This window comes from Cricetulus griseus, chromosome 4 (assembly GCF_003668045.3).
Source record: "Cricetulus griseus strain 17A/GY chromosome 4, alternate assembly CriGri-PICRH-1.0, whole genome shotgun sequence".
Taxonomy (NCBI): Eukaryota; Metazoa; Chordata; class Mammalia; order Rodentia; family Cricetidae; genus Cricetulus; species Cricetulus griseus.
In genome coordinates this window covers 93,897,278-94,181,855 of record NC_048597.1, presented here as the reverse complement: position 1 = coordinate 94,181,855, position 284,578 = coordinate 93,897,278, and the positions used below count along the sequence as shown (strand labels likewise).

General features: G+C 49.9%; 6 protein-coding genes across 15 annotated transcripts; 3 read left to right on the top strand and 3 right to left on the bottom strand.

Annotated features, from left to right (window-relative positions):
* Positions 1-89,975: 89,975 nt before the first annotated feature.
* Positions 89,976-112,241, bottom strand: Mvk (mevalonate kinase). Of its 6 annotated transcripts, none has more exons than XM_035443239.1 (12): positions 112,120-112,241; positions 110,913-111,004; positions 109,631-109,778; positions 105,823-105,967; positions 103,574-103,729; positions 103,313-103,416; positions 102,757-102,802; positions 101,008-101,098; positions 100,598-100,714; positions 97,665-97,818; positions 91,048-91,156; positions 89,976-90,731 (listed from the first exon to the last, which is right to left on the bottom strand). In XM_035443239.1, exons 2-12 carry the CDS (start codon positions 110,988-110,990, stop codon positions 90,584-90,586), a joined length of 1,296 nt encoding a protein of 431 aa, XP_035299130.1. In that variant the 5' UTR covers positions 110,991-111,004; positions 112,120-112,241; the 3' UTR covers positions 89,976-90,583. The 6 variants fall into 6 exon arrangements, with proteins under 6 accessions (XP_035299130.1, XP_035299131.1, XP_035299132.1 ...); XM_027416004.2 differs by having other exon boundaries at positions 90,620-90,924; XM_035443240.1 differs by lacking the exon at positions 103,574-103,729.
* Positions 112,242-112,439: 198 nt separating this feature from the next.
* Mmab (metabolism of cobalamin associated B) lies at positions 112,440-123,902 on the top strand. Of its 2 annotated transcripts, XM_027415998.2 has the most exons (10): positions 112,440-112,608; positions 114,003-114,064; positions 114,665-114,758; positions 116,784-116,841; positions 117,777-117,849; positions 118,084-118,181; positions 118,392-118,456; positions 119,584-119,711; positions 119,862-119,921; positions 121,542-123,902. In XM_027415998.2, the coding sequence occupies exons 1-9, from the start codon at positions 112,493-112,495 to the stop codon at positions 119,915-119,917; spliced, it is 750 nt and encodes a 249-aa protein (XP_027271799.1). In that variant the 5' UTR covers positions 112,440-112,492; the 3' UTR covers positions 119,918-119,921; positions 121,542-123,902. The 2 variants fall into 2 exon arrangements, with proteins under 2 accessions (XP_027271799.1, XP_027271800.1); XM_027415999.2 differs by lacking the exon at positions 119,584-119,711 and having other exon boundaries at positions 112,443-112,608.
* Positions 123,903-132,216: 8,314 nt separating this feature from the next.
* On the bottom strand, positions 132,217-171,522 carry Ube3b (ubiquitin protein ligase E3B). 3 transcript variants are annotated; one of them, XM_027415993.2, is made up of 28 exons: positions 171,366-171,522; positions 168,485-168,565; positions 165,799-166,014; positions 165,520-165,640; positions 163,670-163,729; positions 163,250-163,354; positions 162,692-162,788; positions 160,856-160,941; positions 159,784-159,866; positions 158,408-158,513; positions 158,016-158,136; positions 157,386-157,563; positions 155,726-155,889; positions 154,553-154,720; positions 152,115-152,286; positions 150,495-150,613; positions 149,848-149,962; positions 149,104-149,203; positions 147,955-148,074; positions 143,050-143,226; positions 142,834-142,944; positions 141,790-141,927; positions 141,517-141,582; positions 140,498-140,556; positions 138,001-138,183; positions 137,603-137,714; positions 135,053-135,145; positions 132,217-133,951 (listed from the first exon to the last, which is right to left on the bottom strand). In XM_027415993.2, the coding sequence occupies exons 3-28, from the start codon at positions 165,957-165,959 to the stop codon at positions 133,760-133,762; spliced, it is 3,207 nt and encodes a 1,068-aa protein (XP_027271794.1). In that variant the 5' UTR covers positions 165,960-166,014; positions 168,485-168,565; positions 171,366-171,522; the 3' UTR covers positions 132,217-133,759. The 3 variants fall into 3 exon arrangements, with proteins under 3 accessions (XP_027271794.1, XP_027271793.1, XP_027271795.1); XM_027415992.2 differs by having other exon boundaries at positions 165,799-165,980; XM_027415994.2 differs by lacking the exon at positions 168,485-168,565 and having other exon boundaries at positions 165,799-165,980; positions 171,366-171,518.
* A 277-nt stretch (positions 171,523-171,799) lies between these two features.
* On the top strand, positions 171,800-194,365 carry Kctd10 (potassium channel tetramerization domain containing 10). Of its 2 annotated transcripts, none has more exons than XM_027415997.2 (7): positions 171,800-171,897; positions 176,863-177,076; positions 185,029-185,198; positions 187,252-187,338; positions 187,607-187,659; positions 188,847-189,042; positions 191,970-194,365. In XM_027415997.2, the coding sequence occupies exons 1-7, from the start codon at positions 171,895-171,897 to the stop codon at positions 192,192-192,194; spliced, it is 948 nt and encodes a 315-aa protein (XP_027271798.1). In that variant the 5' UTR covers positions 171,800-171,894; the 3' UTR covers positions 192,195-194,365. The 2 variants fall into 2 exon arrangements, with proteins under 2 accessions (XP_027271798.1, XP_027271797.1); XM_027415996.2 differs by having other exon boundaries at positions 187,249-187,338.
* Positions 194,366-194,815: 450 nt separating this feature from the next.
* Positions 194,816-232,932, bottom strand: Myo1h (myosin IH). The gene is made up of 31 exons (XM_035444171.1): positions 232,801-232,932; positions 230,525-230,640; positions 228,676-228,874; positions 227,820-227,900; positions 225,788-225,967; positions 223,674-223,772; positions 222,354-222,467; positions 221,953-222,024; positions 221,029-221,148; positions 219,675-219,742; positions 219,233-219,338; positions 218,362-218,442; positions 217,137-217,228; positions 213,840-213,934; positions 210,485-210,531; positions 209,268-209,348; positions 208,126-208,231; positions 206,714-206,831; positions 204,566-204,679; positions 203,979-204,055; positions 202,665-202,733; positions 201,068-201,152; positions 200,082-200,241; positions 199,177-199,260; positions 198,179-198,272; positions 197,971-198,026; positions 197,070-197,205; positions 196,757-196,827; positions 196,527-196,624; positions 195,519-195,618; positions 194,816-194,839 (listed from the first exon to the last, which is right to left on the bottom strand). Exons 1-31 carry the CDS (start codon positions 232,924-232,926, stop codon positions 194,816-194,818), a joined length of 3,069 nt encoding a protein of 1,022 aa, XP_035300062.1. The 5' UTR covers positions 232,927-232,932.
* Positions 232,933-267,381: 34,449 nt separating this feature from the next.
* On the top strand, positions 267,382-283,079 carry Foxn4 (forkhead box N4). The gene is made up of 9 exons (XM_027416087.2): positions 267,382-267,467; positions 276,028-276,173; positions 277,783-277,895; positions 277,972-278,097; positions 278,305-278,432; positions 278,936-279,032; positions 279,886-280,093; positions 281,530-281,922; positions 282,823-283,079. The coding sequence occupies exons 1-9, from the start codon at positions 267,382-267,384 to the stop codon at positions 283,077-283,079; spliced, it is 1,554 nt and encodes a 517-aa protein (XP_027271888.1).
* The last annotated feature ends 1,499 nt before the right edge of the window (positions 283,080-284,578 follow it).

Sequence of the window (284,578 nt, the reverse complement as noted above, 5' to 3'; positions counted from 1 at the left end):
TTCCTCTCTGGCATCTGCCGAAGCCCAGCAGATTACCCACCAGGGGTCCCCACCCTTCACTCCAGCCAGTCCAAACAAGTTATGTGGACAGAACAGGGGCGGACAAGAAGCACCGTTGCCTCTGGGCGCTCAACAACCTAGGGCCCCTTGGGGGCCAGTACAGATTGCCCGGTTGCCAGAGGCTATCCCCAGCACAAATCCAAAATCCCATGCCCCGCAACTCACTGTGTCAGCCAGGCAGGAGAAGGGCACCAAGTCTCAGAGGCCACGACGCTCCAATCTGCGGGTCGAGGCCATGCAGGGGTGATAAAAGGCCCCCCTCGGCGGCCGATGCTTTTCTTTGGGTGGGAAGGGGAGCTGTCGGTGATGGCTATCCCTACGCCCGAAAGCGCTGTCCGAAGTCGGGGAAGGGGGCTACTCTGCTCAGCACCGGTCGCGTCCTCGCCGGAGACTGTCCTCCATGCATCCGGCGGGAGGCGCTGCGCCTCCCTTCGGGGCCCGGCTCACCGCGGCAGCTCTGCCCGAGCCTCTCCCAGGGCGCCCTCTCCGTCCGCGCTGGAAGGCCGGCGGCCGCAGCCCCTCTCGCCAGCCCCAGCTGCAGCCTGTCTTTGTTGCTTCCTTTCGCTTGCCCGCCCACCCTCTGCTTGCAGCTCCCGGGTTTGCCCGGGGGTGAAGAGTCCGTCTCCTTAGAGGATTGCACGCACCTGCAGCGGCCCCGGTTCCTCGCCCGGCGTGCACGGGCCCCCGCAGGTTGCAGAGAGCAGCGCCGAGAACGCACCGGCCCCTCCTCCTCCTGCTCCGAGCCCCGGGTGTGGGGGGAGGGGAGCCGGCGAGCAGCGGCAGTGGCAGCCGCAGCGAGCGGCAGAGGCTGGGATGCAGGCAGCCTCGCGGGCCTTGGCGCTAAGGACCAGCGAATCCGGTTGGCACAGGGCAGACTCGAGGATGGAGAGCCGTACACCCAGCGTGGAGATCGAGCGCTGCAGCAGAGGCGGTGCGCCGGTCTCTCCCGCACCCGTGGCTCCGGACAGCTCGCGGGGCTCCCGGGGCCGTAGCCTCGCACCTCCCGGCACCCTCGCCTACCCTCGGGCCCGGTTCTCGGCCTGGCCTGGCCGGGGCGCGCAGCCTTTTCGCTAAGCTGCTGGCCCGGCAGTGCCGCTCGCTGCTCCGCTCCGGCGCGACTGACAGGCGCGAGCGCCCGCTGCGGCCGAGGCGTCTTGCCCCCGGCCCGCCCCCCGCGTCACTGCCCAATCAGCAGCAGCCGAGAGGCGGTTACCACGGTGACGCGGAGCCGCGTCCTCCACGAGGCGGGGCCGGGGGCCGCCACGCGCGCTTTTCGCGGCAAAATTCAAAGGCCGGCAGGGCGGCTCTCCAACCTCTTTCCCCCAAGCTGGGATGAGGCGGGGCCTGCTCCTGGAGGACTTCAACTCCCGGCATGCTGCGCGCCTAAACCCGGCGAAAGGGTCCCGGCTGGGAGCGCAGGGCATACTGGTAGTTGTAGTCCCTTTGTTGAAAAATCTAGGATTGAAAAAAGTGTTATTTATTGAGTCTCTATTTGAGGGTAGGCACTATGCTAAGTGCACCATCTGCATTATTTTGTTTACTCTTGGAACCGGCGTTATGAGGAGTGTGCTAAAGATAATAAGGTTGGAGTGCAGCTAAATGGTAAAGGTACAAGTGTACAGGGCCCTCTCTCTCTCTCTCTCTCTCTCTCTCTCTCTCTCTCTCTCTCTCTCTCTCTCACACACACACACACACACAGAGAGAGAGAGAGAGAGAGAGAGCACACTAACACACATGACAAAGTGCATGCTATACCTAGTCTTCAAAACTGTGAGATCAGTATTATGACCTACATTTTACAGTTTGGCACTTGTTTTCAGTGTACTGCTGAGCATTTGGGGATGGTGGTGGAGTTTTGGCATCAACGCTGAGATCTGTGAAGCACAAACTACATGCTGAGTTCTTTGTTAGTTACAACCCGCAGGTGTATGCCTTGACCTCGGGAGGCAGGCAGCAATGTTCTCTCAAGTATGTCGCTCACTATGTCTCAAATTCCTAACTTTAAGTAATCCTCCTGCCTCAGTCTCCAGAGTGCTGGAACTATAGGCACAAGCCACCATGCCTGGCGAGGCAGCAATTCTTCTTCCACTTAACAGATAGGGAAACTGAGGCATGATATCACCTGTTTCCATTCTTATTTGCCTGATAGCCCACAGGTAGCATTCTTCTTTACAGACTGAATCCTGAGAGAGAGACAGTCACCTCCATTGTGAGGTGTCTGTCACAAAACAAGGTGGACATCCAACTTGCCAGTTGGCGAGAGAAACAAAGAATTGGAGATAGCCCATCCAGTCTCCCCCTTAGGCTTTATCTCAGCAATGTCTGCGGTCCCCCCAGAACCTTGCTTACCGTTGACCTTGGCCATTTATCTTCAGGGCTTAGTGTCTGTTCCCTGTCTGTAAAATGAGAAGACAGAGCATTTTAATCCCCTCTGGATCGGGCTGGCATGAGGGCACAATGAATTACTGCCAGGAGAGAAGAACTTGGGCGCTTGATAAGTGTTAGCTGTGGTCCTCCACTCTGGAGGGCTAGGGAGTGTGTCCAGGGCTTTGTGTGGATTATAATCAGGCCTTAGCCTACTTTCCAGAGCCAACCAACCCCTTCCCAGAACCTGGGAGAGGCACTGGCAAGGAACCTCCAGGGCAGGCCCAAGTAGGCCACCCATTCCTTATCTAGGACAGAAGCTGGCCCTATTGTGGGTCTCAGGACAGCACTGTGAATGAGGTTCTCAGCAGCTCCAGGCCTCTCTACTCGTTCTAGTTCTTAGTGGCTGCTTGTCCTTCCTACTCTCCCTCTCCCTGCTCCCTGAGTGCTGGTGGGGGGTAGAGGTTTACCTGGAAACTCGATCAGCTGCCAGCTGCTTCCCCTCTGGGCCAGCTGCCAGAACAGCCCTGACGTCAGGGTGAGTTGCCCAGGCGACTCAATGACTGAACCCACGGCAAGGACAGGTGGGAAGACCAGATTCAAGCCAGGACAGGGTAGGAGACAATGACAGCCAAAGTCTAGGAGCAGAGAACTGGAGGGGTGAAGGTGAACAGTGTGCCAAGCTATGGCACTGTTCAAAGCCTTCGATTCTGTGTGTGCAGGTCCCCATGATGGCCCCTTCTGACCTAGCCTGTGCTGTTCATGTTACATAGCCCTTTAGCCTTCCCAGCAAACATGTATGGTGTGTATAGAATTACTACCCACATCTTGTATGGGAAGAGAGCCATGGGACTTGCCCAAGGTCACCCGATGACAGAACTGGAACTCAAACACCAGAGTCCTCTGGCTTGGTTTATCGAGCCCCTCACCAGCCACTGACTGACAATGTTTGACCTTGACAGCATGTTTCTCTCTCTTCTGGGCCCATTTCCTGTCAACCTCTCCCGGATGTGGGTCAGTAGTTTCCAAAGGATCTGGCATGACTCCAAAACAGTGCAGTGGAGCAGCTAGGGGCAAGATCTGAAGGGGCCGCCTACCTCTAAAGGTCAGGGAGTTTGTGAGGCTCTAACGGTGGGCTTTTAGGGGGCAGTGGGTCCAGAGGCAGTAGTGTTAGTAAAGAGGTATCTTCCATGCAGCTGAAGGCCCAGCAAGCTCTCAGCCTGAAGCAGGACAGTGGATCTCTGTGAGTTCAAGGCCCACCTGGTCTACAGAGTGAGTTCCAGGAAAGGCATCAAAGGTACACAGAGAAACCCTGTCTTGAAAAACAAAACAAAACAAAACAAAAATATCTCAGGCTGGGCCTCTATGGTGTCTGCAAACAGGCATTCATAGACCCACCTTGGTGAGGTCATAGTTCTGGCCTTTGTTCTACGTGGTATCCAATAATAACATGATGTGATTGGAAACACTGATAAAATTCCTTTGCTACAGTCCCCAGGACCCCCAGGCAGGCCAGCCCTTGAACACTGACTACAGGGAAGTCTGGTGTTAACTCACTCCTCAGCCTTCCTCTAAGGCCTTCCACACCAATCTTATTGAAATACGTGTATATCCTTCCCGGTGTGTGCCTCTTTCACCCAGCGCCTTTGCATACACCGTCCCTCTACCTAGAGGGTCCTCTCTATGGTAGCCAACTCTTGCTCTTCCTTCAGATTTCAGGTAATGGGCTTCCGACTCGGGGAAGCCTTCCTGCCTTCCACCTATCATGGAAGCAAGGTCTTTGGACTTCATGATACATCTAGTCTGCTATTTGTCTGTTTCCCTAAGCTTGAGGCTCCCCAGGACTCCCTAGCACAGGTTTTCAAACAGTTGGTGCTCAAGAAGGTGTGCTGGATTCATCTTCCAATTAATGAATGGAACGAATGGCCCAGATTGTTTTCTTTCAAATAGAGTTTTGCTATCTAGCCCAGCCCAGCCTTAGGGCCGGCCTTCTGCCTCAGGCCTCCTGAGTGCTGGGACTGTACATGTGAGTCCCCCCTCCCCCTGCCCTCTGAGAAAGTCTCACTAGGTAGTCCTGCAGGCCTGGAACTCCTTATGTAGACCAAGTTGTCCTCAAACTCACAAAGATCTGCTTGTCTCTACCTCTCCACTCTCCTCAATGGCCGGGACTAAAGGGGGCTCTGTTTTCTTATCTTGTAGAGGACAAACATGAAGGGGGCTTGGACACAGACTAGGGGGTGTGGAAACAACTGGTGGGGGTGTACCTCCATGTGATTCAGTTCCTCTGTGCCTCCGTTTCCTCCCTCTGAGGGAGATTCATGGCCCCACATGGGAGGTTAGTCCTGCTCTCACTACAGAAGCCTGGTTGTCCCGTTTCCATCACTAGTTCCCCATGTATTCAGCATGCTCTACCAGCTGTCTTGTGCTGGACCCTAGGTTCTGCAGTGACAGATGGAGACAGGGGCTCTGTAGAATGAAGGCTTGCTGTGGTCCTTGAGAAGGCAGCTAAGAAGATTGGTGCAGAGTGCTGGGGAAGGAGTGCCCGGAGCAGGTGCTGCCCCAGCCCTGGGCAGGTGGTACAGGACACACACTGATAGCCCACTCTGAGCAGTGGGCAGGTGCAAGAAAATAGCCAGAAAGGTGGCCAATGCAGAGCCGGGGTCTGCCTGCTTGCTTGCTTTCCAGCTGGGGAGCTAAGTGAGTGAGTGAGTGAGTCCCAGTAGGTCACAGTCTGAGCCCAGACTGAGGTGGCCTGGATTCTGGCAGGGGAGCAGGAGGCCTCAACCTCCCCCCTGCCACCCCCCCCCCCGTTGCCTCACCTGCCCCGGTTGCTCTAATCTAGGCCACAGCCAGGAGGGAGCCGAGCCCCCATTGGTGCACACCATGTAGGTTTTCCAGAGATAATTTAATCAGAGCTATTAATAAGCAGAGAAGAAAGAGCTCTTTATGCTTCTCGGGGAGAAAGGGGGAGGGAGGAAGCCCTGGTAACCTTGCCATTCACCTGCCCCGCCTCCCAGTACCTGGAGCCCCTCATGGGGGAGGGGCGGGCAAAGGATATGGGATAGCAAGACCAGGGCATCCACAAGTCACAGGGGTGTAATGTAAGAGGCCCAGGCCTCCTGGCTCCACAGCTTCTGTGGAGCTCCCCACTCACAGCCCATCTTTGCCCCTCTGACCCCTTCCTGACTGTCACACCCTTGTTCCCCACCCCCACCCCCACCCCCAGCTAAGCAGAGGCTGCCTCCCCTCCCCACCCACCCAGTCCACCCAGAAACCCTGCAGGGTTTTCCTTTTGCTCTTTGCATCTCTGGCTTAGTGCCGTTCAGGTCCTAGCTCAAACATACCTCCTCTTCTGAGAACCCCTCCCCTACTCCTGTGATGGCTAGATTTAGATGTCACCTTGACAGGATCTAGATAATCAATTACTAGGGCGAGGGGTTTCAGTGTGGCATGATCAGGTTGGCCTGTGGACTCTGGGGTGGGGGGCGATGATGAAGACTGTCTGGAATATATTAAGATAGGAAGAGATGCCCACCATGGGTGACACCATCCCCTTGGCAGGCCATCCAGGATCGTATTAAGACTGGAGAAAGCAAGCCGAACACTAGCAAGGACATCTTTCTCTTCTTTCTGGCCCATGTCGTATAACCAGGTTACTTTTGTCAGGGTTTTTTAAGTCACAATGGCTGAAAAGAAACCAAGATTCTCCCTCATCAGAAGCCACCTTTCCCTACCCAGCATTCATCATGGCTGGCATCTGTCCAAGCCCCTAAAGGTGTCCTTGTTCATTGTTGTCTCAAGCAGTTACCCTGTGTTGGTTCTAGGTCAGTGTTTGCTGATGGAGCTGGAAAAGGTTCAGGGGCTCTGAGAAGAGGGCAGAGTTGGAACAGGAAGTCAGGTGTCATGGGGGTTTCTTCTAGGTATGAGGACTCTCTGAGAATCCCAGAGCCATTAATGTTCCCATATTATATTACTGTGGATCAGGAGGTCCAGAGAGGGAAAGGCACTTGCCCAGGGTCACACAGAAAATTTGAGACAGAGTAGAACTTGAACACAGAGCCCTTTGGGAACATAAAGTTCCATATAAGTTCCACCTGGAACACAGGTCTATCTTGAAGAGGATTCTGAGGCAAGCTCAGGAAGGAGAGTGCTGTGTTATCATTTATCTGCTAGTGATATCTGCTGAGACTGGGAACCAGAGACTTGGAGGGTTAATCCTTTGTTTACATTTCTGAGATTGGAAGCACATAGGGTTGTGGGCACCACCCTCTTATAGATTCCTGAATGAGATAACCAGCTCCCTGGGCCTCAGTTTGCACATTTGAAAACTGGGGGTATTGGTCTCAACCTTGGCTACCTCAAGACAATAATGAGAAAATGGGTTTATGTCTTATTGTGAAATCCATGTGACAATGGCAGTCACAGCTCTTTGCAGGGGGTCACTGTGAGGAGCCATGTCTCTCGGTATTTCTGATTTTTGAATCGTAAACCTGGCACAAGCCATGGAAAAGACTCACTGAATGGGTTAGTTACAGATGTGGGCTTTGGTGACCTTGGCTCTTGCTCAAAGGTCACAGAAGGGTGAAACTGGGATTTGAACCTTCCTGGGTCTTTTCCAGTCAGTGTTTCCACCTTTGCTGGAGGCTTTCAGTAACCAGATACAGAGACTGGAAGCAAGGATGGTCCCTGCCCCAACCCCCCAGGCAGGCGCTGGCCTCTGTAGGCCAGGCCTGGTTCTCTGTGGCCCTGAGTGGCAGAGAGATTTCCAGGGGATTAAAGCCAGCTGCTGTGCCTCCCCTCTGACTGGGAGGCCAGTGGGTCCTAAGCCCTCCTGGCAGATTTCCTTTTGTATAAAAAGTTATTGACTTATCAAGGCTAAAATACATTCTGCACAGGCCAATAAAACAGGGACACAGCCGCATCCCGGCTGTCAGTGCAGCCCGGTTTTCATGGCAACAGGCCCTCTCTGCACATTAAATGTTCAGTTGTGCAAAGTTCAGGCGTTACATAAACAGGGACTTAACAGCAGCACTAGAAATCAATGTCTGGTCAGGCATGGCCTGGGGAGATAGCATTGATTGGACCCTTTGTTGTCCCCGATAGGCTGGTCCCTTCCTGCCCAGTCCCCACCAACCCTGGGCTCTGACCCAGAGCACTCCAGGAGATGGCCCCTCCCTGCCCTTTCTGGCTGGGATCCAGCTGTGAGGGGCTCTGTTAAGCTGCCTTCAAAATGTGCTGTGCCCAGTCAATGGAGAAGGCATTTTGTCACCCTTCAAACATTTCTAGTACATTGGTGCCAGGCCACAAACAGCAGACAGCAACATGTGCTCTACTGGGGTCCAACAGACCAGATAGGAACCCAAACTAGCTGTTTGACCTTGGGTTAGTCACTTTACTTTTCTCACACAAGAACATGCTGTTAGTCCAGTGGGAACGGCCTCTGGTTTTGGTCCTCAGCACTGAAAGAAAAAAAAAATGTGGAGAGAGGAACATAAAATGATCAGATTAGCTGCATCAGGGTCCGGAGGGATGGCTCAGTGGTTATGAGCACTGGCTGCTCCTCCAGGGGGTCTAAATTCAATTCCCAGCACTGTGTGGCTGTCTGTAACTCCGCTTCCAGGGGATCTGACGCCCTCTTCTGGCCTCTGTAGGCATCAGGCACATGCATGCTGCACAGACACATGTAGACAAAATACACACATAAAAACAAAAACCCAGGGTCAGCCTCAGGGGCAAAAAGAGGGCAGGAAAGCTGAGAGGAGACATTAGGACTCGAATCCCAGCTGTTGGTTGTGTGGTCTTAGGGAAGCTCTCCATCACTCTGGGCCTCAGCATCTTCACTCCTCTGGAAGCCTCGTGCAAGAGCCTTGGGGTTGGGCTAGACCCACAGAATGTGGCAATACAAAACTATCAAAGCTAGACGTAGACACACATGTGTAATCCCAGCACCCAGGGGACCGAGGCAGGAGGACCATGCCTTCCAGGCCAGCATGGTCTACACTATGTGACCCCATCTCTGACAAAGAAAGAAAAACAGGGATGAAGAGATGGCTCAGTGGTTAGGAACACATACTGCTCTCGTAGGGACCTGAGTTCACTTCCCAGCACCTACATCAGGCAGCTCACAACTGCCTATAACTCCAGCTCCAACTGATCCAACACATGCACACATCCCGACACAGATATATGCACACATACTGAAAGATAAGTCTCATAAAGCAAAACAAAACAAATTAAGAAGACATGCATACTGACCCTGGTTCTTTTTCCAGCCCACTTTCATGGGCTAGGAAATCTCATGGCTCTCTGTTGAGAAAGGTGAAGCTAAGAACAAAGAATCGCCAGGGCAGACCCCAGGTAGACAGTAAGAACTCAGTACATGTTTGTAGAGCGGTGCTAACTAAGCTCTTCAGGACAGCTGATCAGTTCCCCATAGATGGGGGTAGTGGTGGTTGAAATGACTCGGTATGTTGGGGGTTACCCAAACACAATGGATGTGTGCCAAGACAGCAGACTAGTTGCCGAAAACCAAGCCCCTTCTGGGTGGAATGAACACTGCAAGCAGGTGCCCAGTGGGCTATTTCTTTTCTGGAATAGCTCTTGCCAGTGACGTTGAGTAAGTGTGGCCTGCGGAGTGACTGGCTTCTTCCCAGTCAATCTCTCTGTCTACTGCAAAGCAGAGGGCAAGGCAGGGACAAAAGATGGATGGTGCCTGCATCCTTGAATGGCCGTGGAAGACAGCTGCCCTCGTGCCTATCAGCGACCCCGAGTGCCACCCATCGAGGTAACTAGTACCATCTGTACCTATTCCTCTGACACCCCAGCACACCCCTTTCCAAGCGAGCTGCCAGGGTGCCCTCATTTGATAAGGCCAGTACAGTAAAATATTAATGACAGATGCTAGGTGGGTACTTGAGGTTTGTCCTAAATGTCTTTCAATTTTCCCATGTGTTTGAACATTTTCTTGGCAAAACACTTGAAAGGAATGAACAATTCTTGTACTTCCAAATTCTTTCTAGGAATGTTAGGATTTTAGGGAGACACGAGAACCAGAAGTTGGTGACAGGGCTCGGTAGAGGGTGATGAAAAAGATGATGTTGGAAGCACCCACCACAGTACTCTATCCCCACCTACTTCCTCAAGAGCAGGTTCAAGTTCATCACGGGACTTAGCGTTTGATTTCTTTCTTTTTCTTTTTGTTTTTTGTTTGTTTGTTTGATTTCCAGACCAGGTTTCTCATATAGCCCTGGCTGTCCTGGAACTCACAGGGATCCACCTGTCTCTGCCTCCCAAGTGCTGGGATTAAAGGCGTGTGAACAAGCTGTTTGATTTCTTTTTAAATTTTATTTCTATTTTATGTACATTAGTGTTTGCACCACATGGGTGCAGTGCCTGTGATGGCCAGAAGAGGGTGTCTGGTCTCTGGGAACTGGTGTTAGAGAGGTTGCTGTCCTCACATGGGTGCTGGTAACTAAACCAGGGTCCTCTGCAAGAGCAGCCTGTACTCTTACCCACCGAGCCATCTCTCTAGACTTGGCTTGTGATTTGTTTGTTTGATTGTTTTGAGACAGGATTTCTCTGTAGCCTTGGAGCCTGTGCTGGAACTCACTCTATAGACCATGCTGGCCTCGAACTCGTATTCTCCTGCCTCTCCCTCTCAGAGTGCTGGGACTAAAGGCATGTGCCACCACCACCTGTCTCAATTTTTTCTTTTTTCTCCATTGGTAGAAAGCTTATGCAACACACATGAAGCCCTGGGTTCAAGGCCCCTGAGCATATATGATGGCATATACCTAGCATACCTGGTAGGTAGCATGTGCCTGTCATCTCAGCACAGGGAAGCAGGAGGATCACAAATTCAAGGTCAGCTTTGGCTGTATAGTGAGCTTGAGGCCAGACTGTGTTACCTGAGACCCTGTCTCCAAAAATTAAAAAAACAAAACCAAAAACTCATCAACCCAGCTATTTCACTAATAAGGTAACTGAGGCCCAGACTGAGGAAGAACGTTGCTGCAGGTAGATACTCAGGAATTCAACCCTCTGTGGCTTCTGTGGGTTCTCTGAGAGACACCACCCTGGGCACTGCTGGGGACCACCAGATGGAACTCCTCCAAACCCCACGCACAACTGCCCAGAACCCTCCACCAGCTGCTGTGTATATTAACTTATGTGATATTTGTTCAAGCACCCTGGAGGTAGAGAGTGGCAGTTGGGAGGTGATGGAAGGACATAGGAGATGACTCAGTGAGCTGGGTCTACGGGAGGGAACTGTCACCCTGGCACGTGCTTTTTCTGTAGCTGCAGAGGAAGATGGACAGTGAGGCAGGGTTGGGGAATTCTTCCCCTCCTCTGATGGATTGGACTCAAAACAGAAGCCTCCAGGGTTATCTAGGGCTGAGAGAGAGGAGGGAAGAGGCCACAGTCCCAGGGCAGGTGTGTCAGTAAAGGACAGAGTAGCAGTGAGCCGGGGGTGTAAGGACAGGTGTCAGAAGGCCGATGTGTTCTGTGAACCAGGCTCCGAGTTGCTAGCTCATCCCTCATTTCATTTGTTGCTCGGCTGTGCCAGGTCCTGGGTGCCTCTCTGGAGCTGCCAAGATAGACAGTCACTATTCCTGCCCATGGGGACCACAATACATACTGGAAGGTACCACTTCATCCCAAGCAAACAGTCAGCCACGTGACCCTGAACAGGCCCATCACCTCTCAGAGCCTCAGTTAAAACGAGGCCAATCACAGTTCCAACTGACGATGTGTGTTAAGTTAGGCACAGAGCTTAGCATGGAGAGAGGGCGACCCTTTCCTAGACTTCCAATGACAAGAGAAGGGTGCAGGTAAGACACAGGCATGAGTTCGAATCCTGGCCTCATCACTTATTAGCTGTGTGACCTTTGGCCTTTCCCTCTCTGGGCCTTGGCTTCCTCTTGTCTAAAATAAGATAGTTGTGATGATAACTGCCTGGCCTGATGGTTGTGATGCGTTGATTTTATGCATTAAGACATTAAGAACAGTGGTTGGCCCACAGCTAACACTGAGTGTTAAGGACTGTTATTAATGCCATGATGGACAGATCTAACCCTGTTGGTGAGTGTTAGCCTCATTACAGAGGGAAACTTGGAGGCCATCTAAACCCAGCCTGATGCCTGTGTGCTAACTGGACCCATTGGAAGGCAAAGCTAGAGGACTGACTTGGATTGGGCCGAGTGAGAATGACACTACACCCCACTAATGATGCCTGTCATGGTAAAGGAAGGGAGAAGAGATAGGTGTGCTATCCAGAAGCCAGGCCCCATGCTGGCTCAAGCCCATTCCCTGGAAACCAAGGCTTAGAATGGGACTAAGACTTGTCCAGGGCCACATGGGCCACCAAGCCTGTTTCTCTGCATCCTTGCCTGGCTCTGGTCTTTGTCATTTGATCCTGTGGAGAAAAGTCATTATTTTCCCATTATGTCTCCCAGCCTGCTTTCTGGAAGAGAGTTAATTGATTTAAACTTTTCCAGAATGATTGCCCCTCCTCCTCACTGCTATTATGATGGTGCCACGGAAATGGCTAGATGGCATCCGTGATGGCAAACACAGAGCTCTCTGGAGAGCCACAGGGCAGGGCTGGAGAGTGTGGCCTTCCCTGGGGCCACCTTGGGAACCTCTACTGTGAATACAGCTCATGTGGGTAGCGTCAGCTCCATCCATTGAAGCCACCTCCTGCTGAATGACACACTACAAGTTATGCAGGGATCTCCACAAACACAGTTTTCTAATGGGGAAACTGAGTCAAAGGTTCCCAGCACTGCCAGGCCCTGAATTTCTTGATTATTACCACACACAGTCACAGACCAGAGAGTGTGGCTGAGGCTCTGCTTGACACGTGAGGACACCGAGGACCGAGGGCAGAACGGTCACCCTCCCATCCCACACTCAGCTGGGCCACAGCCAGGTCCTTTCGCCCTACCAGGGCAAAGTAGAGGAGGGGGGTTCAGAGCCCCGCCGGCCTAGGCAGCCTTGCCAGTCGATTCATCTTCCTGCTGCAATATTTATTTACGCACCCCATTTAATCAGGATATGCCATAATTAGCGGTGGATTTGTGCCTCCTGCCCGCGGTGTTATTTATGCCGGGTTCCAAGCAGCCACTTTCCCATGTGGAGTGTTTGCTGGGCCTGGGTTTCAATCAGATGGGGCCACGGTGGAGCTGTCCCCAGGGACCTCACAGCGGCACTGCCCCCCTCAGAGTGATAAATGAGGTTTGTGCGGAGTGAAGCTGTTGTGCTTCTGGGGGGCTGCTGGCTAGGAGTGGGAAGGGGCGGTTTGTGCTGATCCCAGGATCTTGTCACTGTGGCACTGCCCCTCCCCCAGTACCAGACAATAGCCTGGCACCCCAGCCCAAGTAGACATGTGTGAGATGACACCATGAGGTTGCCATAGTTTGACCGGCCCAACATAGGTGCCATTGGTGTATAACTGAGGATTCCTGGTCTTGGGGACCCCAGGCCTTGAACTTGGGGAGCCATCTGGTGCTCACAATCTCTGAGTCTGAGAGGTACCTTTGGGGATCAACTTTATTTCAATTATTTACTTACTCTGCTTTGCTTTTGGAGGTTTTGTTTGTTTGTCTTATTGAGATGAGGTCTTGCTATGTAGCCCAGGTTGGCCCCGAGCTTTTGCTCACCTGTCTCTGCCTCCTGAGTGCTAAGATGATGGGCACTGGCTACCACACCTGGCTTAGGTCTAATTTAGTTAGTGTCAGAATATCTGTAACTCCAGAGGTCCCATGAAGGACACCCCCAGTCATCAATGGAGGCAGTGTGGGCAGCTTGGACCCTTGGCCTGGAAGGGAATAAAGGAGAGGTGAAAATGACCTCACTGGCCTCCTTTGGGCTCAGCGCGCCCGTGCACACTGATACCTAACACACTTGGTGTCTCTGTCTGCTCAGGTGTCAAATGGGGAGGAAAGCAAAAAACACCTCCAAGGTCTCACAAAGTCAACAGCACGCATACAGTAAATGCTCAATAGTTTGCAAGATTGTTATAATCTGACAGGTGTTTTTTGTTGTTGTTTTTTGGGGGGGAGTTATTTTTGGTTTTTTGAGACAGGGTTTCTTTGTGTAGCTTTGTAGATCAGGCTGGCCTCGAACTCACAGAGATCTAACTGCCTCTGCCTCCCCAGTGCTGGAATTAAACATGTGCGTTGCTACCACCACCTGGCTATAATCTGACAGTTCTTAAAAATTATTTTTGTGCCAGGTGTGGTGGTATATGCCTTTAATCCCAGTGCTCAGGAGGCAGAGGCAGGTGGATCTTTGTGAGTTCAAGGCCAGCCTGGTCTACAGAGTTCCAGGATAGCCAGGGCTACCCAGAGAAACTCTGTCTTGAAAAAACATTTTTAAACTTTTTTATTTTTATGTGTATGTTTGCCACATGTGTACTGGTGTCTGCTGAGGCCAGAAGAGGGTGTCACATTCCCTAGAGCGGGGATTACAGGTGGCTGTGACCCATCTGATGTGGGTGCTGAGAACTGAAACTGAACTTGGCGGGACCAAGTGCTCTCAGAGCTGAAATGTCTCTCCAGTTTCTCAGGTGCAGGCAATTAACTCTTGACCTAACCCAACAAGTCAGATACACAGCATCCCACAGCTGAAGAAACAGCTCACAGGGTGGCCTTACCACCTTCACTGCTTTTCAGATGAGGGACATCAGGGTGCCCTCAGGAACGGCCTCTCCTTTGGCCAGTGGGCACGTGATACTGAGCTCTCAAGGGGTCTCAGCTACCGAGGCCAGTCCCCTATGTGGGGACCTGAGCCTGGGCCTGGTGAGCAGAGGGTCCCATTAGGTATCACAGAGAGGTCAGGGCCAGGAGCCAGCTCAGATCTTTCACCCTGCATCTAAGCCCCAAAGCACTGGAGACAGCTGACAGAGGTCTTTGGGTTGGTCAGCCATTCCCAGGGGTACTACCATTGTCCCTTCCCCAGCTGGGAAAGGGTTTTTGTCACTGCTCCTCCTCTGGGAACCACTCTGTGCCCTCCCCATAAGGATGGCAGGGGGAGCTGACTTTATTAGATATGGGAGATTATCCTTCCCATTCGAGCTACAGTTTGCAGATATGAGGACCAATGGGGAGGTAACTTGCCAAGGGTGCAAAGTCTAAACCCCTGGAGGCTCAGTGAGGGCCCCAAAACACAGGTCTTGGATACTGGCATCCATTAGACCTGTCTGGATCCAAGATGACTTTGCTGTGTGGCTTCCACCTCTAAGCCTCCTTCGCCTGAGAGGCCACAGTGGGTATAATAATATCTACCTGGGGAAGGCAGGGTGGGGGACACCAGCTATAAGGGGTCATAGGAAACTCTGGAAATTCTCGGAACGGGACAAAGCTTGTGCTCTGCAGGGTCTTCTCATCTTCGTTAGTCTGTTCCCTCTACCTCAGTTGCTTTTCAGGTCTCCTTGGCCTGGTTGACTTCTCATTGTCTATCCCAGCTCAGCTATCACCTCTGTCATCAAGTGTCCCTGCTGAGGTCACTTTGGATGGATCTCCTGCCTCCCCAGGGCCGATATTAGCTGGGGTCAGGACTGCAGACGGGCTGTCCCAGCCCCTGTCTCTGCCAAAAGCCAGGATGCTGGTAGCTTATGCTCGATTCTCAGCTCTGGTAACTAATACCCTCCCTTGGGATGGCTTGGGCAGGAAGCCTGGGAGTGGGGGTGGGGGTGGATGGTTGGCAGGGTGCTGGCCTGCTGTTTTGGTTGTAACAATAGAGGCTGATGCGGGACCAGCCCTACCTGGTGGTGACCCAGCCCAATGTCCCCACCTTCTTGTACCACAATGGTCGTCATCTTTAAATTGTTTTGGTGACATCCCGAAGCCACTTTCCACAACTGAGGACAGTGACCTCCAGAAGTCCCCCAGCCAGGAAGTCACAGTGTTCAGATTCTAATGTCAGTGACTCCAAAATTCACATTCTTCCAGTCAGGTCAGGGGCCTGGAATAGCACTGGGGAGTGTCTGTTGATGGACTAAAAGAATGAAGAACTGAAGGAATGATTTAATGGACCAGCCAATTCATATAGGACATCTAATAGAGGCAGGAAGGGATTTCTGAGTCACCTGTCCCCCTCGGCCTCCCACAGCGCCTCCCTTCCTGGGGCTCAGCCAGGAGGAGGAGCAGAGCAAGACTAAGGGCTGACTTCCTGTCTTCTCTCAGCTCACACTTGGTGACTTATTGTTTAACTTTATAAGCCCCTCTGCTTTTATGAGGTTATTTACAAAGCCCGGGGCTTCGATGTGCAGCATAAAAAAGCAAACTCCTGTGTCAGAAAATGTCACAGGGATTAGAGAAGCCTTTGAAGTCCCTTCCTGGCTGGCAGTGGCTGCCCAGCCACTCCTACAAAAGGCCTCTGAATCTCTAAGGCTGAGCCAGCGTCTGGGCCTCCTGTGGGATGGAAGTGGCCCATGACCAGGCGGGTGACACTTCTCCCAGGCCCCCTGCACACACTGGGCCATCTTGGCCTCCAGATGTGGGTAATATCTGTCTCTCATGGTATGGACAGGCTAAGCCACACACTCATGCCCCTCCCTGAACCTTAGTGCAGGGACTGTAGGGCTCTGAAGGGGACATTCACTACTCACTGGTGGGGAGGGGACAGGGCAGGCAGCAAGAAAGAGAGTGCACCTTCTAGCACCTTCCTCCCAGCTCTCAGAGCTAGCTATCCATCCTGTACCCTTCCTCCTAAGAAGTCAGCTGGGTCCCAGCTGGGAGACTTAGGCTAGTGCACAGACATGCATGGTGAGGGAACCAAGTAAACCCTTAGAGGCATGGCAGTGGCTCCCATGTTTCTGTGGTATAAGGGTGAATGTGTGTGTGTGTGTGTGTGTGTGTGTGTGTGTGTGTGTGTGTGAGAGAGAGAGAGAGAGAGAGAGAGAGAGAGAGAGAGAGAGAGAGTGCATGCATGCACATATGTACATGATCCAGGCTCAGATTTATTTAGCCACTCCCACAACCCAAATATCTCTAGGACACTTTCTCTCCTGCTCTCTCTCAATCCCAGGATCCCCAGAGCTGAGTATAGGGCAGAGGCAGGCCCCGGCTCACCCTTCCAGGTTATGGGACCTTCTAGAAGCCTTTGATCTCTCAGGAAAACCCTTGACTGATTTTCTAAATGGGAGCCCACACTAAATGGGAGCACCTGCCTTCAAAGCCTCCTCCCGCCTCACCCCTTCTCCTTATGTAGTGCACCTCCTCCAGGGAGTCCCTCCTGATTGCTCTTACTAAGCATGTCTGCAGCTTTCTGGGCCCTGTTTTGTCATTTCCCTGAAGAGTACTGGTTTCCATTAATGTTAGAAATTTTTGAAAGAGGGGGAGGCTGTCTTATGACCTTCCCTGTAACTAGACTGAGCTCCATGGGGTAGTGCTGGGGCTTAGGCTGCCCCAGAGACTGAGGTTGGCATGCCAATGATTATTTAAGCTAGAGAGAAGAGGGAGGGAGTCTGAGGTGCTGGGGGTGATGGGAAGAGGGCAAACTCAGGCCCCATGGAGGGCTGAGGCAGCTTGTGCCCACCCAACCCAGGACCTCCAGAGGAGTGGAAAACAGCTGTCCTGCTTCAGGAGAGGCTATTAAGTTCTGCCATTGGCTAGGAGCAGTCCAGCATGCCAGCCAAGGGGAGGCCCTGCTGTGCAGTTACCAGGACAGCCCTGGAATCCAGAAGAGGCCATGGAAGCCTCTTTCCAAGCATAAGCAGGAGCTCATCATTTGGGGCTGGGACACCTGGAGGGATTCAAGGATCCTGGGGCCGTGGCCAGGGCTTCAGGGTTCCCACTATAGACCTCATCTTTGTTTCCCTTTCCCAAGTACCCAATATGGTCCTTGACCCAGAAGATATCCTGGCGTGTGAGTGACAGGCTGAGACTGTGAGTGCAGGTGACAGAGGGCACAGGGCTGCAGGAAGGGCACATGCCAAGGCACAGCCATGGAGTCTGGAGCAGAGGCCACAGTTACACTCACTGCTCAGCTGTTAGCTGGTGTGCTACAGGTCCACCTCACACCTGATCGCCAGCTCTGATAGCTGCCCTCAGCTCTGACACCAACTGCAAGCTCAGGGCTCACCGGGGTTAGGGTTAGGGTTAGGGTTAGGGTTATGTAGGTAAGATCCACTGACTCCACCCAAAGCTCCCAGGATTCCCCTCCTGTTTGACACGTGGCTGAATGGCTCACAGAACTGAGGGAAGTGCTTGCCATTGGGACCACTGCACACAGGATTAAATCAGTCCCCACCCTGAAGCATCTCCACCCTCCAGAACATCAGCTCCCATCCTGAAACATCCCCATCCTCTTGCTCATCAGCCCCCATTCCGAAACATCTCAGCTCTCAGAAAAACTTCAGGTGTAAATTTGAGTTTGGTGGTCCATGGCCGTGGTATCAGCACTTGGGAGGTGGAGACAGAAGGTTGAGGAATTTGAGGCCAGCCAGGGGAAAATGGAACCCTGTCTTAAAAAGACAAAGCAAAACAAAACCTAAAACAAATAAGCAACCCCTCCCCCTGTGGGTGTGATGCTGCAGGTGCTTGGCTGTACTGTAGATATAGTGATGGGTGGGTGAGTGGGAGGGTGGATGGATGGATGGATGGATGGATGGGTGGATGGGTAGATGGACAGATGGACAGATATACAAATATGTGGGTGGATGGATGGAGGGATGAATAGATGGACAAACAGATGAATAGAATTTTTAAAGATTTATTTATTTATTATATAGTATTCTGTCTGCATGTATGCCTCCAGGCCAGAAAGAGGGCACCAGATCTCATTATAGATGGTTGGGAGCCACCATGTGGGTGCTGGGAATTGAACTCAGGACCTCTGGAAGAGCAGTCAGTGCTCTTAACCTCTGAACCATCTCTCCAGTCCGGAATGGCTGATTTTTACAGAAACATGCTGGGCAGGTGTTTCTACCACAGAGTTATACTTGGCCCCTTCTTTCTTTTTTTAGACAGGGTCTCCTCACATAGTTCAGATTGCATTTCCCACACTTTGGGACCACAGGTGTGTGCCACTGTGGTCAAAGCTGATACCATAACCACTCACAGTGAAATATGTCATAACTGTTAGTAATCACTCGTAACACATCCTTGGTCAGATTTCAGTCATGTTGCTGTTCAAACACTCCTGTCAAGAATTCTCTGTCAAGAATCCCAGGATGACTCCAAACCCAGGATGTTGCTGAGGAAGATTTAGAACTTTGGATCCTCCTGCCTCAATCTTTGGAATTCTGTGATTACAGATCATCACCACATCCTGATTATCTTTTTTGAGACAGAGTCTCATGTAGCCCAGGCTGACCTCAAACTTGTTATGTAGCTAAGGCTAGCCTTGAACTGGTGGTCTTCTTGCCTCTGCCTGCTGAGTGCTGGGATCCCAGGTGTGCATCATTGCAGTATCCTCTCTCTCTCTCTCTCTCTCTCTCTCTCTCTCTCTCTCTCTCTCTCTCTTTCTCTCTCTTTCCCTCCCTCTCCCTCTCTCCCTCACATAGTACCAGAGGTTGAAGCCAAGGCTTTTGTCAGCTAATCAAGCAGTCTGCCCTGAGCTATGTGGCCCGAAACCAGGCATCTTTGGGAACTGATCCATGGTAAGCTATGGGGTAGAGACTGTTCAGTGACACCTCCACTCCTGCTCAGCTCCTCCATCACTAAACAGTTTAAAAACAGAGTATTTATACCATAGGAATTGGTAAGCGTAGTGAACCTGGGCCAAGTTTACCTTTTGTTGATGTCCTAAATTTAGCAAGCCATGGAGAGAACATTAATGTGTGTCATGTTTACATGTGATGGTATTTAAAATATTTTTTCCAGGAAACATTTTTCCAGTGTTTAGAGTCTATGCCACAGAAGAGAAGCCTCTCTCACCCCAGGAGTGAGGGACACCCTGCTCATACTTTCTCATGGTTTCCCTTTTGATTTAGGTTAACTCTCAAATGAAAATACCAAAGAAGGGCCTGCAAGATGACTCAGTGGATAAAGATGCTTGCTGCCAAGCCTGATGACCTGAGTTCAGTCCCTGGATTCCTCATGGTAGAAGTTGAAAACCAATTACTACAAGTTGTCCCCTAACCTACACACACACACACACACACACACACACACACACACACACACACACACACTTAATACAAGTCTTCTCTCTCTCTCTCTCTCTCTCTCTCTCTCTCTCTCTCTCTCTCTCTCCCCCTTCGTTCCTTCATTCCTTCCTTTCTTCCTTCCTTCCTTCCTTCCTTCCTTCCTTCCTTCCTTCCTTCCTTCCTTCCTTCCTTCCTTCCTTCAGTTTTGTTTTGTTTGACACAGGGTTTCTCTGTGTAGCCATAGCTGTCCTGGAACTTATTCTGTAGACCAGGCTGACCTAGAACTCACAAAGATCTGCCTGCCTCTGTTTTAAAATCAGGTGCTAAATCTGAGCATAATGGCCCACCTTTAATATCAGCAGAGGCAGGAGAATCTCTGAGTTCAAGGTCAGGCTGGTCTACAGACTGAGATCCAAGACAGCCAGGGGTACACAGAGAAACCTTATTTTGAAAAGCAAAATGAATGAATGAATAAATAAACAGGGTGCTAGACACTCTTGATTGCAATGAACTTTCTAACAAACATACTCATAGAATATGAGCACCTTCCCCCAGTTCCCAGGAAGTAGGAATGAGCCAGTGTGACTGTCAATAGTTGGAGGGCAGGGGCAGGGCACTTGAGAGGCTGGAGATACAGGATTCTGCACACCAGGCTCAGAGAGGCAGAGTGTTTGCTTGAAGTTAAACAGCATAGGAACAGCAAAGTTGAGTTCTTCAGAGGGTGTAAAAGGGCCTTCCTTCTGCTTCCTTGTCCCTAGGCTTCCTCCACCTCCTTGTCTCAGGGGCACCCTGGGTGGTTTGGGGGTATAGACGAGCCCCGTGTCTAGCCTGAACTCCCACAAGCAGAGTCATTTGTCAGGTCTCTGAGCGCCAGCCAGTGGGCCAGGACCCTGATTAGTCATTGTGGCAGGGCAGACTAGGGAAATCTATCAGATTGGAGGCTGTGGGGGAGGGGAGATTGGGCACCAAGGGGTCATGGGGTAGTCTAAGGGGCTACGGGGTGCCAATGCTAGGGAGAAGAGTCTGGGGACCCCGTGGCTTACCCACCTTTCCCTAAAAAGATAGTTCCTGTGTGTAGCTCACCAGCCTCAGGAGATGGCCAGAGGCCTGAGGTCTCTGTGAGTGGCACCCTGCCTCCTATACCCACATACCAGGGGCTAGAGGGGTGAGAGACCAGATGGAGCTGGGTGAGTGCAGCGAGCAGTGATCCACCCTCTCCTGGCTCTCAGCTGTGTGTGAAGCCAGCCCTGCCAGGCAGGTGGATCCTGCTTCCAAAGCGGCAGTGTAGAAGCTGGACAGCCTTAGCATGGTGCCAACATGCTTGTCCTTAGTGGCTCAGTGGTTAACAGTACTGGCTGCTCTTCCAGAGGTACTGAGTTCAATTCCCAGCAACCACATGATGGTTCATAATAAGACCTGGTGCCCTTTTCTGGCCTGCAGGCATACACTATATACATAATAAATCTTTTAAAAAAGTGCAGGATCATTCTAGGCTACACAGTGAGGTTAGCCTGAGCTACTTGAGAGCCTATTAATTTTTTTTTTTTTCTGAAAGGCCACAGAGCAGTGGCCCAGGCTGGTGAAGCCTATGCAAACCTCAGCTTGGTGCCTTAGGCAGAATTTCACCTTCATTTCACGCACAGCCCCAAGCACTTCCTAGGGTTCCAAGATCAGCTGGCACTGGGTTGACCTCCCAGCTCTGCCTGGAGCTCCCTGGGCTGGACTGCGAGGCTGCGGATGGGCATCAGTGGATAGGATTCTCCCATCTGTCAGCTGGGCTTCTGGAGTCAGGGAACCTCCTTGGCCGTCTGATAGGCCATGGGTACCTATGAGTCTAGAGAGTGGATCCACTTGTTCAATTTTCCATTGTATTTCAGGAGTTCACAGACATAGCAAAATCTGTCAGGGGATTCCAAAGAGCTTCTGTTTTCAAAGCATTAGGTGCGGGGAGCTAACACCAGGACACAGGGTCCTTCTATAGGGCTCTGGGGTAGACATGAGTGGTGGGGAGCCATTGTCCCAAGGAAGCTGAAGCTCCTAGAAGTTCAAGGTCCTTGTCCAATTCACAAATCTCCATGGACAGAACCAGGATGTGTGTGTGTGTGTGTGTGTGTGTGTGTGTATGTATGTGTGTGTGACGTGCACTACATCCCAGCTCAGGGGTTTGAGCCTTGATTTGTCTGATCTCCAGGTTTGCTGTAGATTTGGCCGTGGCTCTTCCCTGATGGATGGAGGTCCTGGTTATGTCTTTCTGTAAACAAGAGTCCAAAGATTAGCCAAGCTGGTCCCATTTGTGTACCAGAGAACAGGCCCTGTGTCCAGCTCTGCCTGGCCTGCCTAGACCCACAAAGCTCTGGACGGGCCTCATTCAATGCACCTGACAGCAACTATCACCATCTGAGTGTCAATTTTCCCGGGTCCTCAGATTAAGTCAGGTCAAATTCCAGATCTGCCACCAGCCCCACACACCAGGCAGCCCTCCGCACTCACTGTGGTTTGAAGACAGAATCCTGTGTAGAGTGTAGTGTGTGTGTGTGCCTCTGGTATGCAGGATGTCAGAGACATCCGTAACCATGACCGGGTGTGGTGGTTCATATCTGTGATCTCAGCACTCCGGAGGCTGAGGCAGGATATTCTACATTACACAGTGAGACTCGTCTCAAGAAATCATGATGTTTCCCGGGCGCATTCTGTGTCATTTAGTGTTCAGAGTGGTCCAGGGAGCACACAGGCTTTAGTGCCTGAGAAAACTTCTTAAAATTTTGTCATTTTATTCTTTGAATGTTGCTTTTAGTAAACCACGACTAGGAAAACTAATCTGTGTTTTTCGTTTTGTTTGTTTTTGCCATGGCTACTAGGAAGCTTAGGATCGGTTTAGACTTAATTGCTGTTGACTTTAACCTACATTTTCTGGCGTAATAATCCTCCCCATAGGCAACAGGGGCTCTCAAACTCTTCTTTAAAATGCCTTTTAAATTATTTATAAGGGAATGCTGACCTTGCAAGAGTTAGAGAATGGAGCCTTTTTTGGGTACAGATTCTCCCCTCCATCCAGCAGCACAGGCCTCCCCCCACTCGCTCTCGCTGAGGGTGAGGCACTTCTCTGCTCCCAACAGCATTTATTCTTAGACCTTGTATTGTATTTCTAATTTTAATGGTATAATTTTAACTAGGCAGAGATTTTTTTCTTTAATGTCAACTACTTCAAATCATCTTTTTGGAGGCAATCCAGGCAGCTACATAAAACACCCCCCCCCCCAATCTTTAGATGTACACATACCCTTTCAAACGAATGTGCACACACTTACGCTGGCACATCTGGTCTGAAGACTTGGTGCTTCTGGGATCCTGGTGTGTTCATTTCCTGCCCCCTCCTAGTGCTGTTGTGATGGGGCCTTACTCCAACCCCAGCTCCTAAGAACTCAGCCAGTTTCCGTCTGAGCTGCCAGAGGGGAAGAGAGAGTCGAAAGAGGCTGTAGGCAGGGACCCCGGCCACTGAGTGAAACCCTGGAAGGCAAAAGACTTTCATCTCAGCTTCCAGTTCAGCTCCAGCTCTCTCTCTTGCTAGGGAATTTGGCATCTCTGGTTCTCACTTGCTTTCTTTGAATGATGGGGTGAAATATCAATACCTACCTTCTAGATCATTGCAAGACTGCAGAGCATGCCAAGTGGCTAGCCTGCAGGCAGGGCAGTGTCTGCTGTCCCTGTTTTCAATACCATTTGCAAACATGACTCAGGCCCTGGTTCTAGGACTTGTGGGCAACCAAGAGGTGAGATAGTTTTAGCACAGAGGAAGGGGAAGATCAAAGCCAAGAGCCAAGGTCTACCAATGTGTCTATCCGCCAACCTGCACAACTGACCATTCTATCCTAGTTTGCTTTTTATTGCTCTGATAAACACTACGACCCAAGGCAACTCAGGCAAGAAAGGTTTTATTTGCCTCACAGTTCCACATCACAGTACATCACAGAGAGAAGTCAGGGTAAGGACCCAGAGGCAGCAACTAAAGTAGAGGCCATGGAGGCGTGCTGATCACTGGCTTGCTGTCCATGCCTTCCTCAGCTCTTTCACTACCCAGGACCACCTGTCCAGGGGTAGCACCCCCCACAGTGGGCCGGACCCTCCCAAGTCAATCATCAATCAAGGAAAGGTTCCACAGACATGCCACAGGCCAGTTTCCTCAGTGAAGGTTCTCTTCTCCCAGGTGACTCTAGTTTGTGTCAATGTGACAAACAATTAATCAACACACCCTCATTATCAATCCACCCACCTATCAAATCACCCATTCACATCCATCCACATCCATTAATCACAAACCTTCTGTTTATCTATGTATCCATCTCTCTATATAATGCCCACGTCCCCATCTCCACGCACCTGTCCACCCACGAATCTTCTCTCTCCTCTGCTTGCTTTTCCTTACTTCACACCTTCGTAAGCCACTGCAGGCCTTCTCCACACCCCCGCCCCCACTGCGGAAACACCCCACAGTCCCAGGCATACAGAGAATGAAAATGGTGGACAGACCACTTATTCCCAGCAAAACATGAGAAAATTGATTCTCACAACTGGAGATATGGCTCACGGGTTAAGAGTACTGGCTGCTCTTCCAGAGGACCAGGTTCAAGTCCCAGCACCCACACGGCAGCTCACAACCTCCTGTAACTTCAGTTCCAGGGAGGCCGATGCCCTCCTCTGGCTTCTGTGGGCATCAGGTACACACGGTACACAGACATGTATGTAGGCAAAACACCCACACACATAAAATAATTAAAAATTAAAAAAATTTTAGACATTCTAACACAATACAATCTAAGAATATTAATTTGACACATGCTGCGTATGATGGCAGAAAAATATTAAAAATATTAAAAATCTTTGTCTTCCATAATTAAGCCATGAGTTTTTACAAGAGCAGACAACTCTTCAGTAGAAGCAACTGTAGGTGATCTCATACGGTCTCGAAGCTGAGCCACAGGGCATCGGGCCACGTTGGTTGGCATTGTGTGGGGCGTGTACACACTCAGCACTAAGCGTGCACGCAGTTCTAACCAAGGCTGCAGTGGCACCCTGAGATGCAATACCGTCAGGCACAGCAGGAAACCCCTGGGCTCTGTTATATGCTTGATTTGGAGTTAACTTTTTGGCTCCTGCACTCAGATACTTTTTACTGGTGTCAAATTTTTTACACCCGTACCTCCATGCACTGAATGATTTCCTAGTGGCTGCCATCCTCCCTTCGGGACCAGGGTTGTAGGAACAGCACCGTGGGGAGGGCTGTCTCCCAGGTCCTCCCCTGAGTGGCTCACTCCTCATGCTATCAGCACATAAAAGACTTGACATGTCCTGCAGCTGAAATCTCTGTTCTTGTGCTGCGACCTCGGATGACTTTGCTTCCAGAAACTATTTTAAGAGGATTGCCTGTTAAAACCCCGTTGGAATGAGATTGCCTCAGAACAGATTGGGGGGGTGTGGGGGGAGATGCTGATCATCTGAGGGGGAAAAGCAGCAAGTGTCATTCAAAAGGCATAGAGAGAATAGAGCGATGCTGGACTCGGGCGGGCGGTCTGAAACATTAGCCGTGAGAACACACTGGTGTGAAGATAGCATGAAGACAACGGTCTCCTTGGCAGAGCCACTCTCTGGACCTTCTTCCCTGAGGAGGAGGTGCCGAGTAGTCCTACCTGTCAGTCTGTACAGGTGGCTTGCTATTGAAGGCACAGAATAAGAAGGACAGAGAGACTTCACACAGAGAAGCCTAAGAAACATTCCCTGGACTTCATGGTGAAGGCTGTGATCGAGGTGGGAGATGGGGGTCTGTGGTGGTTTGAATGGCATTGGCCCCCAAAATCTCACAGGGCGAGGCAGTATTAGGAAGTGTGGTCTTGTTGGAGGAAGTGTGTCACTGTGGGGGCGGGCTTTGAGGTGTCCTATGCTCAGGATGCCACTTAGTGTCCCAGTCCATTTCCTGTTGTCTGCAAGATGTAGGACTCTCACGTACTACTCCAGCATCACATCTGCCTGCATGCCGCCATGCTCCCCGTCATGATGATAATGGACTGAACCTCTGAAACTGTAAGGGAGCCACCCCTGTTAAATGCTTTCTTTATAAGAGCTGCCTTGGTCATGGTGTCTCTTCACAGAAATAAAAATCCCAACTAAGACAGAGTCCCTGGGTCCTTTGTGGACAGCATGTTGCCTCTGTGGTCTTCCTCCCCAACGTACCTGGAGGAGGCCATCTCACCACGCCCTCCTGGGTGTTACCCTCGCTGGTCGGAGCCCCACAAGACCCATGTGGCCGCCAAAAATGAGGAAACTTTGGCCGGGGAGGTGGTTCAGTGAAAGTATGTACAAGCATGAGGACCTGAGTTTGGATCTCCAGCACCCACAGAAAAAGCCAGGCATGTCAGCCCTCACCTGAAATCCTAGAACAGGGGAGGACACAGGAAGAGCCTTAGGGGTCTCTTCTAGTTAGCCTAGTCAATTGCTGAGCCGTGGGTTCAGTGAGAGACCTTGCTTTAAAAACCAAGGTGGAAAGTGGTAGGGGAACCTGATGTGGACCTCTGGCCTCTACAGGAACATGCATGTACACACACAACACACACACACACAACACACACACACACACACACACACACACACACACACACACACACACACACACACAAAACCAAGGAAATTTCCAGAAACTGTCCCAATTAACTAAGGAAAAGCTACTGCTAATGGGATATAGGAAAGAAAAGGGTCTATGGGTCAAAACTAAGGATTTTGTTGTAGTTAGTAGAGCTCTGGTGACATTGGCTCATCCATGTTGTGGCAAGGATGTGATATGTTGTACATAAGAGGCTAAGATGAGGGGAAGTGGTATAGGGGTATAAAGGACCTGTCTGTTCTGGCTACATGATGTTTCTGTAAAGCTAAAGTATTTTTTTTTCCAGTAAATAGGACCCTGACCATTACTTTGGAGCTAGGCACAGGAACAATGACTCCACAGCCCCAGCACCTAGGAGGCTAAGGCTCAAGTTCAAGCCAGCTCAGGCTATACAGTGACAGCCTGATTCAATGAAAGTTAAGTATAGTCAAAAGAGCTTGGAAAACACAAAAGGCAGGGTTTAGAGGGAACTGAGCTAGGTGGGTGTCCTGGGATATCTAGAAGGAAGAGGGTTCAGGTCCCACCTGCACTCACTGTGTGACTGTGGCTCCAGGTTGGTGAGGGCCACGCTCCTCATGTAAAAAGATAGGGATGTAAAAACCCTTGCTTTAGCCAGGTGGTGGTGGCACATCCCTTTAACTCCGGCATATGGGAGGCAAAGGCAGGAGGATCTCTATGAATTCGAGGCTAGCCTGGTCTACAGAGTGAGTTCCAGGACAGCCAGGGCTACACAGTGGAACCTTGTGCTGGGAGGGGTCTTGATAAAATGAGGCTGTGTATAGGTATATACATAGCACCAGACACGATGGTCTCTGGGATGGCTCCTGTCCCTGAATTATTTTAGCAGAAGAAGGGGAGATCTTGGAAGGCCTCAGAAAGTAGAGACCCAGGTACCAAGCCGCCAAGAATGGAGGGATTTGGACTAGGCTAGGAGTCAGGGCCAGCTTCCCCCAAAGCAGGGAGGCGACTCACCTCTCCTGTGCTCTCAACTCCTTCAAGGGTTGTAGGGCTAAGTGAGGGTCGGGAGGAGGCAGAGGATGGGGATCTCAAGATCAGGCCCCTGGCTTCCCATCTAGCCTTGGCCTTGGCTGTCTCTCTGTCTTCCGGGGTCTCTAAGCTATATTGAAGATAATTCCCTCCCCATGAGCACCTGTAAGCAAATGAGCTGACAGGTGGTGGCCTGGATAAAATATGACCTGCTCAGTGGGACATTTGCTTACCAATCAAAGGCAGGCAGTCCATCCTCCCACTGTCACAGGCCTCCCAGAAGCCTGCCCCATCAGTGGCAATGACTGTGCCCACAGGGCAGGTGAGAGGATGGCAAAGCCAGAAGTGGGAACGCCCCCTCTGGGCCTCTAGGTCTCTAGCACAGGTGGGAGGACACCCCAGCCCCTGCCTGGATGGCTGTCGGGAATTGAAATACAGGGCATGTCTTCTGGCTCTAACACAGACAGCTGTGCAACCTGAGGCCGGTGCCTTTCCCCCTCTGGGCCTTGGTTCCCAACCCTCTCATAATTGACTAGTTGCAAGCTGGGCAGTGGTGGCACATACCTTTAATTCCAGCACTCAGAAGGCAGAGGCAGGTGATCTCTGTGAGTTAGAGGTCAGCCTGGTTTACAGAGTGAGTTCCAGGACCAAAAAAAGGAAAAGGAAAAGAAAAAAAAGAAACTAGACTAATTGTTCTTTTTTCCTTTGTTGCCAAGAATCATGAGAAAAATTAGGGAGAAACATACAGTTATTACAACAGCAGTAGACCAGGAGGTAACTTTTTGGTGGGTCGGTAGCTGTGGGAAATTACCTTCACGGCTACAGTATCTATTGTAACTGATGAATGAAGTTCCCACACAGGTAACTGTGTAACTGGAAAAGTACCAGCTGGGGAGGTATCAGAACTTGGTTTGGATCCCTCCTTCAATAGCCCAAAGAAACTGGGCCCATCAGCTTCCGCCTCTGAGCCACAGTATGGTACAGAGAAGAGGGCTGTCTCTGTCACAGTCACAAGGCTTAACAAGATGACATTGGCGTGTCTTCATAGAAACTAGGCTTGAACCAGGCTGGCATTTCAGGTTTCCTAACTTTGGGATCAGCTCTCTGCAGGAACTTCAGAAAGCTCCAGGGTTGGGATGAGTGCGGCTGTGGGGGCAGGGGAGGGGGGCTCTGTGAGTGGCATCATGGACCCCCACCCCCCACAAGGAGATCCCCTAACCTGGACTTGGAAGAAGACCCCTTGGGAAGTGCTCCAGCCAGGGCTGTGGGGACTGCGTGATGAAGACAGAGCCATTTGCTAATACCATGTGGCTGCTGTGACAGTCTGTTAATGCCATTTACAACGTGCTGTAATTATGTCTCACACATGCTGGCGGGCTCAGCCAGCAGGAACATTCTCCAGGAGGGGCTGAGGAGAGATTCCTTCAGCAGAAAAGGGGGCTGGGTTTCCCCAGGAGGCTGGGGACCAGAGTGGGCTAGAAGCTGTTGTGTAGGAGAACAAAATCTCTTTTATCTAACTCCAAGAGAGGGTAGTATGCATGCCGGTGCCCTCATGGACAGTGCCCTGGAGTTGTATACGGCACAGCCTGCTCTACTCTACCTGGCGACCCTGGCATCCAAAAAAGACCTCATCCCCTGCTTGTACCTGTGTTTCCCACTCTGAATTGTTCTAGCTCCTCTCTAGGCCTTAATTTCCCCTTTAGTAAAATAAGGTTGGGGTAGGGTGGTGGGAGACAGGTTAAGCAGGAATTCCCACCCCATCCAAATGTACTTTGAACTATTTATTGGAATAAATAGCTGCTGGAGCCCATGGTGAGGTTCATAGTCTAAACTGGGTACAGTGGCTCATGCCTCGAGTTCCAGCAGGTGGTGGCTGAGGCAGGAAGATGGAAAGTTTGGGTCCAGCCTGGGCTACTCTGACCCTGGTCTCCTTAGTTCAGATGATTTGGTGATTTTGGTGCTGATGTGTTTCAGCTGGTTTCTGCCCCAGGCCCTAAGGTATGCCACAGGCTGTGGCTTGTTGCTCGTGGCCTTAGTACTCCTAACAGTCCTCTAAGCTGCTCCCTGTTGTCTCTTGATGCCTTTCATCCTGGCTAAAGGAGCCCAGCGTTGGATCTAGATAGACAGAGGATGTCTCAATCCTTGCTCACTGGTGAACAACTTGGCTCCTGGAGCCTCAGTTTCCCCTTCCAGAAAATGGATCGTCATCAGAGTTAAACAATCCTGTTCCTCAGGTGTCTAACACACAGCTCAATTTGTCCCCATTTTCCTGCCTTCTCCCCCCACCCCACCCCAGTGTACTTTTTCCTTTCCTGGAGGAGCCGAAAGCATCTGTGGGAAGCCCTCAGGAGCAGAGAAGCTGATTTCCAAGTCATTAGTCCCCCAGTGTTGGGCTGCAGGATGGATTTTGATCAAGAGCAGGGTGACATTTGGCAAAAGTTGCTGATGAGGGATTGAATGATTAATCGTCATGACAACCGCGCTGGAGTAATGACAGGGATGCGATGGTGCCCCGAGTTAAACACAAAGCGGCCCGTGAGCCGGGGCGGTAAATTACTAGGCATGTCACCGCTGTGCTTTTGGAGAAAGCGGCCGTGCGTTCCTAATGAGAGGTTAACTGTGTCCCCAAAGTAATTACCGCCGATTGAAGAGGTGGCTGGTAATTAGAGGATTAGCCGTGATGAGCCTCACCTGCGTGGTTGCCTTGACAACAGAGGATGGGTGGGGTGGGAAGGCAAGAAGGGTCTGGACCCTTTCCCCAAAGCAGGTGCCAGAAGACCCTCTGATTCCATTTGCCTTGGTGCCGTCCACCAATGGCCAGGCTGGACAAGCTCTGTGGTGTGGCCTCAGTCTTCCCATCTGTAAACTGAGGGCTTGGGCCCATTCAAGAAAAATGCAGCATAGAAGATATGGTCCTGGACTCTGCTAGGAGCATCCGAACAGTCCTCGTGTCTGGCAGGGCTAGGACCCAGGAAGTTGTGTGAGTCTCCTTGTTGGCTGTGTGACACAGGGCAGAGCACTGGCCTCAATTCCTTCTCCTATAAAAGAGAGCTGGGGAGATGCTCAGTGGGTATCTTTGCTGAGTTCATATCCCCAGAACTCACAGTAAACCAGGTCAGTAGCTTGTCTCCATCATCCTAGCACTCTAAGGAGAGATGGAATGGAATGCTGAGACGGGAAATCTCTAAAAGCTCAGGCAAGTAGGAATCAGAGGTTCAGAGAGGAAATGGGACTTGGCCAAGGACACAGCATGTGAGCAAGACATTACTTCCCTCCCTGTCATCTGTCATTCATGGGAGGGCTCGGCCTATTCATCCACAGAGGCAGACCCCTCCCCTACCTCTCCAGGTCATGGGGGAAGGAGAGAGAGAGACAGAGACTCTGCGAAGGTGAGTCTGAACTCAGAGATTCACCTGCTTCTGCCTCTGAGTGCTGGGATTAAAGGTGTGCACCACACTGCCTGGCTGGCTCCCCTGGTTAGTTTTTGTTTGTTGTATTGTTTCTGGTTTTATATTTTTTATTTTTATTTTTTTGAGACAAGCTTCATGTAGCCCTGGCTAGCCTCTAATTCTCCATGTAGCCAAGGATGACCTCGAACTCCTGCCTGGAACTCTGGAATTCCTGAACTCTGGAATTACAGGCACACAGCACCAGACCTGTTGTGATCAAATCCAAGGCTCCATGCATGCTAGGCAAGCACTCTACAACGGTCCTGTGTCTTTATTTGCCCATTGTTTCGAGGCTCAGGGAGGAGAGGCAACCAGTCTGGAAAAACAGCTGGAACGTGGCAGAGTCAAAATTCAAGGATAGGTCCCACCAAGATCCTCCAACTATCACATCTAGGGATGGCTTTTTGCCTGAGAAGCTAGGGCTACCACTTCCATGCAAGGTGGTGGGTGTGGCCCCACATAGGCTGCACTTCTGAAAGGAGTGTCCCTGGATTGCCTTTGGCCAATTTCTATGACATCAGGGAGTGGGGCTTGGGTAGAATCTCCACCCACAGCATGGGGTGAGATGTCTGGGCTGGGAATGATGATGAAGGCCTCAGATTGGTTCCCAGTTCAGCTGCTGGCAGCGCCTGGCAACCGGTGCAGGCCTCCGTGAACCTGTGGAGAGCATGGCTTAATTATTCCATCCATAAATGATAAGCCTGCTCATTTCCAGGCCTTCATGATAAATTCATGGCCTTATTTAATGTGTTCGCTGCCAACCTTCCCCGCACCGCAGGGAGACGGCACATCCTAGAGGGTGAAGTGGGGGATCCTTATGGGCACCTGGGGCCATATGCCACTTCCCCTGTCTCCAGGAGGCTGTGGAGGCCTCTGTGCTGGGCACCTGGCAGGTACAGTTTGCAAGCCTGTTTCCCTCTGCTTTACCTCACAGGGCAAGCCCCAAAGATGCATGTTTGAGTCCTGCCTGCTGTTATTGCACTGAGTGACCTTGAACTTGGGTTTATTTGCTTCATGCTTAGGACCATGAAATGGGATGAGAATGACATTGTGTCTGCTCGGGGCATGCCCACACCTGTTACCATGTTTACACATGACTTGATTTTATTTGGGGACACTGCTTGGATCCTGGCCACCCTGGGGGAGTCACCCCTCCATTAGAGGTGACTCCCCCAGCAGAGGCCCCCAGGCCCTGCTTCTGCACAGAGTAGCCGAAGCTGAAGAACACATGGTGGGCAGGAGTCCCGCCTGGAAGGACCACCCCTCTGCAGCACCACCCTACCGCCAGCTCTTGGATGGTCTTGGTGACTCTGGATGACTCTGGCCTTATGTGTCACTGTAGTTGGACCAGAGGTTGGCACAGGTGAAGAACTGCAGTATCGACATTCGGGGTGTGTGTGGCAATTCTAGAAACTTCACAAAGCCCACTCCAAATCTAGGTGACTGATAGATTCTGAGGAAAACCACAGAGCCACAGGACCTTGAAGGCACCAGGAACCTTGGAGTGCTTCTTCCATCCTTGAATTTCACCAGTGAAAAAGCTCTAGTGTAGCTGCCATGTATTGGCACCTACTGCATGCCACATGACACCATCATGTCTCACCATTGGTTTTAGCTACTTTTCTTTCTGTGAAAAATACTTAATAACAGCAATTTGAGAGCACAGCCCTTTTTGGTGAGGGAGTCATGATATGATGGCAGAAGCCAAAGGCAGCTGGTCACATTGCACCACAGTCAGGAACCAGAGAGAGGTGAACGTTGGTACGAGGCTCTCTCCTGTGATTTGGCTGTACGGATGGATCTATGCATGGAATATCTACATGTCTGGTGCCCTCAAAGGTTAGAGAAGTCCTGTCCACAGGGTGGGTTTTGCAACCATCACATCATCCACTGTCTCGGTCAGTTCCACCACACCCAGATATGGGCCAGCAGTGGCTCATTGCATTCTACCAAGGATAAGAGCAGATGTGATGAGGTACTGAGTCCTGCCTTGACCCAGCTTCTCCCATGCAGCTGGACCACACGTGTCTGACTGTTCACATGTGTATATGAAGGTGCTTCTTTTAAGAATGGGATATCTGCATGTGTGTGTGCATACGTGCATGTGTACATGTGTGTATGTGTGCATGTGACCTGGCTGTGTCACATCTCCTGACTCCAGTCAGTGTCCCTCCACCTTTATGTCTTGGAGCAAACATCTGGTTGCTGAAGAGAACTTTTTGGCTTCCACATTTAAAGAATTAACATAATTTTCATTCACATTTGCATGGGGCTGAAGTCTCTTCCTCCTCGACAATCCTGTTAGCAAGTAAGTAGTGAGGACACAGTCTGTCACTACCAGTCACCACCAGTGGGGTGGTTCTGTTGGGTGACCCATCTGTTGCCAGGCCTGGCTCCTCTATCAGCAGGTGGCTGAGCTGAGCTCTGGTGAGTTCTTGTCCCCAGTCTAGGGATCTGGTCACAGTGCTCATCATCTGCAGTCTGCAATGATTGCCCTTGATGCTCCAGGAGGGGAAAGGGCAGGCAGAGATAGCAGAGGAAGGGGCAAGAGGAGTGTGTGTGTGTGTGTATGTGTGCATGTGTAAGTGTGTGTATACACACATAAGTGTGTACACGTGCATTGTGAGTGTGTGTGTACAATGCATGTGTGAGTGTGTGTATACACACGTCTGTACAGTGCATTGTGAATATGTGTGTGCAATGCATGTGTGTACATGGGGTATTGTGTGAGTGCTCATATATATGCACAAGTGAGTGTGTGTGAGTGTGTGTACATGTGCAAGTGTGTGCAGGCTTTTGGGTGGGTCCTGAGTCCATGGGTGTGGGAGAATATGTTTAGTTTTCCCTTCAATGAAACAGCTCACTGCCTGCATTCCAAACATGCGAATATTATGTTCTGGCCATTCATTTAATCCTCACAACAACCCTATGAGATGCTCCGAGTGGTGAGGTGACCCGTTCCAAGGTCTCACAGCCAGTAAGAGTGGCAGTGCTGGGAGATGTCATCTGGGCAAGTGGTACATATTCTCAACAGTCACCAATCTGGGGTCAGGAGGCCCAGGCATCCACTGTGTTGCCCACAGCACAGTAGGCATCCGTGGGGGAGTATGCATACCGTGCACCTGTCTACATGCTATGCACTTAGATGTGCACACACATGGGTATTTCTGCTCACTCAAGTGTATCCCCTGTGTGTGCATGCTGGCATGTAAGTCTATGGAGCATATGTGGGTAAGTGTGCGTCTGGATGCAATGGCCATGTGCGCACACTTATATGTGTACAGGTCTCAAAGAGATTGGGAAATCTCAGATCAACTCAGCTTTGCTGTCTCTTGGTCTGAGAGAACTCTGAGAAAGCCTGGGTCAGATATGAAATGATGGGGACTCAGATCCCTGAGATCTGGAGAAAGGGGGCTCTCCGGTTGCCCTTTGCCCAGGCCTCCAAGACACATTAATAATAGTTCAGCAAATCTCAAACGTAAATAGGGCAATCAGGCCTGAAAATGCAAACATTCATCACCCAGATACAAATTACACTGCAGCAGGTGTAATTACAGAAGCTCGGCTCAGTGCATCGAGCCGCCTCGCCCTGCACCCCTGTGTATGCTTTGTGCTTATGCCTCTCTTTCCTGAGGACCCCACCACCACCCAAACCTTCAGGGTCTCATGCATAGCCAAGGGTCCCAGCTGCCTTCCATATCTTTATTATGCTTTGATAGCAGAGCTTCAGTGTCAGTAGCAGCCAGGCCGAGGGTTCCTGCTTTTCGCTCCAGCTTTGAAATGGTCCCTGCTAGGGACCCTGGGAGACTCAGGATTTCAATTTCCTCTTCCATTCAAAGGAGATAATGATGCAGTATGGTCTTGCAATCATTGGGTTTTACAGTTAGGAGGGTCTGGGCTCAAATCCCAACTTAACCATCCCTGAGCTGGGTGATGTTGGGTAAGTTTCTTCCCTACTCTAAGCCTTGGCTTCTTCACCTGTGAAGGGGATATGATAGTGTCTATGTTATGCAATTTCTGTGATGCAGGAAATAATATTTGCCATTTTAGTTGTGAATTTAACTCGTTCACACTTATTATGATGATGGTATCAGCATTGCACATCAGATGTCAGTATCTAGGCTGGAGAGATGAGGAACCAGCAGTTAGGAGCACTTGGTGCAGTCATTAGGACAGAGTTTAGATCCCAGCACCTATGTAACAAGCTGGTTGTCTTGCACATGCCTGTGACCAACCCCATCTGCGAGTGAGGCAGAGATGGGAGCATTGGTGGAGTTCACTGGTTTCCAGCCAAGCTCAGAAACCACAAGCCTAGGGTTCAGAGAGAGACCCAGCTCCAAAAGCAGCAGGTGGAGCGTGATGGAGGAACATTCTTGACGCCCTCTTCTGGCCTCTGAGTGCACATAGACACAGACAGACACAGAGACACGTAGATACACATTGACACACACACACACACACACACACACACACACACACACACACACTCACAGACAGAAACACAGACAGACACAGACATACATTCATACATAGACACACATACAGACACACACTCAAACACATACACAGACACACACAGACAGACACATGCACAGACACACACTCAGAAAGACACACACACACACACACACAGACACACTTAGACAGACACTCACCCAGACACAGATTCAGGCATATACAGATTTATACACTCAGACAGACACACACACAGACATAGACAGACACACCCACAGACACACACAGACAGATACTCACACAGACACACATTCAGACAGAGACACATACACACGTACTAAATCAATATTTTAAAAGACAAATCTCCACTAATCTGTCATTTGCATCTTATCCAGCTGTTTAGTTACTGGACATTCCTTGTCACATGTGCCATTTTTGTATCTGTCAGGCTTCCCATGCTCCCTTCTTAACCAGGTAGCTTTAAAATAATGGTCACAACATAAGCATTTGGGCCCTTGGTTTGTGGACAGGAGCCTGGGACTGGCTTCCCTGGTGGCTTGGCTGAGTGTCTCGTGAGGACACAGCCATGCTGTTCTTCCTCACCGAGACTCAGACATCTGCAAGCCCAACTGGGGCTGCAGCATGCAGTCTTCACAGGGACCTGCAGTCTTCTTGGGGACCTGAAGTCTTCAGTCTTCATGGGGACCTGCAGTCTTCACAGGGACCTGCAGTCTTCACAGGGACCTGAAGTCTTCACGGGGACCTAAAGTCTTCACGGGGACCTGCAGTCTTTATGGGGACCTGCAGTCTTCACAGGGACCTGCATTCTTCACAGGGACATGCAGTCTTCACAGGGACCTGCAGTCTTCACAGGGACATGCAGTCTTCACAGGGACATGCAGTCTTCCCTGTCTGAACCTTCCTTGGTGCTGCCTGAGTCACCTCATAATTCATGCCTTGCCAGCTTCCTCAGAGCATGTGGCCCAGGAAAGCAGCAGAGGCTGAGGTAGTTCTGATGATACAGCCTTAGAAGTCACAAAGTGTTGCTTTTGCAGCCGGCATCCAGCTATTACAGATCTCCTGTATTGGTCATGTATGTAAGTCACCTCTCCCAGGCCCTGAGCAACATTCACCATGGTGACCCAGAGCCTGGCACAGAGTAGGCATCAACAGAACGGTGGTACGACGAGGAACAACTCGAGGTGAGGCCACTCTGCCCATCTTGCCCCTGCTCAGGCCTTGCTTGTCATGGGCTGAGCCTGGAGTGACAGGAACCCCTGCCGTCTCTGAGACAGAGAAGAGAACCCAGACCAAAGGCATCTCCAGGCCTGCCTCATCCTAACTTTACATTGATCAGTAATTAAACACAGCCTCCAATTACTATAATGTTTGGCGAGACACCAAGCACATGTAAAATCCCGCAGTAAACATCTGCTTCATAAATTGCCTCTGGGTGCAGTGCACCGGCGGCGGGAGCGGGGGAGACAAAATGGAGGGCTGGGAAAGGGTCAGAACAGGTTAAGAGGGATAGAAAGGGCTGTGGCACCATTAAAGGGCCCAACTGTTCCCCGTTAGTCCCTTAAAACTCTCTAAGGCAGAGGCCCAGGACTGAACCGAGGGCTGGGGAGTCCGTCTCTCAGGACTTTGTCGGGAGCTACATATGTAGTTAATATAAGTGACTTTTCTCTTGCTTTTAATTTTCTTTTCAGAACCCAAATCATCTACTCATTGTCCACTTAAAATTAAAGAGAGACACATGGGTTGAGGGTGTGGTCCAGTGGCAGAGTATCTTCTAGCTGCCTGAAAAGAAGGAAGAAGAGGAAGCAGGAGGTGGGGGAGGAGGGAGAGGAGGAGGGAGAGGAGAGAGGAAGGAGGAGGGAGGAGGGAGAGGAGGGAGAGGGGAGGAAGGAGAGGATAGGGGAGGAGTGGTAAGGGAAGAAGGTGGAGAAAAAGGAGGAGGAAGAGGGCTTAAAGACTCACCACACTGGAGCTCCTGTGGGGGTGAGCTAGTCCCTAGGGGTGTGCCATACAGACAAAGAACATGCACAAAGGTCCGGAGGCAAGAAGTGTGGACCAAGTCCTGGGGTGCTAGGGGTTGGCTCTAACTGAAGCTGTCAGAGAAGCAATAGGAGGGAAAGGCAGGTGGTGTCAGTCCTGCAAGGCCTTGCAGATTCTGCTGAGGATGGGGACGGAGTGGGGACATTGCATGGTGGCATTTGGGAATAAGTTTTATTTCCTTCTTTGAAATGACCTATAATCTCTTAATTTTTACATAATAAAAATGTGTTACCTCTGCAATGAGAATTTAGAAGTAGCAATGACGATTACTACAGAGGGGCCAGGGTGAGGGTTCAGTGGGCAAAGCACTTGCTGTGTATAAGGACCTGATTTCAAATCCCCAGAACTCATGTTAAGCTGGGAGCAGCAGAGGGCATTTGTGGTCTCAGCATTCCTACGAGGAATTGAGAGGCCAGGACAGGAGACTGCAGAAGCTTGCAGTAAAAAAAACAGAGACCTTACCCCAAAACAAGGTCAAAGGTGGGGGACAACATCCAAGGTTGTCCGCTGACCTTGACTTTCATACGAATCCCATGGTGCTATCATGGCCATGCTCAGTCATACAGATGCGCATGCGTGCACACGCGCATACACTAAAACAATTACCATAGAAAAAGGAGAAAGGGAAATCAGTAGCACAGTCAAGTGGTAACAACATGCAGCATTGGCAGGAGTGGTAACAGACTAACAGTACTAGTGGCAATGGTAGTAACATTGTGCAGTGGTGGCAGCAATAGGGGTGACAAACATTGTGGCAATAGTTATAATGATGTCATTATTAGTTATAACAATAGTAGCAGTAACTGTCATTATGGGTGTAACAGTGTTGATGGTAACTGTGGTAGTAAGAGCAGTAATGCTTACAGGCAACAGTGGTGGAGGGCCCACTGAGAGGTGCCTGTCCTGTGTTTGAGTGTGTGGAATCTACCTCCAGATTACCTCCTCTTCAGGAATTCACCTGCAGGAAGAGACCTATTTCCAGAACGTCTGGCATCCAATCAGGAGCTGGACTCTGGCTAGATGGCTTCGGTCATGGTTGCTGAGCAGATTTCTCCATGTTGGGATTCTGCGTGATCTCTGGGTTTGCTGAAATCTTTGTACTTTCTGGGCTACTTGAAATATAAGACCACACAGCCACCATTTTTGCTGGCGTAAAACATTGCACCCATGAACAACAAACATAGACACCAAAGGAGAAAACACATCCAAGATTTTAGAATGTCAACTCTTATGGAAGGCAACCACCATGTAAGATGTAGGATGCCATTGAAACTGCCATGTTGTGGGGAAGCCCAAACTGGTTAATCGAGGAGTCTGGGAGGAGGACAGCCGAAACCACCCTAGCCATGGCATCTGGGCACTAGATCTGTCACCCTGGGCATTTCAGCCTGGGTACATGCAACTTGGATAGACCCAAGGAACCCACTGGACAGGCAGACAGGGACCTCAGGTGTCTTTCAAGTCATTTAGGCCCCCAAATTAGGATGCAGACTGCCATGTCCTTGCACTTAGACCTGACTGGGACAGTGAGGAAATGCAGAAAGGACAAACATATAGAGACATACAGACACACAGAAGGATCTGGGATCCGGTGGGTAGTTGGACTCTGATGGCGAAGCCACAGCACCCCAGCAGCTCAGCGTGTTTATTCCATGGAGTTGAACAGAGGGGCAGGATGTGTGGTGGTGTATGGCTGGGTGTGGGACCCTGGATATGGCCATGTCCATGTCAACAGCAGACATTCACTCAGGTCTGTGTTCACACAGGGCTTCCTTGGCTCCCTATGGAGGACAACTCTACCCACTATGCCTGTCTTCATTCCTGCCCCATAGAATGCTGAGGGCAATAAAAGCCTTTGATAGGGGCTGGAGAGATGGTCCAGTGGTTAAGAGCATTGACCATTCTCCTTCAGTGGACCGGGGTTCAATTCCCAGCATCCATATGGCAGCTCCCAACTATCTGTAACTCCAGTTCCAGGGGACTCAACACCACTGGCAAAACACCAACATACATAAAATAAAAAGTAAGTAAATTATAAAAAGGAGCCTTTACTTAAACACCACATGCATGGTTAATACCTGGATGTGAGCTCTAGTTCTCTACATGAATGTGGGACAGTCCCTCCCTTTGACACCCCCGCCCCCAGTTTCTCTAACAGTAGATTAGGAGCTGAAGAATGTAGAATGAGAGCTTCTCCCAGGTTTCTTTCCTGCCACATTAGGAAAGTGGCATGGCGAGGGGGTACTGGCTTTCAGAGTCTGAGTTGCAGGTTCGAGTCTCAGCTCTGGCATGTGTAAACACTTGACTTGATTTTCGTTGGTTCTCCCTCCTCCCTCCTTTTTAAGCTCTGCTTCCCCATCTCACTGAAAATGTGTGATGGTAGATGTCACCACAGACAGAACTGTGGTGAACGCTGCAATTTACATTGCTGTCTTCAAGTACGTTTGATGGTTCAGACATATTTTGGCAACACTGGGCGGGTGTGTGGGGGTGCTGTTATGGGCCAGTGAGATGGCTCAGTGGGTAAAGGCACTTCTGTCATGCTTAGCAATCTGAATCCATCCCCGGAGGGCACATGGTTGCACAATTCTGATGACCTGAGTTTGATACCCAGAGCCCACATGTCCCCCAGCCTCCACACACACCCATGTATCAGTGTCTCAACATATATATCCCGTGCAGGGAAAAACCAACCCTGGCCTCTGTATCATCCTCCCCACAAATATATATATGTATATATATATTATATATATATATATATATATATATATATATATAGAGAGAGAGAGAGAGAGAGAGAGAGAGAGAGAGAAAGATACACATATATATGTACATCACACACATACATATTTACACACGAATATTTACATATGTAAGAAAAAACTTAACTAAAAACAGTGTTGTACATGACGACATATGTGTACAGTTCTAGCACTTGGGATGTGGAGGCAGGAGGATCAGAAGTTCAAGGCCAGCCTTGGATACACAGCAATTTTGAGGTCAGCCTAGACTACACGTGATCCTGGTGGGTTTTTCTGTTTGTTTGTTTTTGATTGTTTTTTGTTGTTGTTTGTTTTTTAAGGAAAGAGAAGTAAGGAAGGAGAGAGGGAATAAAAAGAAAATAAAAAGACAAACTTTGTCTCTGCTAAGTAACCCTCTTAGGTAGTCTATGCTCGGGTGACAAGCCTTCTCAGAGCAGGATAAGGACTGTGCCCCCCACAACCTGCACAGGCACAGCATTGTAAGACCCTGCCTGATGAGAGTCAAAGGGTGACTAAGATTAAATATGTGTTGATTATGCCAGCTTCTGCTCTTGTTTATTCTCATAAATAAGACATGAGCCCTGGCTCCACACTCCCACCCTGGTGCACGAGCTCATCCTTTCTGGGGGTGATATTTATTATATGCAAATCCGAAGTAATCACTTGTTTATCAGATGGTGTGTGGATCGGGTAGAAAATAATAACCCAGGGTGATGGTGCCATGTCTGTCTGGATGCCACAGGCTTGGATCTGCATCCACAGGGATCTGGACCAGTCATAGGCTGGGGTCCAGTAGTCTGGGGCAGCGTGGAACTGGAGCTTACTGCTTCCTGCCAGACAGCTCAGGGCATGTGCTTTCCAGTGACCTTTGTTGTGTGCCTGGGGGATGAGGATACAGGCCATAGGAAGATGGCCGGAAAAGGCCCCTGGGAGCTGCTGCAGGTTAGCCTGCTCAAAGGTTTACAAGAAAGATTGCAGCTGGCCTGGTTTGGAAGCTCCATCTGCTGCTTCTTGCTGTGTGACCCTGATCTTGCTCTACCAGGTCTCCATTTCCTTATCAGTCAAATGAAAACCACAGTTCTGTCCTGAGTGTGTCTAGAGTAAGGAACTGCAAGTCCAGGTGGTCCTTCCCCTCTCCCCGATTCCCATCTGGGAGGAGGAGCTCACTAAACCTGCTCACCACCTCCTAAGTAGTTTTTTTTTTCCTCCATTTTTTATTTAAATTAGAAACAACATTGTTTTACATGTCAATCCCAGTTCTATCTCCCTCCCTTCCTCCCTTACCCCCTACTAACACCCTACCTATCTCATTCCCATTTCTGCTCCCCAGGGAGAGTGAGGCCTTCCATGGGGGGGGGTCTTTGGAGTCTGTCACATCCTTTGGGATAGGGCCTAGACCCTCCCCCATGTGTCTAGGCTGAGGGAGTATCCCCCTAGTGAAATGGGCTCCAAAAGTCCATTCCTATGCTAGGAATAAGTACTGATCTACTACAAGGGGCCCCATAGATTTCTGAGGCCTCCTCACTGATACCCACATTCATGGGGTCTGGATCAGTTCCACGCTGGTTTCCCAGTGATCAGTCTGGGAGACAAAAGTGCCCCCTTGTTCAGGTCAGCTGTTTCTGTGGGTTTCACTAGCCTGGTCTTGACCCTTTTGCTCATCACTCCTCCTCCTCTGCAACTGGATTCCAGTTCAGTTCAGTGATTAGCTGTGGGTATCTGCTTCTACTTCCACCAGCTGCTAGAAGAAGGCTCTCCTATGCAGTTCTTGACTGTGGAATGCTGTGTCTGGCACCCTGTGAGCACCCTGTAAGTGCTATATCCCTGTCAAGCCTTTGTCAAGCTACATGACACACTGGGTATTTTGAAACCAGCTTACCCCTTATGCCAAGGACATCCTTTCTCTGCCCAGAAGCCTGCTGTGGCTCTGTGGTGACCTCCAGATGAGAAACCCATGTCTTTCCTGTGTCCCCTGAGGGTACATGCCTGGATTCTGTAGCTCCATCAGCTTCTGTCTCTCACACACTCTCAGGTCCTCTAAGTATGCCCAGCTCACTCCTGTCCCAGGTGTTTTGCCTTTGCCCGGAGCTTCTGCCTTTGGTTCTTCTTGTGATTCTGTACTTACTTGTCATCTCCCCAGAGGAAAAAATGCTCCATCTAAATTAGGTTCTCTGCCAGCCATTTGCCCTCCCCAGGAACCTTGTCAGTCTCCTTGGTGACATAGACCCCAGTTTGTCACAGGGCGGTTTATTTGGGTTAACTGGCTTGTAGGTCTCTCTCTTCAGCAGACAGAAATAGGGCGGGAAACAGGTTCTGTTCAGCAAGGTGGCTGCAGAAAACAGCATCTCCATGGACCAAAAGCTGCTGTACCTCCAGGGTAGCTCAGAACACAGGCAGGGTAGTGGGGCTCGGGGTGGGAGTCTGTGTGCCCTGAGGAGGAGAAAGCCATGTCACCAACTTCGGTGTCCTCCAGGCACGCTTTTCTGCCTGTCCCTAATGACTTGACATACAAGGTCCTGGTGACAAAGCTCCCTCTGATAAAAGATGCAAAGCTAACATCTGGCGGTTAATTAATAAAGAGCCACGGTGCCTGGCGGGCACGGTGTGCTGACTCGGACAGTTTCTCCACCCACCCCAAGAGATGCTGACATGCGCTACAAAAATGGGGGAGAAAAGATCGATTTGGAGCAGGCCCTGCTGACGAGGCTCCCAAGGGGCTAGAGACCCTGTTGCTTCCACTTAGGGGTTAATGTTCTTTCTCCTGCTGTAGGGCTGGGGTTCTGGAAGGGGACCTTTATGGGGTATATATTATGAACCGAGTTCTGTATTTCCTCACTTCTCCCAGGACCCCCAAAAAGGGAATCTGCCTGTGGACATATGAAGAAAATGAGGCTCTGGTACCCACTCCAAAGCCTAGGCTCTACCTCTCTGTTCAGGAAGCAAGGTCACCCAGCAAGTGTCAGCTGAGGAGTCAGCAGGCCCCTATGTCATGCTACTCCAGGCTGCCTGCTATACAGCTCTGCTGAGCCAGGTGGGACCCAGAGAAGTGTTATTGAAACAAACACACCAGGCATGCCTCTGTGGCAGAAGTGCTAATCCCAAAGATGGGAGGAGAAAGACCACCCACCCAAATTATCATGGCCAAATTAATTAAGCAAGCTTTTTTATTCATGTACACGGGCTGCCTCTGCCTAAGACACTGTTAGAGAGGTCAGCACTGGATGTGAGGAAGGCAAGGAGTTCTGAAAACCTCCACCTGCTCGTACCTGAGGGATACCTGGCCATCTACTGGGAAGGGGTGACCAACCTGTCCTGTGACACTTTGGTTGCAGGTGTGAGAATACCAATGCCTGCTGGCCCAGATGAAGACACCAGGCACCAGATGTCAGGAGGCTGGGAGTTCTAACCCTGTAAAGTGATATGGGGAGGCTGTGTATCTGGGATCCCTGGCTCTGTCCCCATCTTGCCTCATTAAGTCTCTCACTTTGGACCTTGGTCTCTACCTCTTAGTTTATCTCCTGTGACTGGGGGAGGGAAAGCAAGGAGGGAGGAAGGAGTTCAATAGGACTCCCTGAGGCTTCTCTCCTACCTCCTCTAGTCCCAGCTGCTGCATCCTGCAGGCCTGTGTCACGTGTGTGTGTGTGTGTGTGTGTGTGTGTGTGTGTGTGTGTGTGCACGCATGTCTCAGCCCCCAACTCTGATGGTGCCACTTAGGAAGCTGGAACTCTTGACTTTATGATGGTAGAGTTGCTGCCTTTAGGGCTGTATTTGATAAACAGAAGGATATACTCAACTGCCCTTCATTTCTTCATTCCTTCATTCCATCCTTCCTTCTCAGGCTCTGCTTTTATTTCTTTCCTTGCGGCTGTGACAAAATACTCTGACAAAAGCAACTGTGGCAGTTTAAATGAAATGCCCCACCCCATAGTCTTGAGCATTTGAATACTTGGTCCCAGTTGCGGGGGAGCTGTTTGGGGAGGACTAGGAGGTATGGCCTTGTTGGAGGAAGTACTGGAGGTGGGCTTTGAGAGTTTAAAGACTTGGGCCATTTCTAGTTCAGTCTTTGCTTCATGCTTTTAGATTCAAGACAGGGCCCCTCAGCTTCCTTCTCCTGCTGCCACGCCTTGGCTCCACCAGCATGGACTCTAACCCTCTGGAACTGTAAGCCCAAATAAACTTTTTCTTCTGTAAGTTGCCTTGGTCGTAGGGTTTTATCAAAGCAATAGAAAAGTAACTAATAAAGCAATTTAAGAGAGAAAGGATATTTTTATTTTTCTGGCTCACAGTTCAGAGCACGATCCATCAGGGCAGGGAAATCAGAGAATCAGGAACTTGAAGCAAGTGGTTATAATCTATTTTCAGAAAGCAGAGAGCAATGAACACACACCACTGCTCATCTCTTCATTCACACCACCCCATCACAGCCCTAGATCATAGCCAGGGAAGGGTGACACCTACACACAGTCAAGAGGTCCTTGTCCCAAGTGAGTCCAGATTCTGACCACTAACCACCATAGGGTCTCCCACTAACCACCACAGGGTCTCCAATCTAACTACCACAGGGTCTCCCACTAACCACCACAGGGTCTCCCACTAACCACCACAGGGTCTCCATCCTAACCATCACAGGGTCTCACTATGTATCCAAGGATGGCTTTGAACCTTACCTCCCGCTTCTTCATCCTCCCAAGTGCTAAGATTCCAAACTTGTACCACCACGGCTGGCTTCATGCTTTGTCATAAAAACAGTTGCTGTATTAGATGATGTCACCTTCTGTAGGCTAATGTGAATGTGCTGAGCACATTTAAGGTCAGCCAGGCTACGCTACGATGTCCGTGTTGGTGGGAGTTAAATGTGTTACTTACTGATTTATGATGTTTCATCTTATGATTGATTTACTGAGACGGTGGCTCCATTGCTAAGTCAAGGAGCTGTGAATATATCCTGCCTACAAAAAAAGAAATCTCTGTATTAACTCCACTGCTCAGCTGGGTAAACTGAGGCTCAAAGATGGAAGGGAAGAAGTATGTCCACAGGAAAGAAGAATCAGAACCAAGACTTGAGCCCAGTGAGGAGTCACCGTCAAGTGTCTTCCTCAGTTGTTCTCCAGCTTATATTTTGAAGCAGGGTCTCTTGCTGAATCTGACATCCATTTATCCAGCTAGACTGTCTGGTCAGAAAGCCCCAGGGATCCTTCTGTGTCCATCTCCCTAGCCCTGGGATGACCTCTGTGGAGTGCCACCACACCTGATCTTTTACCCTGTACAAGCCCTTTACTGGCTGAACCATCTCCCCAGCCCCTCTTCACTTGTTGTTTGAGACAGGGTCTCACTAGGTGGCCTGCAGCTTGAGATCTCCATTTTTGACCCATTGAGTACTGAGAGGACAGCACCCCCCCCAAAAAAAACCCAACCAATCAAACAAGCCCAAACCAACCAAACAAATCTACTCTTCAGTTGGTTTCACAAAGTACAGGCACAGGGCTAAGTCCTTGTCCTAAGCCCGATCATCTTGTGTTTCCAGGAAGAGCAGCACCTCACAGGACAGACTACCCTCCAGATGAAGTCAGTTATCTACTAGATGATACCCCCAGACAGAAGTAATCGATACTGATACCCTTAAATAAGTCATCATCTTCAGAGAACCACTTTGCCCCCTCATGGATCAGGACTTCTTTAGACCTTGCTGGACCAGAGCTGAGACAATGATCAGGGAGGCCACACCTAGATCTGGGCTGCTTAATTATTAAGGGGATGCTTGTTCCCTGCACTCCAATTCTTCCATTTAAACCTAAGGCTTGCACTTAAAGATAGAAGTGGGGGTCACTGACTCCTTTGCCATCCCTTTTCCCACAGTGGCCACACTGAATGAATCCTCTTCACCATTGCTTGTTTGAGGGATTGGCTTGCTGAGGTAGGTGGCTGAACCTAGCTTGGTGGAGCTGCTGGGACCGATACTTTTACCCTAAGCCTCCCCTCATCCTCCTGCCTCATCTCCTACTTGGCCTAGAGAAAGCTTGGGGGACCCTCCCCTGCTCCCAGAAATACCCAGTTCTTCTCCTCCTCCCCACCCTTCCTCCATCCTGCCCAGAGCAATCAATTTCTTCAGATATAATTTGGGATTCTAATGAACAGAGTGATTTGGCATTTAAATAATTATCCACTCTCTAACTGTTAGCGCTGCTGAGTCGGGAGAAATTTCCGCATCTTATTTATGAATATGGTTTTTCCCCCTCATGGGGTGGAGGTTTCCCAGCCCGCCCCTTGCTGGGCGCCTCCTCTTTTAAATGCCTTTTCAGCTCCTGCTTCCAGCAGAGCCCCCCACACCAGCCCCTAAGAGCCTATTAACAACTTTTCCCTTCCGCTCTCAGCCCCTGTTCACGCCCCTTTTTATCCTTACATTTCAATATCATTACAAATCCTAGTGTTATTCAAATTGCATCAATTATTCAATTTCTCCTCCCAAGTGCAGGCAGTGGCTTCCCAGTGGCTGAACAGGAAAAGCAAAGGCTTCAAGGGAGGGGTAGGAAGTCACTGGGGAATCGTCTCTGTTCCATTAACCTGGGCTTTTGGCTTCCACAAACCATGGAATTGATTAAAACACACATGGTTTCCATTTGGGCGCTGTAGCAGGGCTGCCGCTGAGAAGCACGAAGGGAATGGCTAAGAGATAAAATGCTCTGGCTGTTCCCACACACTCGTCCACAGGATGTTTAGCAAGCTGTAAGACCAGCAGCCATTTATTGAGCACTTACTGTATGCCAGGCACTTCCACAAGCACTTTACAGAAGTTGCCTCCTGGAAGGCCAATATGAGCTGGTGATTCTTGTTTCTATTTTAATTCCTTCTTCTTGTTTTACAGAGGGAAACTGAGGCTGAGTGAAGTAGGTTGCTAGAGCCTGGGCTCTTGGTCATGGTGCCATCAGGGTTTGGGTTCATTTGTTTGAGGCTCACACGAGAAACCGCTTACACTTCATTCCTGGGAAACTGTCCATTTTCCTCAAGGTCATGATGGTCTCTCGGCTGATAGACTCTAGAAGGAGTATGGATAATGGTCATATTTCCTCTACTTTGGCTGCCAGGGAACTCTCAGCCCATGTGCAGCCACCATCTTCTCATTCCGTACTCTCTTCCAAGTGTCTCCTGCTTTGTGTAGGCTCAGGTTGTCCTGGAACTCTCTTTGTAGAACAGACTGGCCTTGAACTCACAGAGATCCACCTGCCTCTGCCTCCTGAGTGCTGGGATTAAAGGCGTGTGCTACCACCACACCTGGCTGGACCATTTCTGAAATGAGTTCAGTTATAAATGCCTTTAAAAAAAAAATCATGGGCCAGTGACAGGTAGGTAAGCCTGATGACCTGAGTTTGATCCCCGGAACCCATATTGTGGAAGTGGTCTGACTGACTCTCTCAAGTTGCCCTCTGATCACCACACACAAGTATGTGTCCTTGTGTGCTTATACACACACTCTACACTAATATATGCATCTTAGGGTTTCTGATGCTGTGAAGAGACACCATAACCATGACAACTCTTATAAAGGAAAGCATATACTTGGGGTGGCTTATAGTTCAGAGGTTCAGTTCATCAGCATCATGGTGGGACATGGTGGCATGCAGGCAGACGTGGTGCTGCAGAGGTAGCCAAGAGTTCTATATCTTGCCCAGGTAATAGGAAGTGAACTGAGACACAGGGTATGGCTTGACCATATGTGAGACCTCAAAGCCCACCCCCCACAGTGACACACTTCCAATAAGGCCACACCTACTCCTACAAAGCCACACATTCTAATAGTGCCATTCCCTTTGGGTGCCATTTTTCTTTCAGACCACCATAATGTGTAAAAACATTTTTTAGAGAGTTGTTATTAGCCAGGCATGACATCACATTTTATAATGCTAAGACCGAGCCCCAAAAATGCTGAGAGACTTGACCAATGTAAGTCAAGACAGTAAGAGGTGAGGCCAAGGTGTGAACATGGTCCACAGGCCTGCAGAGCCCTCTTCCCTATCATAGGGGGTGACCTCTTCCCCAACAACTGTCATGCACGGCACCCATGAGAAGCTAGCACACTGGATCTCACACTACCTGATGGGGTGCCTTCTCTCCTGGCTTTGGTTTCCCCCACTGAAACAGGCTGGGCTGGCCTTGGATCACCTATTTTTCACTTGTTTGAGAAGTCTATCTGCTGTCATACGATCCTGGTCCCACCTCTGAGTCACAGCTGCCATCCCCAGGGCAGGTGCAGACCCCAGGGAATTGTGTCACTGGGTTCCCAGGGTTTCCTGATGCCAAGCAGAGAGAGAGAGAGAGAGCAGAAGGCTGCAGCAATAACGAGGCTATGACACATGCCTCCCACGCCAACCACCCGTGCTTCTGATCCTGGTTTCGGTGAGGGCTCACCCCTCCCTCAACCAGAGGTTTCTGTACCTCAGTGGTCCCAGTCTATCTAGGAAGGTGTGACACCTAGTTAGTAGGTGGAGGGTGTAGGCAGAGAAGGGGTCCCCAAGGAAAAAGGACCTCATTTTTGTATGCCTCTTACTTCCCCAGAGGTTGTACACTCTACCTTCACGAATGTGTTTTACTGAAGAAAATTCATGATTTATTTTGTGTCTCAGAATTGACAATTTATGGTGATGCTATTCCATGTGTATGCCTGAGATCTGGACACCTGACTCTCACTTTTAGGTGACCTCTATGATCCTATTAGGGAAGCTGAGGCAGAAAGATGGGGAGTTCCAGCCTGAGTTACAGAAGACCCCGTTCTCCAGTCTTTCATGGTTTCTCACAGCTCTTCCACTCAGCAGGGATGCTATCATCTGGCCATGTCATGAAGTTCTGTGCAAGGTGCATGGCTGGCTGTACCTCTATCACTTTATGTTTTTTTTTTAAAGCTGTAAAGTTTCTGGGTGGTGGTGTCACACACCTTTAACCCCAGCACTCAGAGGCAGAGGTATGCGAATCTCTGAGTTGGAGGCCAGCCTGGTCTACAGAGTGAGTTCCAGGCCAGCCAGGGCCACACAGAGAAACCCTGAAAAGTCTTTCTAACAGGGAGATGTGGCATACAGCCATCGCTTGAGAAATCAGTCTGCCCATTCTGCAAAGGCCTTTATGGGGTCCCCCTTCAGGTGGGGTTCTAGACAGTTCCTACTCTTAGTACCTTATGTGGTCTCTGTGGGCCCCTCATAAGTACCATGCCTTCTGGGCGTCATGATACCATGGAGTACAAGTGGAGTCAGAGAGAGGCTAATAACCAGTAATTTATTAGGGGAAAATACTCACACAAGGGAACCAGTGACCAGGTAGGCACCCTGAGCAGGATGGACCCAGAAATGCTTCCCAGTGTCGGCTCAGCCTAGTGAGAAGGCCCTCATGCTGGCCTCCCTGGCTCTTACACGCCCTGTTACGTACCTGTGACCATGCCCAAATGGGCATGGTCAGTGGTACTTGTAATCAGGGTCTCTCCCTACATCACGATCCTGTTCACACGTGGGAAGACAGAGATGGAAGTTACCTCTGTCACAACATCTCTCCCAGCAGGTAAATTTTACCTTCAGACTCTGGATTTAACCCCCTTTGGGGTCCCCTTGGCTTCTGCCTTTTCTGCATACATACCTCCAAAAGCCACCTGACTTCTCAGTGAGTCTTTAAAAATCCTCACCACCCTGTCTGTGAAATGAGCTTTTCTGGCTTCAAGGTGGAAACGCTGCAAACTGAATCAGGCTTCCCTGGGGCCGGAACTGGGAATTCGACCAACCAACCATCTTACATTCTGGTGCGATTGAGTCTCTGAGCTAGGAACTCTAAATATAATCTTATCCAATCCTCATACACTCAAGAAAGGGAGATTCTACTCAGACGACCCTTGAACAGATTAAGAAACAGAGCCTGGGCACTTGCCCAAAGGGTGTGTGCTTATAGCCGGGCCTCACCCCTCTGGCTTCCTTTTAGCTCTTGGATGGTGTCCTCTTGTGCTTTCCTGCCCTGAGACCTTGGCTAGAAAACTTAACACCCTCCTCTGAGACAGCCTTAACCACCCTCCAGATCATGCTTTCCGGTCCCTGTCTCTGTCCCTGTCCCCCCGCCCCACCCCGCCATGCCAGGTGAAGCATCTGCAATGGCATTGGTACTCTGCAGAGACTCAGAGAGAACTGTCCTGAGCCAACCCAACTCATTCACTTCTTCCCCTCCCACAGCTTTGTGGGGTGATGCCTACCCTCACTTTACAGACCAGACTGAGGCACAGAGACATCGCATCACTTGCCCAACAACACACAGCTAATGGTGAAATGTTTGCCATGAGTCCTGTGAGAATGTGACCCACACCTGCAGGCACGATGTCTTGAGTGGGAAGTGAGTTCCTTGTGTCAGTGGTTCCCAACCTTCCTGAGGCTGTGGCCCTTCAACACAGTTCCTCATGTTGTGGTGGTCCCCCCAACCATAAAATTATTTTCATTGCTACACTATAACTGTAATTTTTCTACTGTTATGAATCATAATGTAAATATTTGTGTTTTCCTATGGCATTAGGCGACCTCTGTGAAAGGACCAGTTGACCCCTTAAAGGGGTCATGACCCACAGCTTTTTTTTTTTTTTTTCCCCGAGACAGGGTTTCTTTGTGTAGCTTTGGAGCCTATCCTGGTACTCACTCTGGAGACCAGGGGCTGGCCTTGAACTAACCAAGAACCGCTTGCCTCTGCCTCCCGAGTGCTGGGATTAAAGGTGTGCTCCACCAACGCCCGGGGAGAACAACAGCTTTAAACGAAGGAAAACAGCAGGATTTGGCTCCCAAGTTCAGATCCATCCTATAACCTTGAGAGATTGTACCCTCTGGCACCTGTCCCCATGGCACAGCACCTCCTGTTTGCTAACTCCCAGGTTAGCTCTGAGTTCTCTGGCCTCCTTTACCTCCATTCTGTGTTCCCAAGGACAGGAAGGCAACATGGCCACCTTTACACCCCTACCTCACCACCACTTTGCAACTTGCGCCAAGACTGAGGCCTGTGGGAAACTCCCCAAGGAGCCCCCACACCCACCCCTTGCTCATGCCTCCCCCCCCTCCAGTTTACTGCCAATGACATTCAGATAAATAGCTTCTGTCAGCGGCAGCCCCACAGAAAGGCATGCCGAGTGATGTATGGTGCCGGTGCTGAGCTCCAAGGGGTGCTTCCACCCCGGCATAGCCCGTGACCCTGCTCCACAGCTGGGCAATGGGCTCTCCTTCTGCCCGGCCCTGGGGACGAGTCGCTGTCAGATGCCATTATGGGAGTCTTTAATTACAGGATTTGGGACTTCTTTCATATCCCCCAAACCCTAGACAGCCCCTTCCTCCGCTCTAGTGTTGTCCTCTTGCATCTTCTGGGGCTCAGGCCCCCAAAACGGTTGTCTCAGAGGAAGAAGACCAAGAATAGCCCAGCAGGGAACACAACAGGGGATCCAGCGAGGCCCAGGGGCACTGAGGCCAGCAGCCACCCAGAAGGGCCAATCAATCAGAAGGGTGCTGTGATCACATCTCAGGGCCACCAAAATACCCTGTCCTGATTCAGGGTTTCTACCAGCTGCCGCCTCTGTCACCAAAGCAAGAGACACCTGCCACTATAGCATGTCAAGGGTTTTATGGGGTACAAGCCCTTACTTGGTTATTAAACACAAGCCCCACATTTTCAACCACATGATACAAAGTCACATACAGTGTCAAGGGAATGCAGGGGTTTCTAGGGACCTCCGTACGTACATCACGTTAAAACTCACAGCATCAGGTGTGACACTCAGCCCTTGAGACAAACACCCCAGAACTCCAATATTACCCTCACAAGCTGGGGTACAGAGCCTCTCATTTGCCCAAAGACACACACAGCCAGTGAGTTTCAAGACTGGGACAGAGGGCACCAAAGTCCCCACATTAGCTGCCACCTAGGCAGCGCCAGCGCAGCAGAGCTTCAGTGAAGATTGAGCGAGTTGGGGAACTAGTTCAGTGTGTTAGTTCAGTCCTCCGTGCCATCGTGAGGACCGAAGTTGGGGTTCCCCAGTGCCCATATACAATCCAGTCAGGCATGGAGGCAGTCAAGGCTTGCATGTAAGCCCAGTGCTCAAAGACAGAAATGGGCTTCTCAGAGCAAGCTGGCTGCCAGAAGAGCTGAACTGTCAAGAGAGACCCTGCCTCCGTAAATAAAGCAGAGATCAATCAAGGAAGACACCCAAGGTCAACCTCCGGCTTCTGCACATACACGTGCAAACGTACAAACATGGACACACACATACATAAACACATGCAAAAATGATTGAGTGCTTACTGAGGGCCTGGACACAGACACCCAGACCCCACAGCCTGGTCCACGGGGGACAGTCTTGCTAACCCTATACTTAATCGTGTGCCCCTTCCTAGCAGAGGCAGACATGGGCAAACATACAAGCTGAAGACCTATGCATAGCTTTAAACTTGCTGGTGAGGACACACACGCCCCCAGGTGTGCCAACACTGTTTCCCCAGAGCTTCTCCATCCTTGTGGTTTAGTGAGCACCTACTAGGCACCCATGCTGTGTCGATAGGAAGGAGGGAAATTCGAGTCACTCTGGGACATTCCCAAGGGCTTATGGTGAACCTGGAAAACCCAACTGCACTGCAGGAAATCCAGTGATCAGACTCCTGGGTTTCTGCCCCACTATCCTAAAACCTGCTGTGACCTAGGGGGAGACATCGTCTGGGCTCTGAGGCTACATTAGCCAGCAAGGTCGTCACACCTGCACTCATGGAAGATTTTGCCCAAAAGTCCCCTTGAGGATGATCCAAATTGGTGCATCTGTCAACACTCCAGCCCCTTGAAGTGTGGGTTACACAAACACTATCTTGAGTCACTGGTGGGTCTACATCCCGTCCCCCACTGTGACACTCCAGATTTCTTAGAACTCCTTTATGGGTAGCTTGCTAACTTTATCTTTTTCTCCAAGGCATATGAGTTTCATTCCAAAATAAGCATAGCACAGAGCTTCCTCCCAGGGTCTGCTTTTGGGGAGCCAGCCATTTGGAGAGGGAGGGGTTGTCCCTCCTCAGCCTTCCCAGGGAAGTCTGGAGGAAACAGGACACCACAGAGCACTACCTCTACAGAAGGCAAGAAGGTGACAACTTGGTCCAAGACTTCAGCCATCACTGCTGTGTGTTGACACTGTCTTTTGGTCCATGCCTCTTTTCTTTTCTTTTCTTTTTTTTTTTTTTTTTTTTTTGGTTTTCGAGACAGGTTTTCCTTGTGGCTTTGGAGGCTGTCCTGGAACTAGCTCTTGTAGACCAGGCTAGTCTCGAACTCACAGTGATCCACCTGCCTCTGTCTCCGGAGTGCTGGGATTAAAGGCCTGTGCCACCACCACCCAGCTCCATGCCTCTTTTCAACACCCTTTTATTCTTAGGGCCCCCACAATCCCCCTAGGAAGCAAGGACCATCCCCAACCTCCTTTAATGAATGGGGATAACATGGCTCAGAGGGGTTGAGCCATTCCTCCTGAAGATACAGAGCTAGGTGTCCATAAGCATCTATCATACTGCCGTGGGATATCAGAACCTCAGGAGTCTCGTGTCCCAACTAACTGCCCAGGTGGCAACCACGCAGGGTTCCTTCACTGCTCTTAGAGGCCTGTGACAATCCCCCACCCCATGTGCTCCTGCCTAGCCAGGACCTGTTATCTGTTTTGCACACGGCTTGCACCCGTCAGGGTAATGGACTGTGCTTGTCCTAGCAGAGGTGGCCTCTGGCAGGAATGATGTATGAGGCGCTATTGTTTGATATGAATGCATTAGGCGACATTCCTGATAAAGACTTTACCAGCAGAACTGTGCGTGCTGGCAGCATTCCCCATGGAGCAGGGCGGGGGGCAGAGGTAGGACCACTTTGGGAAGCAGACACACTGGATTGGATGGGCTTCCACAACTTCTGGGTCCTGAGCCCAACTCTCACTCATTCCTAACAGGCAGTGGGGCGGTGGGGTGAGGGGAGCCCCACAGGTCTCACTAACAGAGGGTCAGAAGCAGAAGGCCAGAGTCCTGGGCCCCAACCCGAATCCTCAGAAACAGTGTTTCCTGGGGGAGGCGATGCCGACTGGGCTCCCCCAGAGAACCTGACATAGATGGTTAGCACCCAAGGAGGTCAGACCCTCCCCGAGTGTGATCCTGGGACACTGTTGCTAAAATTCCTCCCTGGGAGGATATCTAAACAATGTCTATCCCTCCCCCCAAGGTCCCAACAACAACCTGAGGCACAATTCAGACTAAATTCCCTCTGGGGAACCAATGAGTTTATTGAGTTTCCCTACAGAGCATAAGTGAGGGGTACCTATGGGGGTGTGAGTGCCCTCTCAAAAGGCTGAAAAAAAAAATCTGGAAAGCCTTTGCCCAGTAGGGATGGAGGCTTCTCCTGCATATGCACTGATGATGGAGGCCCCTGCTGTAACCGTCCCCAGTCTTCATACACTCAAGTCCTTCCCAAGGCCACGTGTAATTAAGGCAGAGCTGCATACAACACAGTGGCTGGACACTCAGATTAAGTTCTCATGACCCTCCCTTCCGCTCCATGGGGACATGTAACTAGTCAAAAAGTCCAGCTTTTACAGGGGAGCAAAGTTGATCTCCCCAAAATGGTGGTTGCTTCACTTAAATGACAGTGACTCACAACAGGCCCTCTAAGCCATATCAGGTACTCTTTGACAAATCACTTGTGTTGGACTTTTGCCAAAAAAGACCTCAGTTTCCCAATCAGTATCATGGGAACTGCAGCAATGCCTGCCTGGGCCTGAGGCTCACCCAGGGCTCTGCCTACCACTCTCCATGTTTTCCATGGGGCTTTCCGGGGGGGAAGGGGAGCCTTGTTAGGTACCTGCAAGTCCCCTCCACCAGTCCTTTGTGTGTAGGAGAGGGAACCTTGTCATGTTCAAACTCACCCTTTGCAGCCTGCACCCTCAGGGAAAGAGTGGACAGAAGTCAGACATGGCCCTGTGGAGGCCAGGAAGGGCCTCCAGGATGGGTAGCTTAGGGCAAGCACCATGGAGGGTCTCAACAGAGATCAAGTAACCCAGAGTCCTGGGTTGGGCCTTCTGAGAAGCAATATATATGAAAGACACCCCATGAATGGAGGCCAGTTTGTGCAGGTTTGCAGCAGGGTGGCTTCAGGCATACAGTGAGTTCTGGATATGGGGGAGTCCCATGAGAAATTCAAGCTTCCTTCACCCATCACCCTGCTCACGGAATCCCAGCTGTGTGTGGTGCTGCCTTGAGCTGGAGCTCAATGGTTCTCCAAGTTGAAGGCATGCCATAGGGGAGACACATACAAGGCAAATAAAGGCAGAAATGGCATGTGTTGGTGTGAACTGAGCTTGAAAATAGTGAAAGAACACAGAGGCAAAGGGCCACATATTGCTATCCCATTCTTGTTCTGTCAGGGATGACAGAGCAGCCTCAGCTGCATACCTCAGCAGCCACAGCTACCTACAATGCCTGCTTACAATGCCACCGGATACGCACTGCCACCAGGGACAAGCCGTGTGTTCTCTAGCCCATCTGCCATGGGGGTAGGGCATCCCCATACTCACATGACAGAACCTATTCTTTAGGGAGCTATGCCATCCCACATCCCATAGAGGAAGACAGCCACCCTGGGATTCCCCCCAAAGGGGCCCCCAATCTTCCTCATATGCTGTTACATGTCTTATCACCCATAGCAGGGGGTAACTGGAAGACACGCCATCCTGTACCACATAGGCACACCAGAATTGTTCCGGGAGACACTCCACATCACAAGGACTGTTCTTATCTATGTGTCTGTCACCATTGCAGGGCCCTGCCACCACTCCCCGACACTTACCTTTGGTTCTTTAGGTCTAGTTTGGGTGCCAATTGTTTGCCCCCTCCCCCCACAGTACCAGCAATTGAACCCAGGCACTCACTCATGCTAGACAAGTGCTCTACCACCGACCTACACCCCCAGTCCTTAGATGCCAGTCAACTGTGTTATTTGATTTTTTTTTTTTGGTGGAGAGAGCAATATGAACAAATGTCTATTTACCCTACATAGGAAACCAACAATAGAGCAAAAAAAAAAAAATTGGTTCTAAGTCTGGCTTGGTGTATCAATGAGTTTATTGAAGTTACACAAAGCTAACTGGAGCCCCTGCCCAGCTTGTAGGCAGCTCCTCCCAAGAGGCTCCTCTCCCCTCAGCAATTGTTTGCTGCCTTTATAACGTAGGAAAAGGGCTTTCTGGGTCTTTTAACTTTCTTGTAACTTTTTATAACTTTCTGGGAGTTATGTGAGTCTCCCCCATTCCCCACAGAAGAGAGTATTTCAGAGAAAATTACTATACAGAGAAGGGTTTGAGCAGTGGGGACATGCTACCCCTTCTCTAAAAACCTTCCCACTGGCATGTGTGTTGATATTAGATTACTGTACTCAGGAGGGCAGTGAGGCCAGGCTGGAAGGAGGCGGGCATGATGAAGGTGGATGACCTTGATGGTGGTGGTGGGAGGTGGCTGGATTTTGGATGTTGGAAGGAGGTGGCACTGACAAACTGCTGACAGAGTTTCTTTCCAGCCTGGTCCCATAGCCATTTAGTCCCAAATAAACACACATGCCGCTTATGTTTCTCATAAACTGGCCGATGGCTCGGGCTTCTTATTGACTAGCTCTCTCTTGATTATTAACTCATTTCTATTAATCTATGTATCTCTACACTGTCTTGGCTTACCGGGGAATATCCAGGCATCCAACCTTCCCAGTGACTACGTGGCATCTCCCTCTGGTGACTATTTCCCTCCTTTTTTTCCTTCCAGCATTCTCCTGGCTACCGGCCATTCAGCATTTCTTTATCAACCAGGAAGAGAAACATATATTCACAGCATACAGGACATCCCCCATCAACAAACCACTGATGGAGTGACCCTGTGGTGGAAGAACATGAGAGGAGCTGAGGACAAGGATGATGGAGCCACTGGTGACCAAGAGGTCACCTATTGGTGACCAAGAGCCACTGGGAGGGAGCAAGGTAGGGCTGTGGTCAGTTGGGGTCAGGGCAAACTGGCAATACCTGTGCTGGGAAACACTGGGTAACCATCGAGACACAATCCTGGAATAAGACTGCGATGGGAATGGAAATGGGAGCATGTAGGAAGCACGTGACCACAGAGAGAATAACTGAAAACACAGAAGCCTTTGGATGCTTGGTCCCCAGCTGAGATGCTGTTTGGGGAGCCCTAGTAGGTGTGGCCTTGTTAGAGGAAGTATGCCACTGCTGCAGGCCATTTCTACTGGTCTCTGTCCCTCTGATTTGTGCTTGTTTCTTTGATGTGAGCTGTCAGCTTCTGCTCCAGCTGCCATGCCTGGCCCTGCTGCCTCAGTTTCAACCAGCATGGGCTCTAACCCTCCGGAACCTTAGGCCCAAATAAACTCTTTTATAAGTCATGGTGTTTTATCATGACAACAAAAAGGTAGCTACCACCACTGGGGATGAAACCCAGGGCTTCACGTGTTCTAGGCATGCATCCCACCACTTCCCCAGTGCACAGCATCTTTTGGTAGGCTCCAGGCAAGACACAATGAAGACAACTGAAAGCCTGGGTCCTGGCTGCCAGGCCTCAGTTTTCTTATCTATAAATTGGGGTTGTTATAAAGCACCCTCAGAAGGGTATGATCTAGAGGGCAAGGTGATGTCTTGGCATGGCCACAGTGACCCTCCCTTCCTTGAACATCTTGGCTATCTTGTAGACTCCAAACACATAGGAAATGTATAAGGCTATATTTGGCTCTGTCTGTGCCCCCCACTCCCACTCTGTACCCTCTGAGCAGCCACCAAGTCCCTGGTCCTGTCCTCACTCCCCTCTCCGGCCTTCCTGCCTCTCTCTAAAGCTTCCCCCTTCCTGACTCTGGTCATAGCATTCCACATCCACTGTCCAGGACATCCCCTGTCCTCAGTGAGCTGCACGCTAGGAGCTCAGCCACATTTTTAGGCAGAAACTTCTAGAGACAAAGCCATAGGAGCAGTGGGGATTTCAGGACTATAGATGTCCACCCTCCCCACCCCAAGCTCACCCCAGGGCTCAGCAGAAGTAGGTGACACAGAGCATGGCTATAGATGTGATTGCTAAAGATAATTTATACTCCATTTACATGGGCTACAGATGCCAGGGATCCTGGGCGCATTTATCTGAATGCCAAGGGAGAGAGGGGGAGGGCTAACTGAGACTGAGCCCCTCCCTCCCTCCAGCTTCGCCCCCTCTCTAGTCAGCCCAGCTCTGAGGACAGCAGTCCACAGTATCCCCACCACCTGCACTCACTGCTCTTTCCCTGAGCCCCAAACTCCACACTTGAGTCACAGCCTGGGGACAGAAGTCCCCCACCCAGGTAGGGGACAGACAGGGCAATTAGTGACATCACTCAGTGCTTCTAGAAGAGTGTGATAGCCAACCCTTCACTGGCTTCAGTGGGCAGAACTGAGCCTCCAGAAGCAAATGATAAAGCCCACAGCCCAGGGAATGGAGACTTATCTGGAGCTACAGCTACCCACGGATTCAGTGATGGGGAGGCCTTGGGGAGTGAAGACCCCGACTCATGAACAGGAATAGCACCCCTTTGAAAGACCTCAGGGTCCAAGCTAAGGCTTGTCTGTCCTCCTGTCCTGCCACGTGCAGACACAGAGCTGTCCTCCTCCAGAGGACACACCAGGTCTCTATCCTGCGCATAGAGAACGGCTGTCACCAGATCTCCACAGATCTCCTTGATCTTGGATTGTACCTTGACTCCGGTTGCCCAGCTTTGGAACTGTAGGACTCTCCTTTCTGTCCCTGCCCTGTCAACCCCCTGGTCTGAATTGCTTTGTCGTAATGACGTGTGTGTGTAGAACAAAGCTGATAAGGCCCAGGAATAAGCATCCTAAAAGGAGGGAAGCCAGGCATGACACTCATACCAGGAAACCCAGCACCCAGGAGGCAGAGGCAGGTAGATCTTTGTGAGTTGAGGGCCAGCCTGGTCTACAGAGGGAGGTCCTTGCTAGCCAGAGGTACACTGTAAGACCCTGTCTCAAAAAAAAAAAAAAAAAGAAAGAAAGAAAGAAAGAAAGAAAGAAAGAAAGAAAGAAAATAGGGATTTAGACATAGAGGACTGCTCCCTGTGGTGACAGACATGGATTTTGGGGGGAGGGGACAGCTGACACCAAAGAACTTCAAGGATTAACAGGACCATCAGAAACCAGGAGCGATGCCTGGAGGCTGGGGACTGGCACAGCATTGCACGCCTCTGATGCCAGCCCTTGAGAGGCAGAGGCAGGATTATGAGTTCAAAGCTAGTCTGGGCCACATAAGGAGACCCTGTCCCATACCCCAAAAAGAGGTGTGGGGAGTCCTGTTGAGGTATTTTACAGACTTCTATACCTTAAACTCCTCCCATTCATGACCCCTATCTGTTCATGAATTCTCTACGGGGCCCAGGGTATACAGGTACATACAATAGGAATACAAGGCAAGCATTCACTGATGATATGGCAAAAAGAAATTTACAGGTGTGGTAGAACAGGCCTCTGATTAATCCCAGCACTTGAGAGGCAGACACAGGTAGATCTGTTAATTTCGGGGCAGGGGCAGCTTAGTTTATAGAGTAGGACCTGTCCCTGTACAAACAATTCTTTGGCATGTATAGATATGCATATATATGTATGTTGCTATATATAATTTCCTACTTATTAATGATGAAAGTGGGCTTGCATTCTCATGAGATGGATGTACTGATTTTTATATAAAGAATTATTGGTTGAATATTTGATACTGCAAGATCTTCAACATTTTTCAGTGTTAATCAATATTTTTTAATTAAAAAATGGGGGGTGAGCTGGATACTTTTATGTCAACTTGACACATAGAGGGAAGGGAGCCTCATGAGAAAATGCCTCCGTAAGAACAAGCTGCAGGTGAGACTGTAGGGCATTTTCTTAGTGATTGATGGGGGAGTCTAATTGTGGGTTGTGCATGCCTGGGCTGCTGGCCCTGGGTTCTATAAGAAAGTAGGCTAAGCCATGAGGAGCAAGCAGCACCCCTCCATGGCCTCTGCATCAGACCCAACCTTCAAGTTCCTACCCTGACTTCCTTCAGTGATGAGCAGCAATGTGGAAGTTTAAGCCAAATAAACCCTTATCTCCCCACTTTGCCTTTGGTCTTAGGGTTTCTATGGTTGTGAAGAGACACCATGACCACAGCAACTCTTACAAAGGAAAACATTTAATTGGGGTGGCTTACAGTTTCAGAGGTTTAGTCCATTATCAACATGGCAGCACATGGCGGCATACAGGCAGACATGGTGCTGGAGAAGGAGCTAAGAGTTCCACAGGCAACAGGAAATGAACTGTGTCACTGGGTGTAGCTTGAGCACAGGAGACATCAAAGCCTGCCCCATAATGACACACTTCCTCCAACAAAGCCACATCTCCTAATAGTGCCACTCCCTATGGGGGCCACTCACTTTCTTTCAAACCACCACAGTTGTGGTATCTCACCACAACAATAGAAACCCTAAGACAGGGCTGCTGTATATGTATGTGTGTGGGTATGTGTGTGCCACAGTGTATATGTGGTGATCCATGGACAACTGTTTCTTTCCTTTTATCATGTGGAACCCAGGGATCAAACTCAAGGCATCAGGCTTACTGGCATTCACCTTTATCCACTGAGCCATCTCACTGGCCCAGCATTTTGGTTTTATAATCATCAGCGCTGAGAACCTCGCTTCACATAAATATGCAGTGCAAAATGGCATCAGTATGTTCAGTACCATTTCAGAAATCGTTGGAAAGTCTGTCCTCATCCCAAGCCAAAACTCAGTTAATGTGTTTATTTTAAATGAGACTCAAGTCAGCAACTCAAATAGTAGTTTGAAAAAAAGAAAAATCACAAGCTAATCCAAAAGCAGACTAATTTGATACTCGCACACTGAGGAACGCCGGTAGGAAAACACGAAGTCTCTGTTTTCTGTAATTAAACCACAGTGTCTGTTCTCATATGAATAAGAGCCTTTGTATGTACAGTGAGTACACTGTAATTCACAACGTGCAGTCCTCTCCAGTCTGAGCTGCGGTATCTGGGGCCATGCTTCTGGTGTGTGGCGTGATCGACATCCACGGAGTGAAGCACTAGTGGTGTATGTTCACAACGGAGGCTGCGGTGCAGCTGTGTGATTCAGCGTGGGTGGGTGCTGCCAGAGGCATCTCAGAGCCGTTACACACCAGAACTTGAAGTTATGCTTTCAGAAACTTTTAACTGTTGACAATTTTTATGAAACACCCACATTTAGTTATGTGACCACACCTGGGATCAGGACCACGGTGTAAGGAGCTGGGTTTTAAACCATCTTACCTGCACTCCTCACAGAGCCCTAGCACACACTAACACAGTGGCCATGGGTCATGGGAGTGGCAATGGTAACGGTGATGATGGTGGTGGTGATGATGTTGGGGGTAGGGGTGGTTTTGCTTTCTGTGTAAAGAGATACTAAAGCCTCAGATATGAGACACTGTACCTTCTTTTCCTCTTCCTCCTTTCCCTCCCTCCATCTCTTTCTTCCTCCACCCCTCCTTCCCTTCCACCTTGTTCCCTTTCAGATCCTGCCAAGCCTCACTGTTCATCAGACTCTAAGCTGGAGTCCTGAGACCCAGAGTGGAGGTAGCCACATTCCTACCTGTGTGAGTGTGTGTGCATGAGTGAGTGTGTGTGTGCTTTTGTCTGTACACCACATGCATGCAGTGCCCTGGAGGCCAAAAGAGGGTGTTGGATTTCCTGGAACTAGAGCTATGGATTGTTATGAGCCTCAGTGTGGGCACTGGGAATTGAACCCTACTCCTCTTGCAAGAGCAACAAGCGCTCTAATCGCTGAACTGTCGCTCCAGCCCCTACATCCCTGTTGTTAAGGAGCTTGCTGCCTAGGAGGGATTGAGACCTGATCATAGCATGGCAGAACACAGCCTCACTATGGTTTTGATGGCGTCCTGGCTGTTACTGCTGAGGCCACCTGTGCTTAGGCCTCTCTGTCCCTCTACACCTCTGCACTAGTTTGCTTTCTGTTGCTGTGTAAAAACTCACACCGAAAACAAAGTGAAGAGGAACTCATCTATTTCATCTTACAGGTTTCAGTGCTTTAGGAACTCAAGGCAGGAACCTGGAGGCAGGAACTAAGGCAGAGACCATACAGGAGGGTTGCTTACCAGCTTGCTCCCTGTGGCACACTCAGCCTGCTTTCTTGTATAGTCTATTTCCACCCGCTCAGGGGTCACACTGTCCACAGTGGGGTTCACCCTACTACATCAACCATTAATCAAAAAATGTCCCCACAGACATGCCCAAGAGCCAATCTGATGGAGACAATTCCTCCACTGAGGTTTCCTCTTCCCAGGTATCACAGTTTGCTTTCTGTTGCCAGGATATAACACTGAGAAAAGGCAAGTTGGTGGAGAAATGGATCTATTTGGCTTACAGATTACAGTCCATTGAAGGAAGCCAAGGCATGAACTCAAGACAGGAACCTGGAGGCAGGAATTGAACCCAAAGACAGGAACCTGGAGGCAGGAACTGAAGAAACTGAAGTCTATGGAGAAATATCACTTACTGACTTGTTTTCATGGCTTTCTCAGGTTTTTTTTATGCAGCCCAGAACCACTCGATGGGACGGGCTCTCCTGTACCAATTGACAACCAAGAAAATTCTCCACAGACATGCCAATGGCATGGACAAGTTTCTGTCAAGTTGACAAAAACTAAACTGTACTTAACAATCTACAATCATCTGTCCTTATACCCACAGGTAAGTGTAGTCCTCACCCCTTATCCAGGAAACTTCTCTTTGCAACAGACAAGACACCACTACAGAAAACCACAGCCAATCAGAATGCAGAGTTGTGGAGCCCAGTCCGGAGGGTGCATCTACAAAATGCTCCCACACCTAAGGTGCAGGGAACATTACAGAAGAGGAGCAGAAAGACTGTAAGAGCCAGAGAATCAAGGAGTTTGCTGTGAGATCATGTCTCTTAGTAACACAGAAGCTACACCCATAAAGTCTTGCCAGGATGACTGCCAAATGTGAGATGGACACGGAGGACAGCAACAAATGGGCCACCCAAAGAAGGCTGGGAAATGGGAGAGCGCACCAGTTGGCTGTCCAGGGCCAAACAATCAGCCTGAAAATGCACACACAAGTAACTTTATACAGACTTATCAGGTTATATTTAGTAAGATATGAATTTATAAATATGCATTTATAAAAGCAATAACAATTTTTAAAAAAAGAGGCCATAGCAAGGTGGTGGTGGCACACGCCTTTAATCCCAGCACTGGGGAGGCAGAGGGAGGCAGATCTCTGTGAGTTCAAGGCCAGCCTGGTCTCCAGAAGCGAGTGCCAGGATAGGCTCCAAAGCCACACAGAGAAACCCTGTCTTGAAAAACCAAAAAAAGTAAACAAATAAAAAAGAGGCCATGAATTTGAAGGAGAGTGGGGTTCACAGTTATTACATAGTATAACTATATTTTGTAATTAAATTATAATTTCAAAAGGGGAAAAAAAAACAACAACAACCCCAGCCAGCACAACTCCAATGTCTCTTCTGCTACCCCCACAACCATGGCATTCAGGCCTCAGACACTCATCTGCCCTCTAGATGAGTCTGTCCCCTTGGGTCAAAGGCTGCTGAGAGAATCAGCGGTCTGGATCCTGGAGGGGCTTGTGCCCGTCTGTTTTCTACTCTCCTCTCTTTCCAGATCACAGAAGGGCTGAAGACCTAGGCCTGTCCTGGGCTTTTCAATGAACAGGGAAATGACATGCTGACACCTTAATTATGGCCATTGTCAAGAGTCACATTGACATTGTCTGATATCCCTGATTCCCTGTGGCAGATTGGAGAGTGACACAAATGGGGACCCACTCCAGCTGAATCCCTGGTGACCACTCTCCTCACATTGCTACCTAAGAGACTGCCATGGAAAAGGAGCCCATTAGGAGAGGAGCACCACACAGCCTCATCTTGAGGGCCTGGGCTCTGCCTTGGCCAAGTTCCTGGCCAATCTGGAGAACACATGAGAGGATGGTCTGCCTGTCTGTCTGCCTGTCTGTCTGCCTGTCTTCTTCTGAACTCTCACCTGCACAACAGTTGCCTGACATCCCCACCTGCCATTGCAAGGTGTCCTGCCACAGCTCTGGGAATCCCATCTGCAGATGCTGTGTCAAGGACACAGCTGTGACCCCAGAACTGCCCTCTATCTCACCATCGGGAGTGTGCTCCGTTACCCTCCCACTTCACAGATGATACCAGAATGTTCCAGACACTGGCCCAGCGCACCCGCTACAGAGGGCAGAGCAGGGAGCCTGTCTCAGCAGCAGCATAGTCCGCTCACAAAGTGGGAGGATTTGTTAAGGTCACTTGGATCTCTTGCAGCAGAGAGCAGACAAGGGCAGCAGGGCCCCTGTGTAAACAGAAGTTTCACCCAGTGAGGGAGATGAAAAAGATTTGAATTCCTCTGTATTAAAGTTTTACAAGGTGAGGGAGATCTGTGGAACTTTGGTTCTTGACAGGCTAGCCACTTTTGACAGACAAAAGAAAAACCACATTTCTCACACAGGGACTCATATCCACAGATAGGCCTGGCTGCCACGAGGAGGCAGGGCCAGCCGGGCTTGAGCAAACCAAGGAAGGGACTTGATCCTACAGACTGGGCACCTGGTTTGTGACATTGTTAACAGACTTCATATCACTAAGCCTCAGATTTCTCAGCAGTAGATGAGATGTCACAGTGACAGCTCCCTTCTAGGGCCACCAGAGAGAGCCCAGGGAGCCTGGCTCTCCTCAACCCATCCCTGACTAATCCAGCATTCTCAGGGGTCTTTGTACTCATGGTGGAGACCAAGTGGTTTCTGGAGAGCCTTCTTCCTCCAACCTTGCTTGTCATTTCGAGTGTCCTCCAGCAGCTCTGGGATGGAACCTTGACTGTCTGTCTTTTTAGCAGGCAAGGAAGTCAAAGCTCAGAGATGAATAGACTTGCTAAGGCACCATGACAAGTGTGACATTTTGGATGAAAATGACTTCCATAGGCCCATAGGAGTGGCACTATTAGGAAGTGTGGTCTTGTTGAAACAGGTGTGGCCTTGTTGGAAGAAGTGTGTCACTGAGGGTAGACTTAGAGGTTTCAAATACTCAAGCCAGGCCTAGCACCTATCTGTCTCTCTGTCTCTGTCTCTTCCTGGGCTAGATCCCCACTCAGAGTCTTTGCTCTTCCTGCTGTCTGCCAATCTGGATGTGGAACTCTCAGCTCCTTCTCCAGCACCATGTCTGCCTGAGTGCCACCATGTTTGCTACCATGACAATAATGGACTAAACTCTGAATCTGTAAGCCAGCCCCAATTAAATGTTTCCCTTTATAAAAGTTGCTGTGGCCATGGTGTTTCCCCACAGCTACAGAAACCCTAACTCACACAATAAGTGACCCCATACTTCCTCTGATCATCAGATCTCCCAGCCAGGGTACACCCCTCACCACCTAAGAAACCCAGAGCCGGAAAGATAACGTCACAGAGACCAAGTCCCAAGCCTAGCAGTTCTACCCTTCGGTAACTACCTGGGCGAAACCGAGGCTTCTTCACACCCAGACTGGCATAGGATGCTCTCAGCAGCATCACTCATGAGAGCAGAAACACAGCCAGAACCCAAATGTTGACCTGTGGAGGAACAGGCAAGCAAAATATGGCACAGCTACACCATATGGACACGATCTAGCCACGGACATGAGTACTGAAGCAAATGGAGACACGGTGATCCTTTAAATGTCTTGATCTGGAAGATACTAGTCACACATGGTCACATGCATTGTGTCCTTATCAGATGTTAAGGACAGGCAAATCCACGGAGAGAAAGGCCAGTGGGAGCCAAGGGCTCTGTGTATACACACATGTGTGAATGGATTCCTTGTGTGTGGGGGGGGGCATTATAAAAAATGCTCTAAAATTAGCATGGTTCTAGTTTGCAAAACTAAATATGCTAGCTGGGCATGGAGGAGTGTACTTTCTATAGTAGAGTTTACATAGATGACACAGGAGAATTGCCATGGGTTCCAGGCTAAGCCTGAGCTACATAATGAATTCAAGGAAGCCTGTCTCAAAAGAAATAGCTGGGTATGGTGGCACATGCCATCTATTTATTTATTTACTTATTTTTGTGGGGGGGGTCTTTGTTTTTTGTTTTTGAGACAGGGCCTCTCATTGTAGCCCTGGCTGGTCCAGAGCTCCCTATGTAGACCAGGTTGGCCTCAAACTCAGAGAGATCTGCCTGCCTCTGCCTCCAGATTATACCTTTAATCAAGTACCCAGGAGGCTAAAGCCAGGGAATCTCTGTGAGTTCAAGGTCAGCTTAGTCTACATAGCAAGTACCAGGCCAGCCAAGGATACACAAAACCAAACCAAACAGACACACAGACAAAGAATATAAACCCTCACAAAACACCTGATTTTTATAAAGACTAGTGATATAGTTTACCAGTGTGCACTCTATGGTGTGTGAATATCTTATTAAAGCCATGACAAAACAAACCACCGGGGAAGGTGGTGGGACAACTTCTGGATGGCTCAGTAAGAAACGGTGCCTGTCAAAAGAGCCAGGTGGCCCGAGATTCATCCCTAGAATCCACATAAAGTCAGAAAGAGAAAACTGATTCCACAAAAAGTAAATCCCATGTCTTAGGGTTACTACTGCTGTAATGAAACACAGAGGCCTAAGCAACTTGGGAGGAAAGAGTTACTTTAGCTTATACTGCCATACACCATTCATCATCAAAGAGAAGTCAGGGCAGGAACTCAAGCAGGGCAGAATCCCCTGGTGGCAGGAGCTGAAGCAGAGGCCATGGAGGTTGCTGCTTACTGGCTTGTTCCTCATGGTTTGCTCAGTCTGCTTTCTTATAGCACCCAGGGCCACCAGACCAGGGATGGCCCCACCTACAGTAGACTGGGTCCTTCCCCATTGATCACCCTCGCTGGCCATGGAACCACTTGCAGTGTCAGAGAGATCAAAGTCAAGACGGTAAATATTAATGGTTATATTATTCCAAGGAGCTCAGAGTGTTTTCAGTCAGAGCAAAGACTCTGAGTGGGGATCTAGCCCGGGAAGAGGGACTCAGACCTAAGAGGTGTCCATTGCATCTTAAAGGATTTCAGCAAAGCCTTTGTCTGCCCACCTCACATTACCTCACCCTGGGAGACTTCCCTGACCTCCACTATCTGATTCTCATTCCTTCTTCCATTGGCTACCCATACCTTAGGCACCACCCATCCATCCATTCCATTGGCTACCCAGGCCTTAGCTGCCACCATCCATCCATTTACCTATCTACCTCCCCACCACCCTCCCACCTGCCACGCATCCATTCACTGCCTCACCATCCATTCCTTCATCCACCCATCCATCTATCCATCACCCACCAATTTATTCACCTATGCAGCCGCCTGGAAGGGAGCCAATAAGCCCTCAGCCATTACTGTAAGCAACTCTATGCACCTCCCCCATCATAGAACACCTGTCAGGTAAGATCTATTATGCCCATTTTACAGATTAAAAAAAAAAAAACCTAGGCTCTAAGATATTTAGATTGCTTGCCCCAAAGGCCAGACAATGGACAATTAGTTGCTTGCTTAATTTAGACACATCCACAGGCCACTGACTGTGAGGGGTTTGGATCAGGAAAGAAAGACGTTCTAAATGGTGAACTGTCTATATTCCACCCCAGTTCTGCTCCCCAGATCCCACTCCCTGGCTCCTAGACCAGGCATCAGCTGCTAGGCCATCTCTTCCCCAGAGTGAGGCAGGAAATGGACAGCACCCAGTACAGGGGCCCATTGTGCCCCCTGGGTAGTACAGGCATCCTATTGTGTGGAAGCAGCAGCAGGTGGACTCCAAGTTTCTCCTGAGGCTCAGTGTCTGTCATCCAACTTTGATTATCACCATTGTGTGGCTACAGGGGCCCTTTGTCCCCAGAGGGCTCTGTCTCTGCCTGCCTAGACCGCCCATAACCCCAGTCATAGCAGTTTATATTCAAGATAGAGGGAGATTCAGGATTCAGTGGACAATCACACTAGCTTGGGAGTCCCCCATCCACCTCTTGGAGCCTCAGTTTCCCCATCATTGACAGGGGTGATTTCCTGCCATGCCTCATCCTTACTGATCGTAAGGGCGGGGCACTTGAAGGTCACTCTGAGTGCGGGATTGGGCCAAGCTCTGTCCCTGTCTGCTGAGTGTACCCCACTCCCTGCCCTGAAGCTGTTTCCTCATCTGCAATGGAGAAATAATAAAACAGGGCCTGTCCATAGGAACAACATCACACAGATCTGTGCCTAGAGATGGCATCTACCATTGCATCACAGTCATGGAGGTGCTGCAGCCACCATGCATCAAAGAGCTTGGTGCCACAGAAAATGGCACAGCAAAATGAACTGTTCCAGGGGGCCAGGCAGTGGTGACACACACCTCTGATCCCAGCACTCGGGAGGCAGAGGCAGGCAGATCTCTGTGAGTTTGAGGCCAGCCTGGTCTACAGAGCTACATAAAGACACCCTGTCTGGGGCGGGGGGGGGGGGACCTCTCCCGGGTGCAGCGGTAAGATGTCAAGAGCCCATTTTTTGGTTGTGTCTTGCCTCTACTCAGAGAAGACAAGTACTATTTCTGAGGCCACGTGGCCAGGGAGTCCTTAGCCAGGCTCCCAGAGCCGTTCCTGGACTGTCAGTCCTTTAGAATGGGGCTTCTTAACCTTTTGGGGCTTGAGATCCATTTTTGCCTAAGAAACTTTCATGCAAACCCGGTATATAGGTCACAAATCAAACATTTGCTAATGAGAAACCATGAAATTTATTCTTAAAAATTTTCAGGATACTAGTACATTTTATCACTTTATTAAAGATTAAAGCAAACTTGCTTATTAGTAAGATGGATGTGTGTCCTTTGTGTTCTCACTCTCTAAAAACAAAACAAACCAAACCAAACATCAAGCCAGGTGCTGGTAGCCCACAACTTTGATCCCAGAACTTGGGAGGCAGAGACAAGTGGATATCTGAGTTTGAAGCCAGCCCGGTCTACAGAGTGAGTTCCAGGGCAGCCAGGGCTATTCAGAGAAACCCTGTCTCAGATAAAACAAAACCAAAAACCCATTGAGTCCAGATATATTAACCAACTACTCTTGGGCATGGGGCCTGCCCTGGAGTGTGGTGGAATGTCAGTTTTCACATCATTAGAAATCCTTCTCCCTGAAGCAACCAAATGCTAATAGCTCCTCAACTAGGGGTGGGACCTCACACCCACCTGCCCTCTTCCATACCGGGATTTTGAGTGACCTGAGCTTGCACAGGTCCTGTGCATGTTGTCTTGGTCTCTTCGAGTTCATACATGCCCGTGGCCTGTTGTGTCTGGAACACTGTTTCCTGAGAGTCGTCCACCACATCTGACTTCTAATATTTCTATCTTTTCATTCCCATAGATATCTGAGCTTTGGGGGAGATACGTGACATGGATGTCCCCCTTAGGGCTGAGTATACCACAGTCTCTAGTTTTCCATACATTGACCAGTTATGGGCTTCTGCTAATTGCTACAAGAAGCTTTAGTTAGAGTCACAACTTGACATTTTTCACAGTTTGCTGTTATTTCAGAAATTGTCAGAAGTTCTGTCTTAATCCCAAGCCAAAATTTATTTTTTTATGATTTTAAGCCAAGTAGTAAATGGTTTAAATAGCAATTTTCTTTTAAAAATATTTTTTTAAGACAGGGTCTCACTCTGTTGTCTTCAGGCTGGTTGGTTTAGAACTTACGACATAGCCCAGCTTGACCTGGAACTTAACTGTGTAGTTCAGACTGATCTCAAACTTGCGATGATCCTCCTGTCTCATCTGCCCAAATTCGGGGATGATGGATGTGTATCACACTACACCTGAAGCTTTGTTTTATCGACCCAAAATCCCCAACCTTTAACTACCTATGTAACTGAGGAGTAATCTTGAACTCCTGATCCTCCCATCTCCCCCTCCCGAGTGCTGGGACTGCAGGGCCAGACCACCGCATTTGGCTACAAATAGAAATTTTAAAAATAAAAAACATTTACTGGGATTGTCATGTAAAACAATCTTGTTTCTAATTCAAATAAAAAGTCTGAAAGAAAAAATAAAGAAAAAAAAAAACATTTAAACACAATTCAGTCTAAAGATACTCTGACAGTTATAATGCTGAGGAATGGCAGTGGGAAAATGTTAAATGTTTGCTTTCTGCAATTAAACCATCATGTATCTATAAGGGCAGAAAATTAAAAATCTAATTCATAATATACAATGATATGAAATCTGAGGTAAGATGGGTTTGTTCAATTGTTCCAAATGAGTGCTCACAAGTATGGTGTGTGGAGGATGGAGGCGTGTGTGTGTGCGTGCGTGTGTGTAGGCTGATGTCTGTGTGTGGAGGATGGGGAGTGCTGTGTGTATAAGATGGAGGGTGATGTGTGTGTGGAGAGTGGAGGGTGATGTGGGTGTGTGGTTCTCATGCTTGCACGGTGAGCTCTCTGCTTACTGAGCCATCTCCTACCCTGAGGTGTTTTAGGCAACATTCCTTGGGTTGGGTGGTGTAAGGGCATGCTCAGTGCTGAGGGTACAAGTCCAGGGCTCAGAACCAAGACTGCATGACATCATACACTGGCAAGGGCTGCCAGGAGCACCTAGGATTCATTATGCATTTGACTCTGAACTAGATTTTTGGTATCATGTGTTCAGCCCCTTTACTGTTACTAAATGTCTGGCATCTTCCCCTGCCACATCCAGCCCACAGTTTATGACACTGGACTCCTTTTATGGACACCATGGGAATGGGGTCCTGATTGGAGGGTAGCTTGCTTGGGGTATGAGCTTAGGTTTAAGAGTGACAGAAAAGGAGTCCAGGCCTGGATAGAGGACCCTGATGCTGCCCTGCAGGGATAGAGTAGGAAAAAGATGGCAGGGTCTCCTGCCTAGAGTGCCCATCCCTACTATGTGGTCACTAGGCATGCTGTTTCTGACGGCTTCCTCTCTTCAGGGTTATCTTGGAACCTGGATAGAGATTCAAGGGATTGGGCAGTGGTCACTAGCCTCTGAGGACTCAGGGTCTAGCCTGGGGTCCACAGTTAGAGTCCACAAAGGAAGAGCTCCACTTAGGCACATAAGGTCACAGGATGGTGTCATGGGTACATAGCAACAATGTCACAAAGCCATTGCCATCCAGACAGGGTCACAGAGACAGAGAAGCATATGGGTCACGAGATGTCACAGAGACTGATAAATATTCTCTCTCTCTCTCTCTCTCTCTCTCTCTCTCTCTCTCTCTCTCTCTCTCTCTCTCTCTCTCTCTCTCTCACACACACACACACACACACACACACACACACACACACACACGGAGGGGGGGGAGGGGGACAGAAGTTACAACAATGGTGTCATGGAAACAAATTGTGTTATATACAGGGATCATTCTGATGCTGTCTGCAAGGCTATCAAATGGCATCCCTTACAGTAACAGGTACAGCGATACACACACACACACACACACACACACACACACACACACACACACACACACACACACAGAGTCATTCATCTGCAGACCCTGATGAACAGTGTGACACTGACTATATGAGTTCAGAGGTATATGTCACACATTCTGACATACAGTGTCCTACCAGTGTTCCTGTTCATAGACTTGGATAGTCCCTTGTAGATGACACAGAGTCCTGTACCAGGAGAAATAAATGTATCTGAAGGACCATGGTTGTTTAAGTGGCCCACACATGGCCAAACTGTTCTGCTTTCTGTGGTCAAGTGGCAGTGCCACACTGGCCCAGATAAACTGTGTGACACAGTCAACAGGGTCATCTGCCAGTGTCCTCTGGATGTAGATGCCATGTGACTAGTAGACACTGTCCTGTAGCATCCATGGACATGCTATCTCAGAGTCCCCATCCCCACATAGTGTAAAATACCACCACACATACACATCCACGCCCAAGGTCATACAAATGTCCTCTCAGTCCAAGGGGTGCATTGAGGACTGAGACCTTCCATGGGGCTCAGATGTGGGCTGGATCCCGGTGTGTCCTCTGCTGGGTGTGTCTTCTCATGCCTCTTCTCTGCTGGGCCTTTGTGTTTTCCCAAGAGAGGGAGCAGGAGTGACTGCCACTCAGGCTTCCTCTGGGTGACATGCGTGCAGAGCCTAGCCTAGGTGGGCACAGTGTGGGTGCTTAGTGGGTACTGGAAGTCCCTCTCTCATCCTGTGACTGTGAAAGTCTTCTGGGTTTCTACAGTAGGCTCTCAATATAGAGACTGGCAAGGTCTTCAGTAGTAGGTAGGAGAATGGCATGAAAGGGGAGTCCTCTGAGGGAGGTGGCTCAAGGCAGCCCACCTTGTACCTGGGTTATATTTCTCTTGGAGGCCCTGTGAGCCCCTTCCTATAGGTGGAGGCTCAGAGGGGTCCAGAAGCCTGTGCAATACTGACCACACTCAGGAGGGGGCTTTAGAAACCTGTCCTCTGGCCCTCCAACCCCATTTCCAAAGTCTGGCTTGCCCTTCTTGAAGCCCACCCAAGGCACCTCCTCCTGGGAACAGATCTACTATGGATGTAGCAAGTGGGGCCAAGTGCTCTGAGGGATGAATGTGGACCCTAGTAGTCTGTTGTCCCTGTGAGGAGGCTTTAGGCCCTTCCAGTCCCAGACACTGCCAGCAGTGGGAGGAGAAGCAGGGGTCAGGAGGTGGCCATCTGAGCATACCCTGGTCCTTAGCCTTGAGTATCAAGAGTAGGCTGGAGAAGAAAGACTGGGACATTGCCACTCCTCCTCACTGGTCAGGGACAAGAGAAAGTCCAAGCCTGAGGCTCCAGCAACCTGTCCCTGCTGTGGGACCCATGCTGTGAGCTGGTGACTCACTGGACATGAAAGCCTGGGGTGTGGGTTTAGAGATTGTCTAAGAACCCAGCAGCCATGGCTGAACTGAACTGTTGACCCAGATCAGCCCAGGGCACAAGGCTGCAGAATCAAAGCTGCCAGGAACCACTCAAGACTCTGCAACCTTGTCAGCCCTAGCTTCAAATCTTGGCTCCATCTGGGACCAGATGTGTTACCTTGGGAAAGTTCCCCAATCTCTCTGAGCCTTCAGTCCCTTTCTTCTGAAGGCTGGAAACACAAAATCTGTCTCCTGGGAGTCTCAGATCAAACACAACCACAGAGGCAGGTGTGATGCCCCTCACCCATAAATTCTGTACTCAGAAGGTGAAGGAGGAGATTCTGAGATCAAGGCTAGCCTGAGCCACACAGCAAGACCTTGGCTCAAGAAAGAAAAGCAGCTGGGCAGTGGTGGCACACCCAGCCTTTAATCCAAGCACTCAGGAGGCAGAGGCAGGCGGATCTCTGTGAGGCCAGCCTGGTCTACAGAGCAAGTTCTAGGACAGTCAGGGCTACACAGAGAAACCCTGTCTCAAGACTCTGCTCCCCTTAAAAAAGATAGAAAACAATGAAAAAGAAACAATAGGACTAGAGAGATGGCTGAGTGGTTAGGAGCACAAACTGTTCTTGCAGGGACCTGAGTTCAGTTCCCAGCACCCATGTCAGGCAGCTCACAACCACCCGTAACTCCATCTCTAGGGGCTCCTACAACTCTGGTCTCTGAAGGCACCTGTAGGAGCACATATGACACACACACACACACACACACACACACACACACACACACCAAGGGAGATTAAAAATAAATCTTGAAAACAAAACAATCTTAGCTTTTTAAACTCTCTCTGCATCCAGAGTAGACACAGATACCCAGGGCCAGTCTTGGGGAAATGTCTGTTGAGTGATTTTTAAAACACATCTAAACGGCAGAGGAAGCCACAGCTCCCTGCACGACTTCCAGGTCCCAAGTCCCTCCCCTCCACACTGCCTGTGTCTCTACTGGGAACAGCTGCAACCTCTTCCTGGGGAGGGGGCTCCCCTACCCGCTCTGCCAGCCCCACCCCGAGCTGCGGGAGGCTGGACACATGTTCAGAGGGGGCATTATCTGTGCTCGGCTGAGTGTAAACGTTTAAGCGGAATTGACTGTGTACTGAGCCACTTTCAAACACAACTAATCTCCATCGGGGCGACGGGAAGTGAAATATGTTATTGTCGGTGGCAGTAAATTACCCGTGCCAGACCTGGTGCGGGAGGCATTATGGGGCTGGGGCCGGCGAACTCTATCACCCAGCCGCCACCCGCTTGCCCTGAAATCCATTACTGCCAACCACCCTGGTCATCTCCCGCCAGGCCCAGGGACTGCCCCTTGTCCGGATCTGGCCCCCATCTACCCAGGGCCAAAGAGGTCAGGTGATGGCTTTGTGCTTGCCAAACAACCTGCCTCCAGATGTCTGGGTAGGAGACACAATCACCCGTCTGATTCTAGAAGAGTCTGATCGGAGGCCCAGCCCTGTTTCTGACCCTGCAAGCTGGGGTCGTTCACCAGTTTACACTTTGCCTCTCTCTTTAGTGACTGGTTTGAAGGAGCGCAGCTGGACCCTTGGATCCACTGTTCGTTGAGCTGAGAGATGTACTGATTTAACTGGAATATGTGACAAGACCAGGCCACAGCCAGGTACCTAGCCTGAAGAGAGTATCAGGTTCTATGACGCTAAACCCAAAGGCCACAAATTGATGCTTCTTAATGACAGGTGATATCTGCAGCCACGTCCCTCACCTCTACCACTTGCTCAATTCAAACCCTTGAATCTGTTTTGCAGATAGAACGGTCATTGGGAAAACAGTGTTTACTGAAGCCTATGGTTCTCCCATATGTCGCTATACCTCACAATGTAATATCTTTTCATTTTAAATTACATTTCATTTATTGAGGGGGCATGTGGTGATCAGCGGACAACTTGTGGGAGTCACTTCTCTCTTTCTATCATGTGGGTCCTGGGAATCAAACTCAGAACACCCAGCTTGGTGACAAGCCTTTTTCCCACTGAGCTGTCTTCCTAGACAACAATACAATAGTTTTAAGAAGCCACATTCACTAATATCTCTCCTATATCTTTAGGAAAATAAGTAGGAATGCTAAACCCACCATGGCAGATACGTTCTTTGAGATTCTGAGTTGGCATGAAAATCCAATGGCATTACTGGAAACTTTGGGGGGAAAATAACTGCCCAAAATTCAGTTGTAAAAGGCTAGGCTGTTTGCTGTTCTGAGTAGCAATAGTGTCTCAAGCAAAAAGGAACTGTGGCTGGGGTGTCTCCACAGCTCATCCCTTTCTCCAGCAGAGTGGAACTTCTGTTCCCCCACAAGGAATTATTTGAAAGCTGTTCACTGAGAAGTTTCAATTTTTAAAATGAGTAACTGGTCACTTCTCTCCAAGTGCCTCTTTAAGCAACTAGTGTCTTAGCTGGGTTTCTATTGCTGCGATGAAATACATGATCAAAAAGCAAGTTGGGGAGGAAAGGGTTTATTCACTTCCACTTCCACATGGAAATCCATCATTAAGGAACACAGAAGAGGAACTCAAGCAGGGCAGGGACCTGGAGGCAGGAGCTGATGCAGAGGCCATGGAAGGATGCTACTTAATGGCTTGTTCCTCGTGGCTTGCTCAGCCTGCTTTCTTATAGAACCCAGGACCACCAGTCTAGGGGTGGCACCACCCACAATGGGCTGGGCCCTCCCCCATCAATCACTAATTTAGAAAATGCCCTACAGTTTGATCTTATGGAAGCATTATCTCAATGGAGATTCCCTCCTCTCAGATGACTCTAGCTTGTGTCAAGCTGACATAAAACCAGCCAGGACAATCAGGGTGAAAGATGCAGTTCCTGTAACTTCTCCTTTACTCAGCTCATGCTATCAGGTCAGCAGGATTTCTCACCGAGACAGGTTTTTGCTATATAGGCCAGGCTGGCTCCAAACTCTCAACTCTTATTTATGTCTCTCAACCTCCAAGTGCTTCATGGTCCACTATCCCTGACTTTCTGAGGCTGGCTGCATTGCCTGTCAATCACTTTTCCATCACCAGTTCAAACATCAAACACAATGGGAAGGACACAAATAAGGTCTTTGCAATATTATAAAAGCAGCTTTAACCTCACAGACACACAGAAGGGACTGAGACCCTAGAGGTGTGTGGATCCACTTTGAAAGCCACCCCTCCAGCCTGATCCTTCCAGGCAGTTGGGGTGTGAGGAGAGGTAAATGAATTTGAATGGATGAAGGGACCTTCATAAACTGCCCCTACCTCATCAGAAGCCACATCACGTCTGACACTACCTGGGCTTCCTCCCCACTTCAGGACAAATGTCTCCAAGCCCAGACCCAGAACTAACTGAGGCTGCTAATAAGAATACTTGCATTTCTTTGAGACACTGGTCCAGAGCCAACTTCTTGCCGAAGCCGTCCATCAGTGAGAGCATCGTTTCCCTGATAGGAACCGCCGGTAAGTTCACTCTTGCAGCCTGATCCCCTTGCCAGTACCCTGTTGTGGGGGTATACTAAGCCCTCAACAGCACCCTGTTGATGGAAAGGAATGAAGACTCCACTCATGGCAGGCCTCTTTCATGACACTGACAGTCCCTTGGTGAGCAGGCCAGAAACTCAGCGGAGTCTCTGCTCTGAGCCACACACCCCAGACCAACCCGTTAAGCTGACCAGGGTAACCAAAGTGCTGCTGGGTAGGACCGTTTGTAGGGATAGTGTACACAGATGTTATGGAATTCATGGATGACACCAGCCCAGCCATCATCCACAATGTGAAAGGCCCCACGCGAGAGGGTGATGTGCTTGCCATATTAGTGTCAGAAAGAGAGGCTCAGAGGCCGCACTGAACTTCCTGCTCGGCCCTGGAGAGTTACCACTTGGCCCATTGGCCTGCAACTAGTTAATAAAGCATTTGTATTGTATGTTTAAAAGGAGGAGGAGGGGAAGATGAAGAGGAAAAGAAAGAGAAAGAGGGAGAAGAGGAGAAAGAGGAGGAGGAGGAGGAAGTTCCTTTTAACCCTGAATTCTGCTCTAGCAGCCTGCGATGTTGACTTTCTTGCTTCCTGTTTGGGTATATGCAAGCTTTCTGGGCCACAGCCTGATGCCGACTTTCAGATGTCCCCTGACATCATCCAATGCTACTGACATCATATCTGCACTTCAGCTAACCCGTGAAAGGCTCTCACTCTGACATTCAAATGTCTGCTGACGTCGAACACTCCAGGACGCATGCGCTACAGAACACAGCCAGATGCTTCCATCATGCCCACAGCCTGGGCAATGTATGGTCCCTACACGCTCTCCAGGGCAAGACTTGGGGAGACATAAGTCACTAACCCTCCCCACATACAGTCCCCTCTATCATATGGAGAAGTGATGTCTCAATAACAAGCTAATGTCACTCCCACACAAGCTCCACAGTCCCCACATTCAGAGTCTGTCTTGTCAAAACACAGAGCTCTCAAAGCTGCAGCTCTGACCCCAAGACTTCTCTGCTCCCCATTTTCTACACAAGGTCACCGCTGGTGGGGGTAGGCGTGGAATCCTAGGGGAAATCAAGACTTAGGGAGGGGTGGAGCCCTGGGTAGGCTCTCTGAGTACTTCACCAGGCCTCCTCCTTCCTCTGGGTACCTCCAGCTCAGGCTGGGTGGCGCAATGGTTAGCAGCCAGACATTCATCTCACCCCCAGGCAGTTGTCCAGGCAATGGCTCCCTCAGCCCCTGCATGGGCCTCGCCTCTTTGGCTTTTCTTTTATTCTTTTAAAACAGAAATCCCTGCAAGTGGAACAATCATTGTGTTGGATTTGGGAGATGTTATTCCTCGTGACAGACAAGGGCAATTACCTGCGATCCGCCAGCAGTTTTAGCCTAATTTCATTACTGCTGTGCGAGTTTCCCCGAGCAGCGAGTCTATCAATGTCTTGCAGAACGGATTAGCGGGCACTTTCTTCATCTTCAAATGAATTTTAGCTGTCATGCCCTTGATGAATAGAGCAGGGACAGGCAGCTGACCTGAGCCTAGTAGTGGCCAAGGGGTGGCCAGCAGGCACCCTTTGGCTCCGGTGGGAGTGTGAGGATGGATGGAGTGGTACTGGGAGAAGAGATGAGGGGCAGGGACTCAGGAAATCCACCTTCCTTCTAGACCCCTCTGTGATCCTCCTCATGACCTGGGCTGGTACTCTGTGGTCTTTCTCAGAGGGGTCTATACCCCAACACCCCATCCTGAGGGCAGCTCCCTGGGTCCCAGGCTATGAATATAGGCGAGTTTTCTGCTGGGAGCAGCTGAAAGGCACCAGAAACACCATCCCATGAATACCACATAGCTAAAGCTTCAAGATACTGGAGACCTCATAGGCCCAGGGTCCAGCTTTGTCTTGCAGCTCCTGCATCCTTCCAGCCCAAAGATACTCAGACTGTTTTCACAGTTGGACAAATGACCCCCAATTTCCCTGCAGTATAGTCCTTGAATATGGCAAGGGTCTGGCTGTCAGATGAATGGGCAATGTGACAGAGGGTAAGAAAGAAGATAAGCAGGATAGAGCTTAAGATTTCACTGGGGTAGCCTGGTTTAATCTTAGAGCCAGGGCTACTCCGCCTGGGACGGGAGCAAGCGAGGTGGGAGTTGGTCCTGGAGAGCCTGTTTGGATAGACCCAAGTATCAGCAATATGCAGTGAGGCCTGGACCTGTTTAGGACAGCAGCACCCACTCCTACTCAGAAACCTCACCCACAAAATGCCTCAATCCTTGCCAACAGAGGCTGTGGGGGGTTGTTTGCTTACTTTAGGTTTTGAGACAGGGTCTTACATGTAACCCAGGCTAGATTCAAACTCATGATTCTCCTGTCTGCCTCAGAGTACTGGAATTACGTTCCTGTGCCACTGTAACCCCAGCCTGTGATAGGTTTCTTCTTACCACCCCACCTGCCCATTCTCTCTGTACCCCAGGAAGTTGACCTTCACGGTGGCTCCAGTGCACTCCCTGACCCATCATCCAGGCAGGTTACCTGATGGAGGCTGGGATAGAAGGAAGGAGTTTGGGTGTCTCTACCCCACATTGCCACATTCAGGGTCTCAGTGTCATATTCCTGGCAGGAGATGTGTCCTTCGTGATCTCTGCTCTGTGGCACCGCCACCCTGGTGGCTCCAGATCCTCCTGGATTGGCAGCTCCATTCTGTCCCATCAGACCTGGCTTCAGCTTCTTCCATAATAGTGATACCCCAGTACCTTACATGCACAAGGAGCTTGCGCTCCTGTCAGAACACTGGGAAATGGAAGGACAATGAATTTTATCATTTAAAGCCAGCCTGTGCTGTAGTCAGATCCTGTCTTACAACCAAAACCAGCCAATCAAATCAACCATTCACAGAGTCCCTCCTGTGACTCTGGTGAGGCCTGTGAATAATATGTGAAGGGCCCTAAGATGCTTAGAGCTGCCTGCCCATTTTACTTAGGGGAAACTAAGGGAAGAGGTGTGCTCAGTGCTGCCCAGCAGTTAGTCTGGAGTGGAGCCGCCTCCCCCGTTTTCCAATTCTGCTTCTTTCTTCTGACCCCCTGGAGACTCTCCTAAGTTATTGATCGCTGAGGCAACCTTGAGTCAATATGGTGCACTTTGCTAATTAATCTCTTCCAGATAATTGCAGGGAATTATTGGTTGGTGTGAACAGAGGGAAGAGAGGTAGCTGTGTCTAGCAACCTGCCCAGGGCAGCTTCCAGAGACAGACTCTACCCTTTGCTCCACCTTCCCACCCGTCTGTCACTTGCCTCTGCCTCACCCAGATGAGCCTGTCTGGAACCCTTAACCCAGAACCCCTGCCAACTTAGCTCCTGGGGTAACCCTCTGAATGTGGTGGGTAGCACTGGGGCAAATTGTATGGGACTCAAATCCCAATTTTGACAACGTCTAGCTGTGTATCTGTAGGTGTAAGCTTCTCTAGGCCTTGGATGAAAGACAATACAGAATTTGCAATCCCTGTGTCATGGGCTATCCCACAAAGAAAGAGAGCAGGTATTTTTCCAGCAATGTTTCACTAGTGTTCTGCCCAACAAAAACAGCCCCAAGAGCAGGTGACACCAAACAAGCTTTGCTAATCACTGGGTACATTTGGAGTGTCCAGCAGATGCTTTGATGATCCCATTTTATGGAAAGGGAAATTGAGGTCCTGGCTCACAATCAGTGAGAGGCAGTGCCTGGATCCTCAGTCAGAGACACAGACACTGATCCTGCTCCAACTTGTCACCAAGCTCCATGTAGTGTCATCTGGAAAAGGGAGAGTGGGTACCGGGGTGCTTCCTCTCACCCCTAAACTCTGACTCACCAGGATATGAACTGAAGGTCCCACACTCACTCATTACAACTGGGTGTGTCCAGATGAAGTTTCCTGTCCCAGGGTTGGGGGTGTCTCAGATATCAGTTACTCCATAAGCAGGCCGGGCCCTATCTACCTGCTCTAATAAACCTTGAAGACGTTAATGAACTAAATAGCAAATTACTTTTTTATTCAAGAATGAAATTTCATCATATTCATAATTCATATTTTATTTCAGACATCTGCTGCTGATTACATTACATTTAACTAAAATTAGATGACGCTCAGAATGCAATTAAGGCTCTGCCAAATTCTTCGGCCCACCAATGCCGGCAGAGCACAGCGGGGGCCGCCAGGAACCTAATATGTAATTAGGAGCTATTTTCTAGCTGTTTTTAAAGTCTGAAAATTAGCTGCCTTTATTAATCACACAGACAAATATAAAGTGGAACCGACGCTCGCTGAAATTTCTAAAAGGGATTTTTTGTTTAATTATACACCGCGGAGCGCCGGGACTCGCTTCGCATGTTGATTTGTTGTGCGTTGACATTTTGACAACTCGTTCTCAATTTGTCTGTCGTAGTTAGGCAACAACAAAGCCGACGGTAACACTTTAACTTTCAAAACCTTCAGTGTGCCAGGGAGAGGGAGAATGGCACTCCTCACTGCAGGCCTGGGGCTCAGGCTCTCGAAGCCACAGGGGTCAGAGATTTGGGGAATAGGGTGGCAGAGGATGATGCTGGGCCAGGAGTCCGGAAGTCAGAGCAGGAGTTTCCTTCCTTCTCATCCTAGGGCCTCGGTTTCCTCATCTGCACCACAGAGGGGTTCAGAGTCTGAGCTCTGTACGGAACTTTCTAGATGCCAAAGTACCGCCTGGTTTTCTCCCATGCAGGGTAGCCTCCTGACCCCATGATAGGAATTTCTGGTTTCCCCACTGTACAGATCATGAAACCAAGATGTGTAAGTAGCCACTGTAGGATTCAAGCACACAACACCCACTCCTGCCTGGGTAGCCCTGAACCAGCCACAGCTCTGGGTCTTTGTTTTTTGATTGCACAGCCAGGCATCTTCAAGCGGCCCAGTTCTTCAGGGGCCAGGGTAAAGGACACAGCTAGGGTGCCACTGTGGAGAGGGACTCAACCCCTAAGGGGGCTTCTCGGCCCTGGAGCTCACCTCATGCCTGAGGAGGCCCCTATGCCATCCTGTAACACTACCCAGTGGTTTCCAGCACAGAGTGGCTGCCAAGGAGCCTGGCTCCATCCTGGTCACACAGCAGATGGCTTTTCTTCATGTGCCTGGTGTGTGTTGACATTTCATTACCTTCACTCTTCCCATGGACCCTCCAGGACAGGCTTACGACCACCCAAGAATGTCACTGCCCAAGTTCAAATCCAGTTATCGCCTCTTCTTTGGTCACCTGACCAGTAAGCTGGAATTTTCTGAGCTTCAGTTTTCCCACCACTAAATACTGACCGTGATGGTGCCAGCCTTCCCAGGTTTGGGGTGGCCTGAACAGGATGACAGTCCTTGGCCTAGATTTGGCCTCAGCCAATGGAAGTACTGGTTGTCCCACTTGGCAGATGGGTATGTTGAGACACCACAGGGGAGAGATCTGCCCTGAAGTGCTCAGTACCTAGCTGAGAAATACCCCTGGGTGGGTCTGATGTCACGGCCCATGTTCTTACCCCATCCCCTTGCCTCCTACATATCAACTGGGAGGGCTGAAGGACTTGAAAGTCTGTGGGGTCTGGGCCTCCCCAGGGCACGCCCCACCCCCTGCCTTGTGTTCTCCTTTGCTCCTGGGGAAGCAGACATCATGTGGGATGTCATACCCCAGACCAGGGGCATAGGCACCGCCGGTTTCCAAGAGCCAGCTCTGCCTCTTCTCACCACAGCCTCGCCTGATGAAAATGTCAACTGAGAGAAGAAGATTTTTTTTTGGGGGGGGGGTGTGACAATGAAACTGCCAATAAGATCTGGGATAAGAGCTAAGAGTGACAGTCTCACTGACAGCCGAGACCCGCTGGGAAGAGAGGTGGCAGGCACGCTGATATCAGCACACTTCTTCCTGAGTGCAGCCCCAGGGAGAAGTGTGCCCAGGAGACCTGCCTGGCCCCAGTGCCACAGGGGACTCTGGCTATGCTCTGGGTAAAGCAGTCTGAGGTCATGAGGAGAGGTACCTGAACTTGGGGTCTCTCCAGCAGTGGTTGTTCCCTGACATGCTGGGGACGGAAGGCACAAACAACCCGTAACCCATAAACTTCCCTGCCAGGAGGGTGAGAAAGAACTGTGTCTCTCCTAAAGGACCAGATGGGTCTGGTCTCTGGAGGCCCTATGGTGTGGCTTTATTGGGGAAACTCAAGTCTTTGCAGATGTATCCAGGTTAGATGAGGTTTGGGGTGTGCTCTAACTTAGGGACTGGTGTCCTGAGAAAAGACTCCAAAATGGGTGGCATTCTGCTGCACAGGGAAGACCTAGGGGCCATAGCTACTGCTAGAAGCCAACAGCAAGAAGGGAGCCACTGGCCAGGCATTGGTGGTGCACACCTTTAATCCCAGCACTCGGGAGGCAGAGGCAGGTGGATTTCTGTGAGTTCGAAGCCAGCCTGGTCTACAGAGCGAGTGCCAGGATAGGCTCCAAAGCTACACAGAGAAACCCTGTCTCAGGAAAACAAAACAAAATGATGATGATGATGATGATAATGGAGTCACTGGCACTAGGAGGGAGGACTATGAGAAGTTCTGCCAGGTGGGCCCTCTTCTATAACACACAGAAGGTTTGTTTGCCAAACAGGCCCTGGCAGGAGAAGTGCTAAAGCCAATGCACCCCTTGTCTGGACAGGGCAGACAATCGGGACCCAAAGGTGAGAGGTCCTTTAGCAGCTATGACACCCCTCCCCCATGTATTCCACCCTGTTTTCCCTCCAGTGATTATGTCTTCAACACCTATTGCCCTGGAGAGCCACCTCACCTCTTCCCATCCCTCTCTACACTTTCTGAGGCCAACCGTGACCTACTCTCCTACTCCATCACCCACACAGGCTCTCTAGGGTCCAGACCCTCCTGCACACACTCCCTGCAAGCTCCATGTGAATACAGGACTGCTGTGTGTTGGACTGCCAGCAACGGCTGAGGCTCTGCTGCCCAGCATGCCCTCCTTCACCCAGGGGCTGCTAGCTTAGTTGGGAGAGTATCCACCTGGCATGCATGAAGCTGAGAGTTCGATCCCCAGCAGCACATAAACCAGGCGTGCTGGTGAATGGCTGTCATTCAAGCATTTGGCAAGTAGAGTCAAGAGGGTCAGGAGTTCAAGGTCATCATTAGCTATATACTGAGCTTGAAGCTGGCCTGGACTACTGAGGCCCCATCTAACAACAAGAAGAAAGCATCCAGATGCCACATTCTTCAAGATGCCCTCTCCCTGCTCCCTCCACGTCCCTGTTGCCATGGTAGGCTGAGAAAAGCCCCCCTCTCTCCTCTCTGGGGCTCTCCTCTGGAAATCAGAGCCCACAGCTGTCACACTATTTGCTCTCCCAGCTCTGTGAGTCTGTGGGGTGTGACCCTGTCTCACTCACCCCTGAGCTCAGTCCATTCGGTTCTGAGAGGCTGAGGCCAGCCAGGGCTGAGGGTTAGCCATCCATCTCTCCCGGATCCCAGAGCCTGCCCAGTAGCTTTGTCCCCTTGAGCCTTGTCATTTCTTGTCATTCCCTTCTGCTAAATTCCAACAATATGGCTTTTGGTACCGGGCTGAACTGCAGTGGTCATGAATAGGTACCGTCTATCATCATAACTATAGTGATTACTATACATCTCTTCCTAAGGTCCACATGTCTTGTCCTCCTCCTCAGATTTGTAAGTTATGCACATACCCTGTGACATGCATGTACCTGATGCTATCATTGGATTCCTGTTACACTTTACATAAACATTGTCCGTCCAATTGGATGATATCTCCCTTCCCAGCAGGGTTTCTATTGCTGTGATGAAACACCATGACTAAAAAACAACCTGGGGAGGAAAGGGTTTATTTGATTTACACTTCCATATCACTGTTCACTATCGAAGGAAGTCAGGGCAGGGAACCTGGAGGCAGGAGCTGAAGCAGAGGTCACGGAGGGGTGCTGCTTACTGGCTTGTTCCTCATGGCTTGTTCAGCCTCCTTTCTTATAGAACCCAGGACCCAAGGATGGCCCCACCCTCAATGGGCTGCCCCCCCCATCAATCACTGATTAAGAAAATGCCCTACAGGCTTGCCCACTGCCTGGTCTTATGGAGCATTCTCAATTGAGGTTCCCTCTTCTCATATAACTCTAGCTTGTGTCAACATGAAACTATCCTGCACAATTGACTCCTTGTCAACTTGACACACAAACATCACTATTAATCCATGGCCTTTCCTTTCTTGTTCTTCCCCAAGATCACACATTAATATCAATTTTAAAAGTCCAAAAGCCTTTAAAAATTCAAACACTGAACAATTCAGACTCTTTAAAATAGCCAGTCTCTTAAAATCCAAAGTCTTTTTTTTTTTAAAGTCTCCCAACTGTGGGCTCCTTTAACATCAAAAACAAATTAAATATTTTCTCACTTTAAGAAAGAAGAACCAGTCACAACTTGAACAAAGCAAAAACAAACTCCAACTGTGTAAATAACTCAATGTTCAGTAGTATCTGGGATTCACTCACCATCTTCTGGGCTCCTCCAAGAGGATTGGGGGCACTTATCTGGCTCTGCCCTCTGCGGCACACACAACTTGTTTTCTAGGCTCTGGCTGGCTCCACTCCACCTCAGCTGCTGCTATTCTTGGTGATCATCCCATGGAACTGGGATCTCCTAAGTGCTGGGGCCTCTGCTACACCTGGGACTGCACTTTCACCAACAGCCTCTCTTGGACTCTCTTCAAGGACTCCAGCCCCACCACACAGTGCCAAGCCTCAACTGCTTTCCTTTGAAACAAGCACCACCTGGCTGACCTTACACTATCAACTTCAGCTCCTGGTACAAGGTGCAACAACCTTGGCGGCTTCTGGAACCCAGCTTCTGTGTGCTGACCCTGAGGACACACTTCCCAGAAGACTTCACCTCAGTGATGGTAGTTTCTTCTTGATCACTGCTAATTATCTCCGGCTGACCAGCATCCATTGTCCCAATAAAGCAAAAGTTTTATTTTAGTGGTTCTGGTCTCTTGTTAATCACAGCTTAAATTTTTCAGTCCCAGAATCTCAACTCAAAATCACAAACAGCCCTCATAGAGTCTTTAAGCTTCTCTCTGAAACTTCATAAGGCAGGCTGTCTCAGGGTTTCCACTGTTGTGAAGAGACACCATAACTACTGCAAACTCTTACAAAGGAAAACATTTCATTGTGGTGGCTCACAGTTTCAGAGGTTCAGTCCATTAACAACATGGTGGGCATTGAGGCATGCAGGCAGACATGGTGCTGGAGAAGGAACTGAGAGTCCTACATCTTACAGATAACAGAAAGGGATCTGTGCCACACTGAGGGAGGCTTGAGCAAAAGAGACTTTAAAGGGCTGCTCCCACAGTGACACATTTCCTCCAATAAGGCTACACCTACTTCAACAAAGCCACACCTCCTAATAGTGCCACTCCCTAGGAGCCATTTTCTCTCAAACCACCACACAGGTTCCCATCTGCACGACTCTCAACATTCTTATCTTCCAAGCTCCCACAGAACATTCACTGAGCTCTCAACACTTAATGGTCCTTCTATCCCAACGTTCTTCCACAATCCTCCCCAAAACATGATCAGGTCTGTCACAGCTATACCAAACTATGCTGGTCCCAATCTGTCTTAGTCAGGGTTACTACTGCTATGATGAAACATCATGACCAAAGCAACTTGGGGAGGAAAGGATTTATTTGACTTACACTTCCACATCACTGTTCATCATTGGAGGAAATCAGGGCAGAAACCTGGAGGCAGGAGCTGATGCAAAGGCCACGGAGGGTACTGTTTTCTGGCTTGTTCCTCATGGTTTGCCCAGCCTGCTTTCTTATGGAACCCAGGACCACCAGCCTAGGGATGGCCCCACCCACCATGGGCTGGCCCCTCCCCCATCAATCACTAATTTAAAATTGCCCTACAGCTGGATCTTATGGGGGCATTTTCTCAGTCAGGGTTCTGTCCTATCAGATAATCTAGCTTGTGTCAAGTTGGCATAAAATTAGCAAACACAGTGCCACTCTCACAGTCTTAAGAGGCTCAATACCTTCAGACTGGCTGCTTTGAAGCCTTGATTGTGTGCCCAGGGTCTAATCCAGTGGTTCCTAACCTTCCTGGTGCTGTGACCCTTTAATTTAGTTCCTCATGTTGTGGTGATTCCCCAACCATAAAGTTATTTTCATTACTACTTTATAATTGTGATTTTGCTACTGCTATGAATCATAATATAAATATCTGTTTCTGATGGTCTAAGGTGACCCCTGTGAAAGGCTCATTTGACCCCCAAGGACTCATAGGTTGAGAACCGCTGGTCTAACCCAAATCTGAAACAATTCAGGGGCTGGAGCTGAGGTAGAAACCACAGGTGGATGCTGCTCCACCCAGCTGTGTCTACCAGGCGGGGGGGCCACCTTCCCCCCTCTGAGACTCAGCTGTCCCTCTACAGCATGAGGACAGCTCCTACTTCTCCAAGTCAGGAGACAGCTACATTGTCTCTAATATCTGATACACATCAGAGGGTCCACCGGGCATCTGACTTCAGAGAGCTGGGCCTGATCCCAACTCTACCGGTGCCTGGCTGGATGACTCTGTCATGCCCCAGCACCACTAGGAACCTGTGTGACAGGCTCACCACTGAGAGCCACTGTAGATGGGAAGAGGTCATCAGTCCCCAGCTCGGGAGTGGCAAATTCAGGTGGCAGGTGAAGGCTGTGTTGTGTTGTTTTGTTTTAGGGAGAGTTTCCAACTTAGGATGGCCTAGCACTTTTGATCCCCCTGCCTCAGCCTCCTCAGTGCTAGGGTTGTGTGTGCCACCAAACCCAACGCATAGCTGGCTTTTATTTATTATTCATTGTATATGTATATACATGTGTATGAATGATAAAGGTGTATGTGTATGACATGTGTAGTTCTGTGCCTTCCACCGAGCATGTGTGGAGGTCAGAGGACAATATTCAGGAGTTGGTTCTCTCCATCATGCGGGTTCTGGAACCAAACTCAGGCTGCCAGCCTTCACGCGAACTCCTTTCCCCACTGCATCGTCCTGCTAACCCAACACTGGGTTTTTGTAACTGTCCAAGCTTGCACTTTCCCAGGGCAAAGCCCTCTGCTGAGCTCTGGCCAATTCAGTGAAGACAGGGGTGCAGGGAATAGCCCAGCATTACGCTACCCTGTGAGGGCCTTCCTTGGCCTGGAGCCCATCCAGCTCTTTCAGTCACAGGGCCACCAGCCATGGATGCTGGGAAAGAGAAAGCCACAAAGACCCGTCCTTCTCTTTGGGTAGACAGAGGGTATAAGAGAAACACCGCATTCAGACCAAGACCTGAGCCCACTCATTCCAACACCCAGAAGCCCCTTTGGAGGGTCGAGGGGTGGGCTCAGGATAATGGGGTTCCTCAGCCAGCAGGGTGGCCACCATGAACAAGAGAAGCCTCTTCCTTCCTTCCTCCCTCCCACCCTCCCTCCCTCTCTCCCTCCCTGCATTCATTCCAGAGCCCCCAGCAGCTGTCACCTGATGGCAGTGGGTAGGACAAATGTGAACAAGGCAGGTAGCTGCCTGCTCTTGGGTGTGGACAGTGGCACTAACACACCCCCAAGCAAGAATGGCAGGACTTGGAGAGGAAGAAAGCCAGGGGAAGGGCCACTTCAAAGGTGGGGAGGACTGTGGGAAGGCTCTGTGAGTGGGGCCAGCAGACCGACACCTGGAGCAAGCTAGGTGATGAGGACCAAGGCATCAAGGGAGGCCAGTGAGAAGGGCCAGGGGCCAGGGAAGCTACTGAGGGGGGCCAGAGGCCAGCGGACCAGGAGAGGCTGGTGAGAAGGACCAGGGACCAGGGGAGGCTAGTGAGGAGGGGCCAGGGGCCAGGGGAGGCTGGTGAGGAGGGGCCAGGGGCCAGGGGAGGTTGGTGAGAAGGACCAGGGGCCAGGGGAGGCTGGTGAGGAGGGCCAGGGGCCAGGAGATGCTGGTTTAACTCTGTGTGATTCACACAACACCCAAGAGATTCGGCATTGTCATCTCCTGCACTGGGCTGGACCAGGCAGACCAGGGGCAGGACTGGCTAGGCCCACCATTACTTCACCAAGGGTCCTTCCTTCACTGCTGCCACTGTAACAGGCTGGCCCAGAGGTGTCACTGAGCAGGCAAAGTAAGTGCTGCTAGCCCTGGTCAAACGCCTGCCCCACCCGGCACCTCACTATCCACCCAGACATCTGAGTTGCTTCACTGTTTCCAGCTAAAAGATCTGCTTCAGCCAGGCGTCTGGCTCATTAATCTCAGCACTTGAGAGCTGAGGCAGGGGAATTGCTATGAATTCAAGACTAGCCTGGGATGCATAGGAAACCTTGTCTCAAAAACTGAACCAAACAAAGATGAAGAACTAGTCGGAGGCTCAGAGAAGTAGCGCCGCTTTCCTAGTGTCACACAGCCAGCATATGGTAGAGCTGGCTTTGTACCCAAGTCTATCTGGGCTTTTTTTTTTTTTCCTCCCAGCCCACCCTTCTTCAGGCTGCAAGATGGGAAGGAGAGCAGAGAGCGGCAGAGAACAGGGCCCTCTAGCCCTCCTTGAGACGAAACAGGTCCCAGGGGGATGGTACCCTGGCCGCTCCATAAATAAGCATGTCCCTGGGCCCTGGTGGCTCTGTGTGTAATACAAACAGCTCTAATCCCCTGTCAGTTAGCCTGGATATCAGAGGAGACAAGCTTCCGAGAGCGGGGAGGCCTAATTGAATGGAATTGAAAAGGCAGAATGGGGGGTGGGGCCTGGGAGGAGGGACAGGAGCACGAAGTGGCCAGGAGCAGCTGGCTTGGGCTCCGAGGCTGGCAGGGCCTCATTCCAGCCCCCAGAGGCAGGGAGCCTGGCTGGGGGGGTTTGATGGGGTTGGTGGGGGGCCCCAGCCAGGGTGCTCCACCCCTCAGGCCTCCCCTTTATCTGCTGGCTCTGCCGTTTTCTCTCTCTCCCGCGCTGACCCTTTTTCTGCTCTCTCTGTTATCTCAAATAATGTCACTGCCTCTTTAGTATCTACTCATCAGAGCAGAAAGAAGCCAATACTGACACTGATAAAAAAAAAAATACCATCTGTGCCTCCCGGGGACACAGAGAGCTCAGTTTGGACCGCTGGCGCCCTGCCGCCCACCCTGCCATTTCACCTCACGAGGGTAATCAGATTCCACAGGGTGGGCAGTCCTCCCACCCGGGGCTCAGCAGTCCTCCCCAGGGCTGCTCTACTAAGGACTCACTAACAGGGCCTTTTCAGTTCACAGAAAGCTTGGCCTGGCTTTTTTTTTCTTTCTTTCTTTTTAATTGGTTTTTCACTCCTTCTTGGTAGTATTTAAAAACTGAGTTGTACTATAGCAGCCTGATTTTTGGAATCTCTTTTTCAGACTAGATAGAAGAGCCGGGGATGGTGGTGGACGTCCGTAATCTCAGTATGTGGGAGGTGGGAGCAGGAAGATGAGGAGTTCAAGGTCATCCTCAGCTACTTGGTGAACCAGAGGCCAGCCTGGGCTGTATGAGACTCTGTCTCCAAAATAAACATACATAAATAAAATAAATAATAAATAAAACCAAGTAGAGGGCCAGGGCTGGAGCTGACTGGTCTTTATAAGGTGTGTGAAGAAGCCAAGTTCAACACCGGGACCTGACCTGACAGAAAGGCATGGGCAGCAGCCTCACCCCTACTCCAGGATAACAGCTGGCTGGGGCTAAGGTCAGGCAGCACCCATTGCCCCTTTTCCAGCTAGGCTGGAAACTTTGGGTGTAAGGCATCTGAGCAGATTTCTCAGGTTTATGTTAGAAGCCATGGAAATCAAGGCCAGGACACAGGCTGGGACTGGAGACCAAACCCTCAGAAATAGCAGGGAGACCGGGGCCCAGAGAGGGCAAGGCACTTTCCTGGGCCACACAGCAGTGCAGAAAGCAGCTCCCTGAATAGTGCACTCTTCAACTCTGTGAGACAGGTGGGAAGCCCTGAACTCGGTATCTATGCCTCACATGCCAAAACGTCACATGACTCCTGCATCTAGTAGCTTTCTGCCCTTTGGGGCTGACTCTGGTGAGCACAGAGGGCTGCAGTGGAGGGACAACAGCTGAGGGAAGCAAGGTTATGTTAGCTTCTGCCCTTTTTCCAGGCCTTAGGTCTGGCTGAGCTCTGTGTCCTCAATCCTCTGGGAAGCCTGGGCTAACATCCCAGCTTATTGCAAACACACTGTGTCCAGGAAAGGGTCATTCCCCAGCTCCGTGTCTGCCTCAATGTCCCTATCCACCGCGTGCATCTTTGTGGCTGTGTTGGGGGATGGTCTTGACAGACTCTGTTCTTTGAGGCAGATGGCTGGAGATAACCTGGAGGGATGAGTAGGAGGGCCACTTGATGGCTGCCAAGGACAGGCTAGTCCATGTGCTGAAGGCCCCCACACTACAGGGTCATAGGGGGCGTGGAACAGATGTGTTGTCTTGGCAACAGATGGCAGGTGCATGGGTCCAGGAAGCCTCTTCCTCCAAGGTCGAGTCCTCCAACTCCCAGAGCCCTGGCAATCTGGCATGAGGGCACCACGGCTGAGGCTCAGTGTCCAGCTCAGCACAGCCAACCCCGCCTTGCTGCCGGCCGCCCAGAAGAGCAGAAAGGACAGCTCTTTCCCCCTCTCTCATCCAGCCTTACCTGTTAGAAAGTGACCGGGGAACCCCGGCTTCGGCAGCTGCTGTTACAAGATTTGAAGCCTGGGTCTGCTGCTCTGGGCACAGGTAACCTCTTTGAGCCTCAGTTTCCCCTGTAAGAACAATAGCAGCTCCACTTCCTGAATGCTTGGACTGCATGTGATGTGGGGGGATGTACTGGGCCATGAAACAAAGCCAAACCCCTCTGAGTACAGAATTCACAGAATATCCAACAGTGGGCAGGTAGAGAAGACACGAGGTCCTGCCATAGTGACCAGACATATTTTCTATGGATAGGAAGACTGAGGCCCAGAGAGGGCAAGATAATCTGCTTCCAGTCACACAGCAAGCTGCCTCTCCTTGCCTTGTCTACATCCTGGTCACTCTGTCTCTCTCACAATGTCTCATCCACCAGCTGAGGATAAAGGCAGGCAGTGGGTCCCCAAGGGCAGGACAGCTCCTGTCTCTGGGGCTTGGCCCCTTCCCTGAACACAGTAGGATGCTCACAACTCAGGGGCAGAAAGAACCTGCCAGCCTTGGTCATTATAGGGAGGCAGCATCTTTCTCTGGGTAGATGGGGGTCTTGGGGGGGCTGGGGTACCCTGGGGTTCCCTGCCTCAGCCTACACATCATGAAAGGGTCTTTGAATGATGCCTTCCTAGTCATATAAACGTCACAGTGAGAGGGCATGGGGAGTCAGGCAGAGCACAGCCCAAAACAGGCTCACTTGGCAGATAACCCATCTGGTCAGTACATGAGTTTGCCCCATTAACTCATGCACTCAGGCCTTCCTGTTCCCCCCCTTATGCAAGGAGGGAGCTGGGGAGGGGTTGGGAGGAGAGGAAACCTGTGACCCCTTTGCAGGGCCCCAAGAGGATCCAGCTGCTGGAGGCCAGCCTACCCTCCTTTACCTGCAATCTCGTTCATCACACAGGTCTATGGGGAGGAAAAAACCAAATGAGACAGAAAACTCAAGTTTGACTAGATGTCTCAGTCAGGGGCTCCAGACCCTGAGCCCTTCAAGAGTCTCAGGCAGCCTGGTGAGGGCCTGGCACAGCTGTCTCTCATCCAAAAAACAGGCTCTGGTCAGCACCAGGCAGGCTGGCAGGGATCAGATCCAAACCAGCCACCCAGCCTGTCTGAGGGCACACCTGTCCAGCTGCCTCTCTGTAAAATGGAAGGGTCGTTCTGCCATTACCCAAGATGCTCTACCCAGAAACTTAATGGCCAAGGGCAAATCCCATTGGCTGATCAATGTAGTCAAGTTTTATTTTTGGTCTTCTCCCTGCCTAGTGAGACCCTGCACACCTTCCACATACCACTAGAAATCCCACACTGCATTGCTGTGGACTTCAGACAGGGGGCTGTTAACTCTGCAAGCTGTACCACAGGGGCTATCACCAACCAAGATGTTGAGCACACTGCCTGGCATTTTGCATGTGGAAAAAAACAGACCCAGAACAGGGAGCTAGAGAGGATTCCCTGCGCCAGGCTAGGCAGGGTGGGCAGAAGTGAGGCGGAGATGGTCTTGTGCAGCTATGGAAAAGTAATGACAGAAGACAGCATGAGACAGCGCGCTGTGCAACCTTCAGCGGGTCTCTTGCCCTCTCTGGGAATAGTTTCCTCAACAATATCTCCAAGAGTTCCTCTAAGCCAATTCTTTAGGACTGTGATGACCACAATCACACATCCCTTGGGTGACACTGGGGGCAACTGCGTGTTTGTGCATTTGTTGGAAAAGACACTCAACACGTGAGCTCCTTCATTCGTGTCAGGCTTCCCTTGTAGGTGGGGTAGCCGCTCTAGGTTTACTGCAGAGAGAATGTACATGTCCTCGACAGGTCCACTTCTCTGCTCTGGTGTCAGCCAAGGGGGCTCTTAAACACCAGAAGCAATGAGGACTGAGAGGAAAGTGGCTGAGCTGGGCCGTGCATGACAAGCTGTATTGCCCGGAGTTTGGAAGGAAAGGGCTGGATGATTGCCCAGGTAGATCTGACATCACAAAGACATGTGTTTACCCCCAGCTCTGCCCCTTGTCTGCTTCAAGAGCCTGGGGCAAGTCCTTTGTCTTCCTATAGCCTCAGTTTACCTAGTAATAGGATGGGGACAGCCCTATCTCACAAAGACAAGGCATATTAAGTAAGTAGTCTGTATTGGACTCATCGTAGGTACTCTGTGACGGTTCACAGCGCTTGGGGCCTCCTGAAGCCTGGGCATGGGCTAATTCGGGATAGCACAGAGATGGGACACCTGTGATGAGAATGATGGCACACAATGGAGTGTGGTTGGGAGTGTGCGTGGAGGCTTCCTGTGATGGATTAAAAGGGATTTAGTGATGTGTGAGGCAGACATGGGGCACTTAACATGGTTCTGGACACTTGGGAGCCAATTGTGGGAAATATGCAGGTAGCCTGGGCACCAGAAATTGGAATATACTGGCACAGAACGGTGACTACACACCAAACCAGCGGGTAGCCAAGGCACGAGGAAGGTGGAAGGTAGTCACACTGTGTGGCTTGAGACGGTGGTAATTTGGTTTTCTTTCTCATGCTCATCACAGTGAATTCACGTGACTGAAAACTTTGAGAGGGAGGGAGGGAGAAAAGCAGATGGGGAGGGAAAGAGAGGGAGGGAGGGAATGGGAGGGAGAGAGACAGAGAGGGAGAGAGACTCACTACACAGTCCTGGCTGGCCTGGAACTTCCTATGTAGACCAGGCTGGCCTCAGACTCAGAGAGATCTGCCTGCCTCCGCCTCCCAAGTACTGGGATTAAAGTTGAGCATCCCCAGGCTCACAGTTATGTGAAAACTGTGAAGACATTTCTGGCTCTGGCTGCAGAAGTGGCTCTCTACTCCTCACAGCAAGATGGCTGAGAAGGCCATCCAGAATAAGCTGGGAGCCAGGCAGCCAGGAAAGGAGCGACTGCAGGGTGCTAGGTGTGAACTGAGGTGCCTGACCCACAAAGACAAAACCAGAGAGCAGAGCCAAGCAAGTGGAGGTCGGCAGACCAGCAGAGCCTGCATCATACACTGGCCAGTAGCGTCGGGAACATGAAATTCACTGAGAAAGAGCATCACCCGTGGTGTCTGCAGCCTGCCTCCCTACTGGAGACCCTGCTGTACACAGGAGGGCGGCAGCGACACTGTCCTATGCCTGGCAGAGGGTGCCAGGCTGTGTCAGCTCTGAACAGAGAAGCAAGGAGGGGCCAAGCTGGGTGGCACTAACAATTTTTCCAACAGTGAACAGAGAGAAAGGTGTCTCTAACTGGCAAGGCTGGGGTTTTAACCAGCACCGAATGCTGCTGAGGTTTCTGGAAAACACCTTACCATCCTGCGGCACAGGACTGCATCGAACATTTAGTGAGTGCTCACGGTGTAGCCGGCACAGTGCCAAGTGCTTGCTGTGCGTTCTCTCACCCAGTCTTCACACTACCTCTGTAAAGGCAATTCCGTTCACCTAAGGGAAAGTCTCCAAAGATGACTTGGCCCAAGGCCACATGGCCAGAGGGTAGCAGAGCTGGAATGGAGTCTGCCAGAGCTGAGCTCAGCCACCACGTTGGCATGCCAGAGGTGACCTTGTGGTCCTTTGGTTTTGTGACCTTGGGCCTGAGTGTACACTGGAATTATCCAGGAGCTTTAAAAGCTACCAGTGGTTGGCAAGATGGCTCTGTTGGTAAAGTCAGTGGCTCACAAGCTGGCTCAGGGGGCAAAGGCACTTACTGCCAAGCCTGATGACTTTAGTTCAACCCACCAAACTCATATAGTGGAAATGAACAGCCTCATACAAGCTGTCTTTTGCTGTAGTGCACACACACACACACACACACACACACACACACACACACACACACACACACGTAAAAAAAAAAAAAGATAAAAAGATAAAGCCTGAGCTCCACCCAGACCAGCAAGGGCAGCAGAATGTCCAAAGCAGGCAGGGGACAGCACTCCTGGGTCTTTTTGAAGCTCAGGGGTGACTGAGAACAAATGATACCACTGCATGACTATAAGATTAGTCATGGCTGCAAAGGCCTATGTGACAGGTGGCTGTGTATGGTGGCATTAGGAGTATGGGGTGCCCACAACAGCAGCTGAGATAAGTGGCTACACTGGCCAGGACACACAGATGGCTGCTTGCTGAGGGCCAGGGCATCATGTCAGCATTGGTTGCTGACACCCAGCCCCCAGGGAGCATGAGGATCTCAGTTTGATAAGCCCACTCAGTGCCATAGTCCCCACCTGACTGCAGGCCTGTCCCATGGCTGCAGTCCCAGCTGCTCAAATTGCCTGGCGATGAAAACATGTGGGTCTTCGTGCTACAGGTGGTACAATCACAGCCCAAGGGGGAGTGGTGCCAGGGCAGGGCAAGTTGAGGGCTGGCTTTGGAGTCAAATGGCCTCCAGAGGCTGGTCGGCTTTGTGGCTTTGGACAATTATCCAACATCTCTGAGCTCTGGCTTGTTGGTTTGTGAGATGAGCATGGATGGTACTGCCCATTATGTTGTGAAGTTGGGCACAGAATGGCCCACGACTTCTCAGATGAATAGTATTGCTTCGTGCATTACTTGTTTCTGAAGGGCAGGGGCACAGACCTGCCAAGAAGTCTGCAGTGACCTCCTGGTGGTGTACTCCAGCCCAGGTCCCACCTACCCTCCTCCCGAGGGTGCTGGGAAAGGCATCAGCTGCCCCCTAGCGGCTGAGGGCAAACACACACTGAGTCATGGGAAACAAACTAAAAAAACCAAAACAAAAAGACAGAATGGATGTCCTAGGCCTTAAATTCATTCCCAAGGCTTCAGAGCTGTGCACATTGGGTGGCGCTCGATGTATCCAAGCTGTGTTGTGACTGAGGCAGATATGTCCTTGTCCCTACTAAGCCCCAGAACTCCCAGAGAAGGGGGAGGGTGCACCAGAAAAGGGAGAAGGAGGAGGAGGAGGAGGAGGAAGAGGAGGAGGAGGAGGAGGAGGAGGAGGAGGAGGGAGGAGCAAAGTACACCGGTCCTACCTTCCCACAGGGCCTGAGGCTTTGCCTGTGCAATCTCTCTTTATTTCCCCCATGGGAAGCTTCCCCACAAGTACACATGGAGACAGAACCGTCAGCAAGCCTTGGCTCAGCTGATGATCCCTGGGTGAGGACGACAGACAGGAACCACACTGGCCAGGCAGTTCCTAAGGAGCCTTCAATGGCTGGACAGAAGAGTGCATGGCTAAGAGCCAGAGAGTTTGAGTGAGGCAGATGGAGGCCAGGCCTAGGCAGATGCACCCATCAGGGATCCAAGGCGAAGGCCTGTATCAGCCTGCCAGCTCAGGAGATCCCACGACTGATGTCTGTCTGGCTTCAGGAATGCCAGCATATAGACAGGACACTGAGGTGGCATCTCTCAGAGTCTAGAAGGTGCTACCAGCAGGAAAGGTGTCACCAGCCAGCACAGAAGCCAACTCCGGTCCCATAATGCTCCAGTGAGAGGCTTCTTGGCAGGACTCATTGTCACATCATCTCAGAGGCCCAGGGCTTGTCGAACAGGGTCATCTAAGGAGGCAGCCAAATGCATAGAGACCCCAGGCGCTCCGATGCTGGTCTCCCAGCAGTCAAACCCACAGCCGGTCAGGGCCTGCTTAGCGTCCTCCACTTTGGCTCGCTCTAGACCTGGAGATGGAAGGCAGTCAGCCCTGAAGGATGACATGCTGACACGCGGCAGACACTCCCACCTCTGGGGTAAAGTCCTTTTGCTGTGCATCTTGCAGCTTCACTGCAGCACCTATGAGCCATGTGCCAAGCCCTACACCCTCCTCATGGGCTTTAATCACCTGGACCCAGCCTTGCCATCCATCATCTGGTCACGTAGCCTTAGGCTTAATCCCCATATGGGCTTCAGTTTCCGTAACTGGGAATGAGGCTGACAGTGGCCACTCCCCCACCCTCCCACCAGAGTGCCTGGCCAGTACCTGGTATACTGGACATGCTCTCATAGCATTTGCTTATAATCAGCATTGGTTCTGGAACAGTAGCTACCACTCAGAGCCTCCTAGAGGGAGACCCCTGCACTCCCTGAAGCCAGAAGCCACTACCAAGAGCAAGGGGCTTTGGGAACCCTGGTGGGTTGTACAAAGTGAGGAGACAGAGGGATGAGAAAAAGGATGAGGGCAAGCAGGCTGGAGTCGGTGGGTGGTATCACTGATGCCTACCGTATGCCGGCAACAAGAATTCCTTGCACCCGGCCTGGCCTCGGGCTCCTTCCCTCAAGTCTACTTGAGGGGGTCTTTCCCCCAAGCTAATGAGCATGGCTACTTCACTCTGTCTCTGGGTCAATCCTATCACTGTTTCACAGTAAGACAGGAGCCTGCCCTGGTTGTTTCTGAAGCTTGTGGTAGGAGGTGGCATGAACAGCCTAGGGCAAATGATCTTTCTAGCTATAAGCTCCTCCCTAAGCAGGAGGGACAGTCCCTCAGCCTACCTGCTGTCATGCTTGTCTTCCCAGAGGAAACAAAGGCACAGTGGGGTTAATTAACTGGCCCACAGTCACAAAGCAGAGCTCAAGTCCCCCTTTCTAGGGAATCCTGCAACGGATCTTCCACCACGGTCTGGTATGTGTTAGCAACATTCTCCCCAGCCCCATCAGTACCTGGTTTTAGGAGGGTGATGCCGCAGCCACCGCCACCTGCGCCTGTCAGCTTGCTATGAAGTCCGTGTGCCGCTGTGATCCGGCAGAGCTGGTCCAGGGAGGTGTGGCCCACACCCAGGGCATTCAGGTGGTGCTGGTTCATGTCTATCAGCTCCTGGAGAAGGTGCCATCTGTTCCTGCCTAATCCACCCGAGGCAAACCCTCTGTCCCAGCCGGCATCTCCTGTCTGCCCAGCAGCTGCTGCCATGGGACAGCTCATGCCCTCAACATGGGACTTAGGTCATGATCAGAACCAAATTCATCCTCCCACCATGGAGACCAGTATCGAGCCTGGCCCTTGTGACATATATGGAGCAGGCACATAATCTACACTGGTCCAACAGGGAAAGGGTCCCCGTCACTGGAATGGCTAAAACTAGTTGACTTCAGACACTGACCACCTAACCTATCCACCTGCCATATGGTCACAGATCACACGACAGATTCCTAACCACCTGGCTTTACTCTCTGGATCAAACCATGCTTTAAGCCATCACCACTGGCCCCATACTTGGATGGTTCTTTTTCTGCTAAAGGCTCATGGGGACAGGTTTGCCATTTGCGAGAGAAAAAAGTCTCACACAATATGACACTCTACTGCTGCCCCCTGGGCTGGTTTTCAGAATAAGAACCAAGTTGTCACAGGTTCGCAAGTCACAAGTGAGAAAATAGCTAAATATTTGTCTAGGTTTCTGCAATTGTGTGCAATAAAAATGTTGCTTGCCAGCCAACAAGGAGCGCGTGGACAAAATGCTAAAGGCAGCTGCTGTTTGCCTTTTATTGGATGATGGATACAGAGGCATACTGGAGAAGCACACCCAGACAGGCTCTACACTTCCTCCTGGGCCTGGGACTCAGGCAGACTGGGGTGAGACTGGGCTCTGCCCTTCTTAGCCCTTAGGAGGAGCCCTTTGCTAGAGTGTGTCTCCCATGGAAACAGATGGTATGAGGTCTGCCTGCCTCCTGGCTGTGTGAAGGGAAGGGCTTTTGCACAATGCCTAAGCTGGGCAAACATTCTGCTATCAGTGTGTGTTACCATCATCTCATTTTATAAAAGGGGCACTGAGGGCCAGGGGCAAAAAACCTGTCTGGGACCACCCATCTAGTAGGTAAAGAATCAGTGCCAGAAGCACTTCTGCTTGCAAGAATGCCCTTGGCATTTCCATTGCCTCCTCTTGCTCAGGGAAGCTGGTGTGGCTTGTGCTGTGCAGGGCTCTGCTCTGAGCTCTGAGCTCAGGATGCCTGTGCACTAAGGGCTGACCAGCACCCAGGCAGCTCTGCCAGTCTCTCAGTACTTCCCAGTACTCTGACAAACAAACAGGCAGGCAGTGTGGCCTGGTGGCAGCCCTGGGTGCCTTTCACAAGCCCCGGGGGCCACATGTGGAGAAGATATCTGGGGCCTCTCAGTGCCTGAGCTCCAGGTGTCATGTTGTCAAGGCAGGTTCCAGACATCTGTCACATTCTGATCCAAAATCTGCCAAGGATCAGATGACAGGCTGTGACATGAGAGAAGAGCTCGCTGGTTCATGTGCAAAGCTGTCCAAGAATGGAGCTGTGCACTTCAGTGGCTGTGGCAGCCAAAAATACCAAAAATACTGTGTAATCAGTGTACTGTTCCCCGGCATTCTCTGGGCTTGACAGTGCACACGAGGGCAGTTCCCTATCTTTCTTTCCTGCTCAGGTCTGTGATCCTGAACATGGAAGGAAATGGGAACTGGAGAAGCAAGGCTTGGGGACTGCAGTAGGTCGCCAGGGAAATGAGGACAGAGGCTCCAGATTATATGGAGGCCTTGTGCCCGGCGCACAGTAGGTTCTCAGTAAAGCGCTGTGAGATTCTGGGTGCACATTGTAGGCACATTTCTGAGTCTGAGGCTCATCTGGTCTACACAGAGAATTCTAGGCCAGCCAGGGCTACACAGTGTGACCGTGTCTCAAGATATAAAAATGGATAAAATCTATTGAGTAGAGGTATACACAGGTATTAGTTTGGGTCCTGGCTCTGCCACCCACTAGCTCGGTAACACAGGAGAAGTCGGCCATTTTGGACCTCAGCTTTTATGCCTGTAAAATGGAGACACAGGTAGCTGCAAGGAGCAAGAGTGACATTACCCTGGGAGGCTGCATACAGAGGTGCCAGGAGGGACAGAGATTGCAGCAGGGATTACAGGACAGTACTAGAGGCCAATCAGAGCAGGAGTGTGCTGGGCCATCTGGAAGGGACCCTGCCTGCACCTTCATATGGCTGCCGCTGCTCGGCTCTTTCAGCCAGGGCTGCAGGGTCCCCTTGTACTCCAAGGCCAGATGGCATTTTACCATCAGCCTGATTCACCAGACCAGATGGCCCATGTCTGAGAGGGAGTCTTTGGCACATGTCTGAGAGGTGAGTGGTGGCACATGGGCACTGGGAACAGGAGACCCTGAAACTGTAACAAGCTTGTGGCACACCAGTGAGGACACTGGCCTGCAGTGAATAAAGGAGAATTCAGACACTAGTCGGCTCAGACACTGCCCTTGGAGTCTCTGTGCTATACTAGAATTACATGAAGTTGCTGGCCACAGTTAGAGGACCACAGAACAACTTCAGAACCCACCTGACCAGAAGTGACAGGTGGCTGTTGAGTGGACACCCAAAGCAAGCACAGATCAGAAGCAGGAAGGCAGGCATCTCCCCAGGACAAATAGAGAATGGGGGTCAGCAAGGTGACATGTCTGCCCACATGGCTGCTTCTCAACCTTGTGACCTACACCTGCCCACAGGACCAGGCTTCCAGGTAAGACATGCTTGCCCACATGGGCACACACATGCTCAGGGACCAAGCCTGGGCCATCTAAGGACAGGGGGAGACACTACTTGAACAGCAGCAGGGTGAGGAGCTAGCCAGTGGCGGGCTTACTTCTAGAACAAGGTACTGTTCCGGGGCTGGAGCTGCCACCATCTCTCCTAGCACACGCTCACACTCCAGGGATATGGCGTCAATCGAGGTCAGGAGCGGGGTCACAATCTCAGGGAACTGTGGGGAAGGAAGGACAGAACTGTGAGATCTAAGGACACGGGAGAACCCTGCTGCAGCATCCACATCAGCCCTCGGGAATCTCCCCTGACTTTGTCCTTCAGTTGCCCTGACATCTGCAGGGGCATCCTTGTCACAAAGCCAGTGTGGCTACAGGGGCAGGCAGCTTCCAAAAATCTCTATCCTGACACCAGCCTGGCAGTGACCACAGTTAGCACCTCCCTTTCTGTCCACACTACCTCCTCAGATTTCCCTGTCCCCAACACCCACGGCACCCCTCCATCCAGGAGCACCTTGAGTAGCCTGCTTCTGACGCCAGCCACGAGGGCCTTGGTACTCCGTGGGACCTTGGTGTTAGTGAGCAGGATTTGCAGGGCCGGGAGCCTGTGATGAGAAGAAAGGCAGGATGGAGGAGCCAGGCCAAGGACTCCACCCCATCCTGGTACAGAAGAAGTAGAGGCCCAGGAAGGTATGGCACAGGGACAGCAACACAGGGGACCCCAGCTTAGTCTCCAGACTAGCAGTCAGAGCAGGAGGAAGGCTTCACCATCATGAGGTATAAGGACTGAGAAGGGATAAAGACCACTAGGGGCAAAGGTTGGGGCAGAGTAGCATATTCTGAACTTGGAGGTTGCAGGTCATGACCCCTCATCGGGTTGTAAGTTTAAAGTGGCTATGGTAGAGTGTGGGAGGGTCAGAGGCCAGTGGTACCCAACCTTGAAGGTTAGGTGGGGGTGGTGGGGGGCACAAGGGGAGAAATGCTCCAGGTCTCAAGGTTCTGGGAACTCAGAACTGTCTGCATGGATGTCACTTGCTGACTGTCCTTAATCTAAACCTGAAATGCTCTCCCATTGAAAAACCTTGGTACACCATGTTTTTGATTTCTAGCTTAGGGGTGCTTGTTCTTCTGCCAGGCATCTGTGGTGGCCCCTGTGGGAGGGAGCAGGCAGGCAGGACTGCAGAGGCCCCCCTGCCCCTCCCCACACCCAGGAGCCCATTCTATAGTACCCAGAGCAGCAATGTGGCCACAGCAGCCTAAGCTCCAGCTGCTGAAGAGAAGAACTCCATCTGCCTGAGGCTGCAGGAGACGGACTCCCCAGCATAGCCCACGAGGAGCTGTATGGTCCTGACTGTCCTGTGCAAGCCGTTTCTGAAACCAGTCCTCTTGTCTGCCATCCACTCTGAGCTATGGCAGAGAACCTGGGTGTGCCCCTGTGGAGACAGCTGGAGGCTGTGGAACCCACACCTTATTCACCCCCTTTACAGCTCAAGACTGTAAGATCCAGTAGAGGTGGAGAGGTTGCTGGCCCACTGTCTCACTGCCTGGAAGCCAGGAAATGATTGCCACCCTGGAGGACAGTGCTCGTCTTTTCTAAACTTTCTAAGATAAGCAATCTTTTCCCTCCCCGTTAAAGACCACCGCCTGTCACTCAAAACAGGCAGTGTTCAGGGAGGCTGGACCTGGAGCCACACCACAAACAAGGTGCCTTTTACGGAATGGCAGCATGTGTGATTTTGGGGAGAAGACCTCTTAAGCCAGCTGTAGGATGAAGGCAGGGCTGCTCTGAGCCTTGCCCAAGCCTCCCACCAAGGACTCCAGCACAACGCTCCTTTTTGTTCTATGTTGGCTTCCGTATTTACCTGTCAAACCCCAACCCAAACTCACCCTCATTCCCAGCAAGAGCTCCCAGAAATCAGCCTGAGAGGTTCATCTATGTTCCCGGGCTCCAGAATGTATCATTAGGAAAAGGAAGGCAGTGTCTGCTGTTTACTACAGGAATGGACAGACAGGGTCTGGGAACCAGTTGTTCTTCAAGGGGAAGGGACAGCCGCACGTGACTTTATTTTCACCTTTAATGGCAATGAAGAGTTGGCACAGTGGAGGAAAGACAATGGCTATGCAGGCCTCACATTGTGGTACAGCCACAGCAGGAAGGGGACACAAGGACACCCACCCCTCCCAACTTCACAAAGGCAGGCATAGTGCTGTTCCTGTTTATGTGAAGAAGCTGTGCTAGGCACAGCCATGAAGCCTAAGTTACCTCTTCAAGGATGACATCTTCCCTTGCTGGTATCGCAGGGCTCCTCCTAAAGAGAGGGACAGCAGCTATCATCATGGGGAAGGCTCAGATTTGTATTCTGGGACAGCATACGGTCATTGTGGCCTCATGACATGCCAGGCTGAATGTGGCACCCATCCATTCCAGCTTCAGCTGGGGAGGACCCAAATGATATTAAGGCCCTGGGGACCTTGGCCTTCTGAGCTGCCGGCTTCCTCGGCCATTGCCCGTGTAGTGAGGTTAAGGCCCAGGGCTCAGCAGCTAGGCCTGTCAGCAATCGTCTCGTCAAGATGGAACTTTGTTTTGTGGTTTGCCAACAACATTGCAACAGTTCCCTGTGACTCTCAAAGAAATCAGTAGGGTTTTTTTCCCAGGGCCTGAGCCCACCCTTCAGATAGGCAGAGCCCTGAGATCTTCCTTCCCCTGGAACAGGAACAGGCTTCCTCAGAGGCCCCATGTAGTCACCCCAAGCCAAGAGGCGAGGCACCTACCAATGTAATGAGCCTCCCAGGAAGGATGAGGAAGCAAACACACCTACCCCAGGTGCTGACAGCGTTGTCTACTCCAGAGGGGTTCCCATGGATCACTCTCTCTCCCTCATAGGCCCACTTGTTAATCGACTCCAGGTCCTCCTCAGACCACCTGGGCACACAGGCAATTTTTAAAAATCCTATAGGAAAGGCAGGGTTATCCCCTTCCACAGAGGGAAACTAAGGTTCAGATAGTTAGGACAGTGTTCCGAGCCACACTGCTACTCACTGCTCCATTACAGGAAAGACAGTGCAATGACAGTCATTACCTGCTGATGGCATCCCTGTCCTTGAGGGGATTGGTGATATTCTCACAGGCAGTCAGGAGGGCAGCCACCAGACACACCGAGTAGGCAGCACTGGAGCCCAAGCCTGCCCCAGGTGGCAGTTCTGACCAAACCACAATGTCCAGGCTCGGAAGTACCCTGAAATACACCGGGCACAAAGCCTGACTCCCTTGAAGGGTGTGAAGGCCTATGGGAATGGACAGTGGGGGAGGGGCTGGCTGAGCACCTGGACCATTGGTGGGCCAGCATCCCTGATGGATGGCAGCAACTGAAGGTGACTCAGACAACCAGGAAACAGGTGCCAGACTCAAATCACTGCAAACTACAACTCCTTGCTCCTCCCTGCTCTACAGAGCTGGGCTGCTTTCTGGCCTGGCTCTCAGCACCAGCTGTCCATCTGGCTGGCACAGCCTTGTACCGTATCACCTCCCACCCATCTTTCCAGAGATCACCAAGTGCTTCCACAGGACACCTCCCCCAAACCACCCACAAGAGCCGTTGCTGGGCTCCAAGGACCCATGTGTCATCTGTCTCCACAGCAGCCTCACCACAGCACCCACCACTCCTGACACATGGGACCCAGGGCTGCAGCAGACCAGCTAGAAAGATTAGTCACACCATCACACACAGACCCCCCTCAAGTTAACACCCAACAGTGTTCTGCAATTTCTAAGTCCTGTTCCCACTTTGTAGATATCTAATGCTGAGTGTGACTTTTCAAAGGACACATGCCCACCCTATGCAGATGGGAGACTCTGCCCTGATCCACCACAGGGAAGCAGGCTACCCAAGCTGAATATCCCCAAGTCAGGCCAAGTCCTGGCCACTTATGTGAGGTCCTCAGCACAGGGCCTGGCCAGTGTCTGCGGCTCTGACTGCCTTTCTCCTTGCATAAAAAAGTAACACTGATGACAGGCGTGTTGGTACACACCTTTAACCCCAGCACTCCAGAGGCAGAGGCAGGTAGAGCTCTGTGAGTTCCAGGCTAGTCTGGTCTACACAGCGAGTCCCAGTCCAGCTAGGGCTGCATGTCTCAAAAACAACAACCACAAAACCCCCCAAAGCTACTCCAAACAGCATGTCTGTCATGGCCATGTTACCATTTTAAATACACTCCTAATCCTCCTAACTGATTCTTGAGGAAATTATATATTATTAATTAATAATGAGTTTACTGTGTGAGCTCATGCCATTTTGGAGAGGGTCTCGTGAAGCCTAGGCTGACTTAAAAAAGTTTCTGGGTAGATGAAGATGGCCCTGAGTTTGACCATCCAGCCTCCACCTTGCAGGTACTGGGATTACAGTGTATACCAGGTTGTATGTGGCAGTGAGGACAGAATCCAGGGCTCCATGCCTGCTAGGTAAATAATTGGCCACACCCCTAGCCCTACTTGGTGTTTCGTTTGTTTGTTTTAGACAAGGTCTCAGACTGTAGCCCAGGCTGTCACCCTGTCCTGGAAGTCACTCTGGAGCCCAAGCACATGACGACTCAGGGCAGTCCTCTTGCCTCAGTCTCCTGGGCACTGGGGTCACAGGGATAAAGTCACCACATCCAGCCGAAGGACATGGTAAATGGTCACAAAAACAATGCATCAAGCCACATGCCAGGCTCTAGTCAGAGTAAACCTTACTACCTGTGAAATGCACCCCTTTCACAGATGGGAAAGTTGAGTCTCAGAGAGGGTAAACATCTCAAATGAGGGCAAGTGGCTTGCCACCAGCCTCCAGAACACCATGTGATGTTATCTCAGCACCCCTGTCAAGCTCTTAGCACCACCTGCCAAGGTATCCCCTACACCTAGGTCTCTCTGAAAAGAGGCAAGTAGACTCAGGCTTCACTCTGTTGACTGTAGCAACATGAGGCACGCGTGTGCCTCTCCAGCCACACCGCAAAGAGGCCCCTGAAGAACAAGAATGCAACAAAGCCTCTGTCCTACTGAACTCAAGCAGCAGAGAACATAGTACAGGGTCACCATGTCAGTGTTCATGTGTACTGGGGGCATGTCACAGCTCCACAGCTTAACTTGCTTGCTGTCCTTCAGGCTGTCTATCTCCAGAGCCTCTGCTTCCCCAGGAATAAACAGGTGGAACCCCTCTCCTGGACTGCTGTCACACTGTAGGGACAGCCTAAGGCCCTAGAGACCCACAAGGCACAGGGATTCTTCAGTAACAGTGACAACAGGAACACTCCCCAGGGGAGGCCGGGTAGACTCTAGAGACCATGCACATACCTCTGCTTCCGGCAGATGGCCAGGTAGAGGTATAGAAAGGCAAGCACGGCCAGGCCCTCGGTGCCGACACCGTCCTCAGGTAGGCCTGCCACCTTCTTCAGTTTCTCCAGTTGCTCTGGGGTGGGTGCCGGACCATCACCTTGCTCTGTCAGAAGGCAAAAAGACAGGCAGGTGAGGGAGACTGTAGGAGCGTTTATAAACCACAGAACACACAGGGATCAGCATGGGGATAAACAGGGTCCCCTTCCAGTTTGGGGAGTAGGCTGCCTTAGGTTCAGGTCTTGACTGTGAAGGTAAAGACCAGCACTCAGGACTCAGCATGGCTCCCAGCCCTGAGCAAGTGCTGAAATAACAAACAGTCTGAGTACACACTATGCAGAGGCCTTCTCTTCACCTTCCAGCCTTCCAAACCAGAGGGAGCAGTGAGTTAATCCCCAACTAGTTCCCTCTCTCTCAAAGTCAATTAGCAAAAAGACTAGACATGTAGGTAAGGCCCTCACTTAGCATGTGCCAGGTCCTGGGGTCTACACACACACACACACACACACACACACACACACACACACACACACACACACACACACACGGGGGGGGGGAGGGTTAGCAGGAGGAATGGAGAGGGGTGTGTTAGGAAGTTCAGGGCACCTGCTAAGGGCTCGGCACATGTGTGCTGAACAGATTCATGAGGGCCAAACCAAGGGGTCAAGGAGACTCTGGCCTTGTAGAGTTCTGTGATGGAGACAGACTCATCCTGGAGGTGCAGCCTATAAGCCTCCACTGGAGATGAGCGGTCACCTGCTTTGGAAACTACCAGTGGAGACCACGCTTGGCTCATGGACTGGCACATGTGCTCGCTCTGCCTGTCACTGTGTGGAGGGAGCAGTAACAGCCAGTCTCCAAGGAGTACCTGTAGTCTCCACAGAGGCAGACTTATAGCCCTGGCACCAACCCTTATCCTGCTGGGTTTCCACAGCGGCTGTCAGACATATCACACACCCCTGCTCCCAGGCCTGGCATCAAGCCTTGCCCAGCCTTGCCAATGGGTTTGTGTGTTCTCGGCCATGAGTTACCATGCCTGGCTGCCACTGCTTCAGAAACTGACTCGGAAGAGCAGTTGTTGGTGCTAAGGGATGTTCTGCCCTACTGACTGACGCCATGGAAGGCAAGTCCCAGAGGCTCTGAGTTGAGGAGGGTGCAGGAGTCACCCAGGGAACTTCTTGCAAAATATAGTCAGTTCCCACCACCTGCACTAGTGGGAATATAGTCAGTTCTCACCACCTGTGCCAATCTTCTACAGGAGAGAGGCAAGGCCAGGAACCCAGATAACACAGAAAAAAAGAACAAAGCCCCAAGCCAATTCCGAGGCCCGGCAGGTAGAAAAGAACCACTCTAGACAGATAGCCCTCACCCTCTATCCTTCTATTGGATATCCTTCAAGCCCAGGTCTCCACTTCTGAGCCACAGCCCAAAGCTTTCACCAGCATACCATCTCTGGTGGCAGGTGACAGGGCTCGGGTGTAGGCTGGAAGTAGTCCCTGGGCGCTCTCCCTTGCTCTGGGGTGGCTGAAAATGCTATTTCCTATGCGGAGAGGCATGAGCTGGAGAAGTGGGAGCACCCTGGGTTCAGGCGTCCTGCTGACAGAAGGGAACTAGTCTGGACAGGTTATAACCCAAAATAAACCCAGAGCCCTTAGCGGGTGACCTGAACTTCCTAACACCACTCTTCCCATGCCACAAGCAGCAGCAGCAGCAGCAGCACAGGGACCCTGTGCTAACGACATGGGAAGACAGTGCTGCCACCCCAAAGAAGAGCATGGTATGGTCCCACTCTGTTTCAGAAACAAGGAATTTCCCTTTCTCAGTCGATCTAACGTTCCCTCTCCTTAAGTCAATCCTGACCAGCAGATGCCAGAATGCCCAGGCTGCTACTGGGGGAGCTGAAGCAATGAGGTGTCTATCACCTCATGTTGTCCCGGACAGTCCTCTGAGCCAAGCAGCCACCATCTTGGGGAGTTCAGCAGCATCCCTTTGCAAAAGCAATTATCCCAGCTGGGCTTGTTGACTGTGCAGCCTGTCAGAGAGGTGTGGGGATGTCACAGGGCCCTCACCTGAACATCTAGGGTTTTCCTACCACCTGCTGTATGTAATTCCGCCCTAGCTGTACATGGCTTTGGGGAGAGTCTAGGGTAGATAGGCTGGAGGAAGGGAGCTCCAACTATGTGACTACAGGAGAGGCATCATTTGTGTTGGGTGAAGACTTTCTGGTGAGGCCTTTATGTGGGGACACCCACACTCCAATAAGTAACCCCGACCTATGCTCGTTAAGGAAGCCTGATGAACTCATTGGTTCTCCACAGTGAACTCTGGTGGAACTGTGCCTGGGTTTGTTGTTGGGACCTTAGGAGGAGGATAGATGTCATTTATGTTTCCCCAGGAAGGAATTTTAGCAACACTTCATTAGTATTGATTGGATTTTCAGGTAATAAACATGTTACTTTGACTTTTTAAATAATTTTTAGCGGTGCTGGAGATTAAACCCAGGGGCAGCCGGGTGGTGATGGTGCACACCTTTAATCCCAGCACTTGGGAGACAGAGGCAGGCGGATCTCTGTGAGTTTGAGACCAGCCTGAACTACAAGAGATGGTTCCAGGACAGGCTCCAAAGCCACAGAGTCGTGAAACTGCCCCCCCCCCCCCCCCCGCCGCCAAAAAAAAAAAAAAACAAAAACAAAACCAAAATAAACCCAGGAGCCTCACATAAGCTAAGGATACACTCCACCGCTGGGCTACGGTGGCTCCATGCTCAGTAACAACTATCCACTGAAAATACAATCGAATGATCTACTTCCTGTCACAGCATCTTCCCCAGCTACTAATCACCGTTGACAACTGGTGTCTCCTCCCTGAGACTTTCCTACACACTGGCTTATATAAGTAGGCACACAGTTTTACACTTGTGACAGTTACCTCTTTGGTTCTCTTTTATCTTATTTTGTTTGACACGGTCTCATGTAGCTCAGACTGGCCTCAAACTTACCATACAGCTGAAGCTGTTCTGGAATTCCTGATCCTCTGGCCTCCATCTCCCAGGTACTGGAAATATACTAGTTAATATTGGTAGGATTTAAAGCCACCTAGGAAGCACACCTCTGGGCAGGTCGATGAGGGCCTTTCTAGAGATGTTAAAATGCATGTGACAATAGCCCAGGGGTCAGGGTTCTAGACTGAATAAAGGGGAGAAATGGAGCTGCGCACCAGTATCCATTCATCTCTCTCTGCTTGACTGCAGAGGCAATGTGACCAGCCAGTTCACACTCCAGCCACGAGCAGGATAGGTGACGTTCAGATGGACAGCCAAAATACACCCTCCCTTAGGTCGCCTTTGTTATAGCAACAGAAGGGTAATGGATACAACACCTGAAGGTTTTTACTCAACATGGGCCTGAATGATCTGCCCACAACAGTCTAGAGATCTAGGGCACAGTTTTATGTGTTTAAAATGACTAGCTGTGTGGTAGCGCACACCTTTAACCCCGGCACTTGAGAGGCAGACATAGGTGGTCTCTGTGAGTTTCAGGGCAGCCTGGTCTACAGAGTGACTCTGTCACAAACAAAATTAAATCAAATACTAAATGAATGAAGCCAATTTTCTGGGGTCAGAAGAAAAGCCTGTTGGGACAGCTATTCTCTGACTCCCTCACAGACAGCCTGAAGCCACTTACCCTTTCCCCCCACCCCCCACCCCCCATCCCCCGCTTTCTTCAGGGCCAGGCTCTTACCACACCTGGCTCCCCCTCTTTGTACTAACCAAGAAAGTTTGTGTCGAGCAGCTGAAGCCCGGCTACATCCCACACCTGCTTAATACCAATGTTTGGTAAGTTGAGGCTCACTTTCCCGTTGCTCTGTGGTCGAAGCAGTAGAAACGTTCTCAAGTTCAAGGCCACTGCCAGGGCTACCTGTAGAATAAAGGGCAGAGATGGTAAGCCGAGGGTGAGTGGCTCATGGACCAACATCCATATGTTTTAGGGGCACACAGGACGATCCCTGGGGCTCACTGGCCATCTAGTTCTGCCATTCTAGCACGTTCTAAGACAACGAGAAGCTATGCCTCAAAATCTGAGACAAACAGTGCCACCTGAAGAACAATGGCTGAGGCTGTATCCTAGCTTAAACACATGAAACCATAAAGTGTCAGTTGGAATGAATGAAAAAAATATAATAAGCTTTGACCTCAGACCCATGTTACTGTCAGTTTTTCTTGTCCTGCCAGATCTCACCGCCCTTCTCAGCTCCAAATAAACACACAGATGATATATTAGTTATAAAATTATTGGCCGATGACTAGGGCTTCTTACTGGCTAGCTCTGTCTTAAATATTAACTCATTTCTATTAATCTATGTATTTACACGTGGTCTTGGCTTCCTGGAGAATGCCCAGACCTGTTACTCCTTTGTGGTCTACAAGGTACGGTCTCCCTCTGCCTACCTTTCCCAGAATTCTCCTAGTCTCCTAATCTCCTAGTCTGGTAGCCCCACCTATCATTCCTGCCTGGCCACTAACCAAACAGTGTTTTATTTATCAACCATTAAGAGAAACATATATACACAGAAGAACATCCCCCATCAGACCCACTCAGGCTCACCCTCAGCCTCATGAAGGAATAATGTGCTTGGTTAAGTCACCAATTCCCTCCTAAACCTCATCTTCCCTACTTGTAAAATTGAAGACTACAAATTGCACCCCTGGTCTAGCGCTGAAGATTAAATGAGATAATACATATGTCCAATATCTCTATCAAACCTTCTTTCCAATTCCTCAACGCTGGGATGCCCCAGAGTGAGTCCATCCCTCTGAGCTCTTCCCCTCCACCGACACTCACTTCCTGGGTGATTCCACTCAACCTGTCAGGGCTTATATGCCATCTTTCTGCTATCACACTGGGAGAGGCCAGAAGTCCTTTAGCAGTTTAAGGGTTTGTCTGGCTGGAGAGATTCATCCAGTCTACCCCTCAGGCCTTTCTTTTACCTTCTTCAAATTCAGGGTCAGAGAGAAGTGGCACCCAATCGTTCAGGGCTCAGGGACTTTTTACCTTGCCATGGACTACAGCATGTTCTCCATGGAGGATGACTTTCCCTGGAGCGGATACCAGCAGGGCTTCTGACAACATGGCTCTTGGGATTTCTGGAAGGGAATGGCAGAGGGAGGAACAAAGGTTCCCGGGCATTAGTCAGACACATCAGGAAGGGTGGGCTTGGTGGTGCACACCTTTAACCCCAGCACTCAGGAGGCAGAAGCAGGTGGATCTCTGAGTTCAAGGCTAGCCTGGTTTACAGAATGAATTCCAGGACAGCCAGAACCATGTAAAGAAACTGTCTCCAAAAGAAAAAGAAAGGAAGGAAGGAGGGAAGGAAGGAAGGAAGGAAGGAAGGAAGGAAGGAAGGAAGGGGAGGGGGGAGAGAATGCACATTATAACAACGGAACTGCCATCAGGCACTATCACTATGTTCTAGGACAGTGCTGTGAACCAGTCAGGTGGACAATGAAAAACATCTGGGTTCAGACCCCAGCCCTTCCACTCCCCTGTGATGTCACCTTGCACTACAAACGGTCATCAATCTTTTTCCCACACATTAGATAGGGGCAGCACTGGAGAGTGATCCAATGGACTGGGAAGCAGCACTGTCTGTCTGCCAAAATAGCTGCTTGAACTAGATAGCTACTCAGCACTCTCGGCTCTAGCATTTACTGCTAACACTATTAAAGTCAGAAACTGACATGGCCTCCGAGTGCCTGGCTCAGAAGTGGAGAGCTTGCTTACCATGAGGAAGGCCATATCTGACCTTCCATGTCTGAAGGCCATGTCTGATGGGGTGTGGACAAGGGAGGTTTACACAAAATCTTGAAAGAGAAAGAATTCTTCCCGGACATCGAAACCACAGCCAACCAATGTCACACTTATATGCAGGGCTGCAGGACACACCTGTTACGCCCGGTGTTGCGTATTTAAACAAGAACTTCTGCAAGGCAGAGTCCCCCAGAGTGTTTTGCTGGGTTTACGGGCGCATGCATCTTACATTGCTATAACGAATGCAAAGTCACCCGCGTTTAAGGCCTCACGGGAACTCCCTCACACTAACCACCCCACTACAGACTAAGTAGACACCGAGGCCCGGGTTTCTTATGAACTGTCCGATCTGATGTCGCCGACCGCTCCGATCAAGGAAACCAAGGCAGAGGAACGCGGCGCCCGGGACTCCGGTGCTCACGCGCCCAGCCCCGCAGCCCAGGCCTCTCACCTGCCGAGGCCAGCGTCCAGGTGTGCCGATACCGCAGCTGCAGCTCCCGGTCTCCTCCATCCCGGAGAGCTCAGCCCCACGGAGGCGGACGCGTCTTCCCTCTAGCCAATCAGAGCGCTTGAGCCGAGGATCCCTTTACGGATTGGGTCGAACATGGACCAATGGGAACTTCAAACACTCCGGGTTTTCCCCGCCTCGCTCTTTTTGTAATCCAATGGGAAACAATTCTTGGGGAGTGCCCCGCCCTGGTGCGAGTGCCACTGACCAATAGGAAACGGCGATTGGGAGGTGGCGCGGCCGGCTGTGGGGCGGAGCCATCCTCGGGGCTGGACGGGTGCCTGTCCGGGTCAGTCCCGGACGGGTTGTCGCGCGCATGGCCGTGTGGGTGTTTGGGGGCCGCCTTGGCCTGCGCCGTCATCTCGACGTCTGCAGGCTGCTGTGTCCCCGTTTTCAGAGCCGCGGCCCTCAGAGCGAGGAAGACGGGAACAGGTTAGTGTCAGGCTTGGGATGGTAACTCCTAGGGCGGGGGGTGGGGGGATGGTTGTATTGGCTCCGTGGGCACGTCACACCTGATGACGTGATTGCTGCAGTCTGACGTCACCTGGGGCAGCATGGCGTCAGAGACCACTTCTTGGCAATAAGTTCTAACACAGTCATTCCAGCTGTGGTCAGACTAGGCAGGGCATGTCCGTGTGGGCCATTGGCCCTGCGGATTTTTGGGACTAGGACACCAGGCATCATCTAAGAACCGTGAAACTTGTACCTGTGGACTTCCAGGACCTAAGAACCTGCAGACTTCCATAAACTTGTATCAGAGTTTCATGTCCAGTCCTCGAATAACCTTGTGAGGCCACATTTTAGTTGTAAGCTACATGTTTAAGTCAAGGAGTGCGGATGTGTCCCAGTGGTAGAATGTTTGTCTACCATGTCCGAAGGCTGGGGTCCAATTGCAGGACTGTACCTCAACAAAAATCAGAAACAAATTTAAAAAGTGAAAATACCATTTTTTCAAATTCCATTTTGCCAGTGTTTTTGGTTTGTTTTTTGTTTTGTTTTGTTTTAAAGATTTTATTTATTTATTATGCATACAACATTCTGCTTCCATGTATATCTGCACACCAGAAGAGGGCACCAGATCTCATAACGGATAGTTGTGAGCCACCATGTGGTTGCTGGGAATTGAACTCAGGACCTCTGGAAGAGCAGCCACTGCTCTTAACCTCTGAGCCATCTCTCCAGCCCTGTTTTTTGTTTTGTTTGTTCATTTTTTGTGACACTTGAGAACTTAGAAAATGCAAGAGGCTCAGTTTTGTTTTCCCCAAGAAACCCTAACTTTGTGATAGAGGGTTGGAGTTAGGGTAGACAAGGGACAAGAGTTTGGCAAGGGTAGTGGTCCAGGTCCGGCTCACAATAGAACAGTCTTGGGCGCGCATCCCAGCCCTGCCTCCTTCTGGAGACATGGGGAAGTGAATCTTTGTGAGCTATTGTTTCCTCAACAGAGAAGTGAATTAACTATTGTTAATGGCTAACTTTGGGGTTGTGGAAACAGCTGAAGGGTAATTCTAGGAGCTGTGGCTTTGGTCCACTGTGGAGCTAGGGCTACATGGAGTGATCCGTTACTTCCTCTAGCAATATTTGTCAGTCATTTCATTGAGCAATGCACTTCAACAGCTATCATCTAGGTAGAGACATGGACACAAAGCTGAGTTTGCCCACTTGGGGCTTTGTCTGGCAGGGATGGCAAGGGTTAATAAGAGATTGCCATCCAGAAGGGGGATACACGCTACCACTGAGGTTTCAGGCAGCAAGCTGGGCTTCACTCACCAAAGTGCACTCTGTAAGCCATTCCCACTTACCGTGTCTTAATGTCTGTTTCTCATTAGGCCTAAGTCCTCCTCGAAGGCACACAAGATCCCCAAGATTTACACCAAAACGGGAGACAAAGGTATGGTGAGGATAGGTGAGAAATGCAATAAGACACACAGCAGGCATCATTTAAAAGTTCTTCTGGTCCTCGTCGTAGCCACGTGACAGGTCCAAATATACATCATAAATGTGAAGTGACATGCTCAAATGAAATTGTAAAGAGCTGGGTGGTGGTGGCACACGCCTTTAATCCCAGCACTCGGGAGGCAGAGGCAGGCGGGTCTCTGTGAGTTTGAGGCCAGGCTGGTCTACAGAGTGAGTTCCAGGATAAAGTTGTAAAGAAGCTGGGAATAGTACATACTTGTAATCCCAGCACTGGGGAGGCGGAGGTAGGAAAGTCATGAGTTTAAGACTACCTACGGTGATATATCAAGCTCCAGGCCAGTCTAGGTTACATAATGAAACCCTGTCTTGAACCACGTGCATGCCTGTGCCCTGAGAAGGCATCAAATCCTGGAACTAGAGTTACAGATGGTTGTGAGCCACCACATTAGTTCTGGGACCTGAACCTGGGTCCTCTGCAAGAGCAGCAAGTGCTCCTAACCACTGGGCCACCCCTCCAGCTCCTGGCCCTCCCCCAGACAACTCCCCTGCATAATGTGCTGAATATCTTCCCCAGGGTTTTCCAGCACCTTCACAGGAGAACGGAGACCTAAAGATGACCAAGTATTTGAGGCTGTGGGAACTACAGATGAATTAAGTTCAGCTATTGGGTAAGCGCGAGGGGTGGGGGGGGGGGCAAGGATGGGCCTTGATGTAAAGTTAGCCTGGGGCATCGATGACTGTCACCACTTCGACATTTTCCCAAGTGCTGGAGGGTCTTGGAGATTGCCTGGCTGGATCTGTACAAGCTGATAGCACAGGCTGGTCAGCTCCATGGGGCTACAGGCTATAGCTCTGTCCTTCTATCACCATAGGGAGTGACCTTCTTCTCACCAACCCTGGTTCTGTCACTTAGAGCACGCATGTGCCATCAGGGGACAGCTGTGAGGGAAAGAGGAGAGCTCAGGTGATCCGCAGTGCATCTGATGTGGCCCCCTTGTAAGTGTGGGTTTAAAGTGAGCCAAGGGTTAGAAGGCTTACTCAATGATTACTGTCTGCTCCCAGACCAGTCTGCTTATCACACTGAAGGATTATTTCCCGCCCTGACTTCCAGCCATTGCACTCTGGCTGCACCTCTGCCAAATATGGTCTCTGTGGAACCCAGGCTGATGAGACACCAGTCTGGAGCAGAACAGGTCCTGGTGAGGCTTGTGCTGGCTCCTGAAGCTTTCTGTGTGACCCCTCAATCCCATTGCACTGGCCAGAACTAGTCACATGCTGGCACTGTGGGGTGGAAAAGGCCACGTACATGAAGATGACTACATGGGTGCCGTGTTCAGTCACACAGAGGGTGTGGACACTGACAGGCCTGCTCGGCCCTGTGGTCACAGACGTGGGAGAATCAGGAAGCCCTGTGTTCAAATTCTGCACCACCGCTCACTAGCTGTGCAACTTCAGGTCAAACCAGACACCCTTGTTCTAAACCCAGGTTACTGTTCTGCGAAAAGGTCACGGTAGTACTTCCCCTCTGTTCTTATTAATTAATTCAGTAGCTCTGCATCCAGCCCAGGACTGTACTTACACAAGTAATAGTACTGTTTACTCATCTTTATCATTCCCCTGGTGACTTCCAGGCTCATGGCTGCTGGGTGCCAGGAGTGCAGTAGACAGTGATAACAGAGATTGTCCCAGCCATCATAGTCTTTCCTTGTCACTCAGAGGGAGACTGATGTTAGGAGGAGACTGCATGCATGCTTGCCTGTATATGTATGCGCTCACATGTGCATTCTGTCGAGCGTTCTGTTCTGATTGAAAGATGGTTGTTTGCTGTTCACCCTGCTGCTCCTTTTCCTGCCCGATTATCCTCTCTGCCTGGGTGCTTGACCAGAGGACCTGCCAACCCTACACCCGATGTCCTGGTCTTCTGCCTTCCACAAGCATGCAGCGATGGAAGGCAGCAGTGGGCACTGGGAGAGAGGAAGTGTGTGTGGGACAACCTGGGAGCGTAGACAAACTGTTTGCCAGCTGAGTGAGTCCCTGGCAGACGTTCCCTGCCTTCCGCCTTGCAGATCTTGCTGGTGGCCCTCTAAGTTCAGCATGCACCCATGTCCCCTCCCTCACCTCTCCAGGCGTCTGCTCTGCCGCTCTTTACCATCAGTCATCATTTCCTGTATCTCTGCTTATGTCTCTGAGAATTGTCCCTTTGAGATTCTCTCTGCCAGGAATCCTTCTCGTGTGCCACCATCCATTCCCTGCCAGCCTCACAGGGTACAAGAGGGGAGTGCAGCCGTTTTGACCTGTGTCTGGGAAGATTGTTTCCTCTTCTATCATACTTTACCAAGGAACTCCTATTCATCCTTCAAAGCCCCACCTTCTTCCTCTTCACCCCCTTGTCAAGGACAGGTCATGCTTCCCTCATGCTTAGCTCTGATGCTATGGTGTCACAGCACATGTCTCTATCTCCTGCCAGACAGACCCCAGGTCACCTGCTCTCTACTGTGTCAACAGGACCAGCCTGGACAAGGGCAGAAAGGAGCAGCTGATTGGGGACTGATGAATATAATAAAAGCCCTTTAGGAAGCAGATGTCCTGTCCTCTTTGTCAGCAAGAAGGACTGCCATGGCTGTTGCAGGTTACATTATCTTACAGCCCCCACAGCATTCTCTTTGGGGCTAATTTTTTCCTTATCCTCCAAGGTTTGCCATGGAGTTGATCACAGAAAAGGGCCACACATTTGCCAAAGAGCTTCAGAAAGTAAGTAACATCATTTTAGCCCACAATGGGACTTTTTGTTCCCTTGGCCTGGGGTGTCACTGGCTTTATCCTCTGCCTGCGGCCTCTTTGCGTCACAGTATCTAATTCCTCCTAAGAACAGCACTGTCCTCATCTCAGAAATAAGGACACATAATCCTCGTGAGGTGAGGGTGGTGTGTAAAGGTGGCTCTGCTCTCCAGGGAGTGTTCAGCAACATCGAAATATATCTGTACTTGTCACATGTGGCGGTGGGAAAGCTACTGGTATCAATATCATCCATTGCATGGGACGGCCTCTTGGCAAAGAATAACCCAATGCCAGAGGCCAAAGCCCAGGCTAAAGAGCCCACATGCTCAGGAGCCCAGCTGTATGCCTCAGCCAGGTGGAGCTGTGCCTGGTAGTGTTGCTGTCGTAGTCCAACGGGACCTGCCAGCTAGGGCAGCAGTAGCATCACTCTAGATGACCTTGGGGTGCTGCGGTCTCCCAAGCATCACTGTAGTCTGCTTGGGGCCTACATGGCTCTGAGGAGCAGACAGGAGTCCTTCCTGACTGAGTGTTCCTGTCCTGCTGACCACTGCCCTACACGTCCTGTCCTTCACTGTGTAGGTGACACTGGCACATTTGGTCTCTTGGCCCAGTGAACTGGACCTCAGAGCTGCCAGTGTAGAGAAGGAGGCCACGTGGGTGCAGGTGTGCGGGAGCCATAGTCAGGCCAAGAAGGTGCCTCTTGGCCAGTACTTAGCAGGGCCTTTGCTCCTGTAGACTCCCCTCAGGAAGCCTCACCGTGCTTAGCTGGGACAGTTTGTGTTTGGATGTGAATTCACAAGGTCTGTTAGCTCCTCACAGCCTTGTGTGCACGCTCTGTGGCACCTCTGAACGTGCAATAGTGTAGTGCAGTCGCATGATTTCTACCCAGCCTGCCTCTTGTCCCCCAGATCCAGTGCACGCTACAGGACGTCGGCTCCGCCCTGGCCACTCCACGATCCTCAGCCAGAGAGGCTCACTTAAGTAATTCCCAGCCCTGCTCAGGGACTTCTTGGGGTCCTGGGGTGGGGGGCTACCCCTGAGTGTACGTCTCAGGGCTCTCTGGCAGGACAGACAACTTGTAGGCCTTGGGAAAGAAGTTAGCCTCAAAGCTGATGGGAACCATTGGCAGGATACCTATGCAGAGGGGAAGGGGTATTTCCCTGTGGACTAGTGACATACTTACAGGAATGGCCCTTTCTGCCCCTGACTCCTCAGAATACACGACCTTCAAGGAAGGGCCTATTGTGGAGCTGGAACAGTGGATTGACAAGTACTCCAGCCAGCTGCCCCCACTCACGGCTTTCATTCTACCTGTAGGTATTGGGCTCACCCTGCGGTGGCCAGGGTGGGTGTAGTGACAGAAACACATGGGGTTGCCATTAGTCCCAACTTTGGCTTTTACTACAACAAAGCTGCCCCCCAACACTCCAGCCCCTTTCCTGTCTACCTGAGGGCAGCCCTGGGGGTGTGTCTGGCAGGGCCAGTGTGGAGCAATACTGGCCAATGCTCACTTTCTCTTTCAGTCTGGGGGCAAGAGCAGCTCAGCGCTGCACTTCTGCCGGGCCGTGTGCCGCCGAGCCGAACGACGGTAAGGGTCCCAGAGATTGATGCAGGAGCCTCGCCATAGCTATGCCACCTGACCCTTCCCTAGTTGTCTTCATCATGTCCTGTGCTGAGTCCTGTTATCGAAGAGGGGACTGTGATAGGGGACTGCATCCTCAGCCAGAGAGGCTCACTTAATTCCCAGCCCTGCTCAGGGACTTCTTGGGGCCCTGGGGTGGGGGGCTACCCCTGAGTGTAGGTCTCAGGGCTCTCTGGCAGGACAGACAACTTGTAGGCCTTGGGAAAGAAGTTAGCCTCAAGGTGACTGCTCAAAGGCCAAGCAGTTTCCCCTCCACATTCCAGGCTATGGTCGGGGGATGGGTATGGGGGCAGAAGAGAATAACATGAAAGGCCCATAGGGGCCCTATGGCTAGGGAAGACCAAGGTAGAAGCTGCCCATAGTCCAACCATCCACTGCCCTTGCCTCACCTCCAGCCTCAGAGTGTTCAGTCTCAAGGGGGTCCTCACAGTGCTCCACTCCCCAGGAGGCAGGAGCACTTAGATTCTGTGGCTGGAGTCACACTTCCACAGCCCCCCACATCACAAGCGTTTTATCTTTCACAAAAGGCACTTAGACCCAGCCATTCCCAAATACAACCTGAGTAACAAAAAACGCTTGACCCTCAGAAGAAAAATAGTCATGTGTACAAAGTGGCCTGTATCGGGCTTAAGAGCTGTGAGTGGTAGGAGTGGCTCACAGGCTCAGCACAAGACTAACTGAGCCAGTATTGCTTCCTCAGTGCAGCAGACAGGCCCCAGTCATGGCAGTGACCCGAAGGGATGCCCTCAGGGCAGATGGATACCTCAGTGAAGAAACCATGCTGAGTGGGAGGTGCCTACAGGCCTTCCTAGACATGAGACTTCTGGGCCACTGGCCAAGTATATCATCTTGGATAGGGTCTACCCCCTCCCCCCCGGCTGGCTCAGGGGACAGTACCAACAGGGATTAGGCAGTGTGGGGGTCCGGTGGGGTATAATCATGCCATGGTGCCCAACAGGCACCATCCCAAGTATATGCACACAGACTGACTTGGAACCCCGAGGCATTTAGAATTATAACTTAGAACCAGTAGCTCCTTAGGGATTAAGGGCCACATAAACCCTCCATTGAAGACTAGAGGCTGACAGCCCTGCTCATGAAGGAACCAAGACCACGCTTGTTGGCACAAAGGCCAGCCTACCCTCAGCTTACCTGCTGTGCCTCCTCCTTCACTGGCCAGGCCATGTCATGTCTGTTCAAGGTAAGGGGGTCAGCTGAGGCGGTGGTGGGTTTTCGTTTCTGGGGTAGTTGTCAGGGTTAGTTTGAGTGGTGAGGTCAAGTGGCGATCCGTGTCCCAGGCTCCTGTGTGTTGAGTCTGGCTGTGAAACCTGACTGCGTTCTTTCTTTACAGTGTGGTGCCTCTTGTCCAAATGGGAGAAACGGATGCAAATGTGGCCAAGTTTTTAAACAGGTACTTAAGTGGAGGATGGTGGGTCTCTGGACCACCAGGCACATTGGTGGGCCATAGTGGGGCAGTGAACCCTAAGAGCAGCCAGGGCTAAAGCCACACACCCCTTCCTCCCTCCTTCCCTCCCTAGGTCTTCTCCCCCTTCCCCCCAGTATGTGTATGCTTGCGCTGTTTGCAGGCAGCCCTATCCCACTCTGTGGGATAAGGCTCTGGTTAGGAAATGCATATAGAGCCAGCAGAGGTAAACCTGAATTAAAGGGGCAGGGTGGTCTCAGGGTCTGTTCATGGATACTGATGCCCAGGGTCTTGATAGTGACCAACAGGAAGCCTATCCATCTAGCATCTCTTCCTCGAATGCCCCAGGTGGCCCACAGCTGTCCTGAGTTCAGTGCTGTGAGCCAGGCTAATCCAGCATTACCCTCCCCTGTGGTCAGCCTCTGTGCCACCACAGCTGTGCCTCTGGTTTCTACTGCAGCCTGGCTCAGACATGGGCCAGGCAGGAACCCAGGAGCTGCCTAGCCATGCAGAAAGTGACCTCATAATGCCTGTGTCCCATGTTAACCCCCAGGATGTAGAATGGCTTCGATCTTCACAGGCTCCCTTCCTCCCGGGAGGGATGTCACCCAGACTTAGTGAAAGGTGGCTCTTTTTTAACTCAGAAGCAGCAACCCCGAGGAGACTGGCTGGACCTGCAGTATTGTGCTGGCCAGAGCAGTTAATCCCCTCCCTGAAGGTTCTTGGGAGTCATCATGAACGCAGCATATCACCGTCCTAGGAACACGGGGCTCAGAAGGGCAGTGCCAGGGGAGTCTTGTCTGGGAGTTAGGGCCCCAGCAGTTAAGAGCAGTGCACTGGATGGAAGAGAAGGTCTGTGAATCTGGGCTCAGTGTAGGAGGGGAGCAGGAAGGCATGGAGGAGAGAGTGACAAAAGCTTGCTGTGAGTCTCTAAGAGGTGACACAGAGCCCTATAAGTAAGTACCTCGAGCAGGTGTAGCATCGTTTGGTATTCTCTGTCCCTTTGCCTGCAGAAGGTCCCTTGTTCTGAGCCCAGCACTGCTGGGTCTGCTGACTCTGGTGATGAGATTCCTCCAGGCCACTAATTCTGAAGTGAGACACTGGCAGTGTCTGGAGACAGTTTGGGCAATTGTATCTAGTTCTGGGTACTATTAACAGTGTGCCGAGCCCAAGGATGCCATTGACCACTCTACATGCACGGGAGAGCCCCAACCATAAAGAATAATCCAAAATGTTGGTAGTTCCAAGGTCAAGAGCCACCTAAGGCCTCTTTATGCAAACTGTGACTCCTGATACTGCCTGGGATAGGGGCTGACCCACAGGCTGTGAAGCTCTCCTGAATCCCAGATGGTACATATGGGTCATGGGAAAATGTAGATGCAGCTCAAGTAGCCTAGAATCCTTAGGTTCCACCCTAGGGCTCATGGTGGGCAATAGCCTGTGCCCACAGGAGCACCCCAGGAGTGCTCCAGCCCCACCATCCATATTGCCAAGAGGGTGTGCTACCCACTCTTCCCACAGGGCACTCATCAGGGTTCAAAATTCATCCTTTCTTCTTGAAGACTAGCTGGGCCATATCCTTCCTGTTGCTTCTTTCTGCCCCTCCAGACTCAGCGATTACCTCTTCACCATAGCCAGATATGCAGCCATGAAGGAGGGCAGCCAAGAAAAAATATACAAGAAGAGTGATGAATGAGACATGAAGACATGGTGAGGGGGCTCCATGGGCCCCTCTGGAGAGACCATGGTAAACTTGAGAACAGCTCACACTAAGAGACTGGAAGTGAGCCTGAGGTATAAACTCCCATGGGACCTCTCAGACTCCTGCTGGCTCCCCCAGGTTGTGCTAGAGCACTTGGGACTGGTTCCGTACTCTGTGGTGGAAAGGAACACTGAAGGCTACGAAGAGGAGGGGCCACTCTGCATTGGGAATGAATGTGGGGAAGGTTTGAAGCGCCAACTGTGTGTGTGTGTGTGTGTGTGTGTGTGTGTGTGTGTGAGAGAGAGAGAGAGAGAGAGAGAGAGAGAGAGAGAGAGAGAGAGAGAGAGAGAGAGAGACTGCTTGTGTGTGTATGGGGGGTGGTGGAGAGGGAAAGGCTGCTGCCAACTCTGGCTGTTCAAGGATTTGGAATGTACCAGCGACCCTTGGAAATGTAATTGTGATTTACCTGTGCCAATGGGGCTTTAAATGTCACATTTATAAAGGGGAAGGCAGGCAGGCTTGAGGAGTTTAGTCACCTCTGAGCTGCCCATCACTGCCACAGTGTAGGGGAAAGACAGCTGCAGGTCCACAGGGGTGCAACTTGGAGAATCCTCTCCATCAGGGCAGGAGGTGGGCGGCCCTCCCCACCACAGCAGCCGTAGAAGTGAGGTTTTCAGGCTGTCACTGAGCCCTCCGATGTCACACTTGGCTGGTTTATGCTTCTGTGGTCCACACGACGGCTGTGTTTTATTCCACTTGTCACTGCTGCTGCTTCTCACTATGAAATGACATCGCCAGTGGCAGCTGTGTCCTTGGGAAGAGGGATATTTATGAAAGGCTGGAGGCAGCCCCGAGAACCTGAGGATTCCATGCCTCATGGTAGGTGGAGACTTTGGAAGCACAGGTCAGAGACACCTGGGGACTCACCTCCAGGATCTCTTCCCTGTGTACCTGTTTGGCACGCCTTCCATGCTAGGTGTGGATGGACTGGCCTAGCTGTCTTCCTTGTTGGTCAGTCAGCAAGCATTTGACTTCAGCCAAGTGTCCTCCCCACCTTCCTGCTGATGTTCCTGGTAGACAGCTCCATGTGTATCTTCTGGGCCCTTTCAGGGGTAGATACCCAGGAAGGAGGAGCACCGGAAGTCCAGTGCCACTGTGCCACCATAGTGAGGCACAGATTGGATACAGAGTTGGTGATGTGTGTGCAGGCCAGAAATGAAACAGGAGTGCAAGCTCAATGCCTAAGCATCATGCTGTTCCGGGCCTGGCCGAGAAACCGTGTTCCAAGAGCTTGCAGCAGCTTCTCCACTCTGCCTACAGCCATGGGTCCTCCTAAAAGGACAGGATGGACTCAAGAAAATAGCAACCTACACCCCTGGCCCACGTCCTGCCTGCTTTCAACAATCCACCAGGGTTTGGGGCTCTTACAGGGTAGATCTCAACATTCAGGCTCCAGGCATTGCCTACCTAGCCTTGTACACACTACCCACAATCCCCATGGGGTGATTCCCACTGCACGCTAACACAGCTGCAGAACTGTTTATTTAAATTATAACCATTTATCATTGATCTCTCCCTTTTTGCATAATTCACCCCTTGAAAATTTTGCAGGAAGCCTCCTGTCTTATTTTTTTTTAATTTTGTAAATAGCTGTTTTACTGATATTACAATCCACCTACCATAAAATTCTTTTTAAAATGGACAGTCTGGTGGGTTTTCTGATACTGTCCACTTTTCACCACCCCATAACTCGCACCCAAGAAACTGCCCCCTAATTCAGGACAGGCTCATCAGAACAGTATTCACCATTGTTACTAGAGGCAAGCCTTCAGCAGTGCTGGGGCTACAGAAGGGAAACTGAGGCTCAGAACTGGCCTAGGCTGTGGTCTCATGACCCCCACTCCCAAGCCCAGCAGCACTTGACAGTCATTTTAATCACAACCCCGGGCTGTCGGCCAGTGTCAGGCACTAATAGGTCTGCCGTCACATTCTCAGCTGACTTTCCCTTAACTGATACTTCACGGCTGTTGTTAATGTGCATTTTCCACTGAGTAATTTCCAGAGCCTGAACTTGTAGCACATCCCAGTGATAAATGTCCCCCAGTTCCAAGTCCCCTGTCAGCTGCAATGTCACCCATACCTCCTCCCCAGCACCTCCCGACAGCCCATCCAGTTTTATGATCCCTCTGTCCCAGTGATCACGACTGAACCTTTAAGAATCCAGACGTATTTCAAGTTTAATTGAATAAAATTCTTTGTCTAATAAATTCCGCACGAATGCTACATAAATCAATGCCTGGAAGGATTTGTGGCTCATCTCTCTCCCCAGACGGGGTTTGAGGATCCTGCAGGCAGTGCTGAGCCCAAGCTGGTCCTGTCCTGATCACTGAGAGGAATAAATGTGCCTTTGGGGTGTAGAGGGTGTGGCTTCTGTTGTCATGACCTATTGAGTCCCTCCTGGAAGACAGCACTTTGTCCAGGCAGAGCAGAGGAGGAGCAGACTAGGGGTCTAGGAGCTCCTGGGAGGGGTCTCAGTCATTTATGGGATCAGAGCTCCCAGAACCATCATTTGTCACCTTTGAAGTCCTAGAGAAAACCACACACAGGCTCTTTGGGAGGTGCACATGCTCTTTCTAGGTTGGTTGTCAAGTTTGTGTGAGTCCTGAAAGTCCGTGTAAACAAGGTGAGACTGCCATGCAAGCTGGGAGTGTGGCACATGCCTATTGTCCCAGCTACCTGGAAGGCTGAGGCAGGTGGATTATCTGACAAACTTGGGAGTTTAAGACCCAGTCTGGGCAACATAACAAGACCCTGTCTCAAAAAAAAAAACAAAAACAAAAACAAAAAAACAACACCCTCTTCAAGAGCTAAGTGGGAATTCATGGGGCAACTTCCTCCAGCGGCTGCTTAGGGGTTCCTGGAGCCCCAGCCTTGAAGGAGAGAAGGAATGCCCAGAGCTAGAGAGAAAGATCTGCAGGAACTGGAAGGACAGTGAATGATGGGCAGGCACACAGCTCCACACTGGCCTCTTAGACCCTGAGAGCAGGCCTGGCCAGCTTCTAACCCCTGAATTCTGGATACACTGGTCATCTTTTCATACTGACCTCCTCACTGGTAAATGGTGACAGTCTTTATGCTCTGTGGTCATTGGGAGAGCTTACTTAACTCGGAGTGTTTAACAAGTCCCTGGCAAGTGCTAGCTATTTTTACTTGAATTCAGATTCCAGCTTTGTCACCTTGCACAATTCATTTAGCCACCGTGTAGCCCAGGATGGCCTCTTTCTTCCTCTAGAGTGCTGGGATAAGCAGTGTGTACCACTGTGCTTGGCACTCTTCATCATTGTAACAGGATAGCATAAACATACACACAGACTTCTATCATGCACAATACATGTGTGTGCATAAACACCCAGACTTCTATTCATGCACAATACATCTGTGCATAAACATACACACAGACTTACATGCATACACAATACCTGTGTGTATAAACATACACAAACTTCTATGCATATGCAATACCTGTGTGTATAAACATGCACAGACTTCTACGCATCCACAGTATGTGTGTGTGCATAAACATACAAATGTCAAAACAAACCTTCACACTGTAACTAACCCTGAGAGAGCACCTTGCCCATAGCAGCCCCAGCCAGCTGCCACGAGCATCCTTGTGTTACAGAAGCTGGGGCACTGGGAAATGACACCATGGCTGGTGCCATGCAGTGTAAGAGGCCACTCTGGGACTTGAGCTTGCATCCTCCTCTAGCCTGCTTACCTCTGCACAGGGACCTGTATTGCTGTAGTGGCAGCAGAGCCCGTCAGGTTCCCCATGGTGGCCTCCTTGTGAAGTTAGCAATTAGGGTATGGCTGGTAATTAAGTGGAGAAGGCTGCTTCTCCAAGAGAAGAGGAAAGAACTGAAAAGCTCCCAGAGGGCCCTGGTTCTCCCAGCCAGAAGTAGCCATTCCAAGGAAAATGAGAAATAGGTGCCAGTTGAAAGTGACACAAAGGCCCCCAGAGAACCAACCCAATAGATGGCACAAAAACATCCTAATGATTCCAGACCTGGGGTGCAAGGTGACCTCCATTTCAACACCCTAGAAGCAACTCCCCATGGCTGATCTCAGGTCATGGGCCTTCTGATACCCCCCTTCCCCCCACACACTGGCCATCTGTAATGTCAACATCCCTCACCAGCTAGTAGGTGCCTTTATTTATGATCACCTTGGAAGGGTCGAGCAGACATATGTTGCTAAAGGGGCGTTTATTCTTGTTTATAAAATTTATGGCTTCACCTCAATTACACACTGTCAAAACGGGAAGGATCGGCCCCAAAGCCTCTTGCCGCCTGACTGCTTCAGACGTGCGTACATCTGTTAACTCCATGGGAGCTGTACAGGGAAATCAGGTCTACTATAACTCAAGCTTGCTGTCCTGCCACAAGGTGTGAGCTGCAGGCCTTGAGCAGATACATCCATGCATGCACGTGGGCAAGGAGGCAGCTAGCCACTGTGGTGGCCATGCCAGGTGGTCAGATGTGTGCACTAGCCATGGCCTTTGTCAAGGTACTTTAAGCTGAGGAAGATGCGAAACAACTTCATTTCCGTGGCCTTTAGCGTCCAGCTGCAGTTCTCCAGCAGCTGGAGAAAGTTTTTGAGCCTGTGGCTTCCCACCTGGCAATATCAGTGGGAGAAAAGCAGGGGTCTCCAGTGTGGGGGGAGTGCAGGTGGCCGTGAGTTTCAGGAGGACAGTTTGGCAACATGAAAGTCCTGAGAGTGCATGTCCTGGGCCTGCAAGTCCCCTGCCCCCAACATCTCAGAGGGAAATGTGTCTCAGCAGAGCCCAAAGGATTGTGTTCAGCAGTGTTGCTCATTACAGTGAAAAACTGGACCCTCGTGTGTGAGACAAGACAGTTAGGTGACTCAATGCATGTGCACTATTTAACAAGTAGGGACCTTAAGAAATGTTATGACCTCTGTGGGAAATGGGTATGGGGACCTATTCCAAAATGCTGTGTAGCACACAGTCCGAATTCTGTGAAATTGATATCCATGTGTATACACCACAGGAAGACTGCGTGTTTAACAGTGCTTGTCTCTGAGTGGGGGTGTCTCATGGGTTGTGTTAACACTTTTTTTTTTGTCTGGATTTTCTAACTTTTCTGCAGTGGGTTTAGGTTAGGTTTGAGGAGGGCTCACTGTGTAAGAGACACGAGAGAGAATGGAAAGAAAGTGAAAGCCAGGCCTGGGCATGTGGCTCCATTGGTAGAATGCTTGTCTAGCATGCACGGAGCCCTGGGTTTGGTCCCCAACATGGAATAAACTGGTGTGAGTGTGTGTGTGTGTGTGTGTGTGTGTGTGTGTGTGTGTGTGTGTGTGTGTGTGTGTTATATGCTGCTTAATCTCAGTGGTAATGGAGGTGGTAATATCAGTAGTTCAAGGACAAGGTCATCTTGCCTACATATCAAGATTGAGGCTAGTATGGGCTACATAAGACCTTGGCCAAAGCAAAATAAATAGAAAGACCAAAAGAAGGGGTGGGTATGTCCCCCTGCCTGCACTGTATCACCTTCCTCCTTTGGGACAGCTTAGTCGCCTCAGGACAAAGGGGCACACTGATATGTGGAAAGATGAGGCTAACACGCCACAATCTCAAGTAGCAAAATGGGAGCTCAGTCCCAGCCTTCACTAGCAGACCCAATTCCCTTCTCTGTTCTGCTGTGAGCAGAGAGGGACTGACCCCAGGCAGGGAAAGAGACGCTAATTCAGTGGATCACCAGTTATAAGGAATAAGGCCGGGTTCTATAGAAAGGAATTTGGTAATCTATTAGTAATGTCTGTCATGGCCTTATTGAGGTACACAATAACAGACATGCTTTTGATACTTGTGCATTCTTAGGGTAAAACCCTCACTGACCTCAGAGGAGGGGGAGACTTTGTAAGGAGGTTCGGTCCTCCAAAGCAGCCCCCCAAAATGATCCTAGACACCCCATGAGAACTACTAGCAGAGGAAAAAAAATCCAAGAGCTTTGAGGTGACAAATCAGGGCCATAGATCTCTAAGAGTCAAATGCTTATAAATCTGACTAATTAATTAGTCAGCCCTGACGAGCTCCCCACCATAATTCAGCATCTGCAATTAGATTTCATATTAAAGCATGCAAATTCAAGATTAAAGCCAGTGAGAGAAGCTGTGACAGCCCCACCCCCTCCAGCCTCTGCCATCCCGAGCCACCGGCTCCTTGGGGTGCAAGTTCTAGAATCTTCCCTTCTGCTGCTTTGTCTCCCAGGCCCCCATTGTGTTATGCTGTCTCAGGCTGTACCCTGTGGGGTGAGGAGCCAGTGCCAGCTCCACTCCTGGAAGATGGCTGAATTTAGGTGGGGCAAACATTTTGGTCCAGGGCCATTTGGGGACTTACAGGTTGTAAAGTCCTGAAGCCGAAGGTCACCTCTGTGTAGGTTACCTGGCTGCTGGGGGACAGGCACGCCATGGCGGAGCAGGGGCTTTTGGTTCAAGCCAGGTGACTTGGGGGAGGGGCTCCAGATTGGATAACTTCAGGAAACAGGACTAATTCTATGATTATTTTAAGTAGACTTTTTTTTTTCTAGAAGGAGGGAGGGGCCAATGATCCAAGGCTGCACAGCCATGCTGCTCACAGTGCACAGTGATGTTTCAATCAGTGAAGAGTCACATCTCTGACAGTGGCAGACCATGTGACATCACAGCTTTGTGAGTACACTCTGTGATGTTCTTGCGTCCATAAGATAGCAGAGAACAGGTTTCTGAGACAGTATCCCTACCAGAAAGTGATGTGTGGCCAGTTTAATCTATTGGAGGGCCAGATGGGCAGTTGACAGATGGCTTGGGTGACACCCCCAAGTCTGGTGCTTCCCTCTGGCTGGGAAGGGGAGGCCAGCTGCTGCTCTGGGGCCAGTCACTTTCTCTGAGTTTGCAGGACCCAGGATTCCAGAGCTTTGAGTCCTCACTGTAGGAACACTCTCAACACAGGTATGACCGTGTCTGCTTCCAGAAGGCTTTGCAAGGGGATGGAGACAGAGAGAAACTGCAGACAAGGGACAGAACAGCCTTTCAGCTTTGCCTAGAGGCTTCTGCTATCTTCTGGCCCACTCAGCCCTGATGAGGACTTTGGGGTGTGGCACAGCAGTGTTTAGACCTGGACTATTAGGGTGACAGTTCCTGAACCTCAGTTTTCTCAGCTGTTAAGTGGGCATCAGAATAGGGTGACATAGGAACTGGAAGGAGTGACCAGGGTACATACACAATGCCACATTTCTTTCTTTGGATTGGTTACAGCCTCTTGGGGTGGGGGCAGTGCCCACATTGCTCATGGCTGTAGCAACACCTGCCCCAGCCTGAGGCACAGAAGTTCTCTGAACCTATTTGTTAGGTGAGTGAATACCCATCAGGCTTCCTGGGCCAGCTCTCAGCTAGAACATCTAGCAGCTGCACAGCCCATCTGGCATCATATGGGCCAGTGACAAAACCATCCTGCAGACTGCACACCAAAGCCCCCATAGAACATACAGGGGATACGCCCTGCCCTGGACAGTTGATACTGTGGAGTTCACAGGAGCCACTATGAGCAAGGGATCATGGATGCAGATGCCTGGCAGGTGCCTAAGGATGGCAGATAGCCAGTGGGCAAAGCAGCGCTGTGTTGTCCCTGGCTTAGCTTTGCTGCCCTGCCTCCCCAGGGAACTCTCCTCCGAGTCTGGCTTTGCCCCCACTGGCTTCAGATTCCCAGTTTGGGCAATAGCCTGAGCCCTGTACCCCTCCCCCAGGGCAGTGAAGTCACAGGGGCCCAGGGCTAAATCTCAGTTGGGGTGTTTTTGAGTTGTAACCACACAAGCCAATTCACCTGCCCAAACATTGGTAGAATGAGGCAAGCCACACCTGGTTTCTAAGTTCCCCGGGAGGGGGGGGGAGACTGTAGCAAACCCTCTTTGCAGAGGCTGGACAGTGGGTACCTCCCCTCACATGTTCTTGCCACAGTGCCTCCCTTCCCCCCTCCACGGTGGAAACTCTGCTGTGGGCAGACATACGAACACTTCCTTTTTGAGCCTCTTCATTGAACCTGGGCATAATTTGTCCCATGAATGCAGAGACCAGGCTGGCTTTAAACTCAGAGATCCACCTGCCTCTCCTCTTGAGTGTTGGGACTGAAGGTGTGCATTACCACACCCGAACTTAAAACAAACAAACAAACAAACAAAAGACAGGGTTTCTCTCACTCTGTATCTCTGAACTTGTAGCAATCCTGCTTCAGGTTCCCTAGTACTGGGGCTACCCATGTACACCACAGTGCAACTGGCTAAGGCAAAGATTTTGAAAAGTCTGACTTGTCCCATTTTCTCAGATGATGAGAGTGAGGTTCAAGCAAGGTGGCTGAGCACCCATAGCTAGTAGTTGCTGACTGACCTTGCCCACTGTCAGTAACTCCAGCTGTCTATCTGCAAGATGATCCGCAAGAACGAATGTGGAATGAAGCCGAGAGTTAGATGTTGCCCAGGGTCAGTTGGATGATCTAAGTATGTCTGAGGCCAAGTTCAGCATTCTATTCCATCTGCTTCAGCCATAGCCTTGTCCTTGCTTCAAACCACCTGGTGTTCTGACATCCTCTCTCCCAAACCTCCCTTCCTCCCCAGGGTCTAAGTGAAGCATGAAGGAAAAGCAGCCACAGCACCCAACCCAGGAAGGCTGTATGGCGGGTGAGGCAGGAGCTTGGGGTACAGCCAGGGCTCTGGCCTTGTGTTTGGCCCAGCAGCAACCCTCTGGGATGTCTGCTGTTATGAGTGATGAATGCTCCTACCTAGGAGTTTAAAGAACAAAGGAACTCCAGAGAGAATGTGGTCTCTCTTCCTGAGACAGACACCAGGAGTCACCAGCTGTCCTCAGATGGTACAGATGAGGGTCTCGGGCCCATTCTCTGCTGTCCTGGTGGGGTGGGGGTGGGGGTGGGGGTGTGGAGGGGGGGTGTGGAACTGCAGCTCCAAGAAGCAAGGGAACTTGGCTTGAACTCCCAGTTGGTGGGCAGCAGAGCTGGGACGTGAGCCCTGTGGCAGGATGTTCTCGGCCCTGGATGGATGGTTAAGTCCCCAGCCCAGGCTTCTGAACTACTCCATCTGTTACACATATGTTTGTCACTAGTGTTGGCTGTCATGACCACAATGAAGAAATTATTTCATTAGGACCCATGTGCCAAGGGCTGGGGACTGCTGGCCTGTCCTAGGTCCTTAACACCGGTATGGGAGACACAGCCCACTTCCTGGGGATGCACAGGTGTGCAAATACCTCAGGCCAGCCCCGTGCTGGCTGAAGCATCTTTGCCGAGGCACTGTCCAACACATATGAGCCTCCAGCCTGTGTAAATTACATGAAGAAATGGCAGGTGATTTTTACCCACTGACCACTCTGAGGGACAGAAGCCGCTCTGGAAGCTTGATCGGAGAGCCTAGTCAGGCCTGTGGGCAGTCTTGGCTTCTTGGTTTTTTTTTTTTTTTGTTTTGTTTTTTCTTTTTTTTATGGCTTGAGTCCACTTCTGCCATTTATTCCAGGCTGCCTGGCCTTGAACCTTTAAATCTTCCTGTCTCAGGCTCCCAGGCTCTGGGATTATAGGTGTATGCTGCTCTGCCTGGTTTAGCCTTAACTTCTGAAATTGACAGGGGAGAATGGGGAAGTAGACTGCCATATAGAAACTAATCCTGAGCCAGGCCCAGACCCTAGACATCTCCAGTGTCTCCCAGAAAGAAATGGGCATGGAACTGGGCTCATAGGACTTGGGGCCAGGAATCTGACTTCACAGTCCATGCAACGAACCTCTTTCCAGTCCTGCAGGCAGCCTGGCCAATGTAAGGTTCCAGTGGCATGAACCTGTGAGCCCAGCGTTCAAGCAGCAGAAGCTACATAGCACACATCCAAACTAGGGTGCACTCAGGAGAGCCACTGGCCGAACTTTAGGGTTGTCAACCTGATCTCCATGGACAGCAGCACAGCTGAAGGAGGGCGAAGCAGCAGTGGTCAGGGTGTTGCAGACATCATCTAAATGTTCATATGCACCACAGGCCCCACCACCACAGCAAATGAAATCCTGCTTGTTTCCCTCATCAACACACTAGCCATTTGCACTGACTTCAATTCTAGAACCTGCACCAGAGCCAGGCTTTACTTTTAGGTGGGTGTATATCACACTGCAGCTTTGCAGCATTTTCTATTGGTGGGGATACTGGGATGTCAGGAGACGTCCCAAGCAAGAGACATGTCTAAGTTATCTGGTCTCTCTGCATCAAACAGGCTGGCTTTTGTAGGTACCATGTAAATTATAAACTTCAAAGCTATGCATGCAATCCTGGTGCCACTGCCTATAGGAAGGGGGCAGAGAGAGACAAATGTCACTTCTGAAGACAAAGCTGGGCACATGTGATAACTGCCCAGCTCTCCTAACTCAGCTCCAAAGCCAGGATGTCTGTCAAAACATCCTGTGTCTTTTTGGTACTGTGGGTGCCTTAAGTGACCTGAGCCATCCAGGCCCAGGGCTGAGTACAAACCAGAACACAGCCACCATATGCTCAAGTACAAATTTAATAAAGCCCTGACATGTCTTAGTTCACAAGTTACCTACTAAAACAGAAATCCCACTCCTATTGTGGAGCCACCAAGAGCCAACCGGGTGCCAGTGACCACCAGTTATGACAGACTTGGGGCTTGGATAGTGTGATGTTCTAACTGCTGGAAAGCAGGCTCAAAGTGAACTACAGACAACCCTAGGTCAAAAACAAACAGGTCAAGTTGATATTGGTGTTTTTAACCCATTCTCTCCCCATGTCCTTGCCGTAATTCTCAGGCTCCATGTTATTTGTGCAGACTGTGCACAGGGCACAGGGATCCATGGGCAAGCTGAATACACACATGGCTGCCAGACATCTTCCAAGGACCTTGCCATCCTTCCATCCAAGCAAGGCTTGCACCACTCTCCAGAAGCCCAGGGGCCCTTCCCAGGCTTCCAGCCACAGCGGGAACAGGACATGCCCACTTTCCCACAGTGTGCAGGTTCCTGATGGAAGGTGTTTCCATGCTTTGAGCGCTGTAGCCCTAAGCTGGCTCCACAGAGTGGAGGAGGGACCAGGACTCCTGGCCTCCAAGAGGGTGTAAGAACTAGATGAGATGAGACACTGAGCCCAGAGTGTCTGCCTCAGCATCTAGAACCTGCAGAAAGGTCTTAAGATAAAGGGCAAAAGGAGGGCCCAGGAGCACAATGGTGGGAAAACAGAATAAGGTCCAAAACAAAGAGTGCAGCCAAGAGAGGTGGTGCGAAGGCATGTGGATACACCGTAGCCTCCTAGGCCTTTCAGTGCAGAAGGGTTCCTGTGCAAGGGACGGGCTTTGCAGTCCCTGGAACAAAGCACTGCCCAGATGATGGGTGCTGTAGGCTCTTGTGTTTCTCTGTAAGGTGACGAGCAGGGCAGACACTCAGAGCCAGTAGGTTCTGGGTACTCCAGAAATGGGGAAGCTCTCCAGGGTGGCAAGTTTCTCTTCTAAGCTAGGACACCAGTACCCAGGCCAGGGGCTAACAGCAAGGGTTCCCTGACAGCATGGCCTGCTGAGGACTTGGGAGAGAGGGCTGTGGTGTGGAACACCTGCTCCCCTGTAGGAAAGACCCTGAACTGTGCTCGGCAGCCTCCCTGGCACGAGCTGGGTTTGATTGCCTGGGAAGAGGCCGCTGTGGGCAGGGTAGAGGCAGGGACTCTGCCGTGCATAGAGGCTTGGCGAGGCCTTACCTGAGTTTTCAGAACGGAAGGAGGAGCTCACAGGCACAGGCTGTGTGTACTCAGAGGGCAAAGGAAGAAAGCCTCACAGAACCACCAGGAGCTCCTCTGCAATCACTAGAAGGCAGGAAGGGGCACATGGGGAAAACCAGGGGCTTATTTTTAACAGCACTCCCTAGAACATTGAGTGTGCTGTGTAGCATCCCCACGCTTGGGCGTCTCATGGCTATTGAGAGAGTCTGAGGACTCAAGTAGGCTGGCCACACCCCTGGGAGCATGGTGCCTCCAGAAGCCGAAGGGCTCTGTAGTGCTCTCCAGGGCAGGTGGAGATTGGAGCTGGGCTAGGAGAGCTCAAAGCCTGTGTTCATGCTGATGGCATAGCGCAGTTTCTCTCGGAGGACACTTTTCTTGCTGTAGTTGGGCAGCTTGAGCAGGTTGAAGCAGGTGGAAGAAGTAGGCAGACGCCCACCTGGCTCCCGCTTGCGGATAGTAAAGAAGCCCCTGAGGACACTGCCCAGGGTGTCCCCAGTGTCCTGCAAACACACACCACAGCTGTGGGTTAGAAGGTGCCTGTGTAGGCACACACACAGGTGAAGCCCAGCTCAGGCCAATGGCTTGATAGGCTCAGGGGCACACCTGCTGCTCTGAACACTGGCATGGCAGTCCTGTGCTAGGTCACCTGTTAGTATTCAGGCATCTGCACTGGCCTGCCCTTGGGGTCCTGACAGGATACGCCCTCAGCTGCTGCCACCAAGAGCACCACCTGTGCCTATTCACTATGTTCCCTTTTAAAAGGGCCCAGTCTACCTCCCATCCCTCTCTTTTTGCCCCTCCATCTCTCTTTTCTTTCTCCCGCTGCTCCTGTCCCTGGAGGATGGTCTCCCCTCTCCCCTTTTTACAATCCTTTTCCCTTAATAAAACCCCTCTACTTGAACTCTGTCCCATGGTGTCTGTATCTTTCTCCCGAGCTCCCCCCCCTTTTAAAATTACAACCTCAGACTAGGGGCCTCCTGGTTGATGACACTTATCAGCTAACTAAGGCTACCTAACACCCCTTCTCTGACTTCAAGTACTGTGGCCCATGGCTGACAAGCACTTGGCTCAACTTTTCCCTAAGTCTGGAGGTGGAGGACCATCTAGTGTCTGACAGAAGGGAGTGCAGCCTGAAGAGAGGTGGTGAACAGGGACTGGCGGAGATCAGCGGGCTTGCACAGGGCAGGCACTTCTGAGCTCATAACATACTGGGCACATGAATCCTAGGACATTCTCCTTTAACATGCAGGCAACAGGCAGCTTGCCGGGGTGTGTGTGTAGCCAGCAGGGGAGGAGCTGGGGAGCAGACCTGAATTGGCCCTTATCCCGAGCTTCACCCCTCCTTCAACCCTGCCTCTTGGACCTTGAACCTTGCCGGATCAGCAGCCATGAAAACAGCATCCTAATCACACACTCCCCGAGGCCTTCCCCAAGGAGGGACCACAGAGAAAGAGTGCCAACAGCCCACACTGGCCTGGGTCTGCAGTGCCCGCTGTGGGTGGCTTTCATGCCATCATGTAGGCAGGGGTGTGGGGGGCATGATGTGCACAGCAGAGAACTGGGCAACAGAGGAGGAAAGAAAGGAGTGTGGCCTTAGGTACCTGGTCATCCGACACTTCCACACAGCGGATGGAGAAGGGAGGCTTGAGGTAGGCGAATCCTAGGAGTGGGGGTCTGGAGCAGCTGGTCACAAACTGCAATATAAGGCAGGGTCAGTGGGACAGCTGGGGTCTCCCACTACTGCAGCCAGCTGGGCTTTGCCTCCATGTGCTGTTCACTGACCTGTCACTAGAACTAGGGGTGACAGGGAGGTGCTTGCCCAACATGTGCCCAGAACACATCACATGTCTCAAGAGTGCCACCCTCTGGAACTAATGCTAATGAAACTGTGGCCCACTGTCAAGATTGGCGTCTTGTAGGGCAACTAGGAGTGACATCCCATGAAACTGGTCTCCTTTTTTATACTACTGCTTGACACAGGCACTCCTCCAGCCTAACTAAGCTGGCTTTCTATGTGATCTGTACCTGAAGATGTCCTTTAACTCCTGGTGTAGCACCATACAGTTTAGAGCAGATCTCTAACTGTACTGTCACACAGTGAGCAGCAGCAGGAAGACAGCAGTGGTGGCATCTGAGGAGGCTGGGTGAGCAGACGCTAGTGCTGCTCATGAGCCAAGGCCTGGAGCCAGTGAGTCCTAGTAGAGCCTGAACCCATAACCTCATGCGCTGGTATCTTGCACACATGCACTGATGCACACTACCATCTTGCACGCATGCACTGGCACAAATGAGTGGAGCCTGTGTGTATACTGGTTGGTTGGAGTAGGTGAAGGCCTCCTCAGCAGGAGGGAACTGAATTCAGAATGGCCAGCAACAAAGAAGACCAGCTGTTGGTTTGGTTGGTGACATCACCACACTGTCTTCATGGTAGCTGTCACACAAGAAACTGACATACATGTAAGATGGATGTGATGGTACACATTTGTAAGACCAGCATTCAGAGGTGGAGACAGGAGGACTTCAAGGTCACCCTTGGCAACGGGTTACATGACAAATCTGAGAGGATCTTTAGAAACCTGAGACGCTGCCTGGAGAGAGGGAGAGAGGGAAGGAAGGAGGGGGGAGAGAGAGACTGGTGGGGGATGTCCTTATGTATGATACTAATATACATTTCTCTTATTGGCTGATGAATAAAAACACTGATTGATCAGTAGCCAGGCAGTAAGTATAGGTGGGGATACCAGACGAGGACAACTCTGGGGAGAGGAGGCAGAGAGAGGCCGCCAGGGAGACGCCATGTAGCTACCAGGAAGATAGGACACAGGGCATTCTCCGGTAGGCCAAAACCACACGGAGATACACAGATTAAAAGAAATGGGTTAAAAACAAGACAGAGCTAGTCAGTAAGAAGCTCGAGGCCATTAGCCAAACAGTTTATAATTAAGCCTATTTGGACCTAAATGGCTGCGGGACCGGGCAGGAAAAAAACTCTCTCTACAGAGACAGAGAGACAGAGAAAGTGTGCAAGCCAGCCAGGAGGCCTTAGGGAAAAGATTCCAAGGTGTTAAATGTACTCCTAGACAATGTCTTTTCAGAGGGAAAGAAAGCAGGTGGCAAAACCATGATGCATTTTTAATGACAATCTACCCACACATACCAGAGACAGGCATGTGTGTTACTCAGTGTCCTATAAATGCTTACACTAGCAGGTCATTCATCAAAACAAATGACACCTAGGGACATAGTGGACACTCACATCTTCACTGATACTGAGGCAGCAAACAGTTAATGACAGATACTGTATTTGAGAAAGTATAAATAAGCCAGGCATAGAGGCAACACCTAGAATTGCAGTACTCAGGATGCCGAGGCAGGAGGACTGCCCTGAGTCTGAAGTAGGCTAGGCTACTAAGTCCAATCTGGGTTATATAGAAAGAACCCGACTCAACACCTATACTCCCTCAAAACAAGACACAGTGCTGTCAGTGTAGACAACTGTGTTTCCTTGGAATACGTGTGTCTGTGCACGTGTGTGATGCATGTTTTACACCACTGAGAAAGGGTACCAGGGATAGTCACTTATGTGGGAGAAACTCTACACTGGAGCAATATTAGAATTGCCCCTTCCTTCCTTCCTTCCTTCCTTCCTTCCTTCCTTCCTTCCTTCCTTCCTTCCTTCCTTCCTTCCTTTCTCCCTCCCTCCCTCCCTCCTCCCTCCCTCCCTCCCTCCTCCCTCCTCCCTCCTCCCTCCCTCCTTCCTGTTTTTTTGGAGACAGGGTTTCTCTGTGTAGCCCTGGCTGTCCTGGAACTTGTTTTGTAGACCAGGCTGGCCTTGAACTCAGAGATTCCCCCTGCCTCTGCCTCTGAGTGCTGGGATTAAAGGTGTGCATCACTATTTTCTTAAAGTAATGAGACAGTACTGGAGGTGGTGGAGCAAAGTGGTACTCGGGCTTGCTCCAATTGAGGAGTAGAGAGCAGGTCAGGCCCCATCTCTCCAGCCCCTCTGGCTCCTCAGCCTTTGGCACAAGAGCGAGGCTATGCTGACACTGTGTGGCCCTCTGGATAACCTACTGTGTTCAGTGTGAACTGCAGAGTGGCCTGAGGGCTGTGTGCACATTCAGGATCCCATACAGAAGCTGTAAATGAGATACCTTCAGGAACATTGCTCTTTCATCGGGTGTGAAGTCGGAAGCCAGAATATCCCAGAGCCAGATGATGACTCTGTGGCTCCCATGAAAGCCTCCATAGTACACGGTGTGCTTCCTGAAAGGAATCGGGGAGGGGGGGGGGGCTGCGCTCAGCAGTGTTCTGGCCCTCATGGGGACAGGCAAGCAGCTGCACTGACACACATTCACATGTCACGACCTCAGCACTGGAAGCTAAATGGGCAGAGGCTCCAGAACTGCTCTACTGTCAACCAGGGTACCACTGCTGGAGCCTCAGAGGGCCCTCCCAGAAGAACTCTGTGTTAGACTAAACCCAGTGAGGGGAACACCTCTCCTTCTAGAAGGCCCAAGCATGCCACCCTTCCCTCCTCACTGCCCCTTACTTTAAATCTTCCAGATCCATCTCAGCGTTGTCCCCAGAGATGAGACGCTGAAGCTCAGGGGTGGAGAACATTCGGATCCACTCAGGCTTAATAATGGAACGGAAACCACTAATGAGAGCAGCTGTCTGGTTTTTGATTTGCGTGTGCATTCGAAAATGTGCCATCAGATGGATGTAGCTAATTCTGTTAACAAGAGAGAGAAATAATGGAACTAATAGTCCAGGGATGGCTGCTGCCAGATGGGCTAAAAGAAGCCTAACACTTGTGAACCATTTTCCAAAAAACAAGCTACACTCCAGCATCTATCAGAACAATGATGGTGACGCCCATGATGGTAGCTCACAAGTCACACATTGCTGTCACCATGACAGCACCAAGTGTCAAAGGCATGGCCTCGTTCACTTGTCCCCATGGCCCCCAACATAACACCCTGAGATGACACCCCAGGTTCTCAGGAGTTGAAGAGTCACCTGCACAGGTGAATCCCATTTGATCACTCTCAAGGACACAGCTTAGTGCTCCAACAACTTCACATTCAAAGTTCCTCTAGAGCCTGTGGTGCTAGATGGGCCCAATGTCCTCTGAAAATGCAGCTAGATCATTCCCAGGTTAAACAGGGAGGTTAGATGAACTAATACTGATGGGCAAAGGGTCTTCGGCTTGCGTTTTACACACCCTGATCTAGCTTATCTACAGCTGCAGGCTGACACTCCAGCAAGCTTGCCAGTGTTGTTGATCTGTTGGCAACCATGCCCAAGTACACAATTAAAAACTCCATGTTGCACTCAGGAGGCAGAGGCAGGAGGCCCTCCAAGTTTGAGGCCAGCCTGGTCTACAGAGCAAGTTCCAGGACGGTGATGGCCACACAGAAAAACAGTTTTGGAAAGCAAAAAAACCCTCCATGTTAAGTATAGCTCAAATATTTCTGTTTTGCCCCACAATGCCCAGGCCAAAGTTACTGACCTTGTTAAATTTTTTATTATCTTCTCCTTCCATGTATTCTATGAAGCAGGTTACCAATACTCTGTGTGTATGTTTGTGTGTTAGAGAGAAACTTCAATGCCCAGAAGCCTGGGGGTTAAGCAGATACTGCCAGGCCCCTGGGTCAAGTACAGGACCTGGAATCCTTGCCATATCCTGAGGCTCTGCCATAGACCAAAGTTATGACACATTATCCATTAGGCTTCATGGCAGGGTAAGAATCTTGTTCCAGCACAGTCTGTACAGACTCAGCTCCCTGGCCCTTTAGCCTGCATAGACTCACCTCTCTGGCTCTTCAGCCTATGTAGACTTACTCCCCTGGTCTTTCAGCATGTATGAACTCACCTCCCTGGCCCTTCAGCCTGTGTAGATTCATCTCCCCTGGCCTTTTAGCCTGTGTGAAGTCACCTTTCCTAACTGTTATTTGCATGTACACAAACACACACACACACACACACACACACACACACACACACACACACACACACACACCCTCTCCACAGCTCCCTGATATCTGCTATGAAAAGTTTTATGCCCCCTTTCAGCTAGATATCTCAAAAGTGGTTCTATACCTTATTTCACACTCTGCCCCATGAGGAACAGTCACAGGTCACGCACAGGCAGGACCAGGTCTTATCCCTGCACCAAGGCCCAAACCTCACCCATCCCTTCTCTGTAGGCAGTGTTTTGTTCTAAGTTTTCAAGTCAATGCACTGTGGTTACAAGGCAACACGAGTGTTCCAATGCTGCTGACCACTGTCTGTTCTTCTGACTGTTAAAACACAAGACTCCCCAAGCACACTGTCTACCAGACTAGCTGAGCACAGAGAAACAAGGTGCAGGGGTCTGCACTGGGACCAGCACAGGGACCGAGCCCTCTCTTGTCCTCGTCCAGATGAACACTTAGACCAACAGTTCAAATCCCGAGCGGGGGTGGCAGAAAACTGACAAGAGGCCCAGTGCCCCTCCTCCTGCCAAGTTCCACCCCTTTAATTAGGCAGGACAGATTGGGCACAGACCATGTGTCGAGGGATTTGTGTCTGGGATCAAAGGGACTGACATTATCACGGAATCCTAAAAGCATATTAAGTGTGGCACGAGCTTCTGTATCTCAGCATGTCTGTCAGCCCCCACCTCTAAGTGTGTGTCTGCCACATCTGCATTCACACGGTCTTCCTGAGAGCAGCCACACAGTCACTCTCAAATGTCCCTACTTGCCTGCCCTCAGGACAGCATCCATCTCGTGTCTCAGGGGCGCTATCACTACATTCCTAACAACAGTGGCCAGTGCCTCTGACCTTCCAAAGTACTTCTGCTAAGAGTAAACCATCCACTCTTATTTTGCAAATTGAATTTAATACAATTCTAGCCTATGAACTATAACCAGAAAATTCCATTATGATATTTATGGCCTCTTCCCACCTCAATCTATCTTAATAAATTCTCAGCATAACTCCGGGAGCCAGAATGAAGTCTTTTCAAGTGCTGACCTTAAACGTCCAATTGCTATACTCACTTATTTTCATTTGTAACAGGAATGGTTTTCCCTCCAGGAACCAGTTCATGGCAGACAAGCTGGGGGAGAAGACCGGAGTAATTACTAGGGGGAATTCTAAACTGGAAAGATGCAAGGGCCCAGCACAAATGACCACGATAATGATGGAATTAAGATGCTGTGTGTTTGAGAACAAAACCTTGGGGCCAAAACATCGACAAGCAGGTCTCATGTGATCCACAGGAAAGGTTTCTCATCTAACCTTTGTCCAAATGTGTGCACTAAGGATACTGGATGCCAGGCACAGAGGGAGAAGTGCTGAGGACTTCAGTGAGGTGTGAACACCCACAGGAGACATGCTAGTGCTGAGTGAGGGCTGCAGTGGGGTGTGAACACCCCCACAGGAGACATGTTAGTGCTGAGGACTGCAGGGAGTGTGAACACCCACAGGAGCCATCTAGTGCTGAATGAGGGCTGCAGTGGGGTGTGAACACCCACAGGAGACGTGTTAGTGCTGAGGGCTGCAGTGCGGTTTCTCCAGAGCAGACCTCAGGCTACATGGAGAGAGAGCCTCCCGCAGGGACACAGAGGAGTGGCAGAGGACATGGGAGAGTGGTGCCAGGAACTGTGACAGGCGAGGCTTCTGCCTGCCGGCCTGCCTCCAAGGCCTGTCCTCCTCTGCTCCCGATGACACTGTGACAAGGGTTTGACCCCAGAGGACTTCTCCTCAGGTGTTGTCCCTCCACCTCAGGTCAGAAACCTCCATTTATATGACCAGTCCTCAGCACGGATCTCCAGCTTGCCACAGACTAGAACAGGAAGGCTGGGTGGACGCAGAGACTGCCTCAAGTCCCGTGACACAGGCTCTGTGGGAGCTGGCTGAGGTAAGCGTGCAAAGGCCAGGCTGACAGAGAAGAACAAGAAACCCTCCCCTCCTGGCCAGGTGACAGACAGATCCTCGGTAGGCAGATTTCTGAGGGAAGCCCCATGAACTAGCAGGTCTTAGGACTGGAAGAAGTCTGCCAGATCAGCCCACATACCTGACCCATGACGTCTTCATCGTAAGACAGTGTCAGCCCAAGGTCAGCGATGTCTCCATCATAGCGCTAATGGAACAGAGAGAAAGCACTGGGGCTTGTGTAGGCAGAGGTCTTCCCTCCTCAAGAGGCCACAGAGTTGCCCCACCCCCAGGCAGAGGCCACTTGTCATATGGATGGAAGGGGCTGTGAGCCTCAGGGTTGGGGGCTGTTCCAGTGACTGGAATGGTGGATTCACACTGGTGCGCACTCAGTTACCTGCCACTCAGCACTCACCTTGATGGAGGTAAGGTTTTTATAAAACTCCGAGTCTAGTGATGGGAGCTCATCCACGGAGCTATAGAAGATACTGTGGTGATGCCCAAGCATCTGGCTCAGGAAAAAAGAGGCAAAGGGCACGTCCACCACGATCCCCTAGAAGAGACGGGAGGACAGGGACTCAGCCATCAGGCAGAGCAGCTTGGGCTTCAGGGGTAGCCTGAGGGCACCAGTGGTGTCTAGGTCAGCCTGAAGCTGTACCTCTCTGTCATCTAAGAAATGACCTAGGGAGGGGTCTCAGAGAGCAATGGTCTTGGGCAGAGGCCCTGGAACCACGTAGCGCAGAGTTAGGCCTCACTCAGTGGACAGGCGACTCCCACAGCCTGACAGGCACCAGAAGCCATGAGGGACTTTTCATGAGTCCTGAAGAAGCCCCCCACTAACTTGACCCCACGAACCCAAGGAGCAGAAGCCAACAACCGTCCTTAGATGCAGACCTAGTGCCAGTTACAGCCCTCACCATGGATGACATCCCACTTTACTGAAGAAGAGGCTAAAAGGAGGAAGGTATCAGGTGCCCACTACACTGAGGCTACACCCTATCTTTCTGCTCTAGTTTGCTAACTTCCAGGAAGCTCCGTCTTCTTCTGAGGTATCATTTCAAGTAACAAATTTCAGCACGTGGCTGGGGTGTGTCAGTGGCAGAGTGCTGATTTAGCATGTGAAACTCTGGGTTCCATTCTCAAAACAAACCACTCATATGTCACCTTCTACATGTCACTGCATGTTTTGGGTTTTGTTTTGTTTTATCAGTTTTTTAAGACAGGGTTTCTCTGTGTAACAGTCCTAGCTGTCATGGAACGCACTCTGTAGACCAGGCTGGCCTTGAACTGCCTCCTGAGTGCTGGGATTAAAGGCATGCACCACCACTGCCCAGACCATGTTTTTCTTCTTTTGGAGACAGTCTCTTGCTATGTATCCCAGGCTTGGATTACAGGGTGCCACCATGCCCAACTCTCAGGCGCCACTTGGCATTTGCTCTGCACTCCTTTGAGGGCCTACCTCATAGACAGCTTTTCCCAGCATCTTTCCCACAAATTCAAAGAGCTGCAGGTAATTCTCATGAATGTAGGATGTGGGTGAGGGGTAGAGCCTCTCATCTCCGCTGGTTGTCTGCCAGGAGAAAGGACAGAGAGGTGGAAGTTATGAGCTGTACTCACTCTACATTGGTTCCCTGTGTCTTGCTGCTGCCAGCCCCGGCAGTGCCCCCTTGGCCACCTTGAACAGATTGAGTGCTGGGTCAAACACCCTCTTGATGATCTCCTCCAGAAACTCCTTAAAGACACCGTCCTGGTCGATGCCAGCTTCGTCCACCCCAAGGTCATTGACGAACTTCACCCGGATCACACCCTTCATAGCGTGCTGGGACAGCTGCCGGAGCTGTTCGTAGCCATCCTACCGAGACAGAAGTTCAACTCCTGAGGAGCACAGCTTTAGCAAGCCCAGGAGTCTAACCATACAAGTCAGAATACCAGCCGGCGGGAGGATTCATTTGATGGATATGATGTCTCGCTCCTTGGCATGAGGAGACTGCCCCCAGGTGGACACAGAGTCAGATGGGGAAAGGAGAAAGAGCTGTGCTAGCTCTGGCCATCAAAGGTGGAGGAAGCTGGGACAAGATGGATCTCTTTCTCCCTTCTTTAATATAGAGACTATATTTCAGCTCATGGGTAGAGTCAGCCTTACAAGACACAGTAAGACGAAAACCCTGGGTCCTGGTGCTGAGGGCAACTGTGGGGGGTGGGCAGGAGAAGTCAGAGCAATTGGGCTGGCTTTCTGAACCAGAAAGACCTCTGGCAGCAGAAATACAGCAGCAGAAGACATGGTGGGAGCCAGAGCCCCTGTGAAGTGGTGAGGTTAAATAGTGTGGAACGGTGGTGGGGGAGGTCTAACCTTTGCTAGACTGTGGTCAGCTCCCTCAAAACACAGCCGTTTGTGGGGCATGGCTCTGGCAGAGTGTGTGGTAAAGTGTGCCAGGCCCAGGTATGAGCCACAGCTCTAGAAGCTAAGAGCAGTAAATGCAGATAACGAGTGCACATCTCCTATCCAGACCCCCCCCCCCATTCCTAGTCTACTACAACACATATGCTGGTTAGTTCTGTGTCACCTTGACACAAGCTATGGTCATCTGAAAGGAGGAAACCTCACCTGAGAAACTACCTCCGTAGGTTTGGTTAGGCAGCCTGTAGGCTGTTTCCTTTATTAGTGATGGGTGGGGCCATCTCTGGGCTGGTGGTCCTGGGTTCTATAAGAAAGCAGGCTGAGCAAGCCAAGGGGAACAAGCCAGTAAGCAGCACCCTCCATGGCCTCTGCTTCAGCGTGGTGTTTGATCATAGCAACAGTAACCCCGAGTAAGGCTGAGACCTCTGGGCTCTTGTCTGCAGAAGTTTTCCTGGCATCTGACTGTCACTAAGTGAATCCCAGTGTCTGGGGTGCTGAGGTTTTGATTCTGGAGCAGCACTGTCATATTTAGCTGACACGACAGTCCACATCCATGGCATCTACTCATCCATCCATGTGCTGTCCTGGTCACCTTTGACACAAAGCCAACGAACAACCTAGCAGCACATGAGTTCTATTTTGGGGTACCCTTGCTGCCCTCCTGTCATGCTTAGTGATGCACAGGTCCCTCCCATGGTGTCTGCCTCTTGTCAGACACACTTAGGCTGGTGAGCCAAGGAAAAATGACACAGGCCACCTGTGGGAACAGAAGCCAGCTATGGGCATGCCCATGTGAAAGATAAGCGCACTTAGGAGGCCGAGGCAGAATCGCTGTGAGTTCAAGACCAGCCCAAGTCACAGCGACCAAACAAAACCACCCACCCCAAGAACAGTTGAGAGGAAAACAGGAGAGTGAGTTGTTATGTAGCTGCGGTGGCACCGAAAGCACCGTGAACTGGCACCTGGGCATGACCCACCAGGAGGATGGGTGGAGGCTCCATCGCGCTCCTGGTACATGAGGCCGTCTCTCTACCATACAGCCTGGCAGCAGGTGTGCCACATTGGGGATGGGATGGCACATGAGACTCTTAGCCAGCCATGTGGCAATGCTGGATGTAGACGCATTCCTACTTGATCTGTACCACACTAGTCTCTTCAGGAGGTTGTAAGAGGATGTGCTCCCTGCCTCCTCTGACGCACCTCTGCCTCATGGGCACCACTGTGGTCATGTGAGGATCACACTCCACAGGACAGAGTCAGCGTCCTCTCAGGCTTCACAGTATGCTGAATTGGAGGATGGTGAGCTAGGTCTGGTCACCAGGCCAGGCTGTCACCAGTACCAGAATCGGCTAGATTCAAAGTCTAGGTTTACATGGCTTCGGTTCTGCCTTTGACAGGTCAAGGGGTGAGGGGCAAGCCGGGTGTGTCTGAGCTTTCCCCAGTCCTGGTTAGCTAAATGTTAGACAGACTAGTTCACCTGAAGAAGGGGTTGTTTTTGCAGGATGGTGAAATCTACCACGAGCATGGCCTCACATCCAAGCCAGAGAGGCATCAGCATCCAGAACAGTGACTCAGACATCAGCCTCTTGATGTCCCCTGTGTCCACAGCAAGCAAAGATCTTGGGCACTCAGACCCCAGGCTGGTGAGTCCTGGGATTTCAGAATAAATGATGCTCCCATGTTCCAAGTCAGGTTCACTACAAAGAATGCTTCCATGAGAGGAAGCATATACAAAGAGGAAAATGGGCTTTGCCTAAGTTAGAGACCATTTCCTGTGACACCCCCCTGGGGGGGGGGGAGGTTAGCCCTGCAGAGCTGGTACTATGTGACCCTCCCTTCAGTAGTGCACTTGAGGGGGCACCAAGGAGTCCCACTTTCCACAGTCCACACCTCTCAATCCTTCCAGGGGGTGGGTGCCATATCTGACTGGGGAGGATTGAGATTCTAGAGACTGGGCAGCTACACGAGGTTCTGAGAGAGTGCTAAAGACACTTTTAACACAAGCAAGTGTGTGAGTCAAAACAGAGGCTACTGGTGGCCACAGCCTGGCCTTCCAGGCACCTGACAAAATTTAATTAGTTCACAATGTAACAGGTCTGAAGCTTTAACATAAAACCCTGAATTTTGGGGTCTTCTCTTAAAAATGTAAAGCCCTCTGGAACTCATATTTTGCAGGATGTGAACCTCGAGATCGCTTTATTTACTGGAAAAACCTGTTTCTAGCTGTGATGTGGCTCAGCCCTACCACACATTCTTTTAATCCAAGAGCTTTCTGCTTATTGTAAACAGGATTAAATAAGAAACATGCATAGGTCAAGAGATACAGCATGCAACCAGTTGACAGGAGGAAAAAAGAGAGAGTTAAGAGGGAGTCAGGAGAATAGAGAGACCCACAGGAAGTAGAAGGGAGGGATATTCAGTTTGAGGTTTTTTGATTGAGATGGTGGAGGAGAAAGGGTGTCTTTTTCAGGGATGTTGGCTAAGGAGGAAGGTCAGCTGGGTGCTTTCTCTGCCTCTCTGAGCTAGCAGGCTTTCACCCCAGCATCTGGCTCCAGAGTCTTTATTGGTAAATCGAATTATTAAGATTTATATAGAAACAACACTCACATGTCCACATGGCAAGTCAGGAGACATTGAACAGATGTGTATCTTTGGGGTGACTGATTTGCCACCCTCTTGTCCACCCATTTCCCCAACACCAAAACCAGGTGTCAGCTAACATCTTAGCTTCCTTCAGCTAACAGTCCCCTCCCCGCTGCCTGGTGGGGGTTGTCTTCCCTGAGGAAGTCGGATGAGAGGGCTCTGTCTGACAGCACTGGGCTGGAGAGTGGGAGTGGGAGAAACTTTTCCTTGTTTAGCACACAAACCAAACACCCAGCCATGGTACATGGCTGGTACAAACCAAACCCTCTGGTACATGACCTTATTTCTATTTTTGGGTCAGTGCTGGGGCTAGTACTTAGGGCCTTATGGATGCCAGGCAGGTGCTCTACCATTAAGTCACACTCTCTAGACCCTCACCTTTAAGAAGGTACAAACATCAACTGTTGTACATGCTACTTTTTTGAACAGCTCCTAAACACCAGAAGTACTGGGAGCTAAAATAAGTTATCCAGCAAGCAGTGGCATAAATGGCAAACATGCTACCAGAGAAGGGCTGTTGTGCCCCAGCACGTGTGGGTGGCTGGGAAAGTAGCTGCCACGCATAGGCAGACAATGCAAGCTAGAAAGGGTAGACAGAGCACAGCAAAGGTCTGAGGAACAACATGGCAAGTGAATCAAGTTAAGCCCTACTAAGAATGGAGACTTGGCTGGGCAGTGGTGGCAGCCCACGCCTTTAATCCCAGCACTTAGGAGGCAGAGGCAGGCGGATATCTGAGTTCCAGGAGAGCCAGGGCTATACAGCAAAACCCTGTCTCGAGGGAAAAAAAAAGCCAACAACAAAAAAGGAAGACTTGTGGCTCGTCACTGGCACTGTTGACAGACACACGGGAAGGTTGTGGACTATACAGCCTATAGTATTGCATGGTACACAGACAGCGCACACATCACAGGCCCTTCAGCAATGCCCCAGCAATGCAGTCAAGGAGAGATTTAAATTTCTGCTTCACAGAGGACACATCTTCGTAGTAGGCTTCCACAGACCTTTCTGCTTACCTCGAAACATACCAAGACACGGTGAAAATGTGACACAGAGGCAAAGTGCTTAAGGACAGGGTACCTACTTCTAACTTGGGAAGCAGCCACAGTGTGGTATAAGGTGTGGCTTGAGAGGGAGACAGTGCTTGAATCTCCTGTTGTTTCCACGGAGGCCCTGAGCTCTGTGATGAGAGAGTATGTGTGTGGCTCAGGCAGGGTAGTGCCTGCACTGTCTGTACCACATCCTCAAAAGTGAGCCTGGGGACATGGTGGCCAGGATAACAGAGTCAGCACAGACCCGGGAAAGGCATGGCTATCACTGTACTGAGCTCCTATCTTTGTCTCACAGAGGTGTTAGGAGCCTGTGTTTCCCGAGGCAAAGGAAGACACTGAGGACATGCTAGACTGAGCAGATACTCTGCGCAGCTGATTGGCTAAATGACCCTTCCTGCTCTAAGACCAGAGTGACAAGAGAGTCTGGAAGCAGTAGCCATCCACTAGATCCACCCGAGAGATCACTCCTCCCTGCATGTGGCCACTCACCTCCAACATCCGGGACCTTCGGATAGTGATATGAGTGACGTGAGGGGAGGCAGAGCTAGTTTCCACAAGCCCCAGCTTCTCTTTCTCCTTGGTAACCATATTTCGGAACAGGAGAACTCGCTGAAATGAGCAAAGGTGGGGCCAGAAACAGGGTCAGCAACTAATATCAAAAACAAAACAAGACTCACTATACAAAATGACCAACGTTCAAGTCAACTGAGATGGGATGAGAACAGGATGAGCATGTGCTATAGTTCAGAGGTGTCCCCTGAGAACAGTGAGCATCCCCCAAAGAACCTCCGGGAACTAGAAATACAGCTAAACTTGCACCAAGACAGGTGTGTTTGAGAGAGGTGCTTGGCCACAGTTGGAGTCCAGCTAGAAGCAGTCCAATCAAGACCCATTTTCATGAAGTCAATACTGGTTTCAGAAGCCTAGAGGCACAGCCAATCACATGGGGTGGGGGTGGGGGGGTACAGCCAGTAACATGGGCTGGTTTTGATAAATGTGCCTGCTCTAAAGGAAATCAATATCAGGAATGTCAGATACAAAAACCATTAGAAGACATTTTTCCCATTGTCAGATATAAAAAAATGAGACAACAATATAAAGATCCCTGGCCTTTCTGTCTGTCTCCTGTGTCCTCAGACCTGCCATAGTAGGTTTTCTGTCACTGCTCAGAGAGAACCCTGCCTCCTCAGCTTCAGGATTCTGACAAACGCCTTTACTTTATCACGAGACGTGACTCAGGCTGGCCTCAAGCCATCTTCTTGGCTTCCCAAGCAGCCGGGAGCACGTACATGAGCCACTGAGGTCGGCAAAAGGCCTTTCAGGAAAGATGGAGAACACAGGCCCTTGCAGCACCACAGGTACAGGGACTACAGCGTCCCAGTGAGGTCGGCTGACTGGGCAAGGACACGTACCAGCTACAGCTGTGCTTTCAAAAGTGGAGCTGGGAGCGGAAGAGATGGCGTAGCTCTTAAGAGTATGTGTTGCTCTCATAGAGGACCCAGGTTGGTTCTCAGCACCCACAAGCTGCCCGAGTAAGACAGACCACCACTGTGTATGTGGATATGTGAGGCCCCGAAGACACTTCCAATCACATTGGAGAGAAGGCAGAAGCAGCGTATGGGGCAGAGGTCAACTCACATTCTTGTGAGGAACAACATGGGGGATGTGCTGCAGGATCAGCTGAGCCCTCTTTCGGTCCCTGTCAAGTTCCTGGAAGAGCACACCGGGCTTGAGATCCCTGCAGGAGAGATGCAGGCGTCATCAAACCAGGAAAGCCTTTTCTAGTGCAGGGCTGGCACCGCAGGCGTGTGGCCAAGTGTGGCGCCGCCCACTTTTGGAAGTCTTATGGGATACAGCCACACCTGCTCATTCCTAAGTGCAGAAGGAGTGTTTAGGGCAGAGGCTGTCTGGCCCACAGAGCCTTTTACGACAGAGTTTATGAGGCCCTGTTCTGGTGTCACAACTGCAACCATTTCCTGAGATCTGATAGGTCACTGATAGAAATGCTTGAGTTTGGTTGCTATCACAGGGCTCCCAGCCCACTTCACTTCCCCAAACCTGGAGGCAATTTTTACTCAGGTAATTCTGCTGATAAATCTATTAGGTCAGCCCAGAGACCCTCTCTTCCCAGCCTAGATGAGACAGTGACCTGGCTGTCACCATCACTTGACTGGAGTGACACTGGTAGAACAGAAACCACTGCTATGTGGCACACCCAGGCAGGTACTTCACAGCACAGCAGCCCTTTCCACAGACAAGCGGATGGGGCGCAAGGCAAGAGAAGGCTCATCGCCCTAAGTACAAATGCCAGGCAGCTGGGCACCTGTGCTGCAGTCATGGGAGAGGCCTCGGGCTTTGCCAGCCCTTCCCCACCCGGCTCACTTTCTCAGCCAGTGGTCCTCAGGAGCAAAGCGCCTCCGGCAGTCTCGCTCATACAGCACCATCAGCCACCCGTGGACAGACTGGAACAGCTCCAAGGTCTCGCCCTTGGCGTTCTCTGTGCAGTAAAGAGGAGGGGGCCAGAGCTGGAGAGCAGTGCTCAGCATGGCAGGCCTGAGCTCTGGCACTCTGCTTCAGTGGAACCACAGGTTCTCTGGGAGTGTTCTAAATGTCCCTAGAGCCTGGGTATCTTTCAGGGGACTCACTCATGCTGGATCCCAAGAATGCACCATCCAAAGGCCCCTTTTCCTCAAAGGAGCTTTGGACTGGACTAGCAGAAACATGTTAGAAAGCAGACTTGCCCACAGCAGGAACTGGCACAGGCTCCATCCCCATGGAAACCGAGTACTGATGTAAAGGACATTTCCAGGCAGAGCTCGTCACTAGTAACAACCTCACATGCACAGCCTGAAGGAGCTGGCAGAGAGACCTCTGCAGCCACACCACTATCTCATGAGCTCACCCAGCCATGTGAGAAGATGTGCATTCTCTACTGCCTTCAGTAAACAATGAAGCTGAGACGCAGGCAGCTGAGGGTACAGAGTGGCCTCCCAGGGTAGCACCAAAGAACACGGTCACCTCCGCCTTACCTGCAATCCCGTCCCAGATCATCTTAAACACGAAGGAATTGAGGAAAGAGGAGATGGTGACTAGCTCTTCCAGCTTGAATGAGATTTGTTCTTCATACACTTCAATGTCATCCAGGATGCTACATGGGGCAGAAAACTGTTCAGAATTTTCCATTGAGAAAAGGAAACAAATGAGACCTCACTGTCTTCTAGACAAAACAAACAAGGTGAAAAACGCACTGGCTTTTCTAGCTACATCCTGCACAGCTTGTAGACAACACAGTGTGATGTCTAAGACCTGCCTCAGAGAAGGCTACAGGAGGGGAGTTGCTGAGTGTTAGATGAAGCAAGTTGGCCATGAGCTGGAGATGGTTCCTCAGGGCTCACTCATCTTTCTCCTTCTGTTTACTTGACATTGTTCAGAGTAGGAAGACAGAACAATTAAGGGAAAACATTAAGCGCTACTCAGGGCTTTCTCAATGAGCTGCCTGGGGCACATTCTGTGCCTGAGTATAAAGGAGTCCTGAATCAGCCTGTGCTTACTGAGGAACACTGTGAAACTAGGCCCCACATCTAGGAGAGAGACTATGGCACTTGGTGCTTGTGAGTGAATGAAAGTTTGAAAGAACATATGAAAGAATGAACAGATAAATGAATGGATGAAGACGACATGGCTCAACTGAAAATTCCTGGAAACCTCTCCACATGCTTTAGGATGCAGCTCAGTCTTGGGTTAGCCTTGCCTCAGCCATTAGGTGTTTATCCTGTTCACTAAATCCCTTTTTCTAGGGCGCCAGTTGGCCAGCTACATATCCCTGTACCTTCTTGATATGAGATCTTCTAGTCTGAACGCTGCTGCCTGAGGTCCATTCTAAATCTTTGCAACGACCTTTGGGGAAAGTGCAAGGCAGACAGCAGCAAAAGCAGAAGGGAACACAAGGATTCCTGCGAATGTCCCAGGCTGGGCCTAACCAAGTTCTAAATAATGCCTCCTCCTAGTTACTGTTACGTGGTAGGTGATGCGACCTCCATTCCACCAATTGAGGAAACGGAGACTCAGCAAGCTCACCTCAGCTGTTTAGAGTCAGCTTGATAACTGGGCTGTAAGCACCGGGCACTGACTATCTCCTTTAACCCTTACCACATGCCTCAGAGGTGGGTGTGGGAACTACTTCATTTATAGACAAGGAAACTGGTGTCTCAGTAAACTGTCCCGAGTTTTACACCCTGGTATTTGAGTCTGGAGTTCTCCTGTAATCTACTTATCAGTGAATAAATGCTGACGTGTGGTTTGAACACATCTCCAGAGACCTCTAAGGGCCACAGCTGCTGCCCTGAAAGTATCTAGCAATTGCTGGACACCTGGCACCTGCTTTGTGAATGTTGTCTGTTTTTTTGGTGGGAGGTGTAAGGGGTTATGGGTTCTTGCTGTGCTGACCAGGTTGGGCTGGAATTTATGAACACAAGTGCTTTTTCTTGCTTCAACCTCCTGAGTAGCTGCAATTACAGGTGTGCACCACCACGCCCAGCTCTTGGCCAGTTCTTATGGTGACCCGCCACACAGGTGCAGTTACTTGCTTCCCCACATTGTTGATAACCCCGCTGAGTCCTAGCCAGGGCATTTAGCCCATATCAACCTACGTGATGAGGTGCCGTGAACAGTCACAGAACAGCATCAGCATGGCCAGGAGCTGCTTCGACTCTCCAGTGTCATTGTTCAAGCATTCCAAGAAGAGCTTTAACCCTCCGTGGGGCCCCAGCTCACAGATAAATGCCCATAGCTTGGGCAGCAGGTCATCAAGGTACGTAAGACCTGGAAAAGGAGAGAAACCCAAGCTTCAGGTGGGGACTCCAGCCGCTCTGCCATTTCTTCCTTTCCATTGGAAAAGAACACTGAAACCAGCATGCAAGAGAAGGTCCAGCAGAAAAACCTTTTCCACTCTAAAAGTCCCAACAGCAGGGGCAGCCAACACTGATGGATGCTCACAAGCCCAGACTACACTCTGCAAGCCTCCAGAGCAGCACCACCCGCAAAGCCAGTGCAGCTCTGCCTTATAAGAGGACCTGAAGCGCAGCAAGACTCGGTTACTTTCCCTATCCCATGGCTGGAGTCAGAGTCAGAGACAATCTGGGTCTATCTGACGCAGCAGCCATGTTTTAAACCAGCTAAGGTCAGAGGGTATTTCTAAGCTATGCATGCCAGGCGATCTATGTTGTTAAAAGCTCGAGACAAATTAAATCTGAGTTTAACTGAGCAAAGAGCGACTGCACACTGGCAGCACTCAGGACCAGATGTGGTTCAGAGCACAGCTTCCGGGTCAGGCAGGCAGCATGCACCCCAGCCTGGTACCTCCTTTATGGAACTAGTCTGGTCAGTGGCCACTCTGACTGCCTGAGGCTTGCTGCTATGGCTCGGATGCAGTCACTTGTTACAGGAGCACTCAAAAGCAGGTCAACTGTTTTCTTAGTCTTCATAAGAACAGGCCAGAGCCAGGAATTGGTGGCGCACGCCTTTAGTCCCAGCACTCAAGAGGCAGAGGCAGAGGCAGGTGAATCTCTGTGAGTTCAAGGCCATACTGGACTACAGAGTGAGTACCAGAACAGGCTCCAAAGCAATATAGAGAAACCCTGTCTTGGGAAAAAAAAAAAAAAAACAAAAAAAAACAAAGAAAACGAAAACCAGAATAGGCCAGTTTACTTGTACACTGTTACTACACTCAGTGCTGGCCGAAGAGCAGACACAGGAATGAAGGAATTGAATAGAAGAGAATTTATGACAGCAAGTGATAGGCCAGCTTGGTCTATGGGCAGACCCCTGCCTTGAGCTGTCTTGCAGGCTTATCTGCCCCTGAGATGCTATACGAAAAAAAACGAATGACTGCAGCAGAGACACTCCAAAATGAACCCTCGGGGCAAGCAACAGGTGCAATGGGAACATTCTAATCTACTTCCTGGGGGCTACAGGGCCTGGACACACAGGCTACAGAATGGCATACCTTCCACCAGTGCATGGGTGACTAGGAAAGCCTGGGCTGAGGCTCCAGTGTGCTGCAGACACAGCTAAGATGCCTCAGCAGGAGAGCAGCAGGATGTGCAGGGGACCTGATGCCTCAGCTGGCACCTACAGTACCAGACTGCCCTCCTCAGAGAACTGTGCGGCCCTCAGCAGCAGCAGCGCAAGGTGAGGCACTTGGCTCTTGGCCAACCAATGGCCCCTCCCACCTTTACCACGCTCACCCACTGTGGACTCTACCATTGCTGTGGACTGCTGGTCTCCCTGTCTCTATAGACTATAAGCCCGGGACAGAGACCCTGGCAGTCTCGTTTACCTCTGCATCCTCAGTGCCCGCACAGACAAGACTCTGACTATCTGGAGTGAATAAACAGGCATAAAAGACAGAGGCAGCAGCCATTGGAGATTTAAAAACCCACACGAAGCAGTCTGCATCTTCTTCTGCAGCAAACAGCTGCCGGGTTAGAAAGGACCATCTATGCTCACATCAATTCATACCACAAGGCCTGGGCTGCACCTGAGTGGAAAGCCCCTGACCCCAAGTTCTGTCCTTACAGAGAAGACTTTCTTGCTCAGCTAAAAGAAAGTGTGGGGCATAGCCACACGATGAGTATCATGCAGCCAATAAAAATGAGGTTTCTGAAGACCTGACAAGATAAATGGTTATGAGTGATGGGCAGGAAAGGGTAGATGAGATGTGTCTGAGTACACCTACACTGTGTGTGAACACACTGGGCACAGGTGATGATCATCTGGGACATGATGGGGCGAGTGTTGTTTACATTCTTCTTCCTGTCTTTTGTCTTTGTGTTCTACTCATAAAGGAGAACCTTAAGAAAGCTGTATTTTGTAATTAAAGAACTAGAAAGGGAGGAAAGAAGGCAGGGCTATGCTGAGACTGACTTGAGCTATTGGAGGCTCACCAATCTCTAAGGACAGCTCAAAAATGTCCATCTACAAAGTCTGTTTTCTGAGTCAAAGAAGCCAGGAAGAAAAGGTCAAGTTTTTCTAGGACAAACTGGGCACCAACTTTGGGAGTGGAAGCAATAGGCTCGGGCTGTCTGACCTGTGAGGATCTGCAGGCGGATCTGGGTGAGAGTCGTCAGCGAGGTCTGGTAGAGGACACAGATGCTGCAGACCTTCTGCACCTCAGCGGAGTCTACGCGTCGGCCCCCGACAGGCCTGAGGATGTTCCGGACTGAGGCCGACTTCTGAAATGCACGCTTGAGGAGACCTGGCACGGAGGGAAGAAGACGCACAGCAGAAGTTCAGCCAGCTGCCAGCTCCCACCTGTCGAGGAAGAGCATGGCAAGAACCCCAGTCATGGCAGGGGCGGCGGGGCTGCTGCATGGGCTCAATGCGTTCCTTTGGGATAAACTGGGGAAAAGTTAAACTGGTTTCTGGCGCAGCCCAGAGACCTATTCAGATCACCTCAGTGCTTGCCAGCATAAGGTAGGCATGTTCGGCTCTGACATGGCATTCTCTTACTGTATCAGCAAATTCCATGAAGACAGAGGGGAAATGGTAAGGACTGGTCAGAGGAGAGAGGCAGGGGGTGGGCCCAGGCACTGTGTCTGTGTTTTGGAGGGAGTGCCAAGGACACCCTCAGGCCCTGAATCCTGGCTAACTGGTATTTCACTTCTGCCTTTGGCTTCTCTGTTCACAGGCAGAGGAAGTGACACGCACAAAGCCCACACTCAACCACCACCCACCAGCGGCAGAACCATCACTTATCCCAGGTTAGTAGTGCAGGCAGAAATCACGGTCCTTAACTGTGACCACAGCTGTGACCAGAAGACTGTAGACTAAGAAACCTTTCTTTCTTTAGTGTCCGCCTCTACCCTCAGGGTGCTGCTCAGGTACCAGCCTGGTCTGTGCCTCAGTGGCTCCTTGGAGGAGTCCTATGTGGGAGATTTATAACTAAACTTAAAAAAAGCTTAAAGTCCCCTACAAAAAGGACTTTCTGCTCCTCCTTGGTAATAAGACAGAAACATCCACAAAACCCTTTTCCCTTTGACTGTCAAGAAGTTCACAGACAAGCTGAAGCTCAGAGACAGTGGAGCAACCCCGAGTGTGCTGACTGCCTTCTCCTATCTCACTGGCTCTCATTTCTATCCCATGACCGTTACTGTCCGGCTGAATGTGGACTTAAGCAGCCTGCAGATGGCAGTGGAAGGGGTGAGTGTCCCACAGGCAGGCAGGCACAGGAGCTGCCTTTAGGCTGGGTGTGGCTACTCACTCTTTACTGGGAGCACGTTCTGTGGGGAGGATGGCTGAGCAGGGGCTGGCTCGGGGTGCTCCAGCAGCTTCTTGCTGAGGATGTCACAGAAGAAAATTCGGATGAGGGGCACCCCCCATAGGAACTGCAGCTGTTTGGTGATCAGGTACATGGACTCGTTGAGGCTAGGACAGAGCAGGAGACAGGCGTGTCAGTGCTACCCACTGTCTGCCAGGGAGAGCATGCTCTCGTCGAGGGTGGCCTTCATACAGGGGACATAGTAAAAGACAGAGCTGAGAGGTCATGCGCCTGCAATCCCAGCATTCAGGAGGCTGAAGCTAGTTTGCATTGCATAATTAGCTTCTGCCTAAAATCGAACAAACAAGAAAATCCAAAGGAATTTCTTGTCAAAGGAAACAGAATGAAGAAACTCCAATGGATGGTTGGGTCTGCAAAGGCATCCAGTCTACATCTGCCTGTCACTCCAACCAACCTCCCATCCCTGAGGCAGCCATCTTGAAGCTGCCCCCACTTCCATGTCAGGCAAGAGCCAGCTCCTGCCAGCTGCTCTGCTCTCGTTCTCGGTCAGCCTCAAACCTAAGATGATTCCATACCTCCAGTGTCTCCCTGCCTCAGGGGCACCTCTCCACTGCAGGCTGTATTCCCAGCACCACCCCCACTCCTAGAATCCATCAAGACCCTGAGATGGCCCCCACCATCTTGTGGGAACAGCCACACCCCGTGGGCACATGCCAGGCCCTGGTGTGCAGTACTGAGACACTGAGACAACCCTATAGGGTGTGGAGTGCTCAGCAATGCACCATGAGCCCCCAGGCAACCTTCTCAGAAGTGTGACGTCATTCCCCACATATCAGATGAGGAAACGATGGGCGAAGCAAGTGGTCTATAGGCCTCTGGAGAAGAGCTTCAGTAAAGACAAGGCCTGTCCAGTACATGTGGGGTGTTGCACAGAAGTGGCCTTCCTGGGCAATGTCTGGATGGGTCTCAAGGATGTTACTCAGGTACAAAGGAATGCGGCAAACCTGACAGAGACCAGTGGGGCATCCCAGATGCCTGAGCCTGGTGCCATCCAAGGGCACACACTTCTGTCTGTGTGGCTGCCTATCTTCACCTCTGTTCTTCCACTCTTGGCTTTCTAATGGTTCTGAGTCTAAGACATTCACACTCCACCTTGTTGAAAGGCTAGGGGGACTCCTATTCCTTTAAATCATTTGCCTGCCCTGTCTCAGCATCTCTGAGGTATGGCTACCTTGTCAATCAATGAGAGTGATATGGGAGAAGAGAAAGTATCATGGACAAGGTTCATGATTTACTAATTAAAAAGAAGTAAAAGTCATATGATCTCATTTCTATACATAAAAAAAAACTGTCAATAAAGGACAAGGATAACAGGCGAATCACCCAGATCATTTGCATGAGAGGACTCCAGGATGTTTAATGTTCTCTTGGCTCTTGGGATGGAACCCAAGGCCTTGCACTTGCTGGGCAAGCCCTCCACCAGTGAGCCAACCCCCAGGTCATATCTGTTAGACAATAAATATGTATTATGTCTATAGCAAAACCAAATCATGAAAGCTGGAAAAAGGGGAGGAGGAAGGAGAAAGGTGGGAGAGAGGGAGGTGGGAGGAAAGAAGGACAGAATGCTCTTTCTCCGACATACCCATAGTCCACCGACTGGGAAAACCAGCCGAGCACAGGGTGCCAGTGGGTGAGATTGGACTTCTTCTGGGACACATATTTCTGGCAGTAGCACAGCATCTGCGTGAGCAAGCTCACAAACCCGTCTGTTTCTTCCTCTAACACCTTGGGGTTGAGGGAGCCCAAGTGGAGGATGTTGCCTAAGAAGAGAGAGGGGCTGAACGTGATGCCAGACAGATGCACTTGGGTCCAGCCCAAGACACAGGAGCTAGAACTAAGGCTAGCTTGACTGGTCCAAGGGATGCCAATCTCTAAGAACAGCTCTACCAGAGAATCGGGTCGTTGATCTGTGTTCAAATGATTCCACCCACAAACCCACCTACCACAGACACTGTAACACAGTATCACCACTCTGATCTCAGTCCCACCCAAGAGCTCCCTCCCCTTAGGGAAGAACTCTGCAGCCAACTCACCATACAGTGTCCACTTAGTCCTGTTCTACGTGTGATTCTACCTGTTCATCATCTATCTGTACTTTGGAGATTAGTCTGGTTTTATATTAACTCCTGCCAAGTATAACTAGTGCCCTTAACAAAACATGTAGGCTTCCCCAAAGGCCATAACCAACCCAAACCCAGCCTCCTAGACTCACCCATGAGACATAGCGTATGGCACCCTTCTAAACTTTCACAGGCATCAAGGCATCGGTCTCTGTCTCTTAGGAAGACGATGAATTTGCGAAGCATGTCATGGGATTCTAAAACACTGAGACGCTGAAAGCAATGGCAGATGGTTATTATGGAGCAGGGCAGGGCTTTCCCGAGAGGCAGGGCCCTGATAGCGCTCACTGCCCCCACTTAGGCAGAACACTGCTTTCAAGCAGCAAGGAGAAGGAAGATGACAGGAACCTGATTCTTTGGCTGCTAACAGGAAAGTGTTTACACCAGCTACTGGGAAAACTGGGGAAGGAGTGTGAATCAGCAGGGGACCTGTTTTGTTTTTGGAGTCTAGCAAACAAACCAGAGACATCTTTGGCATGCTCACCTCAGGGGCCACTGTGCTGAGATGAGTCACGAGAGCAGGTACCGACATGATGTGGATGACAAACGGTCGCATCAGATTGTCCGAGAACTGCGAAGCAACTACAGGGCTAGAAAGAGGGCAGATTAGCTGGGTAAGTGCAAATGACACAGGGGTGGGCGTGGGGGGGGGTCACACTGCACGGTTGGGAAAGGTCAGCTCTAGAGTAACTGATGTGAGAGAATGCTGGCACTATATTTGGGAAAAGGCAAGCTAAAACACTCCACGGGTAGGAGGGGCTCCTGATGAGGATCAAGAAAGCTTCCGGCACAGCCCACTCCTCAGCTGAGCAGTGCCACCCCAGTGTGTCCCTGGGGCACAACTCGCCATTACCTCATACTGTAAGCATGCAGTTTACTTTAGTATCTACAGCCTGACATTAACAATTAAAATGTACACACAAGATGCAAAATATAAAAGTACAAAGTAGGTCAGCAACATGCTTTTCTAAGTAACGTGACTGTGGGAAATGGCCACTTCTTTCTGTTTCTTTCTGTTTCCTGTCTTATCTGGATTCTTACAAGAAACATGCATTATTTCCATAAGAAGATAAATACTGGAGTAAGATAATGGCCCAAGTTAGGCATGGCAGTATACACAAGTGATCCAGCAAACGGAAGCTGAGGCAGAAGGATCATGCTCAAGGCCAGCCGGGGCTATACAAAAACCAAGGGCCAGGGATGGAGCCCAGGGTAGAGCACTCATCCAGCATACCAAGGCTCATGCACGGAAAACAAAACAAAACCACCAAAAAGATAATGACCCCCATATCTCCCTCCATATACAAAAATTAACTCAAAATAACTTTATAACTAAAATCAAATTTGTAGAAAGAAAACAGACATCTTTGAATCCTGGAGTTATACAATGATTTCTTAGATATGATACTAAGTGTAAGTACAAGGGAAAAGTAATTAATTGCACAACATCAAGGCCAGAATGGTGTGTGATCACACATCCCACCCAGAAGGCAGAAAGATGAGCACCAAGTGGAAGTGCCCGCTGACCGCATCATCTGTCAGCAGGCTTGCTGGAACAGACAGAACTCACTAACTCAGCAGTAAACAGCAACCCAATTTGAAGATAGCTGAACAAGCTACGGTAGGGCATGCCTGTAGTCCCACCATGGATGGCAGGGAAAGGAAGAGCAAGGGTTTGAGGCTAGCCTTGGCTACCTACTTTAACACTATGCTCAAACCACAAAACAAAACCAGGACAGGGAGATGACCAAAAGAACTCAACAGACATTTCTCCAAAGGAAACACACAAATGATTAGTAAACACTTGAAAACATAGCTGATACCAGCTGTCAGGGACTGCTAATGCCGCTGGCGTCTTACCGCAATGCCAGAGAGAAGGTCGCCGTTAACGTGCCCGTTGACAGACAGGGCCGGGATCTGGCCAGGCCTCGGGTCAGCAGTACCTGAAAACAACATTCAAGCTGTCAGCCTGAGTCTCGAGTCTCCATAGTCATTTGTCCTTGGCAGTGATGGTGCATACTTTAATCCCAGCACTCAGAGGCAGAGGCAGAAGAACCTCTGAGTTTGAGGCCAGCCTGGTCTACAAAGCAGGTTCCAGGTCAGCTTGGTAACACAGCAAACCCATCTCAAACAAAAGAAAAAGGAAGCATATAGGTAACGGGAACGCTTCCGATAGACGCTGCTTGAAAAGGGAGATACTGGGTGTGGAGGTCCCTTCTGCTTACCCCACCCCAAATATGCTGAAGCATTTTCATAACAAACAGCTAAGGAGAGGAGCATCTGCGAGTTGGGTGCAGTGCTCCCTGTAATCCTGGCTTCACAGGAGGCTGAGGCACTCAAGTCTGGGGGGTTGAGGTTGGCTTGGGGAGCACAGCAAATTCTCAAACACCGTTTTAAAAATCCATGTGAAACGTGACTTAAGCCACTGTTCATCATTCCAGCCAAAGACACTTTCTGCTGACACACCCCACCGTGCTGTGGAGACTGAATTATGAGGTGGCCCATCCCAGCATCAGGCAGAAGGAAGAGTCCCATCAGGGCTCTTCCTAAACCCTGAAAAGTCCTCAGCAGCTCAAGAGTAACATGCTCTTGAGTAACATGCCCACTGTCTGGCCTGAGAACTGGCATTGCATACTGAGTAGACAGAGGGCCATCTGAGGATGCTGAGTTAGAAACACACTGTCCCCCTCCACCAGGGAGCCGGAACAGTCAGTAGTCAAGACTCTGGATGACCTCTGACTCCATTAGCAACAACAAGCTAGGGGCTGAGTGCCACCATCCTCCCTACCAAAACCACGGTGACCTGAGTGAGGGGAGAGGAAGACACTGAGTACTCAACTCTCCCTGCAAGGGAGGACACAAGGCACATGGAAACCCACGGGAAAATCCAGCTCTGGTGCCACAGGGGCACGTTAGGGATGGCGCCACAGACCTGCAACACAGAGTAAAATCCACGCTGGTTCAGATGGCCCATTATATTTGCACAAATATGGTTCAGGGCTGGCCGAAGGCTCTCACCTAAATGAAGAAAACAGCCTGAGAAGGCAATCTCTTGCCACAATGTGAACAACTGAAGTAGGGCAGAGGACAAGACCTACAGAGGTTTGAACTCGAAATGTCCCCAGTGATTGGACACTGTCCCCTGCAGGTGGTGCTGCCCGGAAAGTGAGGAACTTAACCTTAAGGATCCTTAAACCTTAAAGAAGTAGAACTTTGCTGGAAGAAGCGCGTCACAGAGTATGGGGCGGGGTGGGGGGGGAGGCTTTGAGTTTTTATAGTCTCGCCCCACTCTCCGCCCCTCCTGCTTCCTGTGTACAGTTGGAAAGTGCCCACTCTAGTTCCCAGCTGCCAGGCCAGTCTCTAGCTCCTGTTACCAACCTTTCCCTGCCATGGTGGACTGTCCCCCTAGCCCCCCAACTGTCAGCCAAAGGGACCCCTTCTTCTCCCAGGTGCTTTTGTTAGTGTTCTAGCATAGCTACAGACAAGCACCTGACACAGGCCTCAGACCACAACCCCAGGGAAGGGGACGTTCTGCTTACATTCCTAGTGCCTTAGGGCAAACCAGAGCTCTGAGAGGCCCAGGTGTGGTTCAAGTGTTACTTCATGGGTGAATCATTTGACCTCCAGCCAAAAGGGACACTGCTGGCCCTACCTTCTCTCCCTATCAGGACACACATGCCCCTGCAGGGCTCAGAACTCAATAGTTTTAGGACCCTTCCCAAGTCCAGAGAAATGCACAAGGCAAAAAACACCTTCGTGCACACTCGAGTCACAGGATTTGCACAGAGCAGACATCTTCCTGTATTTTAGATCACCCACTGATAATTCATAGCACCTGGTATAACAAATGCTCTGGAGATAGCCGCTGCGGTGCACTGAGAACTAACGTCGAGAACAGTCTGGCTATTTCCTACAGGTGCAATTTTTTTTTTTTTTTTTATGTATTTCCAATCTGCAGCTGGTTGACTCCATGGCTGTGGAACCTGCTTCTGCTTGGTGCCCATCTGCTCACCAGACTTGAGCTCTCAAGGCCCGCTCACCACTGCACCTCCAGTGTCTTAACACAGTGTCTGGCATGTATGAGGCTGTTTCCTGAGTGAATGAGCCAAACACCATGTACAATTTCTAGGGAAGGAGCTAACTCAGAAGTAAAATTTTATGGCCAAAATCGTATTATTAAAAACATTTAGATTTATTTTTGTGTGTATGAGTGCTCTGCGCGCGCGCGCGAGTGCGCGTGTGCGCGTGTGCGCGTGTGCGCGTGTGCGCGTGTGCGCGTGTGCGTGTGTGCGTGTGTGCGTGTGTGCGTGTGTGCGTGTGTGTGTGTGTGTGTGTGTGTGTCACATGTGCCTGGATCCCATGAAGCCTCTGGAAGAACAGTCGCTGCTGCTCCTAACTACTGAGCCACCTCTCTAGACCCTATATTTCTTTCTTTCTTTTTTTTTTTAAAAAAAAAGAAAAAAAAAAAAACAAGTAACATAAGAAGGCTTCAACAGAGTCCAACATTCACAGGCAGGGGTGCTTGGGAGTTAGAAAGGAGAGCAGGGAGCAATGCCATTATACAGAAAAATTCAGAGGCAGGAAGGGTCTCCACACATGCTAACAAACACCGGACACTGTGAAACAGCCCAGTGGGAAGTGCCAAGCACAGGGGCTCAGGCTTCAAGCCTCCTGAGGTTGTGTGGCCAGGGTGCTTCTCATGAACTGGAGGTGCCCCCCCTCTGTGGAAATGCTGGTTGGGAAAGATTTCTGAAGTGGATCCACACACCTTTTCCCCGGAGAATCTTCCATGTTGAAGTGTCTGTGAAGGTGACAAGCATGGTGAGGTGTAGTGTGATGAGCCTGGAGTCTTGTAAGATTTCCGGCTGCAAATGATAGAGTAATGGAGTGAGATTAATCCTCACGCTCATGATTCCACTCCACGGAGCACTGTGCACTGGATTCCACACAATATATTCTAGACTGTCAGTGCTTAAGCCCGGGATCAAATGCTGCCGGGAATGGAGAACTGCGCATTCCTGGGAAACAGAATCCCAGGCTGCCTCACTCTGGGCCTACAGCTGACTGTATGCTGGGACAGGGCAGTGACGGAGGACAGCTGCAACTCAGACCAACAGGAACTAGGGGCTACAACTTTTGGCCTCACTATCTACTGGCTGTATGATCTTGGAGAAGTTTCTGAACCCCTCTGTGCTGTGGTTTCCTTAGCTGTTGACTAGGGACAGCAGCCTTACTTTCTTCACGGGGCTTTGTGAGGAATGATGGCTTCCTGCACACAGAGAACCAAGAACAGTGGTCAGGGTGTGGGTGTGAGGGTTTGGTTTACCTTGAGCTGTTCAAGAAGCTCACAGCAGTACCATAGGATGCTTTTGATCTGCTTAATCCACAGCAGAGTAAGGTCCTTGGAAAGAGCCAGGGACACGTACCATACCTAGACGCAGCAAGAAGAGCAGAGTGTGGGCAGTTTCAGGGCCAACTCACAAGGGTCTATCAAGGCAGTAAGACTGAGTGTCTGAGTAAGGGAAAGCAGTATGAACTTCAACATGAGCCCCAGAGATCAGAGCCTAGAAAAAGGCAGTGACTATCTTGAATAAGAGGCAGGAGCAAAACAGCTTCACAGATGAGGATCAAGGCATCGTCCATCTACCCAACACTCAAGTGAGTATCTGTGTGATCCACTGAGCAGGACCTTTCAGACCTTGTAAGCAAGCCCTCCAGGACTCACAGGAGATGCTCACCCACTCACCTTTGGCTCATTCTCTGCATCCATGCTGCTCAGGATGCTACGGCACAACTTCTCCAGTCTCTGCAGGGGCAGAAAAGCAGATTACGAAGTTTCCAAACTAATCAAAACACGAGAAAGAGGGAGTACATGTTTGGTGGGCACCTGAAACATGCAGGCAACATGTCAGGTGGTTCATACATACACTCTCATACTCAATTCCTTCTTAGAGACATTGACACCAAACACAAGGGGACAGGCAGGTTTCACACTGGTGGCTCACAGAACTCACAAGCCCTAGAGATGGGATTTTTTTGTTTTTGTTTTTGTTGTTTTTGGTTTTTGTTTGTTTGTTTGTTTGTTTTTTAAGGCATGGTTTCTCTGTATAGCCCTGGCTGTTCTCAAACTCAGATCCACCTGCCTCTGCCTCCTGAGTGCTGGGATAAAAGGCATGTGTCAACATGGCCTAGCAAAATGTGTTTTTTAAATTAGGGTGTTTCACATAAAAACCCAGAATGGTACCTCTTTTGGTCTCTCTGTGGCTTAGGCTGGCCTCCAACTCACAGCAATCTTCCCACCTTGGCCTCCCAATGGCTACCATTCCTAGCCATGGCACTACTTTTGGAAAACTGAGATTGGACTTTGGCAGCCCAGCAGCCATCTTTCTAACCTGTGCCCTACACTTGGCACTTCTGGGAACACCAAGCACTGATCTCTGCCTCACAGCCATTAGCCAAAAACTCTTTAGCCATCACCTTTACCCTAATATGCAAATCAAGAAAAAGTAGAAACTGGAAAAACCGCTTACATTATTCTATCCCTGCATCTGCACCTGAAGAGGACACATCCTGTCTCCCCCCCCCCCCACCCCCCCACCCCCCATGATGGGGTCACCTCCCTCAGCCTGCAAGTCCTCATCTCTGTGATCATTTGTTCTCTCCTCTCTGCTGGGCTAGGAGCTCCACAAGGGAGCCTACCTATCTGCTTTCCCTTTGGGTCTCCCCAGTAGTACCCTGAGTGTGATCACAAGCACCTACTGCTTCCCTCAGCTGTCTTCCAGGCCAGCTGTACTAATGTCACAGCAGCAAAAATGCCTCGGAAGCAAAGTGGTTAAGTTTTATGATGTAAATAATAAAAAACAAGATGCTAGCATTTAATCTTAATCAGAATATCCAGCATAACTCAAGCCTCTAGTACCTCTTTGGAAGCCCAGAGCCCCTGGCCCCTCTAGCCAGGGCACAGAGCATACCCCCACTGCTTTCTCAGGCCCCACCACTCCTGTTTCCTACTGTGCTCTGTCCCTAGCCTCTTCACCCATGTCCCTCAGCTGCCTGATTCTTATGCACACTTGAGGGCAGTTCCTGTGTGTACAGTTAATGTGCAGAGACCTCTAGAAGCACAGCTGAATCTCTGTGGGCAGCCATGACCTGTGCCTCATGCAGAAGCCTAAGGACAAGGAAGTCCATGCTTATCAAACACCAGGTCCTGGAGCAGGGAAAGAATCATGTATGTGACTGTCAGGTGTGCTAGTTTGAAAGTAACCGGCCCCACTCTCATAGGGCGGGGCACTATTAGGAGGTGTGGTCTTGATGGGGGAAGTGAGTCACTGTGGAACAGGCTTTGGGGTCTCTTTTGCTCAAGCTTCCCTCAGTGTGACAGTCAGTTGACTTTCTACTGCCATCTGGTCAAGATGTAACCAGTATCATGTCCACCTGCACACCACCATGCTCCCTATCAAGATGATAAAGGACTAAACCTCTGAAATTATAACCAAGCTGCCCCAATTAAATGTTTTCTTTATAAGAGTTGCCATGGCCATGGTGTCTCTTCATCTCTTCACAGCAACAGAAACCCCTAACTAAGACAGTGCTTACCTCATGGTCCTCTTTAGTTTTGTATATGAACAGCAGCTTCCTGGCAATCTTAAAAATACAAAGTGCACTTCTTTTACTGGACCCAGAGTCATCCCTTTTGAAAAACTCATCAATCTCTATCCTAGATAGGGAAGGGTCAAAATAAAACAAAACAAAACAGAAGACATCCTTAATTCACTTGCTCATCAGGAAGGCTTCTCAGCACCATGAGGGAAAACTCATTCACTTGCACGGCAATGCAGCGGGAGGAAAACATGCGTGCTGCGGTATTGCCCTCACCTGATGTCTCTGTGAAGTCGCCTCCGGCAGAGAAAACTACGGACAAGAGCCTGAATGATCACAGCTGAGCGCTCCCGCTCCTTCTGCCCCAGCCTTTCTTCTCGTGCCTGCCTTGCTCTGTCAATGAACCATGCTCTGGATGTCTGAGATACAGTGAACATGTTTGCAAACCGACACGAACCCTACGAGGATGAGAGAGGAGCTGGTGGAGGTCACCTGTGGACACACAGTAGGGACTCGGGTGCAAAGGGCTGACGGCACCTGGGCAGCAGCAGAGGCACTCGGCAGCCACCACCCCCCCCCCCCCCCCAGCTCATGGCTCTCCTGACCCAAGTCTCAACTTCCTACCACTCCTGTCGCACCACCCACGGAGACTAGAGAATCAAGGCTGTGCTAAGTGATTACATTTGCTTAGAGGAAAGCGCAGGCAGGGTGTGTGTAGAGCAGAGGTGGGCTCCCGGCAAGTTTAAAGTGTACAAAGCATGAGTCATGCCCATCCGAAACAGCCATGCATCAAAGGTTCCCAGGCATCTGCCCTCTCTGCCACATTCCCCACACTTAGAAGGCAGCACAACAGCCACTTTCCATATGGGCAGACTTGAAGGAACCAATTATTATGTTGTCATCACTTTAGTCACTCATTCACACAACAAAATGTTTACTGGTGCCCAGCAACACATGAAAAAAAGGTTTAAAAAAAGATCATTATTTTAAAATATTTCATTATATTTTATCTGAGAAAGAATGAATGAGCAGATATGTATGTGTATATGCATATACCAGTGCCAGTGCATGCCAGTCGTGCCCGTGTGAAGACCAGAGGTCAAGGTTTGGGACTTGGTTCTCTCATTCTACCATGAGTCCTGCAGATGGAACTCAGACTGCCAGGCTGCATTGGCCTGCTGTGCCAATCTGCTGTCAGTTTTTAAAAGTTATCATTGCACATGTGGGTGTGTGGTGTGTTTGTGTGGGCAAGCGTGTCATTGTGCATGTGTAGAGATCAGAAAACAATATGAGGAGTCAATTTTCTTTACACAGGTTTTGGAATTTGAAAACAGGCAGTCAGTCAGATCTGCTGGGCAAGCATCTCTACCCCAGAGCCGCCTGCACCTGTACCCCAGAGCCGCCTGCACCTGAACCCCAGAGCCACCTGCACCTGAACCCCAGAGCCGCCTGCACCTGAACCCCTGGTCCATTTGCACTTCTACCCCATCCATCTGCCCCTCTACCCGAGCCACCTCCGCAAAGCAAGGTCTTTCTTTACAAACTACATTTATTGAGGCCGAAAAGATGTTTCATGGGTTAAGAGTACTTGCTGCTCTTGCAGAAGACCCAGAGAAAGTTTCCAGCAGCCACATGGTAGCTCACAATCTACCTGTAAATCTAGTTACAGAGATCTGATGCCTTCTTCTAGCCGTGCAGGTACCGCACACTCATGACGCACATACACGCATTCAGGCAGAACACTCGGAGACATAACATGATAAATCATAAAATAAAACACATGTAAAAATTACATTTTCATTTTGTGTGTGTGTGCACATGAGTATCTGAGTGAGTATGTACACAGATGGGATGTGTGTGAGGTCAGAGAACAACATGCAGGAGCCAGCAATCTCCTTCCACCACATAGATTCCTGGGAGCAAGCTCAAACGTCAGGCTGGTCAACAGGCACCTTTGCAACCACTGAGCCATCCTGCCAGCCTCTGAGGTCTTCTTTAAGAAGTCATGGTTTTTTTGCTTGTGTGTGTTGTGTGTTTCGTGTGAATGGACATGCGTGTGTGCACATGCACATGGAGGGCTCACGTCTTCTTCCTCCACTACTCTTCATTTTATCTATTAAAGTAGGGTTTCTCAGCCGAGCCCACTGCTCCTGAATCAGATGACTACCTATTCTGAAGTGGCCTCGGGGACCCCATTTCTGCCTCTGAAGTGCTGAGATTACAGCGAGGCCACACCTGCCAAGCACAGGTGGGTTCCGGGGACCTGAACTCTGGACCTCATGTTTGCATGGCAAGGGCTTTTTCCACCAACCATGTTTCCCGTAGCCTCCATGACAGTCCATTTAATCTGGACAGGGGACATTACACATCACACACTCGGCAGCCAGGCCACACAGGGGATTTGCTCCCCTTCAGTGACAGGTGCTGTGCAGGGCAGAGGTGAACAGTGAACAGTACAGAATCACCAGTAATTGTTTTTTTGCCAAGCGGGTGGCTTTGGCTGACAGCCAAACATATGCAGCACTGAACCATTGAGCCTCCTAACTGGGAGTTTCTTTAGCTATCGCAAAACATGGCATCATCAGCCCAGCTGACCAAAACACTAACATGAATCATGCAGAAATGCAGAGTTTGGGAAAGCATCTTTCACTCAAAGCAGCAGCCACTCTGAAACACATCTAGATTCCTGTCACATGAATATATCCAGGGACCTCTAGTCCCTTCCCCACCTGACCCACATCTGTCAAACGACACCAGGGATTTGCCAACAGACTAGGCTATCATCAGCAATACTCAAGGAAACGTTGTTTTGTGCAGGCTAGTCAAACACATTATCACCAAGTTCCACTACCAGCTAGTCCCATGAGCAACTCCTGAAACAGACCAGCATAGTCTGTTAACCACAGGGAAAGGTGGCCATGCTCCTAACTGTCCCCTCTTCAGCCAGGTCTGGAAAGCTCACCTGAGGACCTGCCTGTACAACGGAGATGCCAGGTGACCATCAGTGACCTTGCACAGCTCTGGCTTCAGAGGAGTTGGTTTTCTGGCATAAGAAAAATTCAGAATTAGTACTGTTTTGGGGGTGTGGCATCCCAATGTTACTGAGTGTAAGTAATATACTGTGATTGGTTTTAAAAACCATCTAGGGGCTGAAGAGATGGCTCAGCAGTTAAGAGCATTGGCTGCTCTTCCAGAGGACCTGGGTTCAATTCCCAACACCCACATGGCAGCTCAAGGCTTCTGTTACTCCAGTTCCAGAGGATCCAACACCCTCATGTAGACATACATTCAGGCAAAGCACCAATGCACATAAAACTAAATCATTAAAACCCTCTAAATCCTCTTTAGTTAGAGTATTCTCTTAATGTGACCCTACTTCAAAAGTAACTCCAAGTGGTGATACAATGTTAAAAGACAATTGCCCTTCACATTATTTCAATGCTCTGGAAAAGGGTTTATGACTTAGAAGTGAACAAATGGCTGCCTGTGAGAAAACAGGATTCCAGTTCTCAGTGAAAAGGCAAAGTGAATGTGCACACACAGAGACCACACCTCAGTGGATGAGGGTTGAGATCTCAGATCTGTTCTCTAGCATGGTAAAAGTGAAGGACCAAAAAATAATAATAATAAAGTTAAAAAAAATCAAAGTGGCCATTCTGAGTAGTGGGATTATGAGGAGCCTCTCCTTCTCACAGGGAGGAGCACATGGGCCTGAGTCATCCAGAGCTAGCACAAACACCCTCCTCCCCCAGCTCTGTCAACCCTGCTGGCAGGGTCTCAGAATCTTCTGTCTTTGATAATCAGCTTTGATACCTGTCATGAGAATGGATACCCATATATCATGGTTCTACCAAGCTGCTAACAGAGCAGTTACAAAGCCTGGGGTGTGTCACCTTTACAGACATAAAAAAAGGGTTTTCTCTTTCTGACATTATTTTTGATTTTGTCTGTCTGTGAGGATGTGAGGGCAGTGTCCAGGAGATCCCCTAGAACTGGAGATCCAGTAGTTGTGAGCCATGAGATGTGGGAACAGAAACTGAGCAAGTGCTTTTAACCACTGATTTCTCCCCAGCCTATTTATCATCATCATCATCATCATCATCATCATCATCATCATCATCATTTAATCTTCCCATCTGCACCATTCTGTTAAGCTGTTTCCCTGTCCTCGAATGAACTAAAAGTTTGCCAGGCACAGCACATGGGACCATGAACCCCTGGGCCTATTGTTTAAACTGTGAACAGTCAAGCTCCAGAGAGGAGCAAGCAGGGCTCAAGGCATGACTACAATACCAAGTCCTCTCCTTAAGATGGCACTGCTAACCGGGCGATGGTGGTACACGCCTTTAATCCTAGTACTCAGGAGGCAGCAACAGGAAGATTTCTGCGAGTTCCAGGCTAGCCTGGTCTACAGAGCAAGTTCCAGCGCAGGCTCCAAAGCTACAGAGAAACCCTGTCTCGAAAAACCAGAAAAAAAAAGGGGGGGTGGTAGAAAAAAGATGACACTACTACTGGCTTCAGAGATGGGTCAGTGGCTATGAGCACTGGCCCTTCTTGCCAAGAACCAGGATCACTTTCTAGCACCCACAGTTCTAGAAGGTCCAATGCCCTCTTTGGGCCATGGACATGCACATACATACACACAAGCAAAACACTCACACACCCAAAATAACAAAAAAAAATATTTTTTTTTAAAAAATAAAGAAATCCCAAGTAGCAGGCAGGACAGGGGATCAGGAGCGGGAGCAAATGACTGTGCCCAGCATCTGTGATCAATTCTTGCCCCCAGCCCCTTAGTCTGAACTATATAATTAGTAAGTGGCCAAGCTTTTGGTACAAACAGACAAGATCCGTACTCTGCATTACCTCTATATTCCCAGGCAACCTGCTTAAAACCCTTCTAGATGAGACTAATTTCAAGGAGAGCAACAAAAGCACACAAGAGTCCGGACTGTGAAGCAAAATATACACTACTAATTTTCTTTTATGGTGGAAAAAGCTAGGTTTCCAGGTTTAATGGCCACCACTATAAAGGACAGGTCACATAACAGATACTAGACAGATATGTAACTAGTCCTTCCTTTATATCAGCTCTATCCCATTAGGCTACAATATCCAATTTTAAAGGCTCAAGAATAGGCAATGGGTCTTAAAGCATAAGATCAAGAATAGGCAACAGGTCTTAAATAATCCAAGGTATGGCTCACAGAAACCTACAGCGAAATGCAGAGAGGGCATGTAACTTGCCGGTGTCCTCTGAGTTCCTGAATTTGAACCCCAAAGGAATTACCCACTGGCAAGTCAGAAAGACAAGATTCAGGATTCCTCCACTCACAGAATGGCACAACAAAGAGAAGTTGAGAATGGCAGGCTCCCCTGTGGCTAGGCTGAAGTCAAAATATGGTCAAGTTTTTCTGTATTAAGGGCTGTCAGAAACCACACTAAAAGGTATTATAAAATAACCTCTGTGAAACAATCTAAGTACTCCGTTTACAAAAGAGGAAACCGAGGGTCAGAGACGTGACTCGATTTACCCAAGGTCACACAGCGAGCGCACAGAACTCGAATTCCACTTCGGGTGACTCCTAAGGCCCAACGCCTTTCATATGGCAGCAACATCAACAACGACAATAACAAGTCCGTCTCGCCCTTAATTAGTTGGCTATTAAGGCCAGTTGCCTCGAACAAAAAACCAACGGAAAGGGGCCACGGAGAGACCCCTGGAGCCAGAAAGTCAGCCTCCCCCTCCGCCTTCTCTAAGCCAAGACTCGGCCCCCGGACAACCTCCCTCAGCCCTTGATGCCACCACCCGGAGAATCGACCATCCTGTTCCCACTCGCTACCCGCAGGCCGGAGATCTTTATCCGTTCGAGGGCCCCACGCTCGGGGTCCGGGCCGCAGCTGCCGCCGCCTCAGCCCGCTACCCCCGAGTTCGGCCGGACCCGGGGCAGGGGCCGAAGGCCGGCCGCCATCTTGCCCCGGGTGTTGTGCTCCGAACTCCACCTAGAAGCAATTATCCAGTTCCGGGAAACAACAGTTCCGCATAGTTTCTTTGCCCGGGAAAGAAAACGTCTCTTCATCCTGTCCTCTTCTTTAGCAGCAGGAAAGAAGAAAAATCCAGAAGTGTGAAAAATGCCTAACACATCTATGGGGCGCGATGGAACCCACCCAAGAGGGAGTGGTTGAAAAGAAAAGAGTGGTCCTCTCGGGCTACAGGGGACACTTTAGGAAGGGTGCCTCTGCGGGGCGGAAGTGGGGTGTGGACAACGGAAGTGCCCGCCCCGGCCCCGCCTCCGCCCCCTGCCTTGAGTAAGCTGGGTGTTTCCTGCCTTTCAGTCCGGATTAGGAGACTCCGGCGTCCTCCGACTTTTCATGGTGAGGGCGGTGGCCGCTGTCGGGGGGCTTCGGGCCGGCGAGGGCGGCGGCGAGGCCGCGGGGGAGGGACCTGCGGGACCAGGCGCGGTGGGCGGCGGGCACGACAGCGGAGGGGTGCTGGGTAGCGCGTGCGGGAGAGGTCGGGGCGGGGGAAGGGCCTTGGGTCCAGACCTGGGGGGTCTGCGAGGGGCGTCTGGACTCCGGGGATGTGCAGGGCGGTGAGCGGACGGGCTCTGAGTCTCCAGTGCTGGCTGGAGACGGGACTTGGAGGATTGTTAGGACAAAGAGGCGGCATCGAGACCGACGCTCCGGGTGGGAAATGAAGATTCGAGGGCCTGTGGAGAGGGGCGAGCGGGAATCCTTGGGGCCGAGCGATTGGCATCTTGGAGGCCGTGTCTTGAGTGGCTGTATTCCAGGCAAGACAGGAAGGGGCTTCCACGTTCCTCTAAACCCACAGTCTGGAGCCGAGATGACGGGAGACTGTAAATCCAGTGCTTGGAATTCTGGGGAGGGATGCCAGGTGTCTGAGGTCAGGGAATCGTGACCAGAGAGTGGCATCTGGGTACCTATCTAGTCACTTCCGCGGAGGCCTTAGGTGACCACACCTCGGGATCCCAGGATGTCTCCTGTTTCTGTCTGGGCTGTGGGATGGTTCCTGTTTACGTGGGAGTCTCAAGGGTCTGTTCCCCGAATGGTTCTTTGTCCTTGGGTGGGGACGGGCAGAGATCAATCCAGGTCCTCTTTCTTTGCCACCCATTCCCTTAGAAGAACAATCCCAAACCGAAGACAAATGTGTCAGCATGCATTTGACTGATCAGCTCTTTCTTGTAAAATAAGGAATGCCTTGGCAAGAGAAGGCCAACAACACCAGTAGTTCTTCAGCTGGCCCCCAGGCTAGCATTGTAACCTGGGGACTTGTTGAGAGCTGCCAGGTTTCCAACCCTAACCACAAGACAATCTGGGCATAGGACTCGCCAATTTCTTTTTACAAGCTGCAAGTCATTAGTGATTTGGGCTGTGAAATGGAGGCGTTTGACATCAGCCCCTGAAGATTTCTAATTCTTAACTTCCTTCCCTAAGAAAACGGTATTGACAGTATCCTCTTTAGACTGAAGAGAAGCCTGTTAAAAATCAACAGGAGGATGCCCAGACTCTTGGAGTTGGTGGTGACTGCCTAAGAAGCAAGTTCGGGGTGCAAAAGTCTTCAGTTATTTGCCTTCTTTAACCTAGCTTGGTTCCAATGGAGCTGCAGCCTTTACTTAATTGTAGTAGAGACCTCAGTTTAGGGAGGTGTTAAGATTTAGCCACGGTGAGTGAGTGCTTAGTGCCTCTCTGGTGTTTCCCTTCGGGAAGGATTCCCCTCAGATCCCCTGCGGCTATTAGATAAACTGACCTTCTGATCTTACTTAGCATCCGAATCACCTGAAAGAGCCTTTTAAACCCAAATTACTGGCAGCATCACCTGCTGCTTGCCAACCTTCAGATTAGCGGCTCTTGGGTCTAAACCTGCTTTTGGTAAGCACAGGGGACTAGTAGCTTTGTTTGAAAACATCTGGTCTTAAGGAGTTTCTGGGTAGGAAGAAAGTTCTAGAAGTAGGATTAGGTGGCCCATGCTTTAACTTCGGGGGAGGGCAGTTTTTGGAAGGTTCTAGCTTTAAGAGTCTGCTTTACAAATTGGGAAACTGAGACTTGGGTTCAATCGATCCTGTGAACATTGCCCGGAAAGTGATGGCCTGAGTGCACACCATTCATCCTCTGTCTTGTTTCCCTCTGCTCACACGAGACGGCTGTAGGGATTTGCTGTTTTCTGATTTTGTTTTGTTTCACTTTTCCTGTCTTGTTTGTCTGGCTTTCCCCTCAAGTCAATGGTTCTCTCTTTTCTGCCGATTTATTTTTGTTTATTTTTGTTTAATTTTTTTTTTATCTTTTCAAGCATGCAGATGGCTCCTTCCTGCCTTGGCCTCTGAAGCCAGGCCTCGAGACTTTTTTTTTTTTTTTTTTATGACGCTTTGGTTGGTTTTTATGTGCGGGTCAGGAATTCACTGGGGCAGCAGAGTAAGAAGTTAGAGAGCTTCAAGACCACAGAGCTAATTATAGCCTAATTAAGGGGTACAGAACCTTTTAGAACAGAGGCCTGTCATCTGGGCCTCGTATTAGAACCAGCTGGGGGAATTAAAGAATCCCCGTGCCACACTCAGACGAGGGAAAACCATCAATTTCTGTGAGTAGGACCCAAACATCACTGTCTTTCTCAAGCTCCTCCAGGGTGTCAGCGTGTGGCCAGGGAGGGACACCATTTAGAGCCACCATTTAGTATCTTCAAGCTGCTGGGGAGGAAAGAAGCCTAGATTCACTCATAGCACTGGGACCGATCTCAAACAAACAAATCCATATCTGAGGACGCCTTCCCTCCCGTTACTGATGACTGTCCTCCATGCTCCACTTGCACCCCCATTGTGAAATCAGCCTCTGAAAAGCATCACTGTGGAAGGCAGGCAAGGTCTCTGCCCAGAAGGCCCTCAGGTCACCACCGCTGAGCCCTGGGGATATGGATGTAGCCAGAATGTGCTCCCCAAGAGTCTCTCCTGACATTAGGCCAATTAGTTAACTCGGGGTGGGGGATTCTGGCAAGTTTCCAGGCTTTGCTTGCTTCACATGGTGTCACCGACTCTGTTGTGATATTTAATGCCTTTGTCGTTTTGCACTTCATAGCTGGAGAAGAGCAGACAGTGACTTGAGACTTTGATAATCATGATTTGAGTGTTTTCTGCTAGAGTGTTTAACCAGCCTGGGGCTATGCTGAGTGCTTCTATCCACCTGGCCTCTTGGCAGGGAAGGAAGCCAGTGTCTCTGATAGCTGGGACATTCAGGTATCTTGCCTGTGTTCTGCCACTAAGTGACAGAGTTGGGGCTTTGATATGGGCCAGCCGAGTCCTTAACTACATGTTGCTTTTCATCTTTTTTTCCCTTTTCTTGACTTAAGTGTCATAGCTCTAAATATACCAAGCATCATGAACAAATCAGGATCAGCCAGGCCTTGCCCACATCCTTTGCTTGCTTGTCACCAACCCTCATGGCTTTGAGAAGTGACGGACCCTCTATGGGCCATAGAATGGAGATGACTCTACCTGCCTCTCACGTGGTGTGGATGTCACAGTCAGAATGACAGAAACCAAGTGGTCAAGGGCATGAGTATGTCTAGGGTGTCAGTGTTCTTTGACTTCATCACAGTCGGGCTGCACAGATGCACAGGTTGTGTTCATATCAGGTGCTTTGCAAGATGCTAGACTGCTTCCACAAACTACATATATTTTCTCTCTGTGTGTGCATGTATATTATAAGTTTATGTCTGAGAGGATGTAGTAAAGTATTTCCACACACACCTGTAACTTTCTTTTGCCCTCCAGGTCATCAAAGTTTTGGAAAATGCTTTATTCCTAGAATCTTCTGCCTCCAGTGGACATTATTTCTGGAGGATGTTTGGCCATAACTGTTAATGTAGCATCTCTAGGGGCTGGTTTGAAAGCTGTGGGAGCAGTGTGCGATATCCTGCTTTCTTCCTGGCATCTTTTATTTTTGCTTCATACCATAGACTCCAGGAGGGCCCCGCCCAAACTTACTTATGAAACCACCTTTGGGGTCTGTGTCTGTGTGTGCATGTGCACACTAATCAGGAAGAGTCGCTTGCAACAGGTTGCTTCTATTTAGTCTCCTGCCTGTTAGATATGTTTTGTCATTTATAATGTAATAAGCATTCACTGTGGAAAAAATCTTTCTGGTAAAAAATAAGAAAGCCATCGTTTTTCAGTTAGCTTGAAGTTTGTGCTGTTAGTGCCTTCTAGCCAAAAGAGACAAGGAGCATGCCTGTGTCTAGTGTGACCAGGTTACCTCCAGGTTGCACTGAGAGAGGAAGGTACCTCAGGAAGAGGAGGAACAGGAGTGTTCAGAGAAGTGGCTCTGCTGTGTGCAGTACTGTCATTAGGCAGCAGCAGGAATGCATGTCAACCAGGAGTGGCTGTGTGTGATCGTGTTAGTATCCTGGATAAGACCTGTGTCCTTCATGTGTTCAGGTGCGATGGGAGTGGCTTCCTGGGATGGTGAAGTTAGTTCTGCGATGTCTCCAAGGCCTTGCAGTGCCAGCAGCCTATACTGTCTATGGAGACTGCTTTTCTCTTTCTCAGTTCTTGCCCCAGATTCAGGGAGTGGACCCAGCCCCCCGACCCCCGACATCTCAGGCTCTAGAATTTTATGGATTCATATTAAAAAGTCAGTTTCCTGAAGTAGGTAAGGACAGGTACTAGCCCTGGTTTTAGTACCCTGTATCTGGAGGTGCTGTCTGGACCACTGTGGATCTTGCCGTCTGGTGAAAATAGGATGGGAAATTGCTCCTTTTTCTGAACTTGCTTCCTCATCTGGCTGTTGCCTTGCTCAGGGTCACTTTCCCCATAGGAAGTTGTAGAAGTGGGAGGGAGTAGGGGAGCGGCCTAGCTCACAAAAGCATGTTACTCTGCAGTTCATCTAAAGATGGTCTTTTTAACTGCTCCCGTGTGACTGTGAGGGAAGGTAGAGCAGCCCAGGCATGGCTTTGGCTGCCTTGACGTGCTGTTCAACTGTTGCTGATAAGATAGATTTAGAGGCAAACTCATGTCAATGGGGTCAGCAGGCAAGGCTAGCCTGCTAGACTAGGTGTGGATTGGAGTGAACTAAGGGGTGCATTCCTGGCCTTGGGGGCAGCCAGCATTTGTCCACCTAGCCCAGTTAGCCTCTGATTTTAAGAGAATCCAGAAATCAGGTTTGTTTGTTTGTTTCCCTTTGAGCTCTTGAATCGTCAACACTGAAAGTTTTAAATGTAATGAGTCCATGGGCCAAAGCAGAGTAATACCTGCAGTGACTGCTATGTGAACTCAGCCTGTGGCTGATGGGAGGAGGGGGAGCTGGCATCTGACCCTATCTTCTCACTGGCAGGAAGAGATGTCAGGAGAAAGCGTGGTGAGCTCAGCGGTGCCAGCGGCTGCTACCCGCACCACTTCCTTCAAGGGCGCCAGCCCCAGCTCCAAGTACGTGAAGCTGAATGTCGGGGGAGCCCTCTACTACACCACCATGCAGACGCTCACCAAGCAGGACACCATGCTGAAGGCCATGTTCAGTGGGCGCATGGAGGTCCTCACCGACAGCGAAGGTGAGGCTACCCACCAGCCGTCAGCCGCTGGTCGCTAATTTGACATTGCACTGAGTGCCACAGACACTCGAGTGCTTGACAGACATCTGTCTGTCAAGAAGTCCGGAGTCTGTCTGTCCAGAAGTCCAGAGTTTGAGAGTACTTGTATACACAGTTGTGTGCAGGAAGCCCTGAGAGACTTGGGGAGACTAGAATTGGGGGGGTGTGGCCAGGGAGGGCTTCCTAAGGAAGTGGCACTGGAGCTGAGACCAGCCTGGTCTTGACCTGGCGGCTCTGCCGTGTGACTGTAATCAGGATTCTTCCTGCTCCAGGCCTCAGCTTGCCTCTGTGAAGCAGGGGCCAGGTCAGCTTCCCTTACTGATCCTCTTCCAACTAAGTGGGTCAGAGCCCTAGGCACCACTTTGCTTATACTCAGAAAACAGTGTTTTATGAGTGGGAGGCACCCTTTTGCTGCAGTCACACCCCATACTGCAGAGTGTTTGTGGAAATCAAGACAATGGCACCCCAGCTGCAGGAGGAAACAGATGTTATCTGAGAACCCAGGATCATTGTGTGTTTTGGTCCTCCCTGTTACAGTCTTAGCAGGGTTCTGGAAGAGCAGCTGAGAGGCTTTGAAGGCTGGGGGAGACTTCTTGAAGAAAGCTCTCATCTGGGTGGCCTGAGGCCATACTGCAAACCAGACAGGGTTCATAGCCCTTGCCACTCACATGAATAGTGTCTGTGGGCTAGCAGGCCTACTCCTGTTGTAGACACATGGTAAGGGCAGCCTTTGTCCTTTTCTGTCTGGGTAATCCAGCATCTGGGGAAGCAGTGTTGTCACCAACATGCCAGACATGTTATGTGTACCCATCAGTTACCAGGCCTCCTGCCTGCTTAGGAGAACTCTTGGTCCAGCAGTTCCCAGCCATCATTTCTTTAATCCTTGGTATAGCCCTTTGCTGTGGAATCAGTTAAATGCTTTTTCCTTGGCTACGGAGCTAGCAAAGGAGGTGCAGCCACCAACCCGGAGATTCCCTGATCCTTATTCTCTATGGTTGGACACGGACCATCACCCAGGCCAGATCACAGTGGATCAGCCACTGGTTTGCCACCAGAGCCCTTGAGCCCCGTGGAGGCCTGGCTGACAGGTTGGCATTCTGATATGACCTCCGTATCACCCATGCCAGGCAGAGCTGTCCTGTTCTTGGAGGGAACACTGTGCAGCCTGACCCATGGCCTACATGCTGCCCCAGGAATGTTCTTAGGTACAAATAGGAATAGACTTCCTGCATCTTAAAGATTCACCCTGATTTGGGGACGCCATCACTGCCAGCTGCATTGAAGTTTGCTACAAACAGAAATGCTGGAGCTGGACACATGGCTCAGCTTTTGCAGAAGACTGAAGTTGGTTCCCAGCACCCTCATCAGGCAGCTCACAACTGCTTGTAAGTTCAGCTCCAGGGGATCCGATACCTCCTTCTGGCTTCTCTGGACACCCACATGCACATGCTCATATAGACACACAGACACTGTCTTTAAAAGACAAATTTCAAAAGCAACAGCTGAGCAAGGGACCCACGGTAGAGCTTCCCACGAGAAAGGGAAGGTTTCAGAGTCCTGGTACCAAGTGTGTCTGCCGTGTTGCTAGACACTCCTGGAGCATGGCTGAGAGACCGTGGCTTAAGGAGAGGCCCCCTTTTGCCACTGCCACTTGCCTAAGTGCTGCACCGTGTGTACACAGTTCCTGAATAAAGAACATGGGTGTGGAAAGTACTTCGGGGCTGAGTTCTGCCTGTCTCTGTCACATGGCATTCACAGATGACATTTATGGAGCCTTTCCTCGTGTCCGGCATAGTGCCAGCTTTGCCTCGATAGCCATTTACTGGAATTGTGACATTGAGTACGTGGCTTTCTTTGAACCTCATCTCATACTTGACAGTTCCAAGTGTGTGAGTACGCTAGAGAGCCACGTGGTCGGTGCTGAGTACTCTGGGCCAACTGGCAGCAGGCATTACTGGAGGAGCCTGCATGCAAATAGCGGGCTGACGGAAGCCTGCCTCCATGGGGGTAGGTGGGAGCCCCACCTTTCCCTTCAGGAGTGGATGTGCTTGCATTTGTTGGGTATTGTACCCTCAGGATGCCTATTCTGAGAGGACACAGTGGCAGTGAGCAGACCTTTCCCTGACTTCTCTGAAAAGTTGAGTCTTGGCCATGGTAGAATTTTCCTGTGAGCTCTTGTCAACATCTCCAGTGGTCCAGTGGGTTTATGCATCAGCTCTTGCAGTAAGAATTAGAGTCTGAGGCTGGGACGGGCTAAGTGGATAGAGTGCCTGCCCAGCATGCATGAAGCCAGGTTCAATCCCAGCACCAGATGAAACACTGGGCGTGGTGGCACGCGCCTGTAATTCCATTAAGGAAGCGGAGGCAGGAAGATCAAGAGTTTAGGGCTGACCTAGAATGATGAGACCCTGTTCTCCCATCCCCCGTTTCTCTTTAGCACTGACCTGCTATGCTGTGTTTCTTGGTACAACACCCTTCCTGCCCCACACTCCCCGTGGTTTAGATCTCTAACGCATTCAGAATTAGGGAGTGTAGAAACAGGCTGAAGCAGTCATTCATTTTATTCTCTGCACATCCTTTCAGAAAGCCATATAGTCTAATATGGTGTGGCCTCTGTGCCTCGTCTGTTTGCTGCTCTCCTTTTTAGTGGCACTAGTTAGCCTGACTCGGGGTCCCCAGCGCACACTCAGTCTTCTCACCAGAGGACTCCGCCCCAGTGTTGGCACAGTAGATATTCAGGTGGCTCCAGTGTGCGACCAGGCCCGGGAGCTGCGTTTCTTAGGTATTACGTTTACCACTGCTGTGGAGGTTACTAAGCAATGTTCCGTTAGTTTGGCCTCAGACAGTATTTGGCATTCTTTCTTGCTCTTGTTCATTCAGCATTATGCTTATGACATTGTGAGTAAATAGCCCCTGCTCAGGTATTTTTCTGTGGTAACCCTTCTAGACAAACATTGCAGCTGATGTCTGGTTGATGGCCCAACAGATTGTTTCCAGTTCCTCAGTGTGGGGGTGTTGAGTTCTCCTGGGGGATGTGGGACAAGGGCTGGGACTTCACTCCCTGCATTACAACCTCGGGGTCTGCAGCGTTCAGCCCTTGGACCACCCCTAGTTGTCCCTCCCTCATGTGTTCCCAGAAGCAGTTGGGGACAATGTCTTCCACTGCATTGGGCATTGTCAGAGCTTTCCCTCAGGTGACTGTGTCAGCTTACATGTCTCATGGTGGTCTTGGACTTGTGCTAGCCCTGGGCCCTGCTGACCCACTTAACTACTGCCCAGCTGCTGTTCTCTCCCAGTGTCTGTTTCACCTTGCATTCCCTCATTTCTGGTGTGTTCTGTGTCCCTTTTATAGTAATTGGTTTGACTGCATCTGTACCAGCTTTCTCCTTCAGGCCAGGAAACAGCTCCTGAATCATGACATGCAGACTTATTAGGAATGCTCGGCCTTAGCTTAGGCTCCTTTCTCTCTTATAACTTAACCTGGTTCTCTTCATCTACATTTTGCCTTGGGGCTTTTTACCTTTTTTCTGTGTGTCCTACTCTGTGTCTGCTGGCTGGCAACTGCCTGGCTGACAGTAGCATCTTCCTCTCTTTCTCCCTCATTCTCTCTCTATTCTCTCTGTCCACCAGCCCTGCCTATCGCTCTCTCTGCCTGGCTGTTCACCTTTTTGTTAGACCAATCAGGTGCCTTAGGCAGGCAAGGTGAAACAGCAACACAGCTTTTAATAATTGAACAAATGCAGCAGAAACAAATGTAACACATCTTTATACACTTAAAGTAATATTCTACAAGTTGGGTGTTGGTGGCGCATGCCTTTAATCCCAGCACTCAGGAGGCAGAGGCAGGTGGATATCTGTGAGTTCGAGACCAGCCTGGTCTACAAGAGCTAGTTCCAGAACAGCCTCTAAAGCCACAGAGAAACCCTGTCTTGAAAAACCAAAAAAAACAAAAAAAGTAATATTCTACAGCATAAACAAATGTAACACATCTTTAAATAGTCTATAGCATGCATCTAATTTGCTACTTCTTTCCTTCCTTCCTTCCTTCCATCCTTCCTTCCTTCCTTCCTTCCTTCCTTCCTTCCTTCCTTCCTTCCTTCCTTCCTTCCTTCCTTTCTTTCTTTCTTTCTTTCTTTCTTTCTTTTTCTTTCTTTCTAAACCATGCTGCTCTGTAAAGGTACATGTCTGGATCCTGTTCCATGTGGTTGTTTGTAGGCAACATCCCCCAGTCTGACGTACCTCAGCTTCCATCATTTACACATTGCTTTTGCAGTCAGGTCTCTGTCTCCTTCCTCCCTCCTTTTTTTTCCTCCCTGTCCCTGTCTTCCCCTCCCTCTTCACCCCTCCCTCCCAGTACTGGGAAAGAGTCTGGGAAACGAACTTGCTAGGTCGGACTGTCTGCACTTCAGCCCTATCTTCTGATCTGGTCCTGATTTGGTTCATTGATTCTCAGATAAGGACTGCTGTTGTTTGTGACCTAAGGGACATTTAGCAATGTCCAGAGATGTTTTGGGCTGTCACAACCTGGGTGCTGGGAATGCTGCTTGACGCTTTGCAGTGCACTGGGCAGGCTCCATCTCAAAAATAAATCCACTTGAGCAGTAGAACCAGTGCTGGAAATCCTGCCTTGGAGACTGGGCTTCAGGAATTGAGTGACTGTGGAGACTGGGCAGGCTTGGAGTTGTAAGTACCTGAGTGTGGTGAGGAAAGGCTTCCTAGAGAAGGACGGGAAGGGGATGGAGAGCCCAGCTTCTCCAGAGAGGAAACGCCAGTGTGCTTTTGTGAGCCCAGTAGTCCCATGCCCCAGCAATACTCCCACCCCCAGCCTTGGTACCCTGAAAGTAGCACTGACTCTCTCCTGGCTTCCAGGTCCTGCTGCTGTCCTCTCTAGCAGCCAGGATGCCATGTGTCCTTGTTGCTGACCCATCACTAACTGTGAGTGATAGCGATAGCCCGATGCTGTGCTTATGCTCTATGTCCATTCTCTGGCCATACTTGTATGTCAGCACTGCGCATTCTGTCTGCACAGAGACGGCTGGACAGAGAACCCAAGGGGAGTACCGAGGTGTGGAGCAGGCAGTGACAGCTGAGTACTGAGGGGTGGAGCAGGCAGTGACAGAGCTGGGGCTCTAACAGGAGCCCCTGCTTGTCAGCACCATGTAGGCACTGAGGCATCCTGGAGTACAGTCAGAGCCTCAGGACTGCACTGCCCATCCTGTGTCCTGATGGCCCTGTAAGCTGCCCTAAATGCCATGTGCTCTGAGGAGCAAGGAGCTGCTTGCTGGCTGTCTGACTGCTATTCTCTGTGCAGGCACCCGAGCTGACTGAGGGATAGAGTCCTGCTTTGAGAGCAACCAAAATATTTCCAGTCAAAATGCTAATTGAAACCGCATGGAGTGTGTGCCTGGCTCCTTTGCCCTTATTTGTTCAAAAAGTATGCCTTCCCCACAAGCATTTCCTGACGTTCCTGAGCTGGAGCCCAGTGTCAAAGACCGCCTGTTCGTTTATGGAAACTCTGGGCTGTCACTTGGGTGATGGAATTGGGGGCTCTTGGCCTTTCCCCAGCAGCTTGAGCTGATCATGCCTGGAAGGCAGGACACAGGCAGGCTCCTCCCTGTCAGCCAAGTTTGTCACTGACTGCTATTTCTCTTACTCTTAGTGGCTGAATCCTGACCCCACCCCCTCTTTGGAATGCCACCAAGCATTTTGGGGACTCTGTATCTGTGGAGGTGCAGAGAATGTCTCCCCCAAGAAGAGCAGTTGAGGAACAATCCTGTCAGTCCATACTGTGTCCTCATTTGGTCTAGGGGACTTGGGGGCTGTAAGCCGAATGCATGTAGGCTGAGTTCAACTTACATACATATCCGTGTTTCATTCGCCTTTTAATGGGTTGAGAACTGTTTAACTTATCATCCTTTAAAAATAAGGCGATTGACAGAAAATCTGAATTTCTAACTTTGCTTGGAGTGCTAGAGCCCAAGAAGCCTGGACCCACTTTCCTTCTTGGCTCCTGGCCTGAACCTCCCAGCTGCACACATTAGGCTGCTGGCTGTGCATTGTGTACAATAGAAAGTGCCTCTCCTGTTTTCTCAGATCTAGAAAGAGGACTGTATGGCACCTAGGGGTCACTGTAGGAGGACTTACCTTCCCAGCTCGCTTAGCAGCACATGTCTGTGTTCTTAGATGGCGCATTCCTCTTCCTGCTCCATGCAGGAAACACAGTGTGTGGCAGTTTCCCTGAAGGCTCTGGAGGGAGACTGCTCTTAGCAGAAGGAACAGGAACAGCAGTGTGAGGAGGCCCAGGAGAGGGACATGGGGGTGGCCTTGTGGGGATACAGAAATCTCAGCACCAAAACCACAAGAGGCCATTGGCAGAGGCTAGAGATAGCAGACATGTGTTGTTATTTTGCTTAAATTAGAAATAAAGAAGAGGGGGCACAAGATGAGACATGAGACATATTAACCAGTTTATTATATCACGGAGAGCAAGTGAGAGAGAAATAGAAGAAAGGAGAAGAGGCAGAGAGAGAGAGGCAGAGAGAAGAGAAGAGGGGCAGAGAGAGTGTAAATGGGCAGGGGTCTGTCTTTTAAAGGGGTCCTCTACACCTGCGTGCAGACTTAGTTCCCATGGAACCCTGAGCTGACCAGGGTACTGCCTGAGTGGATTCTGCCAGGTAACAGGGGCAGGTCAGCGTAATGCCTGAACCTTTCAATGAGGGTAAAATGAGGTGGCCAGATGTGTGACTTGACATTTGAAAAGGTACTTTTATTGTCCTCTCCCCGTGGCTTAGGGGTCTAAGGACCCAGGGCAGGATATAATGGGGTCAGAAGTAGAGGTTCCTATTCCTGCTCCCAACAGGGACCAGAGTGGGAAGGTAGTGGGGGCCGGGTTCCTGCTTACCCGTCCATACCATGCTGTGTGCACTGGTCAGCAGGCATGACCAAGCCCCTAGCCGCCCGGCAGTCCCTGTGTGGGCTGCAGTCCCTGTATGTGTGGCCGGCAGTCCCTGTGTGTGTGGCCGGCAATCCTGTGTGGACTGCAGTCCCTGTGTGGGCTGGCTTATCCAGGCTGCTTTAGTTTCACTTTGTTTTATGTGTACAGATGTTTCGCCTGCACATGTCTGTGTACCATGTGAGTGCCCTGTGCCCACAGAGGTCAGAGGAGGATATTGATGCTCTGAGACAGGAATGACAGATGGTTGTGAACCACCATGTGAGTGCTAGGAATTGAACCCGGGTCCTTTAGATGAGTAGTCAGTGCTCTTCACTGCTGAGCCATCTTGCCAGCCACCCCTCCCCCTTCAAATGCTTTTGAGTGTTTCCCATGTGCTCGCTCATGAGAGATCACAAGTCTTCATCTTTTGTAACTCTTTTTGTTGCTTCTTTGTCACCAGGGTCCAGGCCTGGCCTCCTCTGAATACCTCCCAGATATGTCACATTTCAGGAGAGGAGTTTTGAAAACCAGGGGCCAGGGCAGAGGAGTAGTAAGCCAGTGACAATTGGAGAGGACACTGGTTAGCAGAGGGTTGGTCTTGGCCTTTACCCTCATGGCTGGCCAGAAGGTAGAACATTCTTCCGTATCCAGTGAAAGGCTTGACGTCTGAGCCCTTTGATGTACTCTGTTGTTGTGTTGCTGCCACTAGCCCAGGAGTGCTTGCTGTGTGAAGTCATGGATAGGTCTCTGCCGATTGGAGATCATAGTCAGGATGTCTGGTGGATTGGCTCTGCTGCTGGCATCGGGTTCAGGTTTCTCAGGTGTTTGCCAGGTCCTTCAGAGCACACATTCAGGCTTTAGCTGCCCTGGGACCTCATGGGCTTATGACCACAGGAGTCTGGGGTGATGGTGCCCAGCCGTCGTGCTCACCTCTCTGAAAAGTTGCCGTGTGACTGGTTACCCTGTCACCCCACTGCAGGCTGGATCCTTATTGACCGCTGCGGGAAGCACTTCGGGACAATACTCAATTACCTTCGAGATGGGGCTGTGCCCTTGCCTGAGAGCCGCCGGGAGATCGAGGAGCTGCTGGCGGAGGCCAAGTACTACCTGGTACAGGGACTGCTAGAAGAGTGCCAGGCTGCCCTACAAGTAGGCACCCTTCTGTGTGTCCCACATGCGGGATGCCGGATCTATCTGCCACCTTCCTTTCCCCACTGCAAATGGGCCCTACCTCATTGAGACATTGGGAGACGTTTGCAGAGTAACCCTGGGATCTACTTGCTGTAACAGAGCTCTGCTTCCAAAGGTTTTGAACACAACTGTCAGGGAACCATTCCCCCATCATTAGAATGTGGTCATTTGTACATCCCACCTGGGATGCTGTTGTCTAGGTGATACTTGACGGTACTTGAGAAACATTTTGTGCTCAGATCTTTACCTTAGCAGTTGTGTCATCTGTAGATTGCAATCCTTCAAGCTCCACCCTGAGACTGCCTCCCTATGTTTGTTGGAAGTCCAGAGAAACCTCCAGACACACTCCCTTTACTCTTTGTGTATCCTGAAGCAGGACCAGTAAGGGCCAAATCCACAGAGCACATGTAGTCAGTAGCTTTTCCTTTGTGCTGCGATAGCTTGTGATTAAGCCTTCCCTGAGCCTTGGAGCTGTGTCTAGCCCTCACTGGGACAGTATTCATTGTCTTGCCACACACATCTCTTGCCTGTGAGCCCTTGTAAATGTTATCCATTCACTGGAGTCATTCTTACATTTATTGACATTGTGCAGGCACATCATGCAGGAAGTACAGCGACACTGCATGGTTGATGGCTTGTGCCACCATTGCCTTCCCACCTCCCATGCCCCTTTCCCCAGGCAGGCTCTCTGCTGCTGTCTATTCTTAGCTTTAGACAGGACCTACTGGACTTAGAAAATTAGACTTCTCGTATATTCCCTCCCCTCCACCAAGCTTGCATGTTCCTTCTCGCAGAAGAGTTTAATCACAGCTTTGGGTTAGACAGTGTCCTAGTTCACCCTGTCATTGTCAATCTTGCTGTGCCCTGTGGCATTTTGTTTGCTTGATTTCTAATTGCATTTCTGTCCCTACTTGATCCCCAGGTTCACAGATAGGAGGGCCAGTCTCATGCTGGACTGTCCAGATGTCTCCAAGATCCTCTGTCACCTTTGTGTCGGGACATGTCCTCTGGCTTCTGTCTACAGATCTGAGGTTCATCCTCCAGGACATGGCTCCTTGTCACTTCCCTACCATGTCTGGAAGCTGTTTTCATGTTGTGTTGCCCTTGTTTCAGAAGGTTCCCCTCCCCCATCTATTTGTCATTCAATCTGCTCTGTCTGCTCCTTCAGTGGCTCTCTCCCTTGAATTTTCACTGTTTCTGTTGGTTCCAGTGTCATGTTTGAGAGGCTTCCCATACATAATTGGATGACCCTTGGTTTCTGTTGAGGCCCAAGGAAAAGCCACATATGTGGGGCTGTCAGTCCTAGTCTTCTGGAGCCTTCGTGGTTGGATAATAGACTGACTGACTTCACTGATAGCCTCTTGTTCAGAAGATGATGCCCTGTGAGGAGCTCTCTACTGCCAGCTGTGGCATTGCCTGAAATCCAGGCTTTCAGAAGGCTTGGGGGAGTTGCACATTGTTAGAGCAGTAACGCATCTCTGCCCTCTGTCACCACTGCAGGAATGTGGACCTTTCTTTGGCTGACTGAGCTGGCTCTGCCCTCACCCCAGCCCCCAGTCTGCAGTGGTCCCCGAGGACTTTCAGGCTTTCTTCTTCCCTCACATGAGCTCCCTCTGGCTCCCTCCTTGCCTTTCAGCTGGAGTCTGCTTGCCAGCTCAACCCATGACGCAGTTTGTCTTCTGACTCCACTTTGCCTGTTCTCTTCATTCTGCTGCTGTCATTAGAGTGGATTGTAGGGGCTTTTGATGTCACCGCCTGACATACTGAGGGCTTCCTGGGCAGAGAGAGCTGTGTCATTCTTGTATTTAGTGGGCAGTCAGGCATATCACAGCCCTAAACAGCAGACTCCTCCCCTAGCCTTACCCTTCCTAATTATCAGGTGCAAAGTGTCCTCTCCTCCCGCCATGACTGTCCTGTGTCTCCTCATCAGGGCCTGGCTTTCTGGCTGGTCAGCTTAAACAGCTGTGTGCTAGGCAGACCCCCGGGCTGAAAGCATGTCTTGTTCCAGCAGAACAAAGATACTTATGAACCCTTCTGCAAGGTTCCTGTCATCACCTCCTCCAAGGAAGAACAGAGACTTATAGCGACTTCAAATAAGGTGTGTAGAGGCTTGGGAGTGGGATGTGTGTGTGGGGGGGGGGAGATGTTGTCCAGGCTCAGAGGCAGGGGTGGCAGCAGTGCCTGTGTTTTGAGATAAAGTTCCCGTTCTAAGTGTTAAGCCCCATCTCCTATGTTACCCCTGTCCCCGGAACCCGCAGCAACCCTCCTCCTGTAAGCTCTGCAAGCCTGTGCCCACAGCCACTGGGAAGCCAGTGTGTACTGACCCACATGTCTAGTGACTGTCCTCTCCTTTTACCCACCCACAGCCGGCTGTGAAGCTGCTCTATAACAGAAGTAACAACAAATACTCCTACACCAGGTAAGCACCAGCCAGCAGTTATGCCAGGCTCTGCCTGTGTCTATTTCACACCAGAAGGGTCCTCTGGGTCCTTAGCTGGGTGGATAGATGGGTAGGTGAAACTTTGGGTGGAATTCCCCATGCCACACAATTCACCTTTTGTGTTGTACAGTTGAGTGGTTTTGACATACCCACAATGTGCAGTCACCAACACTTGCTAGTATTGAAAGATTTTTTTCACCCTGCTAGCAGTCCTTCTCAGCTTCCCTGGCCAGAGCAGTTGTTAGCCTACATTTCTGTGTCTGTAAATTTGCCTGTTTCAAACATGTCATGATTTTGCGGCTGATCTCTTCACTTAAGGTAATGTTTTCAGGGTCCATGCACTGTAGCACCATCCGTATGTCATTCTCCTTTATGGCAAACTGTCACACTTCACTCATCAGCATGGCCAGGCGTGGGGTCGTTGGCAGCTTCTGACGATTATGAACAATACTGCTGAAAGTTTAAGTTTAATGTTTTATGGACTGAGGTGTTCCTTTCTTTTAAACATGAGGAGTGAGCTGCTGGTCATCTGTGACTTGTTTAGTTACTGGGGACTGTACTGTTTGAACAGTGCCACCAGCAAGTGGCAGGTGTTTCTAGAGTCCCCTTGGCTCTCAGGAACACACCCTGTAAATGAGCGACTTGAGAGATGTAGGGATTTAATGAGCTGAGCGGTGATGGCACACACCTTTAATCCCAACACTCAGGAGGCAGGGGCAGGAGGATCTCTGAGTTCCAGGCCAGCCTGGTCTACGGAGTGAGTTCCAGGACAGTCAGGGCTACCCTGTCTGAAAGAAACAAAAACAAAACAAAGGTCTTCCTTGGGCTCTGCTGTTATGTACCTCATGGGGCTTGGCAGAGAAGGGTAGGGCAGGCTCAGTAGCCTGTGCCCAGAGGTCCTGCATTCAGTAATCTACTGCAACCATGGGTTATGAGCACAGCCTTCAGGCCACAACTGTCTTTGGAGACCTAGCTCTGCCATTTGTACACTTTGGGACTTGGTGAACTGATGTCTTTGGGCGTCCTTTTCCTTCTCGGGCAGTAAATAATTACAGTGTCTTAGTGTTGCAAAGGCTCACTAAGTAGAAATAGAGAAGGAGAAGGAACCAGGGAGGCCTGGGCAGACATCTGCAGCCTGTGTTCACCTCACTGAACACTCTTTGCAGCAATTCTGACGACAATATGTTGAAGAACATCGAGCTCTTTGATAAACTTTCCCTGCGCTTTAATGGGAGGGTCCTATTCATAAAGGACGTCATCGGGGATGAAATCTGCTGCTGGTCCTTTTATGGCCAGGGCCGAAAGATTGCGGAAGTCTGTTGCACATCTATCGTCTATGCCACCGAGAAGAAGCAGACCAAGGTAAGAACTGTGTGGATGGTCCTAAGTGTGTGCTGACACATATGCCCTCCCTGCCCACCTCATTGGGCTAGGGCAGGTCTGTATGTAGGTCTCAGGAACAAGTGTGGTTTCTACTGAGACTGGGCAAGTAGACATGACCATGCTTCCCCCACTAGCTGAGGTTTGTTCCTGCACCTGTGTGTACCCGACTGTCAGTGCTTCCGTGTGGCATTGGTGGCCCTTCCGATGGCCCGTGCTGGGTTGTCCTCTATGTAGTGTTGCTGGCCCTTCTGATGGGCCAGGCTGGGTTGTCCTCCTCCATGCAGGAGTGCTTTCCACCAGCCTGGCCCTGTCAAGGCTCAGGTAGCCCTGCTGCCCCCTCAAGCTGCCCCTGACTACCCTTGGCTGTCCACCCTCTGTCCTCCTCTTTTCTGCTGACCTAGGTCTGCCTTCCACTGTCATAGACCCCACAGGCCATTCCTTTTAAGTTACTGTCTGCAGGTGTGTATATCTGTATGTGGGTATGTACCTGTGAGTGCAGGTGCATCGGATTCCCTGGAGCTAGAGTTACAATTGTGAGCCACCTGGCATGGATCCTGGCAATCAAATTCAGGTGTGGTGGAAGAGCCGCCGGTGCTCTTATCCCCTGAGCAGCCCTGCAGCCTCCCACATGTCACCTTTCCCAGCCACCTGACTCCTCACTGAGCTGGGTATTGGATTTATCGTATGGCAGAGGGTGACTGAAGCCCGACTAGCTGTCAGGGCTGCGCTTCGTAGGCCCACTTGCCCATTAGGGAGTTCGTGGCCTACCTCCTTCCCACTCTCCCCTTCTGTTTGCTGTGTGTACTCTGTCACCTCTTTCTGATCACCTGTGACATTGATTCTGCAAAAGCAGATTGCCATGGTTCTAGTCACCTATGTACAGTCCGTCAGTCACCGGATCAGGTTACTGTCACACCTGCAGCTTTGGGAGATGTAGTTTTATGGGGTCCCAGAGCTGACAAAACACTGGTGATATAAAAACAGACCACAGAGAGATACAGGACTCTTTATTTGATGATGAAAAATTGAAGTCACAGGATCTGACAAGTAGAGTGCCACATGCTGCACATCACCCAACGGCGTCATGGCCACTACCTTGTGACAATGGCTCCCCTTGTGTTCCTGTTCCTCCCCTGCACAGGTCTGGCTGGGCAGCCTATGCTAATCTACCGTGGCAGGTAGAGATTGCTTCTGAGGTAGCCAAGGGAAGAGTGCTGAGGCTCTTTGTTGGAAACATGGCGGGGGCCAGAGCCACCCACTCACTGTGCAAGCTGCATCATGCTCCCAGTAAGCTCTTGTTCCCAGCCCTCACTTTAGAGCTTAATGGGGAGCAAAGGGATTCAGCAGGCGCCTGCTTGGAGCCCAAGTAGTCTCAGACAAGCGGAAATCTCCAGGAGGAAGCCTAGGGTCAGGGCCCTTCTCCTCTCCCTGGCTCCTTAGGGGATGACCTTGCCCCTCAGGGGAGCCCAAGGCCTTGGTTTTCCAGGTAGTTTCTGGCAGCAGGATTGGTCCTGAGTGATAATAGTTCCTCTTCCTTGTCCCCAGACATTCAAGCTGTGGGGTCCACACTTGAGTCATGATCTAAGCTGTTCTGGGGTTTTGCATGGTGGAGACCTGATGACCGTGTTCCGGGTCATTCCTGGTGCTCTTCTCACTTGTCCCTGTGCAGCCTTTAATCAGGTCTCTAATCCTTGCAGAGTAGATGGTAATCTGGCAGAGCTTTGTTTGCCGTTTATGAGTCACTGTTGTAATTGTGTGGCTTCCATGAGCTTTGACTGTCGCCAGCCTGACTGTGGGCTGTTGTGTTTCAGGTCTGCGAGCGCATTCACTTCTCTCTGTTCACTTCTTGCTGGCTGCTGCTGCTGCTGCTGTGTTTTGAGTAACAGCTGCTTTCAGTCCTTTGTTGGGTGATTCCAGCATCTTGTGTCCTCTTAGCACTGGCATCTGCTAAGTGAGCGTTCCCATGAACTGAGGTTTTCTTGCTTCTTCACAATCCTGAGGAATTTAGAACCATGTCTTAACTGATTTGAGTGTAAGTTATAGGATGCTAGGTCTTTTCCAGTTCCTAGGAACTGTGTTTGTTGTTTCTGTTTTTAATCTCTGTCTTCTTTCCCTTGGCATGTGGATGAAGGTCAGAGAGCAATTGGTGGGCATTGGTTTTCTTCTACCCCATGTGGGTCCTGGGAGTTGAACTCAGGTTGTTAGACTTGACACCTTTACCCGCTGAACCATCTCACAGGCCCCAATATATTGTGTTTTGTTTTTGCTGACAGTTGCCACTGTGGGATTCAGGCCACAAGCTCCAACCAGCTCTGTGCTTGGAGTTCTAGTGGCAATTGGATTTCCCAGCCTCAGCCTCTCATGCCTGCTGTGTGTGGCCAGTCTGTTTGGATGGGGAGTGTCCACTGCTGGTCTGTGTGAGGAGGAGCAGATCCTGCCACTGTGGGAGTTGCGGTGCTCCTAGTTTCCGAGGCTCCCACCTTTACAGTCCCCGAGGACCTTCATTGTCCTGGGCTCCCTTGTTTCAGTTGCTCAAAAGCTGGGGCTTTGCTTCTCCCAGCTGTTGCTGTCTTCCCTGCCGAGGCCTGTGTCTGAGAGCACCTGGCAGGAGGCTGTGAACAAGCATCAGGTGTTCATTCACCCAGCCCTCTCAGACCACAACCCTTCACCAGGAAGGAAGGCAGGCAGTAACTGAGCAACTATAGGCTGTGGGTGCAGCCAGCAGTCTGCTGGAGGCTCCAGTGTAGGAAAACGGCTGACAAAGGGGGTTGCTCCCCCAAGTCTGTGACACTGGGCTCCCCTGTGACTGTCTTCATTGTCAGCCTGACAGCCCTGCTGGGAAGTACAGTGTGAGGTAATGGCCGTATGCAGCCTGCTAATGTACCCACTGTCTATTTGGAGCACAGGTTGAGTTCCCCGAAGCCCGCATTTATGAGGAGACCCTGAACATTTTGCTGTATGAGGCCCAGGATGGCCGAGGACCTGACAATGCACTTCTGGAGGCCACAGGTGGGGCGGCTGGGCGCTCCCATCACCTGGACGAGGACGAGGAGCGGGAACGGGAGAGGATCGAGCGAGTACGGAGGATCCACATCAAGCGCCCAGACGACCGGGCCCACCTCCACCAGTGAGCAGGCCAGCCAAAGCTGCCCTCCACCCTCTCTGCCCCTGCCCCCTCAGACCCTGTGCAGGCTTCGGGGTACCTCCCATTTCCCCTGGAGTCACTTTTGTAACAAGCCAGATGATTATTTTGATATTTCTCCGACACAGTGGATTGCTTCTGTGTTGACCCAGGTGTGCACCCCTTCTGAACAAGCTTGTCTGAGGGCTCAAACTCTTGTGAGAGCCCAGAGCTGGGCTTTCTCGGCTCTTGGAGGAAAAGTATGAGTGAGTTTGACACGTATGTGAGAGCCTTTGTTGTGGTATTTATTTTTATGGGTGTTGACTACCTATTAGGGCTTCTTAAGTGACACTCCTTCAAGGGCTCATTTGACGGTTCTGAGAGGCTGTGTGGTTGGCAAGCAGCCAACCAAGATGCCTGGGAGCAGCCTGGCCCCTCTGTTCTGACCATGCTGGGAGTCTGTTCCGTACATGGTTTTGTGACTAGTTCTCATTGGCCAATAGTTTCATCCTGTAGTAGTGGACAGGGGACCTCATGTGCTGCCAGCCCCACTGTCTGGCAAGGACCAGACCGTTTCCTGGCAGTGGGCTCTGCTGTCATCTGTGTCCTTCCCATTGCTGGGCTTGACACACCCCACCCCAGGTCATCTGAACACTTCCAGCCACTGCTCCAGACCACTGCCTTAAGGGTCTGCTCCCTGCGAGGCCTCCTTTTCCTCAAGTAGGTGCTTTGCCCTTGGTTAGGAACTGTGTGGACCCAGACACAGACACCGCTAGGAGCTTGCAGACTGTCTCAGGGCATTTCCCTGCTTGCTATCTCCTGTAGCTCCCTTCAACTTTTATTTCTCTGCAGAGTTCATTGGTGTGCAGATACCTTGAGTCCTGTTTGTGTTCGAGGATGTGTGTGACTGCTGGTGGGGATGTGTGACTGTGGGGCACAGGTGCATGAGGAGGACATGCCAGCTACCTCTAGTCCACTCTGCGCCTGTGCAGATGTGTCACGACTGACACTGGTGGTTGTGAGTACACTAGTTACAAGGTAAGGCAAGGATGCTTGATGAAGGAATTGTTACTACTTTTTAGACCAAAGGTATGAAGTGGGTAATCTCTGACGTGCTTCTAAAGTTTCTATTTTGTGAGGGTTTTTACAGCTCACTTTGTGCGTGACAGTCGTATCTCTTGTATCTGGCAGCAAAGCCAACAATAAACAATCCCGACTGGATCGAGGAACCATGTACCGGGTAGATGTTTTTTACACAGTGGTGTGGTGAAACTTTTGTATTACGAGCCAAGAAAGGGAGCTTACAAATCATGTTTTATGAGTTTTTATACTGTTTGTTTCACACGTCAGCCCTGCCCTGTGGGTTCAGCTTTTTTAGGGAGTAAAAGTGAATGTTGAGTCCTGGTGTTTTCTGTAGGAATGAAAAAGCCATTGTATACACTGTTTAAATGTTGGTGTGCAGAATGAGTTGGTGGCCCAATTGACTTGCAGTGGCCCCTGCACCTCATGGTTACTGTTTCGGCAGCTCTCTCTTCCTTCCTCTTTCCTCAATCCTTGTGCCTGCAGCTTTGCACCTCCGCTCCCAGGGATGGGAACAGGCCTGGCAAACATTCCATGGTGCCTGATACCGCCGGCAGCTGTGTCCACTAGGGCCTGACCCAGCGTCAGTCGTTCCAAAGCTCTGCTTCTAGATTTTCAGGGCTAGCATGAAGAGCAGTAGTCAGCATTTCTAGTTCAGAGCCGTCCAGTGAATCACTGGTCTTGAGTTTGGTGTAAAGACTTCGGAGTTTTATTGCACACTAATGGCTCACAATTAAATTGGAATAGTTTTTTGTCCATGGTAACCAAATTCAGTGTGTGTGGCGACTGGGGCCCACACCCCCAGCAGGTCCTGGCATGGCCTCCTGTCACCTTCTTATGGAAGAAGGGCTGTTTGATCTCTCTATAAATCATGGTCGCATTTAGGTGCAACCTCCGTACCTGCTGCTCACTGCTGGTATTCTGCCCTCCCCCAGGGTGCATGCGGGCTAGAGGGCTCCACCCAAAGTCACTGGTCACCTTAGCACATCACTAACCTCCTGTCTACACTGTGGAAACAATGTTGGGAGTTTAGACATGCTCACTGTTGTACAAGCATCTGTGGACACATGTAAAATAAAAGTTCAACTGTGTTTCTACTCACATCTGCCTTCTGGTCTATTCGGGAACAACTGTCTTCAGGGCTGCTGACACCAGTAGAGAGCAAAGGGCCCTAGCTCCTCCTTCAGAGCTGAGTCATTGTTCAGTAGGGCGTGTGCAAACATGCTCTAGGATCTAAAGTGCTTGTGGGAACCTGGCCCAGTCCCTGGCAGTATGGCAGTGTCATTTACAGCAGAATTCCCTTGAGTCCCACCCTACCTGAATTGAGTTCTACTGGGGACAGGTGAATGACTCAAGGTTGACTCCCAGGAAACATTTGGATGCAGTGCCACCTGGCATCCAAGTGGCTAAGGTCTGGCTTTGCCATAGCACGGGTTCTGCTGATGCAATCCAGTCTCCAGGAGCTTCTGAAGATGTGGCTAACTGGATCAAATTCGTGCTTGCTCAGTTGGAGCTGAAATAGTGACTTTGGAAGGCAAAGGTCATCCTCTGTCAGGTCTTCTTCCTTCCCGACACCTGAGGAGGACACCGGGCTTTAGAGCCTCAGCCCTGGGAGAGGAAGCTACCACTGGGAGCCCCTTCTACCTCCTAAGGGACCAGCACAGTTAGAGTAAGTGCGCATAGAGGCACAGAGAAGGATGGACTGTGTGGCCACAGAGTCCTGGCAGCACCTCAGGTCACTAAAAGATTGCCTCCTTCACATTCAAAGTAACCCTTGTGAACCATTTATAGCTGCAAACCAGTTTTACATAGAAACTCAAATGTATTGAGAAAATGCATTTCATAGATCCCACCCCCATCTGCTTTCAACACGTTGCTTCCTTGCAACATAGCACTTAAAAACATCCTCAGATTGCTGCAATCCAGAAGGACTGTGAGGAGCTTGTGATCACTGTGTGGGAACTCGGCCCCCAGTTTTCACGAGGGTGGTTCCTGAGCACATAGGAGAGGCTTTTGTAAGCCAGTGAGCCCCTGGGCTTTAGTCCTTAGAATGACAACTGCCATGTGAGCCTCTGGCTCGATGACACCTGGCTGCCCCATCTCACTCACTACTGGGCCACTATTTCAAGGGTCACTCTGTTCCTTTCTCCCAGAGTACCAGGTGGGACTAGAGGGGGAAATGAGATCACCTTTGTTATGTGAATCTACATATCTAGCACCTCCCCCCTTCCCTCCCTTGCACACAGCCACTCACTACTGTTAAATGTCCGTTTTTATCCTTATAGACTTGGTCTTCCACTCCAGTCTCAAAAACTATTGTGCCTTCTTTCCCAGGACTGATGTAAAACTGTAAACTTAAAACAAAGCAAGTGACAAATTACTGACATGCTTTCTGGTCTGCGAAAGAAGTTTCCTTGGCAAACTATCCTAGCTGATGTTTGAATTCCTGCTTTTATCACACTGTTTGCTATGTATGTGGCCAATCAGGACATTCTCACAATTGGGCCCTCACATGCTTCTGTAGTCACTGTCAAATCATTTCAGCAATTGGGCTCTCTAGAGGGCCATCTGATGCATTAATAACAGCATGCATGGTTTCTGTAGAAGCTCACAGCTGCCCAAGGACTAGTCCAAGTTCCATCAGAGCAGGTGCACATTTAAGAGTGTGCACTCTCGCTCTTCACTTGCAGATGCACCCACTAGGCTGTAAAAGCTGGAGGCAGAGAACAGTCCCAGTCGGGTATGGGCTTCAGTCCACACAGCCTCACTGGCAGCCTAGGACCTCAGGCATGCTAGGTAGCCTGACCTCAGCTGGCCTTGCTGGGGAATTGAACAGCTAAGGGGCTGCTCCAGTGCTACTGAGGGAATTGACAGTTCTCTCTCTCAGTGCCAGTTCTTTTACCACTCTCCCTGCCCAAAGATAAAAAGCACCAGCCCTCTGTTGGCCAGTCAGTCCATAGGCACCTGTAGTGCTGTATCTGGACAGGCATCCCACCACAGCAGAGGTGGACCTGTAGCCTCTAGATGAATGAGAATGGCCCTCTTTGAAAACTGAAGGTGGATGACTTCCTGAGGTCAGTGATGCTGACTTGGGTACCCTGAGCCCAAGGTCAGGATGGAGAAAGGCATGCTCTTTACTACAGAGGCAAGGGGAGTCTCTGGAGCCCCCTAGTCCCCATTGGAGGACCCACACACACCTTTTTGCAGGAAGAAGCAGGTAGGACTCATGCTGGCAGCCTTGCAACAGTGAGTAAGCCCCTACCTTCCTTGAACAACACGGACGGCATGTTCCTTCTTAATCAGCATGGCCAGTTTAGTGGCCACCTCAAATACGTGCTCGCACTGCAGGATGGCATCCCCCTGTGGAGACGGGTGATAGGGCAGGTTCAGGATGGGTGGTTTGAATATGGACGTTCTGGCAGGTTCCGACTTAATTTCAGCCATAGCAGATTGCTTCCGTACCAGCAGAGGCTGGAAGCCGCATACAGGTACCTTGTGCTGTTTGTCCCCTGGTGAAACATGAATGACCAGGATTCCATCGCTCAGGCTGCTGGTGGAGACACCTGAGGATAGATCCAGAATTTGGCATTAATAAAGACGACGGGGCCTGGAAAGATGGCCAAGCATGAGGACCTGAGTTTGGATATCCAGCATCCACATAAAGTGAGACGTATTGAGGGCACCTGAAACCCCAGCACTGGGGGTCTGGGGGGATCAGAGATAGGTGCATCCACTGAACCCTAAAGCTCAGCAAGCAGCCCCATCCCAGGACATGAGAAACATCAGACACCCACTTGCGACCCACCTCTCAGGGCCGAGTACTCGATCTTCTGCTTGATTTTGGAAAGTTCCACCACGTATGCTGCACTAGAAGTGAGGAGAAGTTGCCGCTGCCGTGCCTTGAAGCCTTTCCTATCATACTTGATGACAGGGACGCCATACTGCAAGATGGTTAGTGTCACCAGGAGGTAAAGGCTGCCTCACCTGAGGGCAGGGGACAGAGCCTCTCTCTTGGGACCCAGTGGCACCCACTCAGCTTTTGTATTGACGCTTTTGCTTTGCTGCCCTGGTTCTAGAAGATTTCAATTGTGAGTACTGTCTTACTACTCAGCCCTCTGAGGAAACTGAGGCTGCGGTTCCAGCCTCCCAGGTCTGCTCTGAGAGGCCAGCAGTGAGGAGAATATTCTCAGTGCCTGGATTTCTACAGTCAGAGGGGAGTCTCCTTCTCTCTCTCTGCTTTTGTCCACAACCAAGCAGGTGAGAGTGACCACCAGACACACGAGCAAGGACTACAACCCCCCCCACACCCTCTAGCCACCCCACAAAGCCACGTGTGAGTAGAAGCAGTAACCTGCCTGGGAACTCCTGGAGGCTGTGTTGACAGACCAGTGTCAGTACTAGGGTCATCACTCTACTGCTGCTCACCAATATGGCGTCTCACAATAAAGGTCCTGGCTACATCTCTCAGTTTCATAGAAAAGAAACCAAGATGGTTTGGGAGATGGCAGGCAGAATGCTGGAGTGGCAATAGACTTCTGTTGGCAATGCCACCTGGTAATCTCAATGCCCAGCATGGCTGTGGGGAGCCCCAGTGAACCCAGCTGCACCCCTGTGTTTAAGCAGCATTTGTAGACACTCATGGAGAAAACACACCCTGGCCTCAGACATGTGTGTCCTGGTGGAGGTCATACACAAGGTTGTTGTACCTGGATTTTCTCACTACCAAGCAGTTGAAGCACTTTGGGGTTTATGTTGCCTTCACCTGGGGAAGGAACCAGAACAGAATGAGCCATCACTAACCCTGTGGGGAAGACCTGCTATCTGCTGGGTCTGTGTTCCCTGCTGAGACCTCAGCTGGGGAGAGAATCCGGTCACTTGCAGGACTTTCGCCAGAAAGTAAAAAAGCACACCTACCCAGCCGGCTGCTGGCGAAGGGTTGGTTTAAGCTGTCCTCGTAGCCATCCTTCTTCCCCTTGAATATGTCACTCGTGACCACCCTTTGCTGCATCTGGAAGCAGATAGTTCAGAGCATAGAATAGGCAGTCCAGGGCTGTCTTGAGACAGGAGCCTTGTTACAAATGCCCTACAGCTTCCACTGGTGGAGAGTGGGCCGATACTTTTGTGGGTACCCCTATTCACACTGGTTTCTCAGAGTGGAGTTTTCAGAGCTTCAGGGGGTGTGGTAGTTTGAAAGAAAATGGCCTCCAAAGGTGTGGCACTATTAGGAGGTGTGCTTTGAGCTCTCTCATACGTGCAAGCCACACCCAGTGACACAGACCACTTCCTGTTGCCTGCCTATTAAGATGCTCCAGCATGTCTGCCTGCATACCACCATGTGATAATGGACTAAACCTCTGAAAATGTAAGCCACCCCAATTAGATACTTTTATAAGAGTTGCTGTGGTCATGGGGTCTCTTCACAGCAATAGAAACCCTAAGACAGGGAGCATTTCTCTCCTAGACCAGAGCTCTACACAACTCAAGCCCAGAGGCAGCTTGTGACCAGCTACTTGCGTTTGTAAGTAAAGCTTTATTGGGACATAAACTATGGCATTTATATATACATGTCTGTGACTGTTTCCTCCTCTAGCAAGAAAGCAGAGGAACAACAGGAGATATGGCCCAGAAAGCCTCAGACATCGACTCTGCAGCCTCACAGAAAAGACCACAGGGGTAAGAGTCCTCCAGCATAGGAAATCGTGCCTTGCAGTGCAGGGACCATCTGGAGTCTGTTCCCATGGTAACACAGGGATGCTAACTGTAGCAGCTGATATTTCTCAACTCCTTTGTAAGTCATGGCAATAGTGTGACCCTCGGCTCATAGGTAGACAGTAAATGTCAACTTTAGAACTAAGAATCTAACTTGCAAGACTGGTCCCCACCACATGCAGGCGCCATGTCTTCTACCCTACCATGGCTTTCCTCTCAGCTGAGACTCCCCGGCAGTACTTCAGAACAAGGTTCCTCATGCACATCTTCCTGAGCAGATTCGAAGCCTGTGTGGAGAAGAGACTTCTTTCCCACCTGCCTCACTCCCTTGCCTCGGGTGTGGTGACCCACATGGCAGCTTTTAAGATGGACCATGGTGATAGGATTTAAATAAGACATCAGTATCCTACACTCATGGCAGGGGGTCCCCTCGGGTCCCCCTCCAGCAGGTTAGGACTGCTGCATTAGATTTTGCTAACATGATCAGAACCACTGAAGGTAGAGTCCTGTGGAGCCCAGGAATCTTACAGTAGCTGCCACTCTAGAACAGCAGTTCTCAACCGGTGGGTCATGACCCCTCTGGGGGGTCGAAAGACCCCTTCACAGAGGTTGTCTGTCAGATATCCTGCATGTCAGATATTTACATTATGATTCATAACTAGCAAAACTGCAGTTATGAAGTAGCAACGAAAATAATTTTATGGATGGAGGTCACCGAAACATGAACCATATTAAAGGGTTACAGCATTAGGAAGGTTGAAAACCACTGTTCTAGAACATTCTTTGTGGAAACCATGGCAGTCACTTAGCTTCAAGACTGCTACAGCATGGTTGGAAACTATTCAGAGTGCTCTGTCACATGTCTGTAATCTCAGTGTGTGGTGGACTGAGGCAGGAAGGTTACAAGTTCAAGGCCATCCCAGGCTATATCGTAAGTCCCTGTGTATTTAAAAAGGCTCTAGTCTGTTATAACCCCACTGAAATTGTGAGGCATTCCATTTCTTCAGAGAGCTTTGAAATACAACCCTGAGGAAGCAAAGGGAAATAGAGACACAGAAGGTGAGCTTTCAGAGCACACACCCCCCGTCTGCAGCATCAGCGGCCTTACATTTTCCAGGATGCCTGGCGGCCTCAGCCAGCTCTTGTCTAGCACATTCTTCGGTACGTGGTAGCGAAGATTCAAGATGTAATTCCTCCTCACAAGCACTACAAATTCTTCATTGTCAGGGCAAAGGGGTCTGCCACGGTTGATAAAACCCTTGATGAACCTCAAGAGTAAAGTGACAAAGGTGGTTTACACAGCCACACAGGCCAGGAGCCCCCACCCTACCACACCTGCCTCAGCAGCACGTTGTGTTCCACCCCCACTGCTTTCTGGTCTAATGAGCTTGAGTTAGTTGCCAGTTAAAACATGAGCAGCATGACATAAAGCCAGACTTCAGTTTTCCCTAAAGAGGAAGGCTGGCCACGATGGCTGGGCTCATCACCACTAGGCAGAACGTGACAGATGGGCTCCTGATGGGCTGCAGTCCCCACAGCACCTTGTCCAATCCCCATTTGTGAGACTCTTTCACTTTGCCTGCCTGGTTCTGGAAGTCATCTGATAAGAGATATCAAAAAGTTGAGCTGAGCTGAGCTGTGACAGTTGGAATTCGGAGCAGAGACAGCTGGATTCCCAGCATGCTGAGGGCAGATCTCTCTGTACAAACCAAACCTGCAGCTGGAGAGATGGCTAAGTGCACTTGCTGCTCAGTCACCAGGGCTGATGTTCAGATCCCAGCACCCACAGCAGGCAGCTCACAAACACCTCCAGAGAGCCGGGGCTTCTCCTCTCCTGCCATGCACTCACACCACTTGCACATTGCATGTAGTCTTACCCAGGCATGGTAAGACTACATGCACTCCTTTAATCCCAGCACTGGGAGTCGGAGGCAGGAGGATCTCTGTGAATTCAAAGCCAGCCTGATCTACAGAACAAGTTCCAGAACAGCAAGGGCTACACAGAAAAACCCTGTCTCAAAAAAAAAAAAAAAAAAAAAAAACCACAGCAACCCCACCAAGCCCATGACTGCTGCAGCGCACTGGGCCCCTTACCTCCGGATGATTTGCACAGCCCACTTTCTTCTCTTGATCTCCCTCCGAGCCAGGGCTCCACGCCAGTGGGCTTCTAACGTGGTGGCTGAAAAGAGTCCACTGCTGGCATTAGAAGGTGGGACAGTCAGGCAGAAATACTGAAGACTTTTCCAGAAGAGTCCATTCGCTCAGCACATCTCCCCACCTGAGGGCTCTGATTGTCTCAGAAGTGCAAATGGGGTGCATGCTGTCATTTCCTACTTGCTACTCTGAGCAGAGTGACAGCAGGGGCTGAGATAACTTTTGTGAAAACTGAATTCAAGTTCCAAGAGGGACCATCCCGAGGTCCCTGCTGGGGACTACGGTCTGGTCTTATCTCCGTGTTTAGTTTCTTGCACTCAGTGCTTTCAGTTGCCACATTGAAAGATGGGGATTCATAAACAAATGGGGACCAGGATAGGCTCCAAAGCTACAGAGACACCCTGACTCGGAGAAAAAAAAAACAACAATAACAAAAAAATGGGGACATGACAAATAAGGGCCTGGCTTGTCTCCGTGTTTTAATATTTTTCGTGTGTGAGGGAGAGGGATGGAGGGAGAGAGAGAGAGAGACAGAGAAATTTGATTTTTTGGATTTTCAAAATGCCCTCTCTTCCCCCAATCAACTGTGTCTCTACTGGAGAACAGGCAGTTGGAGATAATGTGTTCCAGCACTCAGGACCCAGGGGCTGGCAGACTGTGGTCTGAAGACCAGCTGCCTGTTTATGTAAAGTTTTCTTGCAATACAGTTAAATCTGTTTGTTTACATACTGCCTAAAGCAATTCTGAGTCAGCAGCAGCAGGGTTGAGTAACTGGAAATTATACAACCCACCAATCGGAAATGTTCTGTCTGGCCAATCTCTGTCATGTAGGAGTAGTATACAGCTTTGAAAAGAAATAAGCATATGCCTCCTGGTTGAATTTCAAAAACAATTCAGAGAACAAAAAATCCAGCCACAAAATATCAACACCTGTTAAATTACACTGTTTGGGGACATCCATAGATGGTAAAGCTATAAAAAAAAAAAAAAAAAAAAGAGTAAGGACCACAAAATTTAACACAAAGTCCAAGAAAATGTCATTCCAAAGGAGTTTAAGTGACATGTAAAACTTTAAAGGAAATTTCTCTTAGGAGCTAGGGAGATGTCTTAGTAGTAAAGTGCTTCACTCTGCAAACTCGAGGACCCAAGTTCAAATCCCCAGTACCCATGCAAAAAGCTGGGCATAGCAGCACATTGCTGTGCTCCCAGTGCTAGGGGATGGTGGAGGCAAAAGGATCTCTGGGACTCGCCAGACTTTCTGGTCAAGTCAGTCAGCTTGACTAGGTTAAGAGACCCTGTCTCAAAAAAGTATGGCCATGAGAGACTGAAGATGCTCAACACTGACCTCTAGCTCCCCAAGCACACATGAGCACAAGTACCTGGCACATTACTTACATATAAAATCTGTGCATGGAACAAGTGTAGACCACTATACCATGACTGCAGAACTAGACCCAAGCCAGCCCCAGACAAGGACGTAAGGATGGGGTGGGCAGAGGGGAAGGGCTCGTCTCACGCTTTCCTGCCCAGTCCTCACCTGCTTGTCTCTTCCTCATATACTCTCTCCTTTGTAGGCAGCCTTTGTATGTAGCTTGGATTCTTGAAACTTAAAATAAAACAAAAGTTTTGGTGAATTGGCTCTGTGTCTTTGTGATCATGATTTCCAGAACCAGGAAGGACAGCTCCCCAGAGTGAGCCCCCAGAGCCTGCATTGTAGCCATTCTCAGGGCGCTGAGTATTGGAAAGACAGGGGCATCTGGTTCCATTAGGCCTGACTCCCAGACACCATACAGTTCTGTTTCCTTCCATGGGGTGAGGAACAGGCGCAGGGTAACAGCACCCAGTTCATAGATCACCCTCACAGCCCATCCACACGATGGGAAGGACATCTGCACATCTCAAAAAGAAGCATGTGGGCTCACAGGGAGATGTCTAGTGGCTTCAAAATGGCACCACACTGAGCAGTGTGAACCCCAGAACACCCCTAAGCTCTATCCCCCATCACCCCCTCCACATAGTGAAAGATTCCACCAGAGACCAAGCACACCAGAAACAGCCTCTAGGAAGGTGCTGATCAAACCTCTGGAGCCTGGCTAAGCCAGCGCCTGCATCTCAGCCAGGTGGGTGGCCCTGGGTACCGGCTGCTGGAATAGTGGCTCAGTGGTAGAGAGCTTGCCTAGCATGTGTAACCATCAAACCTTGAAACCAGACTGGCCCAAGTTCAAGCCTGGCTCTGCTGCAGACTAGCTGTGTGACAGTTGGCAGCTTGCTGATGTCTGTGTCTCTCAGCTTCCCTGACTGTGACATGGGGCGGAAGTACCTAGTCACAGGCTCAGTCTGGGGCTACAACTGTTGGTCAAGGACTTGGTGCATGCGGCAGAGGGCAAGGACCCCAGCTACTTGGTGTGCATAGTGCTCAGGTCACCTTAGATTTCCAGTTAGAGAATTCCTGGTCCCTCATCCAACTCCTGCCATTTGCCATTCACTAAAAGACCCTGGCTGTGGGCTTTGAAAGCACACCTGTTGCCATCACATACATAGGAGAAGTTGTGAAGCCTGGACTGAGGGGGCGGGTCTCCCGGACTTTACACTTCGCTGTGCATAAGGGCACAATCACAGGATGAGACGCCCTGGACATATAACGTGTCACACCTGCCATCAGAGCCCATCAGTGCAGAGACACATCCCATCATAATCTTGTAACCCCACGCCTTATCTCTGGTTCTTAAGGTGTGTGTGTTGGGGGGGGTCTTTAAACACATCAGACACCCACATTTAAGGCTTTTCTTCCCTCTCTCCCTGGTTAAACTAACTTGTTTCTCTTGAAAGTGGGACAAACAGAAAATTATACCTAATTGATGTTTGCTAAATTCAAAGGCATCTTCAGTAGCAAACAAGGTTCTGGGGAAGCGAATGAATATTTTGGTTCTAGCAAAAAGAAAAAGAAACATAATTATTGATTAGTCCATTGCCCCCCCCCATAGTTGGTTGGGTAGTGCCCTGCCCCCTAATGCATATCCAATCAGAACTTTAGAATTCGACCTTTGTGAGGAGTAGCTGTCTTCACAGATGTGATTAAAGGAGAGGTACAGGGGAGGCAGTAGTTAGAGTAGGACCTAGATCTGGGTCAGTGTCCCTCATAAGCAGGCAAGAGTGGTACTGCATTCAACTTAGTGGGTAGCAGTTCTGGTTTGCAAACAAAGTCTCCCCCAAAACACGAGGGAACTATTGGACTTGGCGCAGCCATGGACACCTGTTAATGAGGATTTTTAAGATTGTTTTTCCCATTTCAGTTGAGCAGTTCTCAGTGAGAACTTTGGAGGTGACAGCACTGTACCTCCATGTCAAAGTCTGGACACGCTTGTTCCACGAAGATCAGCGCATGAACTCTGTTGAGTCCAGGGAAGAGACAGTTTTGGGGGTCTCCTGGCCACTTACTTTCCTAACTTGTAGTCCTGAGGTTGGTAGCCGATATACTTGATCAGCCGCTCGACACCCTCTCCTGGGGGGCCATGCCAGTGTGGCCAGGTGTCTGGGCACAAAGACTTGTACCTGTTGAGAATAGAGAACATATAGAAGTCATCAGAACACCCTACACTGCCCTCCACATTACCCCAGAGGTATCAGGCACTCACAGTGCAGTTGTCTTAGCAATGCATACAGGGTGTGAAAGAAAGGAGAGAAAGTGTTCTCACAGCAGTGTCATCACTGGACACTCAGTGGACACAGGTGACTCAGGGCCACTCCTATGTCTGTATTCAAGAGCTGCATCCCATGGCCACATAGCCTCGTGCAGCATTGTTCATTAACAGCCCAAAGTGGGGCAGCCCAGTGGGGCAGCTTAGTGGGCGGCCGGACAGGCAACACATGTGCTCACACGGGAATAAAAGTGGCATGCTTAAAACATGAAGATTTCATGTGGTGCATGTGTACACAAGCATGTGTTTACATGTGGGAGGGGGCACAAGACGGCATGGATGTGGGATGGGGTGGGGTGTGGGGTGTGTGTGTGTGTAGCTGTGTGTGTGTGTGTTTGTGGAGGGGTGGGTGTGCCTGTGTGTGCATGTGTCAGATGCTGGGTGTCTTTCTCAGTTGCTCATCACTGTTCACTGAGACATGGGTACTCATTGAACTCAAGATCTGCTGAGCTGGATAGCCAGCTTGCTGTAGGAATCCCATCTCTGACTCCTTGAGTGCTGGGGTTACCAGTGGGCAGTTAAACCTGCCTAGCATTTATGTGGGTGCACACTGGGGATTAGAACTCTGTGCAGCAAGCACCTTCTCCCCTAAGCCATCTCCTCAACCTGCCCTCCCTAGCTTATATTTGACATAGGGTCTCCCTATGTAGTCCTGGCTATCTCGGAGCTTGCTACCATAGACCAGACTGACCTCAAATTCAGTTCTGCCTGCCTCTGCCTTCTGGGTGCTGGGATTAAAGGTGTGAATCACAGCAAACAGATGGAAAGGATTCTTTCAGAGTAACTTTGGCTCTAGTCCCAGCACTCATCTCTGGAGCTCCTCTAAAGCTAGCCACATTCCTTAATGGGTAGCCTGTCACTCTCCCCTCTTCCATGCTCTCTGCACCCATGTCCCTGCTTCCAGAAAGTAAACTGCATGAGGGCCAGGAGGTGTCACCCTGCCCCTAGGATGGCTCAGGAGGAACTCACAGTCTCAGTGGGAGACGGGGGGGGGGGGGGTAATCTGGCATGCAGTGGGAATTAAGCAGAGATGTAAGATGAGGTGTGGCAGAAACATCAGCTCTGTGGGGGTATCAAGTGTCAAGTGTGTGTTAAGCAGGCAGTGACTATGACCTCCCAACTTCTTCACCTGATGCCAGATTAGGAAAAACAGGTTAGGCGAGTATTGATGACAGGTAGATGGCAGGCAGTGGAGCTGTAACTGAGAACCACAGGGAAAGAGCCTTGGGAAATGCTCTGGTTGTCCTGCGATGCTTAAACTCAAAAGCAGCCTCGTAATGAATGGGTTGAACGTCTGAACAGCCAACAGTGCAAGCATTCCAACAGAGCAAGCATTCCAACAGCGGGAGCATCTAACAGTGGGAGCATTCCAACAGAGCAAGCATTTTGACTAAACAAAAACAGCCACTCTGGGATGTTTACCCCAAGAGTGCATCGCCATTGTTCTAGAGCGGTCCTGTGCTGCCAATCACCAAAGCCACTGTGGGTGTGGCATTAAACTTTTTAAAACACCTGACACTTTACTCCTGCTATGGCTAAGGGGAACATTCTGACCTGTCACAGTGTTTCAAAGCTGATTCTTCCATGGCACCTTCATCATTGTGCTCACTGCCCTTCACTAACCCTTAGGGGTATGGATAGACAGTGTGCCCCCTTGGCAGCCAGTCTGTGTGCCCAGCCTCCCCACCCCGAAAGGCTGCAGGGATTGAGTTAGGGCTTAGTGAACTCAACAGAGTATGAGGAACTGGGTCCTGGTTTTACAGAAGAACATGTGTTAGTGTCTTCCCTTTCCCAGCATCTGATCTCAGTTCCCTAGGGAACACCATGTGATTGACCACACTGTCTCCAGGAGACCAGCTTTAAGTGCGGAGCCCAAATGGAACCTCACCTCTGCAGGAAGTGCTCATATTTGCGCCTGTAGGCAAAGCCTGCCCGCCGTACCCGCAGATGCTCCATCAGCCCCAAGTACTTGATCTGATGGCTAATGAGGAAGTCGTCAAACTTGCCTTTGGAGAAACACAAGAGAGAGTAATGGGAAAAGCTCCCTCATCTGACTTAATCCAAGACTCCAGGCTACTGCTCCTGGCTGGGTCTAGCCACAGAATCTGACTACTAGGCCTCAGCTGTGTTTCTTAGGTGGAAGGATTTGGTATGAAATTCTCATTTCTCCTGATGAAACAATCCCAAGGTCCACTAATGCAGCCTGGAATCCCACATGGCAACAACCGGCTGAAGGGCTTACTGTTGTCACCTCTCAGGGAGAACACACTCCAGGGCCTGTCACCTTGTGCATGTTCTGGTTACTTGTGCACCACCTGCCAGGGCTTAGAAAGTCCCCAAAAGTCATAGGTCATTTTGGAAGATTGTTCACTGCTGCAGAGGACTCTCCTGTCATCTGTCACTTTGAGTCCTGTCACCTTGGCCACCTGCCTGGCATTACCAGGCTCTGAGCAGTACCTACTTCCTCTGGGCCAGCAAGGAATTCCTCCTCAGTATGTCTGTCATCGATTGTTCTTTTGTCTTTTCTTTTCCTTTTCTCTTCCCTGCCTGCCTCTGCTGCTCCCTGGGTGCTGGAAGACCTTCTCTTTTCTAAGGTTTATTTTACTTTTTAAGTGTGTGTGTGCCGGTTCCCTCAGACTCTAGAAGGGGACACTGGATCCCATGGAGCCAAAAATCACAGTTGTGAGCCGCCTCATATAGGTGATGGGAATCAAACTTGGGACCTCTGCAAGAAGAGTAAATGCTCTTAATTTTGGAGCCATCACTCCAACCCATTCTCTCTCTCTCTTTCTCTCTCTCTCTCTCTCTCTCTCTCTCTCTCTCTCTCTCTCTGTCTGTGTGTGTGTGTGTGTGTGTGTGTGTGTGTGTGTGTGCATGCATGCACATATGTAGGTAAGAGGACAACCTCAAATGTTAGTCCTGTTTCTGTCTTGTTTCAAATAGGACCTCCTGTTGTTTGCTGTGTGCATTGGGACACCAGGTTAGCCCATTAGTACACTGAGACATCAGGTTAGCACACAAGCTTCCAGGGATTCTGGCTCAACCTCCCATCTCTCCACAGGAGCCCTGCCATTACAAACACATCTGGCTTTATGTGGGTGCTGGGGATTTCAACTCAGATCCTCACACTGGCAAGGCAAGCACTCACCCACTGAGCCATATCCCAACCTCCTCCTATTGTTTGAGAAGGACAAGAGTTCATGTTCAAGGACAAGGCTGCGGTGGCTTTGAGGTTCTTTAACCATGATCCCCTGCTTTCCTCCCCCATTCTAAGCTCTGGGCTCAGGGCAGGTGACTCACTGGGCTCCTTCCTCTCATTGGGCTTGATGCAGCGGATATACGATGGCTCCTTGGAGATGAGAAGTTCCAGGAGGCTGCTCAGGCTGTTCTTAAACTGAGTCCCAACCTGTGCAGTGAGAACACATTGAGCACACACCCCTGCTTCCAGCTGAACTCTGGAGACAGAGCACAGCGTGAGGCCTGAGCTCTGCCTGTTAGTGTTTTGCCCACTCACTCTTGTTCTGGGAAGGTCAGTTCTCATTGCTTTGGAGCTTGCCAGACAAGAGCCACCAGCTTCTGAGACACATGAAGAGTTCCCCAACTGAGATATAGTGGGAGGAAACACAGAAATGTACAGAGAGAGGCTGGGGCCATTGCTCAGGGAGAGTGCTGTGCCTGGGATGCTAGGTTCCCTGCCCAGACAGGCATCCACACAGGCTCTCTGCCCAGGAACGAAGTAGTCACAGTATTTCTACTGAGCAACTTTCATAGTGATTGGAGGTCTCTGCCCTCACCAACAGGGATCCCTGATCAATTCAGAGCCCATGGTGCCCAAGTTGGTGGGGTCTTTGTGTATGGTGGTTGTGGGTCTTTAGGAGGAGTGTAGGTTCTTTAAAAGATGGGGCCTCATCAGAGGAAGTAAGTTACTGAAATTGTGCTTTGAAGGGTTCCCCCCCCCCCCGTTCCCGTGTGCACGCTCTGTACACCTTCCCTGCTGTGGAGTGCCATGCCACCCACTACAGGAGGCCATGGAGTGTGATCCTTAAAGTCAGGAACCAAGTTAAAGTTGTCTTCCTTGAGGGTTTTATCACAGTGCAGGAAACCTGACTCATGCATACGGAGCATCTCATGGAGCCAGGCCACCATTGGTCCAGCCCCCCTGTCTCCTCCCCTAGGTTTCCTAGTCCCTTCTTCATTTGATGGCATTTTTCACATCCTCTGCCTCCCAGAATGTAAGCCCCTTGAGGGCAGGGAACCCCCAGCCCAGTACAGTTGTCTGCATGGGAGGTGTTTGGTGGATGTCTGCAACAGAATGAACCAATACAAAGCCTACTCACATATTTTGTACTTATCTGTTAGAGGAAAGGGGAGAGAGGGTGACTTCAGAGGGGCGGGAATTGAGTAGTCAATGTCCCCTGTGACTTTTTGTTTCCTTGGCTCACCGTTGGTGGCCGCCTCCGGTTTTCAAGTTCCGCCACCAGGAAGCACTCCCTCAGGATGCTGTTCTTGGACCTGCACAACACCTGTGTGAAGAGGACCAGCCTGCTGCTCTGGGCATCACTCCTAGAGACCAGGAGACAGCAGAGCCACTTGCTCTGTGGGCACTTAAAGACATTCCTCACTACAACAGAGTGGGAAGAAGCACAAATCGGGAAAGAGGGGCTGGGAGACTGCCTCCATAGTGAGACCCTGGGTTCCATGCTCAGCATTGCCAAAGAGCACACTTGGAGGAGCTCAAATGCTGCAGACCTTGCCTTGTATACTTTCAGAGGCATCTCGCTTTCTATAACACTATGACCCAGGAGTTGTCCCCAGCCCAGCTTAGTGCTGTGGAATAAACCAGGCTACAACCAATCATAAGACGGTGGGTGTGAGTGATCGTGCAAGGTGCAGTGCACTGCTGTGCCTCGGAAGGAAACTGGGGACACACAGCCTGGCCTCAGCCATTTGGAGAGGAGAGGGCTCAGAAACTGGCAGATGTTGGCTTTCAGGAGACAAACATGGTATCATAAAGCCAAAGACTCTAGCTTTTGCATTATCTCACCTTGCTCCACCAATTTTAAAAATAATCTGTTATAAGAAAAATGTAAGACCTTTTTATTCTTGTTTCCAAATTGTACTTGGTTCCTTGCACATGCTAAGTGCTTGCCCTGCCTCTGTCATTGTGGTCATTGCTCTTCTCATCTTAAACTGTTTTTTCTTTTACACAGTTTCATTAGATAGCCCAGGCTGGCCCTAAACTCAAGATCCTCCCATACTCCCCCCCCCACCTTGAGTGCTCGGTTACTGGTGTGTGCCACCACATCTGGAAGAAGTCCTTAATTTGATAAAATTAAGACTATACAAAAATGTGCTTATGTTTATCTAATAGAATGTCATTCAGCCTTAAAACCGGAAATCCTCTGTTGCTTTTCTTAGAAAGATCTGGTGTCATCCTGGCTGCCCAAGAACTCCTAGTGTAGCTGAGGGGTGGCTTCAAACTCCTGGTCCTCGTGCCTCCACCCCCAGTGCTAGGGAGGATTGCAAACTGCCCGTAGTCCCAGCTTAGGACATAATATATGGAGGAGAAAGTTCCAGAAACCCCAGAGCCACCATTAATTTCTGTCATAGTCTGTGTCCTCACCATTAAAAAAAATGTAGGGTGAAGATTCAAACTTACCTCCTTCAGGTGTCTGTAAAGCAGGTCATTGTTTTTCTCCAAGAATCCTGTTTTTTTTTTAAAAAAAAAAAAAAAAAAAGTCAAGATTCAAACTTACCTCCTCAGGTGTCAGTAAAGCAGGTCATTGTTTTTCTCCAAGAATCCTGTTTTTGTTTTTGTTTTTTTTAAGTAACAAATCAACCCAATCCCATACTGCCTGACCACATTCTGATGATGTCTGAGGTTGCATGGGGTTTCCCGGCTGTCACAACACTGAGACAGGAGTTGGATCCCAGCAGTGAGGTGTGAGCTAAGCATGGAGCAATACCCAGGCCTCAACTCATGATAGGAGCATGCCCCCAGCTGCAGTGATAGACACCAGACAGAGCCAGACGTCATGGGGGACACCCCCTTCTAAATACTCCAAGATAGATCCAGATATTGTAGGGACACACCTCCATATACCCCCAGAGCCAAATATCCTGGGGGACACTCTTCCTTTATACCTCCAGATAGAGCCAGACATTCTGGGGAAACACTCCCTATATAATTCTAGAGTGCCATATACTCTCGGGAACGACTTCCTAGGCTGAGAGCCAGGTCCTCGGGGAATTTACAGCAGGTTCATATATTATGATATGTGGCCTTGACTCTAAGTGATCCAGTAGCAATGACTTATAACCCACAGAGACAGTGGAGGGCACTGAGCCCCAGGTGGCCGGCTGAGGCCATGTGACTTAGGAAAGACAAACTCCAGTGGTGTCCTTTTCCACATCATAGTTTTTGTGGGGTTTTTTTGTTGTTTTTTGTTTGGTTTTGTGTTTTGTTTTGGATTGGTTTGTTTGTTGAGACAGTGTCCTACCGTGCAACTCTGAGTGGCCTGGAACTCGATACATAAACCAGGCTGGCCTCTCAAATCTGCAGAGATCTGCCTGCCTCTGGCTCCAGAGTGCTGGGATTAAGTCATAATGTCAGGCCTTTCTCCACTGATGTTTTGAACTCTCATCACCCAGGTTGGCATCCCCCCTCACTATGTAGTGAATGCTCCTGCCTCTACCTGAAAAGCACTAACATTAGAGGCATTTATCAGCATTCCTGGTTTACATTGCTAATGACTGAACTCAGGACTTAACAATGCTAGGATACTACTCTACCCACTGAGACACACCTCCAGCCTGACATCTTTATTTGTATCATTCAAAAACTGGTCTTACGTGATACACTTAGAGTCAGGAGTCATGCGTGATGCGTGCCACGTGCCACCTGCCTTTGATTCCAGCACTCCCCGGGCAGAGACAGGCAAATCCCTGCAAGTTCCAGGCTAGCTAAGATTTTGCAGTTAGACCGTGCCTCAAAAACAAACAAAAAACCCTCATAGGTTTGTAGCTAACCCAGGAATTGAAACGGAAGTAAACAGCAACAGATGTTGTACATCAAAAAGCCACACTGAAAATGCCTAGTAAGCAGCCTTCTCAGATGGTAATTGTCAGTTCTCAAACAGGCCTTTTTATTCTGGTAAAATGCATGATTTACCACATTGTGGGACTTAGCAGGCAATGACTCGGTGGGAGGTGACCTGAGTCTGGATCCCCAGTGCCCATGTAAAACCAAGGTGTGCCGGCACAAGCCTGTAATCCTAGGACTGAATGGGCAGTGAGAGTCTGTCTCAAAAAGCAAGGTGGAGGGTGAGTGAGGACCCCTGATGTCCTCTGACTCCACATATGCCTCAGACCTCCACACATGCACACGCCCACACATGAACATATACACAAAAAGGTTTTCCATGGTCACTGCAAGTGCACAGTACAACAGCTTTAAGGCCACCGACATGTAGCTATCACTACCTGGGACTTTGTAAACATCCCAAGCCAAACCCTGTACCACAAACTAGCTGCTTCCCAGCCCTGTTGTGTCTCTATGGAGTTGATTCCTGAAGACCCCTCGAGTGAGAGGAATCACACAGCGGATGTCACTGTGCAGTTGGCTTCTTCCCCTTTGCATCTTGTTCCGGGACACAATCTCCTTCCTGTCTAAGGCTGAGCTAAGTTCCATGGCACACCCAGCATGTTATTTGCTATTCGCCTACTCCTGTGGCTTCCAGCTCACGGCTATGGAGAATAATGCTGCCTCACATCTGCAGCCTTGCATACCCCCAATTCTTCTCGCTCTATACTCAGAAATGGCCAAAGCTAGCTTCTAATAGAACCTGTAACTCAGGTGGAACCAAGAAGCCCGATGCAATGATGTTTCCAGGAGACAGGCCTTCACTCCTGCCCAGAAGGCAGCTGGCAGAGCATTGTGGATGCTGGGAAGATGTAGAGAAACTAGGACCACGGTGGTCAGGAGGCTCCTCAAAACACTAAGTAGGGCACTTCCATGGGACCCAGCCCCTCGCCTCCTCACTATCTACCCAGGAAAACAAAAGCCATCCCAGATACTCCAGGAGCCAAGGCAGGAAGATGGCAAGTTCAAAGCCAGCCTGGGCTGTTGAAACAGTGAGACTGTTTCAAAATTAAAAAACTTTCCAGAAAGGGACTGAGGGAATAGCTCAGTGACAGGGCACCTACCTAGTGTGCATGGGCCCCAGACTCAATCTCTGGAATGTTGAGGGAGGGGGTATACAGTGTTCTGAGTGTCAGTTTTCACCACGGCTGGAGGGATAAACTCCCTGAATGCTTATGGAACAGTGAGCACAGACAAACTTGTCCAGAGAAAGATTACTCAGCAGTGAAAATGAATGGCAGTGTGGGGGAACCCTGAAACATGAGCTAAATGAGGGCAGTCAGACCCCCAAAGACTACATGTGCGATTCTCCAGTCCACAACAGGAAGGCTGTAGAGTTAGAAAGCATGTTACTTAATTATCAGCCGGGCAGTGGTGGTGCCCTCCTTTAATCCCAGCACTTAGGAGGCAGAGGCAGGTGGATCTCTGAGTTTGAGACCAGCCCAGTCTACAGAGTGAGTTCCAAGACAGCTAGGGCTACAAAGAGAAACTCTGTCTAAAAATAAATAAATAAATAAAAAGAAAGAAAGTGGATTACTTACTTCTCTAGTACTGAGGGGGAGGGACAAGAGTGTGAGAAAGGGCAGTGTGTCTAAAATGAAATTGCGTGTACAGTTATAAAACTCTGAATACATTGAGTTGCACACGTTAATGGATGAACTATGTGGTATATGAATTTATTAGTCTTTAAAAATTGGTGGTTATATCTAAATTAATAAATAAAACAAGAAAGACAGAGCTTTTAGGTGGCATGCTTGAATATAACACTAGGAAACTTTGGGGTGGCCACAGATAGCATTTCCTTGGATTACCTGGTGACCTGTGTGCACACTCGGGCACCCAAATGGCGTGACCCATAACCTCCGCCACTCACCTTTGGTGCTGTAGGTAACCTCGCCCGCATAGTGCAAGAGGCAGAACTCCAGCCAGCCAATCCTCTTCCGGCCCTTTGGACCAGCCAGCTTCCTGCTGCAAGACACAGACACATACCGGCTGGACCCTTTCTCCTCCAGGGCAGCAAGAATGATAGAGAAATCCAGTGCCAGCCACTGGGGGTCATTGCCGTCAGCCTTGAAGCTGACTCTGTGGAGGCTGCCAGTGAGCCCTGTCCCCTGAGCCTGGCTGCACTTAAAGAGTCTCCCTTCACTACTGCTTGAGCCATCTCCCCAGCTGCACTTCCTTCATTCTGGTCTCTGAACATGACTCTCACTTTGCAAGCAATCCTTTTCTCTCCCCACCTCCATCTCCCACTTTTCCTGACATCTCAGTCTTCTGGGATGTGTTCTCTGGCCCTACCCTTAACTTCAACTGCTCAGTGCCTTCTTTATTCTTAAGCCCCTGTGTTGACTCCTAAAGCACTTTTAGGAGATACTGTAGTTTTCCTTGCTTGGTAGGCCTTGACACTTCATTGACTGCATGAGCTGTCATAGGCGTCAATCAGTGTTGTAGCATAGTAAGTGGCCAGTGGGTAACAGACAATGACTTTAGGGACATTGTCACCAAAAAAAAAAAAAAAAAAAAAAAAAAAAAAAAAAAAGTCTCCCTTCACCTAAGATACTAAGGAAGAAAAACATGTCTGTGAGAAACATTCAAGTTTTGTTCTTTAAATAAAGTAACCTGGCGCTAGTGTGTGTGTGTGTGTGTGTGTGTGTGTGTGTGTGTGTGTGTGTGTGTGTAGTAGAGCACGTGCCTGCAAGCTTGGGTTCCCTCTACAGCAGTGCAGGTTTTTTGGTTTATCTTTTAATTTTGTGCATGTGTGAGTTTTGCCTGCATGTATGTCTATGCACCACATTTGTGCAGGATGCCTGCTGAGGCCAGAAGACAGTGTTGAATGCCCTAGAACTGGAGTTAGAGACAGATGTGAGTCACCACGTGAGCTTTGGGAATCAACTCTGGGTCCCCCGGAAGAGCAACAGGTGCTCTTAACCTCTTCAGCCCCTTTTGTTTTTATTTAAAAAAATAAGGGTTGGGTGTGACAGCACATGACTTTAATCCCAGTGCTCAGGAGGCAGGAGGAGCTTCGTGAGTGTGAGGCCAACCTGGTCTGCATAGTAAGCTTCAGGAGGCAGGAGGAGAAGATCCAGTGAGATGGCTCAGCATGTAAAGGGGCTTGCCACCAAGTCTGCTGACCCGAGTTCGATCCGGGGGACCTACCTCGTGGAAGGAGAGAACTGACCTCCCCAAGTCGTCCTCTGACCTCCGCACAGTGTGGTACATGTGTTCATGAGCATGCTCACACATACAAATAAGTAAATTAATATATATGTATTTCCTTTCTTGTTTTTCCAGAGTATAGCCCTGACTGTCTTGGAACTAGAGCTCTGTAGACCAGGCTGGCCTCGAACTCAGAGATCCGCCAGCCTCTGCCCCGAGTGCTGGCATTAAAGGTATGTGCCACCATCACCTGACTAATACATGCATTTTTAAAAGGTATGCTGAAATGGTTCTTTTGCCTAAATGCTTGCTGTATAAGCATGAGACCTGAGTTTGATTTCCAGAACCCAGGTTAAAAAAAAGAAAGAAAGAAAAAGTCAGCTTGGTGGTAACCCCAGCCCTGGGGAGTTGGAGACAGGCTGGTCGCTGGAGCTCACAGGGCAGCCAGCCTAGCCTACTGGGCTCTCCTGATGAGAGACCGTTTGTGACTGGGCCACAGTTAGTTGTCCAGACTCACTTCATTTGCATATACAGCTTCATCCTTCTCTTGCTCAGGTCTGACAGGGCTACTATCCATGGTAATTTCTGTGGACACTCACAAAGCTGTCAGGTAGGTGTGATAATATCCTACCTTTTGAAAGTGGGGGTCAAATGCTCGCATCAGCTTTGCCCACTCCATAAGTGGCCACGCTGGCATTCCAAGCCAGGTTTTTCTTGTTTTGTTTTGTTTGTTGGTGCTGGGGATTAAATCCAGGTCTCTGGACAACCAGGAATTTGTTACATAGATCAAGCTAGCCTCTAATTCAGAGATCCACCTACTTATGCTTCCCAAGTTCGGGTTTAAGGGAATGCCTATCCCTGGCTTTAGACCATGTTTACATTTTTCTCTTACTTGTTTCAAAGACTAAGTTAAAAAACGGAATTTCCTTTCTGGGCCATTGTGAATGCTTTTGATTGGCATGGGAGTTACATACAAATGTAAACATTCAGGGTCTGTAAAGACAACTCAGCCATTCAGAGCACTTGCTGTTCCTGCAGGCAGGCCCACCAAGCTCAGTTCCCACCACCCACACAGGACAGCTTAGACTACCTGTAACTCCAGCTCCAGGGGATATTACACCCCCTTCTGGCCTCTATGGCCACGTGCACTTACATGCATGTACACACACACACACACACACACACAGAGAGAGAGAGAGAGAGAGAGAGAGAGAGAGAGAGAGAGAGAGAGATATGCATGCAAACACACATACATACACTCCCTGCTGCACTATTTTAGACACAACTCATTTTTCATTTTTATTTTGCCAGTACTAGAGTGAAGCTGGGGCTTTGCACATTCTAGGTTGAGCTACTGCCCATCCCCAGGCTTTTCTCATTTGTTCATTCATTTTAAGGTATTTGTCTTTCAGCATAGCCCAGGCTGGCCTGAACTTCTGATTCCCTGTCTCTGCCTCCTGAGCACTGAGATGGCAGACTTGTGTCACTGCATCTGGCTGTCCCTACTGTGCCTAAATTGCTCAGAAGGACATTTCACACCTGTACCACACATGAAATGTAACCACTGACGAACAAAGCAAGACATTCTACTTGGAATTCCTGTCAGTCTGATTTTTACTAATGAGAGCGTGCTGACCTATGAGCCGGTTTCAGGATGCTTTTTCTTGTAGTCACTGTACTGTGTGTATGCATGTGTATGGAGTATGTGAACATATGTACATGGTTGGCACACAGAGACCTGAGGAGAATGCACACCGATTTCCTCCTCTGTAGGCTGGCAGCCAGCAAGCTCCCGAAATTGTCCTCTCCCACCCTCCACAGCCCTGGATGTGTGCAGCCATGCCCAGCTTCTTATGTGGGTGCTGCAATCCAAACTCAGGGACTCATGCTCATACTGCAAATGCTCTTACCCACTGAGCCATCTCTACAGCCCCAAAGTACTTGTACTTGGACACAGGTCCAAGAAAGAAGACATAACATTCTCCCCACAGGACAGCCCTCCAGACGAAGTACACACGTTTGGAAGTGCGCGTGCGTGCCCACTTTCTCTTCCAGCTTCTCCAGGAAACTCAAGTCTGTAGCAGGACCTGGACGGATGCATTCTTCATCCTTTCAAATGAAAAGGTACCTCAGCCCCACACCATGGCATATGCTAGCTGATTCAGACTCTAATATTCTAGATTAAATTCCTGCCACCTCCCATGAGGCCAGGTGCTTCTCTGGAAGGAAGGGGTTGCCCATCACATGTGCTTGGACCCTGGGGCTGGCTGAGGGAGCTTCTGCCCCAGAGAGACTAGAAATGCCACACAATGACTCTTCTTGCATCTGACCTGCACTGTCCTGTTTCTGTTTCTATCTCCCGCCTATCCATTCCAGGCGGGGCTTTGCTGTGTATCCAGATTGCCTCCACCTCCTGCTTTAGCCTTCCCAGTGCTGAGATCATATGCCCTCCACCAGCACAAACTCTGCCTGTGTCTTTTCCTTCCTCCCCCTTCCCACTCCCCTCTTACTCTTCTCCCTTGCCTCTAGTTAGGGTCGTGCTGTATAGCTTGAATGAGTCTCAAACACATAATCCCCCTGCTTCAGCCTCCCGAGTGTTGGAACGGCAGGGATGTACCACCACACCTCAGTCTAACCCATTTTTCCTTCCTTCCTCCCTCCTTCATGCCTTAGTGTCTTGATATGTAGCTCAGGCTGGCCTCAAGCTCATGATTCCTAAAGGCTAGGATGACAGGCAAGCCCCACCATGCCTTGCTCAGACTGCATTTTGGACTTCTCATAGACACTCATGGTTGCCATGGCAGCTTATTTAACTGGTCATCAAGGATCAGGCACAACTGCATGCACAGTGCAGAGGCCTCATGGGCTGAAAGCAGCTGAGCCTGAATTAGCACATTTCTCAATTTGTGTGGTTTTTTCCTCAACAATGATACTACTTCATTGGTCATTGTAAACACTCCCATGCATGCGTGCGCACGCTCACACACACACACACACACACACACACACACACACACACACACACACACACACACACATACACACATACATTGAAACATCCCATTCTGTAGCCTAGGCGGTCTTGGAACTTAGTATGTAGTAATACAGGCTGTCCTCAAAACCATGGCAATCGCCTGAGTTGCTGGGGTTACATGGGCTTCCTCTACCCCTTTCAAGCCCTGGGAACATTTATCCACCCAAGACAGACACCCAGTGAGGGAACTGGGTCACTGCTTTCTCACCAGAATAGACATGATCCCTCTGTGTCTCTCTTCTACCAAATCACAGATGATCTTGTTGTTGAAGTACTGAACGGGCTCCCACTGAAAGGAGAAGAGGGAAAAGTTCTCCCAGCATGCACAGGGGCATCAAGCACATTGGTTTGACAGGGAGTCTCCAGATATTTTCTCAAAATCTGATTCTCATATCCAACCTTAAAAGTTACACTTTTGAAGACTGGAGAGGTGGTTTGGCAGTTAATAACATTTGCCGCTCTCACAGAGGACTCAAGTTCAGTTCCCAGCACACACATCATGTGGCTTATAACTGCCTGTGACTCTGGCTCCAGGGGACCTGCCCCCTTTTCTGGCCTCCACAGGCACCTGTGCTGAGGTGCCCGTCCCCACAGACACACACACACACACACACACACACACACCACTTAAAATCTTTAGAATGATGCTTTTGGGGCCAGCAAGATGGCTCAGCAGGAAAAGGTGTTTGTCACACAAGCCTGATAATCCTCAATTTAATCCCTGGAACCCATGTAAAGGTGGAGGAAAGAACTGACTCCATGAAGTTGTCCTGTGACCTGGCATGTGCACCTTCACACATATCATGCAGACACATACACAACACTGCAACTTTAAAATCCTTCACTGTTACTTCCTAAATATCCCCAGTATTTCCCCAGGGGAGAACTAAAACCCTCAATCCAGGAAATTCCCTGTGAAATAATGTTTCCCAAGTGAATGTGGTTGTGATGGGGTGAAGCTGGGGACTAGAGCACATCACTCGTGTGTCCAAAGCCCTGTGCCCACTGCTAGCCCTGTGCCCTCCTCCCTCTCTTCTCAGATACAGTCACTCAAACGGAGAGACATGGCCAATGCTCACCTCGATACCTTCGGATTCATACTCAGCCTGCTCGGCCTTCAGCGTCCTCTCTATCAGCAGCTGCTGCAGTTTCTCATTGCAGTAATTTATGCAGAACTGTTCAAAACTAGAGGCGCAGGGATTTTGAACATGCAAGTGATACAGATAGACCAGGCACAGCCAACCCACGTTTTGGTGAGTACATGACTCTTATCTACAGAGCGTTCCGCTAATAAACAGGAAGAATCAAGTGGAAACAGGGTCAGGTGGTTTATGGTTCTGCTTCTGGGTCAGTGTTTGAGTGGCTGGGTAGAGCACTTGTCTAGAACAGTGTGTGAACTGAGGGCTATGGTGATCTCTAGTTCCAGAGACAGGAAAACCAATTCCAGTTCCTTAACCATGGCGTAGACTCTGACTAAAACTACAAAGAGGCAAGCACAGCAGACAAGCAGCAACAACTCACCCATTTTTGTCGAAGACTTCGAAGCCATAGATGTCCAGCAACCCAATCACAGTCTTCTGGGTGAAGTCCTAGTGGGAAAAAAATGCATGCCATCAGCTGCTACAGCTGTGGCTGGGGATGTCTGTGTAGCTCCCAAAACTTCATTTTTCAAACATTTATTTTGTGTGTGTGTGTGTGTGTGTGTGTGTGTGTGTGTGTGTGTGTGTGTGTGTCTGTCTGTGTGTGTGTCTGTGTGTGTGTCTGTGTCTGTGTCTGTGTGGCTGTGTGTCTGCCACCTGTTTGCAGGTACCCACAGAGGCCAGAAGAGGGTGCTGGATCCCCCAGAGCTGGTGTTACCATCAGCTGTGAGCTGCCTGACATGAGTGCTGGGAACCAAACTTGGGTCCTCTTCAAGAGCAGCAAGGCTGTGGTTTCAGTGTGTCTCACCAAAGTTCATATGTCAGAAATATCTTCAGGTGCATGTTATCGGTATTTCAAGGACAAGGTCCTGAGGAGGGACCACCAATATGAAAAGGCTCACCAGCACATTCCACCTCGCCATGCCATGTCCTCTGCCATGTCCATGTGCTGGGAGAGACTCCATTAAATGAAGCATGGTGCTCTCAACTCCCCAGCCTCCAGAACCCTGGGCTAAGAAAACTTCTACACCTTTCCATCACCCAGCTTGTGGAGCTCAGTTATAGTCACAGAGAATATGCTTGTTATTATTAAAGAGTTATATTTATGTGCGTGTGTGTAAATGCCATGTGTTCAGATACACACAGAGGCCAAAAGGGGCTATCTGGGTCCCCTGGAACCAGAGTTACAGGTGGTTGTGAGCCACCCATTGTGGATGCTGGGAACTGAACTTGTGTTCTCTGCTGAGCCATCTAGCGCTGCTTGTTATTTTTAACTGGACACAGCGGGCTCTTCTGTCTAAGTGAACTGAGATGCTGCCTCCCCAGTCTGTATTCTGCATCCCAGGCCTAGAGTCATGCCTTGATTTCTGGCTTTAAGAAAACTTCCATCTTATCTGATTCCATTTAAAAAGGGAACTTGACCTAAGCAGGAGTTTGGAGGTCAGCTGTGTGTTCTTAGACATATTCAAATCCTATGGCTGAGGAAAGTGGATGCATGCACCCAAAGCCATCTGGTATACCCCAGGTGCTTGTGGATACTAGACTTTGCGAAGTACTGCCAAGCCATCTGGTATGCACACATGTTGGCCTACTGTGTGCAAGGCATTGGTAGACCCAACAAGACATTGCCCCTGCCCATGAGGAGCTTACAGTCCATCCTTCAAAGCCAGTTTACTATGATGATCATGACATCACCACCTTAGTGACAGCAAGAAATGCAACATGTATTGACCCACCTTGTTGACTAGGGAGGAATTGATCTTGTTGACCAGCCAAGTAAATGTCCGTCCATAAACGGCCTTTGCCATGGCATCTCTAGCGTAAACAGAGAGTTCTACCGTCAGTGGGCATATCACCTGGAAGGAAGGGCAAGGTATGTCATTACAGACACGAAGAGCCCCACCCCTCAGTTTTCACACTAGTCTTCCATGGTGACTGAGCAGAGAATACAAGTTAGGAGACCAGGACCCAGATGCAGTCCTGGTGTCCTGGCGTGTGTGGACTCAGCTTGGTGCAGAGGCGGGAGCGCTGACAAAGCACGTGAAGAATCACACAAAGGACAGCTGTCGTGCAGACAAAGTGACAGGTGCCATAAGGAGAAAGGCGAAGTCAAGGCAGGTGATCAGGGGAGAAGCCTTGATTCAGGGCTCTGGGGGGCTAAAGGATGAAGGACAGGGAAAGGTATTCCCGCAGAGGGAGCAGTGCTTGCAAAGACCCTGTGAAGGAGGCAGCAAGTAGGAGACATGAGCTGGTATGGCGGGTGTAGGGGGAGAAAGGGTGGGGATGCAGGGAGAGGGGTGGGGATGAAGGGTAAGGGGTGGGGGGATGGGAGTGGCTGAAGGAATGGGGAGGGGAGGGGTCGAAGGAAAGGAGTGGGGATGAAGAGGAAGGGGTGAGGTGAAGGGGAAGGAGTAGGGGTGAAGGGAAGGGGGGAGGGGGCTGAGGGATGGGAGGTAGGAATGATTAATGGGGGATGGAGGAACAGGAGATGGAGAAATGGGGGTGTGGGTTTGGGGAGATGAGGTTGAGACCCCAGCAAGAGCTGAACTACTCCGGGCCTGGCGGGCTGGATTTGGGGATTTGTTACCCATACCAGAGAGCTACCATCTGAGTCAGACAGTCATGGGTGGGGGACACAAATCTCCCCATTGCCATTTCACCTCCTCTGTTTTGGCTTCAATCTTTCTGTGGGTAAGAGCTTCCAGGAGAACCACCGGGCAGACCCCCAGGAGCTGTGTGAAAGAATTCGGTCTTCAGTGACCATAAAGAGTATTGTGTCCTCTCCAAGTACCCCAGAGTCCCCTGCCCTCATCACGGTGCTTCTGGGAGAAAGGGGCCTCAATGAACCGGCTATGGTGGTTCACTCCAGTAATCTCAGCATCCAGGCTGAGACAGGATAGTGCCAGTTCAGGGCCAGCCTAGGCTACATAATGAGATCACAGTTTCCTCTACCCTTCCTAACTGGCACCAGCAAAAGAATGTGGTGCTGGCCTTTTGGGCTGCTGTGGACACCTGGGGACTAGGCTCCTCACTCCACTGCTCCTCAGAAAAGCAAGGTCACCTTGGCAATCCACTTGATTTCGTGTGTGTCCGGAATGCTGGCACAGCCTTGTTTGTCCCCCTTGAAACAAATGTTGCCCAGGTGTAGAACGCTGGCAATGATTCCAAAGAGGCTCTAGATATGTAGGCAGGCAGGGGACAGTGACAGTGGGGTCAGCAGCACCTCCTTGACAAATGGCATTGAGATATCTCCTCCCCCAAATCCCAGCCCAGATCACAGAGCCAGTGGCCTCCTCCCTGGAAATGGGCTCTGGTCACTTACAGTACTTATTATCTTAATGAGGAATCTGGGCTGGAGGGGAGCCACTCTCAGCCCCCAACACAAAATATATAAGCACATAAACATTTTATAGAAGCAGTTTATAAGCTGCGTGTGATGGCACACACCTTTAATCCCAGCACTGGGGAGGCAGAGGCAGGTGGCTTTCTATGAATTTGAGGTCAGCCTGATCTACAAATTGAGTTCTAGGACAGCCAGGACTGTTACACGAAGAAATCCTGTCTCTAAAACCAAAACACCCCTATTAAAAAGCAGTTTATAAAACACACTCTCATCTATCAGGGGTAGTGTATGCCTGTAACTCTGGCACTTGGGAGGCTGAGGCAGGGGTATCACTGGAGTTCCAGACTAGCCTGGCCTTCATAGGTGCTGTCTCAAAAACAAACTAAACCTACAGGTAAGCCATTCAAGTTTCAAATAGTGTGTCTCAAATATTATCATTTTATGAAACTACATTTTTGGCCCTTGAAAGATAAACAGATTTATAATTAGAATGGAAAAATCAGAAAGACAAAATTCTATTCAATGTTTACCCATGATGCAATTTGTTTCAAAATTGAAGAGTAAATAGAGAATAAATGTGCAAGCCCAATGGATCTAAAGTTGAGACTGGACTTAACCTGGGAGAAGAACCATGTCACCTCCCTCTATACAACACTGGAGAATGTGAGTTGACAGTAAAGAGGCAAAATGCTCATTTTCTATTTGAATAGTCTGTGACTGGTTTTTTAGAATTGTTTCATAAAGTCCATGAAAATTTGTACTGAACATTCCTCACTGTTTATCTCAAAGTGCTTGCATTACAACATGACCTCTATTTTACCCTATGCATGTTCATGCATGTGCATGTCATATGCCTGTTCATGGGTCCCAGGTCTCTACCGACTGTGCCATCCCACAGCCATACCTGGGACATGACTACTTACCAGATCCTCCAGCCCTGACCCGTGACTTTATTTTCTGAGTCCAGTGATCCTACAGTGACCAAACCACCAAGAAAATGGGGTAGTTCCCACCCAGACAGAAGCCCAGGGCCTTTACCTCAAGGTCAGCTTCCGTAAAATCAATGACAGAAAAGGCATTGGACACAGTTTTCCAGTCATTTTTGTCATTGATAGGTGACTCTCTGGTACAATGACCCTGTGATACAATTGGATCAGTTAGGGACATTTTAAGGAGAGTTGAGTGTGCACACACCTGTTATGCAAAACCCACTTCTGAAATGTCCCAAACTGTAGACAAGATTTTAAACTGCCTAGCAGAGATCAGATGCCGACAGCTTATTTTCTCTCCTCTTCTCTTAAAAATGACACCTGCAAGGCCAGAGTCAGGAAACAGCCACTTTAACTTTTCTTCCCCGATTAATAAAGGGTCTCTCTGTGAAAACAGCTGTTTGGGTGTGGTTTGTGCCTAATCTGGGGTCTGGGAGGAATCCTCCACTGTGCAGTAGTCCCCTTCAGTTAGACTGGCTGGAAGTGAGCCTCAAGGGTCCTCTCTGGTCTCTGCCTCCTCAGTTTTGACATGGATGCTAGAGATTCAAGCTCAGGTCCTCACACTTGTGTCAACTGTTTTACTGACCAAACCATCTCCACAGCCCCCATATCTTCCTATAGCAGCATGTGTGTTGTATTTGGTCATACAGAGGACCTAGAGACAACTTAGCATGTGTGGGAGGATGCACAGGTCATCCACAAACACTTTAGCATTTTATGTAAGACTTGAGCATCCTTGAATGTTGTCATCCATGAGGGGTCCCAGAATGGATCTCCGTGGAACCTCAACAGCTGTCCTTCCCACATGACATCTCCTCCTGCCCCCTGCGGGTGAAGCATGTGCAGAGCTGTCCCTTGGAGACATTTCCCTGAATTTGCGGGGCATCAGGAAGTAGATTAAAAGCAAGACAAACTGACAAAGCCAGTGGGGCATATGGGTCTGAGTAAAGCAATAGGGCCAGGGGGGAAAATCCTATAAAAATGAAGGTGTTGTCTGTCTGTCTGTGTCTCCAAGACAGAGTTGTAACTCTCAGAGGGAGGACAAAATGTTTGGGGAAGTGACTGAGGTTTATGTCACTTCACTCTTGTTCCAATCAGTCCCCCCTGGTCATGAACCAAAGATGACACAGGCATGTGGCTATGCTGGGAAAACCAGGTCCTTAAGAAGAAATGCAAACAAGCCCAAATCAGTTGCTGTGTTCTAAGACCCAGCTGCAGGCTTATCAGACCCAGGACGTCATCAGGAGATGTTTTGCTCTTTCCATTTGGCTTTGTTTTTAGTCTTTCCTGCCATTCTCCTAAGGGTTCTATGAAATGCTGTCCTCATTTTGCAACATTCATTCTGTAAACCTTTGCCCTCTCTCACCGGCATGCTGACCTCTGTGCAAAGCCAGGCCAAGTGAGAAGGAAGGTGGGGGGGCTTTGGGCAAAGAAATTGGGATCAAATGCTTCACACAGCCCGGGTATCTTAGGCTGCAGAAAAATTCTTTGTAGTTAAACTCCAAACGTCTGTCTGACAGCACTAGTGCCCAGGCCCACACACAGGGACAGCCGGAGCACTTTTGGCTTAGCAGCAGAACTCTGAAAGTGGAAGGCAGGGAGCTGGGCTGAATTCTTTTCAGATTGGTGGACAGGGACAGAGGGAGACAGCAATGCCCGCCACTCCTGCACCAGCAACTTTCACCTTGACTATGCTCCAAATCTAAGGGGAGTGTTTTGACGCTGGCACTGAAAGCTAGGGCTCTGCATCCTCAGCAGGTGCTGGACCACTGACCTGTATCCTCAAAACATGGGCACTTACACCTTAACAGCTCTGGCAGCCCCATCCCACTCTGGAAGGACCAAATCTAAATATCTGAGGGTTGGCTCCAACCTGTTTGTTCCTTTAGTTGGTACTGGGTTTTGAACCCAGGGCCTTGCACATAGGAGGCCAGAGCTCTACTGTTGGTGTTCCCTATGTTTCTAAGATTGTTCAACCGAATCTAATTTGTACCAGGAATTAGACATTGGTTTGCTTTACCAAGTTGAGATGACTGTTAGGCACGAGAGAATATATGTTAGTTTGCTGAGACAAGTGTCACGAAGAAAGGTACAACCAGAACAGCAAACACCCCAGGCCCCTCCTCCCAAGGGCCATCAAAGCCAGGCATTGGTCCTTCTAACCTGTGAGAGGTACTTGTACAGCTGGGGGTCTTGCTCAAGTCCCAGGGAGGTGAGGCGCTCCACCTCACCACCCGCTAGCAGCTGGTAGAAGATGTGGAAATTCCGCTCCCCGTGGTTTTGATAGACGACACGGGATTTTTCGATTAAGTAACTGATGATATGTCCACCTACCGGAACACCCTTCAAAACAAAAAATTCGAGGTGATGACTATGACAAGCCCCTACCACTGCGGACTTGACCAACAGCAGTGGTCTAGCTTAGGGTGGTTTTTTGGGGGGAGAAGGGGGTCTCAGTAGCAGACTGGTTTCAGCTTTATTATGTAGTCCAGGCTAGCCCTGAACTCACACTCTACCTGCCTCATCTCCCAAGCGCTTTGAGATTTGAATGAATAACAATCTCCCAGCGTCAATGATTGGTGTTTCCTAGGCTCTGCTTTTGCCCACTCTGAGGTCAGAAAGATACTTTCTCTGCTTGCCTTACCTTCTAATGTTTCAGACCACGGTCCATCATGATAATTTTAAAATAACTTAAAATTTGTATGTACGTGTGTACCAGCGTGCACATGTGCCGTAGCTTGTATGTGGGAACAGAGAACAAACTTTCAAAGATTTCACTGTTCCCGTCCACCATGTGGGTTCTGGGGATCCAAGCTTGGCCATCAGGCTCGTGTAGCAAGTGCTTACACACCAAATCATCTTGCCAACCTACACTATTTTTGTATATGGCTCAAAGTAAATCTATTTACTGTATGTGAAATTGTCCACTTTAAGTATTTAGTTGTGTGTGTGTGGGGGGGTCATACTCATGCTGCAGCACTTGTATGGAGGTCAGAGGACAACTTTCCGCAATGGGTTCTCTGCTTCTACCATGTGGGTCCCAGGGATCAAACGTAGGTCCTCAGGCTTTGCTGCAGGCCCCTTTCCCCGCTGAACCATCTCACCGGCCCTGTTCACTTTGGGATATTTGTAAGGGGAGACTGGTAAAACAGTATCCCAGACATTCCTGCTGTGTCTTTGAGTAGACGAAAAGTCCTCTCTCGTGTTGGGTACAAACAGGTGGCACTGTGAGCTCTCGACATCCATAGTGTGATTCAGTGCACCCCCATACATACACACACATACATACACACAACACACATAATACACACACACATACATACATACACACAATACACATAATACACACACATACATATATATATGCATATATACACACATACATGCACACAATACACATAATACACATACACACATCATACATACATATACACATACATATACACACACATACATACATATGCATACATACACACATACATACACACAATACACATAATACACACGCATACCTACACACATACATACATACATATACACACATATATATGCATACACACATACAATACACATAGCACACACACATACATACACACATACATACATACACATACACACACACAATACACATAATACACACATACATACACATACACACACACAATACACATACATACACACATACATACACATACACACACACACAATACACATAATACACACACACAATACACATAATGCACACCACATACACATACACACAATACACATAATACACACACACATACATACATACATACATATACACATATATATGCATACACACACAATACACATAGCACACACACATACATACATACACATACATACACACAATACACATAATACACACACATACATACATACACATACACACACATGCATATATATGCATACATACACACATACACACAATATACATAATACGCACATACACACAATATACATAATACGCACATACACACACATATACATACACACATACATACATACACACACACACATACATACACACACACACATACATACACATACACAGATTTTTTAAACATTATCCTGACCCTGTATTTTCCTATCACTTGGGTTAATATTGCCCCTTTCCCAAAGTTTCCTGGGTAAAGGATCCCTAAGAGCCAGCACAGGAATTTCAGCATACCTGAAAGTCAAATTGTATGTCCATGTATTTTCCAAATCTGCTCGAGTTGTCATTCCGGGGTGTCTTGGCATTTCCGAAAGCCTTTGAATACAAATGTCACACAGTGTGACTTTGGCTCACTATGCTCGGCAAGTCCATGTCCCCAAACAACCTGCTCATTATGAAAATGGAGGGCGGTGGGAGGAGCTAAAGAGGGAAACCATATTTTATCTTCTAAAAAACAGTCCTTAGCCACAGAGGATCCAGTTCTAATGCTGTATTTGAACACAGGGAAAGCGGGGGAGGGTGGGAGTCCCCCTAGAGGGCCTGAGGAGATTATTAGAAATCAGCTAGGACAGTTTGTGCGGCTTCGAGGACGCAGTTGGCAGCCTGTCACCACACCCTTTTCATACCCAAAGGCCAGTTGCAAACCCGTTTAGCAGAGCATCTCTTACAGTCAGGGCAGCCACAGAGGGGACAGTGACTTGTTCTGCACCAGCCAGCAGGTTGGTGCATTGTGGTAGAAGTGACAACCCAGATGATTTCAATTAGAGGTAAATACTAGTCACCTGGGTTTTATACTTTACTAATCCCATGTACTGTTGTCATTCGTCATCCTCCCACCCAAGGCCTCTAGAGACTCCTTACCCTGAGCAGACACACTCCACAGCTGGGATGATGGCTTTGTTGAGGCCTGCTGGATGACATCCAAGCCTGCCCGCCTCACTTCTAGGTCATGTCCCTACTTTGACAATGCCTGTCAAGCCCCCTTTCTCAGTAGTCACATGCCTATTTCTACTGCTGTACCCGAGCAGAGGACTCCTTTTCCTTGGGGGCCTCCTGGAAGTCCCCTCAAGGGGTCCTCAAGGCCACTCACCTCCAGGATTGGGATGGAGAGCAGCAGTCTGTCCCGGGCTATCTGGAGTGACTCAGTCATCGGGCAGGTGACTGCAAAATACTGGAGGATCTTCTTGGAGGCCTCTGTCTTCCCAGCCCCACTCTCTCCAGAAATGAGAATAAAGTGGTTGTTCAGCTCCGAGCACATCATGCGGTAGGCATTGTCAGCGACGGCGTAGCTGGAGGGGGAGTGGACAGAAACACGCTGGTTCTTTTTTGTTGTTGTTTGTAGGGAGATATTTTTGGCTTACGCCTGGCTGGTGTTATCTGAATAAAGAAACCTTAGCCATATGGACTGCAGATTGATCTCTTCAGTTGTTTGTTTTTGTTTTGAGACTGGGTTTCTCTGTAGCTTTGGAGGCTGTCCTGTAACTCACTCTGGAAACCGGGCTGGCCTCAAGCTCAAGGAGATTCACCTGCTTCTGCCTCCTGAGTGCTGGGATTAAAGACATGCGCCACCACTGCCTGGCTGCACGCTGGTTCTTAACGAGGCTAGTTTGCCCTGGCTCTAATACTACTGAGCAGAAAGACCAAATACTAGACTGTGCCACCTCAGAAAGACCTCTCTGCCAGGGTTACCTGAGTGGCCTGGTACAAAGAGCACTTAGTGACAACCTTCAGTAACACAGGAGTTAAAGGCCAGGGACACACTTTCAAAATCTACCCACGTGATAGCCAGTGATAACTGCAAATGTGACAGAATCTAGAATCACCTGGGAGGTGGGAGGGTCTGTGCGGGATTGAGGGGAGAAGATGATGCCTGGAATCTTGGGCTGTGTAACTAGGGACAGAGAGCTGAGCAGTAGCGAGTGTTCAGCGCTCTCTGCTTCCTGATTGCCGATGCCATGTGACCAGCTGCTTCCCGCCCCTGCCTCCTTAGCTTCTGCACCATGATGGACTCTGCCCTTCTCCCCTGAGTTGCCTCTGTCATGAGAGTTCATCACAGCAACAGAAAAGTAACTGAGACAGCTTAACTGACCTGATTCTAGAGATTGAGTCAAACACACTGCCCACCACACCAAGCTGTACCTCCAGCCCCATCAAGTTTATTTTTTTATACATTTACATTTCTTTTGAGAATAAACCCAGATGCTAAGTCACATCCCTGTAAGACATTCCACTAACTGTAGGTAGAAACAGCATCTGGCCTAAGTATTAAATAACTCCATAAATACGATAAAATGCTGTTTTCTCTTTTCTCAACACCTGGGGTTGCAGGAGAAACCAAAGATGGAAACCTCTGATACAATCAGCCCATGAATTGAAACTACCACGAGCAAATTTGAAGCGCTCCTGCGAGCTGGTGAGCTCAGGGTCAGTGGTGGAATCATTGGTGGTACTGATGAGGAAAAGTCTGTAGATGTTTTAAGAGGAATGGCTTAGCCTCCAAGACACATGAGGGGAGAACTAGTCTAGAAGTCAACGGCAGAGGGAAGCAGAAGGCTGAAAAGCACATTGTGCAAGCTAGGCAAGAAATTGCACAGGGCCAGACCAAAGGCATCCTTAGCTGCAGTGACTCTCAAGCACCAGCAGGTGGCACCACAGCGGCAACATCCCAGAGAAGATGACTCACGTTTCTGAGGCTCCACAAAGATCCCTCCTCTTGTCCATTTAGGCTGAGATGCTAAAGTAACCTAACATTTTCTATTGCTTTGACATGCAAGAGTGCAAGACGTAAAGAAGCATCCATCACGGAGGTGGGAGGATAGATGGACGGACAGACAGACAGGCAGACAGGCAGACAGACAGGAGAATGTGAAAAAGGAAGAGGTAAGGAAAAATATATGCTGAGGAAAAGGAAACTGGGTCCCCTGGGGGAAGCTACTTACACATGTGGAGGTAGTTCAAAAAAATTAACCCCTTGATAAAGTTCCATCTGGCTGGCAGTGTAGATGCCCAGCTCCTGGTACGGGTTCACAGACACTAGCAGCGTCCCGATGTATGTCTGAAGAAAGGGAACACACCATATGTAATTAGTGTCCCACATTCAGACCCCCAGGGGCTGACTCCACAGTGGGGATGTAAACCAACAAGTGTGTGGTTTGTTGACGCAGAGCTTGTGTTCAGAGAAGTGAGAGCACACAAGCAGCCCAGGCTCATCAACATCAAAGAAGTGTTCAGAGGTGTTCAGAAAGAAGGCAATGAGCAGGAAAGCTGCATTAGCTAGTGGGTTTCCAGAAGATTCCATCGAGGAGCAGACATCTGTGTTGAAGCTTGAAGGACAAAGAGCTAGTCATGATCAAGAAGTGTGCTTCAGGACAAAGGGTCCAGACAGGAGGGCTGACAGCACTAGGCCAGTACAGCTAAAGCCCCTGGGTGTGGGGAGCTGGGAGAAAGGAGAAGAGGCTGTCAGAGAGAGGGCCCGAGCACTGCAGGAAGTGGTGCCCTCTTCTAAATATAATGGGTAGGGGAGATATACTCTTTCCCAATGAAATGAAGACCAGACTACTACTCTCTCATAAATGGATGTTCCTGAGTGGGCGCCTGGACCCAATTAATGCTTCACAGATGCCTTTCTGAGTGCTGGCTGAACATGCAGGGCAAGCTTGCTTGCCTGAGCTCTACAGCCCCACGCAAGCCTCCCATCACCATGCTTCTCCAGACTTCATCTGTTGTCTCTGTTCACAGTCAAACTGTTCCAAGTGTTTATGTGTGGGATCTAACCCCTGACAAAAGATCCCTTGGAACGCCATCATAAATAAATGAGGCATTCTAAGGTCCTAATGCCAAAACAAAAATACGTGGTTCCCTTTGAAAATGTGTGGGGTGCTTTCAGATTCTAAATTTGCTGTTCCACACCATGGCGGGAAGACATCTACGCCAGACACACTCAAACCATTGCTGCTGACTTTTCTAATCACTAGGACAAAAATCACTGGGCACCCAGAAGAGAGAAGGTATTTTGATAAAAATTCTCCGCTACTTTAATCAATGTAATCAATGGCTCTGAGGGTGTGAAATTGTCTCTGAAGTTCACCCACTGAAACTGGCAGACCTGATGAGCCTAATGTCCCATGTCATTTACACTTTACTTATAGAGAAAGTTTGTTTCCATTCTTACAATTAAGGGTGATAATTTTTCAAAGTCAGGCTTGAAAAATTTAAGAAATTTTTTTTCTGAGCTGAAACGATCAGCAGTTAAGAGCACTGACTGCTCTTCCTAGAGGTCCAGAGTTCAATTCCCAGCCACCACCTGGTGACTCACAGACATCTACATTGGGATCTGATGCCCTCTTCTGGGATAAATGTGTACATGCAGATAGGACACTCATACACAAAATAAATAAATCTTAAAAAAAAAAAAGTAGAGCATCTGCTTTTTAAAGAAAAAGAATAAAAAAGATTTTTTCTAGTAACATTGATTTTAACACATTGGATTTTAATATATTGTGTATATATATAGCGCGCGCGCACACACACACACACACACACACACACACACACACACATACAAAGACAAGTATTTTTGTTTCTGCTGCAAACCCCACCCAGGTCCCTGCACATGCCAGGCAGGATAAGACCTGTCGGTGATGGTTTGGTAAAAAGCTGTTTCCTTGGTCCTTGAAGACTTACAGCAAAGGTGATCTCCTAGTTCTCAGCTGGCATCTATTCCTCTTGTTCCAAAAGTCTCTCCTTTAAGGAACCCTGTCCCAGCTGTCAACCCACTTGCATCAAGGATGCTGGGACTTTACTCTTTCATTCCAGAGTGACCCAACCTGACCAATCCAATCCCCATTAAGGCGGGCCAATCAGAGCTAGCATCTGCTCTGGACATCTGCTAGAGATGTCTCCTGGAAGACACTGCTCTCTTCCTGGAAACAACACTAAGCTGAGGAATCAACTGTCGCCCTGATGCTCAGCCAAGAGAAGTTGCATCAGGAGGAATCGGGTACAGTGAAGACAGAGCAGTGGCTGCCGGAAACCCTAGTCTGTTCCTAATTTCTCAAACTACGTAGTAAAATGATGGAGCGTCTCCTGTGGCCTACGGTTCCTCCGGTCTATCCCGGCTGGGTGGAGAGCGCCCCCTATATGCCCTTTGTGGTGAGGTCATTCAAGGTCTTCCAGGCTGTGCACAGGGATGGGACAGCTCAGGACAGTTACATACATAGATAAGGTTCTCTCTGAAACGCTTCCGAAGATTCTCCAGGAAGGCAGATTCGCTGGTGTAGGCATCCAGTAGCACAAAGTCCTGCACTCCGACCTTGTCCCGGGCCGTGAGCGTCCCTTCCATGTGCAGACGGATGTGTCTCTTCCTCACTTCTTCTTTCTGTGGGGAACAGAACATTCCTCAGCATCCCATTCATCCAGAAATGTCGGCTGCAGTTCATTTATCCAGAAATGTCTAGTGAGTCTAGTATATCCTTCCGTATATATGTTTCTCTTATTGGATGATGAACAAAACACTGATTGGCCAGTAGCCAGGCAGGAAGATAGGCAGGGCTACCAGAGGAGAATTCTGGGGAGAGAGGCAGAGAGGAGCTGCCAGGGGGGCGCCATGTAGCTACCAAAGAAGTAAAAGGTCCGGGTCTGGGCATTCTCTAGTAAGCCAAGACCACCTGGAAATAGTTAGATTAATAGAAATGGGCTAATGAGAGAGAGAGAGAGAGAGAGAGAGAGAGAGAGAGAGAGAGAGAGAGAGAGAGAGCGCCAATAAGAAGCCTGAGCTATCAACCAAACAGTTTATAATTAATATAAGCCTCTGTGTGTTTATTTGAGGCTAAATGGCTGTGGGATCAGAAACTCCTACTACAGTCTAGTGCCTGCAACAAATAGATGTTAAACCCTAGGATGGTAATGGGCTGAGGTGATGGTAGCACTAAGCTATTTGGAGTACATATTTCCACTGGTGTTTTTAACCATGCTTTTCCATACTTAGGTAATGTTTGTATTCACAAATACTCACCATTGTGTTGAAATCCATCCTGTTTGGGTGTGAAGCCAGTGTGTGTGCACATACATGTGTGTATGTGGGGATCATGGGCTATACCATGTAGTCCAGGCCTGCAGTGGGTTACCATGATGTATCAGTCTATAACACTTAACAGTAACAAAACTGACTAATGGTGTATTTCTCAGAACATATCCACCAGTAAGTGGCACGTCTCACACACACACACACACACACACACACACATACACGCGCGTGTGTGTGTGTGTGTGTGTGTGTGTGTGTGTGTGTGTGTGTGTGTAAACAGCAATGGCAGCTGACAGAAACCCAGCACCTACTGTGTGCAATACCATTTTAAAGGCTTGGCTTGTTGTTTCATCTCCTATTAATTCTGATTCTGCTATTCTTCTGCAGTCGGTGAGAAAACTGAGGGGTGGTATGAGCCATGGCCAAGATCTGCTGAAAGGCAGAACCAAGGCATGAAAGCAGCGCAGGAACTGAGCAAAGAAACTATGCAATAACCTGAGGGCCCAAGTACCCCTGCTTATGTGGTTTGCTGTCAATTTTTTCTTTTCTTTCTTCTTCTTTTTTTTTTTTTTTTTTTTTTTTTTGAGATAGGGTCTCTCTATGTTGTCCTGGCTGGGCTTGAACTCTCTATGGAGACCATGCAAGTCTTGACCTCAGAGATCTGCCTGCCTCTGCCTCTCAAGTGCTGGGTCAGCATCACGTGACACCACTGCTGGGCCTAATGTTAATATCAACAGTATATTTTCTTTCTGAGCTGTTCTAGCTCTTTCCTTTGAATATTTGGGGGCTTTATATCAGTTCCTTGGATAAAAGGCCAAGAATCCAGAAACATCTGGCCCAGATACAATTAGAGATAGCAGGGGGCAGAGATGGCTCAGTAGTTAGGAGCACTGACTGCTCTTCCAGAGGACCCGGGTTCAATTCCCAGCACCCACATAGCAGCTCACAAGTGTCTGTAACTCCAAGATCTGACACCCTCACATAGACATACATGCAGGCAAAACACCAATGCAAATAAAATAAAAATAAACTATTAAAAAATAATCACAGATAGCAAAGACAATAAGGTGGGAATCCAGTGCCCTCCTGTATTCTCTCTCTCTCTCTCTCTCTCTCTCTCTCTTCTCTCTCTCTCTCTCTCACACACCACACACACACACACAACACACACACACACACACACACACACACACACGGGGGGGGGGGAGCGCCATAGAAAAAAAACATTAAAGTGCACAAAAGACTTGAATAGACCTTATTACAAAGGAAAAAAGAGAAATGGTCACTCAACACAGTGCTCAAGGCCATTGGTTATCAGGGAAATGCAAGGAAAAACCCAAGAAGATTTTACCAGAAGAGGTCAGGTGAGCAACACTGCCAAATGTGACCGAGCTCCATGTAGGTTGCTGGCAGGAAAGGAAGTCTGGCAGTTTCTAATGAAGTCAGCCACATCTCTAGCCTTTGATCAGTGCTTCCACCCCTAAGTATTTACACAAGAGCAATGTAAACCCAGGTCTACAAAAGACTGGAACACCAAGTTCAACCCATGTACAGCTTCATTCAGAATGACCCGGAACTGGACGCAGTCCAAAGACCCATCAACTGGAGAATGGATGTGGCCCATCTACACTGAAGACTGAAAGTAGCAATAAAAGCCAAGTAAAGGGTTCGAGAGAGCGTGGAAGACCCTCCCAGACATTGTGAAAGAATCCACATACAAAAGGGCATGCACCATGCGATTGCATTTGTGTGACTGTCTGGGGCAAGCAGAGCTAATCTACAGCAGACACTCAGAACAATTGTTGTCTGGTGGGGCTGCCAGGGGTAAGGACATTTGCGCAGTAATGGACGTTTTCTTGATAGAGCTGTGCGCGTCAGCAAACCACAGACACATTGCTAATTCGTGGCTTTCAGCCTGGGTGTGCTTGATCAGTTCTTACTAGACAGAACCGTAAAAATGATGGAGCTGGATAGAGAGAGGTGGAGGTACATACAGAAATACATGGCAAGATGGAGTAGCTGGGGCAGCATGCTATCCTGTTTGCATACGTTTAAAAATAAAAACTTTCTATAGAAAAAAAAAAGTTTTTAAAACAACGGCCAGCAGATGTCTCCCTACACTAGCCCACTGGAGCCAGAAAAACCAAATCTACCCTCTCTGCTATAGACTGAAATCAATACCCAAACAAGACCTCAACGGTACAGGGAACTAACTCATGTCCTCTGGAAGAGCAGCAGGTGCTCTCAACTGTGGAGCCTTCCTAGGAAGAAAGTGTTCCCTTATTAGTATCCAGCTGCCACACAGTGCAGTAAAGGGAAGGCAGGCACGTGCATGGTGAGTCCACATTGAGGCAACCCAGAGATGACAATAAACTTATTACAGGTTTATGGGCATCTGATGTGTTTCACTTGGCCGTGGCTCATACCACCCCTCAGTTTTCTCACCGACTGCAGAAGAACAGGCAACCCAGAGATGACAATAAACTTATTACAGGTTTATGGGCATCACATCAACATCTGATGATTGATGTTGTCAATCATCCTCACTGATGCTCAAAGTAGCCCAATTTTTATTCTTTGGAATCTGCTAAGTGGGTTCAGGGATTCTTTGACATGGCTTCTTTTTCTTCAACAGCTTCACTGCTTGCCAAGAAACCAAGATGGGAGCTGTTAGAGATGTCCCAGTGGTTAAGAGCACTGGCTGCTCTTACAGAGGACCCGGGTTCAGTTCCCAGCACCCACATGGTGGTTCATAACCATCCATAAATTCAGTTCTAGGGGATGTGATGCTCTCTTCTGACTTCCAGGCACAAATGTGTTGGTGCATAGACACACAGGAAGGCAAAATGTACATCATACACAAAATAAAACAGAGGAAGAAAGGAGGGGGGCAGGAGGAAGAGGAAAAGGAAGAGTAAGAGGAGGAGAGGAAGAAGAGGAGGATGAGGAGGAAGAGGAGGAGGAGGAGGAGGAGGAGGAGGAGGAAGAGGAGGAGAAATAATTAAGATGCCCCAGCCTTATTTTACTTGATTTGCAGACCTTGATTCTGGTTTCTCACTGGGAAGACAGTTGGATGCCACAGACACTGGAGCACTTCACACATCTGCACACATCTGCACACGTGTGTGCACATGTGCATACCTGTGGTCCTATTGAGTCAGTTACTGAAGCTCCTGCCCCTCTCTGTACCTGTCTTGAAACTTCTCCCCTATCTCCCTCATTTAAATTCTATCTTAGTGACCTGAGAAATTTTTCATTGGCTTTGCTTCACACTATACATACAATAGACTTATAAAAGCAATATCAACATTATCAATAATGCAATTCCTGAACACCTGGGTTTCTTAAGAGATATCTGAAGTTTATTCTTTGACCTCACACACATGCACAATGTGTCATGATCATATTACTCCAACTCACCCATGCCTCTTTTTACCTTCATATCCCATTTTTATAATCCAATGAGGCTTTTTTTTTTTTTGAGATAGGTTCTCAAAGTATAACTAAAACTGATCCTAAACTTGCAGTCCCCCTGCCTCAGCCTCCTGAAGGCTTAGGATTCCATGCATGCACCACTGTGCCAGTGGTGCCTAGATTTTGTGAGATTTAAAAATCCTGTTATTGTATGTGTGCGAGTGATTTGTCTATATGCATGTCGTTACACCACATGAGTATCTGGTACCCACAGAGGTCAGAACTGGAGCTGCAGGTGGCTGTGAGCTGCTATATGGATGCCAGGAATTGAACCTAGGTCTTCTGCAAGAGCAGACAGTGCTCTTAACCACTGAGCCATCTTCTCCAGGCCCAACACTTTGAGTTTAATGAGTTCTTTGTTCTCCAGACATACCTCACCAGTCAGAACACAGTTCTGTGGTTTAATTTCCCTCAAGATAATTGATCTCTGTGGCTGCAGTGGTCACTAGATGCACGTTTAAGTATAGGTCTACCTTTATTGTCATCATCATCACCGCCACCATCATCACCGCCACCATCACCAGGGGTGAGAGGGACAAATATGCCACAGCATGAATGCGAAGGTCAGTAGACAACTTCTCTGGAGTTAACTCTCTCCTTCCACAATGGGTTCCAGGGATCGAACTCAGGCCATCGGGCTTACACATTATCCTGTGGCCCTAGGTCTACCTTTCGGTTCAGTAATGTATGAGATCACCCTGAAATGCATGGGCTACTCTACAGAGTAAATATCCAGTTTCTTTGACACCACTAGGGAGCCTATGAGTTAAGAGATGGGATACACATCAAAAAGCACAAGGAGAGACCACCTTCTTTGCACCAAGATGGCAACAATGACAAATGTCAGCTAAGAGGACATGCTGGGAAGGGAGCACAGATTGCTCAGCCCGGTCACCAGTCTGCCAGCTTCTCCACAGTCACCCTGTCACTCAGTGGATCCACTCTCTGGCAGGCTCCCAAGAGCATCAGAAACCTGATCATGTCACAGTGAGGGTCTTGTGACCCTGTGGACACTAAAGCCACACTGTAGTAGTGAAACAAGAATTGCATGCACGTGAATGAAGTCTTCATAAAACTATCAATTTTCTAATTTTTAAAACTATTATTTTCAAATGTAGTTTGAAAAAATGTCCATTTATTTTCTCTCCCTCTCTCTCTGTGTATGTTGTGTGTGTGGTATGTATATGTCTGTGGCTCTGTGGCTCGGTGGTATGTGTGTGGCTGTGTCTTAGTTAGGGTTTCTATTGCTGTAAAAAGACACCATGACTACAGCAGCTCTTCTAAAGAACACATTTAGTTGGGGTGGCGGCTTACAGTTTCAGAGGTTCAGTCCATTATCATCATGGCAGGGAGCGTGGCAGTGTGCAGGCAGACATGGTACTGGAGAAGTATCTGAGAGTCCTATATCTCACAGGCAACAGGAAGTTGACTGACTCACTAAGTGGCATCATGAGCATAGGAAACCTCAAAGCCTGCTCTCATAGAGACATGCTTCCTCTCCAGTAAGGCCATACCCACTCCAACAAAGCTATACCTTCTAATAGTGTCACTCCCTTTGGGATTATGGGGGCCAATTACATTCAAACTTCCTCACATACACATTCCACACACACAGACACCCTCACACATGGCACATGTAATATTAGGAGTAAAAACTACAGACTGGAGAAATTCTTTGTCTACAGAGATGTTAGAGCCAGGCAGTGGTGGTGCATGCCTTTAGTCCCAGCATTTGGGAGGCAGAGGCAGGCAGATCTCTGTGAGTTTGAGGTCAGTCTGGTCTACAGAGTGAGTTCCAGGACAGCCAAGGCTACACAGAGAAACCCTGTCTCAACCCCACACCAACCCCAAAAAGAGATGTTGGAAATAAAATCAAACAGCTCAGTCTCAGAGGGGACAAATGGAAAAAAAAAAAAAAAAAAAAACCTTTCACAGAAGAATCAAACAGACATGCCAAATAGCAAATTAACACACCAATGGATGGCAAATCCAGCTCTGCCAAAAAGGACAGACTGACAAGGATGAGCTGGAGAAAGCCTTGCCTACTGTAGCATTGAGCATGGTGGTGGGGGTGGGTGGGAATCTTATACCACTTCAGAGGGAAGCAGTTCAGCGAGGCCTGATAAAGGTGAGACAGAGCAGTGATCAGGCAGCCACTCCTCGGGTCACAGGCAGTGGAGAAGAAGCAAGCAGAGATGTCCACGGTGACATATCTGTGACAACTTCAAAAGACTACTCCCTAGGATCACAGTGGAACACCACATCACAAACAGTTCCACAGGCTACACAGCACCAGGCTCCTGTGAATTGGTTCAAAACTGCTCACACTCAGTTTCACGAAGGGTGAGAGTGGGGGTACCTGAGGTGACAGGTGGAAAATCAGATATGGAGAAAAGGACTCATCATTTGGCCAATGTCACCTGAGATGAAGGCAGAAAGAATCTGACCCCAGAATCCATGTGCTTGTCACACACACTTCAAGAATGGAAAACACGTGTCATATTGATGTAGAATTGACAAACGCACATCACACCAGAGCTGTGCTGTTTGCAGCCGCTAGAGTGAAGGCATCACCAGTATTCTCAACACCTACCCAGTCTCCAAAAATGGCACATCCAAGGGCAGCAGGTCACATTAGTGTGTATAGTCCAAGTCTATTCACAAAAAGATTCCGATGAGAATCAACAATTTGCCTGAGGGTTCCATAAAGCAACATCAGCCTCAAGCTATAGAGATCAGGCAGTTGTGACACACACCTTCAATCCCAGCAGCCAGAAGCTAGGACGTGTGGTACACACCATTAATCCTAGGACTCAGGATTAACAGATAGACGGATCTCTGTGGGCCCAAGGCCACCCAAGGTCTATACAAGAGTGAATCAGTCTAAAAGAGAATCGTAGCTCACCCCTCTAATACCAACACTAGGGAAGTGTATAAGACAGAAGCATGTATAGACGTCAGAGGACAAGCCACGCCAGGCCACTCTCTCCTTCCATCAGTGGCTTCACTGTCAGACCGTAGGCTCAGCAGCAAGTGTCTCCACCTGCTGAGCTGCCTTGTTGGCAACACATTGCAGTAACAGAAGCCACTGGGATAGAGTGTGCCTTTAACCCTAGCACTTGGGAGGCAGAGACAGGAGGATCTCTGAGTTCAAGGCCAGCCTGGGCTACAGAGAGAAACCCTGTCTCAAAAAATAGGGAGGGAGACTCGGGACGAAGAATGAATGATGGAAGACAGAGCTAAACTCAAACATACAATGTTTATTATTTGATAACTGACCTCAGAGGCATCTTATTAAAAATCAAATCTTACCTTAAATTATATCTTTATTTAATAATCTAAGCCGTGTTTTTTATTAACCTGACTTTTAGGGTGTTAATGGTGGAACACTTAAGATATATATATGTTAAAGCTGTACCCACTCAGATTCTCTCTGAAGAGGTATTGCTAGAACATACTGACATACCATTTACATGTGATTGGATGCTATGTGTGTGAAGGTGCCTTTGGAGGCTAGAAAAAGGCATCAGATCCCTTGGAGCTGGAGCTACGGGCAGTTTTGAGCCATCTGACATAGGTGGGAACTGAACTTGGGTCCTTTGCAAGAGCACCAAGTGTTCCTAACCACTGAGCTCTCTCTCCAGCCCCCAGTTATGGAAATTTTATGTGTTAAGTTTAAGACCATAGTCTTGGATGTGTCTGACGACATATGCGTGTAAGTTCAGCACATGGGAGGATGAGGGAGGAGAAGCCATGAGTTCAAGGCCAGCTTGGACTACATGATGAGATCCTGTCTCAAAACAAATAGAAGGGAAAAATGAACATATTCTTAAGGTGTGGCAAGGAAGTGTTGATATCCTTTACAGATAGGAGGTTTGTCTTTAGTCTGGTGATTTGAACCTTGGGATGAGTGTGGTTGAGACGGTCCTTTTTCTTCCCTAATCCAACAACGCATGGAATTGCCATCATCATTTGTGGTCCTGGGACCAAATTCAGACCTCATGCAGTGAGACAAGTGTTTTGCCACTGAGCCCCAGTCCAGCCTACTGGAACATGTGCACATGTACAGGTAGGTGTACATAGGCAATTACCTGTGCATGCATGTATGTATGTGTGGAGGCCAGAGGTTGATGTGTCTTCCATTGCTCTCCATCTTAGATTGCTTTATTTTTAATTTGATGTACACGAATGTGTACCTACATGAATGCATGCACACCACGTGGGTACAGTGCACACAGAGGCCAGAAAGAGGTAAGACTAGAGTTAGGGACGGTTGTGAGGCACCATGTGGGTTCTAGGAACCTAATCCAGGTCCTCTACTTTTGTCTCAAAGTAGATCTCAAACCGAGTGCTGATGAGGGGGAGTGCCGAGCTGGGTCCCCTGATCGGAGCCTCGTCTCTACCCCCTGGAAACATTGAGGAACACAAGGCTCAGGGGTGCTCCTCAGTAAGTATTTGGTGACTCGTAGCTTAAAAAGCTACGAAATCTCTGGGTGCTGAGTGACAAATGCTGTTTGTCTGCCCTCTCTTCCCAGATTTAAACAGAGAGACACCCACCTTGACCAATCCCATGCCCCCCCCCACACCCCGACACACTTCAGTCACAATGCTCACTGTGGTCAGATGTCCTTTTCTATGACTCACTCCAGTGGTGAGGGTTACCCAGAGGCCTCTGCCTGTCTTGCTTTAACTAACAGACCCTTCACAGTGGCTCAGCTTGCTGATTCTTTATTCTTATTTCCTCTATACTCCCCAGCCCCATGCTGAGGGTCAACCAAAAAAGCCTCCTGCTCATCATGCAAGCCTCGACTGCTGAGTTCTCTGCACCCAGTGGGGTTCAGAGGCTAGCTCAGAGCACTGGCTGGTCTCAAACCTGCTATGTAGCCCAGGCTGGCCTTGAAGTCACAATCCTCCTGCCTCAGCCTCCTGAGTACTGGGGTGACAGGAGTGCACTACCAGGCCTGATTGTTTTTCTTGGTATCTAGTAAGAGCTGCTGTTCCCCACCCCCCAGATGGCAGGCAGGCAGACAGACAAACAAACATGCACAGTGCATGAAAACCCAAGCTGTGACTGTTTGGTGTCAAGGGAAGGGAGAGGATGAGGCAACAACAGGCTTTCTGGGGTACTAGTACATTCTATCTAGACCCAGAAGGTTAGACAAGCATATGGTTTATAATAATCCAGTAGGCTCCACATTTTTTTTTTTACATCCCGTATGCAGGTGAAAACCCATGACAAAAGGACTCTATAAACTGACACATCTCAGTTCTAATACTCAGAGGGAAGTGGATAAGATTGCTGATCTACAGAGGCCTGTGCTACCATCTTTCATGTTTTCTGTGTATGCAAAGTCCTGAGCCTGTCTCCTCCAAACCTTCAGAGAGCAAGGCTTTCAGGCTTCACTTTGCAACCAAGACCCACCGTGTCTATCCTGAATGCACAGACAAGAGACAGTTGCTCTTTGTGTATGATTTCAGTGTGATTCCATCCTATCTGGGAGAGGAGAAGCAAGATGGAAGGTGTTTGTGGTTTGTGAATTGAAGTTTCGAGAAAGAAAAATGCCATACTCATGAAAGTTTTTACTAGGCTGAAGGTTCCAGTTCTCACAACCTCAGAGAGTGTCAAACGCAGGTGCACATGGCCTGAAGGTCAGCCTGAGGTATCAGGAAGCTGCTGCAGCCAATCTACTAACTCCCCAATATTAGCAAAGTTGAGAAAGAGACACACACAAAGAGGAAGAGGGAGGAGGGCAGGCTAGACCCTACACACGTTGGTTGTTGGATTAGCAACAAAACAGCACTGAACTCTTGATTTCACATTGCCCCAATTCAGAAGGCTCCAGAAACTCCAACCGCTTCCAGTCAGAGAGGTAATCACTCAGACATGAGCACCAAGACTCTGTCCTAGAAAGGCATCAAATAGCAAGGAAGGAAAGAAGGAAGGAAGGAAGGAAAGAAGGAAAGAAGGAAGGGGGAAAAGACAGACCAAATGTAGTGAAGGGAAAGTTGTGGCCCCCATGCCTGGGGCCAAGGGCTTGTGGCTGAGAAGCGGCTGTCCCTCTGGAATGGACAGAGGTCGGAGTTGCTTCTTTTTCCCAAACCCAAAGTTGGGGGGGGATGTAAGTGAGAAAATCGCCTGAGTTCAAACATTCCTTTACAACCACAACTTTAAATACTAAATGTGTTTCATGGCTGCCATCTTGAAAAACATTAGTTAGCCAAAGGCGCCCTTTGATTCCCATCTGCGATGGAAACACTGGCCGATAATCCATTGAAACGGTTCCCGGCACAAAGGCCTTTCTGCGACGATCATGGTGCCTGTGAAGGACAACATTTTTGTGTGCAAAATAAAACATTTTAATGCGCTACAATCCATTACACATATAGCCCTCCATTTCCTTTCAGTAATGATTCATTAGAAAACATTTAACGTCACTGTTGATTTCACACTGGGCAGTCTGGGCACAAAGGACGAGAGATGGCCCATTTAGAAGGGGCTGGAGCCTTCTTTTCTAATCTGAGAGACTCCAAGGAGGTGGGGCCCGAAGGACACAACAGGCCGGCTAAATTGTGCGGTTAACGGTCAAAGCACCCCCGCCTACTCTGACACTCATTTCAAGATGACAGCAAACAATAGAGTTTTGTTCCTCGCAGCCCTTTCGTGCCTGCCTGCCGTCTACATCAGAGCACACATGGAACCAGCCCCATACTTCACCCACCTGCCTCCCCCCCTCCTGCCTCGTCCACTCCCTCCTCTGCTTCTTTGCCAGCTCCCCCTTTAACACAAAGAGACAGGTGGAGAATTATGAGAAAGGGGGCCATTCAGTATGTCAACTTCCATAACACAACTGCCTGTCAGGTTCCCTACGAACACTCAAATGTCTGGGTTGAGGCCAGATACCCGCTCTGGGCTAGGTTAGTTAGCGGGTGAGCCAGCTCCCCAGCCCCTTCTTGCACTCTCCGTAGACTACCACCTCCTGGGCATGGAGGCTGCAAACCATCTTTAATAACGACAGCGGCCAAAGTTTGCTATCAGGACAAGAGGTAGCATATCAACCCAACAAATGTGTGTATTACTTTGGTGCCTGCAATTCCAAACATTTGCTAAGAAAGAAAACATTGTATCCCAAGCCAGAGGCCTGCCCATAGGAGGGACTGGAAAATTCTTAGAGCCCTTAAGACACACACACACACACACACACACACACACACACACACACACACACTACCCTTGCCAAAAAGAGTAACCCAAACGCCTTGTCATCTCTCTGGGGGCTGAGAAAACATGCATGAGTGTGTGTGCATGCACACTCAGATGCAACAGGCTTCTAGCATGCTGTCTATGCTCACACTGCAGGTCACAGGCACTCAGTGATATACCCAGAAGAAATCAGTAGATAGCCAGACTTGGTGGCTCATACCTGTAATGCCCCAGGAGGCTGAGGCAAGAGGACTTTGAGTTCAAGGCCAGCCTGGGCTCGAGGGTGAGGCTTTGTCTAAAACAACAATAGCAACAACAGTCAACAGTAACAACACTAATAATGAGGGGGAGGAGAAAGCTAGCTCTCTGGCATCAGTAGGTACTGGCTTTCACATGCCTGTAATGTGACTGTTCCTCTCACAGGAACAGTGAATCCCACGTGTGATTCACTTGCTTCTGATTATATTCATGTGTTAACTACTGTCTGTCCTTGGGGTCTGGCAAGACAGCTCAGTGAGTAAAGGTGCTTGCTGCCAAGCCTGTTGCAGGGTCCCGTGGAGAGAACTGATTCCTGCAAGTTGTCCTCTGGCCTGCACACATGCAAAAATAAACAAATACAATAAGCATTTTAATAAACCCTGCCTGTGGTCAGCCAGTGGCAAGCAAGGATATGCTAGCTAACGTGGTGCATGCTGAGAGAGGAATCAAATTCCTAATGAAGCTGTCGGCACTCGGCCAGGCTAGTGAGATTCTAGACAGAGAATATGCAGCAAGCTCTAGGCAGCGGTCTGCGGCATGCTCTAGGCAGCGGTCTGCGGCATGCTCTAGGCAGGGGTCAGCATGCTCTAGGCAGGGGTCTGCAGCATGCTCTAGGCAGGGGTCAACAAACTGGCCAGAAAGCCTGGTCCAGACGCTGCCTGTCTGTGAAGGCCAAGAACACTTTCACCTTTAAAACGATTAGAGGAAATCAAAGAAATAATATTTAGTAACACAAGAAAAGCCCATGGGTGTCACATTTCAGTTTTCCCTGCGTGAGTCTTCAGTGGAGCACAGCCAGCTTTGTTCCTGTGTGTGTCTGTGTGTGTGTACAGTGTGTGTATGCGTGTGTGTCTGTGTGTCTCTGTGTGGTATGTGTGTATGTTTCTATCTGTCTCTCTGTGTGTATATATGGTGTGTGTGAATGTGTGTGGTATGTCTGTCTCTGTGTGTATATATGATGTGTGTGTCTGTGTGTGTGTGGTGTGACTATATATCTGTGTGCTTCTGCCTCTCTCTGTGTGGTGTGTGACTGTGTCTGTTTCTGTGTGTGTCTCTTTGATGAGTGCAGGTGTCTCTATGTAATGTGTCTGTGTGTTTTCTGTCTCTCTGTGTGGTGTGTATCTCTCTGTGTGTGTCTATGTCTGTGTGTTTCTGTCTTTGTGTCTCTGCATCTGTAGTGTGTGTGTCTGTGTATATGATGGTGTCTGTGTGTGGCGTATATGTTTGTGGGTAACTCTGTGCTTGTGGTATGAGACGGCTGTCACAGAGGCAACATCTCTCCTAAGGCTTCCAAGTCTCTCTCTAGGGCCTTGCAGTCAATGTGTGTAACAGACTTCCTGTCCAGTGTAGTCAAGTTCCCTTAGGAACCCAATCCTTGAATTAATGGCACTTAAAGTCACAGCACAAACAGAAAAAAAAAAAGTGAGATTGCAAATGAAACCATGTCCAAACAGTACAGTGGTTTATTCTACACCCGTTGGAGTTGTAATGCTTCTAAGCTAAATCTCAGCCAGGCTTGGGGGAGCCTGACTGCTCCTAGTGCTGAGACGAGACAGGAACATGAAGAGTTTAAGGACAGCCTGAGCTATATCACAGATGGAGACAGATAGGCCAGGCTCTCGGGAAGCCCCTTGGACGGTGCTCTCCCCACTTCTGAATGCTAGGCCACTAAAACTGAAGTCAAAGGTCTGTGAAAGGATGGATTTGAGACTGTCAGCCCTGGGGCTGAAATAGAGGATTATCTTCTGATCTAACGACAGGCAGACAGTTAGCAGTTTACTATCCAAAAGACTCTTAATCACCAATGAGTGTAATTACAAATATCAGCAAACCAAATGATGCCTCTAAATTACTCCAGGATTAGGTGGGCCACTAGTAAAACTGAGGACAATTCAAGGCATCTTAATTGGCTCATGGGAGTTACAGGCAGAGGGAGAACATTTACAAGGGCATGGCCGCATTTCTCTTTGAACCCAAAATTCACTAGTTGGTCTGGCCGGTGTGCCCCAGGGTCCCTCCTGTTCCCACCTTCAGTACTGGAGGCTTAGACATGTACCCTCATACAGCTTTTATGTGGGTGGGAGGGATCTGAACTCAGATCCTCAAGCTTGAGCAGTAAGCGATTTATTGACTGAACTGTCTCCCAGCCACAGAATGAGGAGGTTTTGTGGCATCTAAAGTAGCTGTGGCAAATGTTTGCCTTAGCCTCTCTATTGTCATTTGAAGAGCAAGTGGCCTGGATGCAATTTGTTCTTTAAGGTTCATGTATTGGAGCTTTGGCCCTCAGTTTGGTAGTGATACATTTAAGAGCCCCAGGCTAGGGGCTGGAGAGATGGCTCAGAGGTTAGGAGCACTAACCGGGGTTCAATTCCCAGCAACCACATGGTAGCTCACAACCATCTATAACGAGATCTGGTGCCCTCTTCTGGCCTGCAGGCATACATGGAGACAGAATGTCATATACATATTAAATAAATAAGTCATTTTTAAAAAAGAAAAGAGGAACCACCTAGTGGTAGTCCTTGGATTGCTGAGGGTGACACCCCCAGAAGGGGTTAAAGGCCTTCTCAAGGGACCCTTTGTCAGTTTGGGGAAGAGGTCATCTGGGGATGATGAGGCTGGAAGGTCCCCAGTGCTTTGGTCTCTTCTCTGGCAATGTGATCTCTCTCCAAGCTTCCTGCTCTTGAACTTCCAGAGGCATGAGCTAAGCAAACCTCTGGGGTTTTTTGTTGTTGTTGTTTGGGGTTTTTTGTTTGTTTTTGTTTTTTTTATAAAGTTACCTAGCCTCTAGTATTCCATTACAGTATAAAAAAAAACAAAAACAAACTAATAACCTCAGCTTAGAAATTTGAGTAATTCTAATTGATAGAAATGCAAGCATGCTACAATCATTATTGTAAGGGTTTTGTTTCTAATATCTCAGCAAATCAACAGATACTTTCTGAGTCACACATACAAAGCATCATGGGAGGTACCTAGTCCCTAGAAATTTATAATCTGTGTGTGCCATGCACATGTGGGCTGTACATGCATTGTGCATCAGGCATCTTCACTGAACACAGAGTGACTGGGTTGCTGACTTTCCTGACTGAGTCCTGGGATCTCGTCTCTCCCCTCCCCCAGCTTTTAAGTGGAGACTGATCAAAGCACGCTTGGTTGGGAAGTCACTTAATATCCTAAGTTCCTGTGGTCAGATGACATGGGGCCTGGCTTTCCTTCCAAGTTTCTGCATAACATGTCCATTTCACAGCTGAGGTTGGCTGGAGGATTTTTTGCAGCAGCCATGTAAAAACACACCACCTGCTTTAGACAGAGCTCTGCTTCCAATGGCAGCCCAAAGTACGGAGCCACGGATGTCAGCATTTAAGCAACATCACTGTCAGAACAGAACGTACTGGGGCCTTAACCATGAGAGACACTTTGCTTAAAGGCCAGTGCGAGTGTAGGGTAAGTACAACCTCTGTTTTCACGTTCAGAGCTCGGCCCGAGGTTGAGGTGTTTGGTTCAGGTAATTCAGTGTCTTCTTTATACACAACACTGGGCTGGTGAGTTGGCTTAGTCAGTAAAAGGAGCTTGCCTTGAAGTTGCTGCCCAAGTTCCATCCTTGGGGTCTACTTGGTGGAATGAAAGAACAATTGGTGTAGCTTTCATCTGACTTCCACATGCTTGCTGGCCACACAGTCTCATGATGTTCCTCACACATGATAAATGAATAAAATTTAATGTTTGACAAAGTAATTTTTTACTTTGAGGGCTATTTTAACAAAATGATCTCTCTGATGAAGACCCCTTGCTTGAGGCTTAGCAATTCTGTTTCATATCAACTTTCTCTTTTGTTGGATTCAAGTAAAATCAGATGGTTGTTAGAAATAGCTCATCTAAACCTTAGAAACTTGTTGACTTTCTGTCCACAGCTATTCACAGCATGGATGATGCGCCCTGAACACAGTGAATAGTTACTTCTGAGTTGGGGAGTCTTGAATTACCATTTTTGTTGTTGTTGCTGTTAACCTCACACAATTCTGTAATACTAGGATGGCTCAGGAGTGAAGGCACTTGTCCATAACCTGATGGCCTGAGTTAGATTCCTGGGACCCATGCACCGTAGAAGGAAAGAACTGACTCCTAGGTGTTCTCTGCCTTCCACACATTTGCTGTGGCATGCACAGTCTTGTTTGCATGCATGTGCACACACACATAAACATCATAGACTATAAAAAGATACACATTAGCAGGACAGTGGTGGTGCACCCCCTTTTTTTTTTCTTTTTGATGCAAACAGCAAGAGGCTTTTTGTAGTTCTTTAACGAGCTAACCCCATGTTAGCTCGGGCCTTTCATCCACCCTCCATGGCGGATGGCTAGGAAAGACGACACAAAGCCACTGCATAGAGATCTTATAGGGCAGCGTAAGGGGAGTGTCTAGGGGTACACACAGGCTAAGGATTGGTGTGCCTCCAGGCTTGGAGGGTTTGCCTTGTGTTGATTGGTCAACTGGTTGTTATGGCAAATAGGCCCTCCCAGGGTGGTTTCTATGCTCTGTGCATCATTGCTGTGCACTTGTCCGTAAAGCACTCGCAGAGCCGCAAAGCATAGCACCACCAGCTAACGTCTGATTGTTTCCTTGCCACGAGGCAGGCGTCTGACCTTAGTGACCAAGACAAGGTCAGGCAAGTACGTGTTTGGCTGTTATGGCTGCCGAAATGGGGAGCTGGTCCCTTCATTCCCCCCCCCCTTTTTTTTTTTGGAGATTCCAATCATGGAATTGCTGTCTCTCCAGCATCGCCATCAGGGAGTGAGAAGTATTGGCATCCCCTATGTAAGGGAGTTCCTTTTGACTTAGCATTTCAACCAGGGAAAATGGGCAACATATTCTTTCCCATGCTAATTCCTGCTGACTTTGGGACAAAGTTAGGGACCCAAGAAGGCTGAAATGCTAGTCAAAAGCAAAAAAAGGAATTTAGGCAATGGGGAATCCATCAGGAGCTTCTGGTTGGCAGACTCTGTTGCAGAGACAGGGGGTGTCCACATCAGCTGGACTGGTTCACATCCACAGCAAGTCCAGGGCTCGCAGTCTACTTAGAACAGCCTGTAGTCAGCAACTGATACTCAGATGTGTCTGCCAGAAGCAGAAAACTGTTTAAGACATGTTTAAACTAGGAACAGAAGTTAAAACTTATTTACTGAAGCCCACAGTGTAGAAAAAGTAGATATCTGGATCTGTTCAAACAGGAAGAACATATTTATAATTTTGACTCCTAGCAAAAACTTCTGATTTGGGCTAGAAGCATGTACATTTTTCTTCTGTCCAGAGAGCCAGGTATGGATTGGTCAGAGGTGCCTTTGGCCTGATGAAAAGCCCTTTAAGTTTATACTTAGATAACAACCAAAATAAACCTAAAAACCTTGAGCTTGTGCCTGAACAGTAGTCACTACTTTATCAGCTAACATGCTGACTATAGTCTATAGTGGATCTGACTGCCTGATGCTGTCAAGCTGACAACCATTAATACTTTCAGAGATCTGAGAAGGGTAAATTTTATACATTTTTCAAATCTATTAAAAAAGTGACAGAAGCCAGTTAGAAGCCAGTCCATATACATTTAGCCACACCCAAGTCTCTCCATTACCATTGGAGGCAGATGTCTCAAAGAACAGCAATCTTCACCAGGCCTATAAGGTGAGAGTTTTTTTTTTCTCTCTGTGGAAGAGGGACATGGAAAAGACTGACTTGTTTTGTCTAGGCAAAGGGGTACAATCAATTTTCCAGTGTCCAGCGGCTTTGTCCACAGTCTTGGCCAGGTCCTGGCAGGCAGCCAGTGTCACATTTGAGCATCTCGCTCACTGGTCAGCGTCATCATCATCCAGGTGCAGGAACTGGGATGCCTCATAATCTTCTTTGGAGACTTTGGGTCACTGTCAGGATCTGGCAGTCTGTCTGATATTATAAACTTTTAAAACAATGTTTTAAATGCCATATTCTGCAGGTCTCTGAGGCATTAGAGGTCTGTCTGTCTTAGTTGCCTTAAGCACACATTAAGCACACAGGTGGCTAGGTAAGGTCTTATTTCTGTAATTAATTTTCTGTAACTGATTTTAACTTAGTAAAATATTTGAAACTTAGCACAGTTAAATTTAAAACTGCATAGGGTTACCTTATATTCCTTAAACAGTAGCTACATGTACACATTTTAGCTACTTGCTTAAACTTAACTTCTTTCTGAGACAGGGTTTCTCTGTGACTTTGGAGCCTATCCTGGAACTCACTCTATAGATCAGGATGGCCTTGAACTCACAAAGATCCACCTGCCTCTGCCTCCCGAGTGTTGGGATTAAAGGCATGTGGGTGTCGAACACCTTTAATCCCAGCGTGGCAGAGACGGAGGCAGGAGGATCGCTGTGAGTTCAAGGCCAGTCTGTTTTACAGAGCAAGTTCCAGGACAGGTAGGACAGTTAATACAGAGAAACCCTGTCTCGAAGTACAAAACAAAAATATGTAGTATCAATTAAGTTAGGCACACCAAAATCTGCTGCAAAATTAAAGATGGCATCTGCAGTGACACCTGTAAGACCCCATTATTTACTTGTCACACACCCTTTCCCTGCCTTCAAGGGAACCCTTACTAATGAGGGACACAAAGGACCTGAGTTAGTGCCAAGCACTCAGGGCAGAAATATGTCCTCTCCATTGTAGGCTTGTTCCATAGAGCCACAGACACAGCCACACAGCACAGAGCATAGGCTCAGAAATTAAGGCACAACCAGGTTAAAGTAACCTGCAGGGCCCGAGTGTAAGGACTTTTACATTCTGTTTTTATAGCTTTTGTGTGTCTATAATTGTTTTCAATAAAATGTTAAAGTCTGTTGCCTTCGGCCTACCACATTATAAAGTCATAAAATACTCCCAAGCCACGGCAGGGCATAGGCTGAGGCTCGAGGATGTGCATGCAAGCCCTAGGTCTCCTGCTCAATGCTGACACAGCTTCCCAACTTCTTACCAATTCACTGGCAGAACAGTCAACCTTCCTAAATACCTTAAAAATTAGTTTTTTGGTTTTTGGTTGTTTTGTTTTGTTTTATGAGTCACCCTGAACACCACTGCAGGGCATAGACTAAGCCCTTCTAGTACTACTTGTTCCCTTGGCTTCATCTGTCAGCCACAGGTTCACTAACACACATGGTGGCGAACAAGGGACCCTGCCTTACAGAGGGGTTGTGTTAGAACCCCCACATGTGCACTTATACACGCATGATCTCTCTCTCTCTCTCTCTCTCTCTCATGCACGCGTGCGCGCGCGCGCGTGCACACACACACACACACACACACACACACACACACACAATACATACATACATAATACATACATACATACCCTCCAACCAAAGACATCTTTTAAATTATGCCTTTATCCATTTTAGAGAAGGAATGACATTGTACGTGAAGGGATGTCAGATAAAACAGTTTCAGGCCTAGGCAGGTAATTCTTGGGATGAGAAACACACTGGGTAGAAGCTTGCTGGGGATAGACTCCCTCCAGACTTAGTTGATTAGGGTCCCTACAATGCTGCCCTAAGCCCCGGTTTCAGGGGACAAGGCTCATTTCCAACCTTGTTATGGGAGGGACACTGGGGATGTTTCTTCCAAAAGAATCAAAATGGCTTACTGTATTAGGGACAGCTATCTCTTCCCGAAGCTGTGGGCCCTTGAGGGTTTTCATCTGCAACCTGACTCAAAGGTAAGCTGGGAATTCACAAAGGAGGAGAATTTCTTTTAAAACCATGCAACCACAGGGAGCCAAGTCCAAATGCTTGTTGAGAGATAGTGTCTCAGGCCGAGGACATGGCTCAGCGGGTAAAGTCCTTGCTGTGCAAGCTTGAGGGCCCGAGTTCAAATCCCCAGAACTCAAGTAGAGGCAGGTGAGGAAGGAAGTACTCACCTGTAAATTCTGCACTCCCACGACAAGAAGAAGGACCAATTCAGAGCCAAACCAGAAACTCACAGCCCAGCTGGCATAGTGCACACAGTGGCAAACAACAAAAGAGACCCCACGAGAAACAAGGTGAAAAGTGAAGGCAGACATCCAAGGTTGTCTTCTGACCTGTGTGTGTGTGCCACATGTACTCAGAACACAGGGACACACACAGCCATACCATTAAATGCTACCTGTGACCTTATTTGAGGACATGCCTGTCTCTTGCACATCTGTGAACTCTCTCTCTCTACCAAGCACCCAGGTTATCTTCTGCCACCGAAGCAGCCTCCTGCAGTCACCACTCTGAGATGTCTTCACATCATCCATGGCACCGAAAGCCATCCTCATGCACACACCTGGGTGTTCAGATGCCTGGCCTCAAGGCTGACACCATTGTGAGTGCTGGTTGCCAAGGCAACAGTATTTGGTGCCATAGAAGTGGATAATTGGCTGAATGGATCCATGACAGGCTGTAGCTAGTATTCCTGGTGTGGGAAGTGCCTGTGGGTGGCTACTAAACTATTCTAACTACATAGGCGAATGTTTCTGTGACACCCCCTCCCCTTGGTCACCTAGGAAGAGACAGCCCATCAGTAAATCATGTTTTCTAAATAGAAATGCTGAGATATTCTTGGGGGAAGAAAACAAACAGAAAAATCGCCCTTGAACGTACATGTAGAATTAACTCCTAGAAAAAGGTAACAGGTTTACACTGAGGCTGTTTCTGACCCAGGCAGTTTGGAGTTGCCATATTTAAATTCAGTAGTGTCTTTGGGGTACAGAAATTACAGGCACTCCTAGAGGAGGAGGCAGCCATCGCTATGGCTCTCCTCAATGCTCTTTCTAGGCCAACACTGTAACTACTAGCTGCCTTTGCAACTCATAAGTCACCCTTGGTTCATAGTCCAGCCCTGGACAGTATGATGATGGATGACACTGTTATCAAGGATGTTATACTGTCTCCAGTTTGACCCACACAAGAAACTCTGCCCCCTTCACCCACTTTGATTCTAAAGGACTATATGTCCCTCTGGCGATGGAGACAAAACTTTCACCAAACAAGTACAGACCAGCCGGGCGGTGGTGGCGCACGCCTTTAATCCCAGCACTCGGGAGGCAGAGGCAGGTGGATCTCTGTGAGTTCGAGACCAGCCTGGTCTACAAGAGCTAGTTCCAGGGCAGCCTCCAAAGCCACAGGGAAACCCTGTCTCGAACCCCCCCCCAAAAAAAGTACAGATCTTCATATGCCAACTCAGTTCATTCTTGCCTGCTGGAAGCCCAGGGGGACTGCCACTCAGACCTGGTGAAAGAGAGATCCCCAGTGAGGCCACCTTCAAGCCCATTACCTTGGATTCCATGGTGCTTGGAGGGAGAGCCGTAGTTCGCACTGCTCTGCTTTAGCCGTACAGAAGTTGCCTCGAAGTGGCTGGTGATCCTGCGACATGTGACACTCAGCGTCAAGGTCCGTGGAGATTCTAGATGGCCGAGTAGAGAACAGTGAATAATTCACAGTGGGGGTGGGGACCGCAGCTGAGGCTGCCCACCTGAGGACACACAGGCCCTTCAAGGTTACAAGATCTGGAAACCGGACCCCCACCAGATCACGTTACGACCATGGCTGACCTCTGATTGGTCTCTCGGATGACTGCTGAGACCAGCTAGGGCCCTCCCTGGGCTGTGATGACACCTACTCCAGTTCCACAGACACCTGCAGGAACTCTTCATCTACACCCTCAGACGCTGGCTGCAGCTAGTGAGGGTGCTGGTTTTGGAAGGGGGCCTTTGTGGCTCTGGGTGCTGCCACCACTACTACCCAACACACACAAGACAGTCTTTCTTGTCATGACTGGATAGCTAGCTAGCTGCCTTGATCATCTTCTGATGGTGAAAGTGGTAGTGTTGATGGCCCCCTTTCCCCGTCCTCACAGCACCCCAGTCAGGTGACTATGGGGTGTGATTCCTCCTCCCTGCTGCTGCTGTGCTTGACTCAATCCCAGAAACTGACTCCCCAGAACACAAGGTCAACAGGGCTAATGGGAAACAAGGACTCTTCCTTAAAGGGAAAGGAAGGGCCCAGCGGTAAGTCCTTCCTTCCCTGGGCTGGTACTATAGAGCATGTGGCCCACACAGCCATCAGTGCTACCAAAGCAAATCAGCCTGTCCCAATCTGCTCCTCTGTTGTTATGAGAAATACTAGATCAGCTTGGGGAGGAAGGGCTTATGTCATCTTACAAGTTACCAATTAGAGTCCATCATCAATGGAAACCAGGGCGGGCGCTGGAGTCAGAAGCCTGGAGGCAAGAACCAAAGCCAAGACCATGGAGGGTGTACTGGTTTCTTGGCTCACCCAGCTGTCTTTCTTGGGATGGCACCACCCACAGTGAGCTGGGCCCTACTAATCAATTAGCAATCAAGAAAATGGCCCACAGACTTGCTCACATGGCCACCTGAAGGAGGCCAGTTTCTCCTCTGACCAGTCCTCTTCCCGGATGTGTCTAGGCTTGTGTCAAGCTGACAAAGAAATCTGGCACAGCCCAAGAATGAAGGCTTTATAGGGGGTACAGAACTTAACAAAACCACTTAGAAATCGAGTCGGGGACCTGATGCCCCTGTGGAAATGCTAGATCCAATTGTGCTGGAAGCCTATCCTCTCCTGCATTTTAAGTTTCATAGGCCAGATTGCAAACCTCTGATAAACTGATCAAAAGCCAACTTCAGTTAGACTGACATCTCATCTCAGATGTAACATTGCAGTGTGCATGTTACATTTGGAGAACATGCCATCCCTGTTGTCACCAGTGGTCTCTAACCAGCTCCTTTCTCTCTCCCACCTCCCTGCCTTGTTTGTACCCACCCGAAGTGTGGAGCGGTGTCCACCCAACTTCCGTTCTACCCACCGAAGCCTGGGACTGTGCTACAGGTATTTCAAATACAGCATTTTAATAGGACGCCAAAGAGTTTCTTGTACCAGGCCTTTTCTTTTAGGCCACTAACCAGCTCCCAAATCATGACACAGAGACTTATTAGTTTTGAATGCTCAGCCTTAGCTTATCTGGCTAGCTTTTTAAACTTAACCTGTTTATGTTTTGCCTCTGGGCTTTTTACTTTTCTTTCCTTCTGTGTATCTTACTTTCACTGCTCCTGGTGTCTGTCTGTCTGTCTGTCTGGCAGTTGCCAGGTTTCTAGTCCTGAGCATCTCCCTCATTCTCTCCTCCTCTTCCTCTTCCTCCTCCTCCTCCTTCCTTCCTCTCTTCTCTTGAACCTAAACGATGCCTCCTATTTATTCTCTCTCCTTGCCAGCCCTGCCTATCCTTTTTTTCTGCTTAGCTATTGGCTGTTCAGCTCATTAGTTGAGCAATCAGGTGCCTTAGGCAGGCAAGGTGAAACAGATGCAACACATCTTTTCATTATTAAACAAATGCAGCATAAACAAAAGTAACACACCTTTAACATAAAGTAATATTCCACAGCATAAACAAATGTAACACATCTTTGTCCAGTTAAAATAATATTCTGCAACAGTTGCTCTTACAGAAGTAAAGGTTGGGTGATAATGGCTAACTCCCCAGAGGCTTGGAAAGGTGTGTGGAGAGGGATGGAGACAGGAGCTCAGGGTGTTAGATAGGAGGGGTATTTGGGGGTCCCCATAACACCTTAAGACAAGTCTCCTTGACATCAAGTCAGTGTGCTTTGGAAAGTAGCAAATAGGAAGAATTCTGAGAGTTTTTAGCAGGAAGAAATGAAAAAAGAAGTTTGAGGTAACAAATATGCTAATTACCATCATGGCATCATTGCACAAGGCACTCGATATTAAAATGTTTCACTATATCTCCAAGACACTATGATTATGTATCAGTTTAAAGAACAAAAAAAGCACCTGAAGAGATGGCAGCTCCAGGAGGAAATCTGACACCCTCTGCTGGCCTCCATGGTACTGCTTATGATGCACAGAAACTCATGCCACACGTGTGCCAGGGTGTGTGTGTGACACACACACACAAAACAAATAAATAAATAAATAAATAGCCAGGTAATGGTGGTGCTCGCCTTTAATCGCAGCACTCTTTCTCCCTTACTTATCCAAATGTAAAACTCTCAGCTACTTCTCCAGCACCATGCCTGCCACATTCCCAGGGGATAAGATCTCTGAGGATACTCTGACACAAGCTTTTAACAGACCTGTGAGGCTGAGCAGGGTGCATGAGGGATTTGCTCTCCTCCCCATACCAGAGCAGGAAGAACACACCAGACAGTCTCGAAGTGTGTGTTTTTCTCCTATCTGTGGGCCTATGTTTTATATAGATACACAAAATCACATTATGTATTTGGTATGAAATCACAGTGAAGTGTCCAGGCAACAAAGGGTATGGAAACGCAAAAGAAACAACAAATCAGGGACTGGAGACGGCTCAGAGATTAAGAGCACCAGCTGCTCTTATAGAGGGCCTGGGTTCAATTCCTAGCACCCATGTGGTGGCTCACACCCATCTAGAATTTCAGTTATGAGGAATCTGATGCCCTCTTCTGGCCTTTGTGGGCACTGTATGAATGTGGTATACAGATGTATATGTAGGCAAAATACCCATACATATAAAATAATTATTTTTAAATAAAAAATTGTTAAAAGAAACCAGATCATATATTATAACAAAGCTTTCAGATATTTAGTCATAAAATTATTTGCTCTCTTCATTGGTTTAGATCTTTTAATTACAGAACATTAATATTTAGTTTCATTAAATATTTTGAATAAATATTGAAATTAATATATATTTTAACTATTGGGGTAATTGTGCTGGGAAAATTCAGAGCTATCTTTGTTGTTGATTTTCAAAACAGAGTTTCTCTGTGTAGTCCTAGCTGTCCTAGCTCTGTAGACCAGGCTGGCCTCAAATTCACAGAGATCCACCTGTCTCTGCCTCCTGAGTGCTGGAATTAAAGTCATGCACCACCACTGCCCAATTCAAAGCTCTTAAGAGTAGGAAAGCCAAACATGCTGGTACATGTGGTACCACACACTGGAGAGGCTGAGGTAGGGGGCTGGAGCTTGAGAGCAGCCTCCTCTATGTAACGAGACCCTGTCTCTAGGCAAATAAATAAGTGGCTGGATTTCCTAGTTCTGCCTGGCACCGCTGGTTGTGCCATCAGAAGAGCCGTGAAAATGACAGGGGTCTGTGTTGCTGGAAGAGTCACTCATTTCGAAGTTAATTAGTGAAAACAGGTTCCTTTCCACAACGAAGTTGCTTCATCCCCCGATGCCACGCCCACAGCCACATCTAAATGATACTTAATTGAGAGATCTGTCTGACTGCCCACGATTGTGATATTTGTGAATTCTAGGCTAAGACTGTGCCTAGAAGCCCAGGTCTCCAGACACAGACATGGGCCAGTCCAACCCAAGGGCTATCTTTAGTCTGACAACTCTGAATGACAACAGTAAAGACTTGACAATGGTGCGAGTTCTTGGAAGTCCCCAACTGCAATTTCACTTTGAACTTGCAAACGGCAAATATCCAGGCATGATCTGCATGTTGTTTCCTTCCAGAACGATGGGCCCCAATTAAAAATAACGAGGCCTGGCTCCAGCCACCAGACCCAATTAGCGGAATGAGGGCTGATGGCTCCTGAAGTCCCTTCATTTTTCTCTGACAGACGAACTGGGACAGAGATCTTGGTAGGGGTCACTGAGGGAGGCCCAGCAACAAAGTGAGGGTCACTCAAACTTTGCAAGCCCTTAGGATTCCAGTTATTAAATAAGGAAGCAGGAAGTCCTCTGGCTTGCAGAGCCCTGAAGTCACCCCACAAGGTGTGTACCCCTCAGCCTCTGGCACCCTGCTGCACGGGGATGCACACGGCCAGATGGTATCTGCACCACGAAGACTTCTAAATGAGAATATCATTTAAAGCCCTGACCAGGTTAGGGAGGTGGAGGCAGCAACTGCCCCACTCTGATCACTGCACATGGGCTCATGGCATCACCTGCACTGTAAATAGGCACACTTAGTAATGTCAGTTAAAAACCTGCCCGAGGGCTGAGGGTGGAGCACAGTGGGAAGGTATGAGCTCTAGGTTCACCTGCAGCACTCCAGTAATGGAGAAGAAAAAATGGCATAGTCACCCCTGAGTCTGAGCCCCCAGACACCTTTTCCCGGTGAGCAAATACTACAATCGTCATATAATTTACTTTGTTTAAAAAAATAAATTAAGCCAGCCAGTGGTAGCACACGCCTTTAATCCCAGTACTTGGGAGAGAGAGGCAGGAGGATCTTTGAGATCAAGGCCAACTTGTCTACATAGAGAGATCTAGGACAACCCGGGATATACTGAGAAACAAAAATCAGAGTGGGAAAATCCCCAAATTTGCCATCTCTAAAAATGGGATATAATTTAGCATAGGCTGGCTTTGAACTTGTCATCCTCCTGCCTCAGCCTCCTGAGTGCTAGGGTCACAGACCTGCTCTGCCCAGAAGGTCAGACATGCCTGACTTCCATCATTTTTAAGTGTGTAGTTCAGGAATGTGACGTACATTCCCCCTCAATGGGGCAGCCGAGTTAGCTCAATTTATAAGTGTGAATCACTGTTCTAACAGTAAAGCCCCTTCCCACGGCCTTCAGCAGCCACCATTCCATTTCCTATCTCAGTGATCTCGATTGTAGGCACCTCGTATCAATGGCACTGACCGAGTTTATCTTTTTCGTGGCTTGCTTACTCCAGTGAACGTAGCTGTTAGGGTGGAAGTTTCACCCCAGCCCCTGGCATCCATATACCCAGAGATTCTGGGATATTATCGTGGAAATTCCGCCCAGGCCCCCCTCCCCTATCTCCCTTCAAACCCTGCTGCATCTCAGAAAGTCTGCCAAATGGTGACTCCCCTCCCTAGAGATGCTCAAGACCACTCCCACAGAACAGATGAACAGACTCATGGTTTTTCCTGCCTCCCTTTCCTGTCTCCTCTCTGGGGGACTGGAAGGCCATCTAGGAGCATTGTATCCATTTAAGGTGGGCTTTTTCTAATTTGGTTTGATTCGGTTTGATTTGGTCTGATTTGGATTGTTTCATTAGCAGAGAGGCTTATCAGGGTATAGAAACTTTTGAATAGCGTCCTCAAGGGTTATCCATGTTGCCACATATAACAAAGATTTCTTTCCTTTTCAAAGCTGAATAATAAATACTCCACAGCACACACGATGCGCCACATCTTGCTTCTTCATCCATCCGTCCATAGATACCTGGGTCTCCCCCCACCTTGGGCTGTTGTAATGTCACTATGCGTATGGACAGGTGTCTGTCTGTTCATGTTCCTGCTTCCTATTCCTTTGGGTTTGTATTGGACCAATTAACTGTGTTTTGCAGTAACTTTGGAATACAACCAGCTGCAGAGTCAGTGTTGAGTTTCCATGGATTCCCCCACCCACCTGTTGTAACTGGACTTTTATGTGATGTGTTTCACTCAACTAAGAAGCCTGTGTTGGTATGTCCCATTTTGGTTTTTGAGATTTTGAGACAGGGTCCCACTCTGTAGCCCATACTGACCTCAAGCTTGCAGCATCCTCCTGCCTCTGCCTGCCAAGTGCTGGGATTAAGGGTGTGCACCAACAACGCCCAACTTGAAGTTCTTTTGTAAGGAGTATTTCTTTTTATTTTTGTCTGTATAGACCCAATGGATATTTACTTAATACTTTGAGGTATAGCCCGAGTTTGATCACCTCTGGCTATCTCTTCCTATTTTAAACAGTGCACCAGCAGATTATAAATTTTGCATCTGACACTTCAATGGATATTTCAGCTGGATAGAAATAGACTTTCCAGGGCAGGCAAGATGGTTCAGAAAGTAAAGGTGCTTGCAGCCAAACCTAGCAACCTGAGTTCAGTCCTGGGACCTACATGGTGAGTGAGAAAACTATCATCTGAAAACCACACATGTGCACACATACACATACAAAATAAATTAATTTTTAAAAAGACTTCCAAGAAATGGGTCTTTGTCATAATCAAGGTTACCGTGTCATTGGTTTCTGCAGCAAAGGCTGACTGGCTACGCTGAATGAGACATTATCCAGCCCATTGCCAGAGGGGCAGTTGATAAGCACCATTTGCTGGGTACCACTAGCATTAGCCTGAGACGCTTTATAGGCGTCCCTTCAAGAGAGGACTGTAAAGCCTCTTCTGGGGACATAATTAATTGGCCCAGGAGACCGGACTTGCCATTATTCCTGAGCTAGCCCGACACTGTCCCAAATCCCTGGCTTCGAGGATAAGCAGCAGTAATGTTGTATTGGCAAACTGTTGTGTGCTGTTTAGCCATGTTCAAAGTGGACTCTGGGGATGGAGAGGGCCTCCCATCTCAGACTCCAGCATGTTTGTATCAATTGTCTTCTGAAACTCTCTATCCCATGTCAGGCTGGTCCCCAGACCCTGTGACAGGGAGAGGGGACAACAGCAAGCTTTTAAAGGGTTAAAATTTTGTGTTCTTGAGAACAGGTAGGGAGCAGCCCAGTTCCAACAGAGGGTACTGTTTCTACCCCTTGGAATAAAAATGCTTGCCAGGGGTGGAGAGATAGCTAAGTAGTTAGGAGCACCAGTTGCTCTTCCAGAGGACCCAGGTGCAACTGAAATTTCCTTGGCCTTCCTAATGTTGAAAATGAGTGTGGCATACTTAGACACAAAGTCTTGATTAATCATCTTATTGTCAGCTGAGTCCCTAGTTCACAGAACCCCAGGCAAAGCAACTTCGTCCTATCCAAGGATGAGTGTCCAGCTTCCTGGTTCCACTTCAGGCATTTCAATAAATTATGTGTATGGGTGTTTTGCCTGCACATATGTCTGTGCCCCATGTGGGTGTGTGTGATGCCTGAGGTCACAAGACAGCCTCAGTTCTCCAGGGACTGGAGTTACGGATGAGTGATGGGGATTGAACCCAGCCTGTTTATGACCATCTGTAATTAATTGAAATTCCAGCTGACTATAAGGTGATTATATATTCAATCACATATTTCGTTCAAGCACGCCACACTCATTCGCAACATCATGACTGTTCAGCTGGGGGCTCAGCTGGTTGACAGTCTCAAAATCAGGTCATTGTACTCGAGTTGTCTTTATAAAGGTCAGACACCGATTAATTTTTGAGTCAGTGACAGCCCCACCTCCATCTGCAGAGTGCACAAAGGACTCTTTCCGATAGTGAGCAGCAGGTATCTATTCCCACAAGAGACTCTCAGCTGACACATCTACCACATTGCCATTACAGGCTTCTCCATGACACTGTGCTTAAACAGTCTGATGCACTCTGAAGAGTTAAAGCTAAGCACACTCAGAGAAGTGAACACTTTCCATGCACTCACTTGAGGGATTTCAGAGCACACAGAATGGCTGTAGAAGCCTACATACAGTAATCGACATTCTTAGGGACTAAAGTTTCCTGAACAGGCCAGGCACTAGGACCTCCACCGTATTCTTCAGCCTGAGATGGGGAGGTCTTTTTAGTCCGTTACACCCATGCATGTAATCAGCGATTGTTCCCATTGTAAACTCCAGATTCACCATCTGTATGCTCCAAAGGGCTGGGGAATTGTTAATACCCGGTCCCTGTGGGATTAATCTGCAATTTCACACTAAATGATTTTTAAGTATAATTTGTTACAATGAGACATTACCACTTCTAAAACAAACAGCCAGGGAACTGCTACTTTGCAATAGAGAGGAGGCTACCAAGAAACATCCAAACAGTTTCCATGCTACTGTTTATCTTCACTTTGGAAACAAATGGAAAAGGATGGAGATATCCCAGTCTAGAACCTTGGGAACAGGGGACTCTTTGTTACAGGGGAGCACTGTCAGAGGGGACCCTGTTACTGGGGAGCAGTGTCAGAGAGGACTCTGTTACAGGGGAGACTGTCAGACCAAAAAGGAGTTGTCAGGCTTGAGAAAAAGTTCTATACAGTTCTTCAAACCCCACTAAAGGTTCTGTGGCATTGGAGGGATCACATTGCTCACAGGGAAAGCACCAGTTCGGATGGTCTCTTGAGCAGTGAACTACTAAGAGACCTTTATGAACAGAGGAGAAGCCCTGGAAATCAGTCTGTGATATTGAAGAGAGCAGGCTCCTGGCAAAAGCAGTAAGCCCTGCATGGTAGGAAAAGATACACAAAATGGCTAAATGAAATCTGTTATGGAATTCAGAGGCAAGACAGTTGTCCCCACTGCTCATAGTAGAATGTGTTTCCTGATGATGTCTGAGGACTAGAACCTAGAGCACATCACAGCATAGACAGCACCCTGAAGGAGCCAGCCCTCCTGGCATCAGAGCTGTAGCATACCTTCCTGGCAACTTCAGCGAAAACCCAATTTTATTGGTTTAAAAAGTCGATATCCTTCTCAAAACAAAGATGTCGATTGCTGCCTTTGCATGGGAGGCCCACACTGCAGAACCACCCAGAAACTCCACCCTCACCATTGAGTGCCTTGTGCCCCCGTTAAGCCTCAGTCCTGCAGGCTGAGGCTGCCACTCCTTCAGGAAGGCCAAACAGCCCAAAGCTGCTCGGCAGGAGATGCCAAGACAAGTTATTCACTCCCCCAAAGCACTTCCAGCTAAGATTAAGCCACACGACCCATCATGTCTCCAGAGATTTGGAAGGGGTCTCAGAAATTTGACTAATGACTGCCACTTAACAATGTAATAATCAAAATGTACATTTAGTAATAGCCACCAAGCAATAGCCAAGGTGAAACGTTTTTGATTGTAGGCATCCATTATAGTTTTGATGTGACTTTGCCCTTTTAAGGTTTAAGCCAAATAGGCAAACTGCTGGCATTATCACACCCAAGACCACATTCGCTGGAACTACAACATGAAGTTCGTCCCCAAAGCAAAGTCCTCTTTATTTATATGGGGAATCTGCTACCAATGTGCATGTACTTGGTTCTTAACTTCAAGAAACTTCGGAGTCTATCACAGACCCATTTCCAGCCTGTGGATCCCTCCATCACAGCTCAGGCCAGAGCAGACACACAGCCCAGGGGCTCCAGAAGCGCCAGAGTTTTTATACCTGACCAAAAGACTCCTCATTCAATTCAGCAGTCTTAACACTTCTTTCAAATCCCGGGGGGGGGGGGGCTTTGTTCTTTAGAACCTAAAGAAAAAAAATCTCAAAGTCATACACCCAGAAGGAAAAAAGAGCATATAAGAATCCTTGGACATACTGATGACAACTACAAAACCAAATGAGGTTATTCTAAACTGAGAAGGAAAGGAAATTCTTCAAAACCAAACAGAAGTTCCTGCAATTTGTCCCACATTCCTTAACTGGATTGATTTTATAAATAGCCTGTGCCTTTTCATGAGATGTAAACGCCACAACCACTGACCTGGGTCTAGGTGGGGACAACCCGATTTCATAAAGGTAAAATAACTAACTTAAGTTAGTGGCAGGCCCTCAATAGGCATGCCCCAAAGGGACTCTGACACACAGGTGGGAGTAAAAGAGATCAACGACCTCCACCATCTCCCCAGAAAGAGTCCATGTTTCAGTATTTGAGGACTGTTTTCAGAAATTTGGCAGTGGTCTCCCTGGGCTACTGAACCTGAAGAAATCAGATTCAGAAACCACCGTCATGGTCACCTGCTGAAGAGGATGCTGAAGAGTTTGTTTCCATTGAGAAATTTGAGTCACCTAAGTAACTTTTGTTTCTAGCAGTTGACAAAACCAGGAAAAAAATATACCCCTGGCTCTCAAGTGCCCACCCTGTGCCTGACACAGCCAGGGGCTGTGACCCTGGGCGGTTCTGAGTGAAGAAAGATCCTAGTGATTCCTCTCAGACACGCCCCGCAGTTCACTAGGCTGAGCAGCTTGGGTGGCTCCTGGGTAGGAAGAGAGAGAATCAGTCCTGATGCTGCAGATGATCTGTACAGTTAGCAAGGGGAAAGCCAGAGAACTTCTCATGACCTGTGATGAAACTGAACCTCTCAGCCAGAGAAAACCTGGTTTGTTTGACCTCACTAGTGAGTTAGCATTGTCAGTTCAGTGAGAACACTGTCCAAACCCGTTTAGTAGGATAAATGAAATGTTCCCAGCTACCACTAAACTGGCTACCACCAGCTCAGTCAACAGCAACAGCAGGGACAAATACTTTCTCCCAGTCACAAGTACCCTAAGTCTCCTCAGAACTGACCTTTAAAACATAAGACACACAGCCCCAGATTAGGACAAACAAAAGCTACCTACCCTGCTCTTTCCTGCTTCAAGATTTTCCTCTCTAGGGATATGTCTGTGATATGTCTTTATGGGGCTCTTGCTCTCAAAAATCTTAAGTGTGCTAGCAAAATCAGACTCAGTATGAGGCTTGGGGTCCCCTCCCTACACAGGAAGCTGTGGGGACAGGTAGACTGTGTCCTTTTCCATTTAACTAAGAAAGGCAGACTAGGGCTGGTCACCCTTGGCTCAAGATGGGTCCCCTCCCCCAGCCCAAGTGCCTCAACTCCCCTTGATTGTAGAAATGGCACTTGTTAAAGAATAATTGTCCCCAGCTCATGGGGTTCCAATGTCACCAGGTGCCTGGGAGTGGAGAGATGCATTAATTTAATCAAAGTGTTTCTGAATCATCCTAGCAGTGGTATCTGGGTGTCATTTTTTCCAACTGATCCCCAAGCAAAGAACTCCAAATTTCTGTTTTTTAGTTTAAAATGATGACAGTTCCCAGCCAAAACTCAGAGAAGCCAGAGTTTTCATAAACAGTATTCTTTCTCTCCCTCCTCCCCTCCCTCTCTTCCTTCTCTCTCCCACCCTCTCCACCCCTGGCCTTCTTTTCCATAACAATCTACAGGTTTCATTGTTAATGGCCACACTAACCCTCAGAACACAGAACTTCTTTCCCAGCCCCTCTAAGGAGCTGTATCCCATCTTAATGGAAAGCAGGATTACCTCAAAGCGAAGCTAAGAATCAAATACACCATGCAGGCAGAACTTAGGTGATAAGTTTTATTGGAGAAGGGAAGGGAGTAGGGGAAGGGACCCACAAACGCTTGGGTTGCATACAACCAAACAGGTGAAACTAGTCGTGAGCCATCTGGGGACGGTCAAAGCAACACAGACCATGTGAACAATTTCATTCACCTTTGTAACCAGCCCAGGTCCACGAGCCAGTCAGAGAGAGGAAAACCGCTAAGTTTCCCAACTTATTAATTGGGATCAACTTCTGGAAACTGTTTCTCCTCGGTGAATGCAAGCCCAAGCCAACATATTTACTCTGCGAAGAGGAGGGAGGAATTGAGGGTGCTCAGGTGCTATAAGCCACGGCCAGGTGTCAAGGACATAACTACCAGGTGTCAGGGGTTGGGGACATGGACTAGATAGGGCTGAAACTCCGACACCCAGCCTTAGAAGCCGGGGCTCGACCTGAACTTAAGGTCACAGTGCAGGACACCCAACGTGGAGACAGTCAGGGCTGGCTGAGCCGGGGAGCACGTAGGGTGTGGTTGTCCCGTGGGCAGCAGTGCCACCCGAGCCCACGCAAGGGGCCATGGGGCAGGGGGCATGGGGCAGGGGGCATCCCCAGGCAGAGAGGGTCCCTATAGCCATTGACCTCCCTAGCGAGCGACAGTCCAGAGAGGTGTGGAGTTGTGGAGCCCTGTCCAGGGGGCCCTCCTGCACTGCGCGCCACCTTTCCCGCGGCGGGAGCGGGGCGGAGCACAGAGCAACGCGGGAGCCCTGGCGGGCCACTGTCTCCAACGGCCTGCTGCGCTCCCGGGGCCCTATCGCGGTCCCCTGTGTGGTGTGGGCTCAACTTTCTCGGAGCCACAGGTGGCCCAGAACATTCTGGGGTGGTGGACGTGGGGGACCAGTTCAATGCGTGCGCCTCTCTCTCCTCTTCCAGGTCCTCTGTCTGCAGCATCTGCATCTCAGCCCTGCCCATCATCCCTTACGCATGCTCGCAAAGTTGGAAGAGGGGTGTCTCTCCCCCAGTGATCACCCCACCCCAAGCACGGGAGCCCCGGGGGCGCAGGAGGCTGAGCTGCTGGGACTCGCCCGCTGAGATCCCCTTGACCCTGCCCTGTAACTGACCCCTGGGGAAAAGGAGGGGGAAAGAAAAAGCCCCCCCCCCGCCCCGTCACACTACCGCGCATGCTCAGAGCTGGACAGCTCCAGAGAGGGAAATTTAAAAACGGTTCGAGCTGCGACGGCGGCCAAATTGCGGACAGCAAGGGGCGAGCGCAAGGGAGTCCCCCCTGCCGCAACACCGCCCCCAGCGCCGCCCCCAGCGTGCCCCGGATCCGCTCCAGGTACTACGGTTCAGCCCTTGCTGTGTGCCCCATCCGACCCACGGGAGGCCCCCAGTGGGGCTGGAAGTTTCCCACGCCTGCTTCAGGCCTGGCTTGGAGTACTAAGGGGGGCCCGGGAATCTTATTTAATGCAGTGTTTGTGGGTGGCCGGGTGGATAGCGTGGTGCCTGGCGTAGTGCATGGACTGGTTTCCCAGCACCTGCGTCTGGAGTCTCCTCCACGGCGTTAGCCCTGCGGATGGTTCCTGGACCCACTAAGTCCCACTTTTCTGATGATAGCATTTTTAAGCTGATTGTAGCTGAATAGCGGTGGAGAATGGGGGCTTGGAAGCAAACAGAGTCCTTTGGATTTCAATTTTGCCAGGGCTTTCCAAAGCTTGACATTTCCATTTAGGGGCTTCCCCCTCCCCCCTCCTCCTTGAATTTGAAAGAACTTGGAATTTCACCCATTCTCCTCACTTGGCTCTTAAACTCCTGTAGGATTTTCCTGGGATTGTGACCCTTTGTCATTAGCTTCCGACTGTGGGAAGCTGCAGGTCTCTGCCCTGCCTACACCGATGCTAATGGGAACTTCCCCCCTCCCCCAAGGAGATGATACAAAGTGACATTCTGCCCAAAATGTCGGGAATGATAAGAAGTTCCGGGCTCAGTCACCACCGGTCTCCGCAGGAATACAGGTGAGGGGCCCTGCTTGTGTGCTGAATGCTAGAGACTCTCAAATTCAGAGACGCTCTCTCTGCAATGTCCCCTCTAAGGGACAGTCTCTCCTGGGTTAGACTGTGGGCAGCCTGGTGACAGCAGCAACTGTTGCTTCCCACCCAGTGACCCCAGCAGGGGCTCCAGGGAATGTCCCCCGAAAAGTGTTCTGGAAAAACTGGCTTCTACCCTCCGTGGGTATTGGGAGGTTGTAGGTTGGAACTTATGAGTTCTTAGCCCAGCTGTGTGAGCTTTAGCAAGCCCATTGCCCCCTCTGGGCCTTGTTTCCTCCTCATGTAAATAAATGATGCTGTTGAATTAGATGATCACAGGATCTCTTTTGAGCTCTATGGGCCAAGTAGACAGGAAGTAAAGCCCAAGTAAAATCAAAGTTCAGGTGAGGGTGGGGCAACCTAGTGGACCCTTGCCTTTTTGAGGGACAGCCATGAGAGTTTCAGCCAAAAACCAAACCAAAACAAAACCTTTATAAGAGAAAGAACTCAGGCCCAGAGAGGAGCTCAGTCAAGTACACACAGTTGGGAGGGAGAGAGGGGGAGAAGGAATGGCCCAAGGTCCCCTGCGAGCCTCTCTTCCTTGAGATGGGGTAGCCTGACCTGGTTCCCAGGGCCCTAAAGCCCACACCATGTCTTGGTGGAGGAGTGGGGCCAGGATGGGGGCTGCCCTGGGAGGACAGGCTGTCACCTCAGATCAACCCTGTTTACCCAAGGGCTGTCTGGCCCAGGGGCCACTGTGACACCAGCAGTGCCTGCTGAGGTAGCAAGCTGCCTCCAATTAGAAGGCTGCTTGTGGACACAAAGGAAGCCAAGAATTCAAAGGGCTACGTTTATTTTATGGTGTGTACATGCACGTGTGTGTGTGTGTGTGTGTGTGTGTGTGTGTGTGTGTGTGTGTATACGTGTACTTGTATGTGGATGTATGCAGCACCTGAGCAGGTGCAAAGGCAGTTCCTATACCCATCATTCCTGGACTCTGCTGAGCTCAACACTCAGGTGAGGCCAGCATCACACAGCCTATGACCCTGAGTGTCCTTCTTGCTGTCAGGGGTAAATAATCATGAGTGGGGGCTGTGTGAGCATTTCTAACTTGGGTAAACCTGGCTTCTCTGGCACTTTCTAAGACTCAGTTTCTCCATCTGTAAAATGGAGATAAATGGCACCCACAATATGGGGTTGCTATGGCAACCAAGCATCCATTTCTGGCTCAGCCATATGCCCATGGTATGATGCTCCTGGACCACATCACCTTTGAGCCCTCATTGGTTTAATGCAATGGACAATAGAAACTACTATGAAATTAACAGACACCCAGCAGGCCTGGCTCGTGAGAGCCAGTTCTCCCCTGGGCTCAAGGCATGGGTTCTGATTCCACTTCCATAGGGTCAAGAAAGGAAATAGGATAGATAAAGACTGTCAGTCAGACATATGTCAGTCCCCGGGCCTGCTGCTGATGGGTCACTTTCTGTCTTTAAAGTCAGCAGGGCTGGCTCAGTAGATAAAGGTGCTTGTGGTGCAAGCTGGTGAACGGAGTTTGATCCCCAGAACCCATGGACAAAGTGGAAGGAGACGCCACAAAATTATCATCTGACGTCTACACATATACTGTGATATGCATGCTCCCCCAAATAATAAAAAAAATAAAATTTAAATGGGCACAATTAAGCTGCCATGGGGATTAACGACAAAGCTTGCAGAGCATGGGCTGCTTAACTAGTCGTTATTGCTGCTTCCAACTTAGCCATGTTGGATGGACTGTGTGGGTGTCAGAAACAAGGAGGGCCTGCGGGCAGCCTGGAGATGGAATCTGGGAATGGGGTTGTACACGTGCTGCCTAATGGAGGCTCCCATGAGGCTTGGGCTACATGCCCAGGCCAGTGCAGCCCAAAAACTGCTTGCAGCACTGTGCACCGCCCAGCAATAAAACCAGGGTAAGACAGACAGAGAGCACCCTTATGGGGGTTGGCAGGTGTAGCCTGCTCACTGACCCGCTGGCAAGTGGGGACTAGAAGCAGGTCCAGTGCTATCATCTCCGGATCCAGAGGTTACTGGACCCAGCCCTTGGACAGTTAGAGCATCAAGATGGCAGAACACTTTAACCTTCACTGCAACAGCTGAGGACCCCTTCAGGCTGTCACTGCTTCTGCAGCAGATTTACTGCATAAATGGTGACTAGGGTGGTCCCCAACCCATCCTGCGAGGGCAGCATTCCCATGCCAGTCTGGTAAGGGAATGAATGCCTTAGCAAGATGACATGGGAAAAAAAAAAAAAAAAAGATGACGTGGAAGTGACAGGCCAAGTGGGGACTCCACCCTAAAGTTGCCACACACCCCATGGTCATCCTGCCCCTAGCCTCAAACCCCCACTGGTAAAGAACACACTACCTCAGCACTGTGTGACACCCCCCACACACACACACAAGTTACTGCTCTCTCTGATCCTCTTTCTCAAATGGAACCCCTGAGAACCAATCAGCAGGCTGCTGGGGGCGGAGGTGGGGGTGGGGTGGGGGGGGTGGGGTGGGGGGGTGTTGTACCTGCTGCAGGCATACAAGGCGGTGAGCCCGCCTGAGATAGTGCCTGATCCTGGCAGGGAAATTTTGTAATTACTTTGCTTCCAACAACTCCCATTTTTGTCCCTGAATAATAGCTCGGGAGAAGTTTGTGGGCCTCTCATTTGCACTCCTGTGTCTCCAGGGACCGCTCTGAGGACTAGATCCATAGGCTGTGACTCCAGCCACCTCAGGGGCCCCCATGCAGGCCACAAGCAGCTGCCTGGTGCTCCATCCCCCCTGGGGCTAGTTTGGCCGTTAGTTAAACTTTCAATGCCCACATCCCGGGAGGTTGCTGGCTTCAGCCAACCGCCCAGTTCTGGGGCAGCTGTCAGGGGTCAGTGGTGGAAGCCTAGACAGCAAGCCATCGCTAGTTCTTCTTCCTAGCAGCTGACACCAGAGCAGCCAGAGTGCAGCTCTGTCCCGGAGCAGCCTTGAGCATTGCTAGCTTTAGCTGGGGTTTCTTCTTTGCCCAGAGGGTGGGAGGGAATTCCATTCCCAGAATTCTGAGGAATGGAGTTCGAAGTACCTACCAGGTGCTAGTTTCAGTCCCAGCAAGTGCACTTCACCCGTTATCCTTACAGCGATGATCCCGCTCCTACTATAGACAAGAAAACTAGGGACAGTGGCCGGCACTTGCCCACAGGCTTATGTTTGGGGAGGGGAAGGAGGGAAAAAACCCTGAGCAGATGCCTCAACTTTTGGAACTTAGTTCAGAGAGGTGAGACCCAGCACCTTCTCTCTGCAGAGCAAGGAAGAAGCACTGGTGCGTTCTCAGGCCCACACCTACTCATTGTGCTCCACGGGGAGTCCTTGCCCTGATCATTGACTTCCCAAAATGTTAGGGTCTGCCCTAAAAAAAAGGCAGTGACCCTGGGGAAAGGAAGTTCTCCCCCACCTCTGCCAATGCCTCCGCCACACCCCCACACCCCCCCCCACACACACAAACACAGTGGTTTTCTTCAGTGGGCAGAGAGTGGCTAGTTCAGTGTTGACTGACTGGGTGGATGGGTGAGCAGACAAACACTGCATAATCATGGGCAGCTATGTATGCAGGTGGAAGCCTGAAACTCATAAGGGGAGGCACCACCCACCAGCTGGAGCCTCCCAGGTAGACTATCAGGGATACAAACATCTTTCCATACTCCATCCTCAGTATATTGAATAGCAGACCAGCTACTGCATAGACAAGAAGTATTAGCCTTGCTGGAGTCCAGTCATGCTACTCACCCCCAAATGTACACACGTCCTTACGTACATACACACACACCCCAAGTTCCAAGCCAGCTATTGTTCTAGAGGGGAACAACAACTCCCTGCCCCCCCCCAAGTCACATGATAGCATCGTGTACTCGCTCTTGTCTTTCAGGGAATTTCTGAGCATGCTAAGTAGCATTTAATTTTTTTTTTTTCTGTAAACCCTTCTGAAAGCTATTACAAAGGGTATGTGAGCTGGGTAAACACAGCCTTCAGAAGCTTAATCCTGCAGACTGGCAACAAGAATGGTCTGTGGAGATGTAACAGTTTCTCACTAGCTACAGCCGGGGGAGGGGGGGTTCGGGGGAGGCTGTAAGATCAAGGTGAGCTGTTGCCATGGGGGGACAACATTTGGGTCGTCCAGCCCTGCTTGGCTCCAAGAGAATAAGAGTTGAACATCTAGAAAGTGGGCATTTATGTTGAGTGTCTTCTGTGTGCCAAGCAAGACCTGTGCTGGGCTCTGGGACTTCTGCTGTAGAAGAGACAAAATCCCTTGCTAACCCACTACAGATAGTGGGGGCTCCTGGGCTCCTGGGACCACTTGTACCCAGTAGGAGGTACAGCTCCTGTATTAACCTTCTCACCCTTCTAGACCCTCAAGGTGCCCCAAAAAGCTGGGTGGTGCCTGCCTTAGCTGGGGACTCTAGCAGGGCTCAAGAGAATGGAGGTTTGTAGGCAACTATAGGACTGACTTTTCGGGGTTCAGAGAGACTGGCATCTGCCAGGGAGGCCTGGCAACACAGAGACAGCAAGGAAAGACACAGGTTGTGAGCAAACAGAAGGCATGGGGCCCCCAAGGAAAACACAGCAGAGTCATTGGAGGCTTCGGCAGTGATTTCCACCCTACCCAGGGACTCACAGTGCTCCTTCAGGGACTCACACTGCTCCTGGGTCAGAGTATGGTCACCCAGTCAGCCAAAGGCTGACTCAACTCCCTAAGATGTGTGGGAGTCACCTGCATTTAAGAGGGAACACGGGGTGATTGTTAATTGCAGGTGTCTGACTGATGGCTAGCTGGGCAGCAGGGACATGGTGATCAAGTGGGGGATGGGGCCACAGGAGGGGTGAGACCAGGACTTCATCCCAGAGCCTGTCAGTGACAGAGACAGAGACTCAAAGATGAAGAGATTCAGAGGAGAGTGGGGGAGAGGCACAGGTTGGAAAAGCTGGTCTTGGGTGGTTTTCTCTGCCTGCCCCCCCCACCCCCAGTTGGCAGGCATGTGGTAATCAGGAACAAGGTGACCCCAGGGTTTCTCCTCACAGAGAAACAGGGGAGACCGTGAACAGACTGGTGAGGCCCCAGGCCAGGCTTCCATTGTTTGCCTTCTTCATTTCCACATGTCCTATCTTTGTCTGGCAGAGGGAAAAAGTTACTTCTGAGCCTGGCCATAGCTGCTTGCTCTCTGTCTCCCCATCTCAGTCTGTTGCTTTTGCCCCCTCATGGTAACGAGAGAGATCCCAAACCACCTCTCTGCCACCCTTCCAAACCAGCTCTGTGAGTATGAGGTGTCACTATTCTCATCCATACCCACTTTACAGTTCGGCAAACCAAGGTTAGGAATCAAGTGTTCTTCTGAGGTAGTTCCTAAAGTCAGGACTCTTTCCTGTAGCAATGCCCTGGACCCATAGTTTACACTGCATGAGGCACTGGGGAAAAGTGAGGCTGGACACGTGTGCCTTCTGGATGGGGAGATGCAGGAATTGGTGAGAAAGAAGCCTGGAGGGCCCTGTGCTGCTGTGAAGAGGGGTACCCTGCTTTGTTCCTGGCCTGGACAGTGAGGATCTGTCCTTTGTCCACTCTCCTTTGTCCTCCCATGCATCAGTCCCTGGTACCTGTGTGCTGAAGAGAGGAGGGGACAAGGCTTGGAGCTAGTGGATTCCTTCCACAATGCTCCATCGAGAGAATGCAGCAGGGTTGGCTGGGCCGAGCAGGGCTGGCACATAAAGACATACATTCTGGCTAGGAGTTGGGGAAAAGAAGGAACAGATGGCCCTTTGCATGCCTGAGGCAGCAGGGGTGTCATGGACCCCTAAAATGAATAGCAAACCCCTAAGAATGGAGAACAGGGTCCAGGTAAAAATGCAAAGTACAGCAGAAACTGGATTTAAGTCCTTGTTGCCTCAATTGCATGCAAAGGGACCTTTACTGTGCTAGCCTCAGTTTCCCCATCTGTAAAGTAAGGTGTTCTATTATCTGTAGCCATCCTGGTGCTCAGAGATAAGGAATTCATGAGGGCAGAGAGCAACTCTAGCAGGGCCAGGCCCAACTGTCACTCTCGTGTCTTTCTTAGGGTGGGTGACCTGGACTCAGCCTGTTTCAACCAGCCACATGGGCACATGAAGGTTGCACACAGGGTCTGGGTCCTCAGTGAGCCCCAGGAGGGCTAAGGGTAGACTGGTGAGCTGCAGATGAGGAGCAGGAAGCACTCATGGCAGATAGTGACAGAGCTGAGGCACAGGTGATGTGGCTGTCAAAAGACAGGAAGAATCCTCCCCAAGGAGCCTGGAACCCTAATGATCCTGCTCTGTCCTGGCTGAGACTGGGATTGTAGTGCGGCTGTCTCCCTGTGACACTGGCTTCCCTGGACCACCTTAGAGCACAGGCAGGCGACCTGTGAGGGACATCCTAAGTGAAATACCCAGAAGGCAGTTAGGATGGTCTTGGGAAAGTAGTACAAGGAAGGGCCAGGCCCCCAGGGAACAGCAATGACAGAAGTGCAGATGCAGTCTGTGTTTGGGTGTGATGAGGAGGTGGCAGTTGGGCACATTGTGGTGGCTACAGGAGGGACAAAAGAATGCAGGGAAAGGAGGGCCACCACCAGGACAGCACCAACCCCGACCCAGCGCCTGCTCTGGTGAAGCACCCATGGCCGTCTTCACTCCATGGGAAATGGCTCACGGCACAGGGACAGACAGACCAGGGACTCAGTTTCCCCATATGGAAAATGGGGACAACACAGGGCCTAACTTTAAAGGTGTTTCTTGGTGAGTGGAGTGGCTGTATGTTCACTGGTTCTGAGCCTGGCTATTCTTAACTGTGATGCTAATATTGGTGTTAAGGCTGCTAAAGAAATAAATGGTCACAGTGTATTTGTTGGGAAACAGGTACTGTTCAGTGTTTCACAGACTTGACACTCACAGAGTCCTGTAACAGGGACAGTTGTCTGTGGCTTATAGATGAAAAGCCAAGGCTCAGAGAGGTTAGCAAGTGTCTTAAGGGAGACCAGGATTAGAATCCCAAGCTTGAGCTTCCACCATTGTGCACGTTGCTTCCTGGATTCACCCCTGGCAGGTTCTAGTCCATGTTGGTGTCCTGGAGCCTTGCAGAGTTCCCACCTTGTAAAACCTGATGGCAGAGGTATGCCTCTCCATCCCCCTAAGTCCTAAGCAGAGCCAACCCTGGGAGGTTGCCTGGTTGTGGGGTGAGGACAAGAGAGTGGGGTCAACCCCTCCCCTTTACACCATAGTCTCTGGGGGCCTAGGAGACAGATGGCATGGCCCAGGCCAGGGCCAGGACTGTCACTCAGATGAGTTATGAGCAGGCCAAAGGGGTGGCACTCAGGAAACCACAGAAACAATAGCACTGAGACTCAGAACAATGGGGGCCACGTGCCGTAGGGGCAACAGTCGTTTGTGGCACAATGGGCCACCAGGGGACAGCAGCCGGGCCAACTGTTGCCACTGACACGGACCAGCCAGTTTTCAAATGATTTCCAGGCTCTGTTTTTCTATGAGGCAACCAATGGCGGAGATAGCCGATAGTCACCTGATAGCGGCTTCATGGGCTGATGTCCCAGGCCTGGGACAACTGAGCAGTGGTGCTCATGGCAACACTGTGGCTCCAAAACACAAGAGAACAGAGATGGGAAAAGAAGGAGAGGGTGTGCTTGGAGGTTACAGGAATGTGAGCGCAGGAATGAAAGGCCAGTGGCAACCCCCCGCGGACGTGGGAGGAACCCAAAGGCTGTGGTTCTAGGACACAAGTTCCCCCTCACTCCTCTCTTTCTGAGACCCTGTCTCACAATGGTTTGAACTCGAGTGTGGCTAGTCTCTTGGCAACAGAGCAGACAGCACCCGGTACTGATGAGATAGATAGTGCTGGGGTGTAGCATGGACATCCCAGTACAGAATACACAGATGCTACCACAAAGCTGTTGGGCACATGGCACATGGAGCTTCAGGGATACCAGAGGCAGTCCCCCTGTTGTTGGGGTCCTTGTGCAGCACAGCTTCTTTCTGCAGAATTGGATGTGTGCATTCCATGCATGTATTTGTTGGCCTGCTGAGGACCATAGGCCTCATGGGGCTCCAGGAGCTGCCCGGGTCACAATGAAGAGCCCTGGCTGCAGGCTGTGCCATGCTAAGTAGTCTTGATCAAGTGACCCATTGTGCTGAACCTCAGTTTACCGTATGTAAAAGGGGACACAGTATGCAGATACCCTAGGCAAAGTGAGACCAGAAGTGTTTTAAATTTCGATTTGGCAGTTTGGGGAGTGTTGAGGTAGGCACAGTGTGGCATCTTTAGAGAGAGGCTGCAGTCTCACGGGTGTCTCGTGTGTCTTACATGGCCAGCTTGAAGGGATTTATATACACGATTTTCACTGTACCCCCATTTGGATGGTGATCCCTCAAATGATCCAAGGTGTGGAGTTGTCCACAGTGGCACGATGGAGGCGCTCAAGAAGTTCTGGATTTTGAGGTTTTGGTTTTTGGAACAGGCTCCTGCCAACTATGGGTGACGATGACCTCCCTGGAGACCTTCAGTCGCTGTCATGGCTTACATCCGTGGATGTGCCTAGGCTGCAGCAGATGGCAAGTGGACGGATAGACCTGGGAAGCCCCAGTATGCCACATCCACACCCAGGTAGGCTCAAGGGGAGGAGGTGACCCCTGGCCCTGCCCTCAGCCTGATGAGTGGCCCTGGAGAGGTCCCTCTGTCTCTGATCTCTTTGTCCATATCTGTAAAATGGGAGCAGGCCCACACTTCCTTAGTTAGAAGAGATCATGGGACATCTCAAACACCTCACACAGTCAGCAAACTCATGGTGGGCCAAATGCAAGCCGAGGCCCATCCTTCCAAGTGCTAAGGTGGAGTTTAGATTTTCTGAAGTTTGTAAGAAAATGGACGATGGTTGGCAAGGCCCAAAGCCTTTGCTGTCTGGCCCTTTAGAAAACAAGTGTACTGCCCTCTGTTCTAGAAGATTCTGAGAGACTCTTGGCACCTAGTAGGTGCTCTGTAAGTGACAGGAAGCTGTAATCAAAGGAAGTAGACTGAAGACAACACTGATGGAGAATGGCGGCAGAAAAGTTATCACCATGTAAGAACAGGGCAGAAGTGGACATTAGTATCCGGCAGGATGGCTCTCCAGGCAAATTTCTCTTGTGCAATATGCACAGCAAGAGGCAGCTAACATATGTCTCCCATGAAGGACCAGGAAATATCTACTTTTGAGACAGGTTCTCCCTAAATATCCCAGACCGGCTATGAACTCCAGATCTGCTTACCTCAGCTCCTGAGTGCTGGAATTATAGGTATGCTCTGCCATACCTTTGCTGAAAATAGATTTTAGACCTTTTAATTCATAAAGTATAAGTTGAAGCTATCCAGTATTGATGTTGACACTGAAAATCCAGCCACAAACTATATGTAAAACAGGTGTCTGCCAGTAAAGATTTATTGACAAATCAGGCTATGGACCAGCTTTGGCCTTCTGATCAGTTTTCTAACTCTAATCTAGAATCTTGGAAGACATCTATGCAGCATTGGGATGCACCTGCCTCTTAGATCAGTTTCCTCATCTTCAGGGAATGTGTACAGAACTATTCTTACAGGGTATTGCCAGTGGTCCATACAGGAGACATCTTAAAGCTGTTGAAGTTTGGTACATGGTAAAATAAGCCAGGACACAGCAGCCTTTTGCAGGTCACTTTTACTTGATTAGAGGTCATGCAATGAAAATCTGTGATGGATTAGTAATGTCTGTCACAGGCCCAGCATTGGAAGCAGGTGCACATCCGTTATCCTTGTGCTAAAATTGGGTGACTAGCAGAGATTCAGGGAAGAGGGGACAAAAGCACATCTAAATCTAGAGTTCTCAAGGAGCCATGAAACTTTTCAGGAGATGAACAATAAATTGGCGTTTTAGCTCATGAAGGACAGGAACCAAGGTAGTCTATCATCACGTCATCATCATTATTGGCTCACATTTATAAGGATTTTATCACCTGCCCAATCAAGTGCTAAGCGCTTGGTAGGCAGCATCTCATTTAACCATCACAACTTTGTAAATAGGTGAGGGGTCAGCAGAAATGGGAACAATGAGGCTGGCACCAGGTTATAGGTTCAAGGAACCCCACTGCTAACCACCACATTCCAGAAAAGTGATTTGGAAACGCTGGGTATGCCCGGTGCTGGGGTGGAGGGTGGCCCCCACCTCCCATCGTGGCCACCATTTTGTACCTTCCTTCTACAGGTTCTTTGGCTGGGGCAGCAGACCTAAATGTGGGTGCCACCTCACACCCCCTGCTCCGTGGCCAGGCTGCCATGGCCCCCAGAGGCATGCTGGGTTTGGGCCCCAGAGCTAGCGTAAGTGCTACCACATGGCTGGGAAGGGGGAGGCAGGTGACTGTCCCTTCCTGACCTTCTGTCTTGTCCCCTCCAGGCTGAGCAAATGAACTCATTCCCCATAGGAGGCCAGTCAGCGTCACCATCGGGTCTACAGGAAGTGCCACAGCTGTATTCACCTGCCACCCCACTCCAGTACCCTCTGCCCCCAGGGCCCCAGCAGGTACCACAGGCTCGGAGATATACCACCCTGCACTCATTTGTGATGTGCCCATGGTGTTGGCACCATTCATGCCTTGCTGGGGACACGGGAGCAGCTTCTGTGTTTAAATCCCTGCAGTTAGAAACTGGCCTGGGGTTTGTAATTTACCTCTACACTGTCTCATTGCCCTTCTCTCTATGCTGCCTGGCCTCGTCCCTTCCTGTGAAGTGTCCTCCTGCAGGCCTCTATGGCTCTCCATTTGCAGCACGGCCTTCCTACCCACAGGCCCACATGGCAGTGCGCTCACCACAGGACCTGCACCCCAAACACTATCCCAAACCCATCTACTCCTACAGGTAAGGTCTACCTGTAGGACTACCCACAAGTGGGGCACAGGGGCTGCCATTGGGGCATCTTAGGCAGATAGGAAAGGTGATCTGGTTCCTAAGGGAACCCCCAGGTGGGACCCACTGTTGGGAGGGACTGGCATGTGGCCAGCTAACCCTGCATCAGCATGGTTCTCCATCTTCACAGGCCGGATGGTTTGGCCTCTCCAAATCTGCTTCTTCAGATTAAAAAGTTACAGAAAAGGGAGCGTGTATCTTGGGATTCAAGGCTGGGGTGGGGAAGGAAGCATCTTGGGTGAAGTCTAAAAGCCCATGGGAGGGGGGCTCAAAGAGCAATAGTAATTTCTCAGGTCACTGCAGTGGCTGAGCTGGGAGAAGGCTAGGGAAGGGACAGGCGTGGGCCCAGGAAAAGTGCAAAGAGCTAACACTAGGAGTGTAGCAGGGCTGGTACCAGCATAGGGGACCTCAGGCTGTCACCTGAGACCTGTTTGCGGCCCCATCTCTGGTCCCAGCTGTCTGATTGCCATGGCCTTGAAGAGCAGCAAGACTGGCAGCCTGCCTGTGAGTGAGATCTACAGTTTCATGAAGGAGCACTTCCCCTACTTCAAGGTGAGGACTCTGACTCAGGGTGGGTAGTGCTGGAGCCACCTGACCCCCCCCCCAGCACTGCTACAATCCAGGGCTTCCTCTACATTAAACTGAGCTATGCTCTTAGCCCTCTTCCCCCCCCCCCCCCGCCCAGTTTTGTCATGCCTGATAGGAGGGACAGGTGCAAGTTACAAAGAAAACAGGGCATTTGAACTAGGTTCTGATATATGAAGCAGAGCTCACCATGCTCCTCGGGGTGTAAAGAGTGGAGGGCCCAGCCTAGTTGTTCATCACAAACTCAGTAGGACAGCATGATGCCAAGCTCACCTTAAGTAAGAGCCAAAGGACTTAGGAAGATCTTGTTGGTTGCTGGAGTGCGGTTGGCCATTAGACACCATGTAAACTTCAAACCGCCCCCAAAGACCAACAGGCAGCCAGGAGTCCCAGATCACAGGATCTCATGCCTGGACAACATGCCAAGTAGAAATGCTGGAACACATGGATTGGGTGAACTGGGTCCCAGCATCTGGTTGCCTAGCAACAAAGTATAAGCATTTGAAAGCGATCTGCATTGAACTTACTGGGCAGCTACATAACCATCAGGATCAGTCTCCCCTAATCCCTACCCAGTGGGAGAGGCAGAAGGGACATTCCTGAAGCCTGGGCTGTGGTCCAGCTATAGGTCCCAGGGTACCAGGGCAGGGCCTCTTGCGTGCCAGTCCCCATCCTTCCCTTTCATCTCCACAGCTTGCATTGTAGACAGAATTCCCTGTGTCCTACCCTGTGAGGCATGAGTTTGAGCATTTCCAGACAGGTAAATAATTGCTAGAGAGATCACCTGAGGAGTCTACTGGGTACTCATGTGTCCCCACAGACAGCGCCTGACGGCTGGAAGAATTCGGTTAGGCACAACCTGTCACTGAACAAATGCTTCGAGAAGGTGGAAACCAAATCCAGTGGCTCCTCACGCAAGGGTTGCCTGTGGGCCCTGAACCTGGCACGCATCGACAAGATGGAGGAGGAGATGCACAAGTGGAAGAGAAAGGACCTTGCGGCCATCCACCGCAGCATGGCCAACCCGGGTAAGCCCCTGACCCCCACACACACCCGCCACCTCCCCGCCTCCCAGGACTACCCGCCCTTGTCAAAAGCCAGCAAGTGCAGGGACCTGGTGAGAAATGGGAAAGGCTGTCGAATCTGCCATCCCCAATTTCTAACCTCACAGCTGTAGGATGGCATCGGAATGGGTGTTTGAGATAATAGGAGAGCTGGAGAATAGCCAGGCGGCTAAGAGCACTTCCCGCTCTTACAGAGGACAGAAGTTTGTGTTCTTAGCACCACATATTGGACTGCTCACAATTGTCTGTAGCTCCAGATACAGAGCATCTGGCATTTTTTTTTTCTGGCAGAGACAGACACTATGTAAAAGCCAGGGGTGGGGGGTGGGGTGACACATGTTAGCATGTGTGTGTTAGCCCTGTCCTGGGAAGGCAGGGATGGGAGGATACCTGGAGCTCTCTAACCAGTCTAGCCAAAGTGGTAGCTCCAGGTTCAAGTGGGACAGCAATGCTACACTGAGTGGCACAGAGTAGGGTTTTGGCAGAAAGTGGCAGGAGGGTGCAGCATGGCCCCACTCATCTCAGATCTCCTGTGAGGTCCTGGGCAGGTCTGGCCTTCCAGATTCTTACCTCTAAAGTGGCCTAGCTACATCTTAGGCCCCTTATGGTCCAGTATCAACATTGTGCTACATCCAAGGAGACAAAGGCAACAGCCAAACAGAGGTGAATTCTGGGGCTGGGGAGACGGCTGAGTAGGAAAAGCACATACTGCCGTGCGAGGACCTGAGTTTGAATCCCCAGAGCTCAGGTAATGGCGGACATGGCAGTGTGCATCAGTAATCCTAGCGCTCCTTTGGCAAGATGGATGGTGGAGAAGGGTGTGAGCTGGCCCCAGGAAACCTTGTCTCGGGGAAGGCAGAAGGCAAGGACCCACTCCTGAGGCTATATTCTGGCCCTGCCATGTGCTCCATGGCACACACATACATATGCACCCTTTTTAGAGAAGGGTGATGTCTGTTCTTTGCTTATATTCATTCTCACGGAAGGGGACCAGCTCTTAGCTGGCAACAATGATGTTCAGTGTTGTTTCTATACACAGAGTAGGGAGGTCTCCACAAGCATTAATGATCTGACTGTCTCCTAGGACCTTTCTCCCTGCCCCAGCTCCTTCGGGGGCTGGAAAGAGTTCATTAAAGTCTTAGGGCCACAGGTCTGTGCTGTAAGGTCCTACCTGCAGGGTAGGGGCTGTTAGGATTTCATGGCAACTCCTGTTCCTTGAAGGCCTTTTAATGGCTTGGGATGGCATCATATCTCCATAGCAACCCTGTGTGGAATGTATGGTGCTATCTCAAAGAAGAGACAGTCTAAGATGGTTGCTAAATTCACCTGGGTAGTTGCACAGGGACTTAGGGGCTGATGACAGCCGGGGCTTCTAAGTGACATTTCCTACTTGTCTGCAGAGGAGTTGGACAAGCTCATCTCAGACCGGCCAGAAAGCTGCCGGCGTCCTGGCAAGCCAGGAGAACCAGAGGCCCCCATGCTGACTCATGCCACCACGGTGGCCATGGCCCACAGCTGCCTGGGCATCTCCCAACTCCCACCAAAGCCACTGATGACCCTGTCCCTGCAATCAGTCCCCTTGCACCACCAGGTCCAACCCCAGACACACCTGGCCCCAGACTCCCCAGCACCAGCCCAGACCCCACCTCTTCATGCCCTGCCCAATCTCAGCCCAGGGCCTCTCCCTCAGCCGGTCATGGGTAGGCCTCCTGGGGACTTCCTCAACATCAGCACTGACATGAACACGGAGGTGGATGCCCTGGACCCCAGCATCATGGATTTCGCTCTTCAGGGTAAGATACAAGAGATGGGGGTTGGACGGGGTTGGGGACAGAGATGGGAGCCCAGCAGCAGTCTGGCTGCACCCACCCTTAGCACCATCATATGACAACCACCACACCCACTAAACACTTAAAGCACCTGCTGTATACCAACCAAGCACTTCCTAGGCATCACCTGCCACAGCCCCAAGGCCCTGGCATCTCATGACCTCATTCTGCTGATGACACTGAAGCAAAGAGAAGTCGAGTTACCAGCCTGGGTCCCCTGGCTACTCAGTGACAAATCTACAATTTAAGCCTACTACCTCAAACTTTCTTCAGTAATTGCTTCAAAGCTATGCATGCTAAGTTGGGGGGGTTACACTATGGCAAAGTGTCCCTCTTCAGTAGGTCAAGGGTGAGAGGATTGTTGCTAGATGCATCCAAGAACTAACCAGGGTATTCTGTGCTTTGATGAAGGCTCCCAACTCATCCAACCCCTAAATGCATGTGCCTGCTGTGTTCCAGCCCTTGTGTCCTGTCCCTCAGTAGAGAACAGAATCCAGTGGCAGGGGAGTCAGGCAAGAGGTCTGTCGCAGTTGTGCTGTCTTTCTGTTCCTCCTCTCATCCAATGAGAATGAAATTTTCCATTCATCGTTCCCACCTTACCTCAAAGGTGGGCTTTTGCATCATCTCTGTCTTACACTGTGGCTAAGAGACTAAAATGGCTTCCCCAGGGACACACATCAGCAGGAGGAAGACCAGAGTTAGAATTCTGCCTTCCCTCCACTCTTTGTAAAAACACAAAGCCTTGAACATTATACACACACACACACACACACACGATCTTTGCCTCTTTTCCTAGGAAGGGGATTTGAACTCAGGGCTGTTTGGCCCCAAGCCAGCCCACCCAAATGCTTTTGTCTTTGCAAGGTAACCTTTGGGAAGAGGTGAAGGAGGACAGCTTTAGCCTGGAGACGCTGGGGGCCTTCGGAGACTCCCCACTTGGCTGTGACCTGGGAGCCCCAAGCCTGACCCCTGTCTCCGGCAGTGGTGACCAGTCCTTCCCCGATGTGCAGGTGACAGGTCTCTATGCTGCATACTCCACCCCAGACAGCATGGCCCCAGCAGTGGCTACCTCTGCTCAGTACCTGGGTACTCCAGGCAATAAGCCCATAGCTCTACTTTGAGCCACCAGCCTGGAGAAAGGCACTGTGGCTCCATCAGTGTCTTCAGCTGCTGGTTGACAAGGAAGTGACAATGCTTAGTTCCTCCTGCTCCCCTCATGCTACCACAGGACACTTCTGGGGCACCCAAGTCAGAAGCATGGGAGAGTGGCAAGCACCCCACCTCCCCTTCTCCTTCAGGGCCTGAGAGAGGAAGCATGGCCATGTTGAGGTCTGGTTCTCTTTAGCCTGGAATGGATGGCCCTGGATGTTCACCGGCCCACCTTGGGACACAGCGGTATGTCACAGAGACACAGGAGGGGAAGCTCTGAGCATATAAATACATTCTCCCAGGAGAGGAACCTCGCCTATGCCTCAGAGTGTGGCCCAAAGCTGGAGAAGGGCCTGGTCAGCCTTGGACCTGCCTTGGAGGTGAGACGATTGACCTCTGCATGGGCTCCCGCCCATTATTCCTGGAGTTTCCGGAGCCATGCTGACCACTGGGACCTTGTGTAAATTTATTTATATTTATTGTGACCCCAGCTGAGGTCCCTGGAATGAAACTCTTGGCAGACTCCCCCACCACTCAGCAATCCTAACTCCCTAGTGACCTGGGCACATCTTCAGCTTACTCGGGCAGCCGACTCTCCCCTCCCCGCCCCCGCCCCTGCCCCTCCCCCAGCCCTGCAATTCAGAGAATGAGCGTGCACTTTTGCTACTGGGAAGCACCTGGTCATTTTCCTACTAGGCCAGATCTTTTCCTCAGCCTCTAATCATGGCTCACATCTACTCCTGGGGACACCCAGAAGGGGAGGGGCCATAGGCCTGTCGGTCGGGCTGAGGAGGAAAAGGCAGACACCTGTCTGTGCCAGGTTTGGGACATTCGTGACAGAAGATGTGAACATTTAGCCTGGCTGCCTTCACTCTGTGCATCAGTACATCGTGGAATGTCATTGATGCCGGCTGCCTTTTCTTTGCCTGTGTCTATTCTTGCATTGCTCTTGTTCCATGACTGGTTTTTCCAAGTGAGGGTTCTGCAGGCAGGTGGGTCACTGGGGAGCAGGGTGGGGGCCACCTCTACCTGTTCTTTTCCACCTTGATGCCTGACCCCACATCTGGGAGTTCACACCCTAGGGCCCAGTGTTCAGAAGAATCAGCTGGTGGGCCATCTGTCTGGAAGGGCAGTGTGAAACCTTGTGTTCAATGGCCATCCCCTACCTAGAACTCCGTGGGTGTGTATCTATCTCTCTCTCTCTCTAGATGGAGCCCAGTCCAGCTGGCCAGGCTTGCTCAGCTGCTGTGTGCCAGGCCCTCAATAAGTCATGTTGTTTAAGTGTTAAACCCCCATTTCTGGGCAGTGCCCAGACTCTGTAAGTGTAGTACTGAGTAATTGTCTACTGTCAATAAAGGCCAAACAGCAGCTGTGTGGCTCAGTGGGGGCGGGGGGGCTACACACAAGATACATAGCACAGGAGGAGCCTGGTCCTCTGACACCATGTTTCCACTGAATCTGAGCCTAAGGG

What these genes read in the sequence shown, in the direction of transcription:
- Mvk (XM_035443239.1), bottom strand. Translation starts at nt 110,990, where the DNA reads ATGTTGTCAGAAGCCCTGCTGGTATCCGCTCCAGGGAAAGTCATCCTC. An exon ending in ATGCTGTAGTCCATGGCAAG is followed by an intron (nt 109,779 to 110,912) that starts GTAAAAAGTCCC and finishes TTTATTCTACAG; the next exon opens with GTAGCCCTGGCAGTGGCCTT. An exon ending in TCAGAAGCAGGCTACTCAAG is followed by an intron (nt 100,715 to 101,007) that starts GTGCTCCTGGAT and finishes CCTTCCCCACAG; the next exon opens with TTCCCTGAGATTGTGACCCC.
- Mmab (XM_027415998.2), top strand. Translation starts at nt 112,493, where the DNA reads ATGGCCGTGTGGGTGTTTGGGGGCCGCCTTGGCCTGCGCCGTCATCTC. An exon ending in GAATTAAGTTCAGCTATTGG is followed by an intron (nt 114,759 to 116,783) that starts GTAAGCGCGAGG and finishes TTATCCTCCAAG; the next exon opens with GTTTGCCATGGAGTTGATCA. An exon ending in TTGCCAAAGAGCTTCAGAAA is followed by an intron (nt 116,842 to 117,776) that starts GTAAGTAACATC and finishes CTTGTCCCCCAG; the next exon opens with ATCCAGTGCACGCTACAGGA.
- Ube3b (XM_027415993.2), bottom strand. Translation starts at nt 165,959, where the DNA reads ATGTTCACTGTATCTCAGACATCCAGAGCATGGTTCATTGACAGAGCA. An exon ending in CAGCACTCAATCTGTTCAAG is followed by an intron (nt 142,945 to 143,049) that starts GTGGCCAAGGGG and finishes TTCTCCTGGCAG; the next exon opens with ACAACCAGCGGAGATGAGAG. An exon ending in ATGAAGACGTCATGGGTCAG is followed by an intron (nt 140,557 to 141,516) that starts GTATGTGGGCTG and finishes CTTCTCCCCCAG; the next exon opens with CTTGTCTGCCATGAACTGGT.
- Kctd10 (XM_027415996.2), top strand. An exon ending in TTATAGCGACTTCAAATAAG is followed by an intron (nt 187,339 to 187,606) that starts GTGTGTAGAGGC and finishes ACCCACCCACAG; the next exon opens with CCGGCTGTGAAGCTGCTCTA. An exon ending in CCGAGAAGAAGCAGACCAAG is followed by an intron (nt 189,043 to 191,969) that starts GTAAGAACTGTG and finishes TTTGGAGCACAG; the next exon opens with GTTGAGTTCCCCGAAGCCCG.
- Myo1h (XM_035444171.1), bottom strand. Translation starts at nt 232,926, where the DNA reads ATGGAAGGGACGCTCACGGCCCGGGACAAGGTCGGAGTGCAGGACTTT. An exon ending in CAATGAGAGGAAGGAGCCCA is followed by an intron (nt 206,832 to 208,125) that starts GTGAGTCACCTG and finishes GTTTCTCCAAAG; the next exon opens with GCAAGTTTGACGACTTCCTC. An exon ending in TATGAGGAAGAGACAAGCAG is followed by an intron (nt 201,153 to 202,664) that starts GTGAGGACTGGG and finishes GACTCTTTTCAG; the next exon opens with CCACCACGTTAGAAGCCCAC.
- Foxn4 (XM_027416087.2), top strand. Translation starts at nt 267,382, where the DNA reads ATGATACAAAGTGACATTCTGCCCAAAATGTCGGGAATGATAAGAAGT. An exon ending in AAACCCATCTACTCCTACAG is followed by an intron (nt 278,433 to 278,935) that starts GTAAGGTCTACC and finishes CTCTGGTCCCAG; the next exon opens with CTGTCTGATTGCCATGGCCT. An exon ending in CCGCAGCATGGCCAACCCGG is followed by an intron (nt 280,094 to 281,529) that starts GTAAGCCCCTGA and finishes ACTTGTCTGCAG; the next exon opens with AGGAGTTGGACAAGCTCATC.